Source organism: Apostichopus japonicus, chromosome 13 (genome assembly GCF_037975245.1).
Source record: "Apostichopus japonicus isolate 1M-3 chromosome 13, ASM3797524v1, whole genome shotgun sequence".
Lineage (NCBI taxonomy): Eukaryota > Metazoa > Echinodermata > Holothuroidea > Aspidochirotida > Stichopodidae > Apostichopus > Apostichopus japonicus.
In genome coordinates, this window is record NC_092573.1 from 18,122,353 (window position 1) to 18,410,710 (window position 288,358).

A 288,358-nucleotide genomic window follows, 5' to 3' on the forward strand; every position below is an offset into this window, starting at 1 on the left:
AACGGTGAGGTTACCTAGCTGGTCTTTTCAATGCGTGAGTAGGAAACTGGTCTTTAATTGGCATTACAACAAACTTGGTATACCTTGCAAAATACTGAAAAGTTAACATGTACACATATCTTTGACTTCTTTCTGAAATTGTTTTTATCATATACCAGTTCATTTGAGAGTTATGTTTGAAATTCATTGTATTGAAGCAATGCATGTATATTACAGGAACACACATTAGTATTAGAACCAGTTACACTGTTGAGTAATGTGTGCAGGGTGCATCAAAGTATATACAAAGTTATCTCATCCACTATTGGAAAACACTGATGGAAATTCGGAAAAAGAAAACGTTGAGGGTACCTAGCTAGTCTTTTCAATGCGTGAGTAGGAAACTGGTCTTAAATTGGCATTACACAAACTTGGTATACCTTGCAAAATACTGAAAAGTTAAGGTCAATACTTGGGAAAACATGGGATGAGGTGGTCTATATCAGTGAGCTAAATGCGCGGCTAATTCCATGCTATCTTTGAATTATACTCTTTGAATTATAGTTGCATATATGTCATAAATGGGCGTAGGAATGATTTGTGTGCACCCTACTTGGCTTATAACTGCATTTGTGAAGATCGATGCTGTCATAGTGACTAAAACAGTCCATTTGAGTGCATTCAGGGTAGATGTACAGAGCTCCCAACTGACCCTCATTTCGCGGGTTGGACCCGCATTCTAACACCCAAACCCGCTGACCCGCGCAAGTGTCCGAAAAACCCGCATTGTCATTGTCAAGTATACATAAAAAAATTGCATCAAATTTTGACTTAGCAACCATCATTTCTTTAGCATTTAGCATAATGGTTACATCTCTATGTTCCGACGTCTCTATGTTCCGACGTCTCTATGTTCCGACATCTCTATGTTCCGACATCTCTATGTTCCGACGTCTCTATGTTCCAACAATTTTTTTGGACTCTAATTTTTTTTACCCAAATTTTTTCGGACTCAATTTTTTGGACCAAAATTGTTGACCAACATGTTTTCGGACCAACTTTTTTCGGACCAAAATTATTTTAGACCAACATATTTTTATGACCAATTTTTTTTTGGACCAAAATTTTTGACACCAACATGTTTTCGGACCAACTTTTTTCGGACCAAAATTTTTTTTGACCAAACTGATTTTGGTCCCAAAAAGTTTGAGTACAAACAATTAAATTTCGGGTCACAAGCAATTTTCGGTCACAAGCACTATTTGGGTCATAACAAACTTTGGGCCCTTTTTTTCCTGAAAAAAATTTGGTGCGTCCAAAAAATTGTGTCCCCAAAAAGGTAGGTCAGAAAAATTGTTGGTCCAAAAAAATTGAGTCCCCCCCAAAAAAATTGGGTCCCAAAAAATTTGGGGCCCAAAAAATTAAGTCCCCCCAAAAAATTTGGTCCGAAAAATGGGGGACAAAAAATATTGAGTCTCCCAAAAAAAATTGGGTCCGAAAAAATTTGGGTCAAAAAAATTAGAGTCCAAACAATTTGTCGGAACATAGAGACGGCGGAACATAGAGACGTCGGAACATAGGGATGTCACCAGCATAATAGAGTATAAAACCTCCTTTACAGCATCATTTGAACCACAAATTAGCCTATATTTCTTTTCATTGGGGTGAGCAGCGAACATTTTCATGCCACGGGAAGAATGAATTATCACCTACTATTCAATTTATTGATGTTACACACAAAAAAATGCATATTTCTCAGAAAATATTGGGTGACAAAAGAATTCAAAATGGGGGACACCCCCTCCCCTTATAACCCTCCCCCAGGACGGCGATTCGTGGCATGGACCCGCATTTGCCTTCTCAAGAGTTGGGAGCTATGGGTGTATGTCTTCGAACACAAATAGGTTTCTCTCCATGCCATATGTAGCACAGAGAACATATCCCTGTAGAATCTTTGCCCTCTTTCAGCTGATCACTTAACTGACCTCCAAGGTAATAACACCTCTGCATTAGTATGACCTTGGCCATACTCACAACACACTCAGTGACCATCAGCTACTTCAGGCCTTTTCATACAGTTTATATTCACACAGTGCAAACAATAACAATGTGTTAAGTCATCATATGCATGTGTATAGCCTATGCTTGCAGTGTGGCTATGTTATAACAGGTGAACATGTATTGCAGGGATGAAATGTTGAAATTAAGTTAATGGACCATGAACATTTCATTTTGTTTAAATTTCCAAGGAATAGGGATTGTAGTAGCTCTAGGCCTATAGTCAACCAGCTTAGCTTTGAGCAGAAGCAAAAAATGCAGGATTAACACATTTTTTTTATAAGTTTTAGCTGGTGAATGTGCCAAGCAAGTCTGTAGCAACTTCCCAGGCTAAGCAAACTGTATGTAATTATGTACTAAGCAAACTAGACATAGTATGGGAGCCTCTATGACCATATTGTGTGTTATACCAGTTAAGCAAGCTTTATCCTGTAGTTTGTCACATCAACTTCAGTTGTCGGGTTTGGACCCCAGAATTCCCTGAAAGACCCCCAATACAGGTGACGGTTACATCTCTATGTTCCGACGTCTCTATGTTCCGACGTCTCTATGTTCCGACGTCTCTATGTTCCGACGTCTCTATGTTCCGACAAATTGTTTGGACTCTAATTTTTTTGACCAAAATTTTTTTCGGACCCATTTTTTTGTGACCCATTTTTTGCCGGACCCTATTCTTTTTGGACCCAATATTTTCGGACCCATTATTTCGGGCTCATTTTTTTGGACCCAATTTTTTGGACCTAATTTTTGTGGACCCAATTTGTGGGGACCCATTTTTTCGGACTTAATTTTTTGGGACCCATTTTTTGGGGACCTAATTAGGGGTCAGGGAAAAAATTGGCCAGAAATCATGTTGGTGCAAAAGTTGGGTCCCAAAAAAATTTGGGTCCGAAAAATTTTGGTCCAAAATAGTTGGGGTCCCAAGAAACATTGGTCAGAAAGAAATTTGGTCGGAAAACATGTTGGTAAAAATTTTGCACAAAAAAATATGGGTCCAAAAAATTGTGTCCCAAAAATTGTGGTCCAAAAAAATGGGGTCCGAAAAAAAATTGGGTCACAAATAGGGTCCGACTAAAATTTGGTCAAAAAAAATTAGAGTCCAAACAATTTGTCGGAACATAGAGACGTCGGAACATAGAGACGTCGGAACATAGGGATGTCACCCAGGTGACACCTTATCTTGCACATGGACCAAACTGTGGCAAAAGGAAGTTATAAGAAGAGAAAAAGTTGCAATGTTCCTTGTCTGGAAGGGGCTGTTTAGTCACCACGCAGCTGATTCAGTTAGTTCAGTTACAGTAGTTCAGACAAACCATTAACCAAAATGCCTGTTCATGAGATTACAAAAAAAAAATGAATATAAAGGACAAGAGTATGGTTGAATAGGTTTCATCATCAGGTTCCTTTCCCCCTTCCCTCTCATCATACATTGTACATTATTGAAACTTGGTCATAAGGAGCTGCTACTAGTGGGTCTTATGCAGCCTTGAGTGACCAAATCCACTTTTCACATCACATCACATTACCAGTGAGCTACTTTGGCTTCTACTGTACTATTTATCATACCCCTAACCTATCTGTCTCTCAAGCTAACCTCAGAAACCAAAGCCTGGCAGTCATCTTACAGTAAAACTATAGGCTTTGGGTACATACATAGTCCATTTACAATCCACTATACTCTCCTTGAAAATGAAAACAGCTAATGAAATATTTATGACCTCTGTTGTAAAGTATAACTGAGCTAGCTAGGTCTTTATGGTAGGCTCTCAGTATCAAATCGTGGGCAATTGACATACCAGGCGCGTATCCAGGGGGGGTGTGGGGGCACGTGCCCCCCAGGTAAGAAAAAGAAGAGAGAAAAAAAGAGAGAAGAAAAAAGGAAAAAAGAGGGGGAAAAAGAGGAGGAAGGAGAGGAAAGAAGGGAAAAGAAAGAGGAAAGAGAGAAAGGAGAAAAAGGAGAGAACAGAAGAAAAACCCCAAGACACCAGGAAGAGAAAGAGGAACAGTGACATAATTACAGCACTGATCCCTATTATATACACAGGGTAGTCAGTGACGGATCGAGAAGGGGCGTCCACCTCAGACTACCCCTTACACCGACAACTCCATTTTTGACATTTCCATTTTCCTCTCACTAATGTTTATATATATATATATATTTATATATATATGCTATATATGTATATATATATATATGCTATATATATATATATGCTATATATATATATATGCTATAGATATATATATGCTATATATATATATATATGCTATATATAGTATATCATGGCGCGTGTGTATGTATGGACGCCTTAAACAATTGTAAATTTGTGTTATGAAACCAATTGTGGCTGGTCTTGAACTCGACTTAGTCGTCGGGGAACATGACGCATTTCGGTATTAGCCCAGGATCTATATCCGAACTGCACTAGACATATGTCCTTCGATGCAACACTCATCCAGAGATAAAATGTTATACAACGCGAACTTAATGCTAATTGTTACCCCACCCCTAGTACCGTAACTCATACAATGAATCTAAAAATAAAAAATTCCGCATGCGATTTGAGAATTGAGCACATTTCCTGCTAATATCATGTAGTGGATCCAAAGGTGTATCATTGCCGGCGGGGGGGGGGGCGGACCAGGGGCATATCCAGGATTTTCCAATAGGGGGGGGCGTCAGGCATGAATGATCGCCGTCCTGGGGGATGGGTCTAAGGGGAGGGGGTGGACAATTTTTGCTTTCGAAGAAGGGGTGAAATGCAAAATGGTGCCATATGCATGGGCGGCGATCCGTATTTCCGAGTGGGGGGGGATATGACCTTGTTGACTATCTAAGCTTAGCGCCACCATGAGTTGGCGCGAAGCGTACAAGAAAATTTTGGGATTAACAAACCCTCTAGATGGCCAGAAACGGCACTTCCCGAGGGTGCATATATGTACTATATCAATACCGTGGGCGCAATAATACATTTTGTTGTTATAGGGCCAATGAAGCCTACAGTCAACTATTCTTGCTTTATAAAGACGCTTTATTTGAAAAGATCGCACTGCGTTTATGGTAGGCGAGATATGAAGCTAAAAAAGAGCCGTACATTAACAATGATGCATAAATGTAGGCATGAAAATATTCTTATCCCTGGCATTTGGTGGGGGGATATGGTGTATTACATCCCCTCCATCCATTTTCATGGGGGATATATCCCCCCTTCCCCCCCAGGATCGCCGCCCATGGCCATATGTGATCCATTTTTCGACCTTAATAATAAGCAACATTTCCAGTAAATATGAACACAAAATGCACAATTTAGTATGGCTGGCATGTCACTTAGTGTTTATAGTGATAATACAAACACAATTACCATCTATGTTTCTAAAACTATTATGCCGCCGAACTTCGCCAGAACCTTTTTCTGGCAAACAAAATATAAAGCATACGGGAGGGGGGGGGGGGGTTGAGCGATCACCGACATCTCACTTAAAGGTCGTCATCAATTTTTTTATATTTTTGGCTAAACTTTTTTTTTTTGGTGACGGCCAATAGGGGGTGCGCACGCCTGTTGCGCCCCCCCTGGATACGCCCCTGGGGCGGACGAACACATTACTTCTTGAGATTGTTCCCACCTGCATGAAAACGCGTGCCCCACAACCCTACACCCGCCCCTCTAATCGCTTCCCGATGAGTTACGAAACCAGACCCATCGTATACAAAATTCTACTTGGATTATTTGTCCCCTGATTTTTTTCTGTTGATGCCCATGCATTTCCCCAAACTAAATTTCTAAGCCATGAGATCTAAAACTTAAGGAGGCTTGGGAGCATCATTGGGTCTGGGAAGTGTTATTTCCGGTGATCTGGGAGGTATATTTGCCAAAAATTTCTTGTACGCTACGTGCGAACCCATGGTCGCGCTTCGCTTAGATAGTATCAGAGAACAGACACGCGTCCCCACCATTATCCACGACTGATCTGCGCCCATGCACCAATAAATTAACTGTGTCTGAATTTTCGAAATTTCCCTGACCAACATTCCTAAACAATCTTCCATCTTCTCGCGCAATTTTGACCGGTCTGTTAGGGGTTGAAGGAGGTTTTTCTGTATTGGCTGTCCATAGATAAAATTTTGTGCAACATTTTGGGTATGTTTTGAAGTGAATTTATTTCATGAGAAGTGTGAATTTTCAAATTCTGAACGAATAATGGGCTTAAAACCTTGAAAAGTGGGACTGACAGGTATTGTGGGCCACGACGTAGAATCACCTACAAAAGCAATGATCCACAGGAGATGCGATGTGGTCGAACATGATGTGTGACTGGTGACAATCTTCAAAAAGATTATGGATGGAAATTGGGAAAATACTTGATTTACTCAGGCAAAAGTGAACATCTAGTGGGTCATTTTCAAGCCCGAGATGTGCCATTTCCGGTAATCTGAGGGGTGTCAAAACGAGAAATATTCTTGTACGCTGCGCGCCAACCTATGGTGGCGCTCCGCTTAGATAGTCATTCGCGCCCCCGGGTTAGAAAATCCTGGATACGCCCCTGCATCAAGGGCGGAGGAAGCACTTTTAATCTGGGGGGCACTGACATCAAAAGGCACTTTGCAGAAATTAGATTGGACTGATGCAGCCTTATATTTAGTACCCTTCATAACTCTTATTGTATTATCTTATTTGCGTATACACATCACTCCATCAACGCCCCCCCCCCCCCCTCAAGGAAAATATGCATACTAGCACTGCAATATCCAATGTGCAAATTGGGAAACAAGGAACAAGTTTTCTTTTGAGACAAAATGAGGTGAAATCATGCTAGTTGCTAATTAATGTAGGAATCTTTCGAATTAGAGTTTATTTCTTGCTAATATCTTAACAATTTTTTTTCCATTCAAAATAGTTTTGAGTTTGACCCACAGAAATTCATTAAAAGTCAAGGGCGCATCCAGGATTTGCAAAGTTGTATGCGCGACTATCTGAGCGGAGCGCCACCATTGGTTGGCGCAGAGCTTAGAAGAAAATTTTTGGTTTTACAAACCCCTCAGATGGCAAGAAACGGCCTTCCCGAGTGTTCATTCTGGTTCCCTGGCCTCTTGCTAACTTGAGACACCTCAATTTTTATGTAGAAAAGGGGCACATTTTTAACCTGAGGAAAAGTGGGGGGGCACGTGCCTCCTGTGCCCCCCCGGTTCCGCCGCCCTTGCCCTGCATACTGATGTAAATCGACATATATGTATATGTAAGGTTGGAACATACTGTAGAGGTGTCAGAACAGATTAGAGATTATTGCATGCAGTTAGGTGTGTTTAACATCTATATGTAGCTTTAGAAATCAAGAGAACTTTAACCATAATTTTTTGCATTGGAGAGCTCTGCTGTAGTTCCTAGGCTGATAAATAAATGCTGTAGATATGATAGTGATTCTGAGTTTTGTAGGGCATTATTGATGTTAATTATAAAAAACACATACAACAGGCGTGTAGGCCTACAGTAGTTAAAGGGACATCAGATTTATGCCCGATGCTGAGATTGAAGACTGACAAACAGTGTATGGGAATATTTTGATTTTCAAAAACCAGGTTTATAGCTATGTGATAGGCCACATGCCGCTAAAGAGGGAATTTTGAAGTGAATCCCATAATCTTCAGTGGTCATGTTATCAAACTATATATATACTTTATGTAGGCATTCATTGGTATGATACTATCCTTGTTATACGAGTGATTCATCACGGCACCTTCTATGTAACCTGCTAAACACTACACTGTGTAATAGGTTCAGGCTCATTCATGGTCGAAAATTTAAATAAAAAATAATGAGACATCCACGTGCAAAATAATCCCCAAATTATGATGGCATCCCTGGGTTCAAAAAGGAGGATTAATGCTTTATTTTTGTATCCTTGATGGACAGAACATTCCCAGAGACACTACATGTGTACTAAAGTGGTATGTATAAATACAATTGAGATTGGTCAGTGTTTGGACTGTCATTAGGCCAAATATGAGCTCAAATATGTGTTTTTGTTTTTTTTTGGTTCAATACATACAAAACACATGTTTGAGCTCAGACTTGTGCAAATTTTCCACAACCTAGTACTCCAAACTGAAAACAGTACCCCAAATTGTACCGTATATCAAGATAGTTGTGCTAGTTTTGTCTCTAAAATTAGAAGTTAAAGTTGGAAAAGTTTAGTTTAAAGATTTGTTAACAACAAAAAAAAACACATATTTGAGCTCAGTCATAGCAAGTAACTTGATTTTTCATTTCAGATTATCACATACAAGGACTCCAAAGTTAAAACAGTACTCCAAAATAAAGTGCAGTACCCCCACACACTGTACTGTATATCAAGAGTTGTATAAGGTGCACTTGTTTTTTGTCTGAAATATGAAGTAAATATGCATATATTCACAGTCAATTTCAGTATATTAATTTGGCATGAGAATATTGAGGTATGCAATTGTTTGCACTGTTAGTTAGTTGGTAATATTCACAGTCAATTTCAATTTATTCAAGTTTTCATATTCTATAAATATTGGTTTTGTTTGAGGAGTGAATTATAAGAAAGAATTTTACTGGCTTATACCACAATGGAACAGTAATATCTGAAATAAGGAAACACACAATATTCAGTGTACCAGACTCACTTTTGATGTACTTTTTATAATGTATAATTTTATTATGTTAAATTCAGATATAAATGATAAGAATATACATGTGGAAAATAGAACTGCCTGGTCAGTTTCCAGTTCATCACTATCATAGAACTTGTATTTTGAAGGTGCGTGACAGAAAGTCCCACTTATTGAGAGGACACAAATCAGTCCCCCAATGTACTGTTCAAAATGTGCCAACGTAATGGTCCCCCAAATGTAGAGAGGGTTTGTATGCATGGTCTAACCCTGTGTACGGTACTTGATTCCATAGTAACCCACACCAATTGCTGCGTGCAATGGGCTAGATAGTGTACAAACTGTAATTTTCAAGACATATCAAACTTTATTTAGCAGGGATAAAAGCAAATAGTCTCCTGCCCTGCCCAGCCCACCCCCTCCCCACCCTCCATCCCATTCAACACATAAAATCCTATGCTTTCAAATATTTGATATTAATGAGATCTCAAACCTATGTACCTGCATTCCTAGTTGCCCCCTGCAGCAACCCCCCCCCCCCCCCCGCACCCCTAACTGCACCACATGATGGATCCACATATGGGTGGAGCCTGTAAAAGTTGTACAAGGTAATTTTCTACACTGATGTATTTGAGATTAAGCAGTTCACCAATTTGGAATGACATTGAAACTCTGAATTGGTGGAAATAAGATGTTCAAAAGTTAATATTAGACTGTTCCTTAAATTCTCACACACATAATGGGGACCTAAAAGTTGAAAAAAAAAACTTTTACCTAGCATTTAATATACATCACCTCAATCTATACTGTTGAAAATGGTGAAAACAACCCAGCAACCCCCTTCCCCCCAACCCCTAACTGCCCCACATGATGGATCCACATATGTGTGGAGCCTGTAAAACTTGTACAAGGTAATTTTCTACACTGATATATTTGAGATTAAGCAGTTTCCCAATTTGGGATGACATGGAAACCTTGAAATGGTGGAAATAAGATGGTCAAAAATTAATGGTAGATGTTCATTAAATTCTCACATACATAATGGGACCCTAAAAGTTGAAAACAAAAATAAAATTACTTATCATTTAATGCACCTTAATCTGTGCTGTTGGAAATGGTAAAAAAAACTTTCTCAAACAATAGGAGAAAACCGTAACAGTGTACAACCCTATTTTCTCTGAGATATATCAAATTGTATGAATGTAGCATATGCAACAGTGTATTTTCTCAATAGCGCTTTCCAATCATCTCCACCCCTCATTCCCACTCAACTAGTGGAATGATATGAAAACATTATTAAGACATAAATTCACAATATTAGGGCATTATGTAGGTCTAACCCTGTATACGGTACCTGATTCCATAGTAACTGACACCAACTGCCCCATGCACTGAGCTAGATAGTGTGATAGTGTACAATCTGTCATTTTCAAGACATATCAAACTTTATGTAGCAGGGATAAAAGCAAATTATGTCCAAGAGGGCAGCCAAGTCACTTGGATCCACCCCCCCCCACTGACCCTCCATCCCATTCAACAAGGATGAATACACATAAAATCCTATGCTTTCAAATATTTGATTTTAATGAGATCTCAAACCTATGTACCTGCATTCCCAGTTTCCTTCTACAGCAACCCCCGCCCCCCCACCCCCGCACCCCTAACTGCACCACATGATGGATCCACATATGGGTGGAGCCTGTAAAAGTTGTACAAGGTAATTTTCTACACTGATGTATTTGAGTCTAAGCAGTTTACCAATTTGGAATGACATCGAAACTTTGAAACGGTGGAAATAAGATGGTCAAAAATTAATATTAGACTTCATTAAATTCTCACACACATTATGGGGACCCTAATAGTTGAAAAAAAAACATTCTACATTACATTTAATATACATCACCTTAATCTATGCTGTTGGAAATGGTAAAAAAATCTTTCTGGAACAATATGAGAAAATCAAAACAGTGTACAACCCTATTTTCTCTGAGATATATCAAATTGTATGAATGTAGCATATGCAACAGCGTATTTTCTTAATGGTGCTTTCCAATCGTAACCACCCCTCATTCCCACTCAACTAGTGGAATGATATGAAATCATTATTTAGACATATCACAATATTAGGGCATTATGGAGGTCTAACCCTGTATATGGTACCTGATTCCATACTAACTGACACCAACTGCCCCATGCAATGAGCTAGATAGTGTACAATCTGTAATTTTCAAGACATATCAAACTTTATGTAGCAGGGATAAAAGCAAATTATGTCCAAGAGGGCAGCCAAGTCACTTGGATCCCCCCCCCCCCCGCACCGACCCTCCATCCCATTCAACAAGGACGAATTCACATAAAATCCTATGCTTTCAAATATTTGATCTTAATGAGAGCTCAACCTGCTTTCCCAGTTGCTACCCTCCCCCTTTCTGCTCCACATGATGGTTCCATATATTGGTGGAGCCTGTAAAAGTTGTACAAGGTAATTTTCTACACTGATGTATTTGAGTCTAAGCAGTTTACCAATTTGGAATGACATCGAAACTTTGAAACGGTGGAAATAAGATGGTCAAAAATTAATATTAGACTTCATTAAATTCTCACACACATTATGGGGACCCTAATAGTTGAAAAAAAAAAAACATTCTACATTACATTTAATATACATCACCTTAATCTATGCTGTTGGAAATGGTAAAAAAAATCTTTCTGGAACAATATGAGAAAACCAAAACAGTGTACAACCATATTTTCTCTGAGATATATCAAATTGTATGAATGTAGCATATGCAACAGCGTATTTTCTTAATGGCGCTTTCCAATCGTAACCACCCCTCATTCCCACTCAACTAGTGGAATGATATGAAAACATTATTTAGACATAATATCACAATATTAGGGCATTATGGAGGTCTAACCCTGTGTATGGTACCTGATTCCATACTAACTGACACCAACTGCCCCATGCAATGAGCTAGGTAGTGAGATAGTGTACAATCTGTCATTTTCAAGACATATCAAACTTTATGTAGCAGGGATAAAAGCAAGTTATGTCCAAGAGGGCAGCCAAGTCACTTGGATCCACCCCCCCCACTGACCCTCCATCCCATTCAACAAGGATGAATTCACATAAAATCCTATGCTTTCAAATATTTGATCCTAATGAGAGCTCAAACCTGCTTTCCCAGTTGCAGTAACAGTGTACAACCCTATTTTCTCTGAGATATATCAAATTGTATGAATGTAGCATATGCAACAGCTTATTTTCTCAATAGCGCTTTCCAATCACCTCCACCCCTCATTACCACTCAACTAGTGGAATGATATGACAACATTATTTAGACATAATATCACAATATTAGGGCATCATGGAGGTCTAACTCTGTATACGGTACCTGATTCCATAGTAACCCACACCAATTGCTCCGTGCAATGAGCTAGATAGTGAACAATCTGTAATTTTCAAGACATATCAAACTTTTAGCAGGGATAAAAGCAAATTATGCCCAAGAGGGCAGCCAAGTCACTTGGATCCCCCCCCCCCACCCACCGACACTCCATCCCATTCAACAAGGATGAATTCGCATAAAATCCTATGCTTTCAAATATTTGATCCTAATGAGAGCTCTAACCTGCTTTCCCAGTTGCTACCCCCCCCTCCCCCTTTCTGCTCCACATGATGGTTCCACATATTGGTGGAGCCTGTAAAAGTTGTACAAGGTAATTTTCTACACTGATGTATTTGAGTCTAAGCAGTTTCCCAATTTGGGATGGCATGGAAACCTTGAAATGGTGGAAATAAGATGGTCAAAAATTAATGGTAGCGATGTTCATTAAATTCTCACATACATAATGGGACCCTAAAAGTTGAAAACAAAAATAAAATTACCTATCATTTGATACACCTTAATCTGTGCTGTTGGAAATGGTAAATAAAATCTTCCTCAAACAATAGGAGAAAACCGTAACAGTGTACAACCATATTTTCTCTGAGATATATCAAATTGCATGAATGTAGCATATGCAACAGCGTATTTTCTCAATAGCGCTTTCCAATCATCTCCACCCCTCATTCCCACTCAACTAGTGGAATGATATGAAAACATTATTAAGACATAAATTCACAATATTAGGGCATTATGGAGGTCTAACCCTGTATACGGTACCTGATTCCATACTAACTGACACCAACTGCCCCATGCAATGAGCTAGGTAGTGAGATAGTGTACAATCTGTCATTTTCAAGACATATCAAACTTTATGTAGCAGGGATAAAAGCAAATTATGTCCAAGAGGGCAGCCAAGTCACTTGGATCCATCCCCCCCCGCCACACTGACCCTCCATCCCATTCAACAAGGATGAATTCGCATAAAATCCTATGCTTTCAAATATTTGATCCTAATGAGAGCTCAAACCTGCTTTCCCAGTTGCAGTAACAGTGTACAACCCTATTTTCTCTGAGATATATCAAATTGTATGAATGTAGCATATGCAACAGCGTATTTTCTCAATAGCGCTTTCCAATCACCTCCGCCCCTCATTCCCACTCAACTAGTGGAATGATATGACAACATTATTTAGACATAATATCACAATATTAGGGCATCATGGAGGTCTAACCCTGTATGCGGTACCTGATTCCATAGTAACCCACACCAATTGCTACGTGCAATGAGCTAGATAGTGAACAATCTGTAATTTTCAAGACATATCAAACTTTATTTAGCAGGGATAAAAGCAAATAATCTCCTGCCAAGCCCCTTGGACCCACCCCCTCCCCACCCTCCATCCCATTCAACAAGGATGAATACACATAAAATCCTATGCTTTCAAATATTTGATATTAATGAGATCTCAAACCTATGTACCTGCATTCCCAGTTGCCCTCTACAGCAACCCCCGCACCCCTAACTGCACCACATGATGGATCCACATATGGGTGGAGCCTGTAAAAGTTGTACAAGGTAATTTTCTACACTGATGTATTTGAGTCTAAGCAGTTTACCAATTTGGAATGACATCGAAACTTTGAAACGGTGGAAATAAGATGGTCAAAAATTAATATTAGACTTCATTAAATTCTCACACACATTATGGGGACCCTAATAGTTGAAAAAAAAACATTCTACATTACATTTAATATACATCACCTTAATCTATGCTGTTGGAAATGGTAAAAAAATCTTTCTGGAACAATATGAGAAAATCAAAACAGTGTACAACCCTATTTTCTCTGAGATATATCAAATTGTATGAATGTAGCATATGCAACAGCGTATTTTCTTAATGGTGCTTTCCAATCGTAACCACCCCTCATTCCCACTCAACTAGTGGAATGATATGAAATCATTATTTAGACATATCACAATATTAGGGCATTATGGAGGTCTAACCCTGTATATGGTACCTGATTCCATACTAACTGACACCAACTGCCCCATGCAATGAGCTAGATAGTGTACAATCTGTAATTTTCAAGACATATCAAACTTTATGTAGCAGGGATAAAAGCAAATTATGTCCAAGAGGGCAGCCAAGTCACTTGGATCCCCCCCCCCCCCCCGCACCGACCCTCCATCCCATTCAACAAGGACGAATTCACATAAAATCCTATGCTTTCAAATATTTGATCTTAATGAGAGCTCAACCTGCTTTCCCAGTTGCTACCCTCCCCCTTTCTGCTCCACATGATGGTTCCATATATTGGTGGAGCCTGTAAAAGTTGTACAAGGTAATTTTCTACACTGATGTATTTGAGTCTAAGCAGTTTACCAATTTGGAATGACATCGAAACTTTGAAACGGTGGAAATAAGATGGTCAAAAATTAATATTAGACTTCATTAAATTCTCACACACATTATGGGGACCCTAATAGTTGAAAAAAAAAAAACATTCTACATTACATTTAATATACATCACCTTAATCTATGCTGTTGGAAATGGTAAAAAAAATCTTTCTGGAACAATATGAGAAAACCAAAACAGTGTACAACCATATTTTCTCTGAGATATATCAAATTGTATGAATGTAGCATATGCAACAGCGTATTTTCTTAATGGCGCTTTCCAATCGTAACCACCCCTCATTCCCACTCAACTAGTGGAATGATATGAAAACATTATTTAGACATAATATCACAATATTAGGGCATTATGGAGGTCTAACCCTGTGTATGGTACCTGATTCCATACTAACTGACACCAACTGCCCCATGCAATGAGCTAGGTAGTGAGATAGTGTACAATCTGTCATTTTCAAGACATATCAAACTTTATGTAGCAGGGATAAAAGCAAGTTATGTCCAAGAGGGCAGCCAAGTCACTTGGATCCACCCCCCCCACTGACCCTCCATCCCATTCAACAAGGATGAATTCACATAAAATCCTATGCTTTCAAATATTTGATCCTAATGAGAGCTCAAACCTGCTTTCCCAGTTGCAGTAACAGTGTACAACCCTATTTTCTCTGAGATATATCAAATTGTATGAATGTAGCATATGCAACAGCTTATTTTCTCAATAGCGCTTTCCAATCACCTCCACCCCTCATTACCACTCAACTAGTGGAATGATATGACAACATTATTTAGACATAATATCACAATATTAGGGCATCATGGAGGTCTAACTCTGTATACGGTACCTGATTCCATAGTAACCCACACCAATTGCTCCGTGCAATGAGCTAGATAGTGAACAATCTGTAATTTTCAAGACATATCAAACTTTTAGCAGGGATAAAAGCAAATTATGCCCAAGAGGGCAGCCAAGTCACTTGGATCCCCCCCCCCCACCCACCGACACTCCATCCCATTCAACAAGGATGAATTCGCATAAAATCCTATGCTTTCAAATATTTGATCCTAATGAGAGCTCTAACCTGCTTTCCCAGTTGCTACCCCCCCCTCCCCCTTTCTGCTCCACATGATGGTTCCACATATTGGTGGAGCCTGTAAAAGTTGTACAAGGTAATTTTCTACACTGATGTATTTGAGTCTAAGCAGTTTCCCAATTTGGGATGGCATGGAAACCTTGAAATGGTGGAAATAAGATGGTCAAAAATTAATGGTAGCGATGTTCATTAAATTCTCACATACATAATGGGACCCTAAAAGTTGAAAACAAAAATAAAATTACCTATCATTTGATACACCTTAATCTGTGCTGTTGGAAATGGTAAATAAAATCTTCCTCAAACAATAGGAGAAAACCGTAACAGTGTACAACCATATTTTCTCTGAGATATATCAAATTGCATGAATGTAGCATATGCAACAGCGTATTTTCTCAATAGCGCTTTCCAATCATCTCCACCCCTCATTCCCACTCAACTAGTGGAATGATATGAAAACATTATTTAGACATAATATCACAATATTAGGGCATTATGGAGGTCTAACCCTGTATACGGTACCTGATTCCATAGTAACCCACACCAATTGCTCCGTGCAATGAGCTAGATAGTGAACAATCTGTAATTTTCAAGACATATCAAACTTTATTTAGCAGGGATAAAAGCAAATAATCTCCTGCCAAGCCCCTTGGACCCACCCCCTCCCCACCCTCCATCCCATTCAACAAGGATGAATACACATAAAATCCTATGCTTTCAAATATTTGATATTAATGAGATCTCAAACCTATGTACCTGCATTCCCAGTTGCCCTCTACAGCAATCCCCTCCCCCCTGCACCCCTAACTGCACCACATGATGGATCCACATATGGGTGGAGTTTGTAAAAGTTGTACAAGGTAATTTTCTACACTGATGTATTTGAGTCTAAGCAGGGCATGGAAACCTTGAAACGGTGGAAATAAGATGGTCAAAAATTAATGGCAGCGATGTTCATTAAATTCTCACATACATAATGGGGACCCTAATAGTTGAAAAAAAAAACATTCTACATTACATTTAATATACATCACTTTAATCTATGCTGTTGGAAATGGTAAAAAAATCTTTCTGGAACAATATGAGAAAACCACAACAGTGTACAACCATATTTTCTCTGAGATATATCAAATTGTATGAATGTAGCATATGCAACAGCGTATTTTCTTAATGGCGCTTTCCAATCATAACCACCCCTCATTCCCACTCAACTAGTGGAATGATATGAAAACATTATTAAGACATAATATGACAATATTAGGGCATCATGGAGGTCTAACCCTGTATACGGTAACTGATTCCATAGTAACCCACACCTTGAACTGCCCCATGCAATGAGCTAGATAGTGTACAATCTGTAATTTTCAAGACATATCAAACTTTATATAGCAGGGATAAAAGCAAATTATGTCCAAGAGGGCAGCCAAGTCACTTGGATCCACCCCCCCCCCCCACTGACCCTCCATCCCATTCAACAAAGATGAATTCACATAAAATCCTATGCTTTCAAATATTTGATCCTAATGAGAGCTCAAACCTGCTTTCCCAGTTGCAGTACAGTGTACAACCCTATTTTCTCTGAGATATATCAAATTGTGTGAATGTACAGTAGCATATGCAACAGTGTATATTCTTAATAGCGCTTTCCAATCATAACCACCCCTCATTCCCACTCAACTAGTGGAATGATATGAAAACATTATTTAGACATAATATCACAATATTAGGGCATTATGGAGGTCTTATCCTGTATATGGTACCTGATTCCATAGTAACCGACACCAACTGCCCCATGCAATGAGCTAGATAGTGTACAATCTGTAATTTTCAAGACATATCAAACTTTATGTAGCAGGGATAAAAGCAAATTATGTCCAAGAGGGCAGCCAAGTCACTTGGATCCACCCCCCCCCCCCACCGACCCTCCATCCCATTCAACAAGGACGAATTCACATAAAATCCTATGCTTTCAAATATTTGATCCTAATGAGAGCTCTAACCTGCTTTCCCAGTTGCTAACCCCCCCCCCCCCTCCCCTCCCCCTTTCTGCTCCACATGATGGTTCCATATATTGGTGGAGCCTGTACAAGTTGTACAAGGTAATTTTCTACACTGATGTATTTGAGTCTAAGCAGTTTACCAATTTGGAATGACAGCGAAACTTTGAAACGGTGGAAATAAGATGGTCAAAAATTAATATTAGACTTCATTAAATTCTCACACACATTATGGGGACCCTAATAGTTAAAAAAAAAAAAAAAAAAATTAACTATCATTTAATATACCTTAATCTGTGCTGTTGGAAATGGTAAAAAAATCTTTCTGGAACAATATGAGAAAACCACAACAGTGTACAACCATATTTTCTCTGAGATATATCAAATTGTGTGAATGTAGCATATGCAACAGTGTATATTCTTAACAGGGCTTTCCAATCATCTCCACCCCTCATTCCCACTCAACTAGTGGAATGATATGAAAACATTATTTAGACATAATATCACAATATTAGGACATTATGGAGGTCTAACCCTGTCTACGGTACCTGATTCCATAGTAACCCACACCTTGAACTGCCCCATGCAATGAGCTAGATAGTGTACAATCTGTAATTTTCAAGACATATCAAACTTTATGTAGCAGGGATAAAAGCAAATTATGTCCAAGAGGGCAGCCAAGTCACTTGGATCCACCCCCCCCCCCCCACCGACCCTCCATCCCATTCAACAAGTACGAATTCACATAAAATCCTATGCTTTCAAATATTTGATCCTAATGAGAGCTCTAACCTGCTTTCCCAGTTGCTAACCCCTCCCCCTCCCCTCCCCCTTTCTGCTCCACATGATGGTTCCATATATTGGTGGAGCCTGTACAAGTTGTACAAGGTAATTTTCTACACTGATGTATTTGAGTCTAAGCAGTTTACCAATTTGGAATGACATCGAAACTTTGAAACGGTGGAAATAAGATGGTCAAAAATTAATATAAGACTTTATTAAATTCTCACACACATTATGGGGACCCTAATAGTTAAAAAAAAAAAAAAAAAATTAACTATCATTTAATATACCTTAATCTGTGCTGTTGGAAATGGTAAAAAAATCTTTCTGGAACAATATGAGAAAACCACAACAGTGTACAACCATATTTTCTCTGAGATATATCAAATTGTGTGAATGTAGCATATGCAACAGTGTATATTCTTAACAGGGCTTTCCAATCATCTCCACCCCTCATTCCCACTCAACTAGTGGAATGATATGAAAACATTATTTAGACATAATATCACAATATTAGGACATTATGGAGGTCTAACCCTGTCTACGGTACCTGATTCCATAGTAACCCACACCTTGAACTGCCCCATGCAATGAGCTAGATAGTGTACAATCTGTAATTTTCAAGACATATCAAACTTTATGTAGCAGGGATAAAAGCAAATTATGTCCAAGAGGGCAGCCAAGTCACTTGGATCCACCCCCCCCCCCCACTGACCCTCCATCCCATTCAAAAAGGATGAATTCATATAAAATCCTATGCTTTCAAATATTTGATCCTAATGAGAGCTCTAACCTGCTTTCCCAGTTGCTACCCCCCTCCCCTCCCCCTTTCTGCTCCACATGATGGTTCCATATAAAACCTGCTTTCCCAGTTGCATATCAAACTTGCTTTCCCAGTTGCAGTACAGTGTACAACCCTATTTTCTCTGAGATATATCAAATTGTGTGAATGTAGCATATGCAACAGTGTATATTCTTAACAGGGCTTTCCAATCATCTCCACCCCTCATTCCCACTCAACTAGTGGAATGATATGAAAACATTATTTAGACATAATATCACAATATTAGGGCATCATGGAGGTCTATAACCCTGAATACGGTACCTGATTCCATAGTAACCCACACCAATTGCTCCGTGCAATGAGCTAGATAGTGTACAATCTGTAATTTTCAAGACATATCAAACTTTATTTAGCAGGGATAAAAGCAAATAGTCTCCTGCCAAGCCCCTTGGACCCACCCCCTCCCCACCCTCCATCCCATTCAACAAGGATGAACACACATAAAATCCTATGCTTTCAAATATTTGATATAATGAGATCTCAAACCTATGTACCTGCATTCCCAGTTGCCCTCTACAGCAACCCCCGCCCCCCGCACCCCTAACTGCACCACATGATGGATCCACATATGGGTGGAGCCTGTAAAAGTTGTACAAGGTAATTTTCTACACTGATGTATTTGAGTCTAAGCAGTTTACCAATTTGGAATGACATCGAAACTTTGAAACGGTGGAAATAAGATGGTCAAAAATTAATATTAGACTTCATTCAATTCTCACACACATTATGGGGACCCTAATAGTTGAATAAAAAAAACATTCTACATTACATTTAATATACATCACTTTAATCTATGCTGTTGGAAATGGTAAAAAAATCTTTCTGGAACAATATGAGAAAACCACAGCAGTGTACAACCATATTTTCTCTGAGATATATCAAATTGTGTGAATGTAGCATATGCAACAGCGTATTTTCTTAATGGCGCTTTCCAATCATAACCACCCCTCATTCCCACTCAACTAGTGGAATGATATGAAAACATTATTTAGACATAATATCACAATATTAGGGCATCATGGAGGTCTAACCCTGTATACGGTAACCTGATTCCATAGTAACCCACACCTTGAACTGCCCCATGCAATGAGCTAGATAGTGTACAATCTGTAATTTTCAAGACATATCAAACTTTATGTAGCAGGGATAAAAGCAAATTAGGTCCAAGAGGGCAGCCAAGTCACTTGGATCCACCCCCCCCCCACCGACCCTCCATCCCATTCAACAAAGATGAATTCACATAAAATCCTATGCTTTCAAATATTTGATCCTAATGAGAGCTCTAACCTGCTTTCGCAGTTGCTACCCTCCCCCCCCTCCCCTCCCCCTTCTGCTCCACATGATGGTTCCACATATTGGTGGAGCCTGTAAAAGTTGTACAAGGTAATTTTCTACACTGACGTATTTGAGTCTAAGCAATTTACCAATTTGGAATGACATTGAAACTCTGAATTGGTGGAAATAAGATGTTCAAAAGTTAATATTAGACTGTTCCTTAAATTCTCACACACATTATGGGGACCCTAAAAGTTGGGGGAAAAGGCACCTTTTACCTAGCATTTAATATACATCACCTCAATCTATGCTGTTGGGAATGGTAAAAAAAAACCAGCAACCCCCCCCCCCAACCCCTAACTGCTCCACATGATGGATCCACATATGGGTGGAGCCTGTAAAAGTTGTACAAGGTAATTTTCTACACTGATGTATTTGAGTCTAAGCAGTTTACCAATTTGGAATGACATCGAAACTTTGAAACGGTGGAAATAAGATGGTCAAAAATTAATATTAGACTGTTCATTAAATTCTCACACACATTATGGGGACCCTAATAGTTGAAAAAAAAAAAATTCTACATTACATTTAATATACATCACTTTAATCTATGCTGTTGGAAATGGTAAAAAAATCTTTCTGGAACAATATGAGAAAACCACAACAGTGTTCAACCATATTTTCTCTGAGATATATCAAATTGTATGAATGTAGCATATGCAACAGTGTATTTTCTTAATGGCGCTTTCCAATCGTAACCACCCCTCATTCCCACTCAACTAGTGGAATGATATGAAAACATTATTTAGACATAATATCACAACATTAGGGCATTATGGAGGTCTAACCCTGTATATGGTACCTGATTCCATAGTAACCGACACCAACTGCCCCATGCAATGAGCTAGATAGTGTGATAGGGTACAATCTGTAATTTTCAAGACATATCAAACTTTATGTAGCAGGGATAAATGCAAATTATGTCCAAGAGGGCAGCCAAGTCACTTGGATCCACCCCTTCCCCCCCCCCACCGACCCTCCATCCCATTCAACAAGGATGAATTCACATAAAATCCTATGCTTTCAAATATGCTATGCGAATGACAGCGCTAACATGCATACCTGCTTTCCCAGTTGCCCCCTCACCATCCCCCCTCCCCCCCCCATTGCCCAACATAATGGTTTCACATATGGGAGGTAGCGGGTAAAAGTTAGACAAGGTAATTTTCTACACTGACCTTATTCAAGATTAAACAGTTAACCATTTTAGAGTAACATCAAAGCTTTGAATTGTTTGATATTATTAAAGATGTTATACTCTCTGGGATATAAATGCATTACTTTGATGCATATTTACGGAGTAGTATGCATGCCCTGAACTTACCTGCTTCTTGCCTTAGCTATCTATAGTGAACAAAAAATTCCTTTTCCCTTGATGATGTGGAAGTTGTTTGATCTAAATATGAAGAAATAAAGAAAATGTCCATGTCAAGATATTACAAACTTTCTGTTGTACATTCCTTGTATCTCCATGAGGGCAATTAGGATTAAGATAAATAATACCACATTAATTAAACAATAGGAGTTGCAACTGCTGGAATGAAATCCAGGGTGAAGAGCAATCATCATAGCATATAACACTACTTGTCATTAAAGTGTTACAGAAAACCGTATATATGGCACAATTTGAAGTGAAATAAAAACAAATTATCTCGGTTGGAAGGAATGCAATTTCTTCCCCAGTAGAGTGTCACAGAACCACCGAACCTCTTTTCTATTTTGTTGTATCTTATATTCCCATTGAGCCTATATGAATACAAAGCTTTTATGCCAATCATGTAAAGTATATATCTGCCACCAATTGTAACTGCAGGTTTTACCAATTAGCATGAAGCCTGCATAAATAGCATAAACATGTTATTAGAAATAGTAGTCATCGTTGTGCAACTTCTAAAGTAATTTTAAATTGCTAAAAAGTAAACAGTGATTACAACAGCAACATTACTTGTACAGATATAGTTCTGAAGCAATAAAATTTATACTTACCAGTTTAGCATTGTGACAAGTTGACAGATCTTGATAGGAATCGCTAGATGGCTCAGGTGCCAAATTCCGTCCATACTCAAAATATGCTTTATCTGAATTCGTCATACATGAATACCTGGAACTTGTTTTCAATAAATTCTGTACTTGCATGTACAGAACTCTTAAGGAGTATGTCAAATTTAGGTGAAAGAGAGTATTTAAACTATGAAAATCTCTTATATTATTACATAGGCTATTCTGTAACCTTGAAGAAAAAAAGAGTTCTAACAATTAATTTACGACAAAATCCCCCGTATGGATTACCTTCAGCATATACAGGCTATGGCTACTATTTCAGGAGGCTGTATCATGCTTTTGTATATTGATATTGACAAATGGTCAATTCACAATTATTACCTACTAGTAAGCCTAAGTGAAATCTTTTCAACTATTTATATTTGTTTATGGAGGTGTAAACTTCTAAAACATGAACTCCCAGACAAAAGAATGCATAGATGCAAACAATGTTGGGAAGTACATACCATTTTCATGCAATCTGGGATCATATTTTAGCAACAGCCTTCTCCATACACTGCTTGCCAACCAAAAGTGGTGCTTGCATTATTGCCACCATGCCCCCTCCCCTCCCCACCCCACCCTGCACTAAAAATTTCTTATAAACCCCTAAAAAACTCCTTTTCATACTAAAAGCTCTATCCAACACTAAGCCGGTTATACAATTGATGGATCTAATGATGTGAGTAAATACATGAACTTGCTCTTTGAAACCGAGTTCCACTTTCCTGAAAAAAGGCATCCCCCCTCTTTGCCAGGCTAACACCAGCCTGCGCCCTTGAAATGTGGCTTTGGTAACCAGAGCCTGGCTTTTGAATTTTATGTATACTATTTGTACATAGAGTTACACATTTTGGGGGGCGCTCTTCAAAAATACCATAGGTCCCCACAATGTGTGTTGAAAAATTTTCAAGAAAGAAGAAAAAATTAAAAAAAATTAAAAATCCCTATTTTCATCTAAAACATGCAAAATAAGTTTTTTATTAGCAAAACATTATGGGGACCTGATACAGGTCCCCACAATGTTCACAGTCCCCATAGCGAAGGTGTGTTGTCACGTGCGGGTCCCCGTAAACCACCTTACGCAAACACACGCCAACCTGACTGCATAGGTTCCTTTTGCTAAAGCAAGGAACCAAAAATCAGCAACGGCTATTCACAGCAACATGATAATAGTTTATAAATGTTACGAAACCTATTTAGAACCAAGGTTTGTTGGTTGGATGTTGTAAAGAAATGTCCTAAGAAAACTTGAATAGTTGTTGGATGCTAAAACAGGTAATACTTTAAGAGTTAACAATAAACATATTACGTCACTGTTATAGGTTGGACGACAATTAAATCTCATGAGTTCCTTGTAACAGCAACATGAAAACGACATAATTTAAATGTTCTTGCACTTATTTAGAAACAGGATGTGTTGGTTGAAGGTAATGGAGGTATATATAATAATATTTAAAGAATTGTTGGGTGCTAGGAGAGGTTATTTTACGAGTAAACAATATACATATGACGTCACTCTTATACGTTGTACGATAATGAAAATAGAGCACATAATTTAAATGCTCTTGCACTAACAGTATTTAGGACCAGGTAATGTTGGTTGAAAGCTATATAGGAACGTCTGAAGAAAATTTTAACAGTTGTTGGGTGCTAAGAGAGGTGTTATGTAAAGAGTAAACAATAACAAATAACGTCAATCTTATACGTTGTACTGTACGACAAATTAAAAAGAGCAGTTCCTTGTCACAGCAAGATGATAACATCATTAAACACAGTATGAAGAACCAGGATGTGTTGGCTGAAGAACTAGAGGAATGTCCGAAGAATATTTTAAGAGTTGTTGGATTCTTAAAGCAGTGATATTTCGCGAAGAAAACAACACATTTGTGTTGTGATACGCATAATTTGAATAAATGCATTTTTAACACACTGTCCGACTCCTAAAGTCTGCCTCAAGACCTTTAACGCAAATGTAGCTGGTCAAAAACGCAGTGACTGGGCAAAAATATATATTTTTAGGTTTGGGAAAATTACAAGTAGCACCTTCCCATGACGGTAGGGCCGGTAAACTCTGAGATCGTGGGGACAACTTGAAAAGGCGGAACGCTCACACACAAATAAACATATTAAGGCAAATGAGTTGCTAGGTTTACTTTGCACCTGAATCTTGTATTAAAACAATGGGGTCTCTTAATCTAAAAGAAAAATGTAAACAATATAAATGGGTAACTTACATATCTTATCAGAGCTGTTACGTCTAACACGAAATCGCCTGAATGTATTGGAAAGTAAAATGCTTAAAAGTCCTAACGAAATAAGAACACAATCGCGGTGAGGGTCGACCAAATACACAGTCGCGAAATATAATTGCTTCCACGGGTTACTTCCAGGGCAGGTTCACTCTGTTAGGGGACGTCTCTGGGGTAGGTTGGCTCTCTGGACGTCTCTAGACCAGCTTGCTCTTCACTCCCTGGTATCTGGGGTTCATTGACCTATTAGCTGTCAATTAAGTTACTAAATAATTACCAGCCACATTACTTAACCTCGAATCATAAACTATAAATTGGTCTCATCAGTGTCCTTAAATAAATTTGAAGATGCACATCCATCACCAATATTCCTACCAAAACAAAATAGCTATTAAACTGTCTACTTCTCACACAGTTCTCAAAAGTTATAGAGGCTTGGAGCCAGTAGCACATGTATTCCTAGAAAACAAGGACCACACAAACAATTACTTTGTTTAAAAAAGACAAAGGTCACACAGAGCCACCTGACCACAAACTGTTGCCCTGTAGTAGTTAGGAAAAAAAGTGAAACTTTAGGGAACTCCTCAATCTACCAAAGTAAGTTATTTATTGTCAAATTAATAAAACAAACTAAGAAAATGAAAGGAAAAGATGAAATTAATAAAAAAAAGGGAAATTGAAAGAAAATGATAAATAAAAACAACAACAAAAATTTACCAGGATATGCTTTGGTTACACAAACAATTCTTTCTGAGTTATACGACTTCCTCATAACTGGCAACATGACCAACACCCAAAGCCACTTGCTTAGGAAGAAGTAGTCTTCCTCCATGATGTGTAAACAGAATGTCTTTTCTTGAATAGCATATTCAACCATCATAACATCTCTGTGCAGCGGCTTCTTTTGAGCCGTTTTTCAGCATCTCGTGTTAGACACTGAGACAGCTGTTCTGTCTGCCAGCAACCAGATCTTTTTCCTTTCAAAAACTTGAGTCCTGATTTTCCACAAGTTTTTGTTGTGCCAGAGAAACCTCTGGAGAGGAAGCATCGCAAATATCCCTTTCTTTGGCGCCGATGGGCCTGCACTTTCATCTGCAAAAATCAAAACCAAATTTGTTTGGTTGATACAGTATTTTGAATTGCCCTGTCGATCACATTGCGGCTCACATTAAATGTCTATACTGGAACTCAACTGACTAATGAGCCATCTGATATTCCATTTATTTCAGTGTAAGCCTGGAGCCATGTGCCTGGTAGGGCATAGTTACAAACCCACACACTACAAAGGTTTGAGAACACAGGCAACCCTATACTTGACATGTTTTTTCATCCTAAAAGAAGGCCTCACCATACATGCATCAAAATAAAATAATACAAGCAACATTCTTTGATATAAAATATTTTGTTCCACATTTTTAAAGAGTTGTAATATGACTAGGTGCTACTAAATCGAGTGCCATGCTCATGCTGAATACCTGGAAACTTACAAATGCCAACTCGCTTTGTTATGCGTACGAAATACACATAGGGATCTGCGACTAGTTAATACTGTAGCACTGCCTAGGCCTATAGTAAATTTCGATACACTTTCAGCCATCGTTCTCTTGTTATGCAGTACGTCATGCAGACGAGTTGTAAACACGTAGAAACGTTACACACAGTCTGTGCATGTACATCTTGCCGAGCCGAGCAGTTTCTGTATCAGCTGACATATCACATGACACACAATAAGGATTTTGATTAGCTCTTTACTGAAAAAAATCGCTGCGTCGGAGAAGTCGTAACAACGCAAAAGTGGACTAAATGAGTCCGTGTTAAACTGCTGTTCATTCTTAAAATACAGGGGCGTCGGACCTGCCGGCGAACGCCGGACCAATATTCACGGCGCCAAAAAAAAAATAGGACTAAGAAAAAAAGACGGCAAGTAGGCTAAATGTGACTACTCTGACATGGCAGGGGTCTTGTTTTCAAGCTCGGGAAGTGCCATTTTCTGCAATCTGGGAGGCATTTTTTCAAAATTTTCTCCATTACGCTACGCGCCAACCATGGTGGCGCGTAGCGTAGTTTGACCTACCAAACGTCCCCCCGATATGATAAATGGCCATACTCTGATCTGCCGTACCAATCCAAAATAGCTTCCGACGCTCCTGAAATAACACTTCCCGAACCATCCAACATCGAAAATTGTAATCAGCATATGAAAACACATATATGTGGTCAAACCTTGGTACTAAATATGTGCAACGACAGTGAACGATATCGAGCCTGCCTCGATGGACTATTAGTGATGTGAGAAAAATGTCCATTCACCGAGTCTTTACAAATTGGGAAGACTGGCTTCAGCATCTCTGTATTTTAAAATCATCAAAACATTCCGAAAATTAGCCAAAAGTAAAACTTGAAAATCTGCAGATAACGGCTTGTTGAATTACTGGAGTTTGCTCTTCGTTACATTTTATTGTCGTCTTTGTTCGGTATCTCTTAAGAAGGACTTCAATCAAATGAATGTCACTCTGTGAAAGTCACTTAAAGAAGGGGGCTCTGAGGCCACGCTCAAAATCAACAAAGGGTGCTATCATATCGGTTTAATCTAGTTCCGCGAATCTTGATGTGCAGCAATCTCTGACTGCAGATCAGAATGGATACAATGGATATAATTTTGTTCGGAAGTAATGAAGGGGAGACCTTTCGAAAAATATTGTCAAGTTTAAAATCCGACTATTATTTCTTTAAGCTCCTTAATGTGTGTTGAATAAACACTTTTTTTTTTAAATTCGGGCCCATGATTACACAAGTCTTAAACCTTGAACTAGTCAATCACCCATCGCGTCTGTATGCAAGTTCATCCGACGTGTGTTGCATGATTGTGAGTGCGTGATTCAGTGATCTGTAGACGCAGATTACGCACATAAGAACCGATAAGACATTGCCCCAAGCAGAAATGCCTAGAAAGCCCTAGATTACTTTTGCTAATCTACACTCTCTACGATGACTTTCACTAACTAAGGATAAATTAAGTGTCAATTCGGTCATAAAAGTTACCAATAACACATTGATTTATGAATCCCTATATATTACTCTCTACAACTAGTTTTCGGTGCTTCTCGTTAAACTTCATTGTAAGATCCCAACAGAATAAATTGTGTGTAATTTAGTCCCAATTGTCTTTGAAATTAAACACCTTTCATAAAAACAAGTGGTTTCCATTTGATTTGTGTTTGAGATCGAAAACCCGGCTTCAAATTAATGCTTTCCAAGTTAAATATGTTCATAGCCGCTTCAACTGGCAAACAAAAACGACTCAAATGTTCAGTAATTTTCCAATTTCTTATCATAGTATGACATTTTTTTAATAAATAAAGTTTGTTGAAATTATTTCTTCTTTTTTTGTTCTTTCTTCTTCCTGGTTTGTTTTATGTTTACATATGATATTTATCTTTGCATACATTTGGCACAATGTTTTAAGCCATTTCGTTTTAAAAATTGGATCAATTTAAACAATTGTTCTTAATAAGAAGTGATGCGAACGATTCAATGTACTCTGTTTCGTGTTTACTGTAAGATAGAAATTCAAGATGGCTTCCATGCACTTACAGGCAACAACTGCTTTCAAGTTCATCTCATAACAGTTGAAAATGATGCTTTGTGCAGATAACGCGAAAACTTTAGTTTGGAAGGAGATAGCAATATAGTTTCCTATTCCTTGTCTGTACCGTGAAACAGCTAGTCAGCGGGAATTTCTATCATTATTAAGACCACTTTTCATTACTTATAGCATATACATGCTATGTGTTTTGTACTTCGCAATTAAAAGTTGAACGTATTTATACGTCAAAGTATATTAAACACCTGCTCCCCATTTACGTCTTTCATTTTAATGAAGTTGTCTCCAGTTTTACAACTTGTAAATAAGAAATGTTTACCACGCTATGGCAAAATTATTCAAATACGTCATTGCCATGTGATTTATAGAAGCTTTCTGTTTGTCCTTCTTAGCTACAATTTGAATCTCTTTATCTATATAGGCAATACTAAACCACTACATTGTAAATTATTGATAATCTTATCAATACTGATTAAAACACAATGACAGACTTTGTCCCTTGCATAGATCGTCTTTTCAATACATGTTGTATTGGACAGCAACGGTTCAATATGACCAAGAAAGCATCTTGTACAAAAGATACAATCATGCCTGGAGAAACTAGAAAGAAGATTCTGTTCTTGACATATCTTTCACTTTGGACAGTACACTGTTCTGGAAGTAACATCATTTTGTTAACAGCCAATTCGGTGTCATCTCCGAGTCACTATATGGTACTATCTACTATAACTGGAGGTCTTGTTGCCAATGGTCATAACGTGACTATTGTAACAAATGACGCAAAGGGTACCTACGGATTTCCAAATGGAACATACAGTCAGGCTCTCACTTTCAAAGCTTCTTACACAAAAGAAGAAATGGAGGAAAAGCAACGAAGGTTATTCCAAGAGATCACGTTTGAGTTGCAAGGAAAGATAGAGAAATTTAAGTGTATTGCTGATGGAATGAACTTGATATTCAATAGCTGCCTCGATTTCTGGAGAGATGTGCAACTTCTTGCAAAAGTTAAAAAATCAAGTTTCGATTTCGCCTTGGTCTTTCCTTTTTCATCCTGTGATATTTTAATGGTTCATTATATCAACATTCCATTCGCAGTTCTCTTTCCCAGCGTACGTGCCCCGACATTTCACGAAGGTTATATAGGTATGCCGTACCCTGCATCGTATGTTCCCTTTGATATACAGGGCATTCTCACAGACGAAATGACATTTCTAGAAAGACTTCAGAACTTCGCGACTCCATTTATGTATGATGCAATGCAATATATTGCTAACTGGCCCTACCACCAAATTCAAATTGAATTTGACATATCTCCAGAGAAATCAATCAAAGAACTCTACTCACATGCATCTCTATACCTGGCGCATGTAAGTCTTGGAAGTGACTTTCCACGGCCATACACACAAAACTTCATTCCTATCGGGGGCTTAATCACCCAACCAAGCAAGCGTTTGCCAAAGGTAAGTACAACAACTTTTGTTCATGATTTGTATCTGGCAACTGCATCTGCTTCATGAAGAATATTGCTGTGCTACCTTCAGTGAAACTGTTGAAAATAGGAATAAGGCTACATCTATTCTACAATAGTGTTCTGCGAAAAAAAAAGAGGATTTATTATTGAATTCATATTAATAGATATGATAGTAGCAGGCATTTCCCAGAAACCATATCTGGTCATTGTGAACCTGCCTGCAATTTTATATTGTAACAACGCTATTCCGTTTCCTGTAACTCTGCCCAGCACCGACGTCTGTATCGTAATTCATCAGAATTCTTTAACCTGCTTACCTGAACTTTGATAACTATCTAACTGTGGAAAACGGCTTAACAGCACCAGTCTCGTACCAAGCGGCCGTACCAACCCCTAAACCACCGGACCCTACCAAAAGGAGGTACCTCCGCGCGCGTTAACTTAAGCAATAAGTTTGTAAGTACCGGTACTTGTGTTTTTTGTATACTATCAAGTAATTACAAGGAAAGTGTTATCATATTTTTTTTATTACATTTAACTGCCCTTTCGTCAACTTTTGCGTCTGCCGATTCCTTTCCCACTCCGACAACAAAACCTAAAAAGAACTACAACATGTATCCGACTGCGTACACCATATATTCAGTTCCTCGTGTTTAAAGGAATTTAGGATTTCCAGTACTAGAATGGTTACCCGAGTTTTTTATTGAAGAACTCAGTTTACTAGTTACAAAAACTATGACTTCAGCAACTCCTCTTATGACACAGCTTTCTATGATCTTAAATTTGTTTTAAACGATATTTTATTCCTCTACCGTTACCTCAATTTTGGATTCCCTTGTGTCTTCGAACATTAAGGAATCGTATCCAAATCAAACTACATCAATTAAGTACTTGATCATATAAAGACTTCCGAGGGGGGGGGGGGGAGTGGGTGGTGTATTTTATAGGCACTGATCACCCAATCCTTGACCAAGAGGTGTTCATCTGCCATCTGGATGCCCGACTGTTCTGAATCTGTGGATGCTTTCAGTTTAGGTCATGTTTAGTGCACACCTCCCACCGCACCGCTTATGTGTGTTTCTGGGGTGAGGGGCCAGCAACCCCCCACCCGTCAGTAGTTCCTAAGCTGCTGTGAACCACTGATTGGCCCATGTTGATTTATTTTATAGTGCCCCATAGCCTATATTAGCTCTTGACTTATGTCAATCTTCATGGGCTATTGTTCACTCTAGCTTTTATAAAAAAATATATATAAAAAACACAAATGTAGCTTAACTCAGTACCTAATGTGATTTGACATTCACAACTTGTGGTAGCATTAAGAGCACCATACATATATTACAAAAAAATTCAGTTGATGCGGTTGAGATGCCTACTATTCGTACGCTAATTTCTTTGTTTTGTTGGAACTATACGTATAAGCCGATTATTCTCCATTGTGCATTGTGTTATGCATTCTCCATTTTACTAAGAGCTCCCGTTTCCTATTTCATAGGAGTTGGAAGAATTTGTTGAAGGATCCGGTGACCATGGTGTTATTGTATTTACATTGGTAAGTGACATTAAATCCTGTTGGATAATATTCAAGTTCGTTACTATCCTTATCTTGGTGTGGTAATGTCTTTTCAGGCGGTAGTGAGGCAAATTAGAGACCACTAACCCCCATAGGAATGTTTTACTTTCCTTTGCAAATCAATGCCATTCATGATATACCTCCAGAGCATATTGATAATTGTCTTTATCTCAATCAAACTTTTGTAACTTTTCCACTGATGTTAATGACCCATTCAAAGCAAACCTTATGCAACACCACACAGCGAACGATTATTGATGACCATTGGCGCAATTATTACTCTTCATGTATTAAATGAATACCACGCTTGGAGAGTCATTCTCCGCCTTACTATAACCACATATCTAATATTTTAACTTTTTCTTCCCAAAAGGGTTCTGTTATTAAAAGTTTGCCAAACAACGATCTTGCCAATATTTTTGCACGTGTGTTCAGAAAGCTTCCACAGAGAGTTATATGGAGACACAATTCAGACCAACCAGAAAATTTAAGCAATAATACAAAACTACTAAAGTGGCTTCCACAAAATGATCTGTTAGGTAAGTAAGATGAGACGAAATCAATCTCACATGTTACGTTTAGCTACTTCAATCTTGGAATTACCAATAAACTAAAGACGAGGGTGGCTATATCACAATATACATAAACTATAGTGGCCTTCGGTATAATAGTGATACCGAATGACCTTCTTGGCTATTCCTCGTTTTCCCCAGGTTCTCGGGTCTCCATAATCTTAGTTGCTTTTATGTCTTTATAATTAAAATTGACGGTCAAGTATGAGTCTGCTCACGTCTGGTGCTGCAACCGTTACAGGTAAAGAAAAAAAAACGCTTCTATCCTTCTATGTCATTATTGCAGGTCATCCTAAGACGCGACTTCTAATTTATCATGGCGGTAGTAACGGTGTTTTGGAGGCCATCAGCCACGGCGTTCCCATGGTGATCATCCCTATGTTCGTTGACCAATTTACCCACGCTGCCAGAGTCCAAAAGAAAGGGATGGGGCTTATGATAGACAAGGCCAATATCACGGAGGAAAGTGTGATGGCGGCTGTTCAGGAAGTATTGAATAATCCCAGGTACAATGATCTCTCCATTTTGATATGTTTATGTCACTTTGATGCAACTGTGAGCGAATTTAAAATTATCGTTTGTATCTTTCGTATCTTTCAGTTACAAAGAGCGAGCTCAGCTGTTTTCAGACATCCATAACGACTTGCCGATGAAACCTTTAGAGAGGGCGGTCTACTGGATTGAACACGTCATGAAATTCGGCGGTGCCCATTTAAGACCACGATCTGCTGATATGAACTTTATAGAACTTTACATGATAGATGTTGCAGTTTTTCTTATTATCGTTTCTGCCATTGGTCTTTATGTTGATTACCTTATTCTTAGCAAACTCTTCAGAATGTGTTGCAAAACGGATAAAGAAAAACAAAAGTCTGAATAGATATATTTTCCGATATTAGTTGTATATCGATACTTTCCGAACCTTTACAAGCTTAATACTGAGGTTTAATCATGTGATGTAACGGCTCCCTACAGGTATTCCATGTCTTTGGAGCCACCAACAAAATCACATACTGTTGATTTATACCTATTTAGCCTAACTTGGGCGTCTGCTCTTATTCACAGCCTGAGGAAGGTGGGTTCAATCAAGGAACACATTCTATCATTTAGTCATTTCATATGACGTCCAAGTTCAAGAGAGTAGCTACATGAAATGACAAAAAGTGAAATTGTTTTGAATCGTTTTATTATGCTTTGCTCAGATTATGATTTCAGGTATTTAGCTTTCACAATTATATTTTCTGAAGGCTTGAAACTACATGACATAATGCTTAATATTCATTTAAATTGTAAGTATAATTAGTATTTAAAGATATGTACATCAAAGAAACCAGTCCCATTACACTTGCAGATGTGTTACTAAAGTATAATAAGTCACTTTCAACTCTATCCTTGGCTTCTTTTCTCGGTCACTGGCTAACATCAATTAGTAAATTTTGGACACTTAATGAGTAGTAATTTTTTGGCATTAACTAAAGCCCACGAACCAGGCGAATATATTCAGATGTTAAATACCGTAAAACACGTTTCTCCCTGTATCATTTAATGTTTTTCGCCACTGTGGATCTATATTACGTAATAAAAAACCATTGCAGGGTGAATATTTTAAATATTAAAATGCCACGCTGGTGCAAACCGACCCATTTCAAGAAAAGCCCATCCGTGTTTGAAATCCAAAAAATGTGTTAGTGACCTGTTTACATATACCAACAGCAAAACCCGTGACATTGTTTGAATGTTAATTGGTTTCCGATTATATTTGTGACAGAATTTTAGTGCTCATATAATTTAATTCTTCAAAATGTACTCGCTTGTACTTGCTTTTTCGAAAGCAGTGTGAGTGAGTGTTGAAAACAACCGGATCATCGATCGATGTAACTGTGCCAGTAATAAATTAAAGGCACAATTGACCAAACGTTTCCAGAGAAATGATAGTCTACATAAATTGTGACTTTCAATGGTTTTGAAAATGTAAAATACATGTATTAGAATTACGTGTACGTTCGTTTGCTTAGCGTTCGAGCTAGCTATGTACAAGTGACAAATTCAATGGTAAGTCAAGTTGATATGTACACATTTGTAATAACTCCGTTTAATCAAAGCGCAGTACTAGGCGACCTAAATAGCTCAATGTGTAGCCTTCGTTCTTTGAAAAACGAGGACGTCTTAGGCCTACAATTGATTGTAACTAAATAAGGCATACGGCGCTATCTCTATATAAGGAGATATGCTGCCTTTGCTCATTCTTGGTAAGCTTCATTGCAATCTCAATATTGCAGCTATTACATTTTCGCTTCGGCCATGAGTAAAATATAAAATGAGTTGAAACACTTCCATTGCTAAGTACAGGCAAAAGGACACGGCAAGTTATCTACAAGTAAGGAATAAACTTCAGGATGCAACAACCAATCATTCATATTCACTGAAAATCATTTGTTACTTGATGCCTTTAATACTGGTAGTTCTTCATAAGTACCATCACTTTGAGACGACTCAACAATAGGTAGAAAGGTAAATGGGTCGCGTTGCTGTTTTCTTGTGTGCTGCCCAGTATGCCCAGAAGGAATAGCAGGAAGTGGGCTTCTTCTTGTCCCTTTCATAGCCCCACTCCTGCTCACTTTATTCTTAAAATTTTGCAAAATAGATGATTCCTTCTGCTTCCGGAATTTCGCTCGTTCCGCTGGGATTTCTTCATAGATGCTTTGCGACTCATCTTTGTAATTTTTGTGAGCTTTCTCAGGGACGGATGTTTCATCATAAGTGTCTTCGTCCACGGTGTTATATTTTATTTGCCTATGATCAGTACCACCGGAGAAAGAAGGCAACTCAATATTTTCATCAGCACTAAAGTAGATGTCTTCTTTGCCGTTCTCATTGGCATCATTGCAAGAGGTAAAAATTGATTCATCGTATGAAGAGCCGCCTGGTTGGTGTAATCCTGTTTCAGGTTGCCTCAGATTACCGTTAAACATTGAGCTGTCGTCCACAATATTTTTATCAAATATATCATCTTTCAAACCAAATGATCCAGTTCGTTCGTATTTTCTGGTATTAACTACATCCGTAGCTTCATATGTCTCAGCTTCCAGCTTGGTAGTTCCTATCATTGAGTTGCCCTCGTTTGCAAATGTTTCATCATCAATAACACCAGCATAGATGTTTTCCTGTGTGTCAGCTTCGTCATAACTCTCCTCCGTGTTAAGATCTCTCGCATAGTTGGAGGTATCTTTGAAAGAGGCTAGAGCATTGATTCCTTCCTTTTCTATATCAGTGTACCCTTCTTTTGATGTGGTTAAAGAGGCATTCTTGTCCCTTGTTTTTGCGTCCTCATCAACTGTGAGTGGTGCTTTTGAAAACGTATCCTCAGTCATCGCTTCCTCATCTACCATAGAGTATGATGCTTTTGCATCATTCATCGTGTCATCATTGTCTCTTGTCATCGCTTCCTCATCTAAGACAATGTAAGATGATTTTGTAGAGTTCACCATGTCCTCCCTATCTCTTTTCATTGCTTCCGCATCGACCTCAGTGTAAGATGCTTTTGCAGCGTTCATCGTCTCCTCTCTGTCTTTCGTCATCGCTTCCTCATCTAGCGCAATGTAAGATGCTTTTGCAACGTTCACCCTGTCTACGCTGTCCCTCGTCATCGCTTCCTCGTCTAACGCAATGTAAGATGCTTTTGCACCGTTCATCGTGCCTTCACTGTCCCTCGTCATCGCGTCCTCATCTAGCGCTATGTAAGATGCTTTTGCACTGTTCATCGTGTTCACCCTGTCTCTTGTCATCCCTTCTTCATCCAGCTCAATGTAGGCGGCTTTTGGTATGCTAATGGTGCCATTTTGTTCCATTTTAACCCGCTCCACGTCTGGAATAAGGTACGTTGGTCCCAAGAGTTGTGTTTGTAAGGAGTTGTCGTCTGCCCTACCCTGTTCTTTAATTTCCATGTATGATGTTGTAGTCTGCGTAGGATTGATGGGAGGTAATGGGAGATCTCTATCCTTATTCAGGAGAGGTTCAAATACTTTCATATAAGCAGTTCCAGCTCTTTCGATGTTTTCTTTGTTTGTACTAGGAGTACCCAGTAGACCAGGGCTAATATATTGAGGTGTACCAACTTCATTTACGTCAATATAAGAACCTCTTTGAGTCCCTCCGCTCTTTCCCATAGATGTTGTAGACAACGTCCCAACATCCGGTTTATTTCTTTGCTCCGCGCAGCAAGTCTCTTCATCTGGTTCGATGTATGAACATGATAGCCGATGATTCCTAAGGTCGCCCTTACTTAACGTCACCTTTTTGCGCATTTTGACTGTTTGAGATTCATTGGTCACTATCACTTTATCATACGACTGTGTGATCATATTCCCGCAGCTAACGCTACTATTGAGTCCATTGATGTCTTCGGAATGGTCCCTGTTCTTAACAGACTGGGAATTCATGATCTCTGCTGTACTAGACTGATCATAGATCTCTGACGAATATACCTGTGGCATTGCAGATTTGAACTTCGCAACAGCTTTTTGCACTACTGCCTTGTTTCCTGCCGTTAAATGCCTTACGTCAGCCAGTGAACCCTCTCTTGTAGTAACATCGTTACTCCTCGTAACCATTTTGCTATGTTGCATATTATCAGCTGTCTCCGGCATGAGACCGTTAACAAGTACGTTTGCTGATGATGTTATGTCTGATTGAGAGCTACGTACATCTGTGTCTTCCTTCTCTACATTTCCATTTGACTCGGATGGATCAATTGATATTTCCTGTGACCCATTTTCGACCAGGGACTGACCAAATAAAATCAAGTCCAACGTCTTTGAATATGGTTCTCCCTCTCCATCTTCAGCAGGAGAGTTACCTGTCAGTTTGCTTAAAGAAGTAACACTTGTTAATTTCTTTTCTGGTGGAGCTTTAATTTTCAATGGCATATAGCGGTCTAAAGATGATGTTTGCCGCTTCTCTAAGGCATGATAGTCGGAACCATCTCTATCAACTTCTGTTGAATGTAAATATACAAAATATTGTCATAAAAAATGTGAAGAGTATAACATTCAAACGTTTCAGTCAAGAGAAATAAACATTATGTTAACATGCTTACTGCCACAATACAATTGTAACTTAATTGTAATTTGACATGGTGTGAAAATATCTATCGACAAAAATTAAATGGGAAGTTTCCTAGTTATACGATCAACAGTTTTATACTTCTACTTTAGCCGAATGATATAATTTACTGTGAAATTTGATGAAAGAAAAATTACCTCAATGCTTAACGTAACTTGAATCGATTTTAGGCTTTTTGGCTTTTGAGTATAATTTATAACCCTTCTGTGGATATTTCGTTATTGCAGAAGTTTAAATGTCTCTACATATTTTTCAGAATGAAACTTTTATGCCTTATATATGGTGTACGGGACATGTTCCATGACCGACATGTTACTTGTTTCAAAACATGTTTCCAATTAGTCTAGCTACATTCTAATGTACCCCTCTTACGACTCAAGAAGCAATACATTGACTAAAAAAATTAAACCGAACAACCGGTAAAGTTGTACCTGCTCTTTTATAATTCCATCCGTCTTGACTGCACCTGTAAGCCATAATACTGAACAAAGGGAAATATTTTGATAAATAACCATATAAATATAGTATATATCAACAATAATATACATTTGCATAAGGTTTACAATGACTGCGGTTATAGTAAATGCTTAATGAAAATTTCCAATCGAATTGATTTTCTCTCTCAAAGTTATGAAATATTAACTTATATTGCACTTTTTACAAATAATGTGCCCCGCAACTTGATGTAGCCCATAAAGTAACAATGTATACCCCAAGCCACAGCTAGTAGACATGGAAGAGATTTAGCAAGTTTGAGTATGATATAATACTCTCTCATGAATAAAATGTCTGATATAGGCCAGAAAACAGTAAAATTAAGTAACAAAATGAATATTTCATTTTAACAATAATAGGCTGTTGCAGTTAGTTGTCTAGGATATTCACATCGATATAACACTGATGTTAATACTTGCAGAATATAGTTGACTTCACCCTTTTACAATGCCATGTGATTAGTTAAGTAAGCAGCAGAAAGTGATTTTGTCTTCGGTGTAGTTTATGTTAAAGTAGTTTTACCTAAAATATTTCCTATCATTTGAGGCTAAAATTGTGGAAATTGGTTGGAAAATGACCGAGATATAAGGATTGTCATAAGCACATAAATAAAAAATTATGTCCACAAATAGCTTATTTTGGAGTAAAATACTACCAAAAGTATAAACGTTTGGTTTTTGGTGTATTTTATATTAAGATAGTATTACCAAAAATATTTCCTATCATTTGAGGCTAAAATTGTGGAAATTGGTTGTAAAATGACCGAGATATAAAGATTGTCATAACAACTGTGGCTGCGCCCCCTCTACTAAGATATACGATATATAAACAATACACGTATATACAACACAGGTATATACACGCACATGTGCAGGTATCGCACCACAATTAGAGTAGTGCACGTCCGTCTGAGAGGTTCACCATTGACGGGAAAAAGCACTAAAGTGCCCTACTGTATTGATTCTTTTGGCATTTTCTGAATCATCACCATTCTTTTTGATGCTTCGATGTTGAAGAAGAGGATATCAACTACTGATGGTCTAAAAAAAATCTGGAGGATTGAATGGGATTTAAGGTATTTAAAAAAAATCTTGGATGAAACAAGAAGATTCCGCAGCGACAGCTGGCAGATGGGAAGGGGAGCACTTTGATCAACTTTGAGCCGTTTAGCTCAAACTATAAACGGTCATGGTGGCAAAAGTTGAAAGTTTTATGATAGTCATTAGCTATCATATGGTGGGTAGAACTGTCAGTCTATCTATGCTCTATCGGACTTGGAATATGACGAGTTTAGTGTGTAAGTCAATGTGAGCAATTAGTGGTGGTGCGGTACCTGCAACGTACCCATTGTGGACAACAACAACAATAAATTAGTGGCGCTATGGCGATATCCATTGCTTTCCTTTTGCAAGAACACAATATTTATTAGATTTTTGAAAAAGGGTGTAGGGTGCGCGAGATAATACTTAGAAACAAGGAAGAGTTTTTCAACCGTTTCTCGGTTTTTAATGATAATTTAAATGTCCAATTCCCTATTGCCCTGATTTTTTTCAGGTAGTTTTTTTTTTAATATGGTGGGCTTGTTCTAGAACATTTGTGTGAGGTGCTGGCTTGTTTCTAAGTGGAGCCTTGATTTTTTTGATAATGACAAGCCAAAATCTTTTGAAACAAAACAAAAGTTTGAGCAAAAATTTGGGAAATGAAAATGGATAGCACCGACTAAAAATAGGCATTTTTGAATAGATCTGTATTTCAGCTTTATTCTAATACTCAAACCAAAGTGTTAGGTTTTTGGGCATATTCCGCCCAGTTAAAGGGCTACTTTAGGAAAAAGGTTATCTTGGTATGTAAGTTCAAGAAAGAGACTAACTTGAGTGATGGTATAACGTTTGTACATTTTACGCCGCTATTGAGATATTCAGCTTTAAATATTTGCTCAATTAATGTTCCGTTTTAGGCTGAAGTGCTTAATACGTCAGATCCTCAGTACAGTAAAATAAATGTTATTTTGGTCAGTTTTATAACTCAACCAAAAACCATGTTGTACTAACTTCATTTAAGCAAGAGCGCACATGTGGATCACATTCAACACCATTTGTTCTTGAAATTTGTTAAACGTTTTGGGAAAAATTTTATTTGTAGTTTATATGCTCCTATTTTGTTTGTGATTTAGAATAGGTGGTCCAGCCACTTCAATTGATGAGCCTCTGTTGTTTAAAACAGAGGCTCATCAAGCCTCTGTTTTGCATAACTTTGAATATAGGCCTATTGATACTTACCGAGTGTAATGAAACAAAAATGTTTACAAATTTGTAGTGCTTATTTCTCACCTCGTGAACGCGCTTAAGAGGATGATCACTGCAATTGTTACACAGGAAACGATGGTAATGACAAACAAATCATTTGGAGACAATCGGACTGAAATCAAAATTAATGAACAAAAGGATAGTCAGAGCTTTTAAAACTCTAAAAAGCTTTCGTGTTAGTATGAAGTTAGTAATATGCGTATTGCCTCCTCCCCCCCCCCCCTCTTTAAGAAAGACAATATCAACATTACGAGAGGAACGAAGGGGGGGGGGGGCAAATAAGTATGAACTACATATTACGCCGCAGAATCGTCTGATGTGTGTATTAAATGAAGTGTCTTTCAATGCCGCACTATTTGGACGCAAATCATGATGCGTGTCTATAATTAGGCGTAAACGCAAGAAGTGGTTTAATTGTGTCAGTATAGAATGTATATCCCCAACTGATCGTTACCACACCTCCTCCACCCCAACCCACACACACAAATGACGATAAAGGTGGGGGCCATGCTCACCTGGCCCAGTCTATATATAATTACTACATACGCTACCGTGGTACTGACCTGGTATTTCTATAGCTTCACTCCATACAATTGTTGTGTTCTATATAAACAAAAAGCATGAATAAAGCTAATCCCATCTGTTTTGAACATAACACTTAAACATTAGAACATTGAAAATGAAAGTCATTTTATATGGAGAAAACTTCATGCTATGAGTGCAGAAAGTAGTACATTCGGCATGCTTGATAGAAAGTACCCACTGGAAATTGATTTTGAGCGTATCCATGGTGGTCAAAAGAATGGTCACAAACTAAGTACTGCCAAGTCTGACGACGGGGAGGGGGTTGGGCAGGGCATGGCAGCCTCGAGGCCCGGTTCAATTTCGGGGCCTGGGTGCAGAGAAAATATGGGCTGCATTAAGTGTGCAAGGGACATCTTTTATGATCTATATTTTCTGTTCTTATGATGTTGTTTTCTATGATACTTCTTAAAGAGTTTGATATATTTCAAATAAAGAAAAACGGAGAACAAAACCAAATTTAATATCTCTGTGGAATCATTTGAAGACCCTCTCATGCTTTCAGTTCTCATATATATATACACACACACACATACATATATATATATATATATATATATATATCATGTAAGGTAATTGTTTTGCTGTAACATTTGCATTCGATTATCCTAACTTATCATACCTCTCCACAGTTGCTCTTCACACCAACAAATATGTTTGGATTTCGCGAATATTGAGTGTTGCGTATCATCTGCGTTAGGTTCCCAGCATTTAAAGAAAATGTAATTTCGACATCGGATTTGTTTAGGACACCCAAATTATGGTGAGTTGACGAATTTCCCCCAGAAATACTACATACAATGACGTAGTTCCTGTATTGAATGAAAGAAATAGACTTATTGAAATGTGGTGATTTGATGATATTTTGTTTGGCTGAATTTCTTATAAGAGGTTCTTCAAAGTAATTGAATAAAAATAGAAAAACATTCAATTTCTACAAGTATACTAAGTACCTAAGAGTTCAACCTAGCCCAGAATATAAAATAACATTAAAGTAATAAACATGCATAAGAAAGAAAAGAAAAAGACATTACACGTGAAAGGATGTCATGTGTTAATACAAATACTAAGAAACACAATGAACATTTCGTGTAGTAAAAAAGACAACTTACGTAGCATATTTCTGTGTAAGTGGAGGCAGAGTAACAGTAAACCCCTCTTCCCCGGATGCTGACTTTGAAGGCGAAACTTTCACATCTGTTACATCCAAGCGAGTAATATCTTATTGCGGAAGAAAGCATTAAGTTAGTACAAACACCTTTCCCAGAAGCTACGCTGGTATCGACTTCACTAAATAAATCAAAACGATCACTGCTTATAAGCACATCATAAATCAATTGTTTTAACTGGATAAAATGCTGTTGCCGTTTAAGATTTGATTTAAATTTCTCATCAGATTGTGATATACTTTACAACCAAAAGGGAATAACGGTCTACCGTTGGTAATTATTATTATTTTTGTAAACAGCGACAACAATATTATCTATTATATAGAGGGGCAATCTGTATCTTGCATATATATATTTATATACTACCATGACATGCCAACACTATACATACTACCGCAGGAGTTATATTTGTATCATATTTTCGTGATATTTAATTTACTGATTACCCCTCCGATCCCGGAACGAGACGCCGACACACATAGCTGCTGCTCTACAATAAAATAACCTGCAATATGTCAAAAAGTTAGTTAAAAGATTACCTGGCGTTACTTTTGTTGGGCCAGTGCAGTCATGATATCATATATGTTAGCGTTTTACCTGCTATGGTCGTGACATTAAGAACTTCACTTCCTATTTCTGTAAGTCCAGACTGTACATCCGAACCCTCAGAGTGCATACTATTCTCTCCAATGGATGCTGTTATGTTGACCTGATACTGATATGTAGTGCAAGCTCGAAGTCCTGTTTCTGGAATTAATGTTGGTATTGTATGGAAAGTTTTACGAAGTTCCCATGTAGCACTGTTCATTTCTCTCCGATGCAAGCGTATCGTCCTGTTGGCACAGCTCCAGTCTTCATGACGAGGTACCTACAAAGGTCGAAGAAACAAACTCATTATTAGAGCTTGTAGTTAGTGTCACGAAGAACGACCCCCCCCCCCCCACCGCCCCAAACCAAGCAATCAACCCCCCCCCCCCCGACATACACACAGGTGTGTTTTGCATGTTCAATCCTAAATCGTAATACACAGCAAAACCACTTACACCCACACCCAAACACATACGTAAATAACTTTATCGTAATTCTACATCAAAGGTGGTCAGAATACGGGGCAGTCTTCGATCCATGGAGTAAATATTCATGGTAAACTTTAGGGCTGGATATCTGTTGCAAAAATGTTGTATTCTTGGATTTTACATACACTCTTAAAACATCCGGATCAAATTTGATTCATTCCGGATCAAATTTGATCCGGTTTCCGGATCCCAGGGGCACCGACCCCGTCCGGATCAAAATGATCCGGATTTCCGGATCAAAGAACAATGACCCCATTCCGGATCAAATTTGATCCGGCTTCCGGATCCCAGGGGCACCGACCCCGCCCGGATCAAAATGATCCGGATTTCCGGATAAAAAAAACAATGACCCCGTTCCGGATAAATTTGATCCGGTTTCCGTTTCAAGGGTACTTACGTTTTGGATATGTTATAAATAAGAAACAACATACAAATCTGAAAATAACTTGGCCATGTCTTTATTCTTTTTAACAACTTCGTTAACAAACAACGTCAATTATTTCTACTTATAAAAAGAGGTTGATCTGGGTTACAATACTGATGAACAAAAGCGGAAATGGAAAAGTGGATGGAATGCGAGAGTTTTATCAAAGCAGCAAAAGTATACTATTCTTAGTTATATCCCTGTTATATATGTAACTCGTGACTTGTTGTGGCAATTTATGTGTAACTTTTTGCTTTCAAAATCTTTATTTTCTAACTAGAAGCATATGTCTTATGCTTTAAAATCTCCACTAAAGATATCCTACAATAGGTACAAATGTTAGAATATGCTTAAAAGAGATCATCTCCTGCTAACTTCAACCTTTGAAATCTACATATTGCAGGATAATGAAAAATTCTGAAAAATACTACTCCACCAGCCTCTCAACGAATGGTCTTACATTATTTACCAAATAATGATACTTTGATATATTTTGGTTTGTTACAAATAACTTAGTACTATAGAATGACACAACTTTGATATTGTACAACTTAACAATGGGAAAGACTTTAAATTGCATGCACAAAATCTTTGTTACATACAGCAGAAATGATAGAGATGTGATTTGTCATGGGAATAAGAAAATGTTTGTAAAAATAATTTCCTTACTATATTTACCTTTGCAAAATTTTATTAAATATTAATTGCATCGAATGTTCTATGTATTAAAATAAATGAAAATACTTTGAAAACTTAAGTATTTTACTGAACTACCAACATGTTTGGAAATGAACAAGTGCTTGAATTATCACGTATGAATGCTTGATGATGTTTCTCTTGTTACTTTAAGTGGCATAAGCAGGTTTTAGTTGGAGGAGGTGGTGGGGGCAGGTTAAGTTACCAATGCATCACTCACTGTTTATGCTAGAAAAAACACCATCCCTCTATTCATCTTTAAAATCTGAACAGCTCACACATAACAATGAGGAATTTTTGCAATTAAATTATGCAACCGGCTCCCCCGAACTATTCCAGTGCAATTTGACTTGTCAATATTGAACATGAGTGGACAAACTGAACTCAAACTATGATAAATTTGTTATCTAAGATAATGTGATATCCATTAATACCATGACGGGTAAAAAAAAGGGTGATGATTACTCAGTCTTCTGGTTTAGAAAGTTCTCAAAAAGTCCCAGGTGTTGTATCATTCTATTTCTCATGTATAATTGAGTTCAAGTATTTTAAAACATATGTCAACTGTCTGCAGAAGTCATTGGCAAGGTAGCCCCCTTTTTCAACTCTACTAAACACCTACTCTGGTTGCTCTCTTGGTCCTCATGCCAAAACGAAAGGCTGTGGCTGTTGAACTTTTTCAAGGACTGATGGTATGTTTGTGCCAATCTATTGAAAAGATATTTGAAAGAGAAAGAGAAATTGAAAGAGAAATTACACATTTTTGTTTTCAAATTGCAACATTCTGACATACAAGGATACAACCATACATTGCCACAATTTTAAAATTTTGCAACCAGCTCCTCCTCCTCATCATCACCATCATCACCACCATCATCATCACCAACACCTCCATCATCATCACCACCACCACCATCTTTACTATCATCATCACCACCACCATCACCAACACCATGCATCATTATCATTGTGATACTCAATCATTTCATAACCGTTAGGTCATTCTCTCTGAGAAACATATATGATTTTAAGAATGTGAGGCAACCTTCGTTAACTTAAAGTACTAAAAATAGTAGAGTCATAAAACAAAAAGAAAAAGCAGATTTGCATGATTTTGAAGCTCAGTAAAATTGCAATCAACCTAACAGGTACCCAAGGAAAGGCTAGAAAAGGACTAGCAAAACACTCATACCATACTCTTATGGCCCAATTAACGTTGATATATAATGTGTAGCCTACAACATGGCATTATTCACTCTTCTTAAGTCTTACAGCAACAGTAAGCTTAGCGCACTTCAGTTTGGGTTCCTGTTCGCCAAGTGACTGAGCTAGAATAGCACATGTATTGAGTAAACCTCTTACCATGCCATCTGTTGTGTATTTTCTGAGAGAATATCTCCCACAGAACTCTTCTGTCTCTGATATTAAAGGCTCTGTGATACTCCAGTCTCCAGACACGTTACCATCGCTGAAATAACACACTCCTCTGCATCATCTGTGAAAACAATCATTGATAACGTTTTAAGCGACAAAAGTCACTAGATGCAAAAACTACATGAATGGATGGATGGTAGGATGAATGAATGAATGAATGAATGAATGAATGAATGAATGAATAAATGAATAAATGAATAAATGAATAAATAAATAAATAAATAAATAAATAAATACATAAATACATAAATAAATAAATAAATAAATAAATAAATAAATAAATAAATAAATAAATAAATAAATAAATAAATAAATAAATTTTAATTTACCTGATGTCAATTCCAAATCTGTTGTGCCAACCAGCTTTGATGGTTTATGAGGGTCGCGAACAGACTTCTTTGTCTTATTTTGGTCCTTTCTCCTCATGTATCGCAGTCGGTTTTCCGGGTAGCCTGTTGCTTCATGGCGACCTGTGCCAGCACAAAACTAGACTTCCTGAAATTTAGCAAAGAAAACATATGATAGAAAAATGTTACTTCTCTAAAAATTCATTGTAGTAATACCTCCATGAAAGTTCATTTCTGCCAATTCTTTTTTTTTTTTATCTGCAGACCTCATGCAATTAAGAGCCTATTCTTATCACAAGCTTACTGTACAGCACCCACTTTTGCACACAGTATGGTATATGAACACAATTTGAAAAGACCTGTATTTGGCCAATTTTTCCTTACCTTTTTTTGCATTTTAAACATATTGCCACAAATGAAGTTTACTGAACGTTTCAATTGAGATCTCAGATCCTTATGATCTATTTCCATGAACAGTATAAGAATTCAGAGAAGTTTCTGCATACCATTTAGTGTGTTATTTTGCCCCTCTTTTTGCCATTACTAGGCAAGACCATAAGCAACTTTATGCTAAGGTGCATCGGTATAAGCATTAACATAAAGCGGCATACCTGCTCGGTATTACCGGGTATACCTGAAATATTCGCGGAACCGCTACTTCAAGCGTCGACTGTACTATTACATTATACCATGAACCTATGGACACTAGCCTACAAATGTATTTGCGATTTAATGAAGACTTTACCATTTCTGTTTGTTTCTTTTGCAGAAACTTATTTAAATATTGATTAAAATAAAAAAGTAAGAAAAATCAGTGTTGTTTTCATTTCAACGCAAAAGTACAGTTCAGTACACTCCACTACTGGGCCCAGTCCAACCACAACACTACAGTAGCATATAGGTCTATGCCTTATTTGTAAATGATCACCTTAGGCCTATATACAGTAGAACATACAAGGGAAAGACTGATTCCCACTGTAGGCAAGTTTACCTAAATCTAAATTACCAGGAACCCTTATTAGGCCTTGCCTTCCTTACTTATGTCATTCAATTTATTTGGTTATCGAAAAATTACAATCCACTTTGTGGTGAAGTAGCAACCGAACATTAGAACCCACCATACAGTAATACTGTTTGCCCTGTAGCACCATAGAGGCTTCACAATAGTACTGCATACTGTTGTGTGTAGGCATGTACAGTACTGTAGTATACTGTACAGTACAGTCAATCAAAAACCTAGCGTTTATATTTTTCACACCACACGCTACACACTATAGTGTACACTGTATAACGCTAGGCCAGAGTAAACCCGTGACGGAGTGAGCATAGCTTCTTCAAATCACTAACTTTATTGCGTATGATTAACACAACAAACGAAATGGAAAGTGCCTAATAACTCACCTTTGAAATTCTTGACGTACTTCTCCAATCCCCATTGAAGTAATTTTGTTTCTACGAGATCCATAAGAGCATTTCGTGAGTGCAAAATTTCGAAAAGATGGCGTCTGTGTAAGACCGTGTAGCGTACGTTCGAGCGCTGCAGGTCACATGATGTACATCAGCCAATAGCATCAAGCTTTACGTTTTGATCAGGAACGGTACAATGAAATGATACCATGCCTAATGAAATTGAATCGGGAATGGTTGAATTTTATCCGGGAATGGATTAAAATTATCCTGAAAAGGATGAAACTATTTTTATCAGGAATCCGGGTCACAAAAGTGACCCGGAAAAATTAAGAGTGTACATTTTAATAAAATGATAACTTTAATAAATGAAATGTGAGGGGAAGTGATTGAAGAGCCAAGTAAACTGTTTTAAATTCTTACAGCGACGTTCAAGATTGCTGAGGAGTCATTCTGTGATGATATTCCCAAAGACGGTGCCGTTGGTACTGAAAATTAAATAGATTTATACCATATACTTATCAGAATTTACATTCATGTGCAATTATAATTATTGTTACAGGTTTTAAATATCTTTTCCCTACTTCATCACTACAAAGCAAAACAAATTGTGAATGTGAACGTTTAGAAAGTTTTAACAACGATATGGAAAGTTCAGTGCCATTGATTTTAACCGCTATTCCCAATGTTACAGAAAGTTATATTTAGACAATTAAGTGTACATTGTTATTATCAATATGCAAGTGCAGTAGTTTTAGTGCAGGGAGGTAATAAATGACGGCACATCACAGCGAAAATGGAGAAATGCAACCAATAGACTGAACTGTCAAACGTCGTTATTTCACAAACTACTGAGACAATTATTAAGTACCGGTTACTTGGCACTTGTCAAACAGTAATGACAACTTCATCAGATTTGTCCACTACATTGCTGAAGTAATATATGTGTAATGGAATAGCCCTATATAGAGTAAATAGAAAGGTCATAGGTTACATTTAATTATACATTAAGCGAAGGCCGATATTTGCGCCCCTGCTTGATGCACACCTACTTGTATGTTTTTCATCTACAACGCAGTTTACCTGATGCACGTGACGTAAACGTCACTTCGTTACTGGCGACTGAATCTCCGTCTGCTAAAATACTGATTCGATATGTGTATGTCGTACAAGACTTTAGTTCATTTTGTACAATTTTTGTATAGGATATATTCCAGGTTTGATTGGTCCATCGTTCATTATCCAGCTTCTCTATATACATGACAGCTCCTTCACAACTCCAATCGGACACACTAGAAACCTGGAATAATAACATGTAAGAACAAGTCTTGCATATCAATGTCATCATATCGCCCCCCCCCCCCCCCCGCCAAAAAAAAAAACACAGACACGGTTAAAATATGCTTTTGGAAAAACAGTGTGGCTGAAATTTGTTGAACGGGCGCACGTCCCTCTCTCACTCTACACGCCCATATTATATAAAACAATATATTATAACCACAATCTGAAGTAGTAGTCAAATATGTCACGAAATATCAGTGTCGTATAAACGGTATTGTCAGTATGATGAAATAATCCTAGAAAGAACATAACACTTTCAGAAGATGAAATCACAACTAACCTGTACATGAAAGATTGCGCTGTTAGCGTTGGTGCTGGTGACAGTTAACACAGGATTGGAAGGAACTGAGAAAAAACAAATATTCCAGTTTTGACTAAGTAATATTTGGATCATCAAAACAATTATGGGTTAATATTATTCAAATGACTAAGTTGAGTTAGTTTTCAAAATTATGACGATTTAGTTTGCCCAGAATTACCACCAGTTGCGTCATCAGTGACTGATAAAACTTAAATCGCCTCTTTGGGTAAATGATAAATATTGATCGGTCATCCTGAAATGCAACATATATAACATTTATCACTTATCGCTTTTATTTATTTGATCACACGGTAGGAATAGATCATCAAAAGAATCAATACAGACGGGTTGAACTTCAATTTGGTTAACAACCTTATTGCTACCTAATTCGTCAAATAACAGAAATGAATTGTGAATAAATTAATAAATTAATGGTTTGTAAAATCCATACAAAGACAAAGTCACAAGCACTTATCAAAGTGTTGTCAATACGGTTTAACTAGTATGATGCGTTGTGCGAGAAGTAGGTTTTGTATGTGTGTAAACATGCATGTAAATTGTGCATGTTTTCAGACTCGCAGGGGCAGGTGTCGTCTGGAGTCAAATGAGTTGCAAACCCTAGTTTCATGTTTATTCATGAAGCTAATGGAAGTAGGTTAATTTGGCTGCATGCCGCCCGGCCTATGGTTTCCAGCCTAGACCAAGGCCCCGTGCCAATAAGCCCAACGTGAATCCCCCATACTCCATGGTCAGTCGGTAGTGGGGGAAGAACAGTTTGCTTTTTTTTTGCATTCGGAAAAAAATGAGACCACTCCTCCGGGCCCGGGACGCAAACAGACATGGATTCAGTCGCTGAATGGTGAACAGCCCTGTTCACATTCATAAAATACGTATTCAGTATTGATTAGCGAAACCTTGCGTTTAAACCGATAATTATAGATCTAATTTATAGTCTAAATATACTCCGAGTGCACCATTTGACGTCTTAACTAGTCAGCCTCCGGATCTAAGGTCAACTATCTCTCTCTTCATAAAAATATACGATCCACACTAGCCCTTTCAACCCACCTAAAACAATTGGAGTAAAGTTAGAATTTCTCCTCGCCCCCCACTCCCCCACCCACCTTATGTGCATGCTGCATGCTGTGCATGCTACTGTATATGACCAGCCTAATCTTTCAAATAGGTTACATTTATGGAACAAGTAGTTTGAAACGGCAAACTCTTGAGACCAACATTTAATGACGTCACACTTGTTCTAAACCCCGTTAAACAGACAATCCATAGGTTATAGTTAGTTTAAAATATTTCATGGACCATAACTAGTATAAGGTCAAATATTAACGTTTCCCTGAAACTTTGACTTAAGATATAGAACGGTCAGACAAAGCAAGACTATGAAGAATTGCATCTAACATGTGCAGCTATATATAGTGTAATTGTTCTGTCATGCATGCATGTTATATGTGACTGTATATGTTACTATTAACAATAAATATGGGGAATGTTCTCACCACCGCAGGGAATTCGTTTTGGGTAGATACCCGTTGGAGGGCCGTACCCGCTAAAGATTCCGTCAGCTGCAACGACCAGTCTAAATTCATACAGAGTACCACTGGCCAGTTCATTCACTTGATGGGATGTGATCTCCTTATCCAATCGGATTTCATGAAATCGTCCGCCTGCTTGACGATACTCAAGTTTGTATGCTGCCACAGGACCATAACCCAAATCCGTGCTTTCGTTCCACTCACGCCATGTAACTGTAACACTACTTGAATTAATTCTTGAGAATTCCAAAATGGCCGACTTGCTCGGAGGGTAAGATGGAGGGTGATCTAACATTAGTTAGGAAAGAAAGAAAGAAAGAAATGCAGTTAAAGGATTCCTTTCTGTAATCCTTCAACACTCACACACGAATAAGGGCAAACACACATTGTCAACATGTCATTCCCACTGATTTCTGATTTCTATTGTCATCAATACCAGACATTGTTTTTCTTTTGGTTATTCTTCTTTTTTCATTCTAATGAGAGTATGTCGCTTTCAAAAATATACGCGACCAAATAATCCCTAACATATACATATACTTAAGTTATTAGCAAATAAGAATCGGAAGTAAAATTTGTTAATATAAAATAATAAGATTTATCATATTGAACACACAATTATTTATTTCTCTGCATAAAGTTTCCTCCTTGTCCAAAAGGCACAGGGAGAGTATTCAATCGGTTGGGGAGGGGACACAAACTTTGAGGGACAGGAGGACATCATCTCATAACCATCCGAAAAACTAAATTTGTTACCAAAAACTCAATAACGTGTTTTTAACAAACGGGCACTATTTAATTACTTCTTGATTTTTCAACAACTGGCGCAATTATGTTATTTGTTCAACAAAATCGCACGGGGTACGGTATCTTGTAAACGACAATTGTATTTTATGTAAAGGCTCCAACCCAGACCCTCCCACCTTAGTCTTCGCTGCCAAGTTTAGAGAATCATGTGAGAATTGAAATATAAAAGTTATCAACCCGATAATCATTTATAAATATTAATTAGTATTATATATAGCGGTATATGTATATATAACTCTTCTTAAACTATATATATTATATTGAGAATTAGTTGAGACTAGTGAAACACTAGAAGGAAGTACGAACATTAAAATGATAATCTGGTGGCTAATTTGATTGCTTTTCAAAAAATGTGTTGTGGTTTGTGGCAACAGCGGCAGATTGGATGATGTCCTCAGGGCAAATCAGCTGAAAATGTCTGTGCTTTACCGTATAACTTATCTATCATTTATCCTTAGAACAAACTATATTTCTACAAAATGATACATACAGCTAAGAAAGCACTTTAAATGTATCAGGTTTCAAAGATAAATTAACTCGAATGTTAAAATTGCCTAAGTAAAGCTTTCGAAGAGCATTTGCCCAGATGACATCACATTCCTGCTACTGTGATCCAACCTCCTGGAGTAGGTTTTAAGGGTTAGCCAATTCAACGTTATGTTATGATAAGCCAGGGGCGTCGGAAACCAGGTCGAACCAGACCGGACAACTATATCTCACAGGACAAATTTCCTTTTGATTCTTCATTTTCATTTCATCATATGAAATTGAGAATTTCATTTTTTTTGCCATATATGCCCGTGTCCTCTCCAAATTGTCATTGTCCCCCTAAATTATGTAGTGACTGTATACCACCTGACCCCTCCTCCCTCTCTCCCCAGGCCTGGTTCTCTGTCGCATATTTCTTTACGAGAAACGATGTCTTTGAGATTAGTTGTCAAATGTAATTGCCACAGATGGAGTATATACGCTTAAATGCTGTGGTTATGAAGGGAAAGGCGAATTGTAAACTAAAGAGTGTTAGTATAACACGAAGACTTGTCAAAACATAGGAATTTTGTCGAGTTGACAAATTATGGTAACATGCCAACTCGACACATTATATTTGTTTATGTTCGTGACATCAAGTTACATGTTTAGATAATAATTAATCTGTTATATTTGATATTTGATGATTTATGGTGTCCTAATAAACGTGACTGCCTGATGCGGAGGTTACTGGATAAGTTCATAAAATATCCTCCTTGGTCAATGACGTAGGCCTACGTCTCATTATACTATTTAAAACTAGAATATTGTGCAACCGTTGAAATAAATAGGTTCTGAAGAGACATGCAAGTTGGAGACTTATCGTGTTAGTATAACACGAAAAATACATACATCATTGTTGTAAAAACGCAACGCATCGACTTGACAAATTTGATAGTTCTCATCAAAGTATAACGTTAACGTAACTTTTCATCTCTACAAATATCATATTTGCATTATAGTTTCGTAAAATGTAGATCTAGCTCGCTGCCAACTTTGTAGCCAGTAATAACTTACGATTGTGTTATAAAAGGGGACGTCGTTACTTACAATCATGGTCGCAGGGTATCTGGCCGTCCAGGCATTGTTTTCCATTTACTGGACAGACAAGATTGCGATCGGGTTCAATACACTTATCATTCTTTGACCGAAAGTAAAACGTTCCACTTGGTGCGCGTAACCGAGTTTGGACTGATTTACGGGGCAACTTCATAAAGACCAGAGATGGAGTCGCTCCGCCCAAGTAATGGGATTTCAGCATCTGGAATCTGCCTCCCCATTTGATATTGGTTGGAAAACCTATATGAAGAATGAGAGAAAAATAGCACATTTATGCAAAGTGCCTCATTTTGTGTTTAAACAAAATCATCATGAAGATATTTTTCGCGCATCAATCTGCAGCTAAAAGACAGATAATTAATTGGAAATTGTACGAAGTCGCCGCTCTAATTAAGCAGCGGTTCAAAGTAGCAGTGGGGTACTGTATATGCTTAGGACTCCCGCACACCAGTTTATGTAGAGTATATGCCTAGTAAAGTAGAGGAGCCCTAATGTAACAGAAGCCAAGCTATCTTCGTACGTATTTTTACAGATGTTGTATTTTTAATTGTTTGAGACACTACAGTAGGCCTAGCTGCTTATTTATGATTCTGGGTCATGTTTTACTTTGTTCAACACTTACTTTTGGTGGAAAAAGTTTTAACTTCGTACTGCAAAGAAACATGACTTTCTAATGCGCAATTACGTAGCACCATGCATCTGCCTAACTTTCTAACCTTTGTTCATATGGATATATGGATTTATGGTACATGGATTTTCCATATTGAGTACAAGAATCCTATTGCTTGTGAGGTAAAATCTCCTATATGTCACCAGAGGTCAAACTCTGAAAAACCTTTTACATGATATGTAACGATGGAAATCGTGGATACCTCTAATACTTGGTGTGTGGATTCATAAAACTGAGTACAAGACCCCTATTGCTTTTGATTGAGGTGTGCATAGCCACGTACAGTAGACTGACCTGTGTTTATGATGCCGTAGTTTTATTGTATCAGCTAGTTCTGATTATACTAACAAGCAGAAGTCTAGTGCATTGAAGTCATCGAAACCTCAATGCATTTTGCATTATGGGTCATCTTAGAACATGTCAGTTTCGCAGTGGCTTATCAAGAAATTGTTGAAAGAACATTAAATTGTATAGAATTTAGAAGGTCGCCATGGCCGCAGGTCGTCGTTGCCTACAGTCCATTGTCTAGGCTCTTAAACGTTACGCTTTCACAGTGTAATTTGGCGGAGACATTTAACATTAGGCTTGACACTATGCACATTAGCACATTGGCTAGTTGTTTGGAGGTAAGACCTATGCCTAATGTTCGGTCTACGAGTAATGGGCCAGAAGTTAATGCAGCTAAGGTCAGGGGCGTATCCAGGATTTTGTAACCCGGAGGGCGCGAATTACTATCTAAGCGGAGCGCAACCATCGGTTGGCGCGCAGCGCACAAGAACATTTCTGGTTTTAATACCCCCCAGATCACCGGTAATGGCACTTCTTGGGCTTGAAAATGACCAACCAGATGTACACTTTTGCCTGAGAACCAAGTATTTCCCAATATTTTTTTCCCCCCATCCATAACCTTTTTGAAGATTGGCACCAGTCACACATCATGTTCGAGCTCATTGCATGTCCTGTGGATCATTGCTTTGTAGGTGGTTCTACGTCGCGGCCCACAATACCCGACAGCCCCAATTTTCAAGGTTTTCAGCCCATTATTTGTTCAGAATTTGAAAATTTACATTTCTCGTGAATAAACTCACTTCAAGACATACCCATAATGTTGCAAAAAATATCATCTATGGACAATCAATATAGAAAAACCTCATTGAACCCCTAACAGACCGGTCAAAATTACACGAGTAGAGGGAAGTATGATAAAGAAGTAATGTTGGTAAGGAAATTTTCGAAAATTCAGACACAGTTAATTTATTGGTGTACAAATATTAAACCCTCCTATAACGGCTATGATAAAACTTGGTTGAAGGAAATGAAAAATACCAGATATTTCCGAAACCGAACACTACACACATGCCTATGTGTAGGAGGCGGGGAGGGGGGGGGGGGCTCCTACTGAAAGAAAAATAAATTGCAATGATGTAGCTAAAGGAAATGAATAGTTTAAAAAATATCTCCTTGATAATTTAAATAAAGTTCTAAGCTTGGCCGACTAATTCGCCATTACTAATGTAAAAGAGAATTTGACATAATAGGACCTCCATGCTTTTTCTCCATCTACATAAGACATTTCGTTGTTTACATTAGCATCCCGCGGTATACTGCGCAACTTTCACGGACAGCACGGTACACGATGGCATGCGATGTAATAACCGATACTTGCTTACTTGCTTGAAATCACTAGCGATATCATAAAAAAATATGCTCGGGGGGGGGGGTGGGCGGTCGCCCCTTCCCGAAATGCGTCATGTTCCCCGACGACTCGGTCGAGTTCGAGACCAGCCACAGTTGGTTTCATAGCACAATTGTTTAAGGCGTCCATACACACACACGCGTTATGATTGACCATATATAGTATATATATAGATACATTAGTGAGAGAGGAAAAATGGTCAAAAGTGGATTTGTCGGTGTAAAGGGTCGGGTGAGGCGCACGCCCCTTCCGAAATCCTCGATCCGTCACTGGCTACCCGGCCATGTGTATACAATAGGGATCCGCGCTGTAATGATGTCACTGTTCCTCTTTTTCTTCCCGGTGTCTTGGCGTTTTTCTTTCACTCCCTCCTTTTCTCTTTTTTCTCTCCTTCTTCTTTTTCTTTTCCCTTCCTTCCTCTCCTTCTCCTCTTTCCCCCCTCTTTTTTCCCTTTTTTCTTCTCTTTTTTTTCTCTCCTCTTTTTCTTACCCGGGGGGCGCGCACCCCAACGCTCCCCTCTGGATACGCGCCTGAAGGTCCAAGAATTGTGTTTTCTTCATGAACATTTTCCTTTATGATTTTTTGTTATATCACGTATCAACATGGGACGTCACAAACTGAAACAGAGACAGCAGAGTGACTAATACCAGGTTGCTTTTGGATACATATTCACAGTTGGGAAATTCGAAATAAGGGGAAATTTCCTGAAAGAAAATTACAAAATAATAATAGTACAATCAACTTCGGACGACAAACAATTGCAATATTAAATTATAACTTTCATGAATAGCAATACCAGATACTAGATATGTATGTCACTTTATGCAAAGTTCCATATTATATCAATTTAACTTCAATATACGGGAGAACAATACTATACGGCTTTAAGATTTAGCGTTCACAGTACTGACAGCAACGGGTAATACTGTAGAAAACCAGTCAGAGCCTTATAGGAATACCAATCATAAACAACCTTGCCTTTTAACAGTTACTACAACAAAGTTTAACCACTTTCACTATTTCATTCACAAGGGAATGCAAATATGGACAGAAAATACAATTGAACTTTAATCTGTGTTGCAAAATCCGAATGATTGATTACAATTCATGTATGTTAATGGTCCTACACAGCAGAGAATGAAACTTACGCCAAAAGATTGCATGACCGTCTTACCCCTTTAAAGGGAAAATCCTAAGAGAGTTACATGTGTCTACTACACAGTGTATAGCAAATGAAACACCCTCCAAATGGAACACACGATTCATCGACTTTAAGATGGGGTACTACCTGTGCATTGGGTAACTTCTCCATTCACAGTACAGAGTACAGACAGCAATGAGTAATAATGTACAAAATCAGTCAGGGCCTTAGAGGAATACCAATATTTAAAAACGTTGCCTTTTACCAGTTAATAATACAACAAAGGTGTAACCCCTTTCACTATGTAATTCACAATGGAATACAAAATTAATATGGACAGAAAATATAATTAATCTATCAACTGTGTTGGGAAATCGGAATGATTGCTTACAACAGGTATGTTAATGGTCCTATTTAGCAGAGAGAGAAACTTATGCCAAAAGATTGATTGAACTTCTAACTCCTAAATGGGAATATCCTAAGAGCGTTACAAATGCCTTCACACAGCGTATGGTCCCGTTAGTGCAATACAAAAAGTAAGGACCATTTGTTGTGTTTGGTTTTAAGGTTATTATCCTTCCTGCTTCAACTGTTGCATAGTGTACTGTTTAATAGACAAAATTGATGGTGATGTAAAGACGTTATCTTTGTCGACTAAAGTGTACCACAGAATTATAAACTAAAAAATCCGTCCAGTTTATCCATAACCACACAATGTGGGTAATAATGTTTTGAAATAACTTTGTTGATTCAGGTAGGCTGTGGGCACAAACGTTGGCCAATTCGTTAAGGAGAAGCCCCTACATGTCTGTTGGGCTTAGGTCCAGACAGGAAGCCAACCCATTTTTTTCTCATTTGTGATTTAACAAGCTTACCAGTTTGGGACTCCATCACAGTTGCAATTTGCAGGATTTTAAAGTTTTTTTTTTCATTATTATTTGTCCCTTCCGTTAACAACACTTTTCAATTTTTTGGGAGGCGAATATTTAAGGTGCATGGTAAGACCGGATAAGGTATGTCCAAAAGTTAGGTCTCTGAATGTTTCTCTGGCAAATGTGTGAGCATTCATAGATTTCAAAATTAAAGGTATGTAGACAGGTAGCTATTATTTCAGTTGAAATATCATAACCCCCCCCTCACCCCCCAAAAAACAAATATATATATATACATGTATATATATATATATATATATATACATATATATATATATATATATATTTATATATATATATATATATATATATATAAATATAAATATATATATATATATTTATATATATATATATATATAAATATATATATATATATATATTTATATATATATATATGTGTGTGTGTGTATATATATTTATGTATACCATTAAATTCCCACTTTTTCTATTCTTTATTAACAAGTTTGATAGTTTTAAGGAGCAAATGAAGGTATGTTTTATTCATACTGCTGTGTTAGTAATTAAATGGTTTAATTTACCTTTAATGGATGATTCATTCTTTATTAAGGATTTAATCAGTAGCATATTATGAACTCGAAATTTAGACCACTTGATTCAATCTCTTTATTTAAATATTTTTCGTTCATCAATATTACATCATTAATTTATTTGGCCCAATGCATCTGTTTAAAAATTGGACACTCTCAGACTGTTTCAGACGCCACCATTGTTTTGAACTTAATTAACTCTGTTATGAGTACCATATGAAATTCTTTTAGGAGGGTATTGTTTGCAAAACCAAATTGAATAGTTGTGGTCCAATTCCCATATTTAGTACCCAGTGTGATTGTTGTTCTTCATATTTTCGAAGATTTATAAAGGCACCAAAACGAGTTCGAAATGAATGAATGATTGCATAGGGCAAATTGAAAATGTAAGATTACGTTATTTGAAAAAACATTTTTGAGGTATTGCCAGCACAATCTGATACATGTTTCATGAACATAACTATAGATTTATTTTAATTATTAGAAAATCACATTTTTATGAGGGGAACATACAAGTGGGTGAGTGAATCATTCATTGCATATTTTTGTGCCTTTGAAGTTTGTAAGTTTGCTTCAATATGTGATCACTCACTACACTCTGAGAAAGAGTGAGAATTCACTCCAAACGAGTGAAAGTTCACTCTTTTTTCTAGAGTGTTATACTAAGTGTTACTACTTAGAAAGATCTAAGCCACTACTAAGAGTTAATACTTAGCGGGTTTTAAGCCCCTACTTAGAGTTACTACTTAGTGGGCTTCATGCCCCTACTTAGAGTTACTACTTAGTGGGCTTTATGCCCCTACTTAGAGTTACTACTTAGCGGGATATTAGCCACTATACTTAGAGTTACTACCTATGTTGATAAACTTCAATCGTTATGAACTACGGTATATATTATGGGTGAGGTAATATCTGGGTGTCGATCTTTGATCTTTGTGATTGTGAGGATGACCCCCTCCCCCCCCCCTCCCCCCTTGCCGAGTTGAAGTATGAGCCTAGCAGCAGTTCACTTTCGTCACTGTCATAGTGCATTGTGATTTGGTGTCACCAATACTGAGCACCGACGAAAAAATATTTCAATGATTACAATCAGTTAAAGGTCTTGTAGACTGCACTGATTGAAGAGCTGACGTCGTCATCAATGAAGCATTGAAGGAGCATTCCAAATATTTATGGTAGCTTAAATTCAGTGAATATCTTGTAAAGCGGAACACCTATAGAAGTATCACTGCCATATTCAAATATTTCCTGACTGTAGGTCAATCACTTCGTCTTCGTCGTATTTGCTCTAATAATTCGTATTTCATTTTAAACAAAACACACCTACCATCCAAATCGTCCTCCTCTTGAGCAAATCACCATTAACTTTCAACCCTACACCTATTCAGCATGGTACTTTCAAATGTGATCGTACTTCGAGATGCATCGTCTGCAGCCACCCCATTGTTGAATCCAATTCCATCACCAGCTAGGCACCCAACCCACACACAAGACTAAAGGTCGCATCACTTGCACAACATCTAATGTTATGTATCTAATCTCTTTTATTTTTTTGCGGCATCCAGTATGGAAACCAAAACCACCCTCCAGAAGCGATTCTATGGTCACAGATCCACAGGCAACACCTTGAAGAATGAGGCCTCGGTTGGAGCATACTTAGCCTTCTCAACGATACCAACTGACCTAGTACGAATCAGCAGAGAGGGACTGTGGATGCAACGCCTTGGCACCATTCAAACTCATGGGCGTAACATTCAGGAAAGACATGACTAACATTTTTTTCTGCCCCCCCCCCATACATCTCCCCCTGTTCTCTCTCTGTCACCCTCTTCTCCTAGCTCTCTTCCTTTTCTTTTCTCTACACTTTCCTGTCTTTGTCCTTATGCAAGTTTATACCCTACCCTCTTCCCTAAATCATCTCTTTCTCCCCTCTTCAGTTTATCTCCTACCTCTCCTCTTCCCCCTGTTGGTTTCTTACTTCTCTCCACCCTTTTTAAACTAATGCTCTTACATCACTCTCTTTTGTGCTCACCCTGCTCTTTTACATACCTGTATTCTGTGCTTGTATGTTGTCCCTTGTATTTTCTGTTACTTGTCATTCAGCCTGTGAAGAAGATCCTACTAGGATCGAAACGTCAGGCCCACTTACTTCTACAAATTCTCTTACACAGGCTCGTTAGTGGATACGCAGTTTGCTCACAGTTTTTGTTTTATTTTTAATTTGGATTTAATTCGTCTGCACTACAAATAGTGATTGAAATCATCCTGTATATTTAATACTGTATGAAGGGTATTCTATCTTAAGCTACGAGAAGGGGCAACAGAATACGCAAAGATAGCACAGAAAGGGAGTATTATGTGAATGAAAAGTGAAACTTACGTTTTTTTGAACACTGACTGTCCACAAAAGACAAGGGAGAACACAGTAATAAGATATAGAATGACACGTGGAATTTCATCGCCATTCCAAAGTAGAAAGTTCCTCATCAATATGCAGTTATTTAGGTTTTTCTGTTCCTAAATATTCAGCAATAACAGAAACTTCTTGAAAATTTCTTCAGTAAGTACTGTCCAATGCATCCATGATTAAATCATACACGAATTTGCCCGGATGCTATCCAAATCCTATAAGAAAGAAGAATTTCTTGCAATGAGGAAATAAAAGCCTAATATCACCGTGACGTCTGTATGTATCATTTCCAACCAGGAAGAGTTCGTAAAATAGTATTGATAAACATTTATATTTGATGGAAATAGTTCAAATAAACCTAATGAAGTTTCAACATCCGAAAAATAACATGACTTTCGAAAATAATATTACTTTCGTTATTGTCTTTCCTTTGATGGCAAACATCAAACTGGTCAGTTTTAAATATCATCCTAAATCTCAAATTAACCACGAAATGCAACAATTTCATTCGCCTACAGATTTACCAAGTGCCGTCGCAGCGTTTTCATCTCGGTAGAATGCGTGTGCCATACGTTTAATGTGATAGTCGAACGAATAGCAATTCATGCTAAGTTCATGCCACATAACTGTTTCAGCTATCATGAATTCAAGATCAATTCAGTTAATCTGTTAACTTTTCATCAAATAACTAAAGGTCGTAATGGTTAAACTCATAACAAAGTGAATTTTTTTAATAAAACGTATACGATTGCTCATTCCCCCTGCGTCATTATGTAATAAGTTGAATCTACGTATTAGTTTATTAAAGATATTACTTTTAGCTTATGTAGCAACACAAAATGTGGCAAGGACGGACTGAACTCTCGGTTTATATGTTGACCATCATCATCATCATCATCATCATCATCATCATCATCATCATCATCATCATCATCATCATCATCATCATCATCATCATCATCATCATCATCGTCGTCGTCATCATCATCATCATCATCATCGTCGTCGTCGTCGTCGTCGTCGTCGTCGTCGTCGTCGTCATCGTCGTCATCGTCATCGTCATCGTCATCGTCATCGTCATCGTCACCATCATCATCATCATCATCATCATCACCATCATCATCATCATCATCATCATCATCATCATCTTCATCATCATCATCATCATCATCATCATCATCATCATCATCATCATCATCATCATCATCATCATCATCATCATCATCATCATCATCATCATCATCATCATCATCATCATCATCATCATCATCATCATCATCATCATCATCAAAAGTTAGAAAATTTGATGAAAGAGTTAACATTCGTTTCTCCTGGCTTCACAGATACATTTAAGTCTTTCGGTCTTGTAATGGATGCTTTGTACAACAGCTGCCTCGATTTGTGGAAAGATCAGAACTTACTGAACGAATTGCAAAATTCACACTTCGAATTCGCTTTAGTCTTTCCTGTTTCATCATGTGATGTTTTAGTAGCTCATTATGTCAATGCTCCATTTGCTATTGTTTTCCCATCGATACGAGCTCCGACATTTCACGAAGGTTATGTAGGTATGCCTTACCCTTCTTCTTACGTTCGCTTTGATGTCTTTGGCACACTTACCGACGAAATGATATTTCAGAGACTTCAGAACCTGATGTCTCCTTTATTGTACCATATTATGCAATATATTTCTAACCTGTCGTACCAAAGTATTCAAGTTGCATTTGACATTTTATCGGATAAATCCATCAAGGAGCTTTAGTCACAAGCCTCTTTAATCTTGTCACATGTCAGCATGGGAAGTGACTATCCTCGGCCTTACACACCGAATTTTTATTCCGATTGGGGGCTTGATTTCTGGACCAAGTTAGCCATTGTCAAAGGTAATTATAGGTACAATGTTTATTACCTTCACAGTTGTCAAGGAACAAAATCATGATGTTAGTAGCTGTTGTCAATACAGTTGGCTTTCACTGAATTTTTGATGTGTTGATCCCAGGCGAACTTAATGAAATATAGGTTAATCTCTGCTCAAATTTGAACGTTATTTAGGATATGACATCTGTAAAATAACATTCATATGGCTTAATGTGTATCATCGTCCTCTTATACTATGTGGTGCCTATTGGGACCTGCCATGCTTGTCATGCAGTTTAATCCTTTCTGAATGATTAGCATACCTTGCTTTACACACTCATTGACGGACATATTGTGTCAAAGGTGTTGGCCTTGAATGACTTTATGACATTTTGAACGGTATATTTTCTAAAGTTGACAGCAAATGGTAGCAAAACTACACCCGACATAATGCAATGCTAAAAGGTTCAGTTATATTTCTTGTTAATAGTAATGTCATAGCGAACAATTTGCATAAGTTATATTGTTTTTAAATTTAGTTTCATATATGCATACGTCAGTATGTGATTTGAATATCGTCATTATGTCTTCGTTTACGACGTTCCTCTTTATGGATATGACGTACCTCAGTAACAGTAATTAAGATATTGTACAGTGGCACTAATATTTCTTGTCTGTCTGTCTTCTGTAGGAATTGGAAGACTTCGCAGAAGAATCTGGAGACCATGGTATTATTACATTTACTTTGGTAAGTCGGTACAGAAGGTGAACAAAATTGTTAAGTCTTTGTTATGGTGTTCCGGTGGTAGACAGATCTGCATGTTTCAAGAAAAGGGATGCCTACATTGTCTTACAAATGCACTTCACAGCTAAAAAGCCTACATTTATATTATGCAGTGTTTACTGACTTTTCCAACATGAAATGTGGTAAACAGTGCCAACGAGAGGGTTAGTAAACATCCATTGTGAGAAACGCACATTGAGCATAATGTCCTGACGAATACTGGTTTCCATGATGTTTGTGAATTGATTTTAACTATATAAATTTAGTTATATCGACCAGAAATGCTCTTCATGAATGTACAGTTCATTTGAGGACCAATTTTATGTTTAATACCATACCACATCATGATTAACCATAATATGTTTTATTCTTTCTCAAGGGCTCCGCTGTTCAGGGCTTATCGAATAAAGATACCGCTGAAATCTTTGCACGCGTCTTTAAGAAACTTCCACAGAGGATCCTTTGGAGACACAACGCAGAACTACCAGCAAGTCTAGCCAATAACACTAAACTGTTAAAATGGCTGCCGCAAAATGACCTATTAGGTGGGTAAGATGTAATTAAGTCATGTAAACTAGAGGCAACAGTTGGAGGTGGTAATTAAAACAAATTATTGCAAGGTAAACGTCCCTCAAGTTCTTCATGTTTGAATCGTTAGCTAAAGTTAGGATAGTGTATAATGCCGTTAAATAAATGACCTTGATAATAAACAACATATAGGCTCCGTTGTACGACGATCCACCGGGAACCAGCAAGACTGAAGAAGTTTTCTTTCATTAACACATGTTTTGTTGCTTTTACTTCCTCTTCTGTGTGATCAAATGGATTCGTAATAGTGGCACAAACTTGGAAAAAAAAGGTCATTGGAGGTGTCAAGGCTGAGAATTTCATTCAATTCAGAAACTTGTTCATTCAAGACAATGGCTTCACATTTTTGTTTTGGTGATAGAACATTCCAAGACTCATCTCCGGATATATCATGGTGGGAGTAATAGTGTTTTAGAGTCGATTACTCATGTAATTCCTATGGTGGTCATCCCTCTCCTTGGAGACCAAGTTTCCCACGGAGAGAGAGTCCAGAAGAAAGGAATGGGGCTAATGCTGGACAAAACAAACATCACAGAGGAAAATCTCATGGAGGTTGTACAAGAAGTATTGCATAATCCCATGTCAGTGAAACGTGTCATAGATACTGGATACCTCGGATGAGTTTATAAATAATGGTCACCATGACTCTTTGAAATATGTTACTTTAAGAAATTAAAATAAACCAGCTATTACCAACCGCAAAAAGGCAACACAAACACCCGATCTAAATTTTGTTCAAACGTAACAGGTATGTCGTCACCCAACCCACATAAATCGCTTTTTGCCTACAGGTAAGGTTATCTTGTCTAATAGATTCGTACTTCAAGCTCAGCTGTTTTCAGACATCCATAACGAATTGCCGATGAAACCTTTAGAGAGGCGGTCTACTGGATTGAACACGTCATGAAATTCGGCGGTGCCCATTTAAGACCACGATCTGCTGATATGAACTTCATAGAACTTTACATGATTGATGATGCAGTTTTTCTTACTATCTTTTCTGCTATTGGCCTTAATGCTGATTACCTTATTCTTAGAAAATTCTTCAGAATGTGTTGCAAAACGGATAAAGCAAAACAAAAGTCCGAATAGATCGATTTTGAGATTAATGTTTAATAACAAGTTCAATGATCACTGTTTTGCCTTTAATACTGTGATTGAGCGGTTCTATGCAGGTATTCCATGTCTTTGGACTTTCAGCTACAACAAAATCACATCATGTTGATTTATACCTATTTAGCCTAACCTGGACGTCTTCTCTTGTTCAAATGGAGAAACACATTCTATCATTTAGTCATTTCATATTACGTCGAAGTTCAAATGTGCAGTTACATGGAATAAAATAAAAGTGAAATCGTTTTGATTCGTTGTATTATGCTTTGCTCAAATTTTTATTTCATGTTTATATGTAGATGATACAATTCTATTTTCTTAAGTGTTTAACTACACGTACTATGCTAAATATTAGTTAAATTGTAATTAGTGTTCATAGATATATACATAAAAAACCAGTGTCAATATAATTACAGATGTGTTACTGTAGTATAATTAGTCACCTTATTTTCTATCCTTGGTTTCTTCTCTCGGTCACTGACTAACATTAATCAGTCAGTTTTGAAAATTAATGATCAGTCATTTGTTGGCAATTGCTGAAGCCAGCGAACCAAGCGAATATGTTCAGTTGTTAAATACCGTGCAATACATTTCTCCTTGTATCATGTAGTGATTTCGCCACTGTGGTGGTACATTACATAATAAAATGCCACACTGGTGAAAACCAACCCATGTTTGATATCCATGAATTGTGTTTGTGATCTGCTTTCACATACCAGCAGCGAAATTCGTGACACTGCTTTAGTGTCAAACTATGCAACATAATTTAAGTGCTCATATATTTCAAAATGTACTCATATAGTTATTGTATTTCTTTTAAGAAATACATCTGTTAACTTATATTTGAAAACTTATGTTCTGAGATAAACGAGATTATTGTCTGCAATAAAGGCTACAATGACATTTTCTTTATCGTTAAAGCAATTATGAGTGATTGCTGAAAACAACCAATCATCAGTCGCTGTAACTGTACTATAATTAAAGGTACAATTGATTTCACGTTTCCAGAGAAATGATAGTCTACATAAACTGCGCTTATTTTCAACTTTCCTGACTTTCAATGTTTTGAAAAGTTCAAACACATGCATTTGGAATAAAGTGGACGTTTGGTTGTATAGCGTTCGAGCTAACTATGTACAAGTGATAAATTCAATAGTCAGTAAAGTTGATTGTGCAAATTTGCATCAACCCCGTTTAATCAAAGCACAGTACTAGCCTACCTAAAATTTTGGATTTGACAACCCTTTATTCTTAAAAATAAGACATAAACGAGGACGTCGTAGGTCTACAAATGATTTTGACTAAATAAAAGCTTACCGCACATCTATGATAAGGAGATATGTTGCCATTGCTATTAAGCTACTTTCTTTGCAATCTCAATATTGCAGTCGTTGCATTTTTGCTTTGGCTATGCGTACAATATAAACATGAATTGAAACACTTCCATTGCTAAATACAGGCAAAAGGACACGGCAAGTTATATACAAGTCAGGAATAAACAACAGGTTGCAGCAAACAGTCATCTATGTTCACTGAAAATCGTTGTTTCTTTATGCCTTTAATACTGGTAGTTCTTCATAAGTACCATCACTTTGAGACGACTCAACAATAGGCTCAAAGTTCAATGGGCCGCTTTGCTCTCTTCTTGTGTGCGGCCCAGTATGCCCAGAAGGAATAGCAGGAAGTGGGCTTCTTTTTGACCCTTTCATAGCCCCACTCCAGCTAACTTTATTCTTAAAATTTTGCAAAAAGGATGATTGTTTCTGCGCTGGGATTTCTTCATAGATGCTTTGCGACTCATCTGTGTCATTTCTGTGAGCATTCTCAGGAACGGATGTTTCATCATAGAAGTTGTCTGCATCCACGAGGTCGTTATTTCTTCTCCTATTATCAGTACCACCGGAGAAAGAAGACAACTCAATATTTTCATCAGCACTAAAGTAGATGTCTTCTTTGCCGTTCTCATTGGCATCATTGCAAGAGGTAAAAATTGATTCATCGTATGCAGAGCCGCCTGGTTGGTGTAATCCTGTTTCAGGTTGCCTCAGATTACCGTTAAACATTGAGCTGTCGTCCACAATATTTTCATCATAAATATCCTCCTTCAAACCAAATGATCCAGTAGGTTCGTATTTTATGGTATTAACTACCATTGTATCGTCATATGTCTCAGCTTCCAGCTTGGTAGTTCCTATCATTGAGTTGCCCTCGTTTGCAAACGTTTCATCATTAATGACACCATCATAGATGTTCTCCTGTGTGTCAGCTTCGTTATAAATCTCCTCCGTGTTAAGATCTGTTGCATAGTTGGAGGTACCCTTGAAAGAGGCAATGGCATCTTTCGTAGCTGTTTCATCAGCAAACTTTATTACCCTCTTTTCTATATCAGTGTACGCTTCTTTTGATGTAATCAAAGAGGCATTCTTGTCCCTTGTTTTGTCTTCTTCATCAAGTGTTGGACAAGATTCTCCTACATGTTGTGCTTTTGAAAAGGGTTCCTCTGCCATCGCTTCCTCATCTACCGCAATGTAAGATGATGTTGCACCGTTCACTGTGTCCTCCCTGTCTCTTGTCATTGCTTCCTCATCGAGCGCAATGTAAGATGCTTTTGCACCGTTTACCGTGTTCTCCCTATCTCTTGTCATCGCTTCCTCATCTAACGCTATATAAGATGATTTTGCACCGTTCATTGTATCCTCACTGTCTCTTGTCATTGCTTCCTCATCTAGCGCTATGTAAGATGATTTTGCGTTGTTCATCGTGTCCGCCCTGTCCCTTGTCATCGCTTCCTCGTCTAACGCAATGTAAGATGATTTTGCATTGTTCATCATGTCAGCCCTGTCTCTTGTCATCGCTTCCTCGTCTAGTGCAATGTAAGATGCTTTTGCCCCGTTCATCGTGCCTTCACTGTCCCTCGTCATCGCGTCCTCGTCTAACGCAATGTATGATGCTTTTGCACTGTTCATCGTGTCCACCCTGTCCCTTGTCATCCCTTCTTCATCCAGCTCAATATAGGAGGCTTTTGAACTGCAAATGGTGCCATTTCGTTTCATTTTAATCCTCTCCACGTCTGGATTAAGGTACGTTGGTCTCAATTTTGGTGTTTGTAAGGAGTTGTCGCCTGCCTTACCATGTCCTTCAATTTCCATGTATGATGTCGTTGTAGTCTGCGTAGGATTGATGGGAGGCAATGGGAGATCTCTATCCTTATTCAGGAGTGGTTCAAATACTTTCATATAAGCAGATCCCGCTCTTACGTCGTTTTCTTTGTCCCTACTAGGAGTACCCAGTAGACCAGGGCTGATATATTGAGGTGTACCAATCTCATTTACGTCAATATAAGAACCTGTTTGTTTCCTTCCGCTCTTTCCCATAGTCTCTTCATCTGGTTCGAAGTAGGAACCTGATAGCCGATGATTCCTAAGGTCGCCCTTACCAAACGTCACCATGTTACGCCTTGGGATTATTTGAGATTCATTGGTCACTATCACTTTATCATACGACTGTCTGGTCATATTCCCGCCGCTAAAGCTGCTGTTGAGTCCATTAACTTCTTCCGATTGGCCCCTGTTCTTCACAGACTCTGAATTCATAATCCGTGCTGTATTAGACTGATCATAGATCTCTGAATTATATATCTGTGGCCTTGCAGATTTGAACTTCGCAACAGCTTTTTGCACTACTGCTTTGTTTTCTTCCGTTAAAGGCCTTAATGCAGCCAATGAACCCTTTCTTGCAGTAACATCGTTACTCCTCGTAACCATTTTACTGTGTTGCATATTATCAGCTGGCTCCGGCATGAGACCGTTAACGTCTGTTTGAGTGCTAACTACATCTATTCCTTTGTCTACATCTCCATTTGACGCCGATGTATCCGTAGATTTTGTTCGTGACGCTTTGTCGACAAGAGACGGACCAAAAACAATCAAGTCCAACGTCTTCGACAATGGTTCTCCCTCTCCATCTTCAGCAGGAGAGTTACCTGTCAGTTTGCTTAAAGAAGTAACACTTGTTATTTTCTTTTCTGGTGGAACTTTAATTTTCAATGGCATATAGCGGTCTAAAGTTGATGTTGCCCGCTTCTCTAAAGCAAGGTAGTTGGAACCATCTCTATCAAACTCTGTGGAATGTTAATGTACAAAATATGGGCTTAAATAAAGTGAAAAAACAAGAACGTAAGAATCAAACTATTCAGTCAAAAGAAGAAAAATAATTAGCTCCTCTTACGAACTGTTTTGGGTTGGTAAAACACGTCAATTGGATTTCAGTACATTTCTCTAGAAGAATATATGAGCATGTTGACTTCCACAGTATTACTGTAACTTCTAGTTGGCATGCATGGTGTGAAAATAAATTCAGAACAACAAGTGAAATTGGAATTTTTCTAGCTATAATATCAGCAGCTTTTTACTTCTACTTCTGAAAGATGATATTTTTCTAAATTGATAAAAGGAATGTTAATTCAATGCTTAATGTGCATTAGAATCTAGTCATGATAAATATCGAATCAATCTTAGTCAAAATAGAAATGGAAAATACATGCGGGACATATGAAAAGTAGGTTTTTGGTTGAGATAAAGGGGAAAACAGTAACACTATCATTCACTTTTAACTACTTTTAATTACCCTACTGTGTCTAGTTCGTAAATTGTCGCTATATATTTTCCAGAATGAAACCTATATGCCTAAGCATGACGTGATATATGTTGTACAAGACATGCAACAACATGTTACGAACATGTTTCGAAGTAGCCACGTGAAAATACCTAAAACATCACAATAACTACAAAGGGTAAACCGAACAACCGGTAAATTTGTACCTGCTCTTTTATAACTCCAATCGTCTTGAAAGTGCCTGCAAACCATAATGCTGAACAAAAGGGAAATATTTGATCAATTACGATAATAAATATATAGTATATATAGACAAATAATATACATTTGCATCATGTTAACCATGACCACGGTTATAGTAAATGCTTATTGAAAAATTCCAATCGATTGATGTTCCTTTTCAAAGTTATGAAACTCATATTGCACTTTAACAAATAATGTTCCCCTGCAACTTGATGTAGCCGATAAAGTAACAAGGTATGACACAAGCCACAGCTAGTAGACATGGACACATTTACCAAGTTTGAGCATGATATAAAACTCTTTCATGAACACAATTTCTCATATAGGCCAGTTAACAGTTAAATCAAGTTACTCAATGAAGGTTCCATTTTAACAACGGCTGTTGTAGTAAGTAGTCCAGTTTATTTACATCGATGAGAAAATCTGTAATACTGATGTAAATACTACAAGAATAAAGTTGATTTAAAGGGTGACTTGAGGTAGAATTGTTATCTTGGCTGTTATAGTTCAAGAGAGAGACTAACTTGAGTGATAGTATAGCGTATGTACAGCTTCAGCCGCTATAAAGATATTCAGCTTTAAATATTTGCTAAATCAATGGAATATCCCGTTTTGGCAAAATTGCTAAAAAACATCAGATCCTCAGTACAGTAATATAAATGTTTATGTTAATATAGTTCTTTTAATTCTAATACCTCAACCAAAACCATGTTTGTATTTAATTCATACAAACAAGAGCGCACATCTGAATCACATTCAACACCATTTGTCCATGACATTTATTTTAAGGTTTTGGAAACATGTTATTTGTAGTTTATATGCTCCTATTTTGTTTGTGAGTTAGAATAGGTGTTCCAGCCACTTCAATTGATGAGCCTCTGTTGTATAAAGGGTGATTTCTCAAAATGTTAAACAGATCATGAAATACAACCTGGGCTGATTTTTAGCGGTCTACGATATACAAGACTTAATTTTGTGTCCAAAGCCATCATTTAAATTACTCGTAAAATCATTGCATAACTTTGAATATAGGCCTATTGATACTTTCCGAGAGTAATTAAATAAATATGTCTACCAATTTGTAGTGATTATTTCTTACCTTGTGAACGCGATTAAGAAGATGGTCATTGCAAGTGCCAAAGAGGAAACGATGATAATGACAAACAAATCATTGGAAGACAATCGGATAATCGTCACTGAAATTCAAATTAATGGACAAAACGATGGTCAGAACTTAACCCAGTTAAATGATATCAAATCTAAAAGCTTTCATATTAATGTGATGTTAGAAATATGCATATTACGCAATTTCACACTATAATCCTCCTACAACCCAAGTACCAACGTTACAAGAGCAACGAAGCGGGATGGAAGTTCCAGTCGGAGTTGGTAATGAAAACGAGACGTCATTTATTCTGTAATATTACTGTGACAAAACGCATTATGGATGGGGTTGAACCTTTAGCAATTTTCGAATTAGGGGGTAAGACAAATGATTATACATATAATAGTTGCAGAATCGTCTGATGTGTGTGTATGTAATGAAGTGCCTTTTAATTCCGTACGACGCACTAATTGGACTGTTCATCATGACGTGTGTCTATAATTAGGCGTAAACGCAAGAAGTGGTCTAACTGTTTCACTACTGAATGTAAAAGATGTATCCCCAACTGATCGTTACCGTACGCCCCCCCCCCCCCTCCCCCACCAACACACACACATGACGATGGAGGTATAGAGCCATGGGCTCTTCCCCTCCAGTGTATAATCAATACCAACGCTACCGTGGTACTGACCTGGTATTTCGATAGCGTCACTCCATACAATTGTTGATTCCTATAAAACAGAAAGCATGAATAGACCTCATGACATATGTTTAAACATTGCTCTTAAAAATGAATACATTGTGAATTAAAGAAATTGGAAACGGAGTAAATGTCATAGACTATGCGTGCATAAAGTGTCTTAAACTGCAGTCACCTTGAACCGAAAGTAATTACACTAGTCATGTTTGATAGAAAGTACGCAATGGAAAATGATTTTCAGCGTAAAAATGGCAGACAAAAGAATGGTCAAACACTAAGTACTGCCAAGCCTGACGAAAGGGGTGGGGGGGGGGGGACATAGCATCGAGGCCCGGTTAAATTTGGGACCTAAGAAATACGAAGGGCAGAGAAAATATGGGATACATTAAAATTGTATAAAGGGACATCTTTTATTATCCATATGTTTCTTTCTTTTCATGTTTATTATGAAGTTGTTTCTTTTGATGCTTTCTAAAAGAGTCTGATAAACTTTCAACAGCATTTGCACATGCTAGCCCCATATTTGGAAAGTTAATAAACAGAATAACGAATACAAAAACTAAATTCAATTTGTAATATCTCTGTGGAAACATATGAAGACCCACTTATGCTTTTAGTTCTCATATATAAAGTAACAAAATGAAAACGTTAATTTGTGCCAAACGAATACGACTTTATCAGTATAGTTGAGTGGAGGTGTTCTTCACAAGCAGCGCTATATTATGTAAGGTGATTGTTTGATATATTTTCATTTGAATATTTTAACTTACCCCTCCACATTTGCTCTCCACACCAACATATATGATTGGATTCCCCGAATATTGAGTGTTGTTGCCGTTAATATCCTTAAGATCTTGAGCAGTTAAATAAAATGTAATTTCGTCATCGGATCTATTGAATACTCGCAAAATACGGTAATAAGACGACTTTTCCCCCGTAATAATAGTTGCAATGACGTAATTCCTGCAATTGTATGAAAGAAATATAATTTTTGAAATTTGGTGATTTGCTGATTTGTTTGTTTAGTTGAGTGTCTTTAACACCACTCTTATAAGAGATTCTTCAAAGTTAATTAAGACATACATTTCATTTCTACAAGTAGCCTATAGGCTACATACAGTATACTTATTAGTACATAAGACAAACTTTTTCAAGAACATATGATACCATTAAAATAGTAAACATCTATAAAAAAAAATTAAAAAAAAAACATTACAAGCGTAAGAATGTGAACGTAAATAAACATATTATGTATGACAATGGACATTTCGTGTAGAATAAAAGACTACTTACGTAGCATATTTCTGTGTAAGTGGAGGCAGAGTAATCTTGAATCCCTTCCCCCCGGATGTTGACTTGGAAGGCGAAACTTTCACTCCTGTTGCATCCAAGCGAGTTAGATCTATTTGCGGAAGAAAGCTTAAAGAGTTAGTACAAACATCTTTCTCAGTTGTTATATATTCCTACTTCTGCCCAAGATCAAAGCTACGCTACTATCGACGTCACTAAATAAATCAAAAACATCACTGCTTATATGCACATCACATCATAAATCAATTGTGGGGTTTATTCTGGATAAAATGCTGTTGCCGTTTAAGTTTTGTTTTAAATTTCTCATCACATTGTTATATGCTTTACAACTAAAAGGGAATAACGGTCTACCGTTGGTAATTATTATTATCATTATTATATTTTTAAACAGCAACAATAGTATTATCTTTTATAATAAAGAGATGCTATATATATCTTGCATATATATTTATATACTACCATGACATGCGAACACTATACATACTACCGCAGGAGTGATATTTGTATCATATTTTCGTAATATTTAATGTACTGATTACCACTCCGATCCCGGAACGAGACGCCGACACACATAGCTGCTGCTCTACCATACAATAACCTGCAATATGTCAAAAAGTTAGTTAAAAGATTACCTGACGTTACTTTTGTTGAGACAGTGACAACTCTTGGTTGCCCCATTCCTGCGGAAGTGTAAGCGAAGATCATGATCTCATATGTAGTAGAAGGCTCCAATGAGGTTATATTAGCCCGGTATATAACCTTAGAAGGGTTGTGCATTATAAATGCTTCGTATAATGGTTTCGAGGTAGGAGACTCCTGCTCTGTGCAGGTAACCTGGAATTTAGGGAAAAGAATCAAAGGTATAAGAGGTTTCTATTTGACAAAAGAGATATTGAAGTATTGCTTGTGGTAGGAGTTTTTGTATCGATTGTCAATTGTTTAACATCTGTGGATATAACATCATTTCATACATAAATATGTGAAAATTAGGTTAGGCCGAGCTTTAACAAAACTCTACGCACCCCTTCTACTTACTGTGATGCCTGGATTTACAACCTAATTCCATTGCATCTTTTGCTAGATGCTTAATAAGAAACTAGAAAACCCTTTTCTTGATAAATACCTTTGAGGAAGAAAAAAACTTTCACTTCTGAAAAAATGAGATTATTTACCACAAACATTTCAGGCATATTGCGCATTACAACCATTCTACCTGGTCAACCCATTGGTTAATTTTAATTAGCGAACGTACGAATTATAACGTTTTAACCGGCCATATTATCAATGGAGTAATAAAGCGATGTAGGTTTCGGAAATCCAAAACGCCCTCACCCCTTCCCTACCGTTTAAAGACACTTAACACCGCCAAGGCTTCGGTCAGCTTGCGAGTCTACAAGCCTCCATGGCTTCTTTCGCGAGTTCCTGCTTGCGGGAAGATCACATATACATACATACATACATACAAGGTCAATTTTCACCAGGTCTGCCGACGCATTGTATCAACAGTGATTTATAAGTGGCCGACATTTTGTGCGATAACAATATAATACATAATATATGAAAAAGAAAATTGTGGCGTCGACCTGGTCGGGGAGGGCCTTTCAGTCTGTCTCTGACTCCAACCGCTCAATCTGCCCCCCCCCCCCTTCGCCAAGAGAACATGGAAGCAGGCCTTGTTAGACATCGGTTTCGAACAGTGTACTCTACAATCATCCTTAAAAACAAATAGATCTCGCATGCATTTAGATAACGATTGTCATACTTACCCTATATTTGGTGATGTTTCCATTGTTATTGGAAGAAGGATTCCACTCCACTTGAAACCACGTCTTTGACCGTCCTTGAATTGTCACATTTCGTGGTGGCAGTGGAGCTGTGAGTAAATGAAATTACGATAGTTTTCAGCAAACTAACTTAAAAGGGTCTGGCTTATATATACGAAGCGGTTTTACACACATGGACATAACATTAATAACATACAATAACATAACATTAATAACATAACATTACTAACATAACATTACATTAATAACATAATACAAATGAAGAGAAAGAAAATCGTTCTCTCTGTTGCATCCAGACTTGGTCTAATAAAATGCAACAGCTTCTGTGGGCTTCCCGGACCCACACAGAGGGAAATATAGCACATTCCTTGCAGATGTGTGTTTCTCTGCTTTGAAATCGCTTCAAGAGAACGAGAAATATACGCAAACGCTGTAATTTCTCTTAATGACATTTGTTTTTGTGCTTTAAACAAAGATTTAATGTCTAGCATTGGAGCATGTAATAATTTCACTTTCAAGCATACAGTCCTTCAAAATATGAAATAGATTTACATTCATTTTTACACGTTTGCTAAGATTGCTGCAGACTTTTACCAGAGTATTAAAAAGAACTAATTGACCAGTCAGTGCCAGCCTTCTCTACGTACAACATGTGTTAGTTACTAGTATTAATGAATGAACCTAAAACTAGATGAAAATGATCGGCAAAGCCTTCTTTGTAAATATCTAATATATCTGCAATCAATCGATTTATATTAGACGTACAGTTCTTTAAAGAGCAGGGAAAGTTTTTCTAGCTGGAATTAGGGAATTCGAAACTATGACCTCAGTAGTATTTCTAAAGAGCACTATAGTTTGGACCCCGTTCTTTTTGTGCAGAAGAAAATATCCTGCTAACTGTACCTGCTTCATCTGTTGTTATGTGTACTGACTCACTCCAATTACCGAAGCCAATTATGGTCTGTGCACGTACCTGGCAAAAAGAAGACAAAACTTAAACAAAGTGAAACATTAAACTGTCATATGTTCTGGCTTAATTCTGCCGATTGAAACGTTATCATAAAGCAAGTTTAGAAAGTTTAAAAACGACGACCTTTACTTCATCTCTTTCTTTAATTAAGTTGATCGATGTCAGAGAAATTAAACTTCTTGCCAGTAACGAGATGAGTTTATTACTTTGTAATCAAAGAGTAGCACATTAAGGGCGAACTGGTGGTGGGGTGACGGTAGGGCGGCGGATGGAGAGTAGAATGGGAGGGTATTTTAAACATCTCATCGATGCATCTCTAAAGCCAACTAGTATTGAAACATTTATCAATGATCTCCCTCATTGATAGCATGACGTTGAGTCAACTTTAATCCTATGGAGTTCATTCAGGTTTGTGTTATTACTGGAAAGACAAATCCTTTTCAAAGCAGTTTGAATAAACCAATCGTCAACATGACACTTTTGGTATTTCCAACTATGATCCAATTATGTAATGCTTAGCATATGATTAACCTTTGGCATCACATACCATGAGCGCATAACTCGAGTCAGCCTGGAGGTTTGTAGCCGTCCAGTCTCTCGCCGGCGGTATAATATCCTCCTGAGTGGCTGTCTCACCAATAAGTCCGAATTTAATTTGGTAGAGAGTTATCAAACCGTGGGGTGGTATTGGTGGTTCCCAGCTAACTCGAATAGCCGTTGCATTCCAATCTCTATTTGGAGGATTCATTTTCGGTGGTACTGAGGAAATAGAATTATCTTTCATCTGTGATATTAATCAGAATGTCTGTAACCAGGGGTGATGACTCAACCAACCACCGCCCCTCCTTATCCCAATTATCTTTCCCAAGTAAACAACTACACCAAACCCATTAGTCACATGCACCGTCATGTAACTCAGTAACAGTCCGATGTAAGGCTCTGTGGAAGTATGGTATTTTTTTATTTAATTATCGAAACTCAAATACCCCTCGTACATGCAGCACATTACTCACAGCGATTCGTTTTATACATATATGAACATAATGGAACAGAGGACGTGAGGTGACAGTGTGTTAGTAAGAAAGGTGAACTACTTTATACTTCCTTCTTCACCGTCTACGCCATCGCCATCGTCGTCGCAATATCCATTGGCTTCATAATCGCTTCTTCATGGTCATGGTAATGGTCATCACATCCCCATCTCCATCGTCATAGTCATCGCTATCGTCGTCATCGTCATCGATATTGCCATCGTCGACGTCACCGCTATTGTCACCGTCGTCATCGTCATTGCCATCGTAAACGTCATTATTACGACAATGTATATTGTATTGATAAATATATGATGTATATTTATGATATTATTTAGTAGTTAGCTGTTAGTGAATGATTCTACCACTCCATTACTACACCATATATGGTTTTACTTACTGTCTTCCAATGTCAAGAATCTGACAGGTTCACAGTAATCACCGTGTCCACCAGCATTGGAAGCTCTCACTTGGAATGTATAATTTGTATACGGGATGAGGTCATCAAATTTCGCAGTTCGATTGAGTGTGGATTCGCTCTGTAGATATACGTCGCCATTTTGTTTGAGTATGTAAGAGTAGGAGTTAATGAAGTCGTTACAGCATATGCAATTCGGAGTAGTCCATCCAACCTCTAGGCTACTCTTCCCAATGCTCACCAGGGACACATCCAGCAAAGACGAGGGAGCTGGAAGATGTGAATTAATGTATACATTAATTACAATAAGCTGTTGTCCGTTCATACGTTTCTTTCCTATCTTTTTTCTATATTTGCTTTTCTTTTCGGCATGTTGGCATTTCTCACTACGTCAGCAAGTTAAACGATGACGTATCAATTAGAAATGATTAAGTGCTTCATATTCTTCAAATATTCGTTCTCATTTTCGTGCTTCTTTCTTGATCTAATTGTTGTGAACAAATGTTAAATGACATAATATTTCAATTAGAGCGTATATACTTGAGCAGGAGTCAAACAGCCCGGTATGTTAGATTGTAACTAAAACGTCGATTCCAAGTTAATATACTATATATTGAACTAATATCAACAACGGGCTCCAATTCACCAGTGGAAATCTGTGATGATACCTTGAAAACCACAGTGATTATATTTTGGTTGAAAAATAAGTGCGTGATTTTCACACACATTGATTGATATTTTGCCAGTTTTCACCCAATGTCGCGTGTTTCTAGAGGGGTGTCATGCGAACAGTGTGTAAATCACTGAACGCACGTCGGCACTGCATGAATGAAGAAAAACCTGTGGCAATGTGTGAAAATATGTGACTATGTAGAGTTTTCTGTGACACATGAAGAAATACACGTAGTCACCCGTGTCACATTTAGTTTCACACATTTTACGAACACGTGTGTGCCATTATGTCAAAAACATACAATTTTTACATGTGAATTTGAATCTAAAACACAGATGATCACCATGTTGAAATATGTGTTACCTTTTCAGGCTTTACCTGTAATCGAGTGTAAATACAGGTACGTTTTTTGCCTCATTTTTGCCTCATTTTTGGTCAGATTTGATATTTATTGTTTACAAAAGTATTATTAACCTAACTTCTTATCTATGATTTTTATCTTCTAATAACATTTTCATGAAACGATAAGACAGAATGAAACGAACAACTTAAAAGTTTGCATAATTAAGGATTACATAGATTAAAGATGAAACATATTTCATGGCAGCCATGCGACATCATACGATGTTAGCACTTTACCTGTAATGGTCGTGACTACCTGAAGGACTCCACTTCCTATTTCTGTAAGTCCAGACTGTACATCCGAACCCTCAGAGTGCATACTATTCTCTCCAATGGATGCTGTTATGTTAACCTGATACTGATATGTGGTACAAACTTGAAGTCCTGTTTCTGAAATTGATGTTGGTATTGTATGGAAAGTTTTACGAAGTTCCCATGTAGCACTGTTCAGTTCTTTCCGATGCAAGCGTATCGTCCAGTTGGCACAACTCCAGTCTTCTTGACGAGGTACCTACAAAAGGTCGAAGAAACAAGCACATTATTAGAGCTTGTAGTTAGTGTCACGAAGTACGACCCCCCCTACGGCCCAATCCACCCCCCCCCCTCCCCCGATATACACCCCGGCATACACAGCTGTGTTTTTTTATTGAGACTGAGGACTTGGAATTCCTTTGTTAAATCCTCAATCGTGATACAAAACAAAAGCACTTACACACACACAAACACATACATAATTAACTTTAAATTTATCGTAATTCTACATGCAAAGGTGGTCAGCATACGAGGGCAACCTATCTCCGGCCCGGGAAGTAAATGTTCATGGTAAACTTGATGGCTAGCTAATTGTTGCGAAAAGGATGAGTCTTGTTACTTATTTAACATGTGAGGGAGTGATTGAAAAAAATTGTGATAGGATCTTTCTAAATAATTACAGATACTTACAGCGACGTTCAAGATTGCTGAGGAGTCATGCTGTGATGTTATTCCCAAAGACGGTGCCGTTGGTCCTGACAAAAAAAATATTAATAACATAGACTTATAAGTATTTACGTTCAGCCGAATTTATAACCATTGTTGCAGGTTTTAAATATATTTTGCCAACTTCATCACTAACAATAACATATTAATATTATTAAGTTTCACAACCATGTAGTATGTTCAGTGCCATTGATTTTAACCGCTCTTCCCAAAGTTACAGAAAGTAATATCTAAATAATTAAGAGTCCCAGTAAGGAAATTGTATTTGTCAAAAATGCAAGTGCAGTAGTTTCAGGGCAAGAAGGTAATAAATAACGACACATCACAGCAAAAATGGAGAAATAGAAACAATAGACTGTCAAACGTCGTTATTTCACAAACTACTGAGACAATTATTAAGTACCGGTTACTTGGCACTTGTCAAACAGTAATGACAACTTCATCAGATTTGTCCACTACATTGCTGGAGTAATATGTGTGTAATGGAATAGCCCTATATAGAGTACATAGAAAGGTCATAGGTTACATTTAATTATACATTAAGCTTTATGACAGGAGTGCAACTTCCATGGGCGGGGGGGGGGGAGGGGTTAGCACACATAGTAAAATCAAGGGGACTCAACCCCCTACCCCACCGGAAAACAGAATATTACAAAACAAATCCTAGTGCATTAATATACAGCAATTATGAAACATTGTTCTAAAAGTTGCAAAATACAGCAGCAATGTTGCATCTATAAGCACCCTCCATTTTGCGCACCTCTACCCTGGAGCCATAACAATTCATCCCTCCTCCCCTATATACCCCCACAAGTACAAGGAAGGCCGGTATTTGTGCCCCTGCTTGATGTACACTTACTAGTATTTTTTCATATCATATCTTAATTTATTAATCTACAACGCAGTTTACCTGATGCACGTGACGTAAACGTCACATTGTTACTGACGACTGGATCTCCGTCTGCTAAAATACTGATTCGATATGTGTATGACGTACAAGACTTTAGTTCATTTTGTACAATTTCTGTATCGGATATGCTCAAGTTTTGCTGGATTGCCCATCTACCTTCATTATCCAGCTTCTCTATATACATGATAGCTCCTCCACAACTCCAATCGGACGCACTAGAAACCTGAAATAATAACATGAAAGAAACATCCTTAGTCCTTGCATGTCAATGTCAGTAGTATCGCGCCCACCTCCATCCTCTCCCTCGCTCACCATCACCACACATATATGCTAGACAGCGGAATAATGTTGGCACACTATCAAAGATCAACGAACTGTCGAGCAGTTTATGCACCTGACATTTTCTGACAAGCGATGGCATCTCTTTGACTATTTGAACCCGTCTGAAGATAATTTGAAGGATTGGAACGTAAAGGAATATCGATCTTGTAGACAGGGAGGGGTTGACAACTTTGGCCCAGTATTATCTTCATCTTCTTCGCTCTTTTATAGCAACATCTAGGGTTTAAATGCAGCTACAAGAACCGCGGTAAGAGCTACAAACGAAAGCCAATGGTGTCGAGAGCCTGTTCTGACTCGTTTGTGTTAACGGGTGCCTTTTACATCATGTATCACCCAGTGACGTCATTGACCTACAATTGACCTATAGGCCCCTGTGCTGTAACCTCTGACCCAAACTGATTTACATTCAATCAGCTTCGACATCTCTGGGTCCGCTTGTTAGTTGCATCATATAACTAAAATTTGAAATTTTATTCGTTATGTAAATTGTCTTTTTTGTTTATTCGTCAATTCATTAACTTTTCAAAAATGTAGGAAATAACTGTAATCAATTTTTATTATTATTTTTTTATTATGCTAATTTTTTATTCTTGTGAGCTTATAACCAGCAAGTTCATCTTAAAATTTTGAAGCAAAATGGCTGTATAACACATTTGGGTTGAGAGCCTAATATTAAACCTATAGCACTTCAATATCATTTCAATATTTAAATGATAGTCAAATATTTTCATTATTACAATAAGAAATATTGAAAGAAGAAAATTAAACATTGAGCCAAATATAAAGTAATATATCGAACCCTACCTCTACAGAAAATGTTGCCGAGTTACTTGTGTATGACTTTATTTCAAAAGAGGGCTTCCCTGGATCTGAAAAAAAATAAAAAATAAACATTGTAAATCGCAGGCGTGAACAATATAGACAAGGTGCATGTATATCGAATACAATATTACTTTTGTGATACGTCATTTTATCAGATGACAGCAACTTTAACTCGATCGTTAACGTCATGTAAGTCAGTTTTTGTTCTTACTTAAAATACACATTTTAGAGGTGTGTATTTTCCATTTAGTCGTTAGTATGTCCTTTATTAAACTCCCCCGCCCCCCCCCCCGCCCCTTCTTCCAAGGAAGTAAAACAACCGGTGAACACGTGCATAAATGGTATAGAATAAGCAACAACGAATATATATAATTTGCTGGCGAAGTTGTGATCTATTAAATTGGTCGTACTTATTAACAGTAAACAAACATTTAACAATCTTCGTAGAACGTTCATCATAACAAGAGAATATCACTGCATCATATGAATACCAAAAGAAAGGGGCTCCTTCAAATAACGGTTCATCATTTGAAGACACTGATATTATCATGAAAAACCGTCTTAATTTCGGCATTATCACTTTCATGTTACCTCAACATTAGCCTATACATTGCGAGGAAGTTTTACTTGTCTTATATGTTCCGTGGTTTGTTCAAAATCAATTTACGGCTTTTAATTTTACTTGTTGGTTTAGTCATAAATTCTGCTTCGTCACTGAATAAAGTCCCTCCTGAGTAGGATATTTTGAGTTTATATTTGTAGTTGGTACATGGACTAAGGTCGTTAACATCATGTGAACTCTCCGGAAGGCCTAGATCCAAAGCTAACTTCCTGAAACTCCAGACTCCATCTTGTGTTTGTGGTCCTAACTTCACTTTAGCACTGATATCGCAAGACCAGTCATCATAATTGTAGATCTACGGAACGTCAAAAATATTACTTTTAATTATGCATAAATTTGCTGAATATTGTCCAACGATATTACGTAAGTAAAATTAACAACTTTTGATGTTAATATACTTGATAAATTTAGTGTCCATTACACAGAGGTGGATCATACAGGAACCAAAAGCTACAACCGTGCAGAGAAACAGCTACCCAGCGGTCTCCTCCTCATGTCCTAACCTCCACCCCATCCCACCCCACCCAGCACACCCCACCCCACAAAAGTGCGAATGATAACGCTACATCACTTAGAGATGTAAGAGTTCTTTTACAACACACCAGACTTTGAAGGGGTTTGGGCTTACAGTTAGTCTGTCATGAATTATTATAACATTTCTAGAGTCAATGAGAGCAAAATGCTGAACTTGTACTAGCGTGTACGTATCACTTACTGTGACATTTAGTCTTGCGCTATTTGTTGTGCTTGAAACAAACTTCAAAGAAGGCGGTGGATCAACTGCATAACAAAAATACAAGAGGTCAAATGATTGTGGAAATTGAATAAATCATGTATGGTAAGAATCAGCTTCCAAACTATACACATATAGGCTATATATATATATATATATATATATATAGTTATGTTATGCAATGCAATGGAGGTAAACGACAAAGGCAAATTAATATATATAAATGAAAATCGTAATGAGTTGGTAAATCAAGAAGAGTGAAAAAACTTTCAGCCTCCACCGGGATTCGAACCCGGGCCTTCCGCTCTGTACGCGGACACCCTAACCACTAGGCTATGGACGCTGATTGTATGTCCAGAGGTTCGAAACCGGTAAGGAAGGTCGTAATTCCACTGTAGGCGTTTGTCACCTGTATCGAACAATACTAGTTCTGGTTTTGGTGACATACTTTTGCCTTACTCTAGAGATCAAACATGATGTTAACCAACTCGAAATCATTTGTGATTCCGAAAGCCGGATCTCGAAGGAGATACTTTGAACAGACTTTATGTTAATGAAATGGAGGTAAACGACAAAGGCAAATGAAGATATATATAATTAAAATCGTAATATATATATAAATATAATCGAGTCCCGGTGGAGGCTGGAAGTTTTTCAACTGATCTCTATTTTCCTTCTCATTACGTTTCTACATATATATATATATATATATATATATATATATATATATATATATATATATATATATATATATATATATATATATATATATATATATATATATAAATATATATATAAATATATATATATATATTTATATATATATATATATATATATATATATATATATATATATATATATATATATATATATATATATATATATATATATATATATATATATATATATATATATATATATATATATATATATATGAAAACACTATTTCTACACACTGTTGCACTTTTGCACATTTTGTGTCAAAAAACCACGTTCTCTTGTTTGATACTGCTTTTTTGTGAACGTATCCTCATTAGCATTATGTTAAAGTTAAATTAAACCCTGATTTCTGCTTTAGTTATTGTAGCGATGCAAATGTCTTTGCAAGACCTTGAAAGGAAACCAGAAGGCCCTACCTGAAGGATCGGTTTGTAACTCCACCTCTTCACTTGTGGCAGTTTCATTGTTATTAGATATTTGGATTCTATAATAGCTAATAGCGCAAGGGTTTAACCCTTCCACGTTAACTTGCGCAGTAGTTTGCTCCGTCGAAATCAGTTCCACAAATTTCCAAATGTTTCCATCTTTTCTCTCCAACTTCGCGATTAAATTGCTGCATTTCCATTCATCTCGACGAGGTATCTGATATCATATCAAAAACAGTGCGTGTTTAATGTAGTATAAAGACATTTAACTCTACAACTTCTCTAAGTTCAAATTTTAAGCAAAAATCAAAAGGATGTATATTTTTTCAATGAGACTTCTGTCCTTGGAAGTCTATCTCAAAATAAATACATATATTTTTTAAAACACATGTCCCTTGATTGAGACGTCAGTTATATCACATAATATTTTAGACGTCTTGTGTCTCATATAATAAACTTATATATGTATTAAACTAATGAGCCCATATCTGGCAGTACTTTGATCACGCTTAATTGAGATGCTGACGTTCTTCACGGGGAGGAATCTACGGGGAGTGTGTCTCCTACTACACCACCCCACTCACCCCATCCCACTTTCTCCCCTTGATAATTTTTTTGTTCGGGTCAGAGGGCTTAGATGCAAATTGTGCTATCATTTCCATTAGATTTGATACATTTTTGTAGTACAAGTTTTCACTTTTAAACAATCGTTTTAAATCCTTTTGAGAAAAAAAAAGTCTAAATGAAAATTTTGATTTGAGTAATGGAACGCCCCCCCTCCTTCCCCACCCTACAAGCCAACACTATAATACAATATATTATAACCACAATCTGAAGAAGTAGTCAAATATGTCACGAAATATCAATGTCGTATAAACGGCATTGTCAGTATTATATGATAAAATTCTAGAAAGAACATATAACACTTTCAGAAGATGAAAATCACAACTAACCTGTACATGAAAGATTGCGCTTCTAGCGGTGGTGCTGTTGACAGTTAACACAGGATTGGAAGGAACTGAGAAGAAACAAATATGTCAGTTTGGAGAAAGTAATAATTGGATCATCAGAACTATTTGTCAATATGAAGTTTAAATTATTCAAAATGACTAAGTTGAGTTAGTTTTCTAAATTATGACGAATTAGTTTGCCCAGTATAATAGCCAGCTGCGTCATCAGTGACTGAGAAAACTTAATCGCCTCTTTGGGGAAAAAGATCAATATTATCCTAAAATGCGATATATTTATAATATTTATGACTTGTTGCTTTTATTCATTTGATCACACGGTAGTTATAAAGCATCAAAAGAATCAATACAGACGGGTTGAATATTAATTACTGTGAAACATTTATGATAACTCATATTTGTTGGTTTTTCAATTTGGTTAAAAACCTTATTTCTACATAACTCGTCAAATATCAGAAATTGTGAATAAATTCATAAATTAATGGTTTGTAAAATCCATACAAAGACAAAGTCACAATGAAGCACTTATCAAAGTGTTGCCATACGGTTGAAACAGAATGACGCGTTGTTCAAGGACTATACGATTTATTTGATGAATAGTTTCTCGATGAAATTCAGGCTTAATTTAAATATGAAAACTGTGTATGTTTCAGACTCAACAATGATTGAAGTTTTATATGATTAATAGTCCTTCGCTCAAATGCAGCCTTTATTTAAATATCAAAACTGTGCATGTTTTCAGACTCGCACGGGCAGGTGTCGTCTGGTAATTTAGTAGCCTTATAGAAGCGTGTAGTGCTCACCTTACGTACGTCGTTAACTTAACACGAATTACACGATCGGTCGTAATAATACTCACCAAGTCAAAACACGGAGCTGTAACCAAACGCGCTGTCGCCATTCAAGGAGTTGAAAACCTACATAGTTTCATGTTTCTTCGTAAAGCTAATCCTAATCGAAGTAGGCTAATTTGATTCCACTGGTTGCCTGCCAGTCGGCCTAACGTTCCCTGCCTAGACCTAGGCTACGTGCCTAACGTTTCCAGCCTAGACCTAGGCTACGTGCCTAACGTTTCCAGACTAGACCTAGGCTACGTGCCTAACGATTCCAGCCTAGACCTAGGCTACGTGCCTAAGCCAAACTTTGATCCCCCATCGTCAGTCGGGTGTAGGGAGAGGAATATTAAGCCGGGATGTTTTTCTGGCATTCAGGCGTTAACAATGAAACCACTCCTCCGGGCCCGGGACGCAAACACGGACATGGATTCAGTCGCTGAATGGTGAACAGCCCTGTTCACACTCATAAAATACGTATTCAGTTTTATTAGCAAAACCTTGCGTTTAAACCGATAATTATAGACCTAATTCATAGTCTAAATATACTTCCGGGTGCACCATTTGACGTCTCAACTCTTAATACATTTAGGAAAAACCAAACAGACTGCCCTACATGGAAGTCAGCCTGGTCAACTATATCTCTCTTCATAAAAATGTTCGATCCACCCTAGCCCTTCCACCCCACCTAAAACAATCGGAGTGAAGTTAGAATTTTTCTTGCCCCTTCCCCTCCCCCTCCCACTCCACCTCAAAATACTAGTGAATGCAGCTGTATGTGACCAGCCTAATCTGTCAAGTAGGGAAATTTATGAAACAAGTAGTTTTAAACAGCATACTCTTCAGACACACATGTAATGACGTCACACTTGTTTTAAACCCCGTTGAACTGACACCCCGTCAACAACAATCTAAAGGCTATAGTTAGTATAAAAAATTTCGTGGATCATAATTATTATACGGTCAAAGATTAACGTTTCCCTGAAACTTTGACCTAAGATATAGAACGGTCAAGCAAAGCAAGACTATACAGAACTGCAACTAACATGTGCAGCTAACAAGTTTCTTTTAGTGTTATTGTTCTGTCATGCATGCATGTTATATGTGACCGTATATGTTACTATTAACTACAAATATGGGGAATGTTCTCACCACCGCAGGGAATTCGTATTGGGTAGATACCCGTTGGAGGGCCGTACCCGCTAAAGATTCCGTCACCCCCAACGACCAGTCTAAATTCATAAAGAGTATCGTGGGCCAGTTCATTCACTTGACGGGTTGTGATCTCCTTATCCAATCGGATTTCATGAAATCGTCCGCCTGCTTGACGATACTCAAGTTTGTATGCTGCCACAGGACCATAACCCAAATCTGTGTTTTCGTTCCACTCACGCCATGTAACTGTAACACTACTTGAATTAATTCTTGAGAATTCCAAAATGGCCGACTCGCTCGGAGGAAAAGATGGAGGGTGATCTAAAATCAGTAAGTAAGAAAGAAAGGATACAAAGTGAAATGATTCCTTTCAATAATCCCAACCCTTCAAGCACGTACAAAAATAAACACAAAGTAAACAGTAACAACACAAAGGACCATGTCCAGTCTAAAGAGAGTCTGTCGCTGTCAAAAATAAAGGCGATCACGTAGCCCATAACAATTGCATATACTAAAGTTATTAGTATATGTAAGATTCGGAACTAAAATATATTAATATCAAATGAAAAGATTAAACTATACTGCACATGCAATTATTTATTCATCATAATAAAGTTTCGTTCTAGAGACAAAGACGACTGAAGGGTATGCGTGGTAAGGGAGGGGGCGGGGCCAAAAGAGGAAGGAAAGGGGTACAAACACCGAGGGAAAAGGAGGGCATACAAATTTGATACGAGGAAATGATACACAAAATGATCTGAAAACCCTCCGACAAAATGGATTCGTTATTCCACAAATCCCATACTTATTATTATTTATTAACAAACGGGCACTATTTCAGTAGTTAATCTTCATTTTTCAACAACAAGGCGTAATTATATATCATGTTTATTTTTTAATAAAATATGTTAAGTATGGTACCTGCTATTGTCAAAACGACAATTTTTTTTTTAAGGGAAGGGGCCTTCTTTTGAAGTATATCATCAAACTACGGGCAGGTTCCCTTTAACCCCACCCAGCCCCACCCCTTCCCCCAACCCACCCCGTCTTAACTTCATCCTCAAGCAAAGTTGAGAGAATCGTGTTAGATATAAACTATAAAAGTTATAAACTCGATAACCACTTATTAACAGCGGTATATATCTATAATATATATCGATCTATTTATGTATTACCCGTTGTAAAGTTGAAGTTACCGATAAACAAGGCTGTTTTACAGAACATACTTGTTTGTTATTCATCATTAACATATTACTTACGTATGCAAAATGTCTTACAACGTAAACAACGTAAACTTGAATGGGTTTATCTTCGTTGCAACGAATGGATGCAGACATTATAGTTGGTAACCTCGAAGTGAAGGTTTCTATGGTAATGACGTAACTTTTCCGACAAATCACGAGCGACTATTTACAAATGTTTGCAAACCTGTTTGGGATAAATGCGCCACCCGGCCCTCTAAAAGAGGCGTCAGAAACCAGGTCGAGTCAGACCGGACAACTATATGTCACAAGCCATGTTTTTTACTCTTTCATGTTCCCTATATTGTAATATGAAATTAATAATTTAATTTTTCTTTATGCCATATCTGCCCGTGTCCTCTCCAAATTGTCATTGTCCTCATAAATTATCTAGTGACTGGATACCACCTGACCCACCCTCCCCCCTCCTCCTCTCCCGAGGCCTGGTTCACTATCACATATTTCTCTACGAGAAGAGATGTCTTTGAGATTAGTTGTCAAATAAAACCGCGACGAATGGACTATATAAGTGTGTTAAGGAGTGCTAAAGGAGTGTTAGCTCAGTGGTTAACACCGCTGCCTTTCAATCATAAGGTCCCAAGTTCGCGTTACTCCAAGATTAACGTATGTCGTCCAGTTACATTGACGTAAAATATGAATCTAAGAGACTGACTTTGAACATATTGCGGCTTTAATAAGCCAGTGATGGCTTCTTCGCGAGTTCCTGCTTGCGGGAGGATGTAAAATACATACATAATCACTTAAATGCGGTGGTTATGAAGGGACGGGAGAGTTGTAGACGTAAGAGTGTTAGTATAACACGAGGTTGACAAGTTATTGTAACATATACTCGACAAATACCTTCTATGTTTATGTTTGGTAGATCAAGGTACCTCATTAGATAATAATTTATTTGTTTTGATATTTGATTATTTATGTTGTCCTTATTAAACGTGACTGTCTGATGCGGGGGTTGCTGGATAAGTTCATCCAATACCCTTTTTGGTCAATGACGTGGGCCTACATCTCATTACACTGTTTAAATCTAGTATATTATGCAAACTGTTGCAATTCGGAGATTCTGAAGGGACATGCGAGTTGTGGACTTTTCTTGTTTTGTAACACGACTACACGACAACACAACAACACGACAATACGACTACACGACAACACGACTACACGACAACACGACAACACGAATCAGTACACGACTACACGACAACACGACTAGACGACATAACGACAACACGACAACACGACTACACGACTACTAGACTACACGACAACACAACAACACGGCAACACCACAACACGACAAAACGACAACACGACTCAGTACACGACTACACGACAACACGACAACACGACAACACGCCAACACGAATACACGACAACACAACAACACAACAACACGGCAACACTACAACACGACAACACGACAACACGACAACACGACAGCCCGACAACACGACAACACGACAACCCGACAACACGGCAACACGACTACACGACAACACAACAACACGGCAACACGACTACACGACAACACGACTACACGACAACACGACTACACGACAACATGACAACACGACTCAGTACACGACTACACAACAACACGACTAGACGACAACACGACAACCCGACAACACGACAACCCGACAACACAACAACACGGCAACAAGAGTACACGACTACACTACAACACGACTACACGACAACATGACTCAGTACACGACTACACGACAACACGACTACACGACAACACGACTACACGACAACACGACTACACGACTCAGTACACGACTACACGACAACACGACAACCCGACAACACGCCAACACGCCAACACGAATACACGCCAACACAACAACACAACAACACGGCAACACGACAACACGACAACACGACTACACGACAACACGACAACACGACTACACGACAACAAGACTACACGACTCAGTACACGACTACACGACAACACAACAACCCGACAACACGAAAAAACGACAACACGAGTACACGACTACACTACAACACGACTACACGACTACACGACAACATGACTCAGTACACGACTACACGACAACACGACTACACGACAACACGACTACACGACTACACGACTCAATACACGACTACACGACAACACTACAGCACGACTACACGCCAACACGACTACACTACAGCACGACTACACGACAACACGAAAAAACGACAACACGACTACACGACTCAGTACACGACTACACGACAACCCGACAACACGGCAACACGACAACACGACAACACGACAACACAACAACACGGCAACACGACTACACGACAACACAACAACACGACTACACGACAACAAGACTTCACGACTCAGTACACGACTACACGACAACACAACAACCCGACAACACGACAAAACGACAACACGAGTACACGACTACACTACAACACGACTACACGACTACACGACAACATGACTCAGTACACGACAACACGACTACACGACTCAATACACGACTACACGACTCAGTACACGACTACACGACAACACGACTACACGACAACACGACTACACGACTCAGTACACGACTACACGACAACACGACAACCCGACAACACGCCAACACGACAACACGCCAACACGACAACACGACAACACAACAACACAACAACACGACAACACGGCAACACGACAACACGACAACACGACTACACGACAACACGACTACACGACTCAGTACACGACAACCCGACAACACGCCAACACGACAACACGACAACTCGACAACACGACAACACGACAACCCGACAACACGACAACACGAGTACACGGCTACACTACAACACGACTACACGACAACATTACTCAGTACACGACTACACGACAACACGACTACACGACAACACGACTACACGACTACACGACTCAGTACACGACTACACGACAACACTACAGCACGACTACACGCCAACACGACTACACTACAGCACGACTACACGATTACACGACAACACGACTCAGTACACGACTACACGACAACCCGACAACACGGCAACACGACAACACGACAACACAACAACACGGCAACACGACTACACGACAACACAACTACACGAACACGCGACTACACGACAACACGACTACACGACAACATGACGACACGACTACACGGCAACACGAATACACGACTACAAAACAACACGACTACACGACAACACGACTACACGACATCACGACTACACGACAACACGACTTCACGACTCAGTACACGACTACACGACTAGACGACAACACGACAACATGACAACACGACTCAGTACACGACTACACAACAACACGACTAGACGACAACACGACAACCCGACAACACGACAACACGACAACACGACTACACGACTACACGACAACACGACTACACGACATCACGACTACACGACAACACGACTACACGACTACACGAACACACGACTACACGACAACACGACTACACGACAACATGACAACACGACTCAGTACACGACTACACAACAACACGACTAGACGACAACACGAATACACGACAACACGACTACACGACAACACGACTACACGACTACACGACTCAGTACACGACTACACGACAACACGAATACACGACTACACTACAGCACGACTACACGATTACACGACAACACGTCTCAGTACACGACTACACGACAACACGACAACACGAATACACGACTACACTACAGCACGACTACACGATTACACGATTACACTACTCAGTACACGACTACACGACAACACGACTCAGTACACGACTACACGACTACACGACAACACGAATACACGACTACACTACAGCACGACTACACGATTACACGATTACACGACTCAGTACACGACTACACGACAACACGACTCAGTACACGACTACACGACTACACGACTACACGACAACACGACTACACGACTACACGACTACACGAAAACACGACTACACGACAACACGACTACACGACTACAAAACAACACGACTACACGACAACACAACAACACGGCAACACGACTACACGACAACACGATTACACGACTACACTACAACACGACTACACGAAAACACGACTACACGACAACACGACTACACGACTACAAAACAACACGACTACACGACAACACAACAACACGGCAACACGACTACACGACAACACGATTACACGACTACACTACAACACGACTACACAACAAGACTCAGTACTCGACTACACGACAACACGACTCAGTACACGACTACACGACAACACGAAAACACGACTACACGACTACACGACAACACGACTACACGACTACACGACAACACGACTACACGACAACACGACTTCACGACTCAGTACACGAGTACACGACTAGACGACTAGACGACAACACGACAACACGAATACACGACTACACTACAACACGATTACACGACTACACAACAACACGACTCAGTACACGACTACACGACAACACGACTCAGTACACTACTACACGACAACACGACTACACGACTACACGACAACACGAATACACGACAACACGACTACACAACAACACGACTACATGACTACACGACAACACGACAACACGACTACACGACAACACGACTACACGAATACACGACAACACGACAACACGACTACACGACAACACGACTACACGACTACAAAACAACACGACTACACGACTACACGGCAACACGAATACACGACTACAAAACAACACGACTACACGACTACACGACAACACGACTACACGACAACACGACTACACGACAACACGACTTCACGACTCAGTACACGACTACACGACTAGACGACAACACGACAACACGAATACACGACTACACTACAACACGATTACACGACTACACAACAACACAACAACACGACTCAGTACACGACTACACGACAACACGACTCAGTACACTACTACACGACAACACGACTACACGACTACACAACAACACGACTACATGACTACATGACTACACGACTACACGACAACACGACTACACGACAACACGACTACACGAATACACGACAACACGACAACACGACTACACGACAACACGACTACACGACTACAAAACAACACGACTACACGACTACACGGCAACACGAATACACGACTACAAAACAACACGACTACACGACAACACGACTACACGACACATGTATAGATTTTCGTCGAGTTGACAAATTAGGCTAACGTTACATCTTGACGAAATTGATCAAACTGTTGAGTTACTGTGTTTCACGTAACTTGTCAACAGGTCAAAATTTCGACATTAACATTATCGTAACTCAACTTTACAATCAATATATATTTTACTTTTGACTAGTTGTCAAGAAACGTGCAACGCAGCAACTCGATAAACTTGATAATTTTCATTAAGGTGTAACGTGAACGTAACTTGTCATATCGCCAAAAATCACATAAACAGTCAAAGTTTTCAATGTCGGTTTCTTTAAGCCACCGTAACATCTGCAAATGCGCATTGGTTCTGAATTCTCTCCCTCCTTTTGTAGCTTCATACACCACTGTATAGGGCAGGGGTTCCCTAACTGGGGTGCATGAACCCGCAGGGGGTGTGTGAGTTCTTTGCCCGACACAAACCAATGTCAGCATTAATTCATGCTAGAAATTGTTGTTGAGTGACAACATGCAATCACTAGCTTGTTTTAAAATTATATACCATTGTGTGTGATGGGTGATCAATGCGTGATACAATTCGTGGTCTGATCTTGAAGTTTCCAAATAAATATTTGTTCATCTCTTGTTGTTTTGCATTACAATATTACACTATGAACTTGATCTTTTACGAAGCACTATTATGCGTATTATAGTATAATAATGACTCAGATCGTGTCTCGAAAAGTTGGGGGTTCGTGGGCAACTCTGACATCCACAGGGGTTCGTGGGGGGGGGGGTTAAAGTTAGGGAAACCCTGGCATAGGGGATAGTCACCGCGAAGGTCACTCAGTACGGTACACTACTAGGTGAATTTTGTAAAATCTGCGCGTTGTATTATATTTTGGTCAAAATTATCAAATATGAAAAGTATTTTTGGTGTGAACTTTGTTTTACACGCATATCTAACTCGCTGCCAACTTTGTAGCCAGCCAGTTATAGCTTAAGATTGTGTTATAAAAAGGGAAGTTGTTACTTACAATCTTGGTCGCAGGGCATCTGGCCGTCCATGCATGGTCTTTCTTCATTTACTGGACAGACAAGATTGCGATTGCGATCGGGTTCAATACACTCATCATTCTTTGGCCAAAAGTAAATCGTTCCACTTGGTGCGCGTAACCGAGATTGGAGTGATTTACGGGGTAACTGCATAAAGACCAGAGGTGGAGTCGCTCCTCCCAAGGCATTTGAATTCGGCATTTGGAATTTGCCTCCCCATGTCAACCTGGTAGGGGAACCTATATGAATAATGAGGAAAAAATAATTAATTTATGCAGGTAAAGTGCCTCAGTTTGTGTTTGAACAATAACATCAGAAACGAGTCTTTACAATTCAAAACAACAACAACATCATCAAAGAGAAAAATTAGAGAAGGAATCCGCTCTTTTATAGTTGACATGAATGACCCTTGAATGTATTAGGGTGTGCAACATTAGCTGATAGTGATAGCCGGGTATATTAATAGACATTAACAACCATTAAGATTGGTTTCTTGCAAACCTCGTTCTTAGTTGCACATAAATTAAATTCTACAGTTCCTACCTCAATTCATATTTATACAATACACTCCATGGGAGGAACTAACATACAGATTGATAGAGATATACTAGTTTGCTATGTATGGTAAAATGGTAGAGGTGTGTTTTAAGACTAAGAGGACAACCACTTCCTTCAGCAATCCAGTACTTGGAGCTTCTACTTATAGCGGTTACAATCAATTTTAATCGTAATGAAATACGGTGTACATTATGAACGAGCTTATATACCTGGTTTATATCTTTGATCGATCCTTGTGATTGTGGAGATGACACCTCCTAACCCCCCCCCTCAACCCCCCCCCTCCCCGCCACTTGGCGAAGTTAGAGCATAGCAGACGTTCACTTCCGTCAATGTCATACTGTAGAGCATTGTGATTTTGTGTCATCAATATTGAGCAACGTTAAAAAGATATTTAAAGGGCGACTGATAAGGCCTTTAGTCAGTCAAAGGCCTTACATACTATAGACGAAAATTATTGTTGACATGTTGGATACGCAAGCTATAAGCACACTGCTGTTAAGCCATGTTGGTCTACTATATCCTTTTTTTTATTTTTGAGATATGACCATACAAACAATCTGATGCTAATCAATTCAAGTAGCTGACTTCTTAGTCTAACACACAGGTCATTGGATTAGTTCATCAGAAGCAACACCAATTCAATAGGATAAACAAAGATGTTTTCATGGCCAAATAACTTGCTTATAATGCGTTACAAATTTGATAACGACAATTTCTTTTTGCTCAGTTAATATGACGTTGAAAGAAAATGTTTTGGTTCAGTTTTTAGAATTAAAAACAAACAGACAATAGGTTAACATTGGCATCCAGGCCTGTACTGATTGAAGAGCTGACGTCATTGTCAGTTTAGCCTTAAAAAAGCATTCCAAATACTTAGGATAGCTTAAAGCTCGGTGAAAATCTTGACAAAGCGGAACACCTATACAAGCATCACTGCCACATTATAATATTTCCCTTGTGTTTTGTACCAAAAAGTCTACCTTAGTTACCCTTTAAATGAATCATACATAATGCAATTATGCAATCATGGGATGACACAATGATGACAATCAACGGGAACAAACTGCATTCAGAATGAAAGCTGAACAAGATATATCCAGAAATAAATTACGAAATTTTAGATTATATATGAAAATACATTTTTCTATTTTATCTTTCTTGCAACATATCCAAGAAACGCCACATCAAGGCGCATGCACATTCCACAGGAAAAATTTGTTTGGCCGAGTATGAATTCAAACAGGATTTATTCGTCTGCACTATTTAATAGTATTTGCAATCTTCCTATACATCAAATATTGTATAAAGCATATTATATATTAAGCTTTGAGAAGGGGCAATAAATGATGTACTGGGATAAACACAGAACTTCAGTATTATGTGAGTGAAAAGTGATACTTACGGTTGTTTGAACACTGACTGTCCACAAAAGACAATGTAGAACACAGTGTCAAGATATAAAATGACACGTGGAATTTTATCGCCATTCCAAAGAAGAAAGGTTCTTCATCAATATGAAGTTATTTCTGTTCTTCTTTTTTCGAAATATTCTGTAATAACAGAGACTTCTGGAAAACTTCTTCAGTGAGTACTGTCCAGTGCACGCATGGTTAAATCATGTAAGAACATGCCAGGATTCTATATCCAAATCCTAAACAAAAATAAAAGTTGTCTTGTGTAATGAGGAAATACAAATTTAATATCCCCGTGACGTCTTTATGTATAATCATGTATCATTGCCAACCAGGAAAAGCTCGTAAACTAGTATTTGATACACACATATATTTGATAGAAATACTTCAAAACAAACTAGATACAGTTTCAACATCCAAAAAATAACATTACTTTCCTGATTGTGTTTCCTTTCACGGCAAACATAATCCTGGACAATTGCTCATTAGCATCCAACATGTAGCATTAGGCTAATCCATAACCACGAGGTGCAAGAATTCCCTTCGTCTATAGATCTTACGGTTGTCATGAGTCTATACGGTTTACCCAGTTCAGTCGCAACGTTCCCATGTCAGTATAGCATTTGTGTACCGCATATTTAGTGTGAGTCGAACGAATATCAATTCATGTCACGTTTACCATAACTCAGTGTTCCAGTTATCAAAAATTCAAGATATTCATCTTTTTAACCTTACTTAAAATGATTCAAGTTGAAATGATAAAAAGCTTTAGAAATTGACAAATTGAAATAAAACGTTATAAGAACTCTCATTTCCCCCTGCTTCATTATGTAATAGGTTGAATCTATGTATGAGTTTATCAGACACAAAAAAAAATATTCCGTTTAGCTTATATATAGCAGCAACAGATGTGGGAAGGGCGGACTGAACTCTCGGTTTACATGTTGACCGCATCGGAACAGGTCACCATCTTGATTCATTGATTCAAGGCCCAATTTCATACGGTCACCGATTAGAACACTTCTGAGCTGGGCAGTCCACCCATAATAGGGTTGGGGATTACAAAATCATATAATTTTCTCCGAATATCAACTCAATTTCCTTAGTTTCTGACAAGCTGACTTTAGATAGTCCATCATCTTCATCACCACCACCCCATCATCAATCTGCTTAAAGTCTCAATGCGTGTTTGCCAAATTTTAACTTCGACCTTTCCGGCTTACTGCCCTTTTCAGTGAAAATAACACCGTTCTATGCAATTTTCTTATTGATAATCATTATTTTGATTGAGTTATCTGTCGTTATACATTTTGAGCTGAATAAAATCGCCAGATATTTTAACGAGTCCGTACATTCTTCCAAACTTCAAGCAAAGTTTGCAAGCCCCGCCCAAAGATCATGCGCAAATCAAATCTCTCTGTTTTGTTGGCGACCGTTAGGCCTACTTTACTTTCCCTTTCGTGGAAAGCCTATACGTTAGGTCAATTCTCTTGAATAGTATCTTTCTTTCGGTCTTACCAATGTAGCCTGCGAAATTGTGTCACTTTTCTTCCATTGCAATGAATAAACAGGTGTTTTCAGCCGTTTCCTCCGTGAAATTGGTTAAAAAAGTGGACGATACGAGTATATATAGGTTACATGTGTGTAATGAACATGCTGATATGGGCGGTCGCAGTGAGTTAACGGTAAATCGTTCGCGACAGAAACGATATTTCTTTCAATTGCGACAGTTTTTCTCCATTTAACCCACCTGGTCAGATTGCATTTAGAATAAGAAACATTGAACCTGCTTCGGAAGTTTGTTTTCCGAAATTCATCAACAAACACGTAGCCTACTGAGACTTTAATTCAATGTCGATATTGTTCTTTACCTATGTTGGCGTTCCATACGTTATACTTGTTTATGTTTTTCTAAGTGCACTCGGCAGCTCATACGCCGATAGAAAGTAAAGCGGAGTATTACAAACGTATCAAACCAACTGGGGAGATGATTGAATTTAAGCATCAATTGTATGCATGATAATTGAAGGATATTTACATATTACTACGTATCTTTAAGATTTAAGATTTTCAATCTTTATCAAGTAAAAGAAAAGAAGAGTAGTACGCCCGTGCGAAAGAATACCTGCGAATTAATATATAACAACTCTGTGGCTCTCCTAGTTACAAAGACGCTAATTTAGAAAGTAGTTCCGTTAAGGCCTACATTGAATTGGTAGCGAAAAAAACGTCACCCATTACTACAAGTTTCGGATATAATTCGCAAAAAGCCCGTCGATACATAAGTAACAAGAATTATATTGAGGAAATGGGACTGACTACGTATGGAATGTAGTGGGTAAGTTTGCATAGTCCCAGTACTTTGCATGTGAATATCCCTAAGCATTTATTTAAAAATTCTTCATAACAACCAAGTTTCTTATGGTCGATACTTCGTAGTAACACTAACGCAAGTATCGCTGATAATTTACTGACACTATAGTTATATAACTGAAAGTAGCAGTTCCACGACAATAGAATGTTACTTGTTGCTAGAAAACCGTTGAAATAAACCAAAGTGGAGTCATTTATCCAACATGTGACCAAATAATGAATGAAACTTGACTTAAGTTATGCTTTCTTCGCTATCATTATCATCATCATCAATCATCGTAACCTACTGTACACTCTAATCGTATGGTTGGTGAAAATGAGATTGAGAGGGTCAACTATATGGGCCTAATTTAAATGAATTAACAATAACATCGACAAATGGTCATACCAATTGGCCTAGTGCCCAACAAGAGAATCTTGTCATGTTATTAATTTAACATGGCAGCGGGACGAATAAGGAATAAAGCCCTCACTATTTACCTTTCTGCAATGCTCATGTTTGTTAGGCCATGGGAATGAAAGGCTCCCCTAGACCTTCACAAACTTTTCCATTATTTGCCCAAAATGGTCACTCGATCACACAAATGCAATTCCAAATGATCAAACAGCAGTCAAAGAAAGTATTACGCATTCAGAGACTAGTACGCACATGTACCCAGTAATTACCAAAACAGGTCTGCATCAGTGTTAGCTTATGGCTTCGTGCAAATTGCATTTCTGATCTGCTACAACTTGACAACATGATCATTAGCAACAAAGACATGTATCATGGTACATTGCAATTAAATCCTTACTAGAAATAAATTTTTCAAAAATGATAAAAAGCCTCATGCCATTTGAAAAATGTTTATAATCTGCAACGTTCATTTCCAGGGCCATATTCTATAGCAGCCAGATGAATTTATAAGGACTACTGTATCACTCTACCACCTGATGGCTGGAAAAATAGTAATGAGTACTGCCTTGTCATTCATGCGACAAAGAGCATGACTCTTCCTTATTCATCTGGCAGCTGACAAATTAGATTCATTGATCTGGTTTTGAGATCATACCCCCACTACAGGAACCAGATTCTCTTGACCATTAAATAATTTCTGTCTTGCCATAATGTTGAGCACAGTCTTTCATGGAATTGGTATTCTGGTTTGGGAACTGGCTTTACAATCTTGTTCTTTCAATTGTCTTGAAAAACTTTGTTCACCATACTGTAGCTGCACTGCAGCAATGATGATGAGCACCTCCCTCATACTTCGAAAGTGGTCAGATGTAATACAAATCTCATCTGTGGAATGGATACATACAGTAGCAATGGTAGCATGCCTGCATTGTAACTCTTTGATTACTTATCAAAGAGAGAGGCTTGGTATGCTGTAAGCCTGTGTTCATCCCAGATCATCAGAAAGATAGGCTATGAAATGAGCTTCTGTTGGCTTCATAGCCATTTGAATACTTAACTACTTACCTACTGTACCGTAAAGACAGACTCTTATACAGTACGAAGTGGGTCTGGACTCTGGACAAAGGCAAGTATACAGGTCTATGACTACTGTAGAAGGTCTGTTATCTGCCCCTTTGGAGGAGGTCTGTTATCTGCCCCTTTGGAGGAAACATTGCATAGTACTAGAAAGTTTGCCTTGGTCAAGAGAATCTGGCTCCTAGTAGATTTTGTTCAACCCATAGCACTTGATTGTGTGCCAAAATCTCTAACTGTTTATGCCAATCCTGTACTCAGGTGCCTTACTTTATCCTCCTGCAATCTGTTCAGAGATAAATGAAACTTTCACAAATTCAGACCCATAGGCTGTATCATCTCCCCCTTCCATACCCCATCCCTCTCCCCCTCTTCCCCTCTCCCCCTCCCCCCATTTATAGCATTCAGTTTGCAGCAAATAAAGTACAATTTCCTGTAAGACTGCAGAATCCACATTGTAATTTGTACTGTATTACATGTACACAATCATTGCTACAAAATGCTCAAAAGTTACATCTCTATTTAATACATGATGTGTCACACTAATGATGTGTCTACAGTATACAAATTATAACATTTTAGGCATAAAACTCAAGAGAAGAATTTGACTGCTCCGGTCTCAAATAACATGACAGTTTACAAGTCATAACATATTAAAGTTGACATATATAGTGCACATATGTACAATACTGGTCATTATTGTACTTCTCTCTGTTGCTGGTGACAAGTTAAAGATTTTTACCGTTTTAAAAAGTTGACTGTTTACAAAAACTGTTTTCAATGTAGTGGGTAAAAGTGGCAAGTTAAATGCAATTATGTGAAAAGGTTTAAAATTTGGTAAAGTTTCATTAACGTTAAGTAACAGCACAGTAGATATGGCATCATCATGGCAAGTGAATTGAAATTTCTTTGTATTCAAAATATATCAATTATCCACAAAAGGAAGTACAAAACAGTTTGCTCTTCAGCAAATTGCATTTCGATGAAGCCTTAGATTTGAAGACAAAAAAACAAAGAAGATTTATTTTTAAAAGAAATTTATGTGAAGCTTTCAAAATAAAAAGGAAAAATGCCATGATGAAATGTCATACCACCTACTGGGATTCTAGGAGTAGAGTAACGAACAAAGAAGAACAGATAAAGTCACCTGAGGACAGCCCTATCTCAATTTAGCAAGGAGATATTGAAATGTGATCACATATCAGTATGGAATTTCTTTTGTGTGCGTGTGTTCCCTGTTTTCACATTGTCTGCCAGTAGGATTCACGTGAAAAAAAAACTTTTTTGCAGAATTTTTATCTTGATAACTGTCCTAGTCCAAAAAGCAAGAAAATTTGAGTGTTAATGATTTCATAATGGCTAAACCATCCAGTATTCAATATATTCAGCTAAACTTCTGGAAACTTCTCTTAACTTTAAAGCTATCTAATTGATAATGAGATTGACTGACATTCAACATCATTTGTCCTTGACAAGTAAGTGTACAGTTATGCATCGCAAACATGTGACAGTCTTTGACGGCAGTAAAATCTTCATTTCCTACTGAGCTTGTATTGTAATTAAGGAACTGACTGTAAATGGTTCATATGTTACAGTATGTGTGGATGGAGTACATTAGTCAGGACTGCTACTTTAATTTATGAGCCTCAGCTGTTTAAACTGTGTCATTGCTCCTAACTTTGAAGTGGTTACAAACCGCAGAACTACTACTAACAGTCTAAACCATTTCAGAGATTAATTTTTTTGCTAATGTCATCATTTGCAGTTTATATTTGAAGTTAAATGATATTTGTTGTACATTTCATAAATTATGTCCTCCCGTTCATACTTGAAGGCAGTGGTGGATTTGTGGGGTATACAGTGCAAGTCTTTTAGGTTGATGCTCTGCAAGGATAAAATTAAAGGATTAGTCCAAGATGAAAAGAGAAATGTTGGTCATAGTATTTACTGTAGTTTCCAGTACAGTAGCTACTGTATTGATGGTTTTAAGTAATTCCCCTTTAGAAAAGGCTAAAGTTCTGGAAGGCTCCTTTTAGATGTCAGAGGTGAAGATGTTGGCTCCTCAGTGCAGGCCCTAAATGTAAAAGTGTTTATCATTTTATATCAAGTTCTAATAACTCTACCAAAACATGTTCTTTTATTAGGGTGTGAAGACTCGCACACAAAGAAACGTCTCATGTCGGTAATCTGACCTAGTTTCGACTGAGGTGTAAAAGGAGTGTTAGACACCACCATAGATCCCAGAAAACACACACACAGCTTGCTACCGTCGGTAATTAGACACTAGTGTACAGTCACTTCATGCAGCTACGGTCATTACCCATAACACAGTGTACATATCAGCGATGGACATCTCAGTTCCAGATAAAAGCTCTCACAAGGTATCACGTTACATTACTGTCTACATTTTGTAGTGATAAGAAAAAAACTTCACTTGCAAGCAACGGAAGTTAACTATTTTACAGGGCGGCACACGGTTTGGGGTGAGTCTTCAATGCCTTTAACATCATATTAACAACAGAGCACCCTTGGATGACATTGAAAACTATCTGTTATTGAGAGTGTTTTTAACTTCATTGTTTATTACATTGTATATTACTGTATGTGTATTTAATATAATGTGGCTGTCTTTCAAAGTGCAGTCCTACGGTACGGTACATTAAAAGTCTAATGTTTAACCTTCAAGTATTCTGTTACTGTTCATCTGAGGAACTGACCTAATGGTCTGTGTATTTAAGACTAATAACAATCCAGTTGTTTTTGTTGGTTACTTATACCATATGTTTAAAGGGTCATTCTCAAAATTTAAAGATTTCATAGAGAGACTGTAGGCTACAACCTGGCCTGACCATACAGTAGAGCTCTGCATATGTGTTTTAACAGGACTTCTGCATTGAATCACAATGCATTTTGTGCCTAAACGTCATCCTTTAAACAATTTTAATTGTCTTATTTTTTTTTTTAAAGACGGTTTGGTTCTTGATAGAATTCATGCACTGCATACTGTAGTAGGGACAGTTCTGTACAGTAAACCTGGTAGTACTGTCGATCAAGTGGACAGTACACTATCTCTGATGTCTGCAATCATTCACAGAAACATGTACAATATATTGTATGTAGTATACAGTATATATGTACTGTGTAATACAGATTTAAAAGTCATATAACATCAATTCTGAAACAGGTGTTCACTGTGTATCATCAATGTAGTAAAATTGATTCCTTGACATGGTAATTAAGCAAGAAGGTCATGCTAAATGCCCCACGGTAGTCCAGTCGATTTTACTTAAATACATTCCCAACTGTGGCTTGTTAGAGGCCCTTTTTTAATTAACTCCATATTCGTTAGTTAACCATATATGCAGAAGTAAATATTAGGGATATATACTTCCATGTTGTAAGTTACCAAACAGTGAGGGAGGGTTCATTTGTATATAGATATTGCACACCAATCTGTACTGTATAGAAAGATTGAAAACTCAATATCAATTAGATCGCGTTGCTGTACATTAAAGGAAAGCGTGGCTGGAAATTACTGTTTTCACAACAAAATAAATTGTAAGTACAGTATCTTGTAAACTAATGTGAAATCAGTGCCAATAAAAAAAATCTTTTTTTTTCTCTCAGAATTACCGAGTTCATTAAATGTTACAAGTTAACCCTTTATCCTTCTATTGTATGTGTGTGCGCGAGTTGTATAATTGTGCCGTAATTAGTGTAGCTTGGGCCTCGGTGGGAATGGGAGGAGGGAGGGGGTGGAGCTGAGGAGGAGTAGTTCCTTTCCCAATTAACTCAATAGTCATTTGACTCACAAACTGAAACACTGGATGCATACATGTCTTAATAAGTACTGTAGATACACCTGGATTAATCTTTGGTTAGAATTCTGTGTATTTTTGTTTAGTGCTCTGTTACGCTGTACACAGTAGCTTCAGTAATTCCTAAGTTCATAACGCCTGGATATTAAGTCAGACCTGTTTGTAGTCAATGTGTAATTTAATGCGGTCTGTCTTTAAGTCATCACATGTACAGTATGATGAATGCATGTACAGCGTAGCAAATTCAACACAAGCACCAGAGGAGAAACATTGGTTGAAGCAACTTTATTTCAGATGGCCAAAGGGAACCAAAATCTCACTATACTACAGTTAGTTATGAAGATCCTATTGCTTACTGAGGGATTCATAAGATTATTAGACACGAAAGAACTTTGCAATGTATATACAAATTTTGCATCCGCTTCGATAACAATGTGCTGTAATGATGTCTGAAATAATTTCATGTGATAACTGGGAAAAAACTACCATGCAGGTATTATCGCATACTGTACATGTGCACACATTTTGTTGATACTTAATTTCAAAATCATTCGAGATGTTGTGGTGATTGCATTGCTCATTGCAATACTATTGTGGTACAGTGCTGTTCTATGAAGCATAGATCTATTGTTGTCCTAATTGGACTTAAAGGTATGTCAATGACAATGGCTTTGTAACTTCGGAATCATTTGGAAGGGGTGGAGTTAATAATCAGTTATGTTTGACTGAACACAGACAATCTCTCTCTGTCCCAGAAGTGGCGGTTGAGTTTTTCAGTAAACCTTTTAGTAGACTGTCTTCCAACTTGATTAATATTTGTTATTTTTTTGCTGAAAAGAAAAGAAAAAGGAAGCCTAACTAACAGTAGATACTGACAATCAATTATTCAGAGGATGGTCCTGCCAGATACATGTTATTTTCATTTATTTATGTTTCTTTAAAATATCGTTGCAGCTAAATTATGGTGGAGAAGGCATCTGAACCAGACAGTGGAATAGCAAGCACCCCAAACAAATCAACGCCCGTATCACACAGTGCAAAATCCAAGGATTCCGATAATGTAGACCCAGTGGAGAGAGAGGAGGAGATAGAAGATGAAGGGGAGGGTTACCTAGAGGAAGAGGAAGGAGAGGGGGAGGGTGGTGGGGACAGTGGCCTTGAAGAGGTCACACTGGAGGACTCCAGAAAGGAATTACCAGAGAAGAGATGTCCATCATCGAAGAAAAAACGAAGAAGAAAGAAGAGGTTGGTAAAATACTGACATATGGCGTGGCTGTATCTTTAATTAATGGTGGTATATTAATGGTGATATGGCTTTAATTAATGGTAGTCTATTAATGGTGAAGAGGTTAATTACTGACATATGGCGTGGCTGTATGTACACTTTAATAAATGTTGGTATATTAATGGTGATATGTCTTTAATTAATGGTGATATGTCTTTAATTAATGGTGGTATATTAATGGTGATGAGGCTTTAATTAATGGTGATATGTCTTTAATTAATGGTGGTATATTAATGGTGGTATGGCTTTATTTAATGGTGATGGCTTTAGTTAATGGTTGTACAGTATATTAATGGTATACATGTACAGTACAGTTTTTATACCTCTTGGATAGTGCCCTGATAGGACGCTGAAGAAATGTTTGAACTCTGGGTTAGTTTGATTGTCGCTTCGTTTGAGATTGATTTGATGTCGATGATAATACAAGCACTCATGCACAAAAAAAATCACACTTGTAGCAGACACAATTGCATGTGTACAGATTTAACATTTCAATACCACCGCAACATAGAGTTCTGCAAGTTGTTGAGTTAAATTCAATACCACCACAACATATATTTCTTCAAGTTGTTGAGTTAAGTTCAATACCACCGCAACATAGAGTTCTGCAAGTTGTTGAGTTAAACTAGCTTCTCAGAGGGAACACAATACAGATTTAGTTACTGGTTTTACAGTAGTATGCCTCAAAGGAGCATTCTAATCAGGTAATTGAAGTCCTAACCGCACATATATGCAGTATACTGTAGAGTAGACAATTATAAAGGCTTTGTTGCCTCATAATTGTAGCAATTATTCTCTTCAGACAGATACTAATGCATCATGGAATAAATTACTGTATTTTTCACATTTTGAGACTGTCAGTTTTGACAATTATTTTGTATGTTGTACAGTAGTGTCAGCACAGTAAGGGCAAATATTACACACAAAAAAATCATTTTAATTTTACTGACTTGCAATGCCTATTGTTGATGTTAAATGCAAGAAGATGTAGGATATGTTTGTCCTATGAAATTCTATCTTCCTTTTTTTTAATAGGGTGATTGGTATCAACCTCAATAACTGCAAGTACGACTCAGGTGAGTGAGCTAATATCCGTTCTAACTATATCTCTACTCCTTTACCTTCTTCTATCTCATTTTGGATGAGGGGGAATGGGGGGCAGGATGGAAGGGGTATTAAGGCATAGAAGGATCAGAAGCCACTCCCACAGTAGATCAGTAAAATATATTGATGGTTTGCAAGCAGAACAAACTACACACTTACTAGCACACCTTCAATTGAGAGTATATATACTATAACAATTAATACCTGGTGATTGCAGTTGCTCCAAGCTACTGTACTACTTTAGTCATGTTTGAGACCCTTGTACTTTAAGCCTGTATAAGCACAGCCTTTGCTAGTTCTGCTGTGAAAATTTGATTAAATCCTCACACCCTAGACTTTTTTTAAACCATCGTGCAGAGGAAAACCCCTTGTTTAAAGTCTCAATGTGTGTTTGCCAAATTTAGACTTCAACCTTTCCAGCTTACTGCCCTAAAAGCTCACTAATAATGACACTGTTCTATGCAATTTTCATATTAATATTCATTATTTTTATTGAGTTATCTGTCGTTAAACAGTTTGAACTGAATAAAATTTGCCAGATTTTTTAACCAGTCCGTAGATTCTACAAACTTCAATCAAAATTTGAAAGCCCCGCCCAAAGATCATGCGCCAATCAAATCTCTCTGTTTTGTTTACGACCGTTAGGCCTATCTTACTTTCACTTTCATGACTAGCCTGTGTTAGGTCTCTTGAATAGTATCTTTCTTTTGGTCCTACCGATGTAGTAGCCTGTGAAATTGTGTCACTTTTCATTCCATTGCAAGGAATAAACAGGTGTTTTCAGACGTTTCCTCCTTGGAATTGGGTCAAAAAAGTGGACGATAGGAGTATATAAAGGTTACAGGTACATTTGTGTAATGAACATGCTGATATGGGCAGTCGCAGTGATTTTACGGTAAATCGTTCGCGCCATAAGGGCAACAGAAAATAAATTTCTTTCTTTCAATTGCGACAGCTTTTCTCCATTAAACCCACCTAGTCAGAGTGCATTTTAGAATAAGAAACACTGAATCTTCTTCGGGAAGTTTGTTTTCCGAAATTCATCAGCAAACACGTATCAAGACTTTAATAGCCGAATGAAGGCACGCCCTCTGTAACGAAACACACAAAACAGTATCATCAAAGTGCAAGTACAGTATGTAGCGCAATGATTGAGCAGTATGAACATATTGACCAAGAATGCAAGTAACTGCAGCTCGTGGTGTCACGTTTCCAAGGTGATTACCTGTCTGAAGATCAATGGTTGTGTATCCCTATCTCTATATCTCCATCATTAAACAAACTTGATGAGGAGAGGTATTATTGTTAATCACTTTATAAAACACCTCTATCACTCATCTCTGTTTGTTTGCCTTCATTGTTGTTTGATCTTCCCATTAGGGCTAACCCCTACAGCTAGTGTATTCAGTTTGCTCATCCTTTCATTTGTTTTGGATTAATGGCCCATCACCATGATAACAAGTCTGTAACTACATGGTGAACATCGAGGCATGTACATACTAGCAAGGGATCTGAAACTCTACAGTACTAGTAAATACAGTAGTAGATGTCTGTTAAATGACTATGTAAAAAATACAGCTGAGACTGATACACAAGTTGTGTGCATGTCCCCGCATAGATGAACAGTGCATAGGAATCATAGTAAACCTAGGGTACTTGTGTCTGGTTGGTTGGAACCTGTTAACTGTTTCATTTTCTAAATAATAATGTTATTTGAAATTAGTAAATATATACGATCGATTCTTCTAGCATATATTAGAAGAAAGACAAGAATGGAGATAAAAAAGCTTACTTAACAAAGGAAAATAGAATATTGTATTTACATTTATGGTAAGACCAACATCCATCATTTGTAGCCCCCCTCCCCTGTTAACCACACCAAATTCCCCCCATCCTTCAACCTGAATGGTTTACACATTTGCTGCCTCGCTCACCTGTCTCCTCAAACCAAAGCACTCTTGCTGACATATCTTGTCAATAGTCATCTGGTAAATCTGTTGATGAATGTCCTCCCTCTGTGACCATTCATCCCCTTACTGTACTTATGCAAATATAAAGGGAGTATCATCAAAACCGATTGCGCATGTTTCATATACAAGTTCATACTTAGTTTACTGTACTTGATTGATAATATACCCAAGCATTGAGAGTAATCACTGACTTTTTGTCTCACAGTCAGGAGAATGTCCAAGAAGTTTGGGATGAAAGAAGTTGGGGAGGACGAGGACTGGACTCTCTACTGGACTGACTATTCCATTGCTCTGGAAAGAGTGATGGAGATGAAGAGATACCAGGTATTAAAAAATTTAAAATGCTGATATCAAGTTTGGTAAGCTAGTTAGTTTGGAGTGCATATGCTGATTGGAGACAGGTAAGTAAATATCAAAGCCAGTCTGCTTAGATTTAATGGGTGTAGGTTGGAAAGTACATAGACTGGAAGTTTATTAAAGGAGTGTTCCTTACAGGTAAGTAAATATCAAAGCCAGTCAGCTTAGATTTAATGGGTGTAGGTTGGAAAGTACATAGACAGGAAGTTTATTAAAGGAGTGTTCCTTACAGGTAAGTAAATATCAAAGCCAGTCAGCTTAGATTTAATGGGTGTAGGTTGGAAAGTACATAGACTGGAAGTTTATTAAAGGAGTGTTCCTTACAGGTAAGTAAATATCAAAGCCAGTCAGCTTAGATTTAATGAGTGTAGGTTGGAAAGTACATAGACTGGAAGTTTATTAAAGGAGTCTTCCTTTCATGTAGTCCAATTATCACCAGACAAGAGACAAGAAATAAATAAGTCGTAAAGCAAACTAATACTGGATGTCAGCCAGGTAGTCATATCAACCTCAGAACCGATTGGCCGGATTTAAAAAAAATATCTGTAACAAGCAAGCACTGAATAAATGAATAAGACAGAAATCTTTTCAGACTGTGAAAGTACATATTCAACATACTGTACAGTAAGATGGTTGTAACTGCTTCTACTGACAAAGAACATTTCTCTGTTATGTAGAATTAACTGTATCATTAGAAATTTGAGAAGACTTTTATCACATTTGAAATTTATTCTCAACAGAAAATCAACCATTTTCCTGGTATGAGTGAGATCTGCCGCAAAGATCTGCTGGCCAGGAATCTCACAAGGTTGCTGAAACTCTTCCCAAAGGAGTATGCCGTCTTTCCAAGGACATGGGTGCTCCCGGCTGAGTGAGTAAAAAAAAAATCTTAAAGAGAGGAAATATAACTGTTAATAGACTAATGCAAAACCTGTGTACAGTAGCTAATTATATAAAGTTAGAGGGCCTGCTTCTTCAATTCTAGCAAAATCTTCTTCAGAGGCTGACTGGTTTAGGCCTCTGAAGACTATCCTGCAAGGGTCCAAACGTCAGACCCTCAAACCTGTATCTGCAATGTTGCTGATTATAAAGTCATCTAATACCATTGTTACAATAATAAGGCTGTTGTTACACTATGTCTAATAAAAAAGTCATTGAAAGGGATTATAGGTGGTTGATTTAAAGGGTGTGAAGACTTGCGCACAAAGAAACGTCTCATGCCTGTAATCTGACCTAGTTTCAAATGAGGTGTAACAGAAGTGTTACACACCACCATCGATCCCAGAAAATACACACACAGCTTGCTAGTGTACAGTCAGTACATACAGTTGCGGTCAATACCCACAGCACACTGTACAAACGATACAGCTATGGACATCTCAGGTCCAGCTAAAGATAACAATGTACCATGTTTCATTACTGTCTGCATTTTGTAGCGACAAGCAGAAAACTTCACTTGCAAGCAATGGAAAGTTACCTTTTTCAGAGCGCGGCATGTGGTTTTGGGCGAGTCTTCAATACCTTTAAGTATTTACATTCAGTCTACAAACCCGGTACAGTACATCTTAATTGAGGAAATTGTAAGAAACCCTGGTTACGTTGACGTCATTCCATTATTTCGGGTTTGTCTGGTTGCCAAATTGTTGGGCTTACTTTTTATATAAATAAATATGTACAGAACTCATCTTCAAAAATTAAAGATGAGGAAGAGAAAAGCAAATATTTGATGTTCAAGTAGGTATCAATTTTTTTTCCCTTACTTGCTGGCATGCCAGTTTTCTGAATGTTTTTTTTTTGGGTATAAATGTCTAATCTATGAAATAAAAATGGTGTCTTTAAAGAACTCCTATACGCAAGCACCATTTGTCTGCCCTTCATAAGCTAAACCATGCTGTAATGGTAATAAATGGTTTACATATATATTTTTATATAGACCATATAAATATATAAATAGTCATTTATATTATTTTTTCTGTTTTCTTTTTTTTCACTTTCACAGCTATGGTGACTTTCAAGCCTTTTGTAGATCTAAGAAAAATAAGACTTACATTTGCAAGCCTGAAAGTGGATGTCAAGGAAGAGGTATCTTTATTACAAAGAATCCTAAAGATATCAAACCAGGTGAACACATGGTTCTACAGCAATACGTATCAAAGGTATGTGTAGATACGAGATGATAGGATAGGCAACACTAACAACATTGTCTTCTATAGAAAGAGCTAAGGAATATTTGGGTAGAATAGACTTTGATTTACATGGCTTCAAGTTTACAAGTCCTGTTCTCCATCAATTTATCTATCCAGCCCTTGAGTGGGTGGCAATCCATACAGTTTAGAAACATTTTTTGGCAGGGATGGGGGTGAAGAGGGGGAGAGGGGTTGGTGTAGAACCAATTAGAAGCTGCAATACCTTGCACACTGTGTAACCAGCAATCACACTCCACATTAATTGCTTTGCTATATCCCTTATAGATATGAGCATGGCAGTACTTTGAAACCAATTGGATTTTCTTCTTTGCGTTTTCACTTCCAGCCATTTCTTATCGATGGTTTCAAGATGGATTTCAGAGTGTACGTTTTAGTTACCTCATGCGACCCGCTTCGTATTTACGTCTTCAATGATGGCCTGGCTAGATTCGCTACCATGAAATATACAGAACCGACCAATGGCAACGTTGTAAGTGAACAGTGTTTCTCTCTCTCTATCTTTGGAAAACTTTGGAGAATGGGAATGGGGGTGGGGGGGGGGGGGTAGTGAAGAGGATTGGTGTGTCATAATCATTGATTCTTTGCTTGTTGTGTAACATTGTAACCTACAATTTTGACTTGAAATATCTTGCAGGATGATGTCTGCATGCATTTAACCAACTATGCAATCAACAAACATAGCTCAGACTTTGTGAGAAACGATGACACTGGGAGTAAACGGTAAGACAGTCATGATACACCCGTATGGTACTCTTTGCTTACCTGTCTCTACACCACCTTAGAACTCATTTGTGTCTTACCACACATGTATACAGCTAACTGATAAACACTGTCGCAAAATAGGATCCAGGGTGTGTAATTTAACCTTTCTTAATGTGCCAGCCCAGCCAACATTCTCTAGTTAATTAGTCTTTGTCCATGATACATGTAAATATTGTAATTGTTCCATCATTTCCAGTGTGTGTACTTTAACCTTTCTTAATGTGCCAGCCCAGCCAACATTCTCTAGTTAATTAGCCTTTGTCCATGATACATGTAAATATTGTAATTGTTCCATCATTTCCAGTGTGTGTACTTTAACCTTTCTTAATGTGCCAGCCCAGCCAACATTCTCTAGTTAATTAGTCTTTGTCCATGATACATGTAAATATTGTAATTGTTCCATCATTTCCTTTAACTGAGGGTACTTCAGATACCCTGGTTAATTCCATTGTTCTTTGTTTTTTTTTTGTAACACTCAAAAGAGAAAGTGTCACTGCAGTAGTGCTGGAGTTTGTAGAAAACAAATGGGTATTCATTTGCATAAAACTAATACTTTCCAGTCAACATTGTCCTCACATTTTTTTGCTTTTTTTTTAGGAATGTTCTTCCATTTTGTTAGTGTCCCAGTCAGTTTAGCTATACTGCTGATAAACCATCTCCACATTTGGTCACTGTCTTCGCTGGTCAGTGAGAGAGGGAAGTGGGCTTCATTCGTAACCAACGTTTTCTCCCTCTCTTTTATCTTAAGTTAACTTTTGTGCAAAATATTCTGTGTTTTATATTACCCTTGGGGTTTTCTTGCCTATCACTAACCATTTCAATAAGTACACAAAAACCTAAAAGAGCAAGTCATCACAAGGTACTTTAGACTGTAAGAACTTAAGGCGTTGTTCTGGTGGTTTATAACTGTTTTGGGTGGTTACGAAATATGCAGACAGTAAGTAAAAAATTGTCATTAAAAACCAGTTTTAAACATGTGAAATGTGCCTGACTTTTGAAATTATGCAGCAAAACCTCTACCGTGAATCAATGGTTTGATGATCATGGCTACGATAAGGAGAAGATCTGGCACGACATTCATGACGTTATTATCAAGACACTCATTTCCGCCCACCCGATCCTGAAACACAACTACAGGACTTGCTTCCCGAACCACATCAAGGGGAGTGCCTGCTTTGAGATTCTGGGATTCGATGTCATGCTGGATAAGAAGCAGAGGCCCTGGATACTAGAGGTAAAAAAGATAATCCAGTAGATTGCAGACTTTAAGTATGAATACAAAAGCATTAGTACAAGGACTTGTATGATTCCAAGTACCATTTCCCTTGTTACTAGTACAAGTAATTTGTTATGAGTACAAGAACAAGTACCAATTCCCTTGTTATAAGTACAAGTACAATGTCATTAGTACAAGAACAAGTACCGTTTCCCTTGTTATGAGTACAAGTACTTTGTTATGAGTACAAGAACAAGTACCAATTCCCTTGTTATAGATACAAAGTAACATGTTATGAGTAAGAACAAGTACCAATGCCCTTGTTATGAATACAAAGTAACATGTTATGAGTACAAGAACAAGTACCAATTCCCTTGTTATGAATACAAAGTAACATGTTATGAGTACAAGAACAAGTACCAATGCCCTTGTTATGAATACAAAGTAACATGTTATGAGTACAAGAACAAGTACCAATGCCCTTGTTATGAATAGAAGGACTTTGTTATGAGTACAAGAACAAGTACCATTTCCCTTGTTATGAATACAAAGTAACATGTTATGAGTACAAGAACAAGTACCAATGCCCTTGTTATGAATACAAAGTAACATGTTATGAGTACAAGAACAAGTACCAATGCCCTTGTTATGAATAGAAGGACTTTGTTATGAGTACAAGAACAAGTACCATTTCCCTTGTTATGAATAGAAGTACCATGTTATGAGTACAAGAACAAGTACTGTTTCCCTTGTTATGAATACAAGTACTTTGTTATGAGTACAAGAACAAGTACCATTTCCCTTGTTATGAATACAAGTAACTGGTTATGAGTACAAGAACAAGTACCAATTCTCTTGTTATGAATACAAGTAGAAGCCTCTGTTTGAATAAGTAGTGAGTACTGCACTAGTATATATACTAGTGAACAGATCCACGTTAGAGCAAGGTAGAGCAAGGGGTGTATTTCTGAGGTCATAGAATGGAATCCAGTTCCATCGATGTATCTCCTAAAGTTTTAATATGAATACTTTTTGATCGTAAGGTTCCATTTGCTTTTGTCAGGTCAATCACTCCCCAAGCTTTCATACCGATTCTAAGCTGGACAGAGAGGTGAAGGAGGACCTCCTCTACAATACCATGTGCCTCATCAACCTGACACCGTTCGACAGGAAGAGGTGCATCGAGGAGGAACGGAGGAGAGTGAAGGAACGACTTCTACAACGGGCCAAGCCAAAAGAGTTCAGGTCAGGAGGTCAATAATTCTTGCAAAAATCCAGTGCTGATCCGTTCTTGAATTTTATCTGGAAATTAAAAATATTATACACTGCACTCATTGGGAAAAATCTGTTAGATGCTTTACAAAACACTGAAGATAAAGTTTTGGAACTGTTCATACTGCCAGTGCAAGTGCTCTGAAACATGATATGATAGGAGAGTATAGAGTGGTGCTAGCATTTGGAAATTGTCCCAACTGGCCATTAAGAATTATACCTGCATATTTATGCATGATGACGACGAGCAACTACCCTCCTGCGTTAGGTCTAATGTTCACATCAATCACACCCGAACCGTATGTAAAATGAACATCTTATTTTTCACTTAATAAATACAGGAAGGAGGAATTTGAAGAATCTCAGGCTACAGCCGCTGAAGTCCAGCTCAAATTTGAAGATGCACACGTCGGTAACTTTAGACGTATCTTTCCCTGTGAAGATTCCGAAAAATATGACAAATACTTTCAGCACAGCGGCTCTCTCTTTCAAGAAACTGCAGCTTCCAAGGCTAGGGGAGAATGTGCTAGGTAATAATTATTATGATTATAATCATAGCTGACTGGCTTTTCTTGGTTCTTCTTCCAAACTTCCCCTTGCCTCTAGGTAAAAAAATTGGATAAATAAACTATTGTGCATCTGAGCATACTTTAAAACAGACCTGAAATGGGTCTCATAAAGTGACACTTTTGGCTCCATCAATGTCCATCAATTCTTAGAACAGGATGACAAAGAGGGTCACATAGTAACAGCAGCAGGACCCCCACCAATTCTCTTCTTGTTAGGTCTGGTTACCAACTACTGACAGTAGGACTGAAGTTTTATCATGTTTCAGTCACATTTGGAATTACATCATATAATGTTTTCATATTTTATATTATTGATTGCAAGCAGTAAATTCAATTTACTTGGGAGGTGTTCCTTCTAGCTTATAGTCCAGTCAATCTATGACCACAAAATGGCTCAACCTTAAACAAATTGCAACAGAATGTTTTTTAGCAGTGTTAGACTGATAAGTGTCTTAGAAACATCACATCCAAAATCCACATTGATCCTGGTTATCTAACCCAACCAAAGTGGCATCTTAATACAACATGGTGGCGGGTGTATGTTTTCAATAAATATTCGAATATATTTTCAGATAAGATGTCAAACACAATTAAAGCATAATCAAATCATACGACTGTACCTTTAAATAATGAACAATGGTTTTAAAATTAGATTTAAAAAAAATCCTTCAGTGAGGACGCTCTCCTCATCGCCATTTGATCAAGAGAGGACTATATATACATGTAGGTTTATCTTTTCTAATAGTTCCTTATTTAATTTATGATTTAATGTGAACAATGTTTACATAACGTCAATGTGCGCATAAGAGTATTGAGGAAAAACATACTTGCCAGGCAAATAATATGAAAACATGTGACTGTCCATTGTCATCATCTTGCATGGGCAACTCTTGATTTAAAAGACAAGAACTTTTATCACTAAAACTGAAATTTAATTTCTTTACACATTGCCATATTTGTTGGTAAAAAAGCAGCGAGTACTATGCATTCGCAATCGAGCTAAACTTTCAGTGCCCACATCGCGTCCTGTAGCTCCTTAGTACTTTCTAACCGGGCGATTGGATTTGAGACTTTTGTTGGAAGGGGGGGTGGGGTAACTAGGACAGTGGTATAGAGTAACATATATTTCTTTATTTTTGCAGGTAGCGAGGTGACAAAATTGTAACATTTTATACATTTTTTCAGTGTGTTCCCTCTCACTTTAGAAGGACATGCCCCTCTTGATTAAACATATTATTTATCGGTGGATGGTTGTCATGGCAAAAGTCCTGCTCCAAAAGAAGTTTGACTGAAGTAGGTCTGGCGGTAGCATCCGATGTTCAGTTTTTTTTCATCAGTAGCTTGTTTTTCCTGAACAGTAGAAGCAAACCACTTCTTGATTATCTTGCATTTGCAGACAGCAGAGGGAAGAAATCAAAGCAAAACAAGAGAAATTGGAAATGATGCTGAGAAAGAAACGAGCCGAGAAGAGAGATTCAAATGGACTGAGACCGGAGAGTCCCGGTGGAGATGGTAGAAATAGGAGGAAAACAAAGCCATTGGTCCCTAGGGTAGCTTCCATTAGTAAGAGGTCAAGCCACTCAAGAGCTAGCATGGAAGTAAGTCTTCAACAATTTGCCATTGACAATGAAAAGAAATTATTATTTGTTACTATTCTTCATTTCACTTTTCACAAGTTGGTTAATATCCTACCATTAAGATTGCTTTATTTTTACTTTATCTTTACTTTATTTAGCCAATTTTCCAGATTGTTGATATCAAGCTATTAAGATGTAAAATTAATGTCTTTCTTTTTTTTATAATATAAATTCGTATTTTTAACAGAGGAAGATAGAATTTCGAACATAAAGAAAAAGGATTTTGTCTAGCTCACCGATGGATAACAGGCTAAGAAGATCATCAAACATCTTATGTCTGTACTAATCTGTCGGCTTTCTTTCTAGAGGTTTCATTGAAAAATTGGTCTCCTAATTAAACAAAGAAAGTGAAATCAATTATTTCAGTCACTTTTAACCGTCTAATTCTATCCTCACAGACGAGGTTCACGGATGCAGAACCGTTCGATACCTCGCAACCTCAGGACATCCTGGAAGAAGAGGAACTGGATAGGATCAGCGGCTTACTCCAAAGGGATAATCTGGTCAGGGGATTAGGCGTGGTAGAACATGTCTACAGGTTGCTGCATTGTACTCCTGGTACCATCGGTGTCATGAAGAATGCTGAAAGGCAACCAAATGTAAGTCATCAATTAGATCAAGTTCAACATAAGGCCCGTTCTCTCTTTCTTATTCTCTTGTTTAATTTACTTATTTATTTAGTCATTTTTTCTTCTTAATATGAATCACATCATTTCTCCTTGAACTTAAGTTAACTTGGAAAAAGAGCACATACTTTTGGGCTAGGATGGGATTGGTACCAAATACCTCATACTAACATGCCCTGCATTCTACCAACAGAGCCGTCCAGCCTTCATTGTTGGCAATCCCTCAATACAAGACTCTGTGGCTTCATGGTTATAGGGGTTGGCAACAACTAAGTTCTTGATAGCTCCATTTACACAGCCCAGCAGAGCTTGTAACCTTAAGGTCACTAGTTCGAATCCTGTTTTAGCCAAAAATGTGTCTTTTCTTTTGAATAGTTTTGTCAATTTTTCTGTCGTAATATTACTTACATTTTAACCAAAGTTATTTACCAGTTACAGGGGACAATTATGTATTTGTGAGTATGATTACTTTTAACTATCCTACAAATAGCATTATGTGAAGACAGATAACCACAAATGTCTTGAGCCTTGATCTATCCCTCACTTTCCCTTCCTCGTTTGTAACTTTCTTCATTCTTATGCTCTTGTTTTCTTACTTCCAGCAATCTGTATAACTCAACCCCTTTCCTGTCCCTCTTTGCTATTATCTCTTCCACTTTCCTTTCTGTGTTTGTTTTCCTCTATTCCCTAGTATTCCTTTAGACGTTACCCTCGAGTATACACCTCCTCTAACTTCCGCAATCAGTCCTTCAGCCAGAACAGTGGTTACCTCCACTTGCAAGCTCCACCCCTGCAAAACGCAAGGGATAAATCAAAATCGAATAATCACCGTCAAAAATCCCAGTCCCAAGATGTGGACGGTCACGCTTGCGATGCTCACTGTCAAATAATCAATGACAAAGGAGAGAACCAGAGATATCCCATGTACCATATGACGTCTCAAAGCCCCAAGAGACAGCAAGATAGTCCCGGTACGGGGAGATCGGAAAGTCCCTCTAAGAGAAACACCTGGATGAATATCGTCAATCGGAAACAAGGCAACGCCCAACCGACCACGAATAGCATACTGACCGTGGAAGCGATCAAAAACTGGACCCCCAACAGGAAATCTAAAAGTACGGAGGAGTGCGAGGGACTGCACCAGTATTTACTCACCAAGGGGGCTTCTAGAATGGTGGATGTTTGCTGCAGCAGCTTAAGTTCAGGAAAAAATCCCACTGAGAGACAGAGGAACTCAACAGAAATCAAGAATGAGAACCAACCATTGTCCGTGAAGGTAGTTATAGACGTAACCAGAACCGTGCGTCCTGATGAACCCAGCCACAGTTTTGCTCCCATTTTCTCTAAATCATGTCGTCAATGTTTTCCCATCTTCTTGTTTTGAAAGCGTTGTTTACATTTGTTCATGATTTTGTTGTACTTTTTATCAAGGGAATAATACTATGCTTTTTTCACGGTTAAGTTTGTTTCCTTTTGTTATTGGCTGTTAGTTTACATTGGTTCTTGTTTTTCTTCTTTTTTTTCCCCCTCTTTTTGTGTTTGGTTAATAAGGTTATTCCCCAACTTTGATTATGGTGCCTGTTGCTGTTTCCTATGTTTACTATTTTTTCAGTTTTGAGCATTCCTCTATTAGAATGGCTCAATCTGCTTGTTGTGTTGCATATTGCATTTGTTATTATTCTTCTTTTCTTTTTTTAACACCAAGTAAACAGCAAGGAGAGTATTCTGTTTGTTTCATGTCCATCTTTGGGTCAAGCTCCATCACTCATAATTTCATGCATCAGACCATGTTCTTTTCCCTGTCAGCAGTCTTTCCAGTTTATAAACAGTTTTGTAAAGTTCGTGCTTCGTAAGAGAGTCATATCGGAGTTATTCTTGCTGGTCTTCATTTCTTTCTATCCTCTGAGCAATTCCTATTCAGTTCATAAATGCTGTTACATGAAATATTTCAGCTTTCTTCCTTTGTTAAAAGTTCTTTAAGGCCGGCCATTTTATCATTGTCATTCTATAGACAGCATGATCTATTGATTACGATCTTGTTAAATCATTGAGCCACTTCTGAAGTTCTCATTAACTTTTTCCTCATTAATTTTTCCTCCATCAGCATTGTTCAAACCTCTTTTGTTTTCTCGCAATAAACACAACCCTTGGGTTTGAACTTAAACTAAATCTAGGTGCATTCCTGCTATGTTCCTATCAAACCATTTCAGTTCTTCGTTTATCGGAGTAATTTGTCTGGTTGTTCTTCATTCACCTTTCACTGAGTGATGTTCAGTTCATCATGAATGCTTTAACATGAAATATTTCAGCTTCAATCTTTCTTACAATTTCTTTAAAGCCGCTTGTCAGGCGTTGCTGTTCTGTGGACGACATTTATTTACCTGTGTCGTCAGTCCCGGATCGAAACTCTCTCTTTGAGGTTTCCTTTCATCCACAGTGTTCGTGCCTCCTTCATTTGTTCTTGGACATGTTTAATATTTTCTGCAATGTTCACACATTTTCTGGTCTTTGCTGTATACTGTACTTCCACTTGTCAAGTTCAAGAACCTTGTTCAGTTTTGTTCGCCTGTTGTCTTGCGCATGAAATTAGCAAAAACATGCCAACTTCACTCATCATACAAAAATATACTCATGGACTTCTCTGCATGGTTCTTTGTTAGACAATTCCATGATACACATATAATTCAGTGGCTTATTTCTGAGATTTAACATTAACATTGACCTTCTTTTCATTTCCTTCAGTTTTGTCCAAATTCTCTCGAATGAGAAACAAGTTTATCTTCCCATGTTTAACTTGTAGGTTAATTAACTATTGGCAGTTCATTGATACTTGAAAAACAGTGCATGACATATTGCTATTAACCACCTGTAATGATAAGGCACTTAGTTTTTCCCTTGAACCTGTACTGTGTAACCAATTGTACTCATAAAGCAGTCTATTGTTTCTTAGTAGTAGTAGTAAGTTGAGTCTCGTCTATTCGACATGCTCAGTGATTAACCTCCGCCACGTTTTACGATCTTGCGCAAGGTTAATTGCTTCCTCGAAACTGTTAATATTAACATATTATATTAATATTGTTTCTTGCATGTAATTATTATTGACAATCACACTTATTACACCCAGTGTTAATTGTACTAACCAATTGTACTGAAATAAAGTTAACAAATGCTTTTTGCAAAATACTAATCTGCACAAGTAAGACAAAATATAACCTGTTCTTTCAATAACATATAATGCAATGAGCTTTTAATATTTGTGCCAAGGCTTTATCGTATATTAAATCTTGCATCATTTATCAGAGACATTTTTTATCGTCATTTTGATGATTGGTTTTTATTGGTTTCTATTTCATTTTCGCATCAAGTTGTGTTTAACATTAACCCCATTTTCCGACTCAGTTATAATTCCTAATGATTAATCCATCTAACAGATTAGGGGCATGCAGATAACTTCAGCCACAAACAGTGAAGTCAACTTTCTTGAATCCACCTCACTCGGCTCATCTACAATTAACAGCAAAGCTTTCAGGAAAGATTCCACTAACCAACAAATTATTATAAAGGTGAAGCCATTAAATTTATATCAGAAATAGCAGGTTGTTGTTTGCTTTCTCAAAACATAATATCAAAAGAGCATTTTAAATTGTGACTAACTCATCCTTATACAACCTGTTAGTAATTTACTTCATAGTGGAAACCTACACAAGAAATGATTCTCTTGTAAATGTAAATTGTTTAATATGACGTGCCTCAGAAAATTGTTTGATCCACATTGGATGCCAACGAGCTAAGGGAAGATCTGTGCCTTTGCCTCAACAATGTTTTGGCAGGCAGAATCACAAATATCATTCCAAACAAAATTAATACAAATCCTGGTAGAATTCAAGTTCAATATATACATACAGCTTTAAAGTACTTTCTTTGTCAAATGGCTTTAAGATGATTTGTTTTCATGTAATGCTTTATATTGCCATAACTTTGTATGCCTTCATATGAATGTATCAAGATCTTTATTCTTTTTTTTTTTTAATTTTGCCAGTTAGACCAACAAGGTTTACTCATTGTTAAAATTCATACACACATAACAATGCTGTCATAAATTAAAAGTAGCTATTGACATTGATCAACATTATAACCTCTCACAAGATTCAAAAAGACTCTTACATGTCACAACAAATGTATATATATACAACATCAAGCAAATCCTGTACCAAATTCTCAAAACAAACAAACATTGAAGAATAGTTACTAGCCAGTTGCATAATTACTTTAAGTAAAGAAGGCATGTGTTTTTTTTTATCTGTTTTTTTAGTTTTTTATTGTTTGACTACGATGTTATTCAAGTTTGTTTAACATTTTCCATTATTTATTTACTTAATAATTTCGAAAGATTTCATTTCAGTTAAATTTGTATTAAACATATCGCACAGTACACTTCCTTGTTCTAACTTTTCAGTGTCAATTACTTCTCATGCCATGTCAATGTTATTCTTCCTTTTCTGGTTTGGCAATCTGTCGTCTAAAGTTTTCATAAGAACATATTTCTCTCTACAATTGTGAGTGTTGTGGGCGAAGTTGATTTTGTCAATTCTTGTCATCACTTTGCCCTTTCAATTCAAATAGGTTCTCATAATTTTTGCAGTATGACATATTTCAGATTCTATGAAAAGCATATATATATATCCCATTGTAAACTATGTAAAAAAAGTCCCGTAATTTCCAGTCAATCGATTGGTCAAGATTGTCATATTTCCTGCAGGGTCGGACTAATGACATTAGAAAAATGTTCATATTAAAATAATTGCTAATGTTTCTTCAGATTTCATAATTTTATACACAAATGGACTAATTATATGGGAAAGATCAGATCAGATTTTACCCAGTAAAGAATGATTCAGTGTTGTAAAACTCTCTTTGCATCCTGTAGGCAACTACCTCGAACAGAGTGTACCCGCATCCTCCGAATGGCAACACGGGAGTCGCAGCGCATGGACCGTTCCAATCTTCCAGGGGGATGAAATTTGGCAGCAACCCCCAGGAGTATTACACAGGGTCAGCGGGGACCACCTCCAGTAATCTGATACAGCGCCAGAGATTGATGCCTCGCAAAGGGTTCTCATCGCAGAGGGACGTCCGATACGACCAGAGCACCACTGGGGACTGGCGAAGCATCACCACCATGCTAGAGAACAACGATAAACGGAACAGCGGGCCCTCTCTGACAGTCGGAAACAGGTCAAACTCCTATATGAACTTGAATCTGAACGCCAATGCTCACAGCGACTGGAGAGGCAGTGATAGTCACCTCTGTATCGGAAGCGCACCGGCTAGAAGAATGTACACTGATGCTACTGCTCTTGATAACAGAAGGGAGTATGGTAAGGGAAATATTTTGAAGAGAAAAAATTTAAAAATTGAGGGCAGTATTAACCTTTACCCGACCTCGACCAAGCAGAAATTTCCCTTTCACCACACTAAGGAAAAAACACACATTGGCAATGACGACAGGTGTCAAGAGGCTAAAATATCTATGAGTATGGGTAGATGTAAATGCTGGTGTGGTTGGACCTTAATATCATCCCCTGTAGGACTGACAATGTCTTTTGCTAGTCAATTAAGATGAATTAAGCAAAATGAAAATTACGTATTTTGTCTGTATTTATGCACTGCAAGTTATGACATTTGTGTCTGGTCAACGGAATTCTAGAAGTTGTAGTCAGGTTAATGGGAGGAGTGTTGGGTACATATTAGCAAATATGAAGTTAAAGTTGATTTAGGGGAATTGTGTGTCCTGCTTTTGGCAGATTGAACGTATTAGATGGACAGTAATATGGAATATTATCATTTGAGCTGCTGTTAGGTGAATCGCACATTACATTGATCATAGTTAAATTCCTGTTTTGACATCTTAATCACACTGAGAATGGACTATTTCAACTAGGTGATTGTGACTCCAGTAGCACTATTACAACTTAAACAGATAGAGGTGCAGCTAGCAAAAGTTAAATGGATCCTTACAGTAGAAGGGGGGGGGGGGCTGGGTGGGTATGAATTTGGTGTATGTTACATAACTATATTTCACAATGCCTTACAATTGTGGGCCCCCCCTCCCTCCTCCACTTCCCAATAATGTATACTATAAACATATGGGAGAAAATAAAGTAATATCCACTCATTTTCAAACTTCCAACAACGATTTAGCTTTGTTTCATATATATTTAATAATCATGGAGACTCATGTCAGTGATTGAACATGCCTCAATACCTGTCAATGTGTGAATATGCTTAAAAGCTTTTAACCATTGCTAGCGTGCTACAATTTGATGCCAATAGTTTGTGATCTTAAACACATGTAATGTTGACCAGTCCATATGTAATAGCAGTAATGGAACTTACGTTTTCATAGAAGGTGACTGAAAATGTATTTCTCTCTTTCGTAGGTCCGTATGGAGGATCCGGTCAAAATTTCCCAAACCTCCTTAGGATTAGTCCTAGTCCAAGTATGCCTCACACATTACATGGTAAGCATTCTCAAGTAGTTCTGGAGGGCAGGCTCTTTGTTAATTTTGTATAAAGGTGAGAGAGAGAGAGAAGTGTGAGCAAAGGGCCAGAGAGAACCATGCTCTAAACTAAATCTAGATTACGCAACAAGCAGGGTAGGCTGGTAGGGTGCTCAAGCCTACCGGCCTTGTATGCCTCCATGTGCTGATTAATACAAAATTGTTGGTCAACTTTGTTGGCAGGGTGGTACAATGTTTCGATCGCATTTTGAGAACCCCTGTGCTAGAGGATTCACTGCTACATTTGTTCCGTAAATGTGTTCACCACCCGGTCTATCTTACATTTAAATTTGCTTTCCTTCCTGTGAACATTTATTGTGGCATACATTCCCATTGGTCAAAGTTGGTTATTTTCTCCCAAATGTGCTCTAAAATGTGCTGGACGTGTGCTGGTGAAAGTCTCATCCTAGCATGTTTGATCACACAGTAATATTTTAGTTTTGGAGTCAAGGGGGAGGGAGGCGTGAGGGGAGGGGAAGGTTTGGGTTTTATCTATGTTTATTGATGATTTAATGGTCTGCATATTTATCTATTCATGTTACTCTTATTTATGATGCTGATATCAATTGTTATAATGTGACATTTTACCATGTTATACCATCAAAGTCACGACATGAACACATGTTTGGAACGAAGCATATTGTAGAAGACCTACAACTTTTCCAGTAATTTTTTTGTTCTACAGCTTCTAACGTACCTAGTCTGAGTGTTGTGTCAGGGCCAGCTCCTGTAGTACATAGGCCAGACATGAACAGCGCTTCTGGAAGGACAACCATCAGTCGAGAGAGGGCCGATAATTCTCCACTGAGGTAAGTTGCCCCAATTCGTCCGATTCCATTCCTCTTAAGTACTTTGCAATAACTTAAAATAACTTTATAGTCTACTTTATTTAGATGTCAAACTTTAAATTATTGGGTATATCCAGTATTTTCAGAAATTCCGTGTCATGACAGAATGAAAATACGTTTGATGTGAATTAGGCAAACAGATTCTGTCCTTGCCACCAGAAACTACTTGTCTCTGACAATCCTACCAGAATATCAACCCTTAAGAGCATACATGACTCATTGAGAATGTCAGACCCTTAAGAAGTTAAGACTATCAGAATTAGATGTACAGAGGTTCTCACATCAAGGAAGAACCAGGCCTGATATGAAAGGGGGGGGGGGGAGGGTCAGGGACTACAGCACCGGAAAACAGGATCAATTGGGGATCTCAGGAAAATATGGGCGAGGTGCAGGAAAATATGGGATAAAGAATACTGTATTATCATTTTAGTAGTGTACTTAAGGAAGAAGGAATGAGTGCCCAAAAAGGGGGCATTATGACATTTTTGTCCCGGTGAACAACTTGGGGTCAAAAGGTAAACAAGCAATGGAGTACAAAATATGCTAGAAGAAATACTTGAAACAAGCAATGGAGTACAAGTTATGCTAGTGAAAAATGCTTGAAACAAACAATGGTGTACAAAGTAAGACCAAAATAGTTTTTTTAAGACTCTTTTGTCATTCAAAGATTGGTGTAATCATCTTGCCTTTACCCACTTTTGTTTTGTTGTATTTTAAGCTGGATGACGGACATATCTGTGAGATTTGGCGCCCAGTCGCCCATTTATAAGACCTTGAAGAGTTTGGTAAAAGATGAATACCATACAGTAGGTCTTCAAAATGATCATACGTCACAATGCATGCTAGCGTAGTGATCTCATAGCATAGAATGGTGTGTCGTGAAGGTCATTGTAGGTTACTGTCAATGTGCATTGCATCTGTTACATGTCTGAGAAGGGGCAGTGACCCTGGGGACCAAGGTTAATTAAGGGACCTGGGACAGTATGGGAAAAATAGTGTATTATCATTTTTGTAATAGTGTATTATCATTTTTGTGTATATTCAAAATAGTGTATTATCATTTTTTATCATTATCATTTTTTATCATTTATCATTTATCATTTATCATTTTTTATCATTATCATTTTTTATCATTATCATATTCAAAATAGTGTATTATCATTTTTGTAATATAGTTAAAGCTAAACAAAAATTGCAAGAAGGGGGCCCAGTGATGTTATTGTCCCTGGGCCCGATGGGGCTTTAGAGGCCTCTGATTACATCACCTGGAGTTTCAGACCTCTGATTCATGTATGCAGATGTAATAGGGAGGTGGGGGGTACATTCATAACATATCATTAAAAATAAAAGGCAAAAATGATGAATTATAAACAAAACAATTTTATTGATTTAAAACGTTGCTCTGCTTCAAAATTTGGGATTTATTTCATTGTTAATTTAGGAGTTGCAAAATCCTCAGACTGACCATGGACATTAAAGCTGGACCATGCATGTCACTCTTCTTAACTCATAGAAGCATTATTATTTCGAAGAGCAAATAAAATGCCTGCCACTTGTAGGCTGGAAATTTAGAAAAGGCTTATGGAAATTCTTGAGGATAATTTGACTTCATTGATCATTAGGGTCGTCTTCCATTTTGTGTTTTAGTAACGGTTTGGTATTGTTTGTAGTGCATGTCATATAATTTGTGTGTTTTACATGCATTTTAGATGCAATTTCTGTCAGCATGTTTGGTTTTCATTGTTGATGTGTTGCGGTAGCTCATTATTCAATGATTTAAGTAATAACTCTTGATGATAGATATTTGAGTGGACTGCCAAGCTTTCTTGGGACCCTATAAGGGAGTCCTAATATAACCCCCCCCCTTGACCTTTGACAGACCCCCTTGAGACACACTTCTGATGAAGAAGCTTCTCTTCTGTTTCTCTCCTCATGGTGGGTGGTGCACAGCTCTGGTCTCTGAACCTCCATTTGTAAGCTTCCTGATGACATCTCTGGACTTGGTTTTACAAATGTTTGAAAGAAGCATTTGAAAAGTCAACCAAAGTGTACAAAGTATACATGAGCAACCCTGGGAAAGTCACAAAAAATTCAACCATAAAACGAGTGGCGGAGCTAGGGGTATTGGTCGGGGGGCGAGAATTGTCTGTAGGGGCGCTTTCGACACTAAGCGGAGCACCACCACAGGTTGGCGCATAGCGTACAGAATTTTTTTGAGTAAAGATACTTCCTAGGTTGCCGGAAATGACCCTCTCTGGGCCTTGCTAATTTGCAGATAATGTGACAAATGTCAATAGGTAGATGAGAGCGCAATAAAAAAGTCAATAATCCCGAATAAGTAAAAAGTGGTAAAAAGCTGAAAAGGGCGCCAGCAGTCCATTAGAGTCCGTCAGGGGGGCATCCGCCCCCCCCCCTGACTGTATGGACACTCCGCCACTGCATAAAACTTGTTAAAGCATCCTACCTTTACTTATTGCGGTATTGTCATAACAGTTATGTAATACCATAAAGGACGAATCCTTTCCAATAAAAACATCACGTCAACTTTTAACTGGCACGGTGATAGCATATTAGAATTGGTGTGGATTTGTTCTGTTCATTATCTTGTTAAATGGTTACTTAATGAGTGAAACTCTTGGGGCCAAAAAAGTAGAAAAGAAAAAAGTAAAAAAAATTTAGGTACTTCATATAGAGTATATGTTGAATTTTGGACTAGTAACGAATGGTGCCTCCGCTGGAAATTGGAAAATAGTGGATTTTGAGTTAGCAATGAAATTCTGAGTACTACTTTATGTGCTGTGAAATTACCACTCTAACTTGTTCAACAAACATTTGACAGTATAAATGATTGCTGCCTTGTTTAGTTTTACTGAGAAAATGTATCAACAAAGCATTGTAATCTACATGCCAGATTTACCAAAATTTGCTGATTGAATAACCATCAAAGAATATCCTAATGTGAGACCACAACATTAAAAATGAAAATGATTTTGTGGTCAATCAGTTTACTTCCGAATTTGAGCAGTCCAGATTACTACTACTTGCTTGATATTTTCTCAAGGTAAACTTAATTGCATCTCTGAATTACCTAAACATCCTATATTTACAGTTTTTAGGAAGGAGAAAACAAGGTATTTCATGACAATTATCCCCTTTTATAGAGGTGGGAAGGGGGGGGGGGGGGGGCTTTATTTGACAAATATTCATCATGTGTAAAAGTAAGTGGGCCTGACGTTTGGATCCTAGCAGGATCTTCTTCAGGGGCTGAATGACAAGTTACAGTATTAGAAGGGACAAATACATGCACAGAATACAGACAGGTAAATGAGCAGGGTGAACACAAAAGAGATAGATGTAAGAGGATTAGTAGACAAGGGATGGAGAGATGAAAGAAACCAACAGGGGAAGAGGAGAGGTAGGAGATAAACTGTGGAGGGACAAAGAGATGATTTAGGGAAGAGGGTAGGGTATAAACTTGCATAAGTTCAAAGACCCGAAAGTGTGGAGAAAAAAGGTGGAAGAGAGCTAGGAGAAGAGGGTGACAGAGAGAGAACAGGGGGAGATGGTTGGGGAGGGGGGGGGGGGGCAGAAAGAAGGTTAGTCATTTCCTTCCTGAATGTTCAGCCCATGAGGTTGAAAGGTGCAAAGGCAATGCATCCACAGTCTCTCTCTGCTGAGTCGTACTAGGTCAGGACGGCTACCCAAGGATTCAATCCCCTGTATGGACATGTCATTTATGGTATGGTTGGGAAGGTTAAAGTGTTCTCCAACCTGGGTTCATGGTGTTGACTGTGGATCTGTGACCATAGTACCAATTCTTGAGGGTGGTTTGGTCATTCAGCCACTGAAGGAGATCCTGCTAGAATCGAAATGTCTCTTACTTTTACACATTCTCTTACACAGGCTCTTTAGTGGATAAGCAGTTTGCTAACAGTTTTTGTTTTATTTTCAATATTCATCATAACAGGGTTTCCATTTGCTTTCCTCACTTAGGTCAACAAAGTCCCAAAGGATCCGTGGGGTTACTAACAGTGTACGGTTGAAGGTAGGTTCACAGTCAATGTTCCATCTATGTCCATATGTAGGCCAATGCCACTTCCATAATGGTGTGCACCTACCGTACTGTGTACATTTGTCACCCTCTTCCAAAACAAAGTGTTAACATGCTGTTTACTATCTACTGGGAAAAGGCTCTGTAGTTGTTAAATGTGTAAAGGTTTGATGGCATGACCTTCTATCCTAGCAGGATTTCTTCATAGGCAGATTGAGGAAGATACTGTACATCTTTGTAACTTTGCCAGTTTTCTACAGTATGCATTGACCATATTTCAAATGACTAAGTATTTTTTCACTCAGAGTGTGTTGCATCATTCTTAGCACATTACTTTTGAAAATTCTTTTTAACCATAGCATGTGTACCATTAATATTTCAATTTCTTCAAAGCTATTGTAATGTGAATTGTAAATATAACTTTTTTATTTGCCTCTGTGCTCCTCCTTCCAATCCTCCCCCTTCCCCCCTCACTGACTCCCATTGCCCCTATTAAATCACACCTACTGTATCTCAACCTCCTCCCCCCCCTCACGCTCTTATAATCCTTAACGACAAAAAAGTTGCCTTTTGCCACCCAGACTAATGAATATTTTATTAAGTTGTAACATTTTATTTCTTTCACAACTCATCCTTTACACCAAATGAAAAAGCAGTTAAACGTTTGGTAAATTATTGTATGAATCAGACATGCACCGTAGTGCTCTTCACAGTATAATGTTCACACTGGTAACTACGTCTAGATGCATGCCGCTTTATGTTTGAGCGTCTTTCTAAAGCTTACATGAGGTCTGCCTCTTACTGCATAGACTGGAAAATAATCCAGTCTTGCAATCTAACAAATGTCTTTTCTCATTCCTTCTCTTCCTATTTTTAGCAGCTGGAATTACGAGAGAGCCATGGGGTTGTGCTGAGCTGATAAGAGTCTGTCGTGAATGTCGTGATGTGTGAAATATTAGATGCACAAACTACAAGGGCAATCGTTGAAGTTTCAGATGATGAATGAACCAACCATAAACAAGTTAACCAACCTGAGAGAGGGAGAGACATTGTACAAGGAGATTATGGATGTCGCAGTACGGGTTTATATCATTTAGCGCACAGGTAGGCGGAACGCTACCCGCGAGAAGCACCATTAATGTGGCCCTTCGGAACGTTAGCCCATAGCTGAGGGGAAACATGAAATGGGTATCGTTTGAGGAGTTTACACTTAGTTCCCCTACATGTGATAGGATAGGACAACATTAAACAGGTTGACCACATTTGTCAACTAATTTGTTTTTACTTTCTCACATTATGTTCAATGTCTTTCGTCCATCTCAGTCGTAGGAGGAGGAGGTACATACGAAAGTGTTGCGGCACATGCAATGGGAACAAAGCAACGATTTGGCCCGCCAGATTAATTTCATGTCACCTCTTATCTTCAGAGATGTAAATTACTGTTAAAGAAGAATGATCCTGTTCTTGAAGGCATGATGGTGCTACTAGAACAGGGTCTAGAGGTACTGCATTAATTGTACTTTCATGAAATTCTAAAACCGGCAGTTTTTCCATGCTTAACCCAAATCACAAATATCGACACATTCAGATATATAGTCAGATTATTTGATATAAGTGTGGATTTATTCGAGGAGTATCAAGAAAAAGGATTCTCAAACACATTTAAGTTTGTTTCAACAATATTCAGGAACAATGTCCTAAAAACATCAGATATACAGTAGTAAAAGGAATGATCGTAATGTTATGCCATCAGAGATATTCCTGCCTTGACTAAATTTCCATTTAAAAACCCTGCCAAGATCACCATTGCCCCCAAGTTGAAGGTAAGATTACCAAAATTCTTCAAAAGGCATTTATAAAGTCGAAACTTCATCGGATGTAAGACCCACCCCACCATTACTACTTATATACCATGATAGCTACACCGTTGAGGACATACACAACAGTAAACGTTTTATTCAGTTTTAAACTTTTTAGCTTTGACTGGAATGTAGTGTTAAACCTTCCTTTGAATTTTATGAAGTGAAACTACAAATATCTCTTTAGGCTTGATGACTATATCTGCTATACATTGTCTTTTAGAGAATACAATATTGTCTGGAATCTTTTAGCCCCTTTATTTGGCTCACCTCCCTACAATACTGTGTGACCTTGCTATTGCCATATCTTTCAAATAGTGTGCTAATAATGGCACCACTAATCCATAGTAAAATTTGTAGAACAATTGTTGAATTAGTGACAGAATTTAAGCTAGAAGACTGTGTGCTGTTTTTCTATTCCAATTTATTTATTACTTTTTTTGTTGTTGGTACATTCTTGTTCTGTGAGGCTGATAAAATGGCTTTTATACTTTGTCTGCAAATATTTTGTTCAGAGATTATTAAATTAAATACTCCTACACTTTTTTCTTCAGTAATCTAGTTTTAAGTTGTATGTGTAAATGCTTTGCTTGTTAATTTCATCCCCCCCCCCCCCATTAAATGGTTCAATGTACTTTGAGGCTAACAGAGGTTAAACAGGGTCCTATATTTGCATAGATCTTTGTGCCATTTTTTTTCCCTTTTTTTTCCTTTTTTTTTTTTAGCATTTTCAAATCTGTATTCAAGGATGTGTTTTTGCAAGAACATATTTTAGGAATCATAATTTATAAGCTAACATTAAGGTAAGTTGTAATAATAAATTATTCATAATTCACAATAATATCATATGTTTCTTGTCAGAAGCTGTGCAGGGGCTACCACCCCTCAATGGGTTCAGGTTGGTGTTGCTGTTGGTTTTTACTCTTATTCCTATGAAACCAAATCTGCCTTACTTTAATGATTTAACGAAAGACAATCAAACACGTCAGTCACAACATTGTATTTAATTTGAGCTATACCAGTCTAACTTAAAATATCACCCAAAGTGCCCTTAATCAACAACTTTTTTGATGCTGTAAATCATATTTTTTTCTGTTTCTTTTAAGTATTATTCTACATTCTTCCAGATAAGTTTGTCTTGCCATTATAATTTTTGAAGTGTGTGCCTACCTTAGATATAAAAAAGTTATACGACAGTCTGTTTTTCTTCTTCATTTTTTGGTAAAAAGAAGAGTGTTCTGTCTCCATCTTTCTATTTTTTAATAGTTCTATTGTGTATATTATAAAATGGGTGAAAATATCTTACTAATCTTAACAAGAAAAAGGTATCTAACATATTTGAAAAATTAGCAAATTTGTGAAAATATTAGTGTTTGTAGAGTTTATTAAAACCAGTTACTTTAGTGTAATACATGCAGAAATAGAGACTGAGTATTTTAAAGCAGAAACGGTCAGTGAGGTTAAGAAGAGACATAGCAGGACCATTGTTTGTTTGGAGGGGTAGGGGAGGGGTGTGGTGGTGATTAAGACAGAAGGAGGGGGAGGGAGAACGGTGTGTGATGAAGAAGGGGAGCTTACCATCTAATTATATGATGCCAGTTCAGTAAATAATTATTATAAATTTGCTTTGTATTTATTACAAGAAAGTGACTTCTGATTGGCTATTGTATTGTAAAAGAGACTACATTTCAGACCGAAAATTCAGACCACAAGCATATACCATACTGTGTGTCCTATACTTACATATATTATTTTGAAACCATATACAACAGTGTAACAGTATTTATAAAGAAAACCAAAGTGCTGATTAATTATGGCCAGTGTCTTCTTCCTTTTGAATCAAGCCATTCTTTTCCATCGATAGCCTGGAATTCCATTTTTGTGTAAAGTGACCTTTCCTTTATTGCCTCTGAATAGCTTTTTACCATTGGGAATATTATTTGTGGGGGGGGGGGTTGAAGTGTGGGAATTGAAGTGTGGTGGTGAGGAAGTGAGCCACTTGTATGCCAAAATTTGGAACAAAGTTATGACAGATCACTGATATATTGACTTGAAATATTTTCAATCTGTCGTTATAATTTTTGTGACTTTTCATGATAAATATTGTTTTCAGTTGCTGGTAATACCACTGTGTTTATTGCATTGTCAGGAATGGAATGGTTACATAGCATAATAGGAACTTGAATCTAGCCAGTGTCTTACCACAGGGTGACATTTTCTGGGATCTTGCGCTGTGTCAGCCACAACAGTATGATACCGTTGACTGCACTTGGCTAATAACAGAGGCCAGTTCTCTTCTGGTCGTAAACCCCCAAAAGGCCACTATTGTATTTGTGATTGACTTGTGTATTGAATCAAAGTTTATGCTGTAGTCAAGGTTACATCAAAACAAAGATCAAATATTCTTCATGGGTAAAATTTCTTTTGTTTCAATACCTCTGCAGTCTGCACTGGATTTGGCCTGCCGTTAAAGTCAATTAAAGACAAACAAGGTTAATAATAAAACACTTCACAGAACATATAACTTGGCCTTTTCAGTGAGCCTAATACGGGGACCTCTATAACTTAAGGTTCAGGAGAACACTCAATTTGCCGATAGGGACGCCTATTAAATATAAAAACAGACCTATTAATGTTAAGTTAGCTAAAACCTCTCCCGGAAGAAGGAAGGAGAGTAAGAATGTGGGGAGGACAAGTAACGTTGTTGGTTTGCTAGCTGCCTGTGTCGTGGCCGAACGTGATACATGATGTCGCTATGGCAAAAATTCATGTATTATTCTGTCCCATCAAGCATACGTAAAATGTTTCTGTGATAGTTTTAAAACTGCTGACGGATAAACCCATATGTGGTGCAGATGTTATACCACATTGCATTCCATACATCATTTTACTTTATTTAAAAGTAAATTTCTGACCCAGCAGAGAGGGGAGCCAACATGTGTGAGGTTATAATAGGAACTGGTACATAATGATATGGGTCAAGGAGTGTGTCATTCAGGGATAATGGTAGTTATATTATGAATAGAATGAGATCTGCCACTGGTGCATGCATGATATGATGCTTTTCCTGTTTTCTATATATATATTTTTCTGGTAGATGTTATTTTACTGTGAAATTTTCAAGAAGAAACCCACAAAATGTACTTTTGTCTTCCATCAGACTTGCAGTGTTGTGTTATTTGGCCTACTCACCATACCTATAGGCCCTGATGGTCAGTTCTAAATTTGAAGCTAGCAGTAGTTAGAATGAGCTATACCTGGCCCTGATGGTCAGTTCTAAATTTAAAGCTAGCAGTAGTTAGAATTACCTATACCTGGCCCTGATGGTCAGGTTTAAATTTGAAGCTATTAGTAGTTAGAATTACCTATACCTGGCCCTGATGGTCAGTTCTAAATTTGAAGCTATTAGTAGTTAGAATTAGCTATACCTGGCCCTGATGGTCAATTCTAAATTTGAAGCTAGCAGTAGTTAGAATGAGCTATACCTGGCCCTGATGATCAGTTCTAAATTTGAAGCTAGCAGTAGTTAGAATTACCTATACCTGGCCCTGATGGTCAGGTTTAAATTTGAAGCTATTAGTAGTTAGAATTACCTATACCTGGCCCTGATGGTCAGTTCTAAATTTGAAGCTATTAGTAGTTAGAATTAGCTATACCTGGCCCTGATGGTCAATTCTAAATTTGAAGCTAGCAGTAGTTAGAATTAGCTATACCTGGCCCTGATGGTCAGTTCTAAATTTGAAGCTAGCAGTAGTCAGAATTAGCTACACCTGGCTCTGATGGTCAGTTCTAAATTTGAAGCTAGCAGTAGTCAGAATTAGCTATTTCTGGCATAATAGAAGCTTCATTCTTTATTCGGTTCCTTTGTTGTTGTCTGTAGCAACTGTACTGTAATTATAAAGTTGTAATTCAAACAACAAGGGATGTAGGGGAAAGGAGAGGAAAGATGAGGGGTTGGGGAAGAGAAGTTTGGGGAAAGAGGAGGAATTAGGGAGTGCCTCATTATTTCCATAACAACAGGATATATTCTAATATGGCCAACGGAATGTTGGTTTTGTGAAAAAGGCCGCTTAAATTTCTAGCTGGATGGAGGAGGTAAGGTGTGTGAGATACTTTTGACCTGTAAAAGTCTATGCAAAAAAAGAATCACCAGACTATTATTATTATTACTTACTAACCTTTCACCTAGTCTTCATGAATATTCATATCAGGGATATATTAAACTTACAGCCTGCATGTGACCATTTTCGTATAGATGAGAAGTCTCTCTCATAATCAGGGTACTGTTAAGAAGTGTGCTAATTATTTACATCCAAAGACCTTTTCTTCAGTTTTCAGTCTATAAGTATGTTTTTTTTATTTTATTTTTTTATTAAGGTACAAGTTTGTACGTTACACTTCATTTAGAAACAGTATAATTTTCAAACAAGTGTGTATTGAAAATTAAGTCTTGTGTGTTATTCGTCAGCCTCTTAAACATTAGATATTAAAAAAAAGAAATAATTCTTTAGTTCAGTTGTACTACAGAAATACAAATTCCAGATGTTTATGAATTTATCCTCAAGCCCATCTCTATTTATTGTGCTAATACAGCATGAATCTTACCAGGCCATCTATGCTCCCATCTAAGTATCACCAGGGAGTGGATCCAGGCTGTCTGTGCAGTTAAATGTTCAAACAGCCAAACAGGAAAAATTCAGTTTAAATTCACAATAAAAGTGACCAGTCTTACCCATCCTCATTCATACATAAATTGTGTCGAAGACCAACAATGCTATTTCAATAATATTGGGGGGAAAAGTTGAGATGGTACCAAGAAAAGTTAGCAGACTTAAAACTGATTCCAGGCCACTTGGTGATATTAAATGGGAGCCTCTGCCTTTTAACCTGCCAATGAAACATGTCATGAAAATTGGTTAAATTATACAGACAAAATTTACTTAGCAAAAATGATATGGTTCAATGGTGGATCACATATATAGAGAAGTGTTATTGAGGTGTAAACTGTACATACTAATACTGTATTACATTCCAGCCAAACCGTAATTGTGATGTGTTGTCTTATATGAATGAATCAATTCACAGGTCTATGCAACTAGATATACTTATTTTCCATCTAAAGTTTGTTCAATATAAATAAAATTCATTCTTTTGTAGAACTAAAAACTGTTACTTTTGAATTTTTTCTCTCATTATTAGTGTCAATTTCACTTTTCACAGTATTTATATTCATAATGAAATAGGCCGGGAGACTACTTCATCCCTCAACCCCCCCCCTCCACCTCATACCCCACCCCCACCTACACCCACAGCCCCTTTGACCCTACCTGTAGATGCAAGTTACACAATGCAATGTGCACAGTTAATGACGCCTAATACTTTAAATACTTGTTATAAATTTCAACATTAACAAGAATATGAGGTAAAATTTCTTATTGATACGTCGAAGATGAACACATGATATTAGCACACTATAGTGAATTGAATCCTGATTCAATTTATATCTAAATGTCATTTTCGAGATCTTAAGAATTGAAAGTGATACTTTTTATAGAAAGTAAAATATACAAGCAAAATAAGTGAAATGTCATAGATGCACACACTAATAAAAAGTTTTCTTTTTGATGTAATTCATCATTAAAAAAAATGGTTTGTATTCGTGAGATATATCACCTGGGGGGGGGGGGGCAAGTTTCGCACGCGACCAGTTAGGTCATTTTAGGTACTTTTGCAATATGCCCAATTACCAAACACTTGTAACCACGGTAACGGAACTGTTACGAATGTTTCTTTAGCCAACTTGAACAGTTTATTCCTGAGTTCCATCCCTAAGTTTCTGGAAGGGATAGTCCAACTGAATATAGGAACTTGATATAGTGTAAATTCACTATACTCTTAGCTGATAACCCTGGGTGCTCTGTTCTCGTACTGTTCACAGTACATAAATGTATCATTCGCACTTTGTCTACAACTTCTATATAATTGGATTATTCATTTTCGTCAGTAAAAGTTGTTATTTGCCGAATCAAATTTAGAATTTGGATAAACTTAAAAAATAAAAAAAAAAGCTAATAGTAAATGGGATTTTGACAATTGGGTTCAGTTTTTCATCTTTTCAAGTGGTTTGTCTGAAGTTCTCATTTTGGTGTGTACTATTCTTTCAGCAGTACAGTTTAAGTTATCTCAATGTCTATGCTTTGCTAAATTATGATTGAAATAAATTTGTATATGAAGCGGCTACAAAACTGTCTGTCTAGCGCCATAATTGATCGGTTTATTACATTAATCTTAAATCTGTATAGTCGTCGGAAACAATATTTCGATTAGGCCTATCCATACGTGCGCTGTTGAAATGACGTAATATATCGAGTGGCGTCGCCAGACATTTCAATCTGGGGGGCACAGGGAGGGCACAGCACTTAATTAGGGGGGCACAATGTTTATTTGTGAATGCCGTCTTGGGGGAGGGGTCTAAGGGTCCAGGCCAACCCTTGGCGACGCCACTAAATATCTCATGCTGCAGCTTCCAAGTAAAAATCTCGGATTAACTTCGGACGGAACATACAGATATGATATAACAAGCATGGTAACATGTTATCTCGCTGGGTAGCGTTGTAAGGGGGGGGGGGTGGCAACGACAGAAAGCAAAATAATAGGATAATATTGAACTTGAAATTACTGATTAACGTCAACCGCGAACAGGTTTAGCTTTACCTTTAAATGCATTTTGACATTTTCGTCCAGTATTATATTTGTCCTCCAATGTCATGGACGGGGGGTTAGCGGGGAAAGACATTTGACCGTGGCTCCCGCACATACCCCCCCCCCCCTTCACTGCCCCTTTTGTACCACTAACTAGATCCAACCAAGAATTACTACAATGATAAAGGGAGGGGGGTTGGGTTAGGGTTATGGTGTTCGGCCGGTTGAGGAGCTGGATTTCCTGATTCGTTCAGCTGTTCTGTCCAACAAGCTCAATGGGTATTCCTCTGCTAATTATCATTTCTTCTTTTTAGAATCTCCCACCGTAGTACTCCCTTCTGAAGCTGAACTAGTCTTGCGGCAACAACAACAGTAACACCAGCAACCATATAAACATTTCAAGATTCCTCTTAAAGTAACAAAACTTATGACACTTAAGATTACGACCATAATGATTATAAATGCTGCAACATCTAACGAGTACAGCTCTATAGTTCCCATGTCTGCTGATCTTGGTCTTAGGTGGTCGCCACCAAATTGTAACACGTGATCGATCCAGTAAACAGCTCGTTCCAAAGGGCTTTGGTTCTTATTTAAATCTCTGTAGATTGCAGATAATCTGTCGGCATTCTTTTGGTAACTGATAGTTTGCAAGATGGTAGAATGTAAGAGAGACAGGAGAAGAAGAGGGAAAAACAGCTTAAAATGGGTGAATCATCTAAGAACGAAGTTTTGTGGGGAAGGTGGGAGAGGAGAAGTAGGAGGGGGAGGGGGAGGTGAGGAAGGGAAGGTGAGGGAGGGGAAGGGGAGGGGAGGGATTCACTGGGAAAACGTGTGAACCTCAAAACATGTGTTGATGTAGTCCATTTATGGCCTACCCGGAATATGGAGCAATGTACCCGTGTACACTGAAATTAATTTTGATATTTTATCTCACTAATGGAACAAGCTATCATAATGAAACCTTGGCTTTCTGCGTCAAGTTTGATCTTTTTTTTTTATTCCATTCATGTATTAAACCAATAATTCAAATCAGCATATCATTTATTTACATATTTATTGTTTTAAAGTTGCTAAGCTAAAAATGGTGGATTTTAGGGGGGGCGGGGGTTATATTGCATACTTGTAAAATCTTGAATTAATTCAAAGCGTAATCCACGTAAGACAATTCAGTTTCCGCATTGTATTCGTAACGCCATCTATAGCCTATATATCCAAAGGTTAGTAAAAAATAAAATAAAATAATTGAATATTGGGATACTGATGTTAACTTGTAACAAACTGATACGTTTGTGAAACAGATGGCGCTCCGTAATTTTAATAAATTTGCTGTTGACCAATCACAAAAAGTTTTATTATAATGGGGCTATTTACCGTCGGTCGTGAAGTACAGTATTAACTGCTTCCCGAAAGCTCTCTTCTGTGATTTGAAGAACATCTAACATAACCCCCATTCCTTTCTTCTGAATCCGAGTCGACGTGAAAAATTGATCCGCAAATAACGGTAGAAGAACCATCGGTACACCGTGGTATATAGCTTCGTAGACACCGTTAACACCACCGTGATATATCATTAATTTGACTTGAGGATGAGCTGGAAGAGACAATAATAATGATCAAAAACTTTCAATATATATAAGGTCTTTAGCAAAACATGGGGGATGGGGAGGGGGGGGACTTAAAACAGCTAGGGGTACATTTTCTGTTAAGTCGTTTGAACTTTAAACAATTTCCGAGGATCCAGGCTGAATACCTTTGAGGTCATGATATATCGATCATTAACGTTTTAGGACGCGGTTGGCTATAGACTCACAACTGTGCGATCAGTGTGTTGACCTTTCACGTTCAGTTGAGTAAATATGGTTGTGGCGTTTCCATTGGTAGTTTCATTGTGGTAAATGATTAAAAGTATGTCTGCCTGCGATAAATGACATTAGAGTTTGTAAAATACTCGTAGAACCTTGAACACGACTCGTGATCAGGGACGTAGCCAGGGGGGGAGCAGGGGGAGCGACCGCTCCCCCCCTTTCAGTGTCGATTTTTTTTTTTTTTTAAGCTGTCGTTTTTTTAGCATGGTATTTTGTCAGTGCTCTTTTGATCTTGAATACTCGCAAGCTCCGTTAAGTCGATTATAATCGTAGTAACATTCACGCCTACTGATTCAGCACTTACTTAGTTTGGCAGATGCAATTAGCTAAATTTAGCCTATAGCCTATTACAAGTATACAGTTGGCCACTGCGTAATAAAATACATATTGCCTACCTTACCGCACTCTATGGAATGTCACGAACCGTATGCACAACAACGTCGACAACGTTCGTTCTCATCCTTTCTATGATTCGTCCTAAGTTGTTGCACGAACAGCATATTATGAAGCTAGCTAGCAATCGTACGTGATACGCACTTCCTATAATAATTATTACACTGCTAATACACTGCGATAACGATATTTGTTTTTAGGCCACTGCATATCTGGCTATATTACAAAATATGAAAGTTTATATTGTCCATCAGTTAAGTTCGTCAAATGTATTAAAGTCCAGACATTGGACAATAAACAAGAATCATCCTACTGGAAAAATTGTAAAAGAGCGCTATGTTTGTCTTTCTGATATATTATGCAAAAGAACATGTAAAAGAATTCAAACAGGATACAAAATCTGCTGATAATGATATCATATGATCAGGGGCGTAGCCAGTATGTAGCACTGTAGGCCCGGACCTACATTTGTTTTGGCCAAGTTATCTTTTTTTTTAAAACACCCATAATTCAAATCCATAAGCTTGCTGGACGAGTTTAAGAGTCTAGACAGGAAAAACTATTGAAATGAACGTAGCAAGAACATGGCTAAATTAGGTGACCTATTCTTCTGTCATCTAGGCTGTCATTTCTATCGCGTGCTGTTTCATTCAACACTCTAACCGCCGAAAAAGACTAGGATCCGATCTTGTCAGTTTTTTAACATGTAGTTAAGAACCCGTTTACGCAGATAATACGTCAGTTGAGAAAACAGTTGAGAAATTTGCATCAGATGGCAATCGTCGGATAGCTCTCGCCTTCTCTTATTAGGCTAACTTAAACATTTACTAGCTACAGTTGTATCAAAGACAATTACTATTTTCAATCGTTTGTTTTTTTGGTTTACAAGTGATATTGAATGAGGTGTCTCAAGTTAGCAAGAGGCCAGGGAACCAGAATGAACACTCGGGAAGGGCTGTTTCCGGCCATCTGGGGGGTTTGTAAAACCAAAAATTTTCTTGTACGCTCCGCGCCAACCGATGGTGGCGCTCCGCTCAGATAGTCTTGCATACAACTTTGTAAATCCATATCAATCGCAAAAAGTGCTCCCCCCCTTTCAAATTCCTGGCTACGTCGCTGCTCGTGATCATAATAAACTGGCAGGCTATCTGTGTGGTTAGTGTTTGTGTGACGCGAACGATCAAATTGGATGGGAAAAAGGAAAAAGGAAGGTTATATACAGAATTCATTTGTGTTATTTTATGACAATTGATCCTGCATGTGGGCAGGAATTGTGTGGGTTCCTAATTCATTGCAACTGGGGTCTCTTTAATAGCTGAACCATTATGGAATAAAACGAGGTAAAAGATTCCCTGTTTTTCGACGCGTATAGGCCTACACTCAACATTGCGTCCGACTAAACAACATGAAATGGTGGAAATCAAAGCTCTTTTGAGGGAATTTAACAATTTTCAGCTACTGTTTGCCAAAAATCGGCCAAAATGCTATTTGGTCGGACCTTTTTCCTCCAGCCAAAGAAATTTTTAAAAATTTGTCACCCTTACAGTTTAAAAAAGCTAAATCTGCAACCCTCGTCTATCTGTCTAGCATATTTGGGGACCAACTGGCATCAGACTTTGTGATCGCTGGTATTACACTATATTGTTGCACATACCATAGGAGGTTAAGACAGTACACTGAATCATGTCTAAATATGTGTTTATACAAATGTGTTTACTATTTATACAGATAGGCCTATACAGGAGTAATTTGACGAGATGTTTCTCTCTACTGAGAGTATTGAGAGTGTACACTATACTTCAAAATAAAGGGAATACTCCTTATACTTCATAGTATAGATTATACTCCCAATATTTCGTAGTATCATGAGAGTATACTCCCTATACATCATAGTATATATGCAGGGTATAGAGTATACTCCCTATTCTTCATAGCATAGAGTATACTTCCTATACTTCGTAGTATAGAGTATACTCCCCATACGTCGTAATACAGAACATACTCCCTATACTTCGTAGTATAGATTATACTCCCTATACATCATAGTATAGAGTAAACTCCCTATACTTCGCAGTATAGAGTATACTCCACATACATCATAGTATAGAGTGTACTCCCTATACATCATAGTATAGAGTATACTCCCTATACAATAAATGCAAAATATAGAATATACTCCCTATACTTCATATTATAGAGTATACTCCCTATGCTTCTCAGTATAGAGTACACTCCACCTACATCATAGTATAGAGTGTACTTCCTATACATCATAGTATAGAGTATACTTCCTATACAATAAACGCAAAGTATAGAGTATACTCCCTATACTTCATATTATAGAGTATACTCCCTATGCTTCTCAGTATAGAGTACACTCCACCTACATCATAGTATAGAGTGTACTCCCTATACAACATAGTATAGCGTATAACTTCCTATACAATAAATGCAAAGTATAGAGTATACTCCCTATACTTCATATTATAGAGTATACCCCCTATGCTTCTCAGTATAGAGTACACTCCACCTACATCATAGTATAGAGTGTACTTCCTATACATCATAGTATAGAGTATACTTCCTATACAATAAATGCAAAGTATAGAGTATACTCCCTTTACTTCATATTATAGAGTATACTCCCTATGCTTCTCAGTATAGAGTACACTCCACCTACATCATAGTATAGAGTGTACTACCTATACATCATAGTATAGAGTATACTTCCTATACATTATATGCAGAGTATATAGTATACTCTATTGGCAGTATTACCAAGTAGATCATTCTGTGGCATCCATTTTACGATACGTATATTCTCTCCGACGGCGACACCCGATGGTAGTGTACCCTCAAACTTCCATAAAACGCGTTGTTTAAGTCCGTTGAATGTATTTAACATCAAGGCTGTCTGTTTGTCCCCCAGTGATTTCACTGCAGAACCCTGTGCATAGGAATCATATACCATGATCGGGTTGAAATTACGTGACTACGGCGATGGGGAGGGAACAGGGACGAGTGGGTATTATTTCGGTGTGATGGGGTTGGGGAGATAAGGTGGTGGGAAGGTACTGAGACGCACTTTATAAAGCTATAAGGTATGTCCTCATCAACTGTTTTGGAATAAAGGGCATAATATTGTCTCCTATACGTTAGAAAGTCAAAGAATGGTCTCTCATGTGCAAATGTCAGGACGAATTATCTTGACTCCTTATACGGGTTTGAAATGAGTCGGGGGAATGAGTTAGATAGGGAGAAACAGAACGAGCAATACTTTTGAATGTGTCGAGGTATACAATTCCTGCATAGAAAATCAATGCTCTAAACAATTGGGGTTATGCTCCCCCCTGTACTCCCTGCCAGGGTCCATATTGTTACATCCCTCTCTAAGCAGTGTTGTTATCGATATAACGTTTTGCTTACTGCACTTCTAAATATCTGAGAATGGGAGAATTAGAACTTCCAGAAATGTATATGTACTTTTTGAAAGGTTTAAGAACTTTGGCATGCCTTTAATGGACGCAATACTACCACAAAGGAGATCTCCAGATAATACTATGAAATTAAAATACATGTTAATTCATTTTATTCTTATGACCCCCTCCCCTCCCCTGACCCTAACGCACCATCCCCCTTCCCCACCCATGAAGATTTTAATGTACCGTACAAACATTAATCTTGCAGGAACACCAATTTACGGACATATATGAAAAATAACTTACCAGCGAACAGATAACAACACCGTTCTCACCAGCACCATCTAGAAACTCTATTAAGTCCTACAACATAAAATAAGAAATCGAAAAACACAATTAAATAAGATAGAAGAATAAGCTATTGTTCTTCTCGTTCTTTTGTTTGCGGATAGTTTTATTATCTGCCAAAAAAAAGAGGTAACAATGTAGATTGAGCACCTGGTAGAAGTTCTTTCCCAACCTCCCCCTCCCCCTCTCGTGGTCCTGATTAAACTTATGTTCCCTATTACGACGATGTAAAAGCCCTCCAGATGAGGATGGTGACCGGCGCGTAGCCAATGGGGGGGGGGGCGAAGGGGACAGCCGCCCTCCCCCACATTGAGCATACATATATATTTTTTTAATGTTTTCATAATATCGCTAGTAACTTCAAAAGAGAAAATGCTAAGATGCAACTAACAAGGCCTGGGAAGTGCCATTTCCAGCGATCTGGGAGGCATTTTCAGCCAAAATTTTCTTGTACGCTTCGCGCCAACATGGTGGCGCTATACACTTAGATAGTTTGCAATGCCGTATCTAGGGCTCTGATAGTTTACCTACCTTTTCGCCCCTCCCTTGGCAATTCCTGGCTATGCGCCTGGATGATGATGCCATAGTAATATAGGAAGGGCACCAATCGACTAATAGAGGTAAGGTATTCGCAAACTATACATATATGCATATTTAATGTCCAATTGTTCTGCTTTAGGTCTATGTTCATCCAATTTTTTCACCATCTACCCTACCATACACCTCTGGGGCCCCTGCTGCCCATTTTGCTGATTTACGTTTATATGTTTCACTTTCATTTCCTTTAACCTTCCTCCATATGGTAGATAACAAAAAACTCATTTGCTTGATAGATTAAATCCCCTTTCAGATTGATTAGTTCCCAATGTAACCGTTTGAAATTAATACATCACCTACGTACTGTATCCAATATAAGAAAACAAAGAGTTTCATTGGTCAACACAACTTATATCATTTGTTTGCTACAATCTGTCCATGCATTAAACTGCCTGTCCCTTCTCTTCCGTGCATGCCCCTTATCCTCCGTTTAACTCACGCTACTGGTTAATGTAATTTAAAACTAAAATGGGGGAAAAGGTGATTTGGGGGGGTGGCGTCGATTCTGCAAGGAGAGGTGAGGAGGGGTTAGGTATCTTAAAATTTATAGCATAGATCGGTGTTAATATGAGGCCTGTGTTGTTTCCGGTGTTAACCCGGGCCGATTTGTTTTCCAACCTATATAGGTCAACCTTTATAGGCCTATAGGGCCTATACATACCTCTCGCAGTGGTTTTTCCTTAGTTACCATGACGCCTCCGATAGGGATGACATTCGGGGTGAAAGGTCGTGCGAAGTCAAGCGTAACATCAACATTAGTCAACCAAAGTAGAGCATCGGCAAAAAGTTGTTTTTGATTCAGTTCAGGTTTGATGTTATATTCTTGTTGGGTCTTAACCAATGTATCGGTTGTTACATACATCGCTAAATAATCCACGTAAAAACTGACAAAATTTTGAAGTCTTTCAAAAAATGTCATTTCGTCTGTAAGCGTGCTAAATATATCAAATGGGACGTACGATGAAGGTATAGGCATACCGAAGAGAGTTTCGTCCAGCAAGGGTACTCGAACGGTACTTGTAAACACAACAAACGGGTGACCGAGATATTGGGCTACCATGCCATTACACGTTGACAGATAGAATACTAGAGTCAAATCATAATGGCCATTCTCTAGCTCTTGCAATGCTCTCTTATCGGCCCACATATCCCCGCAACATCGAGCAAAAACATGTTTCATCTCTAGAAGATTGCGAACCATCTCCGAGAATCCGCTGGCGGAAACAGAAAATTGCTGCGAACTCTTCTCGTTGTACTCTTCACTCTCCTCTTTGGTGAAACAACCACTGTATACTATGACTTCAGAGAATGAATCATTTGCGTAATTCTCCCAGCCTGTCCAACGTAAGAGTGTCACGTGGTGGCCCTTGTCAACCAGCGCCTTCGATATTGTGGTGATTAGCTTGACGTGACTGGGTGTGTGGAATCCGCTTGTAACCGGTAACAGAATACGATGTCCTATAGTATTTGAGACGTAAAACAGTAAACAAAACAGCGCGAACATCGCAGGTCCTGAACGAACCATTCCAGCACGTACACAACCTCTATAACGAACGCCACCTTCCATTCCTATACCGAGGCACGCCGTTGTATTTTGGGATTATTATGATTGATTTAATCGGTTTTACTATCTCAAGTAAATTGATCGGCTTTGCAAGTAAGCAGATCCAAAGATGTATGGCGAAGATGGACGAGCAGCCAATTGTCGAACGTTTGAAAAGACCAAAAGTCTTCCTCAACCAATCGAGTGATATTTCCGTTCCATGTGAACCACAAGAGAATAATAAAAACTATATATACACCGTTATCATAATAGCAGTAAAAATATACCATACGTGCATGGTCCACTGAGCTGAACTAAATAATTGCTACAATAAAATAACACTACAGAATAGGAATTTAGTTTGAGTACAAAGGTCAAGGTTGTCTTTTCAACTCAGTGCTTCCTTTTCTTTCGGTATACCAATGTTATCAAAACGTATGCCAAGAGTTGCGTACATAAAGTGTGTGGGCGTCTGAACCGCACCAGGTGTGTGTCAAGGTAGCCTTCAGGCGAGACACTTATCCAAACTTGAACCTATTCATGCAATGGAATTATTACACTTTGTTAATAGGACTTCACAATTTAAGGACTATGTTATATTTGTTATATTGTTATATTGCTATATTGCTTTTTAGTAAAAGTGTCACTATCATTCTGTGATTCGGGTAGCGCCTAAGAATATCACATTGTTCTGTACGGTTTCGGTACGAGTCTTCTACTATCCATTCTCGTTTAAATGTCATACTGCACAGAAACATTTTTTCCAATGTGCATTTATGCAGCAACATGTATCCGCCAAAGTGCCCAACCTTTGTTCATAGAAAGTATTGATGTTGTAGATCCAAGGGCGTAGGAACCGGGGGCCTGGGGGCGCCAGCCCCCCAGTGAAAAATATGTGGAGGGGCGGAAGTATCATTCCGCCCTCCCGCTTCGCAAGTCAGAAAACCCCTTTTTCATTTCCAAATGAGAAAAAAAATCTCATTTGGAGCACCAGATTGCATCTAAGGCCTGGTGAAAATACAAAATTAAGTTTACAAAATGGAGTGGGTGTTGAAGTGTGCTATATTGCACCAAATTGCATCTGAGGCTACCTGGAAATGCAAAAAAATGTTTACTTCTGCGTTATTCACTAATTTATATATTGATATATTATTTGTCACTCATGTTTATATTTGGTAACCATAGGGATCCTTTTAAAATACCCGATCATTGTTCGAATACAAAACGATATTATCCATAAACAAATCAAAACGATTGAAATGATATAGATGGTGACATCAATCATATAAAGTTCAATAAAATTCATATCTGCAGATCGTGAGCGCAGATGTTCGTCTCCAAACTTCATGACGTGTTCCATCCAGTGTACTGCCCTCTCTGGAAGAGTCTGTGGCGCGTCTTTGTGTATCCTTGAGAAGTGTTGGCTAAGTTGAGTATATCTGAAATAGCAGTAAATAATCGGGGTAAGGAGCCTGTTATTACAATACCCCTCCATTCAATATTACTTTTGTTTTCATGATGTCCTTTGTTCCGACCAATGTGGAAATAAACCGTATACCGTATACGTAGTTCGCCTCATCATACTGACAATTTTAATTCAGTGATTAAAGACCAAAAGGCTAGTCGACTGTATATCTTTATGGTTAGTGTTCGAAACATCTCCTTAATAATGCGGATACGGCTCCTGTTAAAACAGAGTTTCGGTATTGGTGCTAAACAACGGAAGTCATATGAATGATATGATCAGCCACGTCGCTAGAGTGGGGTGTGGGGGTGTCTCACCCCCCCCCCCCAAACTTGGTAAAACTGACGATAGTTGGAAAATTTGAGCGCGGCAGTAGGAATTTCCGACTGTCGCACTCTAATTTTCATATATTCTTGTAATTTGTGAGTGACGAAAAATTTTCAGTCAAAATTGACCTTTAATCGATCATATTTACCACGTTTTCCTTGTCACATTGAGAAATGGTATCTCGCAATCCTTATACTCCACCATACAAAACTCCGTATGATATTGAACACTCTGTACAACGTATACAATTAAACACTCAATGCTAATCTACGGAAGCTTAAAAGTGCCATCAACATAAGAAAAACATTGCCCCATAAGGTGAAATTTTTCAGTAAATTGTTAAGATAACAAGATAAAATCTGATAAAAAAAAAAACAGAAAAATGGTGGATTGCTCAGTTGCTTTAACTGAGCAATTGAACAATTTTCTGAAAAATGTTTAATTGTTCACTTCATTCCAAATGCTCAGTTGGAATGAAGTGCACAATTGAATTTTTTCATGTGAGTGATAAATAGCCCCCCCCCCCCCCAAGAAAATAATATTAAGTGCGCTAGGAAAAAGCACTGTATTTTTTGGTAATTCATTATGTCGTTGAATAAAATTTGTTGAAAATAAAAGTTTTCTCCTTTGTTACATTAACGTATCTTTTGTAGTTCGTAGTCTATGTAGCCTATCAAGCAGATAACTTATACTCAGTTGCTTACTTGCTTAACCAGAGTGATTAATAAGTTTGTGAAGCGAGGCCCAGTATTACAAATGTACCGAAAAAAGTTCGGAACAAAAGTGCAGTCGCGAAAGATAGGATGTCTGACTGACACTGACCGTATCGTTGACGAGTAGTGCGGGGGGGGGGGGGGGTACAAGGCAGCAGTCGGAATTTTCTGGCTCCAAAACCCATCCAGTTGGAATTTCAGCCACTACACCCCCCCCCCCCCAGCCCCATTTACCAGGCCTTAGCTACGTCCCTGGATATGATGAAAAGGTCTCTTTGTAAGACCCCCACCCCACCCTCAGGGTCTTCTTGCGGAATGCATTTGGAGGAGTGCAGCAAAAATATGCGGGTTACCCCCTCAAACCCACCTGTACCTCAGGGGTGTATCCACGATTTTGTAACCCGGGGGCGCGAAATACTATCTAAGCGGAGCGCCACCATCGGTTGGCGCGCAGCGTACAAGAAATTTTCGGGTTTTGATTCCCCCCCCCCCAGATCACCGGAAATGGCACTTCTCTGGCTTGAAATGACCGACCCAATGTACACTTTTGCCTGAGAACCAAGAATTTCCCAATATTTCTTTTTCATCCATAACCTTTTTGAAGATTGTCACCAGTCACACATCATTCGACCACATTGCATCTCCTGTGGATCATTGCTTTCTTGTAGATGGTTCTACGTCGCGGCCCACAATACCCGTAAGCACCATTTTCAAGGTTTAAAGCCCATTATTTGTTCAGAATTTGAATAAATTCACTTCAAAAAATACCCATAATGTTGCACAAAATTTCACCAATATAGAAAAACCTCCTTCAACCCCTAACAGACCGGTCAAAATTGCACGAGTAGAGGGAAGTATGATGAAGAATGGTGGTCAGGGAATTTTCGAAAATTCAGACACAGTTAATTTATTGGTGTACAAATATTAAACCTCTTATAACGGCTAATATAAAACTTCGTTGAAGGAAATTAAAATATACCAGATATTTCCGGAACCGAACACTACGCACATGAAACGCCATGAAACGCCATTTTCATGCTCACTGATATGATGTGATATCTGCAGTTTGCTTTAAAAATTCGAATAATTGAAATGAGACTGAAATAAATAAGTACTATCTGTTTATTGTGCAATGCCCCACCAGTGGCGTAACGATGAGCCTGGGGGGGGGGGCTCCTGGCCCAAAGGGCCCCCTATCAGGAGGCCTAGCAAGGGCGTCCGCAGAAATGTAGTACAAGGGGGGTCAGTAGGTCATATAGGTGTAACACACTACTTGATACTATCTAAGCGGAGCGCCACCATTGGTTGGCGCGGAGCGCACGACTTTTTTTTTGGACAAAAATTACTCCTAGATCGTCGGAAAAGACACTTCCCGTTCAAGTTGCATTTACACATTGGTTATTTTGAGATCTCATGTCTTAGGATTTTGACTTTCAATAATTTCAGTAATGCATTATGGGTCAGTAAGCAATGAACATAACTAGAGAACTGTTGGTTGGGGGCAATCATTGAAATGTCAAATACTTAACTTTTTTTTTAATTTTCCAGGGGTGGGCAAGTTCCCCCCACCCCTTTCCCCCTACTGTATGGAGTATAATGGAGACTACTGTACAAATACAGTTATCAAACCTAAACATAGTCCCCATAGGAACCCATAGGAGTTGCGCCCCACATTCTTTTCATTTCGAAAGACGCACAGTTTCAAGTTCATTACATACTGAAGGCTTCGATTCTCTATATGCCTTCAGTTTAGGGAAGATCTTGGGATTTTCTTCCCTAGATATCGCGAGATATTGCTAGATATCCATACAGTACAGTGCCCTTTGCATTTTTCGGGGCCTGATCCTGGGGAATTGCAAAGTCGGGAGTGGTCACACTCCATGTAGGTCAGTGCACGACCTCTAGACGTCACTAATACACAACCCAATCACTTGTTATCGATGAAATGGTGTGTTGCCGGATTTTGTCAAGATCGTCTTGGTACTACGGGCGAAGGTCATTAATTAAGTTTCGTAACTCATCGGGAAGCGATGAGAGGGGTGGGGCGTAGGGTTGTTGGCGCGCGTTTTCATGCAGATGGGAACAATCTCAAGGAGTGGTGGGTGCGTCCTTTTCTCCCTTTTTCCTCTTTCTTCTTTTTCTTTTCCCTTCCTTCCTCTCTTTCCTCCTATTTTCCCCCTCTTTTTTCCCTTTTTTCTTCTCCTTTTTTTTCTCTCCTCTTTTTCTTACCCGGGGGGCGCGCGCCCCAACGCCCCCCTGAATACGCGCCTGTTAACCTCCCATCAGAATTGCCCGACGTTGCATGTCAAAGCTCAAGGTTCATTTGAAGTTGGCTGTGCTAACGATAAGGTTCAGTGAACTTAAGATTGGCTTATTCTCAGTGTACTCAACTTATGGTATATAGTACGCTACCTATGCTTAGTTTATTGTTTCATGCGTATCAAGGAAGAGGCTGCGATGCACCCGCGGCAAGATTACAATGATTACGGTACTTTACACATCCTGAAAAGTTTGGAAACCTGCTGGCGTTGACAATTTCTGTACCTATAATTTTTGAGAACTTCTTATATAACCCCCATGAGAGTGGGTCTCTTTCCTTTCCTCTAATCCCATTCCTTTCTTCTGGTTACTGGAGGCGTGAGCAAACTGATCTCCAAACAAAGCCTGATCACCCCTTGGTAAATGGCCTCGATTACGCCATTACTTCCTCCGTGATAGATAAGAAGACGTGTCTTAGGGTGACCTGGTCCCGTGGAAAACAATAACATTTTACTTCTCTAATTCGGGGGGGGGGGAGGGGCAGATGGGTGTGTACACATCCTATCCCACGTTTGGAAAACCCCACACAACAAAGTTAAAAGTAGTTATTAGTATAATCTTACGAATATCGGCCTCATCGAACTCAGGGCCACGCCACCCTATAGAACCGCCCCACTGGGCCTTTGTGAAATGTGACTAGTCTAGCTAATGTCAGATTTCCTATGCCTACAAATCATGACATATGGGTTATAAGTATCGAAAGGCATCGAAAAAATGTTCAACAAAAAATAAACTCCTTAAAAATGTAAATGTTTACGCCATATACTACAGAAAGAAAGAAAAGAATTAGCCAATTACAGCACGATATGGTAGAATTAAGCAAGATCTCCAGAACCACGTGAATCTATTCCTATATTTACTAACGACCAACCTCGCAAAGTTCTTCTCACTAGTAAAGCAACATTATGATATTAATTTTACGACATTACAATGTAGTGACAAAACCGATATATTAAGGCGTTAGCAAAATAACAGTAGTAAAAGAGACTTACCCAGTAACGCATTCTGTGGTACCCATTTCAGTATTTTGGTATTTTCCCCTTAATTTAAGGATACTTCATCGTTATGCCGCCACAGAACACGCAGCGGAAGTCGTTTAAATACGTTAGAGAACGTCTTGATTTGGTCTCCATGAAGTAAATCTGGTAAAAAGGAACCCTAAACCAGGACCCAATGAAACAACAAACATAGACACATTTTCATTCTTTTTTTTTCATCCAACAACAACCTTAAAAAGTTAACTTCCCTTGAATGAAAGCCATGCTTAACGAAAATGCTTGAAATGTTTTGCCCCTCATGCCAATGCTATATCCTAATAACGTTTTGTACGGAGAAGATATGAATTTTCCAAATATGGAGACATTTTGTGAAAGCATCTGGAAGTTCAGCTAGAAATGATTTTTAACAATATTTAAATCATTTAACCACAACTAGAAAACACTGCAGTTTGATGTGATTTTTGCTACAGAGAATATTAGCAGCTAATCAATCATTCCAAATGTACCAACTTGATTTTTAAGGATAAATCAACAAAAGATTTAAATTATTAATAGGATTGATTAGCGGCAAGGGATGGGTTGGCTTATTCAAATTTTAAAATTTCATATTACTTTACTGTTACTTCATAATTAGAACAGAAACATGTTATAGGAGATTATAGATTATACATTTTTGTTCTGGCTCACCAATGAGAAAATAGTAATCCCGTGCTCGCCAGATCCGTCGACAAAACTTTCCAGATCCTGGGTAAAATACAAAGAATTATAAAGATTCCATCATGAAAACGAAGAAAATATGTCAGCGATAAATAAATTGCAAAATGGTTTCTTGACCGCATATTAAGACCACGTGAGGAACTAAGACCAAGAATCATTATCATTTTACGAAGCATTATGGTGTAAGAAATGTTAAAATAAAGTTTCAAAAAGACGTTCATAATTTCTTCCAAAAGCATGTTACCCGACGACAAGTCACATGCATGTCATTGGACTATGAGATTGCGAGTTTGGGATTCGTCAAATTTAAATAATGCATGTTTTAAAATGGTAATATACGGCAGATTATGGCGGCCATGCAAAAAAAAAAAAAATATGTAAACCATTGATATAGCCTATTTAACAGTCAACATTTTAAAAATAAAAAATAAAATAAAATCGAAAAAAAAACATTTAAAAACGAAAAATAAAAAATTAATGTAGTCACACTTTCAAAAAACATTTGGATCTGACTGTGCAAGTGTAAGCAGACTTTCGATGTGCGTTCTGAAAGTCTCGGTGTGGATCGAAACCACCTTATTCGGCAATAATTCATCATAGGGTAATCCTATGCTGAAATTGAGCAATTCTAGCTTTAGAAAATGATATTTTTGTTTTTCGTTTTAATTTTTTCCTTTTCGTTTTAAAAATATGTTTGTCGTTTTAAATTTTGTTTGTCGTTTTAAATGTCTTGTCTTATATGGATATCAGTTTTTTATATTTTATGGGCATGGCCGCATCAGTTCTCCGTATTAAAACTTAAGTTGCACACAAAATGTGCTAACTGAGATGAACGCCTAGGTTTTCACAAATAATCAAACTGAAACAGGCGTTTCACCTTCAGCCCACTGTTCAACATTTTACGTCATCGAAACATTTCATCGATTATGTGAACCTTTAGCATTGTGTGGAAATAATTCACTGCAAGCGTTACTCATAGGTGTCTGGCGTTTATAAGGTGGGGGCGGGGAGGGGTTTATCACCAATTTTTTTTGTGAAATTTTGTGCACCCTAAAATTGAATGCAAGATAAACGGCCTTTAAAGCGCTGAAAATTAAGAAATTTATATTTCTAATAATACCAGCGAAACATATTGCTACGTAACAGAATTGCGTTAATAAACAGAGGAACTATTCCCTGCACAACCCGCTCCCAAGCTCCGGTGGTCGTACACATGCACCCACTTCACCGATTCAACCGTCCATGACGGCTCATCAACCCCGCAAAGAGTGAGCAAAGTCATCCTAGACAGAATCAACAACGCCGAAAGGGATGCCACAAAGGTCAACCAATGGAGAAACACGTCGTCTGTCATAGAATGGTTCAAGAACATACACAAGACAAGGACAAACACACTTTCATCAGCTTCGACATTGTAGAATTCTACCCTTCCATAACATGAAACCTACTGGAAAAAGTCACGGCAAAAGAGTACACATACATCTCCAACCAAGACACCAAAATCATCGTGTACTCCAGGAAGTCACTCTTATTCGACAAAGGCACGCCTTGGATAAAGAAAGGGATCAACGACCTTTTTGATGTCACCATGGGCAGCTACGGTGGGGCCGAGGTATCCGAGCTGGTAGGACTCTACATCCTAAACACTCTAGCAAAGGAATACGGAAAGGATAACATTGGGTTATTCAGAGACGACGGGCTAGCAGTGTTTAAAAGCACCATCGGCAGTAAAGCAGACCGCATCAGAAAAAATATGACCAAGACATTTAAAGAACTCAGCTCAGCATTACCATCGACTGCACCCTGAAGATCGCCAACTTTCACGACGTAACTTACAACCTGAACACCGGAAAAAAAACTACCCCGACAGGTAACCCAACGATCGCCCAATGTACATCCACAGCCAGTTATACCACCGTCCCAACATCACCAGGTACCTACCAGCCTCGATAAGCAAACGCATCTCCTCAATCTCACCGTGACACGACGAATAAATCTTCAAGAAAGCCTCACCAGTTTACGAGAAAGCATTAAAATTAAGTAGCTTCACTGAGGGTCTATCCTACATCGCAATTGAAAAAAAATTACTCTTTGCAATATTTCGAAAACCATTTCTGAAATATGTATGTATGTACGTACGTGTGTATGTATGTATGTATGTATTTTAGATCCTCCTGCAAGCAGGAACTCGCGAAGAAGCCTCATTAGCTATCAAAGCCGCAAGCTGACCGAAGTCAGTTTCTTAGATTCATATTTAACGCCCATGATTATGCATTGTCAGTTGTCAAAGACTGGAGAAACAGGGATTTGATAAACATTTGTATTGAAATTTACCTTTACGTGCAGGCTTAACCTTTTTCATTTTCAAGATACTCCATTAAAGAATAAACATGATGACGTCATCTCCTCATTTCAATTACTACATAAACACCTCCCCCACCAGACACAAGTTTCGGAGGGGAGCGAGTCAGGTCAATTAGCCTACATACTCAGTGGGGTAGAATTTGTTTCCTGTGGCGGCACCACGCCTGCATGAAAATCATTGATGTGAAAAAATATATTATTAGGTACCATTCCCTGCCATCCTCTAGCAACCACCCCCTACCCCCACTCCCGAGTGTAATGGAGGTCCTAATATGTTAATCACACTCAAACATTGTCCTTATATCTTAGGTCTGTATACAAATTATGGAGATGTCGTATATACCTGGTTTTTACGCTTCAGGGTGGAAGGCTATGTAGTTCAAGCAAGGAGCACACACATACTCAATAGAAAAAGGTGTAAAATATCGTACGAAGCTCGTGACGGGATAATGAAGGAACAATGATGACTTCGAAGGGGTGAGGGAGGGGGCTCAGTAACATGATTGACCCTAGGCCCGAATTGGTCTTAGCTCCCATGTATATTAATGCAAAATGTAAATTTGCTAAGTAATCTGCACTAATTAAATTTATCCGTCTGATTTTAGTCTATAAGTGCCCTCTCAGTTTTCCTCTGAATGCAGAAGATTCGTAACGCATGGAAACATCATTAAATTAATTTCATGAAATTTATTGTTTGATAGAGAAGTTTCAGCGTACTTCTTACAAAACTGTTATTTAATGGTATATTTGCACAAGGTTTACAATTGTGTGCGATTTATATATACGATTGATGGCGTTCCCTGATGAGTATGGTGTGACCAGATATATATCTAAACATTTTATCTTAATCTAGCTACATTCTTCAGTTTATTCTTCTTTGATGAGCTGATGCTCATTCTCCTTTGGATTTGCTTATCTTGGCGGCCTTTCCCTTGCAGCAACAATTACACAGCCTTTTCAAAATGACGTAATCGATATACAGGCCAATCAAACTACTTACTGCAGTAGGCTATATGCATACGTACACGTCTAGGCTAATATATTTCATACTCAATATTCATAAAAGGAGTAGCTGCAAAGAGATACGGCCATAGTGTTACCATCGTCGCAATAGGCCTAAGGCAGACATACAGTGTGAATGGTAAGGAAGCTTTTGTGCATGTGTGAGTGAGTACATAAACTTTATACATTGTAGTCGGCCTATATATAGCCTAATACAAAATCACATTCTTCTAATTGGCTGTTTATTAACTCATTTGTATTCAGTAAGTGTCTTCATTTGTATAATTTCGTAACAGATTATAGTTCTTTGCCCATGCATTTGGAAAGGAAAGTTTTTGTTTTGTCATTTCGTTTGGACTTCAACATCGTCCCAGCTGTAGTGATTTGCTTTGAGCTATATTATACATGTCATATTTTCATAAGTGGTTGGGTTGTTACATGCATTATGTTCTCCTATCCTACTTTTGGTTATTTCTATATTGCTAAATGTTTATGTAAGCTACAGTGATGAACACTCACCGGTTCCCTTGTATAAAAATATACATTCATGGAAACTCAATTATTATTTTACATCGTTTTTGACAACGAGAATACCAATTTTAAATCGCTTGAAAGTGTATGTGTGATTTGTAATTTGGCAAGAAAACCCCCACCGAATTTCTTTGTATGTTCTAACTTTATGTTTTGGCATTACTGAACAAAGTTAACAATATATGTATTCTATGAGAGCATCATGACTGTTCGTGATACAGCAATTTTTTGTGTTGCAGATATTATCAGATGCTATAAATGAAACAATAGGAAAGTTCAAAGTACAGTTGAAATATTATTTTATTATTAGTTATAATATTAATTTCAATATCGGATGATTTACAGTAAGATTAATGATTAATTATTGTTGTGCTTTGAGAGATGTTGACTTGGATATACTGGGATACAGTTGGAACTCAGCTATCATGTAATTCGATTCATCGAATTAACCTGCTTACAAATATTCCCCAATCGGATAAGTTATATCTAAGAGTTAAAAGTTTATAATAATTTATAATTTAAAAGAATTTATATAGTATAAAAACCATGAAAATGTAAGCAAAACTAGAAACTAACTTGAAACTCTTGAAAAGATCATACTCTGATTATGATCTCTGTCTCCCTCTTACAGTAAATAATATCTGGAGGTGGTCCTTGTATATGTTGGAACTATCGACTCTTGAAGTTGGAAGAAAAGTATGGAGCCATATCCATCAGTACCGTTATGCCTACCAAGTAATTTCACCTGGGACCCACAAATCAGAGACATACAAGTGGACAACAGTAAACCGCGAGGCGATGTAACAGTATGCAAAGAAGGACTTGCAATCCTTGAAGGTGTTAAAGACGATTATGTCATCGTCATTTGCATTACAGGTCCAGCCCGTACCGGGAAGTCGTACTTTTTGTCACAATTTCAAGAAGGCGTGACCTTTGATGTAGGTCACACAACGACATCAAAGACCACGGGAATATGGATTGCTTTGGCACCTAATTCGGTGACAACGACTGACGGGAAAGTCGCGCGTCTTGTTCTTTTGGATGCCGAGGGGTTAGCATCTACATCCAAGATCGACCATGATGAAAGCCCTGAAATATGGGATAGAAAAGTTTTCACCCTCTGCGCTCTGTTCAGTTCCTATTTGATATACAATAGCAAAGGTATTCCTACAAATGATGATTTAGACAAGCTGAGTTTCATGTCCCAGTTTAGTTCATCTATCCAGGGTCACTTATCAACACCCGGAGAAAGCACGCAAACCGCTGTTGATATTTCTCCATATTTTATGTGGCTAATAAGAGACGCCGATCTCCAACCTGAAGTAGAGGGCCAAAACTGTGCCTGGAAGAAATTCATACTATCTTCAGTCCTCTGCGTAGAAGCTGTTGCAGCAGCTAGACACCCTCGAAATGCCATTAAAGCAGCTATCAGAAGGTCATTTCAAAACTTTGATGCGCACGGGATACCTCCACCTCAAGTGAAACCTAAATGTATTCCAAATTTGCCTTTAGCCGAAGACATGGAACAGATCGGCAATGAGTTTTTATGTCAGGTTTTAAAAGTTAAAAACCACGTTCTCACCTGTGCAGAAGTGAAATCGATAAAAGGTTTTCACGTAACCGGCCAACAGTTGGCTTTGTATGTGTCATCATGTGTAAACGTTGTGAACAGCGAATGCGATACGTTACCTATACAAACTGCCTGGGAGACTTTGCTTGAAGCAAAATGTAACGCAACTTTGATTGCGATCAAGAAAAAGTATGATGACCACGCAAATCAAATAAAGTTTCCTGTTTCAACTGAAGACATTGACAGTTTTCATGATAAGGAATCTGCTGAGGCTTGGAAAGCATTTACCGACTTTAAAGCCTCGACATTCGACGACAGAAGCGTAAAGCAGTACAGGAAGAAACTTGATTCAGCTCTCAAAGAAAAATTTCATACCATAATGACCACAAACTACACAAAATCAAACGATGCATGTGAGAAAGTGATGAAATCAGCAAAGAGAAAGCATTTCGATCCAAAGTGTTATTTCACAACCAAACTGACAATTTCCGTTTTGGAAAGTGCGAAGGTAACCGTCCTGGCAGAATACGACAGAGATGCACGTGGGCCAGCAAAGGACAAGGTAAAAAGGAAGTACGGTGAGGATATGGATGAACAATTGTGTCAATTCGCACCGCTTATTGCAGAACGTACACTTTCTGGAGCAGAGATTGAATTTAAAGAAAAACTGGATGCTCTGTTAAAAGAGGGTCCTCTTGAGAGTCAAGATGCATCTGCGAAGTTCTCTTCAATCTGCCAAATTGTACACGAACATTTTGAGGCAAGTTCTCATGGAATGGACGATGTGCTCAGTCGTGAATGCATCGCAAAATTGGACTCGGTGATGTCCGACGCCGAGACAGATTTCTATCAACGGAACGATGACCTTTCCTCCGAATACTGTAAGAATTTGATGACTAGGTTGATAATCAAAATTTTAAAACCATCGATTGACAATCATGACATGTTCGTGTCATATGACAAAAAGATGTCATCTATTCTACAACAGTACGATGAGAATGCTAAAGGTCCAAAAGCGGACGAGGTGAGAGTTGCGGCGGTCTTACAGATAGACAAAGATATCAAGAGGGCAAACGAGCAACGTGTGTTAACGGGAATAACAGCAGGCATTGAAGTAGCAGCTGTGGGGCTTGGAGCACTAATTGGCGGAAAGACAGGGGCAGGTTTGGCCGCAACCGCCACCGCCGCCGTCACCGTTGCAGCAAAATCATTGCGAACAGATATCGACCAAAACGAATAATGTTGTATCATTTCTATATATGGGCTTACAATTTTTTATTCATACCATCTCTTCGAGAGCTATGGCTTAAAGGTTGTCATGGTTTATAAAGTATGGTCGGAAATCCTATAAAACAGAACATGAAACCTATGGCATTCATTCAGTTTTCCTCGTTCATTTAACCTTTTTCAATAGACCTGATATCATTCTTACGTATATAGAAGGTTTTTGTTCTCCGTGAATGGGAAACGATTATCTGGTATCGTATACCAATGCTGAATATATAGCAGCTCAAGTATACGGTAAATAGATTGGCATCGTCTAATGAATCTGTGAACACACAGATATGTCTGAGAAAGCCTCCATGCACGAAAATCAGTATATATAAATAGCCCGTAAGTAGGCATACAACTGTATAAGTTCAAAGCCAACGATTTATCTGGACATCTGCAGATCTATTTGACATATTAAATTATATGGTGTTGTATTCCACAACATGATTATTTGTACATATCGTAAATAACGACCTCTAATATATGTCATGGGGGGTCGTGAAACCATTAACGTTGTTTTAGTCGAGTTTATCTTAAATATTACAGATTTGGTAGTAACGGGACTTATCACCTTACTAGTTGTGTACATTTCCAAATCAGATGATTAATGACCATTTACATTCAACTTGAAATTGTTAATGCCAGGGCAAACATTCGTAGATGGCGGAAGAGTAACTCGTTCCTATATTCGTCAAAGCGAACTGTTATAATTGAATTATCGTATGTTAGTTTACATTTGCCAATCTGAATGGATTTACTGACCAGGTCAGTCCTTTTTTCTACTATGAATGGTCAAAATCTAATGGCAATGCCATGGCCAGGTTTGACTTTCTGTTATGTTCAGAATTGTATCAATTTTGACAGAGGCGTTTACGCACTTGATGATTGTCGTAGACTGACTATATTTATTTTGGTTTAAGCAACGACTTTGCGACCTTTAATGGACCGGGGTCTAATTTTTGACAAATAATTATGTTCTACTTTTGTCTGCATATGTACATTTAGCTTTTCTGTTTTAACGAGGATGGCTGTATGGATTGTTGATCGTGAAATAGCTATATCGCTAATTATGTTGTCCGTTCGCTTCAATTTCATGTTTTACCTTGTAGTTTGAAAATCGCGATGGTTTTGTATGTTTATCTTTATTTGGAAAAATGTTATACACAATCTGATAAAATTAGCATTGCGAATTTGCGTCTGCGAATTGGATCACTTTAAAACTGTAATTAATTGTGATTAATCATAATCTAGCTTCCACTAATAATTATTTTATGCCACGGTGCACTAATCACCATTTTTAAAGCTGTACACTAATTTAGCAAACTAAAGGTATACCTAAGGTGAGAACCTGAACTTAATTGCCTAGCTTATTTATCATGATACTTTAATACATAAATTTCCAAAATATTGTGATATTACTTTCACATACAATGATGTTGACTTCTCAAACCTCAGAGTTTGAGGTGTATTAGACACGGACCTGACCAGGGTAACGTTTCGTTAGTAAAATGTTCCGAGCAAGATGATGCCCATGAGGTCAGGGGACAAACTCTTTCAAAACGTTAAGACAAATCCTGCCCCGTCTTGTCTGGCAGTCTTGTAATATGTGTTATCATGCGCCACGACGATCTAAAACCTTTAAGTTTCTGAATTTGTTGTTCATTCGTGACATTGACAGTATTAACACAACCCATCATTAAGCGATGTTAAGAACTTCAATGTGTTGGATTCAGCATTTGCAAGACGAATCCCGATAACAGGAAATACGGATTGCAGTTATGAAGAAACAGTGTAGCAGATATGATTCCATGATGTCATATTTAGAGTCATTCTGGTTTTCAGCTTTTTGTCCGAGGGGACACGCATACGATTTCACCAAAAGAAATAAGAATTTCATTTTGTTTGGGGAAGTTTGTTATCCCGTTTTTCTTTTTAACATAGAACAATGATTGGTGCTTGGGTTTATGTCTGCTTGAATGCAGCAAGTCCAACTTTAAATACAGTTACGAGTGATTGTAATTCAATTATTACCTTGCAAATAAACATCACAAAAGATGATCTTTAAATGCTCTCATTAATCACAGATTGATGCTTTAAACACACTGTTAAAAAAATTGTTGTAAAATAACGATAACTTAATGTTCCATTACAACAGAATTGTTGTACAATTACATCACATGTATGTTTAATGAATTGTTATTGACTCTCTGTTCAAAAAGTTCAAAAACAAACGTTTTCTCTTTAAAAACAAATTTGTAAGGTACACATTCAGTGTCAGAAATAGTTTGAATTTCCAATGCATGTCCCTTAACTAAGAAATGTTGTTAAAATACACAACACATGTGCGTATCGAATTTCTGTTCAAAAACACACGTTTTCTGTCCAGAAACAAGCGTACAACGAAAACATTTGTTGTGATGTCCGGGCACGGAGCTGAAAAGCCGACTCAAAATTGCTGAAGACGAAGAAGGTAATTCGCAATAACAAACACTGACGAAAGTCGGTAGTAAAGTTATAACACAACTTGTATTTACAGAGATATTTACACCGTTCATCACAAAAAAACACTAAAAGCAAGGTGACATAATAACTGTATAATGAGACTACGGAGAGCCAAACGTTCCATAAATGTCGAAAAAGAAAGTGAAGTGTCCAAGTTAATATATATATGTCCAAATCGATATCAACATGTTACAATTCGATATCAGCATGTTACAATTCCATATGAACATGTCGAAACAAAATACAATATGCCATTGCGTCTATCAACATGTCAAATTCAACATCAGCATGTCGAAAACTTGTAACAGCATGCCATTACTACATTGGTCATGTCAACATGCTATATTTACGTCGTGCTATAATTTTGGCACTTCGGCGCGCGCCAACGTTTCGTATATGTCGAGATTTATTTCAGTATGTCCAAAACTTGTGTCAGCATGGTGAGCGAAGAGTAGTGAAGTATTGCCATGACAACGTTGCACATGGTTCGTGTCGTTCACACGGTACTATGGTTGAATCATGGAGCTATAAACAGATGGAGAAAACCCACTTTGAAGTATCATTGTAACCGACAAAATTTGATCGCCATAAGTAAACATGCCTCAGGGCACAAACACGAGTAAAGCCATCATCAGCTATTACGTAATCCTGGTACAAAGGTCATTTCGTATCTAGCGCCCCTCACAACATAACAACAGACACTCCGATCCTAACGTATATGTAATTGAAATAGTATACACAGTACTCATATATGTTACGTTACGCATACCTGTAAGAATTTCGATCGGAATATATCTTTCATTTCTCACCGAATCATGCGAAGATTCGTATTTAATAATTAATTGTTTATCTCAGCATATATTTCATCGCAATATATGAACAAGTAATGGCGAAATAGGTACTTTTAGTCAAGTGTAAGGGGCTTTATTATCTTGCCCATATACTTTATACTTGTTATCTTTATTTTTGGTGGGCTTCTTGTACAAGCTACGGCTTCCAAGCCCTTCCACCATTTTCTCTCCGAAATTTCCATTATTTTTCTTTTATATGATTTATTACTTATTATTTTCTTTGCATGGTATTGTCTTCACAGTCCTATTATTATATAAACATTGTGAGGAAATGGAAAAATAAATGAAATGAAATAAAACTTTTCTTCGTTCGTTAGGCAAATAACGTTAGTGCTGTTTGTTATTGCATTGGGAACCTAGTGTTATAAAATTAACAAAATTAATTTAACACGAAACATGGCTGTCAAAAAACTTTGCATCCGCCGAGGACATTAGAAATGTTCATGCTACAGGATATAGTTGAATTTATGGTGAAGCTGATGATTGAAGAGTTTGAGAGGCTGGATGTTCCAGACGACATAAATTTGGAAGATACATTAATTGTTGAAAAACATGAGGAACAAATTCTAAGATAATTAGCAGGTTATGTGCCATTTGCCCTTAAAAAAACGTTACATGAAAGTTAAGAGTACTCAGAATGCTTTAATATTTTTACAGTACTTAAACTGTATGTCTGTTGCAGGTGAAGGTCACAGTTTTTTAGATGAGTTGCGACCAATGGGATCGACTCACACACCCACCGCCGTGCCTGCCTATGCCAATCACGGGAATACATCGATATATCAAAATTACGTAATCAGTTCCTGTTCCTGTTTCGGATAAACATCTCTCGTTACCTCCGCGGAGCGCAACAGATGTAACCCCTGAGGGAACGAAACGTATCTCACTAAGGAAAAGTCGTAGCTTTCCGCTACAGTATATTCAACCATAGTACCGTGTGAACGACACGAACCATGTGCAACGTTGTCATGGCAATACTTCACTACTCTTCGCTCACCATGCTGACACAAGTTTTGGACATACTGAAATAAATCTCGACATATACGAAACGTTGGCGCGCGCCGAAGTGCCAAAATTATAGCACGACGTAAATATAGCATGTTGACATGACCAATGTAGTAATGGCATGCTGTTACAAGTTTTCGACATGCTGATGTTGAATTTGACATGTTGATAGACGCAATGGCATATTGTATTTTGTTTCGACATGTTCATATGGAATTGTAACATGCTGATATCGAATTGTAACATGTTGATATCGATTTGGACATATATATATTAACTTGGACACTTCACTTTCTTTTTCGACATTTATGGAACGTTTGGCTCTCCGTATGAGACACTCTAAAAGCTAGCGAAACACACTAAAAATAGTCGAAATCATATAAACGTACTCGTTGGTCGTAAATGGTGATATTTTCTGACTCGTAAATACCGTACTGGCTAGTAGGCTTGCAACATCCGAAAACATAAAAATAACCTTTTTATGGAAGGCCAAATAAGCAGCTCTGCCAGTACACTTGTTACAAAAAAAAATGTAAAAATAAAATAAATTTATGTCCATCTATGTCGATTTATGTTATATGTACGCTATAACGAATTCTGTCCAAAAACGGATCTATTCTGTATGGAAACAAAACTGCGATCGGTATATCTCCAGCAGAGTTAAATTTACAATAATTCAATGTCCCCTGAGAAAGCTTGTCGTCAGTCATCACATGTTGGTCATCATATATTACGTAGCAGACCAACTTTCAGGGAAAAGATTGAGAAGGGTCGCTTAGCTTCTTTCAACCTGAGAAGAGTGCTTTGATGATATTTCCTGCTTTTAGTTTAATCCTATTTTTCGGGTTACTCAAAAGGGGGGGGGGGGCTATCCACAAATGTAATTGTAGTTTTTCAACACTCATCGACACCAAAAGGCTTGATATAGGCCTAAGCCGGTTTTCATCTACACGATCATTATATGGAAAGAATTTCAAATGAGCATTTTAAGGTTTTCCTAATCCTTAGTTATCTAAGCTAAACGAAACTATAGCTTTTGCCGAGGGGTGGTAAATTCGACTAAATTAACGGAGCGTCCACCCGTGTTTCAAACGTTTTGTACAGGGACCGCGGATAAAATGTTGATGGAAGGGGAGGGGTGATTCGGGGTGATCGGCTCAATGTGTTCACAATATACTTCCCTCAAGTGTTAGAGAGAAAAACGGCCCTATCGAGCCATGCGAATAATTTCGGGAGGGACATATGTAATGGAAATTTGAATGAGACCTATAATAGAATTCTAAGACATTATATAAGTATATATCCCAAGTTTTGGGGAGCGACTGCCCCTCCTCTTTCATTTTGTATTCAGCTGAGAATTTTTTTTTTTTAGAGCACTTCTGCAAACGGCAGCTTTGTGCAGACACTGGTGGCAAACCTGTTTTAGCGCCATTTCTCCATGTTGTCCGGTCACTGATCTAAAAGTATCATTTTTGGTCCAGTCTACAGGGGCGTATCCAGGATTTTCTAACCCGGGGCGCGAATTACTAGCTAAGCGGAGCGCCACCATCGGTTGGCGCGCAACGTACAAGAAAATTTCTGGTTTTGATACCCCCTAGATCACCTAAAATGGCACTTGTACACTTTTGCCTGAGAACCAAGTATTTCCCAATAGTTTTTCCCCATCCATAACCTTTTTTGAAGATTTTCACCAGTTACACATCATGTTCGACCTGATCGCATGTCCTGTGGATCGTTGCTTTTGTAGGTGATTCTACGTCGCGGCCCACAATACTCGACAGACCCACTTTTTAAGGTTTTCAGCCCATTATTTGTTCCGAATTTGAAAATTCACATTTCTCGTGAATAAATTCACTTCAAAACATACCCATAATGTTGCAAAAAATGTCATCTATGGACAACCAATATAGAAAAGCCTCCTTCAACCCTAACACACCAGAAGTGGGAAGTATGATTAAAAATGTTGGTCAGGTAATTTTCGAAAATAATTTATTGGTGTACAAATATAGGCCTTCTTATAACGGCTATTACAAAACTTGGTTGAAGGAAATGAAAAAATAGCAGATATTTCCGAAACCGAACACAACACACATAGGCGTAGGATGCGGGGGGGGGGGGGTGGGGGGGCTACTGAAAGAAAAAATAAAATGCAATGATGTAGCTAAAGGAAATGGATCTCATTGATAATTAAAATAAAGTTCTATAAGCTTGGCCGACTTATTCGCCATTTCTAATGTAAAAGAGAATTTGACATAATTTGACCTCCATGCTTTTTCTACATAAGACATTTCCTTGTTTACATTAGCATCCCTCGGTATACTGCGCAATTTCCACGGACCGTACGGTATAAAAAAATTTAGGTTATATTTTTCGGGCAAGTCGTTACAGCCCCCCCCCCCCCCCTCAAATCAAATTGGGTTCCTATGACTACACACATCGACAGTTTTGAGGCTGTTCAACCTGGAACCGCCATTTCCATGCTCACTGATATGATGTCAAATCTGCTGTTTGCTTTACAAATTCGAACAGGCGCGTAGCGAATAATTTGCTAAGGGACGGGCGAAGCCTGTAGGCAAACTATCTAAACGTAGCGCCACCACGAGTTGGCGCGAAGCGTACAAGAAAATTTTGGCCGAATTTGCCTCCCAGATCGCTGAAAATGGCACTTCCCAGGACCATGGGTTGGCGCGAAGCGAACTAAAGATTTTGGCCGAAAATGCCTCCCAGATCGCTGGAAATGACACTTTCCATGCCTTCTGGGTTGCATCTAAGCATTTTCTAATTTGAAATTACTAGCGATATCATAAAAAAAGTATACTCGGGGGGGGGGGGGGGGCGTTCGCCCTCTTCCCGAAATGCGTCATGTTCCCCGACGACTAGGTCGAGTTCGAGACCAGCCACAGTTGGTTTCATAGCACAATTGTTTAAGGCGTCCATAAACACACACGCGTTATGATAGACCATATATAGTATATATATATATATATATATATATATATATATATATATATATATATATATATATATATATATATATATATATATATGTATATAAATATATATATGTAATGGAGGTAAACGACAAAGGCAAATGAATATATATAAATGAAAATCGTAATGAGTTGGAAAATCAAGAACAGTGAAAAAACTTTCAGCCTCCACCGGGATTCGAACCACGGGCCTCCCGCTCTGTACGCGGACACCCTAACCACTAGGCTATGGACGCTGATTGTATGTCCAGAGGTTCGAAACCGGTAAGGAAGATCGTAATTCCACTGTAGGCGTTTGTCACCTATATCGAACAATACTAGTTCTGTTTTTGGTGACATATTTTGCCCTACTCTAGAGATCAAACATGATGCTATCCAACTCGAAAATCATTTGTGATTCCTAAAGCCGGATCTCGAAAGAGATACTTTGAACAGACTTTATGTTAATGCAATGGAGGTAAACGACAAAGGCAAATGGGAATATATATAAATGAAAATCGTAATGAGTTGGAAAATCAAGAACAGTGAAAATACTTTCAGCCTCCACCGGGATTCGAACCACGGGCCTCCCGCTCTGTATGCGGACACCCTAACCACTAGGCTATGGACGCTGATTGTATGTCCAGAGGTTCGAAACCGGTAAGGAAGATCGTAATTCCACTGTAGGCGTTTGTCACCTATATCGAACAATACTAGTTCTGTTTTTGGTGACATATTTTGCCCTACTCTAGAGATCAAACATGATGCTATCCAACTCGAAAATCATTTGTGATTCCTAAAGCCGGATCTCGAAAGAGATACTTTGAACAGACTTTATGTTAATGCAATGGAGGTAAACGACAAAGGCATATATATATTTATATAAATGAAAATCGTAATGAGTTGGAAAATCAAGAACAGTGAAAAAACTTTCAGCCTCCACCGGGATTCGAACCACGGGCCTCCCGCTCTGTATGCGGACACCCTAACCACTAGGCTATGGACGCTGATTGTATGTCCAGAGGTTCGAAACCGGTAAGGAAGATCGTAATTCCACTGTAGGCGTTTGTCACCTATATCGAACAATACTAGTTCTGTTTTTCGAGATCCGGCTTTAGGAATCACAAATGATTTTCGAGTTGGATAGCATCATGTTTGATCTCTAGAGTAGGGCAAAATATGTCACCAAAAACAGAACTAGTATTGTTCGATATAGGTGACAAACGCCTACAGTGGAATTACGATCTTCCTTACCGGTTTCGAACCTCTGGACATACAATCAGCGTCCATAGCCTAGTGGTTAGGGTGTCCGCGTACAGAGCGGGAGGCCCGTGGTTTGAATCCCGGTGGAGGCTGAAAGTTTTTTCACTGTTCTTGATTTTCCAACTCATTACGATTTTCATTTATATAAATATATATACATATATATATATATATATATATATATATATATATATATATATATACACACACACGCGTTATGATAGACCATATATAGTATATATATATATACACACACACACGCGTTATGATAGACCATATATAGTATATATATATATATATAGAGTAGGTTGGCGTCTATCTTGGCGCAGAGTGCTCTATGTCCATTGGACAGAGCGGAATATATGTTGATACTAGATGAGACTAGTGGAACACTAGTAGTTGTAACTCGGAGTTTCACGCGTTATAGCGATCTTCAGACAACTGGTAGCTTCAAGTTATGCTCCATGAATATATAGGATCCTCGTCGGGATTACCGGGGATTATGCGGTTGTTGGTGTATTGTTCTGCCGGTGTATTCTCTTTTGCGTCCGTTCTGTTGGTGGGTTTGTAAGACTTCTGCAGTACCTGAGGTCCCTGGTTCAAACCTCGGTGTCGACACTGACACCAATTTCACCCGCTCCTTTCTCGTGGTAGGAAAGTGGCTACACGTGGGAAGCGGTACTCACGTCCTTCGGAGGGGACATCAAATTGCGGTCCCGGGAGCAGGACTACACACCCCTGCCTCGTTACTTCCGGGCACTATTCGAAAAGAGAAGGCGAGATTCGCCGGTGTCTTTCCACGCACACAAAAACTTGGAACCTCAATAATTTCCGACTAAGGATTTCCTTAGTCTGCTGAAGCACCTTCGGGTGGAAGCGTAATACGAGGTATATGATATGATGATATCGGTGTTCGGCTGTTGGTGTATTCTCCTTTGCGTCCGTTCTGTAGTTGGGGTTTTTTTTGCCTTCCTTCGGTGCTCGCTCCTTAGTTGTGTGTGGTTCTCTTGACGGTGTTTGGTGGTTGGACTGGAGTTGTTTATGTAGAACTTGTTTTCGTGGCGACACTTCGATATGAGCTCTGGGCGTTTGTTCAGGAGGGTCCGTTTGTCTGCGTTGATAATGATGAGTTTTTCAGTGAGACAGAGGCTGCACCGCTTCGACTCGTTGCTGTAGGCTTTGGCTCTGGCTCTGCTGGCGATCGCCAGCAGAGCCAAAGCGGGGGCGCGCGCCCCCAACACCCCCCCCCCCCGGATACGCGCCTGGTCTACGTAGCGCGCGCTAATATTATTTGGCGGTAATCTACAAAACATTGCACACAACATCCGATGACTTTCAACTCACGGCGTGAGTGATGAATGACATGCAGGTGAAAAAGGTTTTCAAACGTATGGCACTGATCTCGAATAGTGGGAGTTGATATAAGAAGGTCTCACATTAAGAAGATTTCCCGGATTATAGGCTAATCCTCAATTAAAGGGTAATAACAAAAAAAAAATAGACATTGCTCGGAGGTCGTCAGTCGTACCTAAACCTATAACGCAGTAGCCTCCCCTAGGCCTATTAGTACTGTACTGCTAGGCGAGGCTATATCTGACTGTCACTGTTAATACTAGTATACTTCTGTAGTGTTAAGCCTAATTTTAATTTGAAGTTTACACTTTGGCTTATTTTGGCTTAAATTTGACGTCGTGCGTGTACAGAATGCATGTTGTACTGTAAGCGAACCCCAAATAGGGCCTAGTAATTAATATTAAGACTCATCATTTTGCATGAAGGCCGTTATGAACGTTCAGCACAGACAGTTGTTATGCTTCTCTTTTGATTGCATTTGGAGTTTTTATCACACATTAGATGGCATACACGGAATGAACGGCCATGTGATGCGTTCCAGAGTGGTTATCATATTATGACCAGGCTTTGAGCTGCAGACGATACATAATTACCTATAACTAAGCCTGTAGCTTAACGTTACATTGATACAAGCCATTGACGAACAAAATGCTGCATTTAGTGCGTAGTCAGCTTTTAGGCTAACAATTACTTCTTTTTGGTTTATAACAGATTACAATCACTGGCGGATCCAAGGGGGGCCAACGGGGGCCATGCCCCCCCCCCCCCGCAAAGGTGAGCCAAAAAGTGTTTCCGAACATCCGCTGAATCATATGATTGGAAATTAAAAAAATCGGGAGGAATAGCAGTGGTAGACTAGTCTAAACCTTTACATTTTCTGGTTTAAAATTAAATGTATGAGCATGAGGATTTACAGTTTATCACCATTTTGCAGTTACTGGCTGGTTGTAAGAAATTTATAAACTATGAAAAATAAAAATTTTTGAGAAAGATGATCCCAACTTTGTTTTATAAATATTTTAGAAAATTACACCTGGGAAACATTTTTTTAGAAGTAAATTAACATCACCATTTTACACTTTTGTCGCACCACAATTGCATCTGAGGCAGCGGTGTAACGCCTATGGGCTCGGACGGGGCAAACCCAGGGGCCCCCGACCAAAGGGGGCCCGCTGCACTGATGTACAGAACTTAGAAGAGGGGTACCCTTTTTTTCTTTTCTTTTTGAAACGGCACGTTTTCGTTGGAAAAGAAACTATAAACGAGACAATGGACATATTTTTCTGTGTGACCTTAGTACCTACTCAAAGCTGTTATCGGCTGTGGTCCTATTTATTACACTTCCAGTCACAGTGGCGACCGCAGAAAGATCATTCTCCAAGTTGAAGCTAATCAAGACTTACCTACGTTAAACCATTTCTCAAGATCGGCTGGATTCGCTGGCTATCCTTTCCATCGAGAGCGAGGAGGCATGGTCACTTGATATAGATGGACTAATCGATATGTTTGCTGACAAGAAGGCCAGGCTCAGTAAATTCAAGCTCTAGCCTTTCCAAGCTCTCGGGAACTTGGATACCATTTGTCCACAGGAGTTACGCCACGGGTGGAAAGATACATGTTGATTTTAATTGGACATTGGTTATTTGGTCTTATTGTCCTTTCAATCTCTTAATGTATTCTAGCTTCGCAACACATTTTTTTCATGTTCCCAGTATGACAGACAAGGCGGACCAAAAATGTGTCTATGAACGCAGATTTTCCCCAAAATCTCAGTCGATAAAATCACCACGAAATGTTCCAGATACGGCTTAGATTGCACCAGAGAGCTTGTAAAACCCCAGAGCTTCCAGGGCCCTAAGGCGGGCCCTGGACCCACGCCTTTGGGACTTCGCGCTCCGCGCTCGTGATGTGCGCTCCGCGCACATCGGTTGATTCTTCGCAGCAGCCAGGGGGCCCTTCCTTCCCTGGACACAGGGGCACCCAGATTCATCGTTACGCCGCTGATCTGAGGGCATTCAGCAATAGAAAATTTTCCACCCCCTCCCCTTAGACCCCTCCCCCATATCACTCTAACGCCACTTTGGCCCCTCCCAAACAAAGGCCCTGGATCCGCCAGTGATTACAATAATAACTGTCTTGTAACTGCATTGGTTAGTCTTTCTGCAATTAGTTATCCACAGGCAGTTTTGTGAAAGTCGAACTTGTAAAATTCCTTTCAAATGTGATCGGTAACAGATCTTTTTCTGGTTGGTTTTCTGGTTGGTTTCAATGAAATCATTACCTTTGCAGTCATGACGGCATGTGTGTGTGCGTGTGCGTGTCATGTGTGTGTGTGTGACGCTTTAGCTTGTGTGCACGATAGATCCACAAAGGAATGACCGATCATTACCATACTGGGTGGGTGGATAACCCATGGTGAGAGGAAGATCGTTATTGTTTTTGGTGCCTGTGAAGGTCACCAAAGGTCAGTTAGAGGTCAAAAATATTAGAAACAGCAATAGATCCCATTGACAGGGTCTGACATGGTTGATATTTTGGAATAATTTTGAATGGGGTAAGGGATCGTTTCCAAACATTACGGTCATGTGATCGAAGGTCAACAAGGGTCAACTAGGGGTCAAAAACTAGTATTTTTGCAATAACTTGAGAACAAATGTCCGTCAAGTTTGGGAGTTATGCTATTGTAACCCAGAAGTCGACCCGCATCTAGGTGACCTTTGACCTCAGGTTGACCTCTGGTGACCTTTATCAGTTTCTTTGGTTATTTGAATTTTCGGGGCCATAATCGGATCTCTTCCGATCAAAATTGTCTATGGTTGATCCCTGTGCTACCTTCGTGTGCGAAGTTATCAGAGGTCAAGGTTTTTTTTTAACAAGTACAGTTAGGAAGTCAGTTTCTTAGATTCATATTAAACGTCCATGATTATGCATTGTCAATTGTCAACAACTCTGTAACTGGACGACATAAATTAATCTTAGAGAAGTAGGGATTTGATAAACATTTTATATTGAAATTTACCTTTACGTGCAGGCTTAACTTTTTTTATTTTCAAGATACTCCATTAAAGTATAAACAAGATTCGAATGGTATTTCGCTGATGACGTCATCTCCTCATTTTAATTACTACATAACCACACCCCCCCCCCCCAGACACAAGTTTCGGAGGGGAGCGAGTCAGATCAGTTAGCCTACATATTCAGTGGGGTAGAATTTGTTTCCTGTGGCGGCACCACGCCTGCATGAAAATCATTGATGTGAAAAAATATATTATTAGGTACCATTCCCTGCCATCCTCTAGCAACCACCCCCTACCCCCACTCCCGATTGTAATGGAGGTCCTAATATGTTAAACACACTCAAACATTGTCCTTATATCTCAGGTCTGTATACAAATTATGGAGACGTCGTATATGCCTGGATTTTACGCTTCAGGGTGGAAGGCTATGTAGTTCAAGCAAGGAGCACACACATACGCAATAGAAAAAGGTGTAAAATATCGTACGAAGCTCGTGACGGGATAATGAAGGAACAATGACTTCAAAGGGGTGAGGGAGGGGGGCTCAGTAACATGATTGACCCTAGGCCCGAATTGGTTCTAGCTCCCATGTATATTAATGCAAAATGTAAATTTGCTAAGTAATCTGCACTAATTAAATTTATCCGTCTGATTTTAGTCTAATAAGTGCCCTCTCAGTTTACCTCTGAATGCAGAAGATCCGCAACGCATGGAAACATCATTAAATTAAATTCATAAAATGTATTGTTTGATAGAGAAGTTTTAGCGTACTTCTTACAAAACTGTTATTTAATGGTATATTGCACAAGGTTTACAATTGTGTGCGATTTATATATACGATTGATGGCGTGCCCTGATGAGTATGGTGTGACCAGATATATCTAAACATTTTATCTTAATCTAGCTACATTCTTTAGTTTATTCTTCTTTGATGAGCTGATGCTCATTCTCCTTTGGATTTGCTTATCTTGGCGGCCTTTCCCTTGCAGCAACAATTACACAGCCTTTTCAAAATGACGTAATCGATATACAGGCCAATCAAACACAATAAAATCAAGAATACTGTGACGTCGACATTATATAGTTCAATAGAGCTCATGTGCGCTGATCGTGGTCGCAGATGGTCAGCCCCAAACTTCATCACATGTTCCATCCAATGTATCGCCCTCTGAAGGGGCGTCATAGGGGCGTCATGGTGTATTCTTGAATAGTGCTGGACGCGTTCTTTAAAGCTGAAAGTAAAAATGCGTAGAGTGGGCCTAATATAAAATAACCAACAAATTGGTTTTTTTTTAACGCATAGAGAAGTTGCAAACAGCATAACTGCCAGAAGTGAAAACCCAGATTTGAATACGTATGCACAGACCCGTATAAACGAGCTGGCACACGGGTAACGTCCCACGACTATATGAGCAAATGGGAGGATCGAGGGTCTTTGTGAAAAGGTCGTATTGCATATATGACTAGTTTGCGAATTCCATACCATTCATATAGGTCATAGGTTGTATTCGTTTGTTAATTTGCAGATGACACTAAATTTGTTATATGTAAGTCTTTGCTATTTTTACCTTGGATTATTTATAACCGTCTGTATCACTTCCATGAGGGTCTCTTCACTGATATTGTTCTTGTCCAGAATTAATCCCATTCCTTTCTTCTGGATACTGGCGGCGTGAGCAGACTGATCTCCAAACAATGGAATGATCACCATGGGAACCCCGTGGTAAATGGCCTCGATTACGCCACTACTTCCTCCGTGATAGATAAGAAGACGCGTTTTAGGGTGACCTACATATTAAAAAAAAATAATAATAATGGAAAACCAAAAAACTTGATGTTATGACCATATCGAATTTATGATGGACGGTTAGCATATCATGAATTGTATTGCCATGTTGGATATCCGGATGAAATCATGTGACTTAACTTAACAGGTAACACGTGGTCCCCTCAATTATGCCAACTTAACACACACAGTGCATGTAGAAAGTAATAATTAATTGCATATCATAAACGGGTGGATATTTTTTCTATAAAGGCCTAATAAAAATCAATTTTAGGATTTCAACATCTTTTTTTTTTGGCAGCCTAGCAAACATTCACTTTCGCGTAATACTCAAAACAATTAATATTCATAAATCCATATAAATATAATTGAAATATATATATAATTGAAATATATATATATATATATATATATATATATATATCTATATATATATATATATATTTATATTTATATATATATATACATACATACATATATATATATATATATATTTATATATATGTATATATATATATATATATTACTATATTACTATATTGCTATATAGTACTATATATATATATATATATATATATTACTATATTACTATATTGCTATATAGTACTATATATATATATATATATATATATATATATATATATATAAATATATATATATATATATATATATATATATATATATATATATATATATATATATTGCTATGTGTTGTCAAGGGAAAACTTCACTGCAGAAATTTGAATTGCATTTTATAACTTAACTTACCGAGAACATCATTTTGCGGCAACCAATCTGTTAGTTTTGTGTTTTCGCCGATATCTGTCGGTGGTTCTCCTTGGTGTCTCCACAAAACTCGTTGTGGCAATTTACTGAATACTCTGGCGAACACCTCAAGCAAATCGCGTCTTCGAACTCCTGTAATAGCAGAACCCTATAATTAAAGGTGACGTGAAAGAGTTAACAAAAAGCTTGGGGAAAAACGTGTTAACAGACTTCTTATCGATTGCAGAAATGCCTATGTATGGAGCAAGTGAATGTATAAGATAGATGGCCCGACATGTCGATCCTATAGCCCAATGATCGTTGAGGCAAACTCCCATGTATGGGGGCAGGGGGGTCTGGATGTCATAAATAAAACTTTTAGACGTGAAGTATTGCATCCGCACGTATATTTAGATTATAAATTAGGTCTATAATTAGGTATAAGCGTAATGTCGTGCTATTATCTACTTATGATTTTTTTTTTAGTGTGTGTGTAAGGTTGGATTAGTGAGGTTGAGCGTGTGTGATATAGTCAATTTACTTATATTAATCTCTGTCATGACACATTTGAGTGAAAATAATGTAATCAAGTTCCCAAGGTACTGGTTGAAATAATGAAAAGAAATTTGGCAATCCTTACCAAACTAAAAATAATAACCCCATCATCTCCAGAACCTTGTACGAAATCTTCCAGATCCTAAAAAATAAAAAATACAAAAATATTATCCGTTACTTATACTGCCTTTGTTCACCTTATAATTGGAAATATGAAACAGAGAAACTGATCGAGAGAATAGGAACGGTTCTAACTGCCAGTGATAAAATGACCCAATCACTCGCTTCTTATACGTGCACTATGACCATGCTATATCCGAAACGGAATATATTTTCTTACTCTTTGGTCGTACCTCGCAAATGTCATCATTTTGTCATTGTTATTATGTTTTCATCATTGTTATTATATACATACCCCTCGGTTGTCGTAGATAATTCACTTGAAGCTGACCAGTATTGGGCCCATATTTTTGGCATTCTACAGTTGCTAAAAGTTTTTTTGAACTTTTCACTATCAATTTTGTTTCTCTGGACTTCCACGAATGGTGAATTAGATAACGAAATGTCTTATTAGGTGGAGTATGTGGTATTAGCTGAGAACAATTTGACATTATTTGAATTCCTATAATATTTGGTTGTGTACGTATGTATGGGGATAAACTAAAACGAATGACAGCGAATGACCGAATGACAATTGACTTTGTAAAGGGTAAATTATCATTCGCGAATGACAGCGAATGACAGAGAATGACAACGAAGGGCATTGGTGAGTGGAGATAAAATGATGAGCAGGAGTGGAGTAAATGCGGTTATCGGTTTTCTACGCAAAATTGCATGTTATACGTGGTTGTAGGGTTTTGGTGTAATTTACGGATAGAAACCACAGGGAAAGTTTTTGTGTAAGAATGCGCTTGAGTGCTGTGCTTTTGACATTTACCTCTGTAGATTTATATAGAAAGATAACTGAAGACGTTTCAATTAAGATTATAGTTTTGCTAGTTTCTAACAATTAATATCGAAAAATGACGTTAAATTTTCTTTTTAAAATCAGACTTACAATTTCGCTTACTATAAAGTGCGTTTGTATCTTGTCCGTACTTTACTAGATCTGTAAGCCACGCACTTCGCGTCCACTCGGTTTGCGTGGCTTTAATATACCCATGAAGTCTGAACTGTGATATACGGTTGAAGCAAATGTCTGTGCTGTCATTACTGTCATTCGTTTTAGTCAACGCAATTTTTTAGTGTGTACAACATATTGTCATTCGTTATGTGTAACGCAATTGTCATTCGTTTCAGTAACACCCGTATGTATGTGTGTGTTGTGTTGCAGGGGGGGGGGGGTATAGATCGAGAGACAATACCGATGACCTTTAACGAACGATTACATACCTGTGGCAAAGGTTCGGCTGGACGAGCTAGTAGTCCGCCAATCGGGATATAATGCGGTGTGCGGGGTCGCGGGTAGTCCGTTCCTTCGTTAACGTGGGTTAATATTAACGATGCGTCGGCGTAAAGTTCTGCGATTGTCTTATCAGGTTCTATATCAAAGTCGACTTGAATTTTATGGTATTTTGCAAACAGCACATATTTCATGAGTATGCCGGACACGAGAGGTTTAATAAAATTGACCATCCTTCTAAAAAACGACATTTCATCGGTATCGAGTCCAAATAAATCAAAGGGTACATAGGATGAAGGGTACGGCATCCCATAAAGTCCCTCATGAAACGTAGGGAGCCTCATTGTTGGAACAACCACGACGAAAGGTACTTGCAAATAATGCGCTATGAGTACACCACACGCTGAAAACGGGAAATCTATCACCAAATCAAATTTAGATTGTTTCAAAGTTAGTAAAACATTGTCATCGTTCCACAAGTCCTGACAGCTAGCAAACTGTGTAAAAAGTACAGTTGATGCTATCTGCATTCTGTTTACAATGCTCACAGGCTCAAAAGCCATTTCATGCATAAGCTTCATTAAAGTATCTGTTTGGTTGCTGTCACAAGATGTCACGTTATAGGATATAAACTGAGAGTAAGAACCATTTGCATATCCTTTCGTTCCTTTCAAATCATTTATGAGGAGTGTAACATTGTGGTCACTTCGAACGAGTCTCTCGGTCAGCGTCGAAAGCACCATTTGATGACTTGGAGTGCTAATAGTTTGAGTCGCGGGCATCAGGACCTTTCCACTATATGAGCACGTAACAGCGAACGCGATCAATAGTATAAAAATCCTTGTATATCCAGGTGCTCTCCTGAACAACGTGTCCTCTGGATACCCCATGCTGTTCATATATGAATCTCAAATGACGAAGACGCTCTGTGTGATGGTCACTGAGAAATCAACCAACTATTAGTTTCGCACAACTGATACACTCAATTGAAGACCGCGGTTAAGACAAATGAAAAGGCTTGTCACTAAATATTTGCTTAGGTTGGTGACCACCAGTGATTGTATAGTCCATATACGTTTCACCACCTGTTGTTTCTTCCAGCTTCAGGCCGTGCATGTGTAGTTATATCTTCAAGTGACTATCACACAAGTGGTCTAAGGGATACACGCTTTCAATGCCGATTTGTCATGAAACATGGTGCTGAAATTGCGACATACATTTTGCACTCCATTTCCTATGTGACCATGCAGTAGTGCCTACTGAATAGCTTACAACAATCAATGCGTTTACTTGATACGTAACTATAGTCAGGTGTTTCTCCATTGTGCAGATCTGACGACCCTGCAGTCTTACTTCCAATTAGGTTTAATTGAACAATGTACACAAATATCTGTTCGAAGTACACTGTACACCACATTATATATAGGGCGACAAAAAGGTGTTATGAATCGTATACAATGAGAGCAAAGCATTGTGTGTGTCAACTATATAGAGCCCACACATATATGATACGCGCGAGCTTGATGGCTTTATTGTGACATTTTTAGTAGACCCTATATAGCTTCAAATAAATTGCTTGCTTAAGTAAATTGCTTGCTTAAATAAATTAAAAAGGCCAAAGGCTGGGGAATTTCCCTCTTTCCCACAAAGCTGCGAACACAGAGGAAGGAGCAGGGCGGCCGAGGGTAAATGCTCCCCTACAGAAACTTTCGCCGGGACGTAGCAGAAAAGAAACTAAATAACCATATGCTATGTATAATTTTTTCCATTTTCAGTTACTGTTGTGAAAACTTAATAAAGTAGCCTATATAAAGCTGGCCTAGACCGCTATATACTGATAGATAGGCTACTTAATTCAGGTGCGTATCCAGGGGGGGGGGGCGTTGGGGGCGCGCGCCCCCCGGGTAAGAAAAAGAGGAGAGAAAAAAAAGAGAAGAAAAAAGAGGGGGAAAAGAGGAGGAGGAGAGGAAGGAAGGGAAAAGAAAAAGAAGAAAGAGAGAAGAAGGAGAAAAGGAGGGAGTAAAAGAAAAACGCGAAGACACCGGGAAGAGAAAGAGGAACAGTGACATCATTACAGCGCTGAAGGGTAACCAGTGACGGATCAATGATTTCGTAAAAGTCTGCCTCACCCTATCCCTTACACCGACAACTCCATTTTTTGACGTTTCCATTTTCCTCTCTCACTAATGATCTATATATATACTATATATGGTCTATCATAACGCGTGTGTAGAATTGTGCTATGAAACCAACTGTGGCTGGTCTCGAACTCGACCGTGTCGTCGGGGAACATGACGCATTTTGGGATGGGGGCGACCGCCCCCCCCCCCCCCATTCAGCATTTTTTTAAATGATATCGCTAAGTAATTTCCAAATAGAAAGTGCTTAGATGCAACTTACAAGGCCTGGGAAATGTCATTTCCAGCGATCTGGGAGGCATTTTCGGCCAAAATTTTCTTGTACGCTTCGCGCCAACCTATGGTGGCGCTACGCTTAGATAATTTGCCTACAGGCTTCGTCCCTCCCTTGGCAAATTCCTCGCTACGCGCCTGTTCGAATTTGTAACGCAAACAGCAAATATCACATCATATCAGTGAGCATGAAAATGGCGTTCCAGGATGAAACGCGTTCAACGTGTCAATGTCAATATCGTATAAGCAAGCATCGGTTATTACATCGCATGCCATCATGTACCGTACGGTCCGTTCAAATTGCGCAGTATACCGCGGGATGCTAATGTAAACAACGACATGTCTCATGTATAGATGTATAAAAAGCATGGAGGTCCAATTATGTCAAAAGTTTCTTTTACATTAATAATGGCGCATTAGGGGGCTGAAACCCCCGCCGCGCAGTGGCGGAGCGTCCATACGGTCAGGGGGCGGATGCCCCCCTGACGGACTCAAATGGACTGCTGGCGCCTTTTTCAGCTCTTTACCACTTTTTACTTATTCTAGATTATTGACTTTTTTATTGCGCTCTCATCTACTTATTGACATTTGTCACATTTTGTTGGTGTAATTTGGCGATGACACCCTATTCTTCGTTTATCTGCAAATTAGCCAGGCCCTGAAAGGGTCATTTCCGGCGATCTAGGAAGTATCTTTACTCAAAATTTGTCTGTGCGCTACGTGCCAACCAGTGGGGGGGGGGGGGAGTATCAAAACCAGAAAGTTTCTTGTACGCTGCGCGGCAACCGATGGTGGCGCTCCGCTTAGATAGTAATTCGCGCCCCCCGGGTTAGAAAATCCTGGATACGCGCCTGTAATTGTTTTCATCGGCACGGGCCGTGATATTCATCTCTAGAATTTTTCCTCGTTCAAACATTAGCCACATTAACTAACATTCATCGAGGGCCACCTATTCTTTCTATCTGGTGGGACCTATGCAGAAGAAAATTCGTCTTGCATTGGCAGTTCTTTACTCTGTGGAAAGTACCTTTTCATTTGATATTGGTTTTGTGTGGTACCAACTATATGATTGATCATAGCCCATTTGGGGGCCCTTTTTTTAGTGTGTCTGTTGGCCCCTTAATTGTAGCAGAAAATTGTTCTGGCATGATGATTTCCATAGTCTGTAAGATTAACCCGAGCGTTCCAAACCGGTTTTGAGTGGTACCTTGCATATTTAATCTGGGTCAATGCTACGATAATGGGCATATGGGCCATATTTGGGGCGTCTGGCGGGCCCTTGGCAGCAGAAAATTTGTCTGGCATGGGCCATTCAGTACTTTGTGGCATTCATGCATTAAGTTGACGTTTGGTTTCAAGTGGTACCTCGTTCGTTTGATCAAATGTATTTTTGGGCCCCCTTTAACCGGCCTCAGGGGCCAAATGCAGCAGAGGGACCCCGGCAGACATCCACTTTTGGATATACTGGGTTTTCCCCCAAATGTTCCAATACTCAGATATTGGTATCTCGTTCGTTTGATCAAAGTGCACTGGGCTACCGGGCTACTATAGCATGGAACTGATCGTCCTCTCTGCAGTTTGGGGCAATTAAACGTTAACTATGATGAGATCATACGTGTACCTATACCCACACGTACGTACTATTATATCTTTAAATGTTTGTTATCTTTCATTTACATGACCGTTCACCGCCGGGCACGTGCCCGCTCCTCTCCTGTTCACCCTCCCCCCAACCCCGGCCCTTCCCTAAAGAACTGAAAAACCTGGAAAAACTAGGATGTAGTTGTCCATGGCCTCTTACGATAGGCCTATAGTCTAGCCTTGACCCTCACATCAGGAAAGCTGGCTACATGCGTCTGCCCTCATGTTTAGTTCAGTTTTGTTTATTTTAGTTGAAAAAAAAGGACCAGTAGGGACCATCAAGCCCTCATCAAGGACCCTATAGGAGCCTGCAAAAACTGAAGACACAAACACTCAGACCCGATTACAATGCGTAAATTGCTTGTCCAAAGCATTATTAAACCCATTCACACTATCCTTGCAAGTACAACTTTCTCAGGCAAACCGTTCCACCCATTCACAACCCTATTAGAAAAGTTATGCCGAATATTTATCGTACTTTGTGACTTTTGGAGTTTAAGACAATGACCTCTGGTAGGCCTACAACTACTATTAGCAAACATGAAAAATTCAGTGAAGGCTAAATTGTCAAAACCAAACACAATCTTGAAAACCTGAATCAATTCAGCACGTAACCTCCTAAGCTCCAGTGTGGTGATATTCAAAAGCTGTAACCGCCTATAATAAGCAACACCCTTTAAGGAATTACTGTACTATAGTAGCAATCCTCTGGACTCTCTCGAGTAATTCCTTATCCTTAGCACAGGCAAGCCTGCACAGCATACTCCAGATGAAGCCTAACCAACTGCTTATAAAGCCTAACAAATATGTGCTCTTTCACAAAACTTAAGTCCCTCTTGATCATACCTAAAACCCTATTACCTCTTTTAGCAGCTTTGAGACAATGTTTAGAAGGTTGTGATCGGGCCTGTAATTATATGGCATTGACCAGGGTTTCCCTTACTCCCTAACTTTAGCCCCTTCCCCACGAACCCCCTGTGGATGTCAGAGTTGTCCATGAACCCCCAACTTTTTCGAGACACGATCTGAGTCATTATTATACTATCATACGCATAACACAGTGCTTCGTAAAGACCAAGTTCATAGTGTAATATTGCAATGGAAAAAACAAGAAGAAAGATGAACAAATCAGATCACGAATTGTATCACGCATCGATCACCCATCACACACTATGAGACGGATGCTCCTGTTTTTTCACATACACGACAACACATGCGCATGCATGGAACGCGGAAAGAGTTTTTCGATAGGTACGACTTTTGTACATTACTAAATCATATGATATATCAGATTTTAGTTCAACAAAAAGTACTCTAGTTTTGACTTTCAGAAACGTCTCACGAACCCCCCGGGAGGGACCCACGCACCCCTGGGGGTTCATGCACCCCAGTTAGGGAACCCCTGACTTAGACTTTGGCCTATCACCCTTCTTGAAACTTGGAGTAATATTAGCACATCTCCAGTCCTGAGGAACATAACCTTCATTCAAAAATTTACTATAAACCAATGAGAGTGGCCGGAACGCAGAAATGGTGTCTTCAACAAATATGGATGAATTGCATCAGGCCCAGAAGCTTTAGAAACATTTAGACAAAGCAGCTCAAAGGGTGTGAAGACTCGCGCACAAAAGAAACGTCTCATGCCGGTAATCTGACCTAGTTTCGAATGAGGTGTAACAGAAGTCTTAGACACCACCATCGATCCCAGAAAATACACACACAAACAGCTTGCTACCGTCGGTAATTAGACACTAGTGTACGTTCAATAGGCCTACATACAGCTATATGGTCAATACAGTGGCGGCGGAACCGGGGGGCGGGCTTGGGGGGGGCTCAGCCCCCCGATGAAAAAGTTGAGGGGGCAAATGCATGATAAGCACCCCCCCCCCAATATTTACCAAGGCTCCGAAACGTGCATCTGCCCACTTTTCAATGCATACCTGTCGATCTGTCCGATGCACACGTATACTATATAGGTGTAATAATTTTAGTAAATGCTGGGGGGACCCTCGGCCCGTCCCCTGGCTATAGACCACATTGTCACACCAACCGTGTCTTCACGCCCCGTGTCTGTACCATGCCTCATCGAATATTAGTGTTTTAAATAAAGAGTGTGATAAGCTTAACGCTACACTCATCAAAATTTGCGTTTACACTACGAGTACACGCAATGCGTGGAACATGGCTCTATGTTAAACGCAATCAATTATTAAACGAACAAAAACACAATAATAGCAGTTTACCTGTACTGTATAGGGTACATGCATTTGTGACAGTGCTTGGTTCATAGAAATGTGTTGGCAACTGCACATGGTTTTGGAATTACCCATTTGTTAACATTAAGAAATGCTTTCTGTTTTTTCTTATGACATTTATTTAATTATTGCATTTAATTGCAAGTAGTAATTTACTACACTCATAAACATCTTTGCGAGTACACTACGAGTAATAGCTACTCTTTTTAATTAAACACCATCGAATATACAAATTACAATGTTTTTACAGATTTTTACGTGCAATCTGAGAAATTGCAGGCTTGAGACCTATATTTTAGGGCTAGGTATTCGCAGCATTAAACACTCGGGAAGTGCCGTTTCCGGCCATCTGGGGGTTTGAAAAACCCAAAATTTTCTTGTACGCTCCGCGCCAACCGATGGTGGCGCTCCGCTCAGATAGTCTCCAGAGCCTTATATAAGGCTCTGATAGTCTCCACACATTAGACCCCCCAATAATTTTTTCCGTTCCGCCGCGCCTGGGTCAATACCCACAATTAACCGTACAGTATACATAGCAGCGTGGACATCTCCGGTCTAGATCAAAGTTAACAGAGTATCATGTTTCATTAATGTCTGCATTTTGTAGCGACAAGAAGAAAACGTCATTTGCAAGCAACGGAAAGTTAACTTTTTTTCAGAGCGCGGCACGCGGTTTGGGCGAATCTTCAATGCCTATAAATCATAAGACAACCTCATCCGAAAATAAGACCGTATATCCAGTTTAGGACCCCCTGAAAATCAGGAATACTCATATCTTCCCTTGTAGAAACCGACACAAAATAGTTCAAGCTCAAAAGATCTACAAGATCCTAATTACTATCAGTACTACATTATCTGCTTGTGATACCCTAAGAGAAACAACCGCATCTTTAACATTCTGCTTTGAAATGACACTAGCGGCCTTCATGTTATTCTGAATATTTAAGGCAATGTTATTTTCGAAATTCAATCATGCATCCACTGTGACTTCAATCGTGCGTTGTATAAAGAAAAAAGCTTCGCTCATCAGGTTTTCATATCACCGGTCAGTGATCAAAATGATTTTGATTATATATTATGCAGGTTAAGATTCACACGACTCAAGGGGTCGTGCATGTGAATAAATTTATATTTTTTAAGTTAACAAAGGATAAAGAAATATGCCAAATTAACAACAAGATGCAAGATGTTGTTGTGTTAATATGTTACTTGCCATGTCATACAGTCACCCGTCATATGTTGTTGTAAATGTCAAAATATAGACTTGTCTGTCTCTCTAACCATGACAACATGTGAAATCATGATTTTTACGCGACGTTGTGATGTTTCGGAAACAAACTCACTTTCTATATCGAATAGTATTGTTTCAGAGACTTCCGCAATTTCAGCTCCCTTGTAAAGTTCTCGGAAGTAATTCCGTATTAAAGTTTCGTATCTTTGATGCATACATTAAACAAACACAAGAACAGACCGACAATAGACACACGTACACAACAGGCCTAACATTAGTCTTAGTACAGAGTGTTGCTATAGTAGTAACACTAGTAGAACTATATACTATAAAGCAATGTTAGGAATGTTAAACGTTGGTGTGCTTCGTTAAATGTATTTTGCATAGAAATTCAGAATGTAACTTTGGCTTTATCGAAGGGTAAGTATCATTTAGTTCATTTTGTATTGATATTCATTCAGATGCATTCCGATGCTCGCCTGAGGCCTAGGTTATGGATAACTGTACAGGCTTCAGTTAGGCCTACGTTAGGCCTAGTTGTAGTCTTACGGTTTGGTTAGGGGCCCAAGCTTATACTTTCAAATCTAGGTGTTGGAACTACTGTAGTTTGGGCAAAGGAGTACTGGAACTTTTTATTTATGTACCGCCCAAATGCCAGAAATTCTCGAAGTTGACATGTACAGCAAGAACGATGAATGTCATCCAGGACATAGTATATTGAGTTCAGCAATTGAGTTCAGCAACTGTGCAATACTGTAGGCATATTGCACATATAAACGTATGTTTACAAACATGCCTGTGCCATGCAGTTGTCTTGCTTGTAAACAAAACTTTATTTGCTCATTCTTTGCCAAAGGGTTAGTTCCTGTGGAAAATATGTTTCTTACGGTAATATGATTGTAGGGAACCTGTCAAAACTGAAAAAGATTAGTTAGGCCATCTTTTGCATGTCTAAGTTGTAGTGGCACACATTATACGGCTTCAAATAGAAAGAAATGACATTGATCACTAACATACTTGAGTTACTCTCAGTTGGTTGTGGTAAACTCTATATGTTTGCAGTATCACAGATTCCCTGGTAAAGATGGACAGATGCTCAAAATGAATCCAGAATCTGACTCTGATGAGGAAGAGGAGTTGGTTGTCGGCAAAGTGACAGAGACTAATCCAGCATTGAAGGGTGCAGGGAAGCGAACAATTGTCAAAGGTGTACATCAAAAAACAAAAGGTAGAAACAGGGTTAAGGTCCTCCCAGGTTATCGTGATGAGGACCTGCCACCAGCAACAGAGGATAGTGAACCCCCAGACAAGAGGAAGAAAAATGAGACGTGCATAACTGAGTCCTGTATGAAAGGTTTGTCAAAAGGAGGGGTAGTGGATGGCTTAAAAAACAAATTTATTGAGCAAGAAGAGTTAAAGCCAAGCAAACAGAGATATGCTGCAACTAGATCTTCACAAAAGAAGAGTTTGAGCAACATCCCATCAAACATCCAAAGACCGCATCGTTTAAATTTGCGAAGCCTAAAGCCTAGAAGGATTATTTTGAAAGGCAAGGAAAAGGTTGATGGAAAAAAGACAACGACTGAGAAGGCTAGAGAGAGGGAGAGTAGTGAAGAAAGAGAACTGATTGTCGGAAATCCCCAACCCGGAGAGTTGTGGTTTGAACAACTCAACAGCAATCCAACTAATGATCAGAGGCACAACAAATCGGAAAACAATGTTCAAGAAAAGAAGGATCAAGCATCTGAACCAAAGACAGATTCTGCAGGTAGATAAATTGTTATGATCAATTAATTTGATATTGAATTAATACCCTACAGACAGAAACACCACTTAAATTTATAAAGCTTCTCATTGGCTTCATTTTGGTATTTGATTTATCGATAATTTACCTTTGCAGTCGTTTTTGTTTCAGGACTGGTACGTCCTTCGAACCAGGAAGATGCCACATCTCGCTTAGTAGAGGTTTCAACAGAGTTCTCAGAGTAAGTTCAGATGACAGAATTGTATACATGCTTGCCAAATATGAATGTAAAAATTCCCATATTCTCAGTCCGGAATGAAAATATATGTCTGCCACAAATCACCTTATTTGTACGGAGATTGAATGTAATGTCTCTCCATGATACAGTCTTATTCAAAGCAAAACAGATTTTCATTAATGCAACTGGTAATGGTTAGTTGATTCATGTGGACAGCACAAGGAGTTGATACTTAAGTAGATTCTTGGCAGTCTCCTCCTGCAAATTTTCTCTTTTCACCTGTGCAGTCGTAATACCATGGAGATATCCATGGTTACAATTTTATGGAAACCGTTTATTAAATTATAAATGATTTCTTATTCTCCAACAGACCTGATTCAGATGATGAACTGATAGATCCATCCCTTGAAATTGGTGAGGACAGTATTATCTTATATATTTTTGTATGTAATTGTAGGCGGGGGGGGGGGGGAGGTGTCACTTGTCCGATAATGCATAGCGAAATTCTATAAGTAGAAAGAAAAAGCAACCGACCCATTACCTGTACTCCACAAATGCAAATATGTATAGCAGTTCTATGCACTATTTTAGTGTAGTGAGATACAAAGTTCGTAAAGCTACTATTGTACACAAAAACACAAACCCCATGAATTATTCCCAGTTATTAATTTTTGGGTTGGACTTTTACCTCGATACCCTCATATTAACCTGTGAAAGAAATAGATCTAGTATCAGTCAAAAGAGTGAAAACAGAAAGAGTTCTAATTGAAAAGTATGTGTTTTTCTTTCGTTTGTTTTTAAATGAAGTAAACTTGCACAAAATACTGTAGTAGAAAATAGTTGTTCATTATAAATCTTCTAGATGAAGAGGAATATGAAGAAGGAGATTTGGTCTGGGCTCGACACCCCTGGAACCCATTCTGGCCTGCCATCGTAAGTCTGGCATTAGTGCCATTAAAGTTTTATTCAGTTCCAAGGGGGATTTTTGCACATTCAGCTGGGGTAGAATTAGAGCCCCCCCCCTCCCCCACACTTTAACACTCCATTTAACTTTTCACTTTTTCTCTCTTTGTGAGGGGTCCATTTCAAAGACCCAGGGCTGCATCCCTCCTTTATAATATCCTTGGTTTGCAGTGGCGTAGCTAGGATTTTTTAAGTGGGGGGGCCATGGGGGGGCTGTTCTTTCTTGTGGGGGGGCCGGGTTACTATCTGAGCGGAGCGCCACCTTGGTTGGCGCGGAGCGTACAGAGAAAATTTGAGATTTCAGCACCCCCCAGATCGCAGGAGATGGCACCTGTGAGGCAAAATAGCAACCAAAAAGATGTGCAACTTTGGTGACAGAAATGCCAAAAAAAAAAATTCTCTCTTTCATGCTGACTGGCCTTGCCAACTCAGCCAGACTTTTAACTTGAGTGAAGTTGACATCAAAGGCGTACGGGACCATTTCAGTTTGGGGGGGGGGGCAGAACTTTTTGTGCCCGAAAGTTCCGGTGACGCTATCTAAGCGGAGCGCCACCATCGGTTGGCGCGTAGCGAACAAGAAAATTTTTGGCACACAATGCCTCTCAGATTGCCGGAAACGGCACTTCTGAGGCCTTGCAAGTTGCATCTAAACATTCTTTATTTTATAATCTCACGGTTTAGAAATTTACAGTTCCCCAAAAATTTGGTAAATTAGAAGAAGAAAAAATGGTAACATCACTTTGAAGGGGAAAAATGGGACAGTATATTTTTTAAGCTGCTATATTTAGTTACCTTATATATTATTTTAACACAGTACTCAGCTACCTCCAGAAAAACATTGTTCAACGACACGTAGGCGGGATAATGTCGCTGTGTCGGGTGAGACTGCAATTTGTCTCACAAAAAAAGTATAAAATATAACAAAGAATATGATAAACTTGTACTTCTAGGCTTGTAGACACTCCCCCCCCCCCCCACCATCCATGAAAAAGAAAATGTTTCTTTTATACACTCATGTCGGGGATATCCAGGTCAAGGGCGGCGGAAGCACTTTTAATCTGGGGGGGGGGGGGCACCGACATCAAAGGGCACTTTGCAGAAATTCGATTGGAATGATGCAGCGTTATATTCAGTACCCTTTATAACTCTTATTGTATTATCTTATTTGTGTATACACATCACTCCATCAACGTCCCCCCCCCCCCCCCCTCAAGGAAAATATGCATACTAGCACTGCAATATCCAATGCGCAAATTGGGAAACAAGGAACATGTTTTCTTTTGAGACAAAATGAGGTGAAATCATGTTAGTTGCTAATGTAGGAATCTTCCGAATTAGAGTTTTTTTCTTGTTAAAATCTTAACAAATTTTTTCCATTCGAAAATGCTTTGAGTTTGACTCACAGAAATTCGTTAAAAGTCACAGGCTTAGCCAGGATTTGCAAAGTTGTATGCACGGCTATCTGAGCGGAGCGCCACCATCGGTTGGCGTGGAGCTTTTATAAAATTTTTGGTTTTACAAACCCCTCAGATGGCCGGAAACGGCTCTTCCCGAGTGTTCATTCTGGTTCCCTGGCCTCTTGCTAACTTGAGGCACCTCAATTTTTATGTAGAAAAAAGGCACATTTCTAACCTGAGGAAAAGTGGGGGAGGGGCACGTGCCCCCCTTTTCCCCCCGGTTCCGCCGCCCTTGGTCCAGGTATACAATTGACTAGTTAGAAGAAAAAAAATTGATCGTGCAAAAAGCGTGGTAGCCCAGATGAACTGCGCTTACGGTGGTGTTACACGGAAATATTCGGGCATCATGATGCTAAATAAAGAAAATCATGGAATTGTCGTGCAAAAATTTGAAAAAGATTCGGGCAAGCTACTGCATATTTATATGTATATATATATATATATATATATATAATATATATATATATATTTCCAGAGGACAAGAAATTCGGGCGAAAGTCCTGAAAAATTCGGGCAGCCTAAGAGGAGAAAAAATATATATATATATATATATCTATATATATTTTTTTTTCTCCTCTTAGGCTGCCCGAATTTTTCAGGACTTTCGCCCGAATTTCTTGTCCTCTGGAAATTTAGGGGACAGTTTGCCCCCCTGCACTCCCCGCCTCGAACGCCTATGGTTGGCATCATTTGTTGTTTCAAGGTGTCAAGGCCTTTCTCCCAACTCAAACCCCTGTGGGCTACCGGTAGGTTTGCAGAAAATGCCCACATGTGGACTTAAATAGCATTAGAGGAAGGGGATGGAAGACTAACACGCATCGATGTTTCGGTAATGGTCCACATTGGTGGCTCGGTGCTAATTAGGCCATTTATTGGGTTTCTTGAGGCAGCTGTCATCAGAATCTGGGTTTTTGTGCCAATCGATGACCGATAACATGTATTGGTAGATATCGATATCGCGCAGCACATGCACAAGGTTCGTGGTGTATGGTCGCAACCGTCGCACTCTATATCTCAAATTAATGAACAAAAAATATTAGTGAATCCCACTGATGATTTTTTTGATTTTTTTTTTTTACAATTTTTTTTTATTACAATTTTTTTACCCCATTCCCAGTGGGGGGGCCAGCCGATTTCATGCGGGGGCCCGGCCCCCCCAGGCCCCCAACACACCGAGTAGTCTGGACTCGTACAATATACGGTGTAAGTCAGTGTTCATACAGGGAAGCATGTTAAAATTTCCTTTCTACTTTCATGAAACCGATCTTGCCTGTTTAGCTTTAAATTTGAACACATCACTTACAGTAGCACTTTTGTGTGATAAGGTCGAAACCTTTTCACTTTCACTTTGCAATCACACTTTCTAGGCATGGCCATCTGGTGTTGAGTTTAATACGTCCTTTCGTTTTTGTAGGTGAAGGATGTAGTTCCCGGACGACAATCCAAAATAACTGTGCAGTACTTAAATGCTGGATTTGATGTGTACACGTAAGTCACCCAATATTACAAATGCAGATTGTTTTTCAGGCCACTGCACCTTAAAATAAATCTACACAGTTGAAGCCATCTTGGTGACATCTGCTGGCCCGCCTCTACCCATATTGCAAGGTGTTATATGACAAAAAAAGGATGCTAGCAATTTAGCAAAGGTCTTCCAAAATTTGTATCCCATACTTTTGTGTTTCACTGTAGAAATCTTTGCACATATGATAGCTGATTCTGATTTGACTACTTTATTTCCAAACAACTAATTTCCTCCATACCTGCAGAGTAGGCACCCTAGTTGTTTCCTGCAATCAATCTTCCTAGATACAACCCTAACTAGAGACCATGATAAACTTACTCATGTCCAGGTAGTACTGGCAATGAATATGAAATGTTATAAGGATTGATTCTCATACGACAAAGTCACATCGATGTGAAGTGTATTTTGCAACTCATGTTTCTGGCAGGGAGACATCACTGTTGCAAATGCAACAAACTGTAAAAGATATCATCTAATAAACTGCTGATAGGTCTCTAATCTAAATCAGTCTAACAGAAATGATCACAGCTAGGAGGTATAGAATAGCACTTTAACTTGTGCATTGTCTACTTATGTGTCTAAAGTATGATTACACTCAGTGAGGAGTGAGTTCCCTGTGTGTTTCATTGACTGTGTGGTGTATACTCTGGTATCCCACAGTATTCATTAGTACGTGCTCTGAGTCACATTGTTAAGGTTTATTTCTCCTTATTACAGATGCCAATACTCCATCCGTGCAATAAGACCTTTCATCCGTGACAGAAAGAAATTCATGGTCAGTAGTAGTGCAGTACAGTAATATCTTCAAACGGTTTACTGGTGGCCGATTATGATTGCTTAGCAAAATTGCTGTAGATTTTTTGAATCTCGAGGTACAGTAGACAAACTGACATCCTCGTAGCAAGTTTGTATTTTTGTCAATTTGCCTGCTAAGATCTCATCACCTACTATATAGGATTCTCACTAATAAAGTGCTAACAGCACTGCTAGAATTTTGATTTACTGTTCTGTTATGTAACAAATGCAGTATATTCACTGAAGCTAAAACAAATGCTATACATCTTTTTTGCACTTGTGTAGCAATTTGACCATTTTGAATAGCATTTTGTGATGTGATACTGGATAAATTATTCCCTGGTGTATGTATCACATATTTATAATTTGTGCCACTGCTGTGGAGGTGTGCATGGAACTTTGTTATGTCTTTTAGTTCTTTGAGTGTAGAACTTTCTAGTTAGGTTTGTGGTGAAGTATATCAAGTGAATGTTATATACAAGTATCCATTTGGTAATGGTAGCGATTGATATCTTTAAATACTAATAATGTCATAATATTGTTTCCTTTGTAGGCAGAAGGGTTAGAATCAGAGCAAGCAGAGAGCTTTAAAGTTGCAGTGGAGGAGGCCATGGATTACCTTCAGAAGAGAGGTACGATTGTAACTGATAGCATCATCATTTTAACATTCCATTAAAGATGCTGCTTCCATTTAGTGACTAAAAATTTACTCCAGTTGACTCTGTCAAACATTACAGACGAAAGAGGTTTTGCTGTTGCTAGAAGAAACAGGGAAATGTCAACATGTTCTCGCTTGACTTAGAGTGAAAGTCGTGAATTTAACCAGAATTAATCATCAAGTGTTATGAAATACAGCTAATAGATCTGAAACAGGTTTAATATTCAGAGTGAGTTGAGTGGGTAGAGGTACCATCAAAACTTGTGAATTAATCATCAGGTATTATGGATTGCAGCTAATAGATCTAAAACAGGTTTAATATTCATATAGAGAGTTGAGTGGGTAGAGGTACCATACAAACGTGTAAATTAATCATCAAGTATTATGGAATCCAGCTATAAATCTCAAACAGGTTTAATATTCATAGAGAGTTGAGTGGGTAGAGGTACTATACAAACGTGTGAATTAATCATCAAGTATTATGGATTGCAGCTAATAGATCTGAAACAGGTTTAATGTTCATAGAGAGTTGAGTGGGTAGAGGTACCATACCAACGTGTGAATTAATCATGAAAAAACAGGAGAAAACTTCATGTTCAATGAACCAGTTGACTTTACACTTAAATTCTTGCCCAGTAGACCATCAGATGTTCCTTCATGAAATCCAATTCCAATTTCTGAGAGAATTTTTCAAGGATGGAAGTTTTGTGAATTAGTATGGTACTTGTACAGTCACCTAATTCACGGAAATGACTTTGGTTTTTTGCAGCTCTTGGTTCATCACCAGTTCGCGATCCCTCTTCCACCATAGCCTGTCAAAGCATGGAGTCACCACCCCTTACCCCAACAGAATGCATCGTCCATCCCTTGAAGGTGATCTGTTCAACACCAGGAGAGGGGTATATTTCTTCACCCTCTCCAGAGCTGAGGGTGGGTCACCCACCAGGTTTTTGGACAGAGGAGCAAAACTGTCGGCAAGATGCTGAACCGGACACGGGAAGATTACAAAAGTAAGTCTCGTGTAGTCATCACTTTGCCCAGATTTCTAAACTTTCGATTCTGAGAGCCATGACGAGAAATGATCGCAACAATAGGCATATCAAGATTCTGTACTTAAAATGAGGAGAAGATGTTACAATATACATGCACAATTTGATGAACCTTCAGCCTAGTCGGTATGTTACTGAACTGTATTGTGGATATGTTGGGACTGCAGTAGCTTTATTATGTCTACAAAAGTTTTATTGGACCGACAAGTTTTCAAAAAGTGATTTTGTTCCTATTTCCTCAACTTCCTCGAAAGTAGGACCTCTGAGACCAACTGTTGTTTGCAAAATTAGATCTTATGATAATGAACAAAACAAAACATGTAATGTTATTGGAAATGTGACATCAAATACTGAATTCTGCTTAAAGCATCACGCTGTGTTTGAAACCTATCACCTACTGCCGTGCAAGTACACAAGCTCAGTGTACTATATCTTTAGTTTTGAGTTGGCAACTAATTGGCTTTATGTTTAATGGTTTCTATAACAGTGGTTGATTTAAAACTTTGCAATAATGATCGTCCGTTCATTTGTGTGTGTCTGTCTGTCTGTGTGATGCACAGTTTGATGTGATGTCGCACCAAACTTATATTTGCTATGTTGATGTACCATTGTGAGTATATCAACCCTGTTGTTTTGGTTGAGGTCAAAGGTCATCTGCAGTCAGCAGAGTTCCAAGTCTGGAATTATTTTTGTCCTGTGATATCTCAAGATGGGGATATTGAAGACATCACATTTCTAAGAGATTCAACCAATGTCCTATAATTCTTGATGGATTTTAGCATTTCTGCTAACCTCAGGGGAGTCTATATTAATCACCCAACACAAATACCAGCACTAAGGATCAGCCTTCACCAACTGTCAGAGCAGAAACACCAGCTATCAGCCAGTTGGGTTAATTTTCTATAGTACTACCTCTATGTGTAACATTCATGACACACTTGGAAAACCTCGTAGTAACAGAATGAGCAGTTCCCAACCGGCTTCCTTTAGAAACAGGATATTGATACGGCTCATACTATCCCTAGTTCCATACACGTCCTCTATTCATCATATCATGAATGTATCATATGGCGAAAATTGCCCCAACTGGGTGGTACCTATGCCTCACCTGATCTGCATGTAAGATTTTAGGCAAAGATGGATGTTGTCTTTTGCAGTGAATATGGGGAGAGGTGGAAAAAGACGATTTTTATTGTTTATATTGTAATGAGTGGAAATGGCTTTTCATCATCAGTCGAAATCGGGGACGACACATTAAGAGCATGCAAAGCTTTAGCTTAGTTATTGTTTGATAAACTAATGATTATGTTCATTTTCTCTTTCGTTGTTATTTTGTTCGGTTTTGTAGACGAAAGAAATGGGAGAAGGTAGAAGACAGGCTTGTAAAGCAGATCTTGAAAGATGAAACAAAGGTAACATTTCTCACCGAATTAATTAATTGCAGACTCAATAGACATTACCTGAAGGTAAATGACTACCTTGAGTCGATGCGTACTTGATTTGTAATCATTACGTTGATCTGTATCTTTAATGTCGACGGGTTACGTGATGCAGGTTGCCAGCTCAAGTCTGTCAACTCGAGGAGCTGTGTAGACCCAAATTACAAATGGTTCTTTAAATTTTGGGTTTTTGGACTTGAAAGAGCTTTCTTACTCATTTATGAACTTTATTGTCTAATTTTCGTTCTTCTCAGCGACTGGAAATTACCTCGGAGAGTAACAACCTTCAGTCCAGGACTTTCATGTAAACCAGTACCAGTACCAGTACCAGCTATTAAATTAAGAAGGCCGTACATTTGACCTGAAAGTCCTTAACTCATTTGCATCACCCGGCAATGTGTCTTTATTATTTCTTAGTTTGTATACAGTCAGTTACAAACCAAAAAAAGTATTGACAAACAAACAATTGAGATTCCCATTTAGTGAGGATTTTTCAATAGTGCCTTCATCATCTTTTGAAGATCTGTGGAGTTATAAAAGTTTTTGAATAGCCCATCTTTGATTGTTGAATCAGGGTTGCTACAAAAGGGCATTTATCTTCACATTTACTCTTTTTAAGGCATTTCTTCTGATTGGGGATCCTTTGCTTATGAATACGTTTTGAGTTTGGTTCTGTTGATGACATTACTAAGTGGTGGTAAAAGGTCTTCATACGTGATGTTCATACTCAAGTTTTTTCTTTCAAATGGCCATGTATCCTAAAGGACAATTTGTATAGCAAGAACATAGAAATATTTCTAATTTACCTATTTTACAGGAACGTCTGGTGAAAATATGGAAAGGACAAATCAAGTCAACCAGACATACAAGATACTTTTCTTCGTCTCACAAGGACAGAGATACTCTTAAGTTTAATGCCAAACTCGGTGCCTTGACTACAGATGAAAAGGCAAGTCTCCCTAATATTCTTATTAGTGTCTTCAACTCTTCATGATTTGTATTTTTCCCTCCTAAAATCCTTCCTTTCTTCTCAGGACCTCCAGTTTAAAGCAGCAAGGTGGGTTTCGTAATTAGAATGACACATATCGTCGTAATGAGTAAATGACTCCAGTCACCCATTGTCCGAGCTTAAGAAACATTTGAATGTAGTTATGATGTTTATCGCCATAGTAGTAGTACAGTGACTGGAGTCATTAACTAGATATGGGGTCACAATAATATTTAGTAAGTGACTCCATACATACATCAAAATTAAATGACTTGTTACAATACTGGTTTAACTACAGCAAATTCCACTTTCACTGTAATACTTTGAGCAATCTTCATTGCAAGGGTGGCATCAACCTTATCAGTTAACTCTGACAACATATTACATCTGGATTCATATGTGTAATTAGTGGCTTATCTAGATGTTGTCAGCTCCTGTGGAAGTATTAATTCCTAAGGCTGGGAGGATATTTGCTTTGAAATGTAACAGACTGTCTCTCTGATTTCAAATAATATCGATATAGCCCTCTATACTATGCTGGAAAATATCAATCAAGTTTGCAGTTAGGTGTGTCTGCATACAGGCCTGTTGAGAAGAGGGTGAGGTTGAGTTAGGTTGAGTGCACACTGTACAACCAGTTACTTGAGGGCCTCATACATATTCAGTACTGATATGTGATTCGTGAAGGATTGACCCAAATTTGAGAAAGTCTGTCAAAATCTCTAGTTCAATATGGTGTCATTCATTAAAGTATAAGCATGTGGTAGATTTAATCCCCACCTTCACAGATGGTCACAGTTTAAAGGTAGGATGTAGATCTGTTCCCTGTCCAAAATATACTTCTCCATTTAAGATTGTACTAAAAGTGAATAATTGTGAAATTTTGAAAATTTTGAAACCTGAATATTGGATATAAAGCACCTGTGTTTATCAACGACTACACTTTCCTTATGATTGACAAACACTCATTATAGCAGTACATTATTTCTCTTTCAATTCTAATTTTTGGGGCCAGAGAGTGGGACGGGGACAGGACGTGGGTGGGGATTGAAGAGGCAGGTGTTTGGATAGAAGCATGGATAATTTTTGGCTTGCACCTGCTTAATAATATCTGAGAACTAAGCCAAGTCACTCTTTGTTTTATATCTAGATTGACAAAGTTGCTGAACATTTAGAGGAAATCTTCAGAAACCATTGCCAGGAAAAGAAAACCGACCTACCGAGTACAGGATACATATTTGATGTTTGGCTGCCCGAGGTGAGTTTGTTTTTGTTATTTGTGGAAGTGTGTGTATTGAAAGCATTTCACAAAAGCCATTGGTTTTTTTTAGCTCAAACAGGTGGTCATCATATCCCTGTGCTAATACATTGACCAATATTAGTCATATGAAATGTAGTACTGTTGTTGGAACATTAGAAATAGTCTGCCACAATGAACTTGTTTACTACTTGTTTACACTAGAAGTGACACACACACCAGACCTCTAAGAATGGCTAAGCTCCAGATCAGATTATAGTAGGGCGACAGTGTCTCCCTGAATCAAAGATGAACGCAATTTATGCTCTATTTATGCTCTACTTAGAGCAGTGTATGCTCTATGTATGTTCTATATACAAAACTGATATCAATGTTTTGTGCAATACTGCTGACAAGCATTTAATAAGGTGAACACATATTTTTCAAAAATTCGAGGGACATGATGTTGACATCAATGGGTGGTACCTACATTATACGTTTTGAGGGGCGGGTGGAATTTTGAGATCGGTGCTATTCAAGAATGATGTTCACTGACCATGATTCTCTAATACATTCTCTAGAAACACATTTTTTTTTAATTGATATTATTCTGGGCATTTTACAAATTTAGGAATGATCAGTGACAGTACATGAAATCTGGGGCAATTTTGGGGACACTTTTAATCCAGACACTGTCCATGAAATCAGGGGACTGTCCCCAGATATCGGAGACGTCAGGTCACCTTAATATAATAGCAGCTGTTATCGTGACTTCAGATCATACCCACATCTGGTTTTAATGAATGGCATTTAAGCCTATCGGGTTTTGTGGATTTGTTCCAGATGTAGAGGAAATAGTTCTTGTCTTAGCCTTACTCCTGATTGTCATTGAAGTTCATCAGTATTCCCAATCGCCTGCAACCCCCCCCCACCCCACCCCCTTTTCCTCCTTGGAAGCTGGGAAGTTAAATATTCCTTCATGCTCAATGTTCATCAAGCATTCCACAGTCATCCTTAAAATAAAGAGACTTAAGGTAAACCTGTACTATGGGTGTTGGGTAGACTACAGGTAATACTACTGTATTACGGGTGTTGGGTAGACTTGAGGTAATACTACTGTATCACAGGTGTTGGGTAGACTACAGGTAATACTACTGTATTATGGGTGTTGGGTAGACTACAGGTAATACTACTGTATCACAGGTGTTGGGTAGACTACAGGTAATACTACTGTATTACAGGTGTTGGGTAGACTACAGGTAATACTACTGTATTACCTGTAGGTGTTGGGTAGACTACAGGTAATACTACTGTATTACCTGTAGGTGTTGGGTAGACTACATATAATACAACTGTATTACCTGTAGGTGTTGGGTAAACTACAGGTAATACTACTGTATTACAGGTGTTGGGTAAACTACAGGTAATACTACTGTATTACAGGTGTTGGGTAGACTACATGTAATATTACTGTATTACAGGTGTTGGGTAGACTACAGGTAATACTACTGTATTACGGGTGTTGGGTAGACTACAGGTAATACTACTGTATTACCTGTAGGTGTTGGGTAGAATACAGGTAATACTACTGTATTAGAGGTGTTGGGTAGACTACATATAATACTACTGTATTACCTGTAGGTGTTGGGTAAACTACAGGTAATACTACTGTATTACAGGTGTTGGGTAGACAAAGTGGGAATCAAACAATTCCGGGTGACTACTGTATACAGTATGTTAATAATGACCCTCAAGGCAAATTTCCGTATGGTCAACTTAGGGAGGGATAATTTACCGGCTCTCTGCCTTCCACATTCCGTTTTCAGCCCTTCAGTGGTCGTCTAGTTGTTATTCATGATTCTATCATCCTGCATGAAATGTATTTTGCTCTCTTCTTCAGGCAATTCTGTTTGCAACGATGAGGTCCCACCGAATAGGACAGAAAAAGGCAGAGGAACATCTCTCATCTGAGAGTAGACAAGTATGGAAGGACATGCCATAGCAGCTGAGAGCATTGATACCGTCATAGCGTCCCTTTAAAGGCACCTTGGTTTTGAGGAAGACTAGCCAGAAAGTTTGCTGTTACCAATGTGGAAAAGGAAGGAAAACAATATTTACACAGTAGTTACTTATGTCATAAATATCGTAAGATTTATTCTTGTCAATGACGTTGATTTCCAAATATAGATTTGGGAGAGAAGGTTATACATGGAATTAATGCGGAACTGGTTTTCTATATGTTGCAGTTCTGAAAATTAAAGAATAAAATGAAGAACTTAAGATGTTATGCTCATTGTTTATGATTCTCTCATAAATGAAGTCAACACATCAGTTGAAGTGTACACAAGTATTTTGTGTAATAATAAAGGTGTTTTTGTATATACCAGGGACAATCGTCTGAGATTGAGGGTAGGGATTGTGGTTGCTTTATGATAGAATTTTTCCAAGAAGGATATTCTGGTAGTTCTGACCTTTGACATGGCATGAATATTAAATGGTCTAAGGAACTTGTCCACTAAAAGTCCTCAACAAAGATTGATGCTGATTTGTGGTAATTCCCTTGTCTGCCTATGAGATCATCCTAAGAAGTTTGGTAATGTATTCGGAAACAGACTGGTCAAATTACTCCATAAAAATGTGACCTTTGGAATAAATGGATTGAATATAAATGGTGAAAGTAAATGAGCTTTGATTGGAGTTAATCCAGAGCTGATTATGTAAATTACTGTAATTATTTCCTTAAGTACAGAAAGAATTTTGTATGTTCACTGAACTGCAGTTTAGAGGGCATTAGACTCTTTTCTGGGGTCAACTTCTGCTTTCCAGCAGTGCCAAGATTTATTTAGTTGTGATTGGTACTCAGATTGGTGACAACAAGATGGTAATACAATTGTGACAAATAATTAATCAGTATTCAATAATTATAAAACTCTTGTGAATTGTTCGAGTTTCCTGAATGAGCTATAATTAAGTTAGATTTGCATAGTAACCCTCTTACGACTGTGGTATACTGACCAGACTAGGATAATGTATACAGCTAGAATAGCCATTCATATGTAATTTGCCTTATTATAGTTAGAGCAGCTGATATTGCTCATAGCAGAATCTGAAGCAACACTTTAAGCTATGGTAAAGTTAGGTCACTTCTTGATTGCATTGTATCATGGCATTGTATCATCTTTTATTCCCATTTTATGGTACACAATTATTTGAAATTACCCGACATTGCAAAAGTGGCAAGGTTTACTACTAGTTAGTAAAGCTGTATTGTAACCGAAACAAAATGTTAAATAGTTCAATGATTTCATAAGTAGGCTTCACATCCAAAATGCAGTTGTCTATATAATATATTTCTCTGTTTGGATGTCTATGCTGCATATACTTTACATGTCTTGTTGACATCATCAGCTTGTCAAGGCCTGCAAACATTTATTAGCACACGGAGTTGATGCTGAAGGTATTTTATTGTCACTATTGTCTCTGGTAAGTCCAAATTCTAAAAGCTCTGTATACCTTTTCTTAGGGTATTGTATGGTTCTTGTTTGATGTGGTATACATGGTTATGTAATGTAATAGCAATGACATGAAAAAAGCTGCTTTTAATGGAGAACCAAACCAAACCATCACTGGAGGGAGAGGCTAGTGAAAAACAACTCCAAACCTTTCAGCTAGATGGGGGGGGGGGGGGGGATTCTTTAATATTCTATATGGAAGATTTCAAATTAAATGTTTCAATGACAAGACTAACTTGGAGATTTGAGCAAATCACATCATCATGAGATCATCAATATGGTATACATTTAGATTCCAGCATATTAAGGTGTTCAATAAGATCTAATATTTACATCATTTTCCTTTTAGTTTGATAGGATACAAAAAAACGTTTGGCCCCCCCCCCCCACTGGCAGCATCCATGGACAAAATGACAGCCCACTATGATCCTTGCCCACACTATTAGAGCTAGAGTTTGAATTTTGGACTTGTTGTTGGTAGGAAGTATCATTATCATGTATGGTAAAATGTGATGGTTAAGATTGCCTCTCCTTTTTTGAAATAAAACAAGTCAGAAGAACTTGTGAATCTTCTTTCAGTTTTGAAGAAGCAATTGCTACCACAAGTTGTAAATTACTTTTAAAGTAATATTATAAATAACAGCAGTATTAGAGTGAAATGTAAGCTTTTGTTTTCTTTTGTTTTGTTCTATGCAGCCAGTTTATTTTTACAACAGTACTCCAAACAGATTGTGATCAAGCATTGTACATTGTGCCTTTTTGAATATAAGCCAAATAAATTTTGATACAAGTGTTGATAAAAAATAATATTTGAATTCTCTCTCTTACACTATCGCATTATTCCATATTAACAAAACTTACCGTTTTATGTTCTTTGTAATGAATTTCAGTTGGCTGTAACAAGTTTCTTTAATTAAATTTTAAAAAAATTGGAAGGGGGGGGGGGGGAATTGTATACACAAAAGACCGGTGCATGTAATTTTCTATTTATCTCTTTGAAACAAAAAGCAAGGATTTCACAACTGTTAAGCCTCACACCAATTATAAATTAACATATACATCAACATTTCATCAAGAAAGATCATATATTACATTTGACGATAATTCAAGTTAAGGTAATTAATTATCGTTTTTAAGGCTTCTACAATATCTATGAATAGAGTGATTCCATGACCTGTTGTTTGGAGAGAGCAATGTGGTCCACGCAAATATTATGCAGAACAGAGTGGTCTGAAAATAGTGAGTTACACTCCTGTGTAAACATTACATTTTCTGCTTGCCATACCTGTAGGCGGTGCAAGAGGCTGTTGAATAACAAACAAAAAGTGTGAGAGGGAGGGCAGATGGAAGATATGCTCCTGAAATCCCCCCCCCCCTTTCTCCATGAAGAGTTGGGCAATCAGGAAAATACTGTGGTTGAGGAAGAGGAGGAAATAATACTTGTTCAACCTCCAACACCAGAAGGTGGTACACCAGAATGTTTGCCCCTGTGCTCCAACTCATTCCTCCAGCTATCCTCTCATCATGGAAATCAGGTGAAGACACAGAAAGAGGAAAAACTACCGCCCTACCCTACACCACTTTCTCTGTTTCCTCACCTCCCTAAGTGTAAACACCTTTTGGCAGGGACAGTTTGTAGTACAAAATATGAATCATATATATACTGTATAACTTCAGATTTAAAGCCTTGTTTGACATACTGTACTGCTGATATAGCACATAAAATATGAAATATTAACCAAAAGACACTGTCCCTGAAATGAATGATTAAAATAATTTATACTTAGCACTGTAAATTTGTTTATCAGGTATATGACTTTTTACAGATCTCCCTCCAAAGGAAGTATGAAATGAAAATTATCTGAGTATATATATTCATGTGTTAAACCATTCATTGCAAATTAACAATGACTTAACAGACAGCAAAAGATGATCAAATATTACTTGTGGTAATAACAATTAGATAGATGTTCAAATATTGACAAAATACTGAATATTCATGTCATCGTTATAGCATGCATTAACTACAAGATCCAATCGCCAGTGTTACTACAGTAAGGCAAAATGCATTTCCTTCACAAATATCTGTCACATACAAGAACATTTCCTCTGGATAGTTTGCAACAGAAGATCTAGATAATTAGTTGCAAAAGATGCAGTATAACCTTTTCCTTTTATAGTTTTCGTTCAAGTTTGCTTAGTTATTTATCTGAAAACCAGGAGAGCATTAAAGACAATTGGTATATTCAATTCACACATATTTTTCTTTTGTTTTGCATATAAATGGCAGTTTGCTTTAATGGAGCATACAAATTGATTCAGCAGTATGTAACAAAACAGGAGCCAGTCAAAACATTTTTATTTTGGTTTCAGACATAGCAAACCAATTTCAAGCTTAAACTAGACAGCTTTCAAGAACTACAAGAACAAACAGAAAATGTCTATGTGAATATTAACAGAGTAAGTAAATGGAAAAAGCAAGCCTGACAAGTTCTATTTCAGTTAAAAGAGTTGAAAATAACCCTGAACCATACACATTTGTGCAGTATGCATCTTGGGTTTTTGTAGTTATTTCATCGCTTGCAATTCAGTCATTGTTAATAAAATTGACAACGTGGTACAGAAGGAGAGTTCCAGGGAATCTAAGGTGTGAGTAATCCCTTACCCTGCCTCCCCCCCCCCCCATCCATTTTTCTCACTAACACCTCAACATTACATAAAGAAAATACATTCAAGAACATTAAGTAGCCATTATACAGTATCACAAATTAAGTCCCTCAGTAACCCAGTCATTACTACTGACACCAGATTATCACGGGGTTAGTACCAGCACCATACAATACAGATGTTGAAAAAAAGAGGAGAAAAGTTGGCTGTTTTTACAAAATAAATTCCTTGCCCCCCCCCAAAAAAAACCCACTAAATCTTTCAAGTTTAAGTCAATTAAAACAAGAACTGCTGGAGAAGTCTATCGTGAATTAGTTTGGGCTTCTGTTATACAGAACTCGCAAGCCAGGTATTTGCAAGTGTTACTGATGACACAACAAACCAGATGGATAAATGGAGGCTTCAATGATCATAGTCCATCATTTCTGGCAATGTCTATAGACTAAGGCACAGAATACTTAAAAGGTGGTGGTTCTTTTTCCTCTCTATCTCTCTCTTTTTTCTTTTTTTTTCGTGATCTATATTTTAACATTTTGACCATTTTATACTGAATCAACAACCACAAAGAAAGACGAAGTTAAAAATATTTATATTGTATGAATGAAGTCAGAAAATTGCACGATTGAATTAAAATATATTCTTTTTAGTAGATTGCAATATCAATGAACACCATAGCAACATGAGAAACAAAAGTAAAATAAATGGAAGACAACTCCACAAATCAAAATTCCTCTTTTAACTTTTTAACCCCACCAGACTTGTACTGTACTCTTGTATACCCTAGTGAGCTTTGTACACTTATATATGTACTCTAGGCAAATCTAGCATGTATGGTAAGTGCACTGTTTACAAGATTATGCACATGTACTCCTGCTTAGAGCCTTGTACTCATACCTGAGGGGAAGGCTTTACCGCTAATCATACTCATGCTGTTGTACAGTAAGTACACTGTACACAAGATTATGCACATGTACTCCTGCTTAGAGCCTTGTACTCATACCTGAGGGGAAGGCTTTACCTCTAATCATACTCATGCTATTGTACAGTAAGTACACTGTACACAAGATTATGCACATGTACTCCTGCTTAGAGCCTTGTACTCATACCTGAGGGGAAGGCTTTACCTCTAATCATACTCATGCTGTTGTACAGTACTGATACTACACGTCTGATTACTGCAATCAGAAATGGCACTAATTCCCATATCTATCAATATAGTCTGTAAAAAATATGTTACCTCGACTAATGTCAAGTCCCAGAGTCATGCGACAGTGTGAAGCATCCAACTCTGATTGACACACATTGATACATATATGTTCCTTTAAATTCAAGGTAAGTAACTAGAATGCATAAGTAGAGTGCAGACAGATAAGTGAGGAATGTAGTAAATACAATACACCTAGTAACCACCAATACCCCTCTCCCATCCCACCACCCCCCCCCCCTCCAACTCCCCAAAGAAGAAAAAGGAAAGAAAAAAGAACACATTATGCATACCTTTGAATTGAAAAGTTAAAAATACCATCAAAAAGTCAATGAAAGTAACTTTCTCAAGAAACTTGTGCAGTTCCTGGGGAATACCACACTCTTACAATTACATGTCACATAAATGATGGAATGTTATGAAATATAATACCAAAGCATAAGGAATAGTTTGTCTATCTAGGAATCAAATCTTTCAGATCTCCGAATTTAATTCTTGAAATAACCTACCTACATGTACTCTACCCGTGTCAGCGAGTTTTGAGATAATGTTAAGGAAAATGATCCAGTTTTGCAGAACTTTTGACATCTGATCACGAGCTGTAAGCCTACATTTTTAGCTGAACCAGTGAAGGAAAGAGACAGAAGCTAAGAGAACTGAGGTGATTGGGAGCAATGTACTACTATAGTTTAGTGTCCTACAAATGTACTTCTGTAGTGTAGCTTCCTACCAATTTCTTCAAATCTTGAGGAAATTTACTATAGATATTACAGTATAAACCGAGGCTGAAACAGCTGAATCAAAATATACATAACTAAAGAAAAAAAAGATGTTCCATCAGCAAAATGGAGCATATTGACTCCCAAATTCTCCAACTAAATGAAATTTTAACTAATTTAAGTCACTTCTCTAAATTTCATGAACAAAACACAGCTGTAACCACTAACATAACAGCACACAGAAAATCACAGAGCAATACAGTGGTGCACAAAGAATGTATGTTGCTTGTTACTGTAAAATGCATAAAAAGCAACAAAGTCCATCTCAAGTAAAAATGTTTGAGATCCCTTTTCTATTAATATGGCTCATCCCATCACCTCCAACCACTAAATTACACTCTGGTAATTTACTGCGATACCATGTATAAAGATTGTACAACAAACTATATAAACACAACAAAAATTAACAAGAGTTTAGGATTGTCAGAAGTTCGCCACCTCCCCTGGACAGGTGCAGCTACAGAAACACAAAAGTTTAATATCACACTTTTAAATCATGTCAAATAATTTGGTGACATTTTGATCGAATAGAGAGGTACAGTACATTCCTGAGACATGTCTGGAAGGTACTGAACCCAAAATGTTATATATATTGCATCCATCATATCATAGCTCGACCTGGAAATTGGTTTGAAAATATTGCAAATGTATCTGTTTTTCGTGATTTAACCCTATTGGTACCCTATTAAAAGTCAGTAATTTGGCAGGGCAAGACAGGAGGAGGAGAACATCGTCATACCAAGTGAGAATCAAGTATCAGATGTGATAGTTTTCAAGCATCATCTCCACACCCTCATCCTTACCATGACTGACATATCCTGCAGGTATCTTCCTGTTATATGAGGTAAAGGACCAGGCAAAGAATACTGTCCCATGTAATCATTTGTCATCTCCCATCATATTCCCCAACCTAACCATCCACCCCTTATGACCCCCTATGACTGACGGATACGTCCATGGTCATGCTGATTATGGACGTGTCCGAGAACACTGCAATTGACATGTGGCAATTTAACTCTTCTCCCTTCCTACTTCCACTAACCCTCATCAGGACTGATGTCTCCATGGTACTGAATAGAGAGTACTGTCACATGTGATCATTTATGTCGTGTCCCCTCCTACTCCTCCCCCAGCAGCAACCCTTTGATACCCCCACTGATTATGGACCGGGAGGAGACCACTGTCACATGTCACAATTGATGTAATCTCCCCACTTGATGCCCCCATATTACTCCCATCCATAACCCCACAGGTCATAGACTGGGAAAAATATCACATGTAACAAAGTCCCTATAATATCATCTGCTGCTGTTTTCCAACACCTCATCACCTCATCTGTTTGTATCAAACACTGTAACATCTTCGTCTTCTTCATCATCATCGTCCAGTGGTCTCAGTTCAACGTCTGTCCCGGATGTCGCCAACACACCATACTTTTTTGTCTTCTTATTCTTTCTGCCACTGGTCAAGCAAAAACAATAACAGCCAAAATGTCAAAACAAAGGGAACACCTTATAATCAAGAATATCACACTAGCTTCATATTGAGAACAAACTAATAGCCAGAACTTTTGACAGTACCTCATAAATATTTGTGCAATTTGCTGTCCTTCCCAAATATTGGTATATCAAATATAAAATCTAACTTCTGTGTGCAGGCACGCTTCATTGCAAGAAAATTTCCACTGCTAATACAGCCAGTTGCTTCAAGTTTCTCTGGGTGATATCATCCTGGACTATCAGGAACAACATCATGTATGAATGACTAAATGTGGGCATGAACTAAACTTGGGAAATGTGAAGCTAACAATATCCCAAATGACTGTAGTGTACTCATACTGACATGATGCACCCCAATTTTGAAGAAGACATGGCATGTCAACTTTGTAGAAAAACAAAACAATTTTGTCAGTGTCCATCTTTGACATCACACCTGTTGCTTGAAGTTCACTCTTGGTGCAAATCATGTTGAACTTCAAGTGTAATTAACTCAAAAATACCATGTACAGTAGAATTATATCAAAATTTCACAGGGAAGCAAAGAATACGTTCTACTTCCAGATCAGTGAAAACTATATGTTCATCTGGAGTATCCCTATTAACTTTTGGAAGGATTAACCCTGGACCTTACCTCATTGCCTTTAAGATGAAGAAGACCAACGTTATCACTGTGACAGAGCCCAGGACTATAAGTATCCGATACATATTCTTTGATGATATATAGTCTCCTGTGTAGCTGTCATCATTTGATTTCGCAGATTCTTCACTGACAGGCTGATGGGTGACTTCATCGTCGCCTCCGTAGACAAGGTAGAAGATGTTTAACAATGCCGTAGAGACAAGAAGTGAAGTAACTTTTGACATGGTTATGATGGTATATCCAGGCTCTCAAATAATCTGTCAGCAACTTTGGTAGAATGAATCTTCCCTGAAGGATAATGAGAGGAACCGAGGAGATATTATCAACTCTGAAAAAGGAGTACCTGGAGTAGTAGCAATAACGAAATGAAATGGTAGAGATGCAAGGGGAGTAGGGTTGAGAGCGGATCAGTCGTTTAGTTGTTTGGTGTTTACCTGGGTGACTTTTCTTAAAAAGTGTATCTGAGCTATGTATAGCCTAGCCTTCTATACCCTAACCTAGCAGTGACAGTACTGTTACTGCCAAAGTTTGTTGTTGTGTGAAAAAGCATTATATACAGTATCTCAACAGCAACTGTGGCACCGTCGTTAGTGCTCTGTAACTGAGATAGTCAAACGAGCATCAAGTCTGCAGTTCAACCCTGTTAATTTTCTGTTCCTTGGAGCAGGGAAAAGAGTATGAGTAAAGATATAAAGTTTTTTCATTTAGAACCAAAATGATATAGCCAGTAGTTCCATAGGCTATTGGACATTTCTGATCAGCTCAGTCCAAGCCCTGGGTGAGAGTGATTGCCATCTAAGGACTCCTATAACACTCCTCTCCCTGACAAGAATCAGTAGATAAACTGTTTTTACAAAATGTTCAATTCCAAGCAACTCTTGTCAGTAAGAAAGGGAAGATATCAGTGCAAAGACCAAGCTAGAAAAATCTAACCAAAACTGGTCTTGGAAGTTGGAGTTAGAGCCTAGACATTGCAAGTTGTTGTACTACACTTTGAGTTTGAGGAATCAAATTGTAATAAATGTAACATATTTACAGTACTATACATTAATATACTTAGCAAGCAAGTGCTAAGTTAATAAAATACAAGGAGTAACTATAGAATGCAGGGCCACTCTATGATTCTATCTGCATCCGGATGCGCGGATGCTCAGTCTCACCCTAGTACATATGTGAGTAAAAAATGTCCAAGTCCAAGTTCTTTCTTTTTGAGTGGATGCCCGGATGCTTGGATGTGGGGTCAAAAATTTCCTTACTCCTTTCCTAGTACTTCCTTGGTGGATGCGCGGGTGCGGAGTCAAATTGAAATATGTGATGGAATTTTAGAGGGCGTCATACAAGTACGGACATGTACAGACACACCGCTCATCCGGATGCTGGGAAGAGTTAATGAATGGCCCTGTATTCTATAATTGTACCAAATACAATATCAATTATCAGTAAGTTAGGCTTGAGCCTAGACTCTAACTAGGCCTAGCCTAAGGGCCTATTTTTGGGCTGAGCGCCAACGCCTAGCGTTAGTTAGGCCCAACTTACTCATTTCTCAAGTTTGCTATCACGTATTATAGTCCTTACTGTTAATGTATGCCTACAGGCTACAGCCTAACAACAACACTGGCTACAACTCCGGAACCATTCGGTTTTTGGTTAGACCACAGTAAGTAGCCTAACAGTAACACTGCGGGCTAAGAAAAGTTGAAGCCTAAGTTTAGGCCTAGGCTAGGCTATAATAATAATTGTGCATATGGTACTCTCGGTGTACAGAAAACTACATAATGATGTTCAACAAAGGCACTGATTTCTTAGAGCATATTAAAATTACCTCGATTTAGTTAATGCTCTCTAACGGAATAGAACGTATAACACAAGAGCTATGGTAAATCTTCAGCTAGATGTTTGGTACAAAACAACAATGTGTTTACGCGTCTGTTTACGGTCGCAGGATTATGCATCTTATGCATCTTATGCATCTTAAGCTTAGCGTATATATCTCTTTGGCGCAAACAGCGCACATATTGAAAAGTTGAAAAAATTACTAAAACATATATATTACATACTAAGAGCAAACGACAACATCACGTGGAAAGGTAATATTAATATTAAACAATATTTTCTACACTTTTGACCTGCATAATATACTTTTCTGCCACATATAGACAATATAGAATGGGGATTATCATGGATATCTGACCCATACATCTACAAGCGTATAAAGCACGTTAAGTATCCAGGTAAAATCGATGACGTCACCGCCCGTGACATGTTTTGCGCAAGCAGACTATCTCAAAGATCGTGTTGACAATGTAGAAGTATTACAGTGTGGAACGCCAAAATGATCAAATTACGATAGTTTTTCTTGTTTACGACAAATAATACAGATTATGTACGTATACATAACATCTGTATTATTTGATAAGGTAGATCGTAACAGGGACGTAGCCAGGGGGCAGGGGCGACTGCTCCCCCCTTTCAGTGTCGAAAAAATGTTGTTTTTTTAGCATGGTATTTTGTCAGTGCTCTTGATCTTGAATACTCGTCAGCTATAGCTCGATTATAATCGTATTAACATTAAGGATTATTGACTCAACTGCTTACTTAGTTTGGCAGCTGTAATTAGCTAAATTTAGCCTATAGCCTGTTATAAGCCTACAGTTGGCCACTGTGTAATAAAATACATATTGCCTACCTAACCGCACTCGATGGAGTGTCACGAACCGTATGCAAAACGACGTCGACAACGTTCGTTCTCGTCCTTTCTATGATTCGTCTTCAAGTTGTTGCACGAACAGCATGTTATGAAGCTAAGCTAGCAATCGTACGTGATACGCACGTCCTATAAATAATGTTTACACTGCTAATACACTACGATAACGATATTTGTTTTTAGGCCACTGCACATCTGGCTGTCTTACCAAATATGAAAGTTAATATTGTCCATCAAGCAGTTAAGTTCGTCAAATCTATCAAAGTCCAGACATTGGACAATAAACAAGAATCATCCTACTTGAAAAATTGTAAAAGTACACTATTTTTGTCTTTCTAATATATTATGTAAAAGAGCATGTAAAAGAATTCAAACAGAAAACAAAATCTACTGATAATATGATATCATATGATAATGATGAAACTGGCAAAACATGATTGCACCAGATCGCATCTAAGGACCTTCAATTGTTCAAAAATATCTCAAAGAGGAGGGGACCACCCCTCCCCCTTAGACCCCTCCCCATATCAATAGCCCCCCTTTCAAATTCCTGGCCACGTCGCTGGATCGTAATATTTATAATTGAAGTACAAACATGCAATAACCGAATGCGTTCAATTTCTTTCTACTTTGCCTATATCTTATGTCCTTAGCAAGAATGTGTCGCACCGTTTTCTTCAAGGTTCATGGAAATGTATAAAAACAATCACTGTCTTATTATTAATGTTTCCACAAGAGTGCATGAACAGGCTTACGTCTGGACAAATAAATTATAATAAACTGCAATAACTTGATCATAAGTTCCGAAATAAAAATGTCATATAGTGTGGTTATTTGTATAAAAATGCTCAGTATGTTTTGATATGAGTAATCCGTCTTATCATTAAGCGCATGGGCGGCGATCCTGGGGGGGGGGAAGGGGGGATATATGCCCCATGAAAATGGGTGGAGGGGATGTAATACACCATATCCCCCACCAAATGCCAGGGATAAGAATATTTTCATGCCTTTATATGCATCATCGTGAATGTACGGCTCTTTTTTAGCTTCATTTCTCGCCTACCATAAACGCAGTGCGATCTTTTCAAATAAACCGTCTTTATAAAGCAAGAATAGTTGACTGTAGGCTTCATTGGCCCTATAACAACAAAATGTATTATTGCGCCCACATAGTAGGCCTACACACGTACATGTTCCCTCGAACCGCTGAGAATCTCATGTTACCAGGATAATGCTTAATACACGTTTCACCTGGATGCCCTAGCAATCGGTACCTAGGAATGTAACTATGTGTAATTGTGTATTGCATGTGTGTAGGCCTATAATAGCCTGCATGAGGCCATTTTCTTCATCGAATAATGTAAAAGAGCTCTCGAACATTCTAACGTAGCGCCTGAAACAAGATTGACAGGGGCAATTTTCCCAAAATAACACCCGAAATTTAAAAAGAAAAGGATTTTGGATCCTGATTATGAGATATTTCGGACATGATATCCCTATTTTAAAGTTGGGTATATGCCGCTTGGAAACCTCGGATAGTGCCGTTTCCGGCCATCTAGAGGGTTTGTAAATCCCAAAATTTTCTTGTGCCAACTCATGGTGGCGCTACGCTTAGATAGTCAACAAGGTCATATCCCCCCACTCGGAAGTACGGATCGCCGCCCATGATTAAGCGTAAAACCATTTACATGATCATCACATGTGTTTATAGTCATCTAGAAGTTTGACATTAACATCATGTAAAGACTCGTATAAATTAATGTTATCATCGTTTAAAGCTGTCCCCGTGACAAAGCCTAAGTAGGGCTATGCGATTTGGCACTGTCAATTGGCCATCGTGCATATAATGCAAACCTGACACAGTAGGCTAAGCGGTTCCCCACGGTGATATCCCATACATGAAAGTATATGTATACACACATTCCTTTATAGCTGACCAAAGTTTTACTAAAAAAGGGACCGATGGTTTCACGAATCTGTAATTAAAAATTACAAGGGACACATCGAATCTACACATCGGAGTTTTTCAAATCTCACCTACTAGTATATGGACATATATTTGCAATTTAGTAAGACTCATTATGTCCAAATATAGGCTTCACGACTTATATAGGTCAGTGTCATATGTCGAGGTAACTTTGCGAACTAATTTACTGGTCTGGATACTTCGGCATAGTAGCAATTAACTCGAAATAGTTTCTCGTGCATATATCCTATATACAAAATTCGACCGAATTCCGATTAAACCACAACATACCATCTACATACAATACATATACATGCCAAGTTTATCAACATATATATAATTTTGTTCAATGTATTAACTCTCCGCCGAGACTCCGCGCACCATGGTCCCCTTAATCTTGAAATCCAGAATCAGGCATTCCTGAAAGAACGAAAGGTGTATGTATATGCATGTATGTCAAAATGTTTTGCCTTACATTCCAGAACCAATTTTTTGAAATTTGATTTCCGGAGTGCATAATTAAACTTAATTGTTGTTCTGCCGCTATCATCATCCAAGCGGACCATGTTCAGTCTCTCGTTAAATTAGTTTTTGCCCTTTAAACGTATCGTTATGGCTACAGATCATTACACCACATGTTTTCGAAAGTCGGCGGTTACGTATATATACATATATATGCTGTCTCTATGAATTAATTTCGACATTTTATATAAATAATAATAATAATAATCAGCAGTTATTTTTACGACGCTAAAGCGACCACAAATGTGGGAGGAACCCGGGTGGCTTCCAATTCAATATTTAAACTCAAATTTGGAATCTTTATTTTGCCAATCAAAAAATTGAGATATGCCAATTAAGTTGATGGTGACAAGGTACACATAAAACTCATATTGAATGTTACACTGCATGCTGACATAAACATGAATTTTGTTATAAAAAGGTTGACGAAGTTATGCACTATAGCAATAAAAAAAGGGAGAAATTACAAAAGTAAGCTCTAGTTATATTATAAATAAACTTACTCAAATCTGATGATATTCTCAATTTTGTAAGATATTACAACGATGAAGTCATATTTTGTGGCAATATCGAAGCAAATCACCACTATATATTTAGGCAAACATCAGATCAGTGTTTCTGCTAAGTAACACAAATTGTATACAGGTGTGATGAGTGTGACAAATTGTCTGCAAGTGCGCATAGTTTTATTCACTTAGAGACAATTCCTCTAGTTAGACAATTAGACAATCTTCTAATTAGACATAAAGACAATTAACCTATACTAAATTTCACTTCTGTTCAACAAGGGGTGTGAGGTGCAGGGAATTTTAGTACCACTTTTTGTACAAATTGTAAATAGAATACAATAATATATAGATATACAAAAGCCTGTGGAATGACGACCTTCCTTACTGGTTTCAAACCTCTGGATGCACAATCAGTGTCCATGGCCTAGTTGGGTGTAAAGACTTCCAGCCTCCACCAGGATTCGAACCTTGGCCTCCCGCTACATGCCGGACACCCTAACCAATAGGCTATGGACTCTGATTGTATGTCCAGAAGTTCGAAACCAGTAAACGGTTTATTGAAAATGGGATTAAATCAATCTGGTTAGATTGGTAAGTCTTTCCATTCTCCATTTTACAAAAATAGAAATAATAACCGTTTACTTAAGGAAGAACGACAGTTACTTGCCAACCCTTTATAGTCGTCAAATAATTCGTGTCCATTCTTATTTTATGCCCAAAAATATCAAATAGTCATTAATCAAAACACGTGCAAGCATATACTACCTTGAATGTGTGTACTAAATTTCAATCAATTAAACGAGTAAAAAGTCACGAAAATCATATTTCAAATATTGCCCGCAAGTTTGAGAAGATATACCTGACAGTTCTCAAGAGATTATGCAATATTTGTTCTTCTGTCTTGATATATGAAGTTCGAAACGAATCAACCAAACGAGCTATGTAAGCATTTAATGAAACGGGAAAAGTTCGAGTGCTCTAATTCGAGCGTATCTCTCTATTTTTGTAAGACAACTCTTCGATTATTTTGCTTTACAACAGAAATGTATAAATCGGATACTATACATTGCCGAAGAGCGACGACGCTTGCAAACTGTGAAGGATCTTATTTTTAAATCGCATGGGAAAACCTTTGGGTACTTTTCATTTCTTTAAAACCATAAGCCAAATATTTGTAAATGAACCCAAAGATCAATACTATGTACGCACATACAAAATTAAATCTCTTCGGTGACGAGAAATGCAAGAAGATATAGTTTTTTAAAAAAAAACGCTATAAAAATTGAAAATGCCGTGAAAAGTGTTTTCGTGTGTAAGGGAAGAAGCAATTAAATTACACCCGAAGGAGGAACGTGTGTTGGTTTAGACTATGATATATATACTTAGGTATAGATATAGATTCAACATTATATTTAGAGGCTTTTTCATCTTCTTGAAACCATGATGGGTAAGTTCGAAATAAATAGATGAAAAATTTCACCAAATCCATCTCGATTTGATTCGTGAATGTAAGAGGAAGCGAATTTCTGAGGTGAAAGAATATATGACGGCTTGAGTATTGTATTAAATTTAGATCGTAGGCGGGCAGAGGTAGGCTGGGTTAGCCCAGCACTGGATGTAGGGTTGAATCATATAATCTGGAAGTTTAATCAACTCCCGAAATCAGCACCGTATTATGTCAAACAAAGAAACAGGTGAAATTGACTAATATTAACGTAGATATTCAATACCAGTAAATAACTAGAAAAAATTAAATGAAATGAGAAATTATAAACAAATATTGAAAAGCAAGATGCGGGAATACCAGTTTGATGCTCTACCATTTTGAGGTATGTATGCCCGGTGTGCTGATGGCAATATCTCCATTCTCCATTGAAACTTATTTTAGTTTTGCCAATATATGAAAGACATTACAGTATACTTTGTATATTTGTGTAATCACAGACTGCAAATTCCAGGTTCATCATCGATTAATGGAATATAAACGAAGTGTCAACACTCTATTTTATATCAAAGCACTCTTAGTTATACCAAACAAGACCCCTCACCCCCCCCCCCCCACGACAGTGTTCAAAAGTAAAAAAAGGTATATTTCCCCTCATCTCCTGTTAGAAAATAATGCGTCCTGTATGTGACATCGTCACTGCAACCCCCTATAAAAACACAAAATTGAATACGTAACATCTGTGAAATACAATAAAAAGTATAGGATAAACGACCGATCCCTTTGCTAGAAGGGTTCCATACTAGTAAACGGTATTGTATTTCATGCCCAATAGCAGACTGAGTTACGCGACTACACATTCGAGGAAAACCATTTTCTTGTATCGAGGTCCGTGATAAATGTGAACGACATTATACTGGTGTAGCGCCATCGATAAATGAGCTGTCCGGATATGCCCATGAGATTCCTGCTATATAGCCTACAGTTGAGATGAAGAACGTAACTAGAATTACTCTCCAATTTGTAGACACATACATAAGGAGAATGCGCAATCAAACAAACGCATTTTTACACTTAGAAAAACAATGCTCTGATTTTGGCAATTGAATGCTCGTGTAAGTTTGATATATTAGAGTATTAGTGACCATTATTTGGTTTTCTAGCATATTTGGGACTTAGATGATGACCTTTAAACTTGTACCCACGGAAGTGAATATTTCCGTTCAGGCAGAGGAAGGGAGCGAGGGTGTGAGGCAGGGTGGTATTCTCAACATCCAGTTACACTGTGACGTCATCATGTACTCCGTACGATAGACCAATTATCGGTAGGTTACTCTCAATAATAGAGGGATGGACAAATGGACTCTTGTAGGCCTATGAAACAAACAAACAAAATACAACAGCGTTCCACGGCCTTCACTACTTCTATACATGTGTTGGGTCGGTGGGAAGGTGCATATCTTAAGCTCAGCCCTCCTATTCCAAGTGGCTTAATGTTGTAGCCATTCTTGTAATTCTGTTTATAGCCACCCAAACCCATCTGCGTAAGCTACTTAACTTGAGTCATGATTGCAACTTCTGTTAAAGTGAGTTGCTTAACTATCAGTCATTTCTGTTTCTGTATCTATATGGTAAGAAAACAGAATATGTTACATATAAAAAGGTTTTGTTGTCAGACTTGCATTGCAAGTACAACAGCATGCATGAGTACGAGTAGGATTCCAATTGATATGAGTACACTAGGACGAGTATACAAATCCAAAAGGGTGAGTACGAATACAGGTAACTATGGCAATAAATATAAAAACAGACCCATTGTAATTCTGCGACTGTTTCACACTGCACGCTGTCTTACCATAAATAGACGTGCGCGGATGTGGGGGTGGGATGTACACCTGTTTCAATACACGCAACAAATTAAACATATTTACTAGCACAACCTTTACGTGTGACCTAATTATAGACCTAATTTATAGCCTATAAATATGCCTATCAATGCACCCATTTGACGTCTTTCTGCAGGAGGAGCTCAGAACCGTCTTCATGGGAATCGGCTTCAACGACCTCACTGACCCCCCCCCCCTCCCCCTCCCCTCCCTTGTTTTAGAATCCTGAATCCTAGAATCCTCCTTTGATGGAGACGGTGCATGAACACACAGAGATCGTTCGCAAACAGTTCCGTACATACATATATACATATACCTATACACTAAGGTAATTTTCACTTCGGTGTGTTACAATCAACTGCTGCATGGTTTCCGACGACAGTGATCGATCCGATATACTGTTTCCTGCAAGCCTAGTCCCGTTAATTGATTAGTGAAGTTTTCAAGTCTTCTACCCGTCAATTTAGGTTAGTCACTGAATGCATGTTTCACATATTAAGCTACTCCTGTAACGATGCAATCAGACTTGGGTAACATCAATTAAGTTTATGTGTAAAGGCAGAGAGTTTGATTAAAAACCGCGTAGTATGTATATCATTGTTACACTTTGTGTATATTATCCTCATAGACAGCTATAGTCATTATAGACCACATGAGAATCAATTTCACCTAACTAGCCTACACGATGTGACGAAGATAATTTATATATTCAAAAATTGTGAAAGAATAGGAAACGAAAAGAGAAAGGAAAACAAAAACAAAGGAACAAAAAAGGAAAACAAAGGAAAACAAAAAAGAAAGGAAAACAACAAAAAGAAGAAGACTGTTACTGTTTTACTGTTAGTACAAAATCCTATCTCAATATCTTGATTCAAACTCCGTAGATTTGCTTGTTTGAAAGTAACTTTTACCAGAACTAACCTATCCTTTAATTAATGAAGTGGATTATGATAAGTGGTCTGAGATGTCACCATGGCAGCTTCAATTTCCCTTGTATAATTTTGTTGTGGATTTGTACCTGAAATGTGATACATTTGGAGTGTTTTCTTAATTGCCAATGTTCTCTTTTATTCAGAAGTTTATCACTGTGCATTAATGGTAAGAGTATTATTTTCTTAAGTGCATGGATAAAGGATACGTGCATTCAATGAAGTCCCTGCAGTCCAGTCCAATCCAATTCAATTTTATTCAATCAATGAATCATATCCATCAACCAATCAACCAATCGCGACAAAGATATAGTAATACATAACAACGAGAATGTCAATATTGAGAGATAAAATGTAAAAATATAAATACATATATACATAAATATACATACATATACATAAATATACATACATATAGAGAATATACATACATATAGAGAATATACATACATATAGAGAATATACATACATATAGAGAATATACATACATATAGAGAATATACATACATATAGAGAATATACATACATATAGAGAATATACATACATATAGAGTACATCAAATAATAAGATAACAATTGAGTGACAAAATAATATTCAAAATATTATTTATTTATATATACTAATAACCATTTAGGAGTTTATAGAGTTTAGGAATGGCCGGGGAGTGTAATGTGGGTGGGGGCAGTGGGAGGGGGAAGTGAGGGTGCGAAATATGAAAGTGGATGAATATAAAAATAATATTCAGGAAGGAAACTTGAGAAATAGAAGTCCCAGTAATCACGATACAAGAGGTGTATGACAAAACCACAATGAAGGCAAATGAGACCCCCCCCCCCCCGCTCCCACCCCACCTCAATCCCACTATACACCTTCCCACGCATCTCATATATTACCATATAATGATATCACCAACTCTTATTTACTCTGTTGATATTTAGGACTATGTTCAGCGAGACATGTATTTTCCTTGCAGACGACAACGTTTATAGGGATTGCATTATGTTCCTTGTAGGGAGAAGTTTTTCAAATTTATGATTTTCGAAGATCAAATTCACATTAAAGACAGCCAGATGGATTATAATGATGTTGATTTGCTTTTCACGTATATTTTTCATATCTATCTAAATCGTCAATTAAAATGACACTGCATTGCTACATTATAACTATCTATTATTCTTCTTCTTCTATAACCATGAATATTTCATGTCTACATGTGACAACAATTTTGACAGACCGATGAATTCTCTATATTTCTCAATCTCTCAATCATAAAATAATATGATTTATGGTAATAGCAACAATAATAATACTACTAATAATAGTTATGATAATAAATGTTATCATAAAATGTCAATAATTGAAATCACATATACAAGGAGTTTCTTAAGTGCCTTTCTAAAAGCATTAAAAATGAAATGAAAAAGTCTGGAAATATTTCGAGATGATAAGTTTTCATTTGGATAAATTGAAAGTGACATATATATATAGGATGCATTTCAAGCTTCTTAATGGGAAAGAATAAGCAGACTTCACTGTCATATGCTATACTGCTGTGTATTGTGGTTTTTATATTGGATAGGTATATTGCCAGATGCTTATACATATGCACAAGGGCGTAGGAACCGGGGGGCTGGGGGGCGCCAGCCCCCCCCCCAGTGAAAAATGTGGAGGGGCGGAAGTATCATTCCGCCCCCCGGTTCGCAAGTCAGAAAACCCCTTTTTCATTTCCAAATGAGAACAAAATCTCATTTGGAGCACCAAATTGCATCTAAGGCCAGGTGAAAATACAGAATTAAGTTCACAAATTGGAGTGGGTGTTGAAGTGTGCTATATTGCACCAAATTGCATCTGAGGCCACCTGGAAATGCAAAAAAAATCCAAAGGGGAGGGGACACCCCCTTAGACCCCTCCCCAGGCCGGCCATCAGTCTTCAGCCCCTCCCCCACTCAAAAGTACCTTCCTACGCCACTGCATATGCAAGTAAATCATTCGTCTTTATGACGTGAATTTAATTGAAAACAGCTTGTAAATGTATAATTGGGAAGATACGGTATATAGTTAGTTTGCTGATTATGATAGCTGATTATTAAATTTGCGTATAGCATACGTATAGCATACCGAACATGATATGTTCTGTTTGGTTCAGAATCACACAAGGAACCATGTAAATAGACGAAATTCAAATACCTGGCAACGAAAGAAAAAACAAAAACAACATAATTCATAACATTGCATTTGTGAGACAACAAATTTGAAGAATGATTAAGAATAATTGCCAAGGGTATGATGCAACAACATATATCATTCATACTATAGACTGACGGGTATCCGAAATTATGTGACCATTACATGGTTTGGTCAAAACTCAAATCTAACTACAACTTGACAAAAGTATTGCCCCTGAATATGCTAGAAAGTACCATATAATGGTTACAGGCCTTCCAACTTTTAATCTTCTCTCAACTGCCACTCGTATTGTACTTCCCTTCTGTAAAATATTCACTTTTCTTTGATAGTCAATCTTTGGAAATATTTGGAAAGTCTCAAGGTTCAGGGAAAACCACTTTTTAGCATTATCAGCACTATAAGATGGGGACTGCGTGTGTGTGTGTTTGGCGAGAGAGAGGGGTGGGGGAGGTAGGTACAGATTGGACAAATTCAGTGCCAGATGAAACTTTATGATGGTAGACATAATCCTTAAGAAAGACTTATAGTAAGTCTTAACTATATATTAAAAATAAAGTCTTAATAACCATATATGAGCTTAAGAACGGCCGGGGAGTGTAATGTGTGTGTGTGTGTGGGGGGGGGGGGGGTGCAGTGAGGGTGCGAAATTTTAAAGTGGATGAATATGTTTCTGTCCCCTTTGCTACTTTTCACTTTTACTGCATGGATCCTCGGTGGATCATTCATCTAAAGTTTTTGTAAGAGTTAATAAAGCTAGGTTCCAGACAATCAAATAATCCCTGTAAATTACTTGGAGAATTATACCAACCATATTGGGGAATACACATGAAACATCCTAACTAAACATGCTATAATGTTCCTTGCTTGTTGAAATAGCCTACTTTGTAAGGGTACGGCTGGGTAAGGCTCACATATAGCATATGCATTGCGATGGGATTATGTAGCATCGAAAAGCATAAAATAGATTTATCAAAACCAACTGATTGAGCTTTTTGCTCCAGAGAGCCTTTCTTTCATGAGGAATAAGAAAAGTAAAAAAATTAGCTCAATGATAGAATTTTGAACGACCTAAGAAAACATGAATGTTATATATAGCAAAAAATTCTCGACTAAACTTTCATGAACTTTCAAAGTATTTCGCGGAATTTCTGTCATTTAGAAGAAAAAAAAACTTTTTCTTAATGTCTTTTTAGGCTCAATGTACAGGTGTATGTGCGGTATATTTATCTATAGTAACACACAAAACCATCTGGTGTATTTTTCTATTTCAAATGAAAGCTTTTATATCATGAACTCTCCATGATTATACCCCTTTTGACTGATAAAAATCAATAAATGTGCGTTTCATTTTCAGAACCAACAGTTAACGTCACTGCAGCTGCTGGTGGTGGGTGTAAAATGCAAACTTCAATAGTCTGTCTTCCTGTTACAAACTAGACCCCCTGTGCCCTTATACAGTATAAATGTAAAATGTTTTTATAACTACCCCCTTCCCACATTCCCCACTCCCCCTCCACCTCCATCAAGGTCATGTTTTTCCAGGCTTATGTCGATTGTTGCGTGTACAGGAATTCAAAGGTAAGGGGGTCTAAATCTAATTAAAACCCCAAACTGATTTAGCTGGGGCATGAATCTTTTATAGAAGGGTCAGATAGGCGAATGGAGGCGAATAGAAGTTAAGACATCATGCATTCTGAGGCATATTTACAATATATTTTATTAGGTCAAAACGTAAGGTTGTGCTACTAAATACTTTGTACGAATTTAAATAAAATGGGGGGAGGGTTACACTGGTAATTATGGTCTGGTTCTTCGCGACTGAATGTAAAATATCCCCTGAATGAACCATTGACTGATAGACTGACGAGAGGAATTGGGGCATTTGCCCTGCTACCACTCCCCCACCCCCTACCCCTCCCTCCCTTTCGCACGACATTACATACACACAATCTTTATCCCATATTTTCCCGGTTCTCCAATTGTCAAGTGGTCCCTTATTTACTTCGGACCCCGTGGTTGTAGGACCCCTTCCCGTCCGGTTTTGTCAGACCTGAGTATAAAGATGTGTATTACTTTGGCGACAAAGCCTGCACCTGCTAAAAGGAAAATGTATGCCGCAAAATTACAGTTAAGGCCATTACACTTAACGTAACATGATTACATTTTAAATATGTGGGTAATCAAATTTTATATATGTATCTGTTATTGAATTACGACACGTTATTATATATACTAATTTAATATATTAAGTACTGAACATGAGAGTAAGACATTTCTTTTCTTATAAAAAAAATTAATAATAATAATAATTTTGAAGTTCTGAGCTCACATGTAGGTTAAACAAATGAACTAGACAAGTACTATCCACATCGAGCCAATTCATTGCTCGTATGTTTGTTTACTTGTTTGTTACCATTCTTTAAATCATCTACGGTTTTTGTTCATGAAATGAACCCCCCCCCCCTGCAGATTTCCATTTTTGGTCTTGTGCTACGATAACACCTGAAAATAATAAAGGTGAACTTTTGGTCTCAAAGTATATATATCATTTGGTTATTAATAAAACAACACGCATATGGTCAAACACCTGAAAACTATAAATTTTCCTCTAGCTCACGCTGAGCCGCACTTTATCAGAGCAATACCAAAGTGTTCAATTTTAGTGTTAATGGACTTTTAATCAATTCATTGGCAAAATTTGTTTATAATATGTTGTCTTGTTTTGCACTTTTTAGGGATCATAATCTCCGTACTTACTCATTGCCAACTATTGATCGGAGAACTTTGCACTTTTGAATTACCCAAAATTGTGACGTCATCTTCAACAGGTTTTAAATATACGTAGGCCTGCGGTTTTGTTTTCGTTATATAATAGTGTTGATAGGAACGGTAATTGCTGCTACAATACTTTACATTGATGTAGCATAAATATATAGAGACAATATTTACGTCAACTAATATTATGTCACTAAATCGTACACTGGAGAACCTATGAATATGCATCAAAGTTAATGTTTTAGTACTTAAAAATATTTCAAGCGGTACACAACAAAATGGCAGGCTTTTGAAAAGTGGCCTAAGTGTTACAACATTGGAGACAAGATTATGAAACTGAATGCACTTGTTGATTGCTATAATTTTGACAGTTATGTAGATCTTTATGGTAAGTTAATCATTTAGCGAGATGAAGCATCCAGACTCGATATATTATACACTTTTATGTAACTTGGATGTTGGATTTTGCTCAGAGGGACCTATATACAGGTAAACAAACCTTACGACTGTGTGCCACAATACTATTCAATACTCCCGGTCTGCGTTCTATTGCAGGGACACGTGAAGTAAAGTGTGCGTTACCAATAATTAACACAGAAAACCACAGGTGAGTACAGACTCTTATCTGTTAGTTAATATATACAGTGTATGTATATAAATATATATATATATATATATATATATATATATATATATATATATATATATATATATATATATATATATTGCTTGTTGATAAACAAATCTTTGTCCATTTGCGTAAAGAGACAACGCAACTTGCCTTACAAAAGAAAATAAATTATTATTCTAGTAAACTTAATATTGCTAATGGCAATCAGTCTAAGCTTTAATGAAATGGAGGTAAACGACAAAGGCAAATAAATATAAATAAATGAAAGTCGTAAGGAGTTGGAAAATCAAGAACAGCGAAAAAACTTCCAGCATCCACCGGGATTCGAACCCCGGCCTCCCGCTCTGTACGCGGACACCCTAGCCACTAGGCTATGGACGGTTGAGGGTACAAAGCTCTTGCGGGGTAGTTACTGTACCTCACTTAACGGAAACTGTAGTGATTAGCGATATTGTGACACTGCGCGTTCGTAACTATATTTTCTTTCGAAACTTTCTTGTGTGAATCCCATCACCTGCCTCCCATGTACTCTCTAGGGATAGCAACAGGAACAGTACAAACCACTTTGACCGCTTGTACCAGACGGCGGAGTAAATCGTGTAAGCCATCGTTTGTCTGTGTGACGTATATCGCGTCGTGCTGCCGACCTCGAGAGCTGGTCACGTTTGTTATTGACGTCACCAGGCGGCCCATGGTCCAAATCCTGCCCGTGAATAATAATAATCATAAACTAATCGGGTACGAGGGCCTCTACAGCTTGCGCACCCCCCCCCCCCTCCCCGGCCTACCTCGTATATAGCTCAATCCAGGTATCATGAGATTTTTAACCTGAGTGGCCTAGTTTTGCTCCAATTGTTTCCCTCTGGCCTATCGTAGAAAACTAATTAAGAAGCCCTGGGTTAGGCCTACATGTCAACTATATATACGGTACTATCGTAGGCGAATACTCGCACATTATATATCTTGAATATTAACATCAAACAAAAATAAACAAAACCCATTTTGATTTATATAACGACCATTCGTGACATGGATGCAGTCTATAGCAATTTATATAGTAATATCATTACTTTGCATACGCCTTTTGTTTGCGGGCGAGTGGCGGAAGTTACATCACAATTGAAGTGCACAAACAGCTGCTACTGGGACACATATGAAAAGATGATATAACGACATCTGGGTCTCTTATTTGCATGAAACAGAAACATGGTTAGTTAATATTTAGTCCTATGTAGATTGTGACCCATATAAACTAATTCAAATAATGTATGTTTAACGTTCCAATTTCTCATTTTTGATTAACAAGCCACTTCAAAAGACACTGATGTGGAAACCAAAAGTGCACTACCACTATAGAATATATGAAGAATTATGATAAAAAAATGGCCTTAGGCACAAATTAATTTTCATATGTTGTATACCGGTAGTTAACGTTGCTATAATACTTGTAATAATATGAATAAAATTATATATATATATATATATATATATATATATATATATATATATATATATATATATATATATATATATATATACTTTAGATGTAAATTCTGCGTTTTAGTCCAACCGCTCCACTTGACGTTTGTCAAGAATGATCACATCAGAATTAAAATATTTGATTACATCTCATCTCATCAAATATACGACATATAGGTTTAAAATACAGGTGCTGCTACAGCCCAGAGAATTCATTCATTTTGAGATTGATGAACTGCGATGTTAACAGTTATTCCGTATATATCTGTCAATCAAATTTTCGTAGAAACTATGACAAATTTTAAAAGTGAATATGCGATAGTTCCACTGACATGTTAATTTACTATGCGTTATTACGCGTTCAAAAGCGATTGAAAATCAATTCCATCAAAGACAGGGCTCACTTTGGAGAGAAGTGTTTTTCTTCTTCTTTCTCCTTCTTGCTTTCATTTTTCTTCCTCGATTGCTTCAAACTACACTGATCGAAGTAAAAGAAAAGAAAAGAAAATGAAAAACAGAAGAAAAGAGAGAAAAACAAGCTAAAAAGCGGAAAGGAGACAAATTGGCAAATCGATAATTCAACACAAACGAAATGTAATCCTTGCGTACATTAAAGTTCATAGACTTCGACGTACAAAAGTGTTAAGTTCTTTCTTCTTACTGAAAAGTTGAAGGAACGGAATTTGAATAGCGAAACCTCTCTACGCATCTTCATCTGTCTTGAGAATTCATCTAACAAAATGAGCAAAACGATACAAATATCTGATTTAAAAACATAACGAACGTCTTAAATTGAAACATCTCAATAAATGAATAACAACTATTCAGAGTGACGTCACATTACAAACCATAGTCGACAAAAAATCCTCCCCGTAGGTGGGGATGGGGAGTTATTTTATGCCATCGTAAACCCAAACCTTTACCTGCACATGCAGATAATATATTATTATGTATGATACACAGAGCACCGAATTCATGTGACATTTACATATAATTCCATATATTACATATATTCCTATATAATACATATATATATATATATATATATATATATATATATATATATATATATATTTATATTTATTGGGAAAAAGAATTCCATTAACGATTTGTTTGAATATTTTATTCACCGAACTGATAAACTCTCTTTTAACTACTGTTAGTTATAGCTACTCATGTGAACAATTCATCTTAGGCAATATCAATTAACAACGACAACACCTGCTGTTGTTGACCACATCAAACGCACCGCAAACTTTGCTATTAATACACCGATTGTTTTATTGCCTCAAAATGTGGAAATAAAATTCGGTTCCAGACTGAGCTCAAGTGGCAAGCTTTTTAATATCCAACGTTAATTTAGTTTTTATTAAAAGAAGCTGGTGTCTGGGTAGTTTTTTTCTTAATACTTTAACGGTCCAGTGAAATTTTAAAATTTAATGGTGATATATATTTTTTTAAAGAGGGGGGGGGGTATGTGTTCACAGGTACATACATGATAAACATGAGTAAAATCTCTAATTTCTTTTATACACTTTTACATGTTGATTCCTATATTGTTGTCCCTCACGACAGAAGGTCATACACATCTGGTTGGTTGGTATCACTGACCGTCAGCTGGAACAAAAACAACACAAAGACAGAAAATACGTCTGAAAACAAATAGCAAAGACAAGGATAACTGACAGAATAAAACCACAGTACCACTGGCGTACAAAAAACAAACGATGTACTTTAAAATCAGTGCATAGAGATTTGAATACTTGTAGATATTCACTTAAAGTAACGGTTGTAGCTACTTTCTATTTAGCTAAACCGCTAGTACAAAATAAATGTAGCTAAGGGGCGATTACATCATAGCGCGAAAAGATTTGTCCTGAGTATTATATACGGTTAGTCAAGGGGAAGACTTGTGGATGGTACTAGATTGTTATGAGTTAAACCTACAGCACACAAGTGCCCTATACGTCTTCGGTGGACGGACTGGGTTATAGAAAATATATTATGATAATGATGATACGTTTTGATGCGATATAAGATTAGCAAATATTTTCCAAACATTTATTGATTCAGTTTGAAATATATAGGCCTGTAGACGTTAACATGTTTTCTTCCTAAAAACAGAGCAAACAAGAACTATAGTAATGATGCATTGAACAAATACTGGAATGTGTGACAACACTTTATTTGTCTTTGTGGATCAAGTCCAAATGCAAACAATATACTTATTTATTGTTCTACTTTTAAATAGAAACAAATTTCCTCAGCTGGTTATTTCAGGTAAATAAGTTAGTTATTTGAATTTAATATAATGCGTCCTTGCTATCTATATGAGCACAAGTATTATGTTAGCTCTGCTATGATATTGTACATGTGAACAACATACACAGATTCAGGTATCGTAATAAGCTAGATCAAAAGTAAAAACGGGGGAGAAAACTGGTAAGGGTCTGATACCAGAAGCATTTTAGCTTTGTAGATAGTGCGGTGGCCCAGGTGGGACATTGAAATTTCGAATATTTCATGCAAAAATTATACTTTTGTTTCATCGAAATCTTAATAATAACGCTAACCCTGTTGTTATTTCTTCCAATTTATTTACCTACTCCAATTATTCGATTAACATATTGATTCGTCCTAATTGTTTTTGGAATGTTGATTATGTAGTCTTGCGAAATGGTATCTGATGGGTCGCACATTATATACTTTGCATATGGGGAGTCCGTGTGTTACCGAAGAGAAAGATATAGGCTTAGCAATGTGAGTAGAAGCGAACCAGTTCTCATTGTTAACATATAACTACTTTTGATGAGAATGTATATTTTCAGAGGGCGTCAATGATTTGAGGAGAGTGGCCAGAATACTAGCTGCCTTTTCTTCCATTGATTGCTGCTATAGTTTATGTATAGCTGCCTTTTCTTCCATTGATTGCTGCTATAGTTTTATGTTGCATTAATGAGAAAAGCCGTTCTTTTAGTTAAAACTCTTTACTATTTTACAAACATTGTTAAACATCGTCAAATGGATTTTTTTTTTTTTTAATTTGAAACTGTTCTGTTGTTGATTAAATATGAACGTCATGCCAAAGGTAATTCCTCACTTAACTTCCCGGGAGACAGTTATCAAAGCAAAACAATAAATCAAGACGTAATCACTTTTACCTGAGACATCTTTCGATACGAAAGCTACTTTAACTCCATGAGCTTTTCTGAAGTGTATTTTTAGACCGTCAATTTTGGACATCTTTGCAGGAGTTTTTTCCCTGGCTCTCTCTCTCTCTGGCTTTTCCTTCTCGTTAAAGTAAAAGTTGGTTCTTGGACGGCCTGTCGATGGAGGTAGTCAATACTGCAGAAAATTTGCAATGCTGATATAATTGATTAACGTTGAGCGAGATCCCGTCAGAGCGCTTCGACTTGAGAGCAATTCATTTCCTGTGTCGGCGTCGAATTATATTTTCTTTAACAAAAAAACAAAAAACCCAAAAAAGAGAAACTTGAGTATTGAAGTATTTTGTTTTTTCATTAATTCACCTGCTGACGAAATACGAGTCTTTTTTCAAATAGTTTTGAATACGGACCCGATTGGCTTTGTTGCGATAAGAATAATGTTTACTGAAAATGTTGCAGAACCAAATAAATTGACGTCACACGGTAGCTTGAAAGCTGTTATAGCTGTTAGCTATAGGTATACTATAGACAATTTATCGTGGGCTAAGATTAAGCGACTATTGACAAAAAGGATTTTTTTCCCCTTTTCTTCTTTGATGCCGAATAATCAACATCCGAAGTGTAAAATTTAGATCTCATCTCAGATCTCATCCTGTTACCCCCAAAAAGGAAGATCAATGTATTTATTGATTTTGGAGAGTACGTACTTAAATTGAATACCGTTGTCATGGTAAATTTCCTACTTGTTTCCTGTGTCATTATAAACAATGCTCTTTTTCTTTTCCTTTGTACCCCATATTATCAGATCATCTTTGCTTCGAACCTTTTTCTCTTTCACACCCGCCTCACCTCACCTCACTTGGTAAATTTCTCCTCTAAGACCTATTTACTTTCCTCTTATTCTTTCATTATTTTAACCTAAATCGCTAGTTGCTCATGGAGGCGGCGGGAAGAGAGCTCAACCATCGCGGAGGGGGATGGGGGGGGGCGGGAGGGTCACAGAAACTGGCAGTAAGTAGGATATGTTACTTTGATTTTGGAGGTCGCAAAACTATGCATGAAATCACCTCAAAACGTCTCAATAGAATTGATTCTCTGTGCAGTGTTCTGAACCTCAGACGAAAGTATTTGAACGTTAAATTACATTTTTTAATGAATTTCTCAATAAAGGGACACTTTTTAAATAACAGAGGGGCACTTTCAGTTACAAATCAAAACCTGCCACTTCTGATTTATGAAGTTCTTCACAAATAACTGGGAATCGATGGGCACTTTACCCCTGGCTCTCCATGCCGGCTCAACAGTCCCTGGTTGTCATAATAATTTGAAGTTTCTGAGGCAAAATTACATCTATGCTCCATTCAAGTAAGATCCAGTTTGTATGTCTTATGATTCACATGGCAACCACAAAACTGCACACATACCTGCAGTGTGTGATACCGCATTACTTGATCATTGTAACTTCTAATACGGATCCTTTGGCGTATAGCTATATGCACCTACTGTATGCATAGAATAATGCCTGCTTAGTTGCTGAACAGAACATGCTATTGGTATTGTTTAGAATATGACCGGACGTGTGTTACTATAGTAATCACGAGAGAGCACAAAGTAATGAACCAAAGAGAGATTTATTGCTATCATTAGTATACAGCTACTCCATTGCTCAGCAGTTTATATTCCTCTTAAAGAAACAAATGTCCCCATCGCTCCTGGAAGTTTGTGACCCACCAAGCCAAATACGAACCCACTTCCGCTGTCCCAGCATCCCCCAAAACATTTACATTCGAACTTTCGAAATGAGAGTCAAAGAAAAATTAAACACTTTCACCACACATCAGTATACGTATATAAGGCATAAATGAATACGGATGAACATGATAGCGTATACGTTATACTAAAGGCAACTGATAGGTTCTCATAACTGTTCATATCATTCAACAAAACTTTACTTCTCCTGAAAGACTTTTCTCTCTCTCTCTTCCCCCCTTATACTTAGTTTTAGAAACATTTTTTTCCGTCAGTCATATTTTAACCGCACAAGCACCCACACGAGCTTATGACTTATATTACTAATTTTAACTACCAAATTCCTTCTTCTCCATTAAGTTTGATTAAAATAATTATCTCTCTAAGGAAAAGGTTTTCATGTTTCAAGAATTCGTTGAAGTTATTTCAATTTCAAGACTATAACACTTTTTTTTTCCATTTTCTTTTTAACTTTTTATCATCCAAATCCCTCTCAGATTTCCATTACAGCCAAGGTTAATTTTCAAGGCCAACCAAACCCTACATATTTATTCCTGATATAACATATCGTTATATCTAAAGTTTTAATTCAATAAATCAGACGAATGCCTAAAGATGATTAATAAAACAAATATAAAACTGTTTACGGATTGCTTCGATTTCAGCAAAAAGTGTTTTTTTGTCAACTGGTTATATATAAATAGAAAGAGCTCTAGGCTTTACTAGTAATGTAATTCTGAAGTTAAAATATTCTCGAGAGTAAAATCACATCAAGGTAACTCACCTATCTATACCGCCGGAAGATTTCTTATCGCACATTGCCACTTTCGTCCTCTGGAAAGAAGAAAGATAATTTAAATACATATACCACATAGTTGATTAAAAGTTGCAGTTTTAAATTTCCCAGTAAAGTTGTCGTACTATCTGATGTATATGACTGAACAAGGATAACGAACCCAAGTGGAGAAATGAAATGGGTCTCTTTAGGTTGAGGAATTCTTAATTCCAAAAAGTGTGACTTCTCCCTTCAAGATAATGATTCCCTATTTTTAGTTAGATTACGTATTCACTTTAAAAAAAGACTGATTTCATGCAAAGGCATTCCAGCTATATTCACTTGATCAATTTCCTCTACGGTATCTGTAAAATTTTAAGTTTCTTTTCGCCTCAAAACCAAAAGTGTGTTTCTTACATGCAAAGTAGGCTAGGCTCGGTAACATTGCAATGTGAAAGTGTGGTAGGTCTTGCTTTTAGTAATGATATTTCGTCTGGAAAAGCAACGAATGTTCTCTTAAGAATTTAAGCATCTAAGGTGTTATTAAAACAACTTAACATTCAACAACTGAGTTTTTTTTTCTTCAAATGAATATGATGGCTAGAGAAATCAATAATGAAAGGAATAACCAACTTTTTCTTTTGCAAAGGTGACAGGTGACCTTTCCCCGTTTATAGAAAAATATGGCCGTTCAGAGTTGTAATCCTCTCTAACTACCTGGGGACTTTCCACAATATATGCATTTTCTACAGACCTAAGTAATTTGTTTTGGAGCCGTCTGACATAGTTGATTTGTTATATTCCAAGTATAGTTGCAACGATACGATAAGGTTATAAGGGATAATCCTTGTTCGATCCCCAGAAGGGGATCATGAAGGGGAATCATATGTTAACTAATTTAGAAGAGGTTGATCAAGGATCAGTTTGGAAGTTTTATCGTCTATTTCATTCGGGTAAGATTAACTTTTGTACGTACTTTCTGCATTGAACACAACGTGAGAGCCTTGTTACATTGTAAAAAGGGATAGGGGAGGGGAAGGGGTAGGGGAGGGGGTAGGGGACGGGTGTGAAAAGCAAATTGAACAGAGGAAGGTAGAGATGGGCAAGCGGATAAAATAAATTTATACTATCATTCCACAATGGAAATAACATTTTATGATGTCACAATTAGGAGCCCAAATATTACAAAGTACAGGCCAATTGGGATAAGCCGATTGAGATTAAATACTTGCTGCTTGGGATAACTTACCAATTGATTGGTATTGAGTACCAGGTGATTAGGAATAAGTAACAGCCAATTGGGAATAAGTATACCAGCTGATTGGGATTAAGAATACCAGCTGATTGGGATTAAGTACCAGCTGATTGGGATTTAGCACCAGCTGATTGGGATTAAGTACCAGCTGATTAGGAATAAGTATACCAACTGATTGGGAATAAGTACCAGCTGATTGGGAATAAGTACCAGCTGATTCGGATTAAGTACCAGCTGATTCTTTCTTACCAGCTGATTGGGATGAAATACTAGCTGACCTGAATTAATTAGTAGCTGACTCGGATCTATGACCAACCGATTAAGATTAATTACCAACCGATTGAGACAAATGACGAGACTATTGAAATTAATTACCAACCGAATTATTACCAACCAACTTGGATTAATTATCAGCTTACTGACATAACGTATTATATATATATATATATATATATATATATATATAAATACACACACATATATATATATGTATATATATATATATATATGCGTCTGGATGTCGAACAGTTTCTTACGGGTTGAATAATTTTGAGTTATTAACTGTAACTAGCTGCATTGCTGAGGGGTCCGTTAAGATACCTACTAATTTGTCTTTTGTATCATTTCCTTCAGGAATATAGCTTGTGACAAGTGACAACATCACGCGATAGTATTCATTACTCTTAGACTGGCAACACTCGTTTCATACTTCATGCTCTTTGAATTCAAAAAAAAAATCGTCCCACGTACTCCAAACGGTTCTTGTTAATTACATTTCCAATATGAAGTTTGATTTCTGGGAATACAGCTTGGCGACAACGAAGGGCCGCACAGTTGGAAGCAAAACGACAAATTATGACATGTCAGAAACGAAGGTTACGTTTTGTGGTAGGACCATACGAAAGGAAAGATGAAATGTTATCAGGTTCATTAAACTAATGCAGTTCATATATTATAATGTTAGCTTTGTGGTGAAGTAATCGATTGTTTTGCAAAGCGCGATTACGTTCAACGTGTTATATTCAAACATATGTTACGGTGAATAATTCATATACAATAATTGATGGCACCTTAATTAACGAAGACTTCCGCCTCAACACCCCCCAACCCCCAACCCCCTCCTTCGACCCCCCATTGGTTCTCTTCGTTGGTCCTCCACTCGGGATGTAAAGAACTCCGAGTGCGTGCCACAGTTTCTCACAAGGAAAGAACACTCGTTCTTGGGGAAGGATTTGCTGGGGTAATTATCCATGGGGTAGGGGCAATGTATTTCTTGTTTCTCATAAATTAAATTATTATCAGCGATGATAAAGCTATTATACTAGATTTAGTACGGAATACACAGTAATGATACATATAGTGAGTGAATGTGTATGTACATGTGTGGATACATCTACATCATATTCTAGATACGAAATCACGCGGAACGACAAAACATATAGCTGGTAAACATTACTGTAAGTCTAAGTAAAAGAAAAAGAAAACGGAAGAATGTGGAACAAGTGAGCGTCCAATTTCTTTCTTGTACAAGATTTTTTATAGAGCAGATATTATCATGTCTTACTCGAGTAACATTTTTGGTATCGAGTAATGATGTGAACTACTGAATAGGTAAGGATCGATGACCTCTTCAGATGGTTTGATGTTTAAATCAAATATATAAATATGTATGTTTGCGGGTATATGTATGTTATATATATATATATATATATATATATGTATATATAGGTTATATATATTTATATATGTATATCAATATATATATATATATATATACACACATATATATATATATATATATTTATATATATATATATATATATATATATATTTATATATATATATATATATATATATATATATATATATGTATATAACATACATTCAGACATACACGCAAACAGACATACAATTGGTACACACCCATATATATTTATATGTAAGCATTACTATATAGGCATAACGGCCGACAAAATTGTACTTCAAAGAAATGATACATTGCCTAATAGGCCTATTCAATTTTCAACTCAGCTATTACACTATACGCAGGACTCGTACTATGCTTCTGTTAGCAGTACTATATTGTATATCCTAATATTGCTGTAACACGTAAGACAGAATTGGACACCCCCTTGTGTCGTTAAAATGCCATTGCCTACTATATTTTCGAATTATTTGATTCAATTTAAGTTGAAATAATTGGACGGTTCAGCTGATTGCCATTTATTAAATATTCAAAGTTTTATTTTAGTAAATGGTAAATCAAAAATGTACCACCTTTTTTCGCGGGCTTTGAAATAGCTTGTCAATGATTTCAACTTATCTTTAGATTTGCTTGAGACTTAAATTGGCAAGATGACAGTTTTCTTGTCGTTGAGACTTGACATCAAACTTTCATGCTTCTGGATCTTCCCGCCATTTATGCCTGGAAGCAAATACGATTTTCTTCAGAGAGGATGACAGACGGTCAATAAATCATTAGAGGAAAAATCAACCGGTCTCTTATAATAGATCCTCTGACATAGAGAAGAAGAGATATAGAGGGATATATATATATATATATATATATATATATATATATATATATATTGCTCTCTCTGTCTCTGATTGATATTACATCATCTAAGATCGAATGGGACTTATGGCAACTCGATCCTGTATACCAATAGTTGCAGACGTATATATGACAGTGTACGAGGGGCATATACGACATTGGTGGGGAAGGGAAGGGAATCTTGAGTTAAAAAGAGGGTAATAACTTATACTCAATAATCTTACAGAAATCGAACATGTATAGACTCATATTCTATTTAATATGCGATTCGCGTAAGATATTTAAAAGTGAAGGCTGGTCTTGCGTGCGAATATTGACAATAATTAGTAAGGTTTCATGCCCTCCGCATATATATATATATATATATATATATATATATATATATATATATATATATATATATATATACACATATATATACATATATATATATATATATATATATATATATGTATATATATATATATATGTATGTATATATATATATATATAATGGAAAACGTAATGAGTTGGAAAATTTTGAACAGTGAAAAAAATTCCAGCCTCCACCGGGATTCGAACCCGGGCCTCCCGCTTTATATGCGGACACTCTAACCATGCGAAGACGAGTACAGGCCACACAGATAGTTAAAAATCTGTAGGAAAGGACACACGCATGCGCATGCAGTTGTTAGGGGGAAAAGTACAATCAGTTTATATACTCATTTACAGTCGTGTCATGAACACCCAATCTGAGATGCTTTCTATATCTTAAACGTGATTTATCATCCTCTCGATTGTAGAGGTCTTTGACATATCTGTGAGGCGAAATCATAGAACTTTATTTCAATTTAGAAAGCTGATCAGGTGTTGTAATGTTAATCTGATTTTCATCGAGAAGTCGCAACTTCCACTTTTATCAAGTAATGATACTTAATACTTGTGAAATGTGTGAGACAACGCTTTGAAATTCTAAGAAGAGGAATAGCTTTCGAATTAAAAGTGCACAAAAAGAATAGAAGAAGAAGAAACAGAAACAGAAGAAGAAAAAGAAGAAGAGGAAGAAGATGGAAAGGTCTTTGCCTAATTCCATCAAGAATTCTAATAATCTTCATCAGCTCCGGCTTAAACTGGTAGACAGATCGGTATATAGCCTACACCTACGATCCATCTTGACAAAAACGTGAAATTTGTTAGTCATTACAAGTAATGATTTGAGTGGGCCCGAATGCTAATGTAAGTAACTCGCCAACATAATTGGAGCGTGAAATGGGTGTAGGTTTATCTTCTCCGCTGCTGCACTATATAAGGAATCATTGAAGAGAAACAGGTATAACCTATGAGGCCAGCGTAATTTTATTCACTATCGTCTTCCCTCTTCAAATGAGTTTAAATCAAGGTTGTCTGTTACAATACGACGAGAGGAGATAAAGAAGGAGAAGAAGACTAAGAAGAAGAAGAAAGTGTAATTCTCTGCCTTTTTCGAGTGAACATTACGCTGTACTTGTCATGGCTAATATGGTTATACGAGGCTATACAGTAAATGACCCACACGATTGGGCTGTATATAAGAAGAAAAGAAAACAGGCAACTCGTAACAATTCATGAATTCCATTCCATTCCATATGCTAAAGGTGAGATCGATCCGTAGTATGGTGATAAAATCCTCTTAATAAGGTTAAAAGTTTCATTTGAGGTTAATAGAATTTCCTTCAAATATATGACTATACGGGAAGGAAACATTGGGAAGACGAAAATAATTTAAAACCATATGACATAAAGTCGGAGAATTATATGACAGTAACGGATTTTTTTCATCATGGGTGACCATTATTTAAATTTGTAGCTTATTTTGAGGCAATACTGATGACTGTTAGATATTTGTTGATTTTCCCTTCGCAAGAACTTGAAAAATCTCTTTACTATCGCACAGTATATAAGTCAAAGGAACTTTTCCATTGAGTTAACTGTATATGCAACGGAAATCACACACTAAACAGCCAATTTGGTCGCGTGAAATCAGATTTGCTTTAGTCGATTTAAGTTACATGGCCCAGTTATGAACTTGAGGGGAATGGGGGGGGGGGGGATGTTAATACGGGAAACACCTTAATAGAAGTAGTAAACCTCCACTCTGGAAACAATATCAGCCAACATTTATTTGGCACAAAGTAGTGACGTATTATATCATACGGCACATACCAAGTAAGGCAGAGGGATGGGGTGGGGGGGGGGGTGGGGGGGACACCAGCTACAAATACTAACCGCATCAACGGAAGGCTCGCAATCCGCAATTGATACAGGATAAACAATGGTGTCGTGTGCAAATACTATAAACAATTTGTTCCCGGAACTACTAGAACTTACCAAAAGTGATAATGTTTTAACACTTCCTGATCTGTCAATAACAAAGGGGAACAGTTTAATCCCCTAACTACAAACTCACAAAATTTCAAATGGAAAGAATAAAAAACAAAGTCGCTGATTTTTTGGTTTGAAAAGTTTGACAACATCTCTATAACCTCACACACAGTAATGTGTGTGAGCTAAAAATGACTTGTATAAAGAAATAACTTTAATAATTTTTCATATAGGACAAGAGATATATATATATAAACAAGCTTAAGATAATGCTGTGTTATTTATCATCGACACCGTACGCTATATTCGTTATACGAATTTTGGTGTAGCATGTGTCATATTGTTGTTCCTGGTTATTAGTATATTTAAATAAAAACATGAACCTCATAAAATTAACATTAGGCGTATATTCTTGAAAGTAACTCAATTGGTTTTATACTTATTTCCTATAACAAAACAGTTCTCTCTACTATCAGCCATTGGATCGAATTTAAGAAAGGACAATTGATGTCTTTCCTTCTTATTTCAAAACTATTATGTTTTGCAAAAGTGTTGGAAAGAATTGTTTTAATGGTCCTACAAACATTAATTTTGAGTTGTTGTAAAACCATTAACAAACACTGCTATACCAATCCTATATACTTTTACCTCTTTACTCCTCTTTATTTTTGAGAAATGATCCTTCAAACGTCAGAGGTTCATCAATTAAAGTAGCTGTACTACTAAGTCTAACACAGAACTTTACGCGAGTCAGTTCCTTAGTTGCAACTATAGACACATCAGTAGGAAAACAATATTTTTATGGCATTAAATAACTCGTTCACAATAAATTAAAAATTTGTCAATTAAGGATATTGAGTTAGTCATTCAAGTATGCTGCGTCGGTGATTTGAAGTTGAAAGAAAATCTTCTGGTCGATTAATTGGACGAACAAAAAATGCAGTTCTAAAAGTAACATTTCGTCATGAATTAAAGAACCGACGTTATGATTATCAATTTAGCCTCAAGTGAACATTCGAAAGATATGAAGCGTATTTAAAAACTGAATATCTTGAGAACCGGAATAGCTAAAGAATACTAGCACTTAAATTGACAATTTCCTGGTCCGGTATATACATAAAGGCTAAAATTATGCATATAATCAGCCTTTAACACTATCATATACACTGCAGGGATGTCTCCCTAATAATCATTAATATTACTTCACTCATTTTGCACATTAGACACATTTTACACAAATGATGTTATATTATTAAACAAAGAAGACCATACAGTATAATGTCCTTGTTTGATGATGGCATCGTGATTCCTGAAGGTGTGATGCCATTGTGTTGCAGTTGTGATGCTAGTACGATTCAAAGGAGCTAAATGTAATCCTGAATACTGCCATCAGTAAATAAGTTTTTTTTTTTAAATAATGAAAAAGAAATGTTTGGACTACAAACATGACATACATGTAATGTACTTCATTTCTAAATACTGCGTATAAACAGCACCTTTGTCAAATCAAACGACCTCTGATGTATAACATAGGCTGTATTGTACACTGAGCTGATAAAAGACACGCGAAAATAATTTTAACTAATACACGCGGGAGGTCAAAGGTTACGCTTATCATCCCTCTGATTATCAACGATGCTTTCAGATTCTTTCCTATTTCGAAGTTTGATGTAAACATGTTAATCAAATATTTCCTTATTTCGTCGTCTAATAATATTATTAAACAGGGTCTGGCGGAGAATGACCTTCGAATCGCCGGAATTTTATCGATGTGTTATTTTAGGTTTGTTTTCTGAAGTTGCGCCACGATCAATTTCTTCTCAAGCTCTTCCTAATCTTTCCTTCTTCTAACTATATAATTTTTTTGTCTTAGACTAAAAGCGTGGGTGACATATTAGATTATGTAGTTGAGAGAAAATTTAAGGAAGAACGTATTATCTCTTATCACGCGAGTTATGGTTCAAAAACAAGAGAGTTGTATATATGCAGCATACCGCGCAGATAATCAGTACTGGTAATGAATTACACAAACTAAAAATCTAGTGTGTCATATTGCTTACCTTTGCTGTTATTTCTGGCCTTTAATAATGGAAATGAAGACATTTGTCAAATTGTTTTAGTTGATTTGCTGTACCGACCGATGGAGGGCAAAAACTGATACACGCTGACACTAGCTCCCCATTATCATACAGTCAAAACTTGAAGAGCGCCATCAATTAGGGAAGTGCGTTCCTTCGCCTTGTAACTGATATGTCAGTATCTCGTGGGTTTATGTAAGCACCGTTTTCGAAGACAAATTCTGCCACAAAAGCCACCACCACCCCTGCCCCCCCCCCTTCTCAAATGTACGTTTACAACTTTGTTAAGTTTTGGTTATGATGTCCATTCGATATCGTTGTTAGGCTGTTGTGTACGTCTAGTGTTCCATTGCGTCTCCCTTATACTGTGCAACATATACAAGCATACTTCCTATACTCTAGTATCACAATACACAAAATGAGACTCACGCTAAAGAGCTTTCACTTGAACACGCCCTCTTGTTAAAGATATTGCGATGTATAAATTGTCCTCATATCGTAGCTCAAAATGATTTTAAACCCTTGTATTGTTTTTACTTAATAATAATTGATCATTATAAATTGTTAATGATTATACTGATAAATGATATACAAATTAGACGACCACTATATGTTCACCGAAAAATAAATAAAGAACAAAACTGATAAAAAAAAGGGTTTTTAAATACTATTAAAAGGAGGGAAAGGAAAATCACAACAAAATGATGAAAAATGAGGTTAACAGATATTACTCAAATACTTTATAAGGGCAAGTCTACTTTTATGTGCCATTATATTTAAGTTTCAACGTCTTTCAGTAACCTCTAAATGAGATTGTCCATAATTCTTTCATCTATCATACGCTACAGTGCTTTCTCTTTATGCTACAGTTAAAAAAATTTAAAAACTTAAACTTGGTCATTGATAAAGATCAATCTAAGCGTTGACAGTTTTGACAGTTTAGATAAATTTATGGTACAGAAACGTAAGAGAAGTTGGATTGCTAGTAATCGCTCAGCGATTTCCATCCACCGAACACTCTATATTATGACAGAGAGGCCATGCTTGTTATTCTGAAATCAGAAAAAGTCGTGCAGTTTTAACAACGAAAATTTCATTTTCATTTCCTGCTGACTAAACGGTCTTGCAAAGAATATAAATTACATTAGTAAACCGAGCGGTCACGAGGATAGGTTAAATGTTTGATACAAGTAAATACTTGATGTTAACAGGCTGCAGCAGAACCTTGCTGTGTTTCTTGGGTAATCCAATTACATTTCTTGGTTCTCTTTCAAAGTCGCCCACGCATTTAAACTAACAGATATTATACACTGCGACACTCTCAAACGCTTATATATAAGTCTGTCCGGTGTGTGTGTAGTAGTAGTAGTATATCTATGCGATAATTTTCCAAACTAACTTGAAACGTAACGCTGTAATGGTATTTCGTGTTGACGCGTGCGTATAGCTTCATCTTCGTAAGATCTTACAATCTCGGCCGCCACTGATTTCGCGCAGTTTGCATTATTAGTCTTTGAGTAGAAAAGTTGAAAAATCTTCAGAACGCTTTAGAGACTTGAAGACAGAAGACATGAGTAACATGTGAACTATAGTTCCTGGCTGTATTTAACATACTGACTGTGTCTTAACAGTGTATCTTATATATCTCTATATAAGAGGTGAAAATCACTTGAAAACTGCTTGTATTTCTGGGATGGTTTTGCGTTTTGTTATCGAGGAATTTAACTAGCGGATCAGTGTTATTAAGTCACTTGAGGTATTTTCTGCTTTTCTTTTCTTGCGATTGGATAAATTTTAATCCGACCTGTTTGAGGTGAGTAGTTTACAGTTTTTGTCTGTAACAAAAGGAGCAAATAAATTACTCCATACTCTTTGATCTAATATCATTGACGGCATAGACTTGTCTACTTGAAGAAAATTGACAAGATAATTGATTCGCACAAAGGATAAAGATATATTATATCAAAGCGTTAAATGAATTCGGGCTAGTTGTTATACAATAAAATGTCTTACATTTTACATCTGCAGAAAATAGCTTTGCAAGGGTATACAAAGCTGGTTAGACTTAAAGGTAGAGATTATTAATTTTGAGAGGGAGAGATGCATTAGCGGTTCATTAAACATCAAACATTTAGTAAAAATGCTCGAAACTTCAGTTTATGACCAATTTCACGGAAGATTATAAGACGGAAGTAAAAACCCCAACAAAATCACAATGTAAACGAAACATGTTCAGAAGTATGAAAAAGTAACATGGGTAAAATTAAAATTCTTACTAACCTATTATGAAATATACCACATGATTTAATGTTAGACTTATATTGGGTGAGTTCCGGGTACATATATAGTTTCTTTCGAAAAGCGGTTTGTTTGACACGTTGGATTCCATGATGAAGGAAATCATGTGATTGAGTGTATGTTGTTAATATTCATCAGCAAGACAGGGCAAAAAGAGACCATAAAAAGAAACAACTGTATTTGATAAGAAGTCCAGGTCCTGGTTGTCGTGATTTGGGGCTGATGTATTCTCTATATATAAATAGCTTCATCTGTTTTGCCATGTTTAACTCCCATGTTATACACAGAACCAACAAGGTTTTCTGATAATTATCTTTAAATCTTTAACAAATTTTACAACATTAGCTGTATGCTTTAAAGAAGTATATCACATATTTCAGTGAAATACGTATGTTTTGTCTTTTCGTTTTAATGAAATGTATCCTAAAGTTACAAAGAAAGTGTCCTACTACTTCAGAGTGTATACCTGGATACTAAACCAATCACAAAAAGTTGGACCCAACATTTATGGAATGTTGAATCTATGCCTTGTGGTATTAACTGGTATTCCTTATTTGTGAATTTTCCATTAATATATTGGCATCGGTTGAATACATAATATTTGATTCTTGAACTATAGTTGTTACATTAGAAAGCCACGAACAGAAGTTTTTTTTCTTCTTCAAATTGGAAGTTCTGTGGAATTCACACAAGTGTTTAGTTTCTGTTAACCATTTGCAACAAGAAAAGATGAACGAAAGAGCAACAAATATGTAATCAACGATATGTGTGTTAATCTAATTAAGGTGACGAACCTATGGGTCCATTTGGGAAGGAATATACATTTCAATATTAGTCACAACCAATGGCCATGACAAAAACAAAATTAATTTGTCCTTCAGTTGGTCAAATCTTCTCGAATGATTGAGTTTTCAAGATGTTAAACTACTTGGATAAGTTCAATGAACGTCGAGTTTGTCTCTCTCTCTCTTTACTTTGTTGTTGCCTGTTCATGTGCTACGCCATCGAGGGAGGGGCATAACACATAGCAGATCTCGACGTTTGTCTTAACTGAAATGTACTTCGCGGTTAGTGGTTCGGCTTAATGGAGGCGTTCAGCAAAACGCCTACATTACCGTCTGCTTAAAGTCTGGCAAGAATTTATTGCCACCAAATAGGCGTTCAAACTCTGTATAGATTAAAGTCGACGGTATATGTTAACTTGTTAATCAGTTTGTATAGACTTATTCCCAATATTCCGGGTATTAATAAACTTTAAGTTTACTAATGATGCTCCCCCGAACGTCCACTTTAAGGTATTATTGATATAATAGCTTTAGACACCTGTTACATATACATCCTACATCTATTAATTAAATAATCGAGAGATATTATGATACAATTCAACGTTTGTCGGGAGACATGGTGTGTTTATACAAACCCTTAACTATTGCTACAGTCAGTAAGTCGTGACGGATTCGTCGGAAGACATATCTAAAGTATCATATTGAAATTAAACTCGTAAACACTGCTTTACATGTCAGTCGTGAAAAGGAAGGTAGGCCTAAATACGAGACGCGTGGAATTCTTTCAATGCACACACACACATACCCACGCACATATGCTTTCACATTGTATGATACTTAAAAATCAAGTGTATGTGAGACGTATGTAATACCTCACAGTCACGTGCATGCATACAACAGTTTTCACACTGTATTAAACCAATGCATGTGGCACACGCGGAAAGCCCTATATTTACATACAATTGTTTTACCTAGTTTATTTTATGTACGATGCAAATGTATCACACACACAATGGTTCACATTATAACATACGTTGCAGTTAACGAACCAAGCGTGAGAAAGCAGTGTGGGAAACTTCATATTTCAAAGCTCTATTTAAAAGCATTATCTCACACTGCTTGAGTCTTTATATATTTATGAAGCAAATGTATTTGGGACGTGGAGATTCCTTTAAATTCACGTGCAACGCAACCTTATTTGAGACGTGTGTAAAGCTTCATATTGACACAAGTATTTTAAGACTTCCTAATGGTTTGAAACGACTGTTGGAAACCACACACCAGTATATCTGAGACCATCTGTACACTTTAATGATTGATTCATACAGGGAGCTGGACATCCTCTGCAATACTTGTCTATAGTGTTCATCCATTTTAAAGCAATATTTCATTCAGTAGTGCTTTAGCATTACGGTATAGGTGATGTCAGTTTGCAATAACGTCTGGTAATAATGTCTAATGAAGGTATAAAAAAGGAGCCAGCATTCATCAATATATGACATTATCTCTCGAATCTGTTCCACTTCTCAAAGAATAGAACATATTTTAAAAGGCTAAAAAGCTAACTCCATCACATGCAAGTATATGTCAGACCATTTGTAAACATTAATGATTGATGCATGCAGGGAGCAAAAAATACGAATGATTATAATGATACATGTGTGTCTTTAATCTATCGCAGGTCTTAATACAAGAATTAAATGAGATGCACACAATCAATATAACATAATGCCGCTTCACGACAATAGAATATATTTATAAAATGCTCAGAGCTCAACATTTATTCCCCATAAATCACTAAGCCTGGCACCCCCTCCAGATGAGAGTTCAACATTCTATATAATCGATTTCATCCTCTCTCAACAAACTCTGGCGCCAGGTGAGAGGAGTGATCCTTCTTTCAGTCTCTCTGAGATAATCCAAAAACATACAGTTTTCCGTTTGACTCTCAGCTGTTGTTACAAAAAAAAAGACGTATTTTATTTTTGCCTTCTTGTATCTGATGGTGTTTTGCTTTGTAATCCAGATGCGACCGCAACTACTTCGTAAACGACTAATATTGCGTATAAATGACAGATGTTTTACACACATATGCATGTATATAACCGTTTGTCTTGTTACGTAGAACCTCAAGGTCAAGGACGTTGATGTACCGGTCTTACTACATACAAACACATACATATGTATATATATATATATATATAAATATATATATATATTTAATATATATATATATTTATATAATATATATATATACATATTTATTATATTACATATAGTAATACTGTGAGCACAATATTAGATATAGAAATAAAGTGTAAAATACTATACTTTATGTATATATAGTAAGAAGTAAGAAATTGAAATGCATAGCAAATGTGGATACATCTGATTAGTGTTGGGTCTGACTGCTGTTTCCATGAGTTTCAAAGTTTCTGTTAAGGCCACTCTGTCATAAACATTTTAATAAAATAACAGCGCTCGATATGGCTGATCCATTTTCAAGCATGTCCCTTAAGGGCATCACGATATTGTCTTGTGATAGAAAGGTTGTCAGTGTTCATAAAAGGTCGGTAATACGTTATTTGCACTGTGTAAATTTGAGGATGTCTAATTTCCAAGTCCTTGATATATGACCAGGAAATATAAAACTTAAAGATGACGGCAAGATTCTTGACATTATTTGAAACTCAAATTTATGGCGTAAAAGGCATCAAAAGGTAAAATCTTACTATTAAGGTTATAACATCTCGATCGAATAGCATTTTTTTTTGCACCCTTGACCCCCTTCTTAATTTGTCACAGATACTTTTTAAATGTCCAAACATGTTCAATCAATCTAAGTATATCCCTCAATACATTAATAATTTAATAACCAACGTGGTAATATGAAATCTGACATATTAAGGATACGTTTGCACGCTGAAAGACAACTATACTTACATTAAGATATTTTCGGGTTTTCTTTTTTGGTTTTGGTTTAATTTCAAAACGTACACAGGTACAAGCTGAACAATAACTATACTACTTCATACACTTACAGACTTACCGTCTTGCTAAGTTTAACAGGATTTAATTATTGTATGTACCTTTACTTAAATTCACATAAAAGTTATTGATGATCGATCAATTACTAGAGTACTTTTACTACAATTATAAAAATATCCCCCTAGCAACCCTCTCCTCCACCATTTTAGCTTATGGAATCACCCGTATAATTGGCAAAAGCCAGTGTATTGACATAACAAAAATATGAAATCTATCTTTAAAGTTAAATTTTTAATCTTGTTAAGAATACGAACTCCTTTGAAAAAAACTCTTTAAGAAGTGCGTTTTATCATTCTAAGAGTAATCACACAACCAATTAATCACTCTTTAGTATAGCATCCATTGGCCCTCCCTGACCCCTTCGCGCATGCGGCTGAATGACTGTGGGCGTTAACATTTCCTTACAAGACCTTAAACTTTCATATGCATCAGAATAAATATGCAAGATTCATGTATTAACTATGTAACTCTGATTTTGAAAGAACTGTCGGCCCGCTTCAAGCTTAAGAACTGCGGAAAATACCGAAACTTCCTGTTAAAATACTTTCAACCATGTGTTCTGTAAGTTTAAATCAAGTGAGTGCTTTCATCAACTTAATGTTGAAGTTAAAGAAACATTAACATGTGATATTCTGTGATATTATGTGAGTCTCTTAAGAATATTATTTTGAAGCCGACAGCGTTGTGTGTAACGCATTGATAAAGGGCAAAATATAAAGCATATCATGAAAAGTTGAAATCAAGCCCCTACTTTATCGCTTGATCGTTTGTAGGTCGAGTTCCTTTACTTCATAAAATAATATGATAAGCGTTTGCTGCAGCAAATGATAAATTTAAATATAAATGCATTACCTAATTAAGTGGTTCTTATTGTCAAATATTTATCAACTGAAAAAAATATCATTCCGGGCAGATGCACACAACATGAATCTTGTTTAACTGCGCACTAGTTTCACAAAGACAGTTTTAGACCATATGATCTAACCCTAATAAAAGAGAATTTAAATTGCCTCAATATTTGAGCAGGCTGTAGCTGTGGTTTGATCATAGTTAGCAGGAACAATGTAGTCTATCTTTCATTTTGTTCATGTTTCAATGATAACATACAGTAGTTATACCAATATACAAGAAAAAAAGCCGATTTATGATTGAACCGAAATAAGAGAAGATGGGCAGAACGTCTATGCAAATACATAGCCGAGTGAGCTTAACACTGAATGCCTCACTGAACCAAAGCAAAACACAAAAACAAAAAGATAAGAACAGCGTTTGATTCAATAGCTGTCTTATAAGCAAGTGGAAATATACGATATTAAAACAGAAATAATACAGAACATTTATGATTTCAACACACATTATAGCAAGAAATCGATAAAAGATTTACGGCTGTATAATAAGCCTCTAGCTGAATACGTCTGAAACGAACTGTAATAACAAAGTGGCTCAGTTTACATCAATAACGAAAATTACCCATCTTCATTAGATAAGCGGCTATATCTTGGAGAACGTGTATAGACATGAGGATTCAGTTCTGAGCAATGAAACAAGTTTAAACTTAATTCAGAGGAGAAAATCCTCGGTATATAAAAAGCCATTAACTCGACTGCAGGCTGATAGGTTTATAAGTCTACCTTGGCAACTATAGCTCTGGATTACATAAATATATTTGAAGAATAATATATCAACCTTGGTATTATTATCATTGCTTAACTCAAGAAGTTATTTTGGGGGTAAAATCATAACGGAGAGAAGAACGTGAAGATAAAGACATTATTGGTGGAACTCAATAAAAGGGAAAATGTTACATAGGTTAAAATTGAGGATAAAATATGAATATTTAATATCAAACAGATTAAGGCTTCATTAAAAAAGGAATATTAATATGAATATCAAAAGATTTAGGTTCTATTAAAAGAAACGAATTACTCCGTACCTTATGAACAGTTGACTAATACTTCTGCATAATATATATATATATATATATATATATGTATATATATATATATATATATATATTTATTTATTATATACATTTACACACACATATATATATACATATATATATATATAGGTATATATATACATATATTTATATATACATATATATATATATATATATATATATATATACATATATATATATATATATATATATTTAAACGTGTGTGTGTGTATGTATGTATGTAAACACTCTGAAGTACCACTTCATTTCTCTGGTACGCTTTCTGTGTCTTTAATTCTTAATATGCATGCTTTTCTCATTTGAAGCATCTTCGTCGTATCTTTCGGTTTGACGTAGTCTTCAAGTCTACGGGGATATAATATCGACGACTGTCAATTAGTGCTTGTATCGCTTGTCGTCTATATGTATCCCTGTGCCGTAACGCGTAGTTTGTAACAAAAGATATCAATTCTAGTTCACTGACCGTAAGGATACACGCGTTAACTTTAGTGCGCCTGCGATAATTTGTCAACGGTCTTGTCAGTAACATAGACACCTGCTTTAATTGGGCAGAGAAGTTACAAACATTGTGATCATATGTAGGGCGCTTCACAATATCGATTACAAATGACTACTATGCAAATACTGTACTCGTTAATTAATCTCGATACACTCGTGAATTCAAAGAAAAAAACTTGATCAAAAAGGGAATTTATCACATTTGTTTGAATTCGTTGGATGTGTAATACTTTGTGGTAAACCGATATCAGATATGAGAGGACAAAATATCGCTACAAAATGACTCAAACTAGATAGAAAGCGTGCCCAATGTAACACATCAGTGAGAGAGTTCTATGTACCTATCACATCCCCTCCGAACCTTCCTTTCCCCTGAGCCTCCTCCAACCCAAAGATATATTCTGCTTTACCAAAATTGTCAAGTGACTATTTAGAGAACTGAAGAAAGTGCATGCATGCCTTTGTCTGACACTAAGCATACTGTGAGCATATAAAAGCTTACCTTTATGTGGTAAGGCTTCTATCGGTTACATCTCTATATTCCGACATCTCTATGTTCTGACGTCTCTATGTTCCGACGTCTCTATTTTCCGACGTCTCTATGATCCGACAAAAGAACAAATTCGGAGCATTTTTTTTTAATCCAAAAATTTGTTTACACTTTCGTTAATTAAACTTAAATAATGATATCATTCAACATTAAATGACATCTTTCATTCCATTAATGATATCCTAAATTGCTTAAGGAAAATTATCTTAATTGTTGTGAGAAAATGTTTGTTATCATAATTACATATTTTGATATCACTATTCGATTATTTGATATAACGGAATTTCAAATTTCTGACATCTTAAATAGATGAGCTATTTAATATTCATATCTTAAAGAGCTTAACTATATTCAATATTTCAAGATATCATAAAGTTATATACAGATATAAATGACTATATTTGACGTACGTTGTGGTCATCAACTCAGTTAATCTAAACTTTCGTGAATTATTTCTTAAATTTTATATAAATAGAAATCACAAATCGGGTAAAATATATCTTGCAGATATTCAATGATTCTCTCTATCACATCGCTAATATGAAAGCCATTCACCCAAGTCGACGTGAGACTTAAGACGATATTAATATGAGCCACGGGGGGGCATAAACAAGAAACGTCTACACTGTTTAATCATATGATAGTTCTATAGGTCGCTGCAGACGCGATATTCCTTTTCATATTATAAACATAATGTGATATGATATGTAACGAATGTCATCTCCAAGGGCACTCATTCAACATTGATATAGGAGCATTATATTGGTGGTTAATTAAAATCATACTTGTACTCGTAAACTTCAGCTCCGTGTAACAAGACTTGGAGGGACAAGTTGCATTGCTAGTTCTAATGGGTGAAGTAAAACCTACGCCAAATGATTACTTGCTTCGTTTGTCTACACGTTCTGAATTGTCCATCAGAAAAGAAAGGTTAATAATAATAATAATAATATGATAGTCTCGTGGGATCACTTTTATTTAGTGCAATTGTACGCATATTTGCACATTCTTTAATATAGGATAGAGAAGGATAATCGTGACGTTGCACTGAGCGAAATCAAACGAAATCTCTCAATTAACGGAAACCCTTCTCAAACATGGTTCAAAGCAGTTTGCAATGGTAATCCCTGTTTAATCATTTATGTGGAAAAAGTTTCAAAAAGCCAAATTTTGACATCAATAAAACTTTAATCAAGTACAATTTCAAACCTAATATATAAATATCTGTCGCTCACGTCATGTCATTGTCTACATGATAATATAGTAGAGAGTGAAGCCGTCATATTTAATCTCCGTGATAAAGTGCATTTTCCTCCTTTGAAATGGCATCAATATAAAACAAGTGATGTTTCAATAATTGATTCACCCTATATATCGATAGTATAAAGATCACAAAGTGCCGACATATATTGGCGCTTCTTCAAAGGTATTTTTTTACAAACTACAAAGTAAAATGAACATTGGATAAGTTGGGTTCGGAATATTTGATGCCTGGTATGTTTGTCGTTTGAAACTTTTTTTTTTTAAATTTATTAACAGGAAAGTCAAACTTGTTGAGATAATAATTTTGAAGCTAGTTGTAACCTCTTTCAAAGTTGCACATTCCATTCTACGAGTGTAAATCTTTAGTAATTTACGTAAAAGATACTTATTTATAACCATGGCTGATATATAACATGACGTAATATTGAAATCCGCATTGGTTGACTTTTTCCACTTGACGTCTTTCAAGATGTTTGGAATAATTTATAAATCTTTCCAAATAATGTTTTGCTTATAAATGTTTCAATTAAGAATTATCACATTTCAAGTGCATTTGTGTATCTATAACGCACATCTTAAAAGTCACTTAGGCACTTGGAACATTTGAAAAATGTCATTTGTTCCTTCAAACCTGTTCATTTACAACCGTATCATTATGTCTATTATTATCGGCTATAAATAAAGAGAAAAATGGCTAAGAATAATATAAGAAACATTTGAATGATGTGACAACATAACTTTCTGTCCAAATATTTCGTCAGATGATGACGTCACATGCCAAATGCCTTAGTTGTTATGGACGAAATGTTAACACGATGCTTAGATTGTTAACTGCTACAATAAAATGTATTTAGGCCTGTATATTAATTTGTGATATGCATACCTTTAAGAATTTACAGTCTGTTATTTTTATGCGTCATGGTAAAGTTTGCATTTTTGCATGTACACATCATGTGCATATAATATTTTTATTAATTTGATTTCAAATGCTATCTTACAACTGTCAGCTTCATAGGACCATCATGTACCACTCCCCCCCCCCCCCTTCCACACACACGTTATGCGTACAAAAGTATATACGTCACACTACCAGTCTCATTCTGTGTGATGTCTTACAGGAGACAGGGAAGCCAAGGCAAATTTATTCTAGCCACCGTTGATCGCTCCCCCATCCCATCCCATCCCATCCATTGCAGACACCATAAAATCCTTCCAACTATCTTCTTTAATGTTATTTACAAACAATGGCATTTTTTGACAATGGCAGATTAGATGAAGGAACCGTCAGGGTACTATAGATGTATGACCACCTTCTGACCCCTCAGTCTACCACTGGGCTGCACCGAGTCCTGAAACCCTCTTCTGACCCCTCAGACTACCACTGGGCTGCATCGAGTCCCGATACCCTCTTCTGACCCATCAGTCTACCACTGGGCTGCATCGAGTCCCGATACCCTCTTCTGACCCCTCAGTCTACCACTGGGCTGCATCGATCCTGAGACCCTCTTCTGATCCCTCAGTCTACCGCTGGGCTGCACCGAGTCCTGAAACCCTCTTCTGACCCCTCAGTCTACAATTGGGCTGCACCGAGTCCTGAGACCCTCTTCTGACCCCTCAGTCTACCACTGGGCTGCATCGAGTCCTGAGACCCTCTTCTGACCCCTCAGTCTACCGCTGGGCTGCATGGAGTCCTGAGACCCTCTTCTGACCCATCAGTCTACCACTGGGCTGCACCGAGTCCTGAGACCCTCTTCTGACCCCTCAGTCTACCACTGGGCTGCATCGAGTCCTGAGGCCCTCTTCTGACCCCTCAGTCTACCGCTGGGCTGCATCGATCCTGAGACCCTCTTCTGATCCCTCAGTCTACCGCTGGGCTGCATGGAGTCCTGAGACCCTCTTCTGACCCATCAGTCTACCACTGGGCTGCACCGAGTCCTGAGACCCTCTTCTGACCCCTCAGTCTACCACTGGGCTGCATCGATCCTGAGACCCTCTTCTGACCCTCAGTCTACCACTGGGCTGCATCGAGTCCTGAGACCCTCTTCTGACCCCTCAGTCTACCGCTGGGCTGCATCGAGTCCTGCGACCCTCTTCTGACCCCTCAGTCTACCACTGGGCTGCATCGAGTCCTGAGTCTCTGTAATAGTTTTCATCATAATAACATGCATAGATAATTCTTCGACCGAGCATAACGGTTTCAACCTTCTTCGAAAAGGTTTAGCATTTCTAATGTAAGATATCAATATATTAAGTACCCAGAGATGATAAATTAAGTTCACATTTCCAGGAATATTTATTAAAAATCGTACTTATATGACAATTGTTCTAATCATCAAGAGAATGTAGAGAACTCGATTTGACAGATTGTAATATAAAAACGTGAAATCCATATTATCCCATACATTGAGATAACTTAACATGTGTTTGTACGACGCATATTGTATACGATAATACGATATATATAGCCTGTTGTAAACTTCAATAAGATTTCTCTAAATGTTATGATCCATCAACCACACTTTGATGTTCACTTTGATGTTCACGAAACCACACTTTGATGTTGCACAATCGTTACAATAGACAACACATCGATGTTACACAATTGTTACATTAGACAATAATTTGATGTTACACATTATTGTTACAATAGACAACAGTTTTATGTTAAACAATTGTTACAATAGACACCACTTTGATGTTACAAAATTGTTACAATAGACAACACATCGATGTTACACAATTGTTACATTAGACACCACTTTGATGTTACACATTATTGTTACAATAGACAACAGTTTTATGTTAAACAATTGTTACAATAGACACCACTTTGATGTTACAAAATTGTTACAATAGACAACACTTCGATGTTACACAATTGTTACATTAGACAATACTTTGATGTTACACATTAATGTTACAATAGACAACAGTTTTATGTTAAACAATTGTTACAATAGACACCACTTTGATGTTACAAAATTGTTACAATAGACAACACTTCGATGTTACACAATTGTTACAATAGACAACACTTTGATGTTACACAATTGTTACAATAGACACTTTGATATTACACAATTGTTACATTAGACAACACTTCGATATTACACATCATTGTTACGATAGACAACAGTTTGATGTTACACAATTGTTACAATAAGCAACACTTCGATGTTACACAATTGTTACATTAGACAATACTTTGATGTTACACATTATTGTTACAATAGACAACACTCTGATGTTACACATCATTGTTACGATAGACAACAGTTTGATGTTACACAATTGTTACAATAGACAACACTTCGATGTTACACAATTGTTACATTAGACAATACTTTGATGTTACACATTATTGTTACAATAGACAACAGTTTTATGTTAAACAATTGTTACAATAGACACCACTTTGATGTTACAAAATTGTTACAATAGACAACACTTCGATGTTACACAATTGTTACATTAGACAACACTTTGATATTACACATCATTGTTACGATAGACAACACTCTGATGTTACACATTATTGTTTCAATAGATAACAGTTTGATGTTACACAATTGTTACAATAAACAACACTTTGATGTTACACAATTGTTACATTAGACAATACTTTGATGTTACACATTATTGTTACAATAGACAACAGTTTTATGTTAAACAATTGTTACAATAGACACCACTTTGATGTTACACAATTGTTACAATAGACAACACTTTGATGTTACACACTTGTTACAATAGACAACACTTTGATGTTACACAATTGTTACAATAGACACTTCGATATTACACAATTGTTACATTAGACAACACTTTGATATTACACATCATTGTTACGATAGACAACAGTTTGATATTACACAATTGTTACATTAGACAACACTTTGATATTACACATCATTGTTACGATAGACAACACTCTGATGTTACACATTATTGTTTCAATAGATAACAGTTTGATGTTACACAATTGTTACAATAAACAACACTTTGATATTACACAATTGTTACAATAGACAACACTTCGATGGTTACACATTATTGTTACAATAGACAACAGTTTGATGTTACACAATTGTTACAATAAACAACACTTTGATGTTACAAAATTGTTACCTGAGACAGTAATCTGTCAGCAGTATATTATGTTACAGTTCCAAATAAAGATAGTTTCTAGAAACCAGTAGAATTCATATCTACTTTACGGCTATTGGTTTAGTGTAAGCATGCATAAACAGAAAGAGCAATAACATATATGGTGAAGTCTTTGCATGAAGACAAGAACAATGCTAAACATTGACTCAAAACAGATGTCTGCTATTCATTACTTAAAAAGCTACATATCAACGGAATGTAAACTTTCCCAAGAAGTTTTATTATGAGTCAGCCATGCGATAGACATTTGCCAAAGGAAATTTGAACCATTTCAACTTGACATCTAATTTCGTATATAATGTATTCAAATTCTCTTAAAAGTTGAACTATATAACTGCACATGGAGAAACAAGATGACAAGGCTAGAAAGTATAAAATCACTTATATCTCAATGGAGCAAAATTACTAAGAATATAAGAAAAACAAGGCGTAAGTGTTCTACTTCCAAAGTATAGAGTGTTTTTGCCAGTCGTTATTCTCTCCTCTTTTTTAAGTTTATGCTTTTCATAGAACAAACACTCAGCTTTATATACCCGGTTCTACCTTCCGGCGGATCCGCTCACAAAGGCCCGAGCGACTCTTACTTTCGAGAGTTCTGCGTGTCTGCAACCAGAGAGCGCCTCCCTCATAGAAAATACAAAGATATTGAAATTCAATGTCACACGCAATTGAAAATTGCTCGAGAATTTCTTAAGAAAAAAGAAAATTAGGACAGTCAGTCAGTCAGCGAACGTCCAAGAAAACAGAAATCGATTTGTTAGTGAATCCTGTTAGAACCATTTCAAGTACTTTGTTAGTTGTGAGAAAGATTTAAAGCACTAATCGATTAGCAACCTATATTATCGCAAAGTGGCAGAATCTTCAAATTGATCCAACAAATACTATATATTATTCAGATATCCCCTTCCAGTATAAATCATAAATTCACTCGGTCCAATTTATCGGTGTACATTTATGACATATTGAAGACTATTCAAGCATCTCTGAATAACGTTAACAATTGTTAACTCCACGTATACCTTTTATATTTGGCTTTTTAGATCAGCTTTTCTTGTTTGAAATGTTTGAAATTTAATGAGATATCAGCGGAATAGGATCGATGGAAACGAATTGATGTTTTTTTTTTTTAACATTTGAAAAAGAAGACAGCGTGACTTCTTGATGTCATTGACATCATAAACAAATATAGAGGTCAAAAAAGCATTTTGGGTTTTTGCTATAAAAAAAAACACAATTTGATAGATGAGATGATAGATAAATAGTGATAGATGACTCCATGGGTTAATTAATGTTCCGTTAAAAGCAATTAGAGGTAATTTAATATCTCATTAAGTAATGGAGATATTTAATGAATGTATATCTTGCTTAATTGCGCTTACCCGATTAACGATCTAGAATACCTGAAAAAGTGTATTGCAGTTTCAGTATCATTTTCACTAGACGTTTATCAATTAAGATAGATTGAAACAATGAGCCTCGAAGTGATTGACGTATAAAGTTAAGTAGACGTCTATAATGAGTAAACTCAAAGCAACTTTACTAATTAATGACTTACTTAGGAATCATTTTCACTTTGTTCTATCAGAACCTAACAATGACGAAATTATTTGAGTACATGTCGTATTTTTTATTTTATTTTTGTCTTTGATTAACAATTTCCCTCACTTTACCCAAATCTATCAAATAATACAATAAAAACATTGTAGCAATTGATCAAGCTACTAAGAGGTCTCGTGAAATCGTTTTTTTACGAACTTTATATTAATTCGCGAGTAGTTAATGATTATGATCGATTCTGAAAGAAAATACACCTTCGTAGCATTCGTAGCATTCGTAGCCTTCATAGCTACACTAATAACATGAGGCATATCGCACACTTACTATATCGTTTGTTCATCCTTTGAATTGCATCTGCGCTGATCAAATACAGATAATATACAGGTGAGTCGAACGGTTACATAACTGTTACATTTTCGATTGACTCTCTTTTTGTGCGCGCGTGTATGTACCCAAAACGGTACGCATATCATAAATTGATGACAAGTTCGATCCAGGCTCCCTGTTTACCGTTGAATTACTTCCTTAACATGCGCAATGACAGTATATAACATCGCATATGGAATGTTCCGCGGAGTCTGAATGCCCTGCGAATGTTATTCATCAACTTATCTAAATGAATGTGGATTATTTTGGTAGCCTAAACAAGACGAAGTAGTTAAGCCAGTCAAGATCAGTAGAATGCGGTATGAATGTGTATTCTGCGTGACGTGTCATGCATAATTCTGTCTACCAGGAAACACTCCAAAATATGAGAGAAACATGTCGCTCAGTGGTCACAGTTATCGTTCGAACGGTATTTTTGTACCACCCTGTAAACTTTTCAAATGATCCTTAGACATAAAATATTCGTTTCTTTATCTGAAGGATACAACAAACCAATTGCCAATTACCAACTAATGTTACATAGGGGGTTAATATTACCCATTACCCTCCATCCTTCCTCAATCAACATCTTAGCCTTTATAGGATGGTGTGGAAGGATATAATCAAACCCGAAGACTCACATCAGAGTTACTTGTCTAAAAACCTCGGATTGAAACCGTCGTGAAGATTAATAGTTTGTTATGTAACTTTGACTTGTCTGAAGTACATTCAAAATATCAACGACCCTTCTTAATTAAGTGTCATATATACACTATGATCGATATCATATTAACTAGCTTTGGTATTCAATTTAACAATCCTGCTGGGATACTAGATGCTAATTTTAATACTCTTGAATAAGAAATTAGAAATTAATTATCAGTGGTGGGTCGGCAGTTTGTCTTAAGAGAAAGTAATTGATATTACGGCCTACTTGACATCGCATTTTCGATTCCCTAAATGATAAAAAAGCTTATTGAACAAGTGAGCTTATACCCAGGGTATACTCTGTGGTGTTACGCAGCTTGTCCCAATTATTGTTTTAATTGATTTACGCAATATGAAGGGTGCTGTGAACAAAAACAGTCTCCCTGTCGTTCGATAGCGTAATTCAGTATTGAAATATGGCGTTGATTGGCCCTTGGGTGAAATTAGCATGTCGTTGCGGGTGAATTTAAAGCTATACGTTGAGTATAACAATAACGTATCAATAATGCATTAACATATATATTATATAATAATAATAATAATGAAAAATATGATAATATAATAATGGTAAAAATAATCCTCGCGTTCCGAATCCTTCTGTGACATGCTTAAGTAGCCAACATGCAAGTAGGAACAATTATGTGCAGCATAAAAGTTGCATTCCCTCTTTTTAACAACACTAGAAGTATACTTTGAAACTTTATTACTATTATACCAGCAGCCTCCATTCCTTTCTCGAGTTTAATCAATTTTCGTCTTCTGGTATTATATAAGCAAATCATGAAACGAAATGCTGACTGGAAAGTTTACAAACAAGCTTTTGAAAAAAATAGCAATGATTAACCAGAAGGGGATTCATCCAAAAGATTTGAGAATACAATTCCTTCGCTCTCCACTAACTTCATGGACTGTTCAGGCCGTGGTTAGTGGGCTTCCTTATACAGGGAAAAATAATCGATGTTTAAGACAACGGAATGAAGTGTTGCAATATTTGATGGTGGATTTCTTAGTTTGTTCAGTTGAAACGGGTATAATGTTTCATTGGAATTGTGGTGAATTCTTGTAAGTTTCGAAAAGATTAAAAGCTTGAGAATTGAAATTGTCTGTACTATGAGATCGATATTGCCCGCACAATGCAAGCAACAAACATTTGTCTGGTTTATAAAGAACAAGCTGTAATTAAGAGTATGTATACATTTGTAGTTATCTTCTTAGGTAATGCATTAACCGCAATAACCATTATTAACTTAGAATTTAAATTCCTCCTCTATTAGTTGCTGCATATAAGAGTAATCAGTTAGGTATATGTAGATCGAAAGAAAAGCTCTGGCAATTGAATATTGGGCTGGGGAGGAAGAAAACAGTTGAATGTAGATATGCCTTTTCACGATTAAGCTTTAAATAAGTCTCTAAATATAGCATGGCCTGAGAAACTTATTCGACGTAATCACTGTCTCACCCTTCCTTCCCGTACTTGTTACCCCCGTCCCGTTCTGCCCCCTCCCGCGCCCCTGCCCACCCTCACAACTTACTGTACATATACGCGTACATTTGTACACAAAAGTGTGTTTTACATTCAAACTGTGGACCCATTGTTTTGCCATTGTTCAAATCCACGTATTCTAACCTTAATACCCCTTAACAATAGAATTCTGCTGAGGACGTGGTGATTCTTTAGAAATCACATCTGAGGACTTGGAATTCTTTGTTCAAGTCCTCGGTCAAAATACAAAACAGTTGCATGAATACATGCATGCAAGCAGTGAACACTACCACTAAAGCTCTGCACGGTCTAATTCTATTCGAAGAGAAAAGCCTTACTTTCGAAATCCCATCACACCACACTACTATTTTACTATTTCAGACTAGATATGAAAAAAAATGCCATTTTTTACAGTAAAACAATTTTTGAAAAAAATTTTTTTTTTTAGAGAAGTCGATCTAAGAAATTCCAGGCTATTATCCAATTGTAACAAACAGTTTGCAACTTTTGTGGTTTTAGCAGAAATATTACGTCACTACATGTTTCCGAATGAAATTCGTCGTTATATCTCCCCCTGCCCCCCCCCCCCCTCCCCTTTGAAATACAGAACGGTATTATTATCTAGTGCTTTCTTTCATCTTTCGATATTAACCACAATTTGTCACCTAAAGTCTCGTTATGCAGATTAAATCTAGAAAAAGTTTATACTACACTGTGAGATATCGTGTATATACGTGATGATAAGATACTAACAATGCTCATTAATCTTACAAGATAAACCAACGTTCTCTGTTAAGCATCAATTCTGACAGTTCAAGGAACGAGCAATATATTTTCTGCACAAGTCTTATAATTCACGTGGCGATAAACGTTAACCTTGTTATTATTATAGTAATCTATATGCTTGTATTTATTACAATTACGTCATTCTTAAAGTACTATCAATTTGTCCCATAATCTCATTCAAAATCTGTTGAGATTTTTCGCAAAGCTCTAGTTCGTTTCCAAGATATACACATTTGAATTTTAGATAAATCTGGGGGGGGGGGGAATCGCCCTAGGCCCACAAACCTGTGTGCAGTGTTCTTGAAAAGAATCACATAACGGAAAATTAGGCAGTCACTCCCTGTACATTATCAATATGCATAATTAGGTAATGTTTATTCATAAATAAAACTAGAATTGAGAAACGACTTGTCAAATGTTCAATCTTTGATAGGTTTTGATGGGAGTTAGAGCTATTTTCATGATTTCTAATGCATATTAGAGTGATTAGTGATTAGGACAATGTTGTTCATATGTGTCCGTAGACCTTTCGTAGGATTGGAAGAGGATTTCTTGCATGAATGTTACAACTATCCTACCACATTCTACAATAGCAGATGTACCAAACCAAACCTACCTTCTACATAAGAATCAAGGCAGACGTTAATTATCATAGCTCCTTACACGTGACTATGTGCAACCTGCAATTTAATACATAATTCATATGTTAAAGCGATTGTTTGCTTGCAATTGTCATATCTCGCCGTTCCGAATACGATTGAACGTAAATTATGTAATGCTAGGCGTATAGTTTAATGCATTGACGTTATAACAGAAATCAAAACTATAGCTTACCACATCCTCATATAGCAGATGTTCAAGACCTAGCCGATTTTGTATATAAGACTCCGGCTAAAAGCTGTTTCTTTCATGACTATAGTTCTTTTTTATCACAAGGATAACCACCAGCTAGTTTCTTCATTTAGGGTTGTGTATAATATTTCGCAGAGTTCACAGCGATTTTACTGCGCGCGTTATACGGTCGTTGCTAAGTTACGAGAGATGCAGACACGCGGCCGAAGTCCGTAACTTGCAATGGAAAGTCTTTAAAAAACAGAGCTCGTATACAAGTATAGAACATATTGTCACAAACGTCATTAAATACGCAAAAAGTGATTTGCTTGTTGCCAGGAAACAGTGAAAAGTGAAGGAATAACACATATTGTAGGAAACATATGATTTATTAACGTAATTAAAATTAGTAATTGTAAATAATATGTTACTATAAAAGTGTAATTAAAGCGATGTAGACATATATGGAGGGTTCACACCCACACTATACAAAACTCTTTAAGCATTTTTTTACCAAGCAGCATGACATTTGTACTACGGCCATTTTCCATTGTCCGATTGAACTGGAAGCAACGAAGCGGTATTAAGGAAGATGGCGGCGTATAGAACTGTCAAATACTTATATGGAAATATCTCGGATATATCCGACAGAATTGATGTAAAAATAATATAAACTGAAGATCATTTTAGTAAGGAACAATATTAAACGGTTTCTATTTTGTCTCACGAAAATGATCATTATGTAAGAATTCATCAACCACAAAATGATAAGGAAGAGCAGGTGACCAATTGTAACTATGCATTGTAACTATACATACATATATATATATATATATATACATATATATATATATATATATATATATATATATATATATCTATATATATATATGTAAGTATATATATATATATATGTATATATATATACATATATATATATATATGTATATGTATATATATATATATATATATATATATATATATATATATATACATATATATATGTATATATATATACATATACATATATATGTATATATATATATTATATATATATATATATATATATATATATATTTATATAGAATTGAATGTGTAGCAAGTGGTATGACAGATATGTAGTAAATATGTAGTTTACTATATTTATATATATATATATATATGTATATAAACAATATTCGCAATTATAATTGAGATATCTCAGCGTATATATAATCCCAGGTTATAAATATTAATGTTAATTAGATTTCTACATCTTTTCCCATTTCCAGGTAAATCAGAATCGTGTTTGTTTTCCTTCTGTAATGCCTAATTTGGAACACTGACAAATAGAACGTCCGTCTTAACGATGGAGAATATCACCAGCATGACATACAAGGAACTAGGAGGGGGGACTGTAACGACCGATGAAGGAACTGGAATGGAACCAGTTGATGGTGCAATACCACTTTGGTGGTACGTGGTACCAGTTACTTTTCTGGCAATTGCGTTTGTCGGAACATCGGGAAATTCTCTGGTTCTATTCGTTATCGCTAAACATAGAGATATGAGAACGGTGACCAATTATTTTGTGGGGAATCTCGCCATCACGGATATTTGTTTCCTTCTAATATGTGATATACCTACGTCAATGGTTTTCCTTCAATGGAAGCTAGGAAGTTTTATGTGTAGATTGACGTCTTACATGCAGAGCGTAAGTTGTTCATCTTCTTTATACATAATTGATAGATTGATAGAATGATAGATTGATAGATTGGTGGATTGATTGATTGTTCAATTGAATGGATGTATGGACTGAAGGATCGGATTGGTGGATTGATTCATGACATTTACGTTACATTCTTGACGTAACCATGCACATATCTATGTTTTGGCTAAAGTAATTACTGTCTTAATCTACATATTTTACCTTATGGATTCTTTTTGTCCTAATTTCCTTTCAGCTACTACAAACTTCTCCCGCCCTCCCCCTAAAACCCCCATGCATTTGGATAATAATAATCATAAGTGATGTTCTATGTTTTTCTGGTACTTGTGCACATAATTTTATTTCTAATAAAATATGTTCTAAACTTCTTACTTGTAAGATCATTACAATGATGCTTAATATAATATCGCTCAAAATAAGATCAGAATTGGTCATACCAAAAATATATCACCCTATCTAGAATTTTCGAAGATTTTTTGACTAGTGATTGTTAGATGGATTTGGGTCGAATTTCAACATTTCCACTTCAAGAGGTGTTGAGCACAACGGTTCTATTTGAAATGAAATTTCCCTAGACAAGGTAATGATAGCATAGTTTTAAAACTGAAGTAAACTCAACTCCAAATACTTCATCAAACCTGACATGCCGACATTTCTCGTAGGTTAATTTTCTGCAGGAATGCAGCTACTACTATAGGTGACCTTATAAGGGACGAACTAAGCTGCGATAAACATGCAAAATGACATAAAAAACAAGCGGGTTGAGTAAAGCAGGATGCAGCGCTGAAAGATTTCGTCCATTTTACGTATTTCGTTCCAATGCATGTATGCAGGGACGTCGCTAGAGGGGGGGGGGGTGGGGTGTCTCATCCCCCCCCCAATCATCAGGCCTTAGCTACGTCCCTGCATGTATGTATGTCATTCTCAAAGCCGATCACTTAAGTTTCCGTTAAGCAAAAAGCTATGTTATAAACTGTTATAAGTTATTGAACTTTTAGCCTGTGTATAGGCTTTTAGTATAAATATAAATAATAAATACGTAATTAATTTTTTAGTGTTGACAAACCACTATATATATATATATATATATATATATATATATATATATATATATATATATATAAATATTTATATTTATATATATATATATATATATATATATATATATATATATATATATATATATATATATATATATATATATATATATATAAATGTATATATAATAGTTATATTGATGCACCTAGGTCAGTATCACTTTTGTTATAATGTTTAGTAGTAGGATACACTAATTGGACATGTTTGTTTTCAAATGTAACTGACTTTCTCGAGATATTAAAATAGATGTTGTTTTATTAGCACAACAAACTGTTCATACAATTAGTTTGCATGGCAGGCGATATTTCCATGGAAACAAAATCAGTTATTTTAAATAGCAATTTAATGGCATGGGCTGACCAATGAGAGCTCCCTGGACTAAAAACATTTCCAATCAATGGATATCCTACGTCATGTTGGCGTTTTAGTCAGGTAGCGTTTAAAATAGATTGTCGACCAAGGCTTATAGCCAATACAGTGCAGAATTTGGGATTTGTCTGAAGTACTGAAATAACGGTAGGTAGGTATTATAAAATACTCGACCGATTCAGTAAAGTGTTGATGGCACGCAAGGTAAAAATCAATACCACAATACGGCACAAACACCGTTCTGGTACAGAACAGCGCATACCCTGATTAATGAGAAATGTGCGTCTAATTATTCTGAAGAATGCAAGCCGAGCCTGCAAGGAATCGAACCAAATCTAGATCGCGTCTGCTTTGCTGTTGACTGTAAATTCTTCGGCAACACTAGCTGCATGACATAATATGGACAGTCATGTTAAAGACTGACATAGCGCAACAATGTATACAGAGAAGCATTGTACATAATATATATAGCTGTACTGTAACATTCAGAACATTTGAATAGTCACTGATGGACAGTAACGCAGCTATATATATATATATATATATATATATATATATATATATATATATATATATATATATATATATATATATTCAAATTCTATTCAAATTTGTTATGTTACAGTACAGCTATACTGAAAAGTATGCACATATACCCACGTATGGCCATTCATCTACTTTGGACGAGTTGCGGTTATTACAAGTAAAGACTAGTATTCAAAGACATAATGTACTTTACTCGAATACTCATCATGATTGCTGTGTGTTCTTATAAACAAATCTGAAACAACAAAGGTTGCCTATGATGTACTTAATGCGTGTTTAACCTTGAGATGAAATACACGCTATAATCTTGCCTTTTAAGATTTATGTTTATTCATTGCCGTGATAGTACATCGTCCATTGTTCAATTCACCTATACAGATAATGTACAGCTGCATGTTTATCAGAACTCAATAGCTATCTTCGAATTAGCAATTTTTCACGTTTGCTTTCTTGTGGAGTTGATGAGTTCCCTGGGGCTCCTTTCAACTTGAGACCTTGAAGAAGTTAGCAATAAGTTCATCCATCACTCGGTTAAAAGAAGGAATAATAAGTCTTCATATATTATCATATGAAGGATTAGTTATTACTTTACAACGTATATACGTGCAAGGTTATTGCGCATGTGACAGGCGAGAGTTTACGTTGAGTATTTTAGTCATTATTAACACACGGGACGCATGAGAGAAGACATAAAGAAATTTATAAACTGCAACCTGACGTCTATGTATTAGAAATCATTCTCTGAGAGTCCTTTCACACTTAGTTCTCAAGCAGGCGATCTGATCCGGATCTGATCTAGATCTGATCCTCCTCTCGAGATCGATTTTCTAGTGTGACTTGCTTTCGCACTCTGGATCTCGCGCCGAGATGTTAATCCCCCTTTTTAGAGGGGGGGGGGGATCAGATCCGGAGCTCGAAAGGGAAAATCAGGGGGGTGATAGTTGTGTAGATCACGGTGACCCAAGATCACTGTGACATATGACGTCATGTCCTGTTTATTGCCGCCTGATTCTTTGTATCTGTTTGAAATTAGGGTGCATGCAACTAGTAATACACAGGGAAACACCGACGTGACTTAGCTGTGTTCATCGTAACTTCCTGTATGTTGATCGCCCGCTCACTGTATGATTGCCCGCGGAGGATCCAATGGGAACGAACATATTCGAATGAAGTGAAATAATGTTGGTTTTGCGTGAACTGATATCATTATTACAAGTGGTGAAGCACATTCTGTTAGTACAGTTTTTTTAAATTATCTATTACAAACTGTGTAATAATAACCAGCACGTGGATTACATTTGCAAGAAAGTGGATGAGCTTCTGTTTTGAAGTTCATAGAACGGGGCATTGCATGTCACAAACTCATAGTTGTTGTTTGCAGAATGAACGTTCCGCGTTCCATACGCATATCGGCGGTAGGCTTTAACGGTGTTACGGATCCGAGAGATTACCTTGTTATCTAAAGCCATAAGAGACAATTCAGTTCAGTGGAACATACAAATTTGGTAAAAAAATACCACTCAACGCCAAAAATCCAAGCTAGCTGTATTGACGGAATCGATACAAACGTAATTAAAGGGTGAAGTTTCTTAAGTTGCTTCCATTCGATCCCCTACAACAGCCCCAAATTTAATGCGATGGAAGACGAAGAAAAACTATCCACAACAGGATTAAATTGATTTCAAATAATTATTTCTTAGCAGAGTTACGTTCTTTGTGAATTCTCATCTTGTTGGGATGGATGGCAAACTGTGGTGCACGTGATATGAGAGAATGGATTCAGAAAAGATGATGAAAGTGGCTATACTTGTGGTGTTTTACCTGTTATTATCACGTACTAACCGAATAAACATATATCGCTTCACTTGACATTCCATGCTTAAGTATATTACCTAAAGGTACAAGAAGTTCAACATCAATATTAACGTTTTCTAGCATATTATGGGACAATGGCGTGGTTTGGGATGGTAAACTGTAGGTCATGTTATATAAGAGAATGTTTTCAGGAATGGCGAAAGCAGCTATTTGTCTTTAACAAAAGACGCAACTATTAATAGGGTGACGACTAATAGATGTTTCCATCAAACTCGTTTCTATCACGTCTCACACGGCGTTCCATGCTCACGTGAGTGTGCAATTAGTTGATTAACCTGATTACCGATCATTGACATTTCTAGCATATTGTAGACGCCATGTTTGGTGATCTTTGTACATGTCTTTGCTCCAGCTGGAGACCTCTCATCTTTACTGTACAATACTACATATCTAGGACTGTTAAACTTGATCCATATGTCTTTGCCGCCTTGTTGGTTTATAATTGTACACGAGGCCTATAGGATTCGCATACGCTGTAACATGACGTGAGCACACCCTGCCTCTTGTAACTTCAAATGGGATATAATGGTGATTTTCTCTCGCTTTTGCAGTACATATACACATAATGTGCGAATACCACTTTCGTTATTACTCCAAATACTTTAAAAAAAATATTACTTGTGTGCAGCTACCGTTCAAAAGCTTTTGAATGAAAACAAAGCATGTACATAACAAAACTGTGTGTGCGTGGGCTCGTGTGCTGTTGTTAAAAAGCATTTTCACTCTTTGCTTATATAGTGGTTAATGCTCGTATTGGGCAGTGTACAATCTAATTTCTTAGCATAGAGTATAACCTTGGAAGAAAATACTTCGTCTGGATTATATTTAGATATCCCCAAATCTAAAAACGAGCCAATTGCGTGACTTCGCTGTCATTGAATTGGAGTCGACACAGAAAGGTCATTTTAAATAATATATAACCATACCAACAGAAAAAAAAACCTAATTTTGTTGGCTATACTATTGATCTCACCAAACTTACTTTCCATTTATTCCCAACATTTCAGTTGACAAGGAGTTTGAACCTCACAGTCTTTCTTTCTATTCTTCTTTCTTATTTTTGCCTTTTTTGTTCGAGTGACCAGTGATTAAAAATAGTTAGTAGAACAAAAATGACACTCACGTAAAATCAATTTCTAAGCGTCGGTTTTTTATGAGCCTTTTATTCTCATCGCTGTTTCACAGAAACAAAGATGAAAGAAGCAAGAACTATAAGCTGATTTGTTACCATGGTAACGTTTAGAAACGTCTCCCCCAATTTGGGCATGACATTCTACACATATTTGAACGAGTTCTCAGAGTAGATCTTGCAGAATCAGGCGTATTCATCAAAATAATAGAGCATATGAATTTTGGTTTAAAAAAATTCAGTTCTTAAAGTTTGTACTAATGCAATACTTATGTGGGTCCAAATTATCCACATCCTCGGTTGCAATTATTCACAGAAAATGTTATTTCTTTGTGTTGTATATATGCAAATGAAGTATATTGTTTTAATTATGCTAATTGTCTTTCTATCGGATACATCCTTACAACTTACTTTGATAATAAGGTGTCAAGTGAAAAGTGTAATTATAAATCAAACGTTCACCAACCATGGTTACATGTGAGTTGTTTTGTAATGAGACATGTACATTAGAAGGGGACATTATCATTATCGAAATTTGATGTCTTTTTTGGCCCTCTTTTTCTGACTTCATTACGACAGGACACCTTGTTTAAATTCGAATTTCAACAGAGCACGTGATGATGATGATGGTGATGGTGATGGTGATGGTGATGATTATGATGATGATGATGGTGATGGTGATGGTGATGATGGTGGTGATGATGATGGTGATGGTGATGGTGATGGTGATGGTGATTGTGATGGTGATGGTGATGGTGATGATGGTGGTGGTGTTGGTGGTGACGATGACGATGACGATTTCTTTTTATTTTCTTTAGAAACAAAACTTTTTTTCAGCTGCTCCTTCGTTTGATATACTTACAGTTGTTAATACACAACAGAATATTTCACATAAGACAGGGCTATATCATAATCGACAAAAAAAAAAGTTGAAGTTTTAGAAAGTGAGCTATAACTTTTTGAAGTCAAACTTCAACTTAACCGCATCCTGTGGGACTATTCAGGATTCCTAATACAATGTTATTATCCTCAAAAAATATCTCGAAAAACGAAAGCAAACGTTTGAAAACCACTTGGAAATGCGTGCAATTGTTGCCCCCTTCAGGGACCCGTCTGGTTCTCTATAACTTCATTAACCACGAACGGTTTGTTTCCTGCGGTAGTTTAGCAGACGACACCCAGTCGCTGATTTCAAGTACCTAAGAACAAGCTTGAGCCACGTCACTGTTAATTCTCCTTTCATGATTCAACGTCCCTAGTAACTCAATTAAGGCAGAAATGATGTAGGGTTAGTCACCAGTCAAAGCCAAGATATGGAACATGATCTTGGCTGAAAGCATATAACGTGACAAAGACTTCCTCCAGATTATGGGACTTGAAATATTTGGCATCTACACATACAGGCCTACATATAAACGACTGCAGAACCTCGTTATATAACCAATCTCTTTTTTTTATATAGTATTTCAAGTATAGTATTTCATGACTTATTGCAATCAATAAAAATGTAATCAATAAAAATTGGGCAATATTTTTTTGTACAAAGAGAGTCGTATTCTGTTAATAGTATATTCTAAGAATAGCCATGAACTCACGAAAGTAAGGTGGGTCAAGGAAAGAGTGTAAGGAGAGAATATTTTCTCTTTTCGGTACCTCTGTTTAAGAATGGCCTTAAGAGGAATTTTTCCAAGCATGTCATAAAAGGTATGAACTTTTCTTTTGTCATCGTAGTATGTTATATAAAGGCATACCAAAAATGAATTAATGTATATGCTGTATGATTGGCTATATCCCATAGAAGTAATATTCCTTTGGTTTAGTTTTGATATATATTTTTGTATGTAAAGATTTTAATATATATATATATATGTTTATATATATATATATATATATGTATATATATATTAATATAAATATGTATGTATTGGGGGTGGGGTCATATTACAATTGCTTTTGTTGACATCTTCTAGACTGAGACATGAAATATAGCTATCGGAAAGATCGTTAAGTCGTTTTAATACAATCTTATACGCTATGTCTTATACTGTACGAGAGAAAAAAATTATTCTCGAAAGACATACAAAACTTTTCGACATTAAAATGTAACATTTGTGTCTCATAACCTTGTGCAAAAAATGATTTGAAAGCATACCTGGATGTAAATTGTGATAACTGATCAAGGTTATCCTCAAAACTGCGGTATCCATGAGTGATTTATGACTAATAAATGAACACACGGAACGCGGTTTTGGGATCATTAAAGTTTTTCTTTTTAATTTGCCAGACGATTTTTACATAAATGACTGCAATGATATACGAATTCTCACTCTCAGGTGATTACTTCAGCGGTTCATTATCGCAAAAGGTAATTAATTAAAGAAAAATCTCCGAATAAACTTATTCTTAATTAATTTCATCTTTTTGCATCACATGTAACCATTATAATCTTTCTTCCACTCTCCATCGGTGGGGAGTGTGGTTAACTTAGAGAAAATATTCAAATTCGAAAAATTGGGTATATTCGTTATATCAACCTGACTCATCGTTTGCGACACCTATTACGCGAGTTATTTCTATAAGCTTTAATTCACACAATGAAGCGCTTGAGTAGAAAATAAGACATTAACGGATACATATTGAATGAAATATGTGTCGTGACACGATCTATTTTACGGAACTTTGAAAATCAGCAAAGTTCGAATCTAGTGACCACAGAGTTACAAACCCTGCACTCTGCCAACTGAGCTATCCATCCCTTAGTTGGCGGCGAGTTGTGTATGGATGTGTTCTACCTGCGCTGCTGCAGAGAGTGGTGGTTCCCTTTAAAGCCATATCCTTGTGGTGGGGCGTGAGGGGGGGGGCAGACAGAAGCCACAGAACTTTACATGCGGTGTAACCAGGGATCACGCCATAGTCTCATTCGATACAACCCCAAAAGCGACAGGGAATACATTTTCACATGTATGAAATCCCGTTCGAATCCCGCTCTATCCAAATTCCTTTGCATTTTTACCATTGTTTATTTATTCCCAGTTAATCTTCCGTCGTCTATTGACTTTACTTTATATCTTTGTTAAGGATTCTAAAACAAATTATGCCTTGCTGATGACATTTAGCAAATATGAACTTTTATCTCAGAAATGGGCCTAATAAAATGATTTAGGATCAGAGCATGTTGATACACAAAGGGTGCATTATACAACTGACTGGTATTTTGCATGCAGACAATGCATGGTATATATGAATACCAGGTGCCCTAGACAATATATTCACTTTTACAGGTTATTCGATTCGGCACCTAAAAATACTAATAAATAAGCAAACCAGCTTAAAATTCAAGCTAAGCTACCTGACGCCTAATACATTGCATTTCTATGCCAGGGCTGACTGTACCTCGGTAAAGCTAAGCTGATATGGCTTTCGCAAATCTTTAATTCATACGCTTAAATAATTTCAATCACAACGCAAAAGTTTTCACAGGGTCACCGTGTTTTTATTTTCTTATATAATATATACATATAAAATTGACATGTACAGCCAAAATCGTATAGGTTTGTCCATGTACAGTCAAAACTGCCTCCCTTGGGATTGCAAGGCCAATTAAGTCTAATTTCAATGTGTAATAGCTAATGTAATAAAGTTATCTTAGGATATAATCAAAGGCTAGTAAATGATGTGTCATAACAACACGTACAATTCACTTTCGCACGCAATAGCTTTATCTGTTTCATGATGACTATAGGTATGTATATGGTATACCTTTCAGATGCATTCAAGGGTTTTGTTTTTCAATCGCTCTTTCGTTGAGTTATCAGGATTTGCACGAATGCATGGCACAAACGCTTTTGCTATGATTATCACTTTCTGCATGGGCAATTAGTGAGATTCGATTTTTAAATATAATGATATGTTCGAAACAATAAATGATAAATATTTAATTGCATTGATAATTAAAAATCTGAGGCGAATTACACGGTTAATGATGGGGTGATGGAGGGTTAATGGGGTTGTGGGGGGGGGGGGGTTAGTTGGAGGAAATTATAAAAAAAAAATAAAACAATTATGAAGAACGTCTTGAAGTATGTCTTGGACTGCTCCAATGGAAGTATCCATACTACGCTTATGATTTCAGTTGGGGGCGCTAATCTAATTCTTAAACAATGCGGTATAAACTATGGACTTTTTAAGGCATTATGTCATACATTGCTAGCTTTGACCAATTACATTGATGTAACCTATATATAATACAGGTTCGACAACTACTAGGCCTACGTAGAAGCTGGAAGCTATTGAATTAATGGATTATTTATTGTAGCAAAATCTCTGACCAATCGCAATGTTCGATTTAAAAACAAAACAAATGCAGCCCCTGGGATACCTAGATGCATCCACAAGTCATTACAGGCAGTACGGTTCGAAGTACAGTTTCTGATTCCCCGATTAAATAATGCATGTCAGCAATGACTGTATAGGTCATGTCATGTTGGTGTGATGTTATTACTAATCTAGTTTGTAAATTCTGATTCTTTCAAGACCTACATCCGCTAAAACCTGTGCGCTTTTTCATATATATATAAACAAATGAAATTGTAGTGAGATGGAAAATAGTGAAACAACTTCCAGCCTCCACCGGGATTCGAACCCGGGCCTCCCGCTTTATATGCGGACACCCTAACCACTATGCTATGGACGCTGATTGTATGTCCAGAGGTTCGAAACCGGTAAGGAAGGTTGTAGTTCCACTGTAGGCGTTTGCCACCTATATCGAACAATACTAGTTCTCTTTTGGTGACACATTTTGCCTTACTCTAGAGATCAAACATGGTGCTGACCAACTCGAAATCATTTCTTAAAGCTGGATCTCGAAAGAGTAACTTTGAACAGACTCTGTTTAAATGAAATGGAAATAACGATATATATATATATATATATATATATATATATATATATATATATATATATATATATATATATATATGTATATATATATATGTATATTTATATATGTATATGTATATATATATATACATATATATACATATATATATATATATATATATATATATATATATATATATATATGTTTGTGTGTTGTATGTTTTGTATGTGTCTGTTTAACCAAACTAATACATGAAACTAGGCCTATGTATTCTGATCAACTGATTCTCTGTCTGTATTCTTTTTACTTATATTTTATCTCATTAAATCCTTCTTCTACTTTTTGTTCCAAAAGCTTCATGCCCCATAATTTGCCGATTAGAACGTTGGCTACCAGTGAGTGTGAACGTTAAAAGTTTTGTAACTCTTTACATCGACGATTCCACCTGTCTTCTATTACTAATAACATGTTGGGTTTTCTTAATGTAACACGAATCGAATGTTACACAAATCATATGCTATAATCCAACTTCGAAAAATCTTAAAAAATCCTCCAAAAATACAAAATCAATATCATTTCTACGATATCATTATACAGTTGTTCAATAACTTATATTTCACTTCTCCTTCTGGTATATAAAGAAAAAAATAAATCAAAACGAGAAGTCACAGAGTTATCGAAAATGGCAATCTCTGACATTTTGAAAGAAAATATGATTTCACATTGTTATTTATTTTGCAAATGTCAAAGAGAACGGTGGTAGCCTATTTGCATTTTTGTTATTATACTGTTCCCCGAACTTGACACAGTATTCTCTGCCAAGTTATATATATAGAAAATCGTAATGAGATGGAAAATCAAGAACAGTGAAAAAACTTTCAGCCTCCACCGGGATTCGAACCACGGGCCTTCCGCTCTGTACGCGGACACCCTAACCACTAGGCTATGGACGCTGATTGTATGTCCCACAGGTTCGAAACCGGTAAGGAAGGTCGTAATTCCACTGTAGGCGTTTGTCACCTGTAACGAACAATACTAGTTCTGGTTTTGGTGACATGTATATATATATATATATATATATATATATATATATATATATATATAAATATATATATATATATATAAATATATATATATATATATATATATATATATATATATATATATATATATATATATATATATATATATATATATATATATATGAAGGAATGAACAAATATGATCGTTTCGGAGGCATTTCACATTCATATTTGTTTTAACAACCGCAGGGAAAGATAAGCGATGGATTTGTCCCCTGATCAAATCGAAGCCAAAGTTATTTGCCTGATTACTTAAATGAATTTAATTACAAGCGAGTGTTGTGATATTTTCGTCAATAATGAAATCCAACTGGGTTGTAGAGTATTTAGACCGTTCATCTGCTTCTTTTCCCCTCCACTCGGTAAGAATATGAACACTCTAAAGCTACAGAGTCTTCTGGCTATTGTGCCGCGATACCAATTATCTCATCTGGTAAAGGCCGCGAAGCAATAACCTCAACAAGATAACAGAAGATGACACAGAAGAAGTAGAAGCTAATTGGAGACTTGCCTCAAGTATTATCGGATTGCAAACTCTCTTGAACTGATGATGACTTAATAAAATATCTAATACAAAACAAGAAAAAAAGAATAGAAAAGAAAGGCTAACCACGCAGGCATGCACAAAACACAGAGCCAAATGAAACTCTTGGCCACATTTTGGTCGGTCTAACTACATGTATAGTCTTTCTTCTTAATAACGGGATCATGCATGACGCCGACAGTTATCAAAACAGATTTGCAGAGAATTGTTTGTCTCAAACAGAAGTGAACAATTAATCTGTGGATGTATACATACCGACGGCGAAGGTCTATATTTTATCCTGAAGATATGAATGGCCTGATCAACAAGGTCACAGGAGGGAAAAAAATATATATGTCGAATACGGTCGGGTCAACTGGCACATGTAAATCTCCGTGTGTGTATACAATAGGATATATACTTAAACAGTGATTAGCCGACATACTTAGATCAACGGCTGCAGTATAGCTATAGTTTGATAATTACCATATGTACGGTAGCTATAGTTACAGGTGTTACTATGGAAACATATGATATTCAACATTTACAGCTTGATTGAATACAAAATATTAAAGCCTTCGTTTGCAGTATGGAACTTCATGATGTCACCTGGCGGAAATGAAGCGAAATAATTTACTACTTATAATTTTCACGTGTCTAGTTTCATCTAATCTCCGTTAAGAAAAAACTATTTACGTGAAATGGTACGGAAGAAACTATACTAGCCTATACCATCATTTTCATGTTAGGATATATACGAGGCCTACATACCGGGTCTTTATACTTAATCACGAATTATGACGGATATTACGATATACTCGAAAATCAAGTTGTTACTTAAGTATATCCTGACCGCGCGTATACGTTACCTTTCAAATGAACTACCTTGCACATTTATGACATCCCAATCGTATTACATGAGCTCATGAAACGGCTGAATGCAAAAGGCTATGCATAAACGGCTATGGCGCTTAATATCAATCACAGAACAGATTCCTGATGACACGATGGTTCGAGTTGTCGAATATTTCTTTACGTTTGGTCACAACAATGTAATTGGACTAACAGTAAAGACATTAACATTATTTAACATTAATAGTACATTAATAGTACATTAATAGTACATTAATAGTACATTAATAGTACATTAATAGTCCATTAATAGTAAATTAATATTAATGACAAATTCGGCATTTTGGTTTCATATCAGTGCCAACTTACAGATATTTTGTGTCTGTTTGGTCTTCGAATTATGGGATAACATTTACTGGTACGTTATACATATGCAATTATAATGATACATAATGAGGAATCCATATATTAACATATAACGACACATATGAGCGTACAATATATTAAATTATATTACATGAGAGGTGTCAGGCAGTTTTGTTTTTAAATGAAGAATATGGTAGATGGAATCTTGAATTTTGAAAACCCAAAATTTTTACGCGAAGTATACTTTTTCCAATCTATGTATAAAACCCTAGAATTCTTCCAGAACGTTATAAAGACAAATACCACGTGATTTTTTTTTCAGCAAATTGCCTTTTTCTTTCACCTATTTTAGAATATCTTCGGGTTCTTATTTATTTCAAATAAATAATGGCACTACTTTTGTGTTGAGTTCTTCTTCTGTTTTTGAGCTCTAAATGTCCATCAAAATCTCTAGTTTCGTTTAATTCGCTTTATGCCTTATATTGTAGATTGATATTTTCCTGTGTTCACACAGTAAAGCTATCACTATTCTTTTCGTGATGTGCATCAATCTTCCAGGGTCTTTAAGAAAACCAACGAGAACTAATTTTTTTCAATTTAGGTGGATATGTACTCATGCAGTTTGCCAGTACATTTAGAACTTTCAACCCTGTTCAATCATAAATCCGCCGGAGTATCATATTTCAAGGTAATTGATTTGGATTTATCTCGAGAGGTTATGAGTAGGCAGAAAGCTGGCCTATTGGGGATCAAATTAATTACTCAAGTTTGGAGAGCTTTTTTTTTTTTTGGACGGTCACATTAAAGATCACGGATTCCACATGTATACGGATATATTAAGATTGGACTTTAGAGGTGATGATTTTTTTTTATCTTTTCCGCGTCTGAAAACAAAGATTTGAACATTATTCAAATCTTTGCTCAAAAATATATAAAGACCATCTCAATGTCAGCAATTTGTCTATTGCTATATATACCCGAGCCTTGAGGCTTCAGACCGTCACAAGAGGAATCCGAAAAACAACTGTATTTTAAATTAAGGACAACCTAAATAAAGAAAGGAAAACAGATTTCTTCTCTTTCGAAATCCGTGATTTGGTTTCCATCATCTATTCTGTATCGATCTGTGTATGTTTATTCGCTTACTCATCTAACGTAGATGAACTTTCCCTTGTGCTTTAAGCGCTTCTTTGACATACTCTGGTTCAATTCGACCAAACTTTTTTTTCTGTTAAGCTTCCTCGAATCGACAAACGTTTGCACGTTTGGATCAAGTTACAGCTAAATTAATTTTGCTGTTAATTCCCCTATAGCTATTGATGTATAAGGTTTCTCGAGTTGCTTTGTCTCAACTAAGATCTCTACTCCTCTCCTTTTTGTGCGAGTAACTTCAGCCTAGGGTTAGTCGATGACGTTTGCGGGCTCATATAGGGGGGTACAGATTGGGTTAATTTGGAGAATCTTTTGGAACGGAAGTAGTCCAAATAGCATTCCCAAATGGGAAACTTTAACCTCGATGTGACCACAAAAAAAAAACGGCAAATAAGACGCCGCACGTGACTATTTTTTACAGTCTCTTCATGACGATAAACTGAAACTGTTGAACCATGAATTACTTCTTGTGACTTCGCCTGAGATATTATTTAGAATAAAAACAATTCTTTAAGAGCTACACTTCAGGTTGGATATGTCACAATATGGTGGTAGCATAAAATCCACTTTTATGGGAACAAATATTCTACCTGAAATCACACGGTTACATTAATCCGCTACAACATCACACCACGAACCAACTTACATTAGGCTTTAACTGTTAAAGTTTGAAATCGAAAAAAAAAGAAATAAACATTGCACGAAATACGATTGTCACAAACCTTTCTGTGTTAGAATGTAACTTCTAAGGCCATTACGTTACTTAGGAACTAACGAATTGTGTTAAAACCACATATTTCTTAGAGCGAGAGGTATCCAAGTATCTGTTAATATCACAGGACTCTTTTTCTAGTAAACAAACCAACGCAAACCACAGGTTTTAATGGCTAAACTAAACTCCAAACTTAAATATGATTTCATTGAGATGGTAATAACATTATCAAACAAAGGGGGGGAAATATTCAAATTGCAACTTTCTAGGCCTAATTGTGCTCCTCAGAACAAATAAATACATTTTATATTGTATTGTTTTAGTTTTTCCTTGTAAACCTTTCCTTTCCATTCTTAGTTTTCTTTTTTATGCAATATCCATATATTTCTCACCCGATTGATACCTATAGTCGTTAATTACCATAGGAATTGTATTGTCTTAAGGGGTGCGTTCTGTTTATAATCTTATCGCATTGTACTGACTGAAGTGTTTGTGTTACTGTTTCATAAACCCTAATGTAATATAGCCTCAAATCCTAACTGTCTTTCTCCATATTTTTTGTTTGTTTTTGTTTGTTTGTGACTTTGACTGTCTTAAGTGTTCGCTGCATCCCTTGCAATAAATGATATGACCAGCCGCGGTTAAGTACCTTTACAATTGTAACGGCAAATCACGTTAGACCTTACGCTTTGATTTGTTGCTGAGCCTTTTTTCTTTTCTTTTTGGTCTTTTTTATTCTTCAAATTTGATCATCGTGGTTTCCTATCAAGGGCGCAAACTTGAGTAAAGTATTCAAGGTCATTTATATAGGTGTATATATGTATAAAGACTCATGTAACGTATTAAGGCGTATATGGTTACTTTGGCAGTTACAGGGGAAATCATCAAGTGACATCATTTTAAGCAAATCTTGAGTAAAATAATACTGCGATTTTTGTAATATTGATATTAACATCGAATACTTTACAGGTTTACACGAGACGAAACGTTATTGGAAAAAAGATTGGTTTACAAACAAACTGTATTCCCTACAGACTTCGTATGTATTGATGCATATGAAGATGGTTGCCAACGTTTGGCCGCAAGTGTACAAGCTGTCTACAAATAGTCATTTCCGTGTTAATATTGTATTTTAAAAGTTTCAATACGATGTGTCTGTAGATCAAAATTCGTATAAAGTGTGTGTCATAATGTTGGTGGTGATGATGATTATGAAGATACACACATATATATCTATATTTATATATATATTTATATATATATATATATATATATATATATATATATATATATATATATATATATATACCACAGGAAACTGTACCATTCATATGTATTGATGTTATAATTTGCTCTCTAACTTTTTTTTTCCTTCAATAACTTCGAATTTTTGTTAATCTCGTCTTGAAATCTCCTTCGAAATTAGGAATTAAAGATAGAAAGAAATCCTTATTTACTTCATATTTTGTTACATTCAAGTTTTCCTTTTATATTCTATATTTCATCCTATATGTAGAAGGCTAATGTTACTTAAAATTAGCAAGAGTATCTTCCAAAAGTATTCCGTTACCTCTGCTAATGAGTTTACAGCTACGTGTCAATTGTCAACTTTACCCAAGAAAACGTAAAACGAAAGAAAAGAAACCTTACAAAGTCATAAATTCAGGAACAAGAAAGTCGTGTTAGAATTAAAATAAAGAAAAAGGGGGGGGGGGGTTATAAATGAACACATTCACGTTCTTCTTTATCTCTAGATTATATCATCCTTCTTCCTTTGTTATTTCCTTCTCGTCACTCAAGTTAGAAACTTGTTAGGCAGACGAACAACTGAAGGAAATGAAATCACTACTTGCCAATCATGTTCTCAAGGGAAATACAACAAAATTCATACTTGAACAAGTTTAGAATTGTATTAACTGTCTACCATAAACATCAATATGTTATCAAATTTCCAACGTAGCGCAGTTGAGTTTGATTATCATTATTAGTAGTAAATACATAAATAATTATAAGTTAGTAACCGCCTGAACATATAGTAACATGGATGAAACGATATCATATTTCTTTACAATAATTATCCTTTTTTTTTCGTTTTTTTTGTGGTTGTAAACATGGAGTTTCTAAACTTAATGAATAGTTGCACAAAGATTTTTTACGTTTTACAATTGTTTTCATATTCATCCGTCACTTTTCAAAAACATCCTATTGCTTTTTCTGTAATATTTCAAATAAAATATGATTTTAGTTAAAGACAAACGAAATACATTCCGAGCAGAGATAAACAAGTGTTTACATCACCGCTTTGATAAAGCTCATTGACAATCCGACACGGTCATTTATACAACTTCTATACTTTGTTTTTCACTATAGTACCCTTTTACTTCATTAGATTCTTATTGCAGGTACATGCTGTTGTTTCTTAATTTACCTCATTAATATTTCTGACTGACGACAATGTCTTGTATGAAACCAACAACCTCGAGCAATTGTAACAAGTTGTTACTATGTTATGATAATGGCTTAAATATGCTACCGTAGCTAACCCCGCCCTTAACCTCAACATGATAATGTGAGTTCGCATAAAATGTGTGCAGTGACTGCACAAACCCGCGCCCTTCATCTCCAACACCACCCCCCCCCCCCCCCCAACAACCCCCCCCCCCCACCCGGCGCTCGCCCCATCTTCCCCAAGAGAGTTTGCATAGGTGGAAAAGCTTCATATCTTCTAATGCCGTAGCGACGTGAACCAGAGTTGTCTATCGTAACGTATGTCTATGTCCTACCCCACTGAGCTATGGACACAGACGACAAATGAAATTCACTGTAGGCAGCGCCCTCAATATTTAAAATTAGTATTTGCTGTTTCAGTAAATTGATTTGTTGCAATCATTGAAACAAATAATTATCCAACGTACTTTAAGATCATTGGCGATTTCCCTGTTCAATTTACAGAAGTAATGAAACGGAAATATGAAATGCTATTAAAAAAATGAATAGAACTGCGCTGTAGCGAACGCTGGTAAATGACTGTGATAAAATGTCTTTAAAACAACCTGTTTGTGGTTGCTCTGGATAAGCAACCGCCGTTTTCATATTCGATGGAATCAAAACTGTAATTCATTTCAAATTTCAGGGAAAGCCGAAAAATTTGAAGTTTTGCATTGAACTATTGTTTGTGGTTAATACAGATTTAACTCCCTAATAAGTCTCGGAACAAATTTGGCAAAATAGATCGGTGAAAAAAAATAAGATCACAAAACTATAAACGTAATATAGACAAACAAAATTTCAGCTGAATAAAAAACCCAATTTGATGCGACTTTATTTTCATAAATCCGTTACTTTTCTTTTTCCATTCATATAAACCATTGATCATTGTATTTTAAGATATAAACTGTGCCAAAGCAAGTTTGTGCATTGCAGTGTATCTAGGCACCTGCGTCATAGAACAAACACTCACGCACTATAAAGACGTTTACTTGTGTTACAGAAGTTTATAACGGTTCTATTTACACCAAACAGTGAAACCAAACGAGATAGGTGTAAATCCTTATGTAGTGTCATGCCCTTTTCTTTTATTAAATTCGCAAAGAGGATTTTTACGACTCGTGAAAAATTGAACTTTATCGCATAAATTCAAATCGAGAAGTACCGTTGGCTTTATCACTTGGCTGCACTTGTTTAAATAGCTATAGTAGTATAGGAAAGTATAGTTATATCGGCTTTAGCCTTGGTTTCTGGAACTGCGAGTAATTTCATTAGGCTGTACGTTTGATAGTAAAACATACACAAGAAATACTGAAGTATAAAGCTGTCTTCTCACTGGAGAAAATATAAATTTCTACAAACAAGATTTGATCTCCATGGTAACAACTGGAATAAACGGGAGGTTTTATATTATTTTATTATTATTATTATTATTACTTTTATTTTTTGTTTTGGTTTGGCGATTTTTAACTTCGAGGCGTTCGAAACTATCTTAGCACTATATTTGGACATAGTAAAATATTAAAGGGTTACTGTTGAAGACCGAACAAAGGCAATGTATATATCAGTCCTGGCTGTATTTCTATAACACTTTGAACTTCTAATTACCCTTTACACAACCAAGGGTTAATGAATTAAAGTGACTGGACTATACATTGTAATTTCGTCTACTACAAACACCAATAAGTTAGTCCCTCGGTTGTTACACAAACTCAATGTAAAAAAAAGACATAAGACTGTCATGGGCTCAGGTTACATGTTTACAATATGTTACATGTTTTTCAAGGACAAATACGTTTGAATATAATACAGTGATGCTCTGTTGTTTTAAATGAAGTGAAAAACATTTTTACTGATAAGTTATGCAACAATGACCCGCTGACGTCATCATCAATTTTAGCCTTAAAGGAGCATTCCAGAGTTTTAACATATTTTATAGGTGAATATATTGAAAACCAGAATAGCAATATTGAAGCGTCATCTAGCACTGCTATTGAAAAAACAGTTTTCTTCTTTCTTGGACTTTGACAAATCTACCTAAAGTCATCCTCTTTAGAAAAGGTTAGTTTATAGGCTGCAAACAAGTTGTGCCTCTACCATAATTTTGAGATGTTCCTGCAGGTTATTGAAAGTAACTAAGTTAACAATTAAGTACATACATAGAAGTTTCATACACGAAAACATCTTGTTCAGTTGCTATGCTAAAGTGCTTGGATGATGTAGTTTTGACCAAAAGGTGCAGACAATATCCAGTAGTTATCTTACACAATCAAGTTTAGAATTCATTTAATTCTTTTTTTTATATATATTTATATATATATATATATATATTTATTTATATATATATATATATATATATATACATATGCAGACGTCACGCCGGTTAGAGAGCTTTATTCGAGTTTTAATCCTTTTTGTATCTTACATTTGGATCTTCCTTTTTCTTCGGACGGCAACTTCATTTTGGAGTTTGAAATTTGCTTATCATGTTCAACTTGATGCATGAAGCAATCAAGTCCAAGATTACAGACAAGCAAATCACATTAATTCTTCACTATTATTTGCAACTTGGAATTAATACAGTAGCTGTCATACGCTTTCTAAGATGCCTTTCATCCAATCGTTAAATCAAAGTCATTTTGTTGGTGACGTATGTAGGTGCGCCATCTCGACGCCTCTTGTGTGCATAGCAGATTCTTTTTTTTTACCAAATCACGTGGAATTATTGCTAGCAATTTATAAGGCTTTGCGTAACATTGATTTTTGGCCACCAGTTCTCTCATGCGTGAGGTTCTGCCACAGTTAGTTTGACGTTTTTCCTCATGTCTATCTCTCTCTCTCTCTTTCTTCTTCTTCTTCTTCTTTTTCAATTTAAACTAAGCATTGTTCGGTCCAATTGCGTTCAGTGAAGCTTATAAAGTAAACTGAACAGCATCATGGTCGCGCGTTTTTCTTTTGGGTCTTGGCCTAATTCATCTCCTCGGTGCGGTGTTTTAGCGAAGATGAATATCATTAAAATTGTTCCTTGTCAAGTATTCATAAAATAAAATAAAAACGACTCTAGCGGTAATTGGATTAGAGTAGCCCGCAGTTACTCACAATATAGGCTAATTTGTCAGAATTAGTAAATGGGGTTTTGAAAACAATTGCTGCATGTTTACGTGTTTTCACGTGCAAAAACCCTAATGTTATTATGGGACGCAATATTCTACAAAACATTAATTGAAATGCCACCTTCCTTCCTTGCTCTCTTCTGCATACAAATCCCTTTCGTTAAGGTGTGTTTTATATGCAGTTGTAGACAGGTGTTTTATATCACCCCCTTTTTTCAATCTCTTCGCAATCACTGAAAAGGTCAGGTAGCCAAATGGTTTGTTTCTATACGAAGGGATTCATGAAGGGATTCTTCTAGAAAGAAATTAACGCAATAGACCGAAGAAGCACATTTTCTCATGAGATCTGACAGTTTCATCAAAGCATAACAACATAGTGCTTAAATATGGTATTAGTTAAAATTTCAGTGAAACGGTGTATGAAAGAGGGTGGGGGACGAGGGGGGAGATAAGATTCAAAAGGTGTATGGGTTGAGTAACAGACAAGATCTCCTATCAAAATATCTTGCTTAAAATACCCTGGAACATCGGAGATGTAACGGTGGATGTAAAACTATATAAGTAAATGTTATCTTCATCTTATACAGTTGCGATGGAAAATATAAGGAAGCATGCAGGCTTGACAAAAAAACGTCGTTGATGAAGCATGACAGTTTATCTTTAAAGGAAAACAGAGAGGAGGTTTTGTCTTTTTCGTGCAGTCTTGCGTTTGTCCAGGAAATGTCGCACTTATGGTTGCCAACAAGGTAAACACGTGCCACAGGAATAATAAAGACTTTAACTTCAAGCTCCACAAGGTATGATGAATTGCGTTTTGAAGTTCAGATGTATAGTCTCTATACTAAATTTATCGAGTGGAAGCTATATATACATATGCAAACGTCCTTTTAGGTTTGTAGCCTATATATATATATATATATATATATATATATATATATATATATATATATATATATATATATATATATATATATATGTCAACTTACTGGGACAACATATACATCACTGGAATAGAACTTTCCCTGACAAAAGTGGCAGAGAATTCACTCAATACTTCAATAAGGGAGCTGCCTTTTTCACAACGTTGGCAAAATAATTTAATTCATACTTCAACAATCAGGGAGCTGTCTTGTAGACAAAGTTTGCAAAAGAATTTACTCCATACTTCAATCAGGGAGCTGCCATTTAGATACACTTTGCAAAGACTTTACTCCATACTTCAACCAGACAAAGTTGGCAAACAAGCTTCTTTGTATTTCAATCGGGAGCTGCATGTCATGAAAGAACACACTGCCTCAGTTAAAGTTGACAAAACCTTTCGTTCCGAATAACCGCAAAGATTGACAACTTTGTACATTCGTTGGCGCATGATTGATTCATGCCTAACCTATATTTCACTCTAAATGATGTTAAGCGGATTAATTGGTCTAAATAGTATTTCCGATTTCACGACGGGATTTCTATTTTTCGCCGTGGTATCTGATTGTAATAAGCATGACCTGTTTATCAACGCGAACCTTTCCAAGTTATAGTTCGCATCTGATCTTAACGCAGTAAAGCAAGTTTGCTAGTGTCGTTTTATATTTAGTTACGACCAGAGCCATGTCATAGCCACATAGAACTGATTGGGATGGATATTAACTATTGATTAATATTTGTTATTCCAATTTATATAAATAGAATAGAAATGAAAAGAATCAATTTAAAAGAATAATAATAAAGAAAGAACTACGAGCTAAAAATAAATAAAACCCGCAATAGAACATAAATTCTGAAACTTTGAGTGCAGTAATATGCTAATACCATTATTTTTTATGTGAATTTTCTTTTAATTCTACCAGAGTATAGACAGACATATTTATCTTGATATAGAAAGTGATTATTAAGACATTGAAAATTATATAGGCCCTGGCTATGGTCAATGGCAGGTAATAAAGATATAACTGTAACTTTTGCAAAACTGCAATGATTGTCAAAATTTGAATGGAATTTCAAAACTGTATAAGCAGTGAAAATCCCTGATTGTGAGGAGATAAAACGGTCAAAGCAAAGTTTTCTGGACAAACTTGAGATTATGCATGTAAATCACTTCTACTACGTATAGACAGGCACCTTTTACTGGAAAACGTGACAACTTTAACAATACTTTTAAACAAAAATCGAAAAAAGGTTTCAAGGAAAACTTCTCTCTCAAGATAGTGATCCTGAGTACTCCAAACAGCGCCGCGTAGCTATAAATGTACATGTTAACAAGTTCTACCAAGAATCTCAATTTACATTGATAAATCGACAAAGTTAATGTAGTTTAAAACATGAGGTTTTTCGTTTCATTTATAGTGCTAATCTACGATAAATAAAATCCGAACAAAATGGTTCACTTAACAACAGTCTCTATTAAAGCTAACACTTTTGTCTACAAACTATGTGTGATTTGATTTCATTAGGGATTTGATCTGCTCCTAGTTTTTTTTTTTTTTATAAAAGACACGAGATAGAGGAAAATTTGATTTACGTCTTCGAGATGATCGTTTCCTTGTCAAGCATGTCATCGGCATCTAGAATAAAATTGAAAGTTATCAACTTGATCACAAAGTAGGGCTGGTTCATGGTCATAGTAATATTATCATTATAGTTTAATTTTGTCCTTAAATGTAGCGAATAAAAGACAATAATATAGATACATCGTTTCCGTTATGTAAAACATGACACAGTTTGACCCTGGAAGAAATGACAAAGGAACATTGCATGCATGAAGCATCTTTTTCTTCTTTTGCAGACATATAACATAAGAAGGCGCAAAGGGTCATGGAGCTTACGGGTTCATTGAAATAGTAGTGATATAACGAAAAGAAAAATAACAGAAATATAACAGATACCAGTGAAAAGTCGTTGAATTTCAAGCAGTTATACATTTCCTGTTATGTTTTGTCTCTTATCTGTTATACTATATGACTATTATTATTATTATACAATACAAGGAATCTTATCAAGTTTGTATATATGAAATTTGCGGAGCAAAGCAACCGTCAAAAAAAGAAACGAAAAAAGAGAGAGAGATTTGAGCGCATTAAGTGATCTATGGCATAAACATCTGAGTACGCGATTGCCGACTGCTGCACGATGATCAGGACCGTGAAATATTGTGATCATGGAAATATATCAAATGCAGGTTTATGCCATGAAGCATTTAAACAAATTGATACAAATGATCCAATAGTGTGTCTTTTTACAAATAGCTTTCTCCCCGGCCTTCTCCTTCTATTTTTTATGTCACGAAATCTCAAGTGCGCTAGGCGACAAAACCGTTCGTGCATCAAGTATTTTTTTGTGTCTTTCAACTGTTCAAAGGGTTTCATAACCACTAAATAGTATGAAACGTTTACGTTTCAGAAGATTGATTGGTTGGGTCTTAGAAAATGTATCCACGAGGACCGCACTGGTCGAAACCGCATGAGGTTATAAAGTAAATACTGATAATACCTCAGAACAGATTTCTCATTGGGCATCTGTACGAAATGCATCTTGTAGAAGATATATAGAGGAAACCAGACTGTTGTATAAGATTTACATTGCAATTTGTACAGTGATTACTGATGTATAGTATATGCTATTCCGTTTCGAATTCATGCAAATGAGCAGTAAATGAATTTATGGTGGTGAGGGAGTGGAGTGCAGGGGGAGCGAAGGAGGAACAGCTCTAGTCTGGTTTAACCACAAAGTTCATGTCAGGAATTACGGTACTCTAAAATTTCATAAATTGATAACAACGAAATATTGATCATCATTTAGTAGCAAATGTCATTTCAAGTAATACATCTCACAAAAGTTCATTTCTGTAAGTAACGTTTGCCGCATTATTTTTTAATGTCTGGATCTAATCGAAAACTAAAACTAGTTCTAGCAAGTAGTATCTTGGTAAAGCTGTTAGCGCCCTGTCCGCCCGTGCCTGATACCTTGAGAGTCTGCTAGTATATATATACACACTTTATGATATAGTTTGTTTATGCCATCGTATCATCCCGGAATGACACATTTTCCAGAGGACTGTCAATTCTAGCATTGATTATAATCCATGCAGTTGCCCCCGATCGACAAATTCCTCCGGGACGTTGTGACAAACGGAGTAAGATCTGATCGTGGGCAGAGAACTCCATAGGACATTTGAAAAGGCATAATAACATTTGACACTTATCTGTGGTCAAGGCCCCTTTTTTGTAGCCTTGGGATTTTCTGCTGTTTGACCTAATTGTATTTAGGTTGACCAAAACATTAAGTATTTGCTGCAGTAAATCTAATCGGCAAGAAATTCCCATGTGTTCTGTTTAGAAATCTATCAGTTGTTCTTGAAAGACATGCAGACTGATATATATAAATAAATATATATATATATATATATATATATATATATATATATATATATATATATATATATATATATATATATATATATAATATATATATATATATATATATATATATATATATATATATATATATATATATATATATATATATATATATATATATACTAATGTTAATCACAAACAACTTCACAGCACAATGAAAATTCGTACATTTGTTGGTAATTTTGACAACTGTTAATATAGGCGTAATCGATCCTATATTACCATGACTGCATAGGACCAATCTTTCCTATACAATCAAGGCTGTTTCGGCCTAATCTTCCCTATATTACCACAGCTATAAAGCAAAATAAGTCACTAATTTTATGCAAAGAGGTAGTTTTGAAAATTGCTAACAAACTATATTGAAAGCTAATCCATTGAGATAATAAGGAACGGGGTTATATTAAATAAGAAAGTTTCCTACGACTTCACTGTATTCCAACAACAAACGTCGTGCTTAAAGCATTTACATACCGGTACCTTCCATTAAATAAAAACCTGCACGATCAGTAAACTCAAAAGGATTTTATTTACAATATATCAATAGAGAAAATGGCGACTGTATATTTGCATAGTTTGAACAATTGAATTTATTATGTATATCATGATCAGGAATTATTGATTCGCGGAACTGATGCCCATTATCATAAATACAGAACGATACTGTTTCTCATAAATTAAGCAGAAGTTGAACACCTTTTTTTTGCGGAGAACTGTAAACAATTTTGCAATGTATGTAGTGGCCAAAGGTTATTCTTTTTCTTGTTATGTTTACTCCGTTTTTTTTGTTTTTGGAAATCGTCGAAGTATTTAATACAATTTCTGCTCAGTTTTAGTTAATATAACTGAGAACGAATGTAGTTCGCTCAAATTTTACCAACTTTTTCGCGAAGTTCTCCTCTGTTTTGAATTAATGAATTTGTTTTGTTAATCATTCATAGTAATGTTATTAAGGCTGCATTCCACTTGTGAAATGCTTCCATTGAGGATTATATTTCAGAAATATGAGATTGAGAGTATTAGATATCATGTGCCATGTTTCTATTTATCTTAAAACTATTTGAATTAGCATTTTTAGCTTATTCGCGAAGTTCTCTTATATCAGTCTCAAGATTTTTTTTTGTGACATAACAAAGTCAAACAATTTCATTCCTTCTTCTTATATTTCCAGATTAGTAAATATTCAATAATGAAGTGTAACCTTATATCTTCATGCAACAATCGTGTTTGCTTTTATATATAGAGCTCACCTCACTCAATTGAAATAGACCTTTTCCTCAAGAGAACACTCAAAATAAAGTTTCTCTGTTTTGTCTTTGGCAAGTTCTGAACAAATAGCATCGAAACAAAACAATTTACGTTCGTCAAATAGCATTATTATTCACAGAACCGATCACTTTACCGTTTTATTATATCTCAGAACAATCCTTATTTTATAAGAAAAGTACAGCAAAAGGAGAAGTTTTGATTTTGATGCTTCCGTCACGGAAGACTGACTTTACATCCCAGTGGGATCAACATTGCTGAAATTACTACAAATACCTGTAACTTTACACTTTAATCATTTGTTTGGCTAAACATTACAAAATGTACTGGAAGAAAGTATTCTGTCATCTCTAATTTCATATATGAATACCTTTCTGCAAAGCTTTATGCATTTGAATATGAAAAGGGAGCCATTTATGTCAAACAATTGTAATTGTACGCCGTATTAAAAATGTTTTTACATGATAAACCACATTAGCAATTGAGTATTTGAACTTTATTTATGTTTCTAAGTCAAAGTGATTTCATTTATACACCTAGTTGTCAAGTGCTGTAACTTAATGTTGCAATGTGAATAGTAGAAGATAGTGAGATATATAAGGAAAAAATTCACTTTAACTCCTGGTGCATTACTATGACATAAGTTAGCTTTTCATTTCATATAACATGAAATCCGTCACTGTCCTACTTAACAATGATAGATTCTAATACTTGGGGAGAAATATGAGAACAAGGTGTCCTTGGACAGGATACATAATGTATTGATTTGTGAATGCAACTTAATATTATTCTAACTTTAAATCTTAGATAGAGATCTAGTCCGCAGTCTCAACAGTTTGGTTGCTATTAATGAATGAATAACCAATTAATAAGTGTATCATGTACAAACGTTTGAAATTGTTGTTCCATGTCAGCACCGTCTCGGGTCGATTTTGTCGGACTATAGAGCAATAGATGAATCATGTGTTCAGGCACCATATTCTAGTGCTGGAAGAAAGTATTCTGTCATCTCTAATTTCATATATGAATACCTTTCTGCAAAGCTTTATGCATTTGAATATGAAAAGGGAGCCATTTATGTCAAACAATTGTAATTGTACGCCGTATTAAAAATGTTTTTACATGATAAACCACATTAGCAATTGAGTATTTGAACTTTATTTATGTTTCTAAGTCAAAGTGATTTCATTTATACACCTAGTTGTCAAGTGCTGTAACTTAATGTTGCAATGTGAATAGTAGAAGATAGTGAGATATATAAGGAAAAAATTCACTTTAACTCCTGGTGCATTACTATGACATAAGTTAGCTTTTCATTTCATATAACATGAAATCCGTCACTGTCCTACTTAACAATGATAGATTCTAATACTTGGGGAGAAATATGAGAACAAGGTGTCCTTGGACAGGATACATAATGTATTGATTTGTGAATGCAACTTAATATTATTCTAACTTTAAATCTTAGATAGAGATCTAGTCCGCAGTCTCAACAGTTTGGTTGCTATTAATGAATGAATAACCAATTAATAAGTGTATCATGTACAAACGTTTGAAATTGTTGTTCCATGTCAGCACCGTCTCGGGTCGATTTTGTCGGACTATAGAGCAATAGATGAATCATGTGTTCAGGCACCATATTCTAGTGTGGATTTTAACAAAAATGAAGATGTGGCCGGCCCTGCAGGGGTCGCTGAGGGCGACTAACATGATAACAGCATTTTGACTTAGTGGTATTTTCTATAGGCCCTCTCCATATTTAACAGTAGTAACGACTAACGAATGATCTTAAGCCATTTTCAAGCTAATTTCTCCCTTTTCTATTTTTCATCATCAGGTTACTGTGCAGGCGACATGTCTTACATTGACTGTGATGACCATTGATAGATATAACCTGATTGTTCACGCGGTCAAGTCCAGAAATACGAGGACAACGACTAGAGCTGTTATTATCAACGTCTTGATTTGGATATGTAAGCAGTTTTTCATATACTGAGCTTTGCAATCAAGTAATGAAGGTGAATAACAACGAAAATACTCACAAAGACTAAAAACAATATACTCAAGTGGACAAAAGAAGAACATAGTATCAGCATCCTGGTGAACTTTGCATCATATGTATCGTTTCGAGAGAGAGCAAAAGTTAAAGTTGACAAGTTTTGTACTAAAGTGAACTTGAACCAAACAGGTGTGATGTCACAAAGTTTACCTTTCATATCCATCAAACTCGGGATATGCTAACAGAATATGTATACGTTAGAGTTATTGAAGTACTGATAACTTTAACATCTCCTAAAGCAAAGTTGGAACACTTTCCAATTCAAGGTTAAAACAGCAAAGTTAAAAAGGTAAAAGAAATGTTTTTTTTCCCGTCGGTTTGCAACTATGACGACACACCTGTTTTACTTAAATTTCACTTTTGGTAGAAACTGGGACAATTTCAATCATGAATATCTCGAAAATTTAATATTAGGATTTGCATGCAAATGTCAGCATGATGCTTAGAATGTTATTCTTTCATTAGTAAAAAAAGTCTCCGATTTCTACAAGGCCAAGTAAGACAGTGCATACGATCTGTTATCCGAAAGTCATCATAAAACCACGAATACAATACACGAAATACCATCATAAATACATAAACTACACGAAGACGTGTAGTGGAACTAAATTATCACAAATATCGGTTCCTGTTATCAAACATTATTCAAGAAAGCAAGGCGTACTTTGAACTTGACCCTTTGCAATTTTTAACATATAAAAGATATTACCTACACCTCCATAAGCAAATGCTCACTGTTGATGGATTTTCCCACCACCACCACCACTCACGTATACGGGTCAGCGGTTGTTGAAACCGCCGTGAAGATCTTAAGAATGTAAAGGGACTGGAGATACTAAAAGCGATGTTTTAGAGTTTGGTAATCAATTTTCATCAAACCAAGCGAGTATTTCTCTAAATAAGACTGAAAATTGATAAAATCGAAGTCAGAGCAAGGAGCAAGTAATTAATGATTCAATTCGTTTCTCTACATGTCCTTGCCCAGACAGCGATTAAAATGTGAAAGAGCAATTCGGAATATTTTAAGTCTCATCGATTTTTACATACGAGATTTCTAAGTTAAAGATAATACTTTCCCTCTTTTTTTAATACATTTTCTTGGAACTTAACTATCAAGTTACATCAAAACAATGTATTAGAAAGAACTCGAGACTTGTTTACTTCTAATAGACTGTTAGTCTATAGTTTCTCATGTTTGGAATGTTGCCCATTGGATATTAAATGTAGTAAATAATATCAACTTATCCTCTCTCTCTCGTTCTCCTTGCAGTTTCTTTCCTCCTGCATATTCCGGCCTTTGTAGCTGCCAGCACGGACGAGCAAAGTAATTGCGTGCGCAAATTAAACACACCAAATGGGAAGATTTACCACTACGTGATCACTAACCTCTTCTTCATGTACCTGCTTCCGTTAGCCATAATAATCTACTGTTACATACAGATATTAGTGCAAGTCTGGCGCAAAACATCCGAAGGCACGGAGAGTGCGCAAGCACAGGCAAGGGCATTACGCCGAAAGAAGAAAATAACCAAGATGGTCTTTATCGTCGTCGTGTTATTTGCCATTTGTTGGGCACCTGTTCATATCGCCATAATTACAATACTGGTATACGATACTAAGGGGCAGGACGTATCAGCGGCGATATCGTACTTTCACGTATTCACATTAATGTTAGCGTACCTGAACAGCATCGTCAATCCATTCGTGTACGCGTTCGCCACGACCAGTTTCAAGAAATATTTCCGTCGTGTGTTTGCATCCTGCACATGTAGAAGAGTCGGCGGAGAAATGATGACGTCGGTGAGTATTTCAATGAAGACCAAAAGTGAAAGATTAAGCGTTACCCAGAACGGAGCGTCCAAAGACGATTCATCGATTTGATTTTGAACACGCAAAAAAGCAAAGACCCTTAAATAATGAGGCTTTATATCATATGAACTAATTCATTTGCGAGGTAAGTAAGACCCTCATTCTCATCTATACGGTGTGGCAACGATGACGAGGACTGCACCCATGCGATTCAACAGAGGAGAGAAATAAAACCAGTACGCAGTGGGGGCATTTCATGGTAATGATACTTCATAGTCAATCAGCTTCCTTGGAACATTTTCAGCCGTCTAACGCTAATACCAAAGATATGATGAAGATCTTTGAAATCAATAATCATGAAAATGCTGGGATGATTCGAAGATGATACGGAACTCATTCTAACACTGCAAACAGGTGGCAGATCCTCTTAAATGAACCTACCAATCAGCTCTGTTCAACAGTTCTATAAAGTACATGTCCAGATCTTGTAAACTCACTGCCAGTGTGTTCCATGGTTGAGCAGGGTAATATTGTTGATGAGGTGTC

At 37.2% G+C, this 288,358-nt stretch overlaps 11 protein-coding genes, 1 long non-coding RNA gene, 1 other non-coding gene and 1 pseudogene across 23 annotated transcripts in view; 7 read left to right on the top strand and 7 right to left on the bottom strand.

The window, feature by feature from the left end:
• Nucleotides 1–28,952: 28,952 nt before the first annotated feature.
• Nucleotides 28,953–33,157, top strand: LOC139978286 (UDP-glucuronosyltransferase 2C1-like). Its single transcript, XM_071988350.1, has 5 exons — nt 28,953–29,877; nt 31,384–31,440; nt 31,835–32,000; nt 32,320–32,539; nt 32,634–33,157. The coding sequence occupies exons 1-5, from the start codon at nt 28,969–28,971 to the stop codon at nt 32,911–32,913; spliced, it is 1,632 nt and encodes a 543-aa protein (XP_071844451.1). The 5' UTR covers nt 28,953–28,968; the 3' UTR covers nt 32,914–33,157.
• A 40-nt stretch (nt 33,158–33,197) lies between these two features.
• LOC139978284 (uncharacterized) lies at nt 33,198–60,259 on the bottom strand. Its single transcript, XM_071988344.1, has 13 exons — nt 60,044–60,259; nt 52,668–52,916; nt 50,247–50,570; nt 48,712–48,776; nt 48,174–48,390; nt 47,514–47,578; nt 42,304–42,574; nt 41,650–41,758; nt 41,160–41,349; nt 40,519–40,558; nt 39,980–40,067; nt 37,586–37,635; nt 33,198–37,026 (listed from the first exon to the last, which is right to left on the bottom strand). Exons 1-13 carry the CDS (start codon nt 60,126–60,128, stop codon nt 34,463–34,465), a joined length of 4,317 nt encoding a protein of 1,438 aa, XP_071844445.1. The 5' UTR covers nt 60,129–60,259; the 3' UTR covers nt 33,198–34,462.
• LOC139978292 (uncharacterized) lies at nt 43,225–47,461 on the bottom strand. Its single transcript, XR_011796937.1, has 4 exons — nt 47,085–47,461; nt 45,666–45,831; nt 45,265–45,397; nt 43,225–44,610 (listed from the first exon to the last, which is right to left on the bottom strand). It is a non-coding gene; the product is annotated as an uncharacterized lncRNA (long non-coding RNA).
• Nucleotides 60,260–60,498: 239 nt separating the features above from the next.
• On the top strand, nt 60,499–65,841 carry LOC139979005 (UDP-glucuronosyltransferase 2C1-like; annotated as a pseudogene).
• On the bottom strand, nt 64,660–95,903 carry LOC139978282 (uncharacterized). 2 transcript variants are annotated; one of them, XM_071988342.1, is made up of 22 exons: nt 95,585–95,903; nt 93,603–93,860; nt 86,173–86,496; nt 84,173–84,237; nt 83,211–83,436; nt 82,056–82,120; nt 81,401–81,635; nt 80,701–80,765; nt 79,555–79,777; nt 78,609–78,673; nt 77,904–78,177; nt 76,574–76,861; nt 75,690–75,901; nt 75,076–75,145; nt 74,155–74,261; nt 73,021–73,222; nt 72,371–72,479; nt 71,848–72,040; nt 71,069–71,108; nt 70,372–70,468; nt 69,236–69,285; nt 64,660–68,535 (listed from the first exon to the last, which is right to left on the bottom strand). In XM_071988342.1, exons 1-22 carry the CDS (start codon nt 95,667–95,669, stop codon nt 65,966–65,968), a joined length of 5,823 nt encoding a protein of 1,940 aa, XP_071844443.1. In that variant the 5' UTR covers nt 95,670–95,903; the 3' UTR covers nt 64,660–65,965. The 2 variants fall into 2 exon arrangements, with proteins under 2 accessions (XP_071844443.1, XP_071844444.1); XM_071988343.1 differs by lacking the exons at nt 81,401–81,635; nt 82,056–82,120; nt 83,211–83,436; nt 84,173–84,237 and having other exon boundaries at nt 95,585–95,902.
• On the bottom strand, nt 82,345–82,416 carry Trnac-aca (transfer RNA cysteine (anticodon ACA)). Its single transcript has one exon. It is a non-coding gene; the product is annotated as a tRNA-Cys (tRNA).
• Nucleotides 87,355–90,725, top strand: LOC139978914 (uncharacterized). Its single transcript, XM_071989480.1, has one exon. It carries the CDS (start codon nt 89,136–89,138, stop codon nt 90,693–90,695), a length of 1,560 nt encoding a protein of 519 aa, XP_071845581.1. The 5' UTR covers nt 87,355–89,135; the 3' UTR covers nt 90,696–90,725.
• A 1,876-nt stretch (nt 95,904–97,779) lies between the features above and the next one.
• Nucleotides 97,780–132,474, top strand: LOC139978285 (tubulin polyglutamylase ttll6-like). Of its 5 annotated transcripts, none has more exons than XM_071988345.1 (20): nt 97,780–97,932; nt 104,211–104,501; nt 105,577–105,617; nt 107,821–107,939; nt 108,713–108,843; nt 109,972–110,128; nt 110,505–110,648; nt 110,814–110,899; nt 111,950–112,175; nt 113,221–113,402; nt 113,771–113,959; nt 115,395–115,596; nt 116,034–116,234; nt 116,953–117,537; nt 119,693–119,824; nt 121,189–121,639; nt 122,702–122,782; nt 123,507–123,630; nt 127,663–127,714; nt 128,598–132,474. In XM_071988345.1, exons 2-20 carry the CDS (start codon nt 104,218–104,220, stop codon nt 128,637–128,639), a joined length of 3,429 nt encoding a protein of 1,142 aa, XP_071844446.1. In that variant the 5' UTR covers nt 97,780–97,932; nt 104,211–104,217; the 3' UTR covers nt 128,640–132,474. The 5 variants fall into 5 exon arrangements, with proteins under 5 accessions (XP_071844446.1, XP_071844447.1, XP_071844448.1 ...); XM_071988346.1 differs by having other exon boundaries at nt 128,601–132,474; XM_071988347.1 differs by lacking the exon at nt 119,693–119,824.
• A 1,541-nt stretch (nt 132,475–134,015) lies between these two features.
• LOC139978288 (UDP-glucuronosyltransferase 1A10-like) lies at nt 134,016–144,731 on the bottom strand. Its single transcript, XM_071988351.1, has 5 exons — nt 143,568–144,731; nt 142,268–142,324; nt 141,321–141,489; nt 137,656–137,875; nt 134,016–136,921 (listed from the first exon to the last, which is right to left on the bottom strand). Exons 1-5 carry the CDS (start codon nt 144,471–144,473, stop codon nt 136,579–136,581), a joined length of 1,695 nt encoding a protein of 564 aa, XP_071844452.1. The 5' UTR covers nt 144,474–144,731; the 3' UTR covers nt 134,016–136,578.
• A 9,372-nt stretch (nt 144,732–154,103) lies between these two features.
• Nucleotides 154,104–161,379, top strand: LOC139978896 (guanylate-binding protein 2-like). Of its 3 annotated transcripts, none has more exons than XM_071989455.1 (2): nt 154,104–154,519; nt 155,517–161,379. In XM_071989455.1, exon 2 carries the CDS (start codon nt 155,584–155,586, stop codon nt 157,693–157,695), a length of 2,112 nt encoding a protein of 703 aa, XP_071845556.1. In that variant the 5' UTR covers nt 154,104–154,519; nt 155,517–155,583; the 3' UTR covers nt 157,696–161,379. The 3 variants fall into 3 exon arrangements, with proteins under 3 accessions (XP_071845556.1, XP_071845558.1, XP_071845557.1); XM_071989457.1 differs by having other exon boundaries at nt 154,104–154,515; XM_071989456.1 differs by having other exon boundaries at nt 154,104–154,493.
• Nucleotides 161,380–170,671: 9,292 nt separating this feature from the next.
• LOC139978798 (UDP-glucuronosyltransferase 2C1-like) lies at nt 170,672–176,607 on the bottom strand. 2 transcript variants are annotated; one of them, XM_071989294.1, is made up of 5 exons: nt 175,186–176,606; nt 173,879–173,935; nt 173,242–173,407; nt 172,256–172,475; nt 170,672–171,919 (listed from the first exon to the last, which is right to left on the bottom strand). In XM_071989294.1, the coding sequence occupies exons 1-5, from the start codon at nt 176,092–176,094 to the stop codon at nt 171,631–171,633; spliced, it is 1,641 nt and encodes a 546-aa protein (XP_071845395.1). In that variant the 5' UTR covers nt 176,095–176,606; the 3' UTR covers nt 170,672–171,630. The 2 variants fall into 2 exon arrangements, with proteins under 2 accessions (XP_071845395.1, XP_071845396.1); XM_071989295.1 differs by lacking the exon at nt 173,879–173,935 and having other exon boundaries at nt 175,186–176,607.
• Nucleotides 176,608–182,943: 6,336 nt separating this feature from the next.
• LOC139978191 (uncharacterized) lies at nt 182,944–199,145 on the top strand. Of its 2 annotated transcripts, none has more exons than XM_071988125.1 (13): nt 182,944–183,153; nt 183,796–184,501; nt 184,634–184,718; nt 185,086–185,129; nt 185,578–185,648; nt 188,550–188,623; nt 189,378–189,435; nt 190,009–190,087; nt 190,883–191,123; nt 192,511–192,574; nt 193,419–193,550; nt 194,740–194,847; nt 196,727–199,145. In XM_071988125.1, the coding sequence occupies exons 2-13, from the start codon at nt 183,826–183,828 to the stop codon at nt 196,826–196,828; spliced, it is 1,734 nt and encodes a 577-aa protein (XP_071844226.1). In that variant the 5' UTR covers nt 182,944–183,153; nt 183,796–183,825; the 3' UTR covers nt 196,829–199,145. The 2 variants fall into 2 exon arrangements, with proteins under 2 accessions (XP_071844226.1, XP_071844228.1); XM_071988127.1 differs by having other exon boundaries at nt 182,947–183,153; nt 184,649–184,718.
• A 167-nt stretch (nt 199,146–199,312) lies between these two features.
• LOC139978192 (membrane protein FAM174-like) lies at nt 199,313–207,108 on the bottom strand. Its single transcript, XM_071988128.1, has 3 exons — nt 206,950–207,108; nt 205,119–205,415; nt 199,313–204,449 (listed from the first exon to the last, which is right to left on the bottom strand). Exons 2-3 carry the CDS (start codon nt 205,349–205,351, stop codon nt 204,320–204,322), a joined length of 363 nt encoding a protein of 120 aa, XP_071844229.1. The 5' UTR covers nt 205,352–205,415; nt 206,950–207,108; the 3' UTR covers nt 199,313–204,319.
• Nucleotides 207,109–220,190: 13,082 nt separating this feature from the next.
• Nucleotides 220,191–288,358, top strand: part of LOC139978744 (G-protein coupled receptor 54-like) — a 71,031-nt gene continuing 2,863 nt past the window's right edge. Inside the window, exons 1-4 of one of the 2 annotated variants that reach the window (XM_071989203.1) lie at nt 220,191–220,657; nt 257,653–258,074; nt 285,782–285,917; nt 287,274–288,358. The exon at nt 287,274–288,358 is cut by the window's right edge and continues 2,863 nt beyond it. In XM_071989203.1, the coding sequence (XP_071845304.1) occupies nt 257,730–258,074; nt 285,782–285,917; nt 287,274–287,884 (1,092 nt within the window). In that variant the 5' untranslated portion in view covers nt 220,191–220,657; nt 257,653–257,729 and the 3' untranslated portion in view covers nt 287,885–288,358. Of the gene's footprint in view, nt 220,658–237,425; nt 237,892–257,652; nt 258,075–285,781; nt 285,918–287,273 lie in introns of those variants that run through there. The other variant, XM_071989202.1, reaches the window with a different exon arrangement.

Bases quoted from the DNA above. Each gene is read 5' to 3' on its own strand.
- LOC139978914 (XM_071989480.1), top strand. From the start codon at position 89,136: ATGACTCAGTACACGACTACACGACAACACGACTACACGACAACACGA.
- LOC139978288 (XM_071988351.1), bottom strand. From the start codon at position 144,473: ATGGAAGGTGGCGTTCGTTATAGAGGTTGTGTACGTGCTGGAATGGTT. The intron at 137,876-141,320 runs GTAATACTGCCA...TGTCTCTTCCAG, and splicing joins GCCACAGAATGATCTACTTG to CTCATCCTCAAGTCAAATTA. The intron at 136,922-137,655 runs GTAAATAGCCCC...GCAAACTATCAG, and splicing joins ACTGTACTTCACGACCGACG to TTACCAAAAGAATGCCGACA.
- LOC139978285 (XM_071988345.1), top strand. From the start codon at position 104,218: ATGGTGGAGAAGGCATCTGAACCAGACAGTGGAATAGCAAGCACCCCA. The intron at 115,597-116,033 runs GTAAGTCTTCAA...CTATCCTCACAG, and splicing joins ACTCAAGAGCTAGCATGGAA to ACGAGGTTCACGGATGCAGA. The intron at 116,235-116,952 runs GTAAGTCATCAA...TCTATTCCCTAG, and splicing joins ATGCTGAAAGGCAACCAAAT to TATTCCTTTAGACGTTACCC.
- LOC139978896 (XM_071989455.1), top strand. From the start codon at position 155,584: ATGGAGCCATATCCATCAGTACCGTTATGCCTACCAAGTAATTTCACC.
- LOC139978282 (XM_071988342.1), bottom strand. From the start codon at position 95,669: ATGGCGATAAAATTCCACGTGTCATTTTATATCTTGACACTGTGTTCT. The intron at 84,238-86,172 runs GTGAGAACATTC...GTTTCTTCTCAG, and splicing joins AATACGAATTCCCTGCGGTG to TTCCTTCCAATCCTGTGTTA. The intron at 71,109-71,847 runs GTAAGTTAAAAT...TCTGTTTTATAG, and splicing joins TGGAGAGCAAATGTGGAGGG to GAATCAACAATTGTATGGAG.
- LOC139978192 (XM_071988128.1), bottom strand. From the start codon at position 205,351: ATGTCAAAAGTTACTTCACTTCTTGTCTCTACGGCATTGTTAAACATC. The intron at 204,450-205,118 runs GTAAGGTCCAGG...TTGCTTGACCAG, and splicing joins TTCATCTTAAAGGCAATGAG to TGGCAGAAAGAATAAGAAGA.
- LOC139978798 (XM_071989294.1), bottom strand. From the start codon at position 176,094: ATGAACAGCATGGGGTATCCAGAGGACACGTTGTTCAGGAGAGCACCT. The intron at 173,408-173,878 runs GTAAGGATTGCC...CTTTAATTATAG, and splicing joins GGGTTATTATTTTTAGTTTG to GGTTCTGCTATTACAGGAGT. The intron at 171,920-172,255 runs GTAAAAATAGCA...TTTTACTTTCAG, and splicing joins ACGGTTATAAATAATCCAAG to CTTTAAAGAACGCGTCCAGC.
- LOC139978284 (XM_071988344.1), bottom strand. From the start codon at position 60,128: ATGGCGATGAAATTCCACGTGTCATTCTATATCTTATTACTGTGTTCT. The intron at 40,068-40,518 runs GTCAGTACCACG...TTTTGATTTCAG, and splicing joins TGAAGCTATAGAAATACCAG to TCCGATTGTCTCCAAATGAT. The intron at 37,636-39,979 runs GTGAGAAATAAG...CCCTTTGTTCAG, and splicing joins CTCTTAAGCGCGTTCACGAG to TATTATGGCTTACAGGTGCA.
- LOC139978286 (XM_071988350.1), top strand. From the start codon at position 28,969: ATGACCAAGAAAGCATCTTGTACAAAAGATACAATCATGCCTGGAGAA. The intron at 31,441-31,834 runs GTAAGTGACATT...TCTTCCCAAAAG, and splicing joins GTGTTATTGTATTTACATTG to GGTTCTGTTATTAAAAGTTT. The intron at 32,001-32,319 runs GTAAGTAAGATG...TCATTATTGCAG, and splicing joins TCCACAAAATGATCTGTTAG to GTCATCCTAAGACGCGACTT.
- LOC139978191 (XM_071988125.1), top strand. From the start codon at position 183,826: ATGCTCAAAATGAATCCAGAATCTGACTCTGATGAGGAAGAGGAGTTG. The intron at 184,719-185,085 runs GTAAGTTCAGAT...ATTCTCCAACAG, and splicing joins GTTTCAACAGAGTTCTCAGA to ACCTGATTCAGATGATGAAC. The intron at 193,551-194,739 runs GCAAGTCTCCCT...TTTTATATCTAG, and splicing joins CCTTGACTACAGATGAAAAG to ATTGACAAAGTTGCTGAACA.